Source organism: Chlamydotis macqueenii, chromosome 3, assembly GCF_036417535.1.
Source record: "Chlamydotis macqueenii isolate bChlMac1 chromosome 3, bChlMac1.mat, whole genome shotgun sequence".
Lineage (NCBI taxonomy): Eukaryota > Metazoa > Chordata > Aves > Otidiformes > Otididae > Chlamydotis > Chlamydotis macqueenii.
In genome coordinates this window covers 105829329-106112025 of record NC_141558.1, presented here as the reverse complement: position 1 = coordinate 106112025, position 282697 = coordinate 105829329, and the positions used below count along the sequence as shown (strand labels likewise).

At 38.7% G+C, this 282697-nt stretch overlaps 2 protein-coding genes across 2 annotated transcripts; both read right to left on the bottom strand.

Moving 5' to 3' along the window:
- Positions 1-122978: 122978 nt before the first annotated feature.
- ADGB (androglobin) lies at positions 122979-248164 on the bottom strand. The gene is made up of 37 exons (XM_086744625.1): positions 248056-248164; positions 241334-241386; positions 239342-239724; positions 221397-221547; positions 218778-218870; positions 216510-216581; positions 215059-215247; positions 208505-208644; positions 207141-207227; positions 205286-205524; positions 203666-203794; positions 197756-197850; positions 195102-195276; positions 194229-194319; positions 193436-193580; positions 184626-184671; positions 177694-177862; positions 175738-175801; positions 173956-174058; positions 172820-172961; positions 170655-170769; positions 169149-169316; positions 166957-167095; positions 163627-163761; positions 160518-160611; positions 157759-157893; positions 157409-157562; positions 148607-148794; positions 146937-147121; positions 140155-140354; positions 138858-138969; positions 131870-132039; positions 131093-131248; positions 128596-128710; positions 126433-126535; positions 124867-125050; positions 122979-123236 (listed from the first exon to the last, which is right to left on the bottom strand). The coding sequence occupies exons 1-37, from the start codon at positions 248162-248164 to the stop codon at positions 123042-123044; spliced, it is 5223 nt and encodes a 1740-aa protein (XP_086600751.1). The 3' UTR covers positions 122979-123041.
- Positions 248165-248539: 375 nt separating this feature from the next.
- Positions 248540-270008, bottom strand: RAB32 (RAB32, member RAS oncogene family). Its single transcript, XM_010119757.2, has 3 exons — positions 269599-270008; positions 252514-252791; positions 248540-250123 (listed from the first exon to the last, which is right to left on the bottom strand). The coding sequence occupies exons 1-3, from the start codon at positions 269825-269827 to the stop codon at positions 249974-249976; spliced, it is 657 nt and encodes a 218-aa protein (XP_010118059.1). The 5' UTR covers positions 269828-270008; the 3' UTR covers positions 248540-249973.
- Positions 270009-282697: the final 12689 nt, after the last annotated feature.

Below are 282697 nucleotides of genomic sequence, written 5' to 3'. Positions count from 1 at the left end.
AAAAGAAAATCCTCAGGTCTAGTGATACAGCACTGTATCTTGTTCAAGGCTGTCAGTCAGCACTCTCAATTTCATGCTATTTATTCCAATGTGAAGGCATTTAAATATGTAGGAAGACTTCCGTTCATTTTATTGGTCTTGGCATGCTTGTCTAAGTCTCAGCTAAAGCAACATTCTTCTGTTCATCTTGTATGAAATTAGACTTCATCTTATTGTACCGAAACTCCTGGGAACTAATTACAAGTCTATTTTTATGGTAAAACAAGCATATTAAATGTTTACAAATTGGGTGTGTGTTTACTTTCCTTAGCTCACATACTGTGCTCTGGAGTATTGTTCCCATATGTAAACAACACTGCAAATATAAATTGCCTAAGTGTCTTCCCTGTTGTCAGAAACAGATGTTCAGTGTGGTGGTTACTTCATCTTTTTTTCAAAAACAGATACTAAGCCCGCTGAACTAGTATGTTCTCCTTCAAGTGAGTAGCAAAGTGGAATACCGTAGTAATTATTTTCTTCATTGATTTTTTTTTTTATTTTAAAGTAAGTGTCCATTCATAAAATTAATATGCTAATGTTGATTAAGCAAAATATAAAGTCATGGGCCTAAATTTAAGAACCCAAGGGTATGTGACCCTCATGTGCTTAATGCTGAGCAGGTGTTCTAGTATTTTCATAAACAAGGGTTTAACACATCAGCTTTTCCCCCACCTCCTTATGAAAGGATAAGGATACATTTGATTATTTGTACTCACAGTCTATGTTTTAAACTTTGAGGTATGCTTTTGTCATTCTTTGAGAGGCGGATTTTATTTTAATTTGTTAAAATAAAAGGAGGTGCACATTTTATTTGGTAATACCAGATAACTGCATTTAAAAGAAACACCAGACGCTATGAGACTCAGTAAAACTATGAATTTCCAGAAGTGGGGGAAGGAAGTCTCTGCTACATTGCAGATAAGGGGAACAGAGTAGTTGTGTGGATATTCATGTCTGTGTGTTCAAAAAGGGTAAATACCAGACATCAGATGCACAAATGCTAAAAGGCACAACTTCCCTGGTATATTTCTGCCTCTCTGGCAACACTCTTAAGTCAGTAACTACTTTCACCTCCTCCAGCGTTTGAGGCTATAAAGATCATAGACAGTATGCAAGAACCATGTGCAACAACCATCAGTAGAATGTTAAGATTTAAGCACTCTAACACTGTATTATTAATCTAAAAAAAACAACCTTGGCATTTTTTCAGACAAATTCTGTGGTAAGAATGACTGTCTGTCCTTTTTGGGTACACTTATTTTAGCAGAAGTCTCAGTAGTGACAGGAATAGTTTTTATCTAGGTGAGAATTTCAGAGCTGAGACCACTGAAAATGAAACATCTCACAAACTGATGATTGAATTGATGTTAATGGGCGTGTATCTGGTGATGGAATAGGCAAACATATCTTGTAGGTACTATGACTCCTATACATTGTTCTGAGCAAACTAGAAAACATTAAGTACTTTGGAACAAGCAGCATTATCATTAGAACATTAGAAGGATTAACCAACACAGTTGAGCAAGGCCTTCCTCTTGATATAGAGGGTGTGGTATACGTATTTAAACAGGCACTCCTTAAAAACAATCCCAATTGTTCCTGTGGGGAACAAACACACTTGACTCACCATATTTGTCAGACCTTAAAAAACTATGTCAATAGTAGCATGGATGTTGCATATGACTTTCTCAGGAGAAGAATTAATACTAGATATCAATGTTAATTCCCTTAGGTATTGTTGCCTACAGAAATATTTCCATAGACTCACAAAGATCAGATCAAGTCCGGTAAGAAAAATACATAAACAAAGCACCTATATTTTGAAAAAGTTGTCATTAGAGGATATGATCCAACTAGTGACCAGTGGCTGAATCCAGTCCTCCCTACAGAAGGTTTCTGTCTACTCTTGTCTCTACCAGAGAGCCAGTGGCTAGCATGCAATGAGATGTGCACTAAGGACATAGGGGTCTTAGGTCATCAAAGAACCAAGATGTAAAATTTGAAGACCAAGACATCCAAAAGGCAAAAGCTCCTTTAAATACAGAGGTGGGACTAGGTAGTTGAAAATCAAAGAAAATTTGAAACAATGGAAAATCACCCATGTATCACATATCGCATGTATCACAACAGATAATTTTAATAATGAAAAGAATGGAAATCTTCTAATACCTTTAGAGGTTTTTATATTTTTCAACATGCATTTTTTAACATTTGACATTTTTTAAAAAGAGCTTTTCTGATAGTATATAAAATACAATTAGAAGGCCAAACTTTGTATTTACGCTGTTGTGATGAGGGCCTGTTTCATCTAGATATCTGTGGATTCAGAAGTGGGACAAGGTCCTTGTTTTATGCACTACTACAGGTGCTTTATGGGGAGTGAAAAAAAAATTTAGAAGCTGCTTTTGCTTCTTTTTTCTTACAGATATCAAGCTTATGCATTTTTAGTCTGGTGCTGAGAAACTGAGGAAGAACCAGTTTTGGGTTGGCAAAGGGATAAATCTTAAGATTACATTTCTTATGCAGATATTAACGTGGAAAAATTGTCAAGTAAAATGATAAATGCTAAACAGATCTCATTGTTCTTTCACTCAGGTCTTCCTTAAAGAATATTTCCTCCAGGCCTCTGCAAGCAATATTTGGTTTGCTATGTTGATTAATTTTTTAAAGTAAAATCTGCAGAGGTTTACTTTGATTAAGGTGTGGAATTATTTGAAACAAAAATATTGTTCATTTTTAAACAGAAACTCTGCCTTAATTAGTCTCTTTCATAATTACCTCAGATTTTCATAAACCATGCCTGAGACTGTCCCTAACATGTTTTTTTCTTCCTAATGTCTGGGAGCATTGCCTCAGAGTACCTTGCTGTGGCACTGACGTGCTGTTTCCCTCAGAAGTTCTTGAGACAAAGCTCAAGTGTCAGAGTGCAGACTGCACATTTTCTCTTGTAAGGCCTAAATCTAATTGGATTGCATGCAAATTCCATCCATGGAACTGATTAGAATTTGATTTTTTTAAACAAAACCAGAAATTTAAACAGTCCGAGCAGAGGAAAGAAGATTAGTTCATCACCACTGATGCGGATTCCACTCTTGTTGAGATTGTGGAAGAAGTTACCTTCAGTGGAGAGATGCCTGAACAAGTTCCAGACAAGAACATTTCTCCGGAAACACCCAGCTGTTACGATATACCAGTCTCAGACTGGTTTATCCATGCAGTTCCACACCTAAGCAAACAAGCCTGCCAAGCTAAGGTGTACATCAACGTACTGGAGCAACCTCACGGAGGCCTGCCAGGATGATAAGGGGGCTGGAGCACATGGTGTACAACGGAGAGGCTGAGACAACTGGACTTGTTCAGCCTTAAGAAGAGAAAGCTGAGGGGAGACCTTTCTGCTGTCCAAAACCAGAAGTTGACTCTTCTTGGAGGTGGAAGGACAAGAAGCAATGCACCCAAGCAGAACAAGGGAAAATCTGACTCAATTAAAGGAAAAAAAATAAACTATGAACTGTGAATTTCTGCAAGGAAAGAATTGCTGACAGTATGGTCATAGCATATGTATTAAGGTACATTCAAATAAAATATAAGAGGCATTTAAATAATTTCAGAAATGGATTAAAGGTCTGGGAAAGGCAGAATGTGATACCTTTGCATAGGATTTTAGCTCGGCTAGCATTTTGGAGAGGTTTCTGGTGGCAAATCACTCTCATTCTCTAGGCCATATTCATTTAGAGCCAACCAAGCCCTGGAACTACTGAAACTCTCCTTTAAACATTAATTTCTGTTACCTAGTTACTTATGCTTTTATGGGGGAGGAGCACATTCCCTGTTTTGAAAACCCCAAAATATCTGAAAATCCATTTGCAGAAGACTTCTTATTTCTCCTTAACAACCTCTGTACGCAGTTTCTCTTTGAATAACCGTTTCAACTCTAGTTTGCCTACTTTATATGCTCCAAGTTCAGTGATTCAAATGTAGCAGTAGCATTAAAATATTCAGTTACAGGGTTAGACATGTGTTTTTCCCAAACTAGGTCTAGCATTCGCTGAAATATGATGGTTTTCCGAGAATGAAATACTGCTACCTTGTGATCAAGCATATTCAAGAGTATCACAGCAATATATTTCACTGGAAGGAAAAGTGAATGATGAAAAGATCCTTTTCCCCATCTTCTCGCACAGGAAAATATTGTGACTGTTTCCAGTAATGGGAAAAGTACATCGATGCTTTCTATTTTCCCGTTATTATGCTATCTTAATTTCTATTCCTTTTCCTCAATCTAATGCTTGTTGTGCTACCCCCCTATATTTCTGCTACCATGCTCTCTCATTCACTTACAGACAAATGTTCTTTGAATCAATTAATAGGATTTAAAAACTGTTGTGAATTCAGGCTCAGCTCCATTTTGAGTCCCATTTGCACCACTCCAGTCACAAAAGGAAAAATGAAAACTCTTATCAGGAGTTCAAACCTTCCCTACCACTAAGGGTTACTCACGCGACATGAAGCTGCTATAGGTGCATTCCAGATCACGCTTTCACAGCTCTCCCCTCTTTTCAGACACATCTGAATCAGTAGGGACTGGACCAGAATACCCGCACTCTAACAAACGGCAGCCGATGTCAAAATTGGGTACACCTCACAGTAGTGCAGAACCTACTCTCCAAACTGTTAGTGACAGAGCAAGCAAGGAAAAGAATTCCTTTGAAAGAGAGTCCTAACTAGGACTTCTCCTTTGCTCCTTCAGCCTTTATCAACCAAAGATCCCATTCCAATCCAGAAAAAGGATGAAACCAGATTTTCAAAGCTATTCAGGCATGCAGATGAGGGGGGCTTACAAAAGTGTCTGAGTGATTATGTAAACCTGCAGTTTTCCCCGGTGCGTCTCTGTATCCAGATGATCCTAAATAGCTTTGCTAATCTGAGTCTAAGGAACCAGTTTGCCTATTAAGCAATAGCAACATTCTGATGACTGTGTGATTAAAATTTCATTACTGCTTACTTTATTTCTCATCAAGTTTACATTTTCGTTCAACATTAATGTGAGCTACCTACTCCAGGCAGAATATATGTGAGCAAGCAGTGTTATGAAGCACGTATTCTGGCTTGCATCATATATAGACATCAGGTGACAGCAATAAGAGGAGGCAGGAGTACTACAGGGTAGTGTATGAAAGACACAGGAATTAACTGCCTTAGCAAAAAATGCTAAATTTTATTTCTCATTAGGCAGCAGATATGTTCAAAAGGAACTCAGCAGAAACCAAGTAGTATCATTGAAAAATTGCCCATGTGTTTATCCAGCATGTTTCAATTCACATTCTTAACCTAATAACTCTTCTCAGTTACTACTACTAACTCTTCTCAGTTACTACTATCCTTATTTAATCTTTGGACCAACTGCTCTGCTACCTCACCTGTTATATGAATGCGGAATATTTTCTCCAAGCTCGTGGTCTAAAATATAGAATTAGAAATAGATCCTGCATGTTTTTCTATTTTAAAAAGAAGATTAAAAAAATAAAACCACTGCCTGCTGGACAGCTCTGGACTACAAATCTGAAGCATAAATAAAATTCAAACACCCCCATCTCCTCTTTATTTCAAAATCTCACACATATACATCATCTTGACCTTACTAACTTTATGAAATAATCAGTGTTGAGCTAGGCTTATAGTGTGGGGGTTCTATAGTGTGAAATTAATGAGCTGGATGGGATCCCTTATATTTGGGAGGCAGAAGGAAGTTCTGTGGGGAGGTGTGAAGTCTACTCATGTCAGTGGAAATGTGTTGTGTGGGCAATGAGGTGCCTTTAAGAGGAGTTCCGTAATCTGACATTTTCTTGCTTTCAAGAGTTTTCTCGGCGTGGATGTCACTCTTACTCAGCCTTCACTGATTCAAAGCTCTTCTCTACGGGAATATGCACAGTGAGTAGGGAAGACTTGAAGTAAGGCTGGTGAAACCAGTCATAGGTTCTGACGCCACAAGCAGCTAAATTCAGCACTAGTGTGAGCGAGCTCACAATGTACCAATCTTAACCTAGTCTGAATTTGGAGCAGAAATATTCCATTAGTCACCATTTGGACACAATGTTATCCCTGCTACCTAGCAGTATAGTACGAGTGGGACTAGAAGAGTTCAAAACCCTTTATCATCACCTGAAAGAATGCAACCTTATCTACTAAGTTTTGGGTTGGTTTTTTTTGTTGTTGTTGCTGTTTGGGTATTTTTTTTAAATTTTGGAGCCTGTTTTAGAATCATAGAATCATAGAATGGTTAGGGTTGGAAGGGACCTTCAAAGGTCATCTAGTCCAACCCCCCTGCAAGGAGCAGGGACATCCCTGACTAGATCATGTTGCTCAGAGCCTCATCCAGCCTGGCCTTGAACATTTCCAGGGATGGGGCTTCCACCACCTCTCTGGGCAACTGTTCCAGTGTTCTACAACTCGCATTGTAAAAGAGTTTTTCCTAATATCTAATCTAAATCTACCCCCCTCTATTTTAAAACCCTTACTCCTTGTCCTATTGCAAAACAGGCCCTCTGAACAGCCTCTCCCCATCTTTCTTGTAGGCCCCCTTGAGGTACTGGAAGACCGCTATCAGGTCTCCCTGGAGCCTTCTCTTCTCCAGGCTGAACATAACCCCAATTTTTTTTTTTCTTACGATCTTGAGCATCAACCTTACTTTGGTATAAAGTTCATAACACTTCAGAATAAGTGTGGGTCCTCTAAGGGTACGTGTTTGTCAGCAACACAAACAACCGTGTAGATCTGTTGAGAAACATATTTGTGCTTTCTGGATGAAAGTTCATGTAGGATTTTTAAAATTTGACTTCTTTTTTAAACTGTTGGACTTTGATGCAGACAGATGCACCTTTGATTTCAGGTGATTTATGAATGCAACAGGAAGAAAATACCAGCACAAAACTTCCTCATTAGCAGCACTACTATGGGTACATTCCCTCAGCCATCATCTCTCAACTTTCACCTTCTCTTTAACTCCAGAAGGGAATACAATAACCAATGATGTGTTCCAAAATAGAATACTACTGGGTACGTATCAAAATAATCTTGCCTTGTAAAACTTGTCACAAGATTTAAAGGAGAATTTTTGTGCTTTTAGCTTGCTGTCTGCCGGTCAGGGTTGAACAGGCAGGTACGGCAACTTTGGGAATATTTTGTGCAGATGTCTGCAGAATGGATAACCCTCCCTGACAAGGAATTCAGTAACTTTTAGCACTAGGTTACAATTATACTTTGATAAAGCCTTACATTTAATTCTACCTCTTTTTTTTTTTTCCAGTAAGCACATACCACAGATAATCTCACTTTATTATACCAGCCTGTTATTTGATTATACTGCCAATTAAAGCTTTGGTTGAGGCAGCATAATGATTTCCCCTTTTATTCAGTTACTCTCAAAGTCAGAAAAATTAACTTTTGGCTGGACTATTCCTTGCTTGGTTTCTACCCAAAAAGAATTTTTAAAATGTTTGATTAGAAATTCATCTCAGAGTGTGAGCGTGGGAAAATAGACAGACATTTCTCATTATAAAAAAGGCACTGGTGTTATTTTGAACATCTGTAGGACTGTAATGGAGAGATTTTAAAAGTTGAAATTGAGTGAAAAATTGTTTTGATTTGCTTGAGTTATAGGCTTTTGAAAACAGGATTCTGCACTTGGTCAAAGCTAATTTTTTTTTTTCCACTAACACACCATGCTGTGATGCTTTTATGGCTAAAGAGCTACAGGCTGAGGGAGCATTTCTGTGCCTTTTCAGCTGGAGCTGACAAAAAAGCCTCTGCAAAATGGGAAATGGCTTTTAACAAAAATGATTTGCCCTTCACTGAAAATGTTCATTGAAATAAAACAAATCTAAGTGCAATCATTTCCAATCTTGAAAAAAATGAGGGTTTTTGATTTTTAGGTGGTTTTTTGTTGTTTTTTTTTTACAAATATCTGAGCTACTACTAAGAGAAAAAAAAAATCACCCTCAAAATGGAATGGGTCTTCTGTACTACTTGTAATATTCCATGAGTCCAAGAAGCAGTACTGTTGCCTACAATAAATTCTTTCTGTTTACCAAAGGTGTACAGAGCTACATCTTCCAGTAGTGCTGGCTACTATTTAGGAAGATGGGCTTGGTGATACCGCAGCAGATCTGAGGCGTATCTCACAAAAACTTCTGCCTGTTAGCTGCGGTACAAAAATCACTGGAGTAGGCAATTATGAAGCATCCCAGTAAAATTATTCCAGAGTAACTACAGGTTATGCCCAAGGGCATGCTTTTAAAATGAGATATAGATTGTATCACCCTTACTTCTACTGAATTTGTTGAAGTGTTTGTCTTGCAACAGAGCACAGAGGGAAAATTTCTGTATAAAATGTAGCTTGCATAAGTAAATTAATTTATTCAAAATAAGGTAGAGTTGATTAGGAGAACAGAGCATAAGGATCAAGAATTGTTTTGATACCCGGAATTTTAGTGAGTCATCTGCAAAGTAAAGTTGTGCTAATAATATGAAAACATAATGCCATGAGTGCTGACTTCAGTTACTGCAACTTAAAGTCACTAATTTTTTTTAGCCAAGATGGTTTAGTCATCTTGTTAAGGCAAAATTGTTAAGGTATATATAGGACATGAATACAAAAAACAAAGAGAAGAACATAGTAAAAGCATATTTAGGAGAAATAGTCATTGCTGGAGGAGTTAACTTTATGTAGTATGAGGTATATTGATGTTAGGCTGCACTCTTATGTAAAATCCATTAACAAAATTTTGCACTTGGAAAGGATAATACAAAATGCCAACAGATGCTGTGCAGGGTTTGATGGGAGATGACTGTTGTTATTAGGTGTAACAGAACGTTAAAAGAACATCAGCTTTCAGCCTCTGTGAAACTATGGAGAGTTACTCCTTTTACTGTCTTTTGTGCCAAAAAAATTCTACAGGTGGGATGGACCTGATGATAGGATAATGTTAGTATATCTTCTGTGTAGTTTTCCATTCAATTTTTAATACAATTTAACATTTGTTTTGTTTTAAATGCATGAAGATTTCCATTTATTAACACTGTGTTGTTGAAAATATACTGAAGCAAAAGGAGTCTTATGATGGAACTTTCATAAATTTCTGGGTTTTTTACAGACGTAACCATTTACTGTGATAAAAGAGACCAGTAAAGTTTTACTCTTTTCTTACTCTCATAGCATTTCTTTCCATAATAATGTATTCAATTCTTGCAGCATAACTATTTCTCTTCTTTGCAGACCCAAGCATGTTATATTGTGTTATTGCTGTTTATTTCTTATTTACTTTTAAATATAAATGACTAGCTAATAATAATGGAGTTATTTTGCCTCTCTGAGTCACGGTATCTCTTACTTCAGTGAAGGAATTTGCATGTGACAGATGGTGGGATTACTTCCTTCATTTACATCAAAATAAACTTTTAATAATTTGTCTAAAAGACCTTTGCTTCCTCCACCTATATTTTTAGATACAGCTACTTCATGTTCAGCACTGTAGCTCTCACACAAGAACACCTTCCAACTCTCTCATCTACAACTGCAGGAAGAAAACTAAAGCCATTGGCTTCTATCCATAGAGCTTTAAATTGTTTAGCTGCTCAGTGCACGAGGGTTTTATGCCTTTATTTAAAACACAACACTTCCAGAAGTAGAAGAATAACTTGGAAGGGGGTCAGAAACTTTCACAATCATACCGGAGCACTTTGGTACAGAAATTTAGGTCTGTCCAAAAAAAATACACGAAAGAGAAGAAAATCAAGGTCATGAATTGTTTGTTTCTAGATGTTTCCATGAACTATATATTCCATGTGAGGATAAAACCTAATTGCTTCAGTTAAATATTAGGTCATCTCAGGACAATCTGTAAAGTATGGCAGTCTTATTTCAAGATCTTAGGCTGCTTATTCCAATTTTTAATGTTCATAATTACACCTGTCGTAGTTCAGCCTGGATCGGGACCAGACTACGCAGTCTCTCTCTCACTCCCCCACCCTCCGAGAGAACAGGGGGAGATAATATAAGAAAAACAGCTCGAGGTTTGAGATAAGGACGGGGAGAAAATCCTTAAAGTTACTGTTACAGGCAAAACAGACTTGACTTGGGGAAAACCATTTATTACTAAAATCAGCAGGATAATGAGACAGAGAACAAGATAACCCCTCCCTTTTCCCGGGCTTAACATTATCTCTACTACCTTCCCCCCCCGAGTGGGATCTCTTTTGGTTTTGTTCAATGATTGTTGCTCGGGATAGGCTGTATCAGTCATCTTGTAGTCAGGTGGTGAGAAATTGTGACGATGGCAGGACACCTAAATCCCGTTCCTTTCTCTTACTATCTTCCTATGGCTGGCTTGAGCCACCACTTACTCTTATATGACGGATCTGACATTGCTGAACAGAGGTTTTGTAATGAGGTTACAAATTGTGATTAATTGATTGTGTTTTCCAGTCAGATGTGCGAAGGATTTGTGTTTGGATGTATGTAATACACAAGACACACAAATGAATAATTATTTACTTGAGCAGAGTTCTAGATCTGTTGGCACAGACTCTTGCTGTTGGTATGCATTGTTTTCATTACTGTATTACTCATGTTTACTGTCTGCCAACTCTATTTTTTTTTAATAGAAGAGATACTATTTTTTTTTTTTTACACTTTAGCATTTTTTTTAAACAAGTTTTACAAGTTATCTATGTGGAGTGGCTCTGTTCTGAATTCTTATAGGGTTGGTTGACTGCAAGAGAAGCACACTAAAAATTTCATGAATGAAAATAAATTTTTATACTCTGAGATCACTTAGGAAAGGCCAAGTGGAATTTTCCCAAATTTTAAAAACCATTCACTTTTGAGCAGTGAAAAGTTAGAATAAGAAGCCATTTTTCTCCTCTAAAATTATAAGGACTTAATGACAGAGATTTTAATGAAGATGTCTCATGAACCATAACATCTTCTCATTGAAAAATGGCTTTATGAACCCTGAAGCCATAAAATACACAAGGAACATTAAATTGAGGAAGGGTCCCTAACCATTTCACAATCTTGCAATATTCAGCTATGACTTCAGAAGAGATGACCTTTGGTCCTTGGAAAAGGGGTTCTCAAAAGGCAGTTTGGATAATTTTCCTCTGAAAAGAGGGATAAAGATGCTGATTAAATAAAGATCTGTTCTCTAGAATCAATCTACAGACAACTTCACAAGGATCCTTTCTGCAAAGCGCATACTTGTCCTGTTCACATGTTCCAGGCAGTCACAACAGAAATTTGGCTAATTTGAAATAAATTACTTTTTCCCATAAAATCTTGATTTAGACAGGCAAGCTAAAAATGAAAAGAATGAAATTAGGACTCACAAAAAACTGAGCTTATATTTGATTAAATATGACACTAATAATCATAGATAGATTTATTAATTGTGCCTAGGACTGGTAATTATTTTTTGGTAGAATAAAAATCTCACTTCCATTTATAGATGAGAGGTACTGACACAAAAAGATTGTTTCTTGGATGGTACATCCAGCTTGGCTTACTTCTGTGATTGTTTACGATGCACTTGTGACCACAGGCAATGATTCCTCATTGATGAAAATATATATTAGCAGTCTTTTTTCTTTTTCTTGTTTTGGGAGATACAGATTGAAAGATACGAAGGAAAAGGGGAACACTGAAATAAGTAGAGAAGATAGAAAAAGATAAAACAAAAACAAGGAAAGAAGGAAAGAAGTACAGATGTCTAGGAAGATATATCTGTAGATATTGATCAATGGAGGGTGAAAGGAACCTCAGGAAGGTCCATTTAGAAAAAGAAGAGCTGGGGATAGTAAATAGAAAAAAAAAATATGAGAGAAATGAGGCTAAGGAGAACATTCATACTGTATATAAGGCTTATGTCCTTTGAAAATGATGCATTGGCAGCAGATGAATGGTGCAGATATTTGTATTTCCTGAGCAGCATTATTTCCATAACAGATTTCCCTTGCTCCTAGACAAAACAAATGACCTGCTCCATTGGTTTTATGAATGCTCTACTCAATGTGCCATGAACCATCACATTAATTTCATGTTGACTAACCTAGTCCTGCAAATGGCAACTCCTTTCTACAGGTTTTTCAGCAATCCTCTAGGCTTGAGCTGGGAACATGCTAATTAACTACTTATTCAAAATATAATAATATTAAATGCATGGCTCAGGACATTCAGATTTTTAACATACTGGGCTGGCTAGGATAAACTTGTACATTCTGAAGACCTGGAAGTTGTACCAACTTGCACAAGCCAAAGATTTGGCCTATGGAAAGGGATAAACTTGTTCCATTTAATGTGTATTGTTTTATGTTGTTTTAGAGGTGTTTTTTTTTAAAATATAATTGTGTGTTCTAAAAGAACAGCACGGATTCTCAAGAGTAGGGCTTTTGAAATTAATTTCCAAGTATTTACATAAATTCTCTGAGGGCAAATCATTTTAATTTGATGGAAAAGTCCTACCCAGCTGTGCTGCAGATTTTAAATAAATAATTTTTTTCCAGGGTTAGAAAACAAACAGCTCCCAAACAAAGTTATAGAATTAACACCATAGAACAAATACTATCTCGGAGCACTCTGATAAAGCCCCTGTTCCTATTACTTCAGAGTAAAATCTTAGAAGTCATTAAAACTCCAGATATGTTTGATCAAAAGCAGAGATACTTTCCTGCTGAGTGGGAAAATCATTGAATCTGGAGAGCTTGATAAACAAATCCCACTATAGGTAATTATGCAGATTTCATACACATCACAGTATTAAAGAGGTACAGCAAGCAGTGCTGTAGGAAAAAAAAAAAGGTTCAGGAAGAGCTAAACTATATCAAGACCTAGCCTCCAAGTAAATCACTCTGATGCCTTCATAGTTCGTTATTAACACAAGTCTTGATCCTGCAAAATCTGAAGTACATTCTTAAGTATGCATGTAGTCCTTTTAAAGTAGATGGTCCTACAGTTTAAGTCAAGAATATACATGCATAGTTTGTTGGATCACAGTTGTTAGTAATTCCTTGTGTTTATTGTAAGCTGGTGGGTCAACAGGAAAAAAAGAAACTGATTTAGTGCTAGCAAGTTTTCTTCCTTCAGAAGAAAACTCTATTCTTCTCCCATCTTCTCCTGTCATTTACATTCTTCTCCATACCCACAATGTTAGAAACCACTTACCTGAACGGCCTGCCAGTCTTTCCAAGCCTCCCGTACAGCTAATGGAGAGAGAAGCTCCTTCACAGGGCAATTTGCAGCAGAAGTTGTGTCTGGGTGGGTTGCCATCTGGAGCAGGGCTTTATGCCCTACTGCTTATAGAGGTTTAAGAAATTACCAGCTAACAAAGATTACTACACTTGAGCATCTTAAGTATGCTCTCAACACAGCCTGAAACCTCGATGAAAATTGTTAACTATTACAAAAAAAAAAAAAAAAAAAAAAAAAGGTTAGCACTCAGCAATAAGAGAATTTAACTCTTACCTCTTTCTCGAGTTACAGAATTTTATGGAGTTTTATGTTGTGCACACCTCATGTGAACATAATAGGACTTTTCCATTCAATGAGTTTATGTAGCCACATGGCTTTTATTTTTAAATCTAGTGAGTTTTGCTAGATTAAGTTTGCTTTTTTTTAATTTTTTTTTTTTTTTTTTGCATGTGTGTGCCTGCACTGCCAAATTGAATAATATGAATTTTTGGACATTTGTGTAGTACCTGCTGTGATCCACACTGCATTCTTGTAGTTTGCAGTGCCTGACACTGAGGATACATCATATTCGCAAAAGGGGACTGTTGACGCGGAAGAAACGGACACTGCTGACGACCAATATGATCAAGCAAATGCCGATTTATTGTTGATACATCCCGGTTAATATAGCCCTTCTAATTCCGTATCATGCGCAAGCTCTCTACTAATTGGTTAACTATATCATGCACGCGCTCCTAGCTAAAATATGATTCGTTAAGTCTCTATGTTCACGCGCACGGCTCTCTCCACCTGCACCCTGCTTCACGTTCAGCCCCCAGTCACATATGCCAGCTGTTTTCCTTCTTCTCAAGGTTGCTTCGTTTACTTTCTCACAGGAAGCTTCATTACTTTCTCACAGGCGGCCTCAGTGATGTCCTTGAGGCCTGCTGCTCACAAACATAACAATTCCATTCAGTCTGGATTGTTCACTAAGTGCCCCTGGTACTCCAGGTATCCAACAGGGGACAGAATGTATTTCCTGGGTATTACACTTTGACTATTTGCAGTAATTTTTTGCCTTTGGGATGATAAGGGAGGGTTTGAAGGCTGTCTTTCCTCCTGCTGAGGAGTTCAGCCAGAATGTGTTGCTGCTTTTAGCAGTTCTCTCCACACTTCTGCTTGCCCTCATACTGACACCAACTTTTACTTTCTCCCTTCTTTTATTTCATCACTATGAAGATATAGTACAAGATCCCAGGCTTCCCTGATCCTCTATGACAAAACACAGTCATGATTCCTTTCCCTTCATTTTTGGCCATAAAGAGGAAGGGTGGCCATGACCTCCCTAGGCCTCTATGACGCTAATCTAGACGGAGAACTCACTCTGACAGTGCAAAAATGCATGCTTTTTTGGCTCTCATTACCTCAGTTAACAGAAGGATTGCCACAAATATTTAGCAACTATTTAAACATAGAAGAGTATCCCCTTGCTGGCTTGTGCTGCTGCCATAGATAATTTAAAATTTGGTTCTTAATCATCAACTAGTCGGATGATTCCTTTGCTTTACTTTATGCCCTCGTACTGCCATCAGGACCCCAGTACTTCCAGCTGTTCTATTCTTAAGGCCAATGCCATGGTATCTTCTCCTTGGGCCCCCTTAGCACTTTTTCTGTCCTGAGTACAGCTGGCTTTACAGTAGAAATGCATTTCCATGGGACTCCATCAAGTAGAAATCTTGAGTAGAGAACCAAACCAGGGAGGTGTACACTTTTAGGTTAATATAATTACCCACAGATAGACACAGCCCACCTCTTTCCCTTCCTACTCTAATTTCTTCAGGTGATTTCAGGACTTAAAGCTCAAGAAAATGTACTGAGAAAAGCCAAGTGTTAGTAGAGTTATGCCACTGATACATGCTCTCCCATAAGCTCACTCTTCATTTCTTTCCCTGTATCAACTAGACCTTTCTTTTCATCGGTTCCAGGGTCCCAGACATCCCAGCCTGCTTTCTCACTCTAATAACATGTACAGGGCTAGCTGAACAAATCCCTGAATCAATAAAATCACTATTTTAGAGAAGAGCAAAGAAAAAATTGTTCTGGGAAAGCAAGCAATGTTAGAGCTGGTCAGAAACATACAGTGAATGTTTTTGAAATCCTGCTTGATTCAACTTTTGTTCAGCTGAGCTGAACCTGAACTACTTACTGAATGGAACAATTTTCAAAGTATTTCACAAAATATATCTTCTACATCAAACACATGCATCTCCGAATACTTTAGTCTGCAGATTGACGTAGAGCCTCCAGTAGATAGAAACATAGAATGTTTAGGTAACAAATGACTTGGGTTTCCAAACGCAGACTTGCCTACTGAATGCAGACACTAAATATTTAGCTATTAACCCAGTTTACCATTTATCTGCTGGCAATTTTTAAAGGATGTTTTTAGCCACCAGTAAATATGAAATTATTGGACTGATTTGCAAATATTATTAATACCAAACCAAAGTTGAATGTAATTCATCCATGAGTCAGAAAATACCATTTGACTGGATTTACTTACTATCTGTATGATAACCCTCTCCAAACTTACGTGAATGAAGTTTCTTTGTAACATGGTTTTGCTTTCTCTTGAAAGAATAAAAGACCAAAGAAACCCACTTGCTGAGTTGGCTTGTATGGCCACTCATTATTACCTCCACTTCACCATGCAAAGATTATTGGAGAGACCATTTTTTCAAAAATAAAATATGATGTATTGCTGGAAAAGTGAGATTCTGAACTTTGAAATGCTACAAAAACCATTACCATATAGACAGTTTTCAAATAGTGTGGTGAAATAACATGGATAGATGTGACCTTTCCTAAAGCTCACATTTCTTGCATGAGAACAGGACATCCATAATTTGGAACTGTTTTCATGAAGTCTGTTACCAGATCACGGTGCTACCAAGAATCATAGAAGAATGCCAGAAAGTCACTGTTTCTGCCATTCTGTAAGTTACTTATGATGAAGATAGGAAAGCTAAAGTCCAAATGGAATTAAATTTGGCCAGAGTGTCAAATGCAACAAGAAGGGCTTCTATAAGCACATAGGTGACAAAAGAAAGACTAGAGAAAATGTGGTCCTGTTACTCAATAAGATGGAGGACCTGGTTATGCAGGATGTGGAAAAGGCTGAAGTACTGAATGCCTTCTTTGCCTCAGTCTTTACTAGCAAGACTGGCCTTCAGGAATCCCAGGTTGCAGAGACTAGAGGGAAAGGCTGGTGCAAGGAACATGTACCCTTGGTGGAAAAGGATCAGGTCCAGGAATACTTCAGCAAACTGCATACATGTAAATGCACTGACCCTGATGGGATGCAGCCATGAATGCTGAGGGAGATGGCAGATATAATTGCATAATCTTGATAATCTATCATCAATCATGGCACTGGGAGAAGTTCCTGAAGACTAGAGGAAAGCAAATGTCACCCTCATCTTCAAGAAGGGACAGAAGGACGACCTAGGGAACTATACACCAGTCAGCCTCACCTCAATCCCTTGGAAGATGAAGGACCAGCTAATCCTGGAAACCATTTCTAGGCACATTAAAGGACAAGAAAATCTTCAGGAGTAGTCAGCACGGCTTTACCAAGAGGAATTCATGCTAGATCAACTTGATAAACTTCTATGATGAAGTAGGTGGCCTGGTAGACGAGGGGAGAGCAGTGGATATTGTTTACCTAGACTTCAGTAAGGCCTTTGACACTATCTCCCATAAGATTCTCATAGACAAGCTGTTGATGTAGGGGCTGGATGAGCAACAGTGAAGTGGGTAGAAAACTGGCTGAATGACCAGGCCCAAAGAGTGGTGGTCAGCAGCTCAAATTCTAATTGGAGGCCAGTAACTAGTGGTGTACCCCAGGGTTCAATATTGGTTTCAATCATGTTTAACATCTTCATTAATGATCTGGATGGTGGGACAGAGTGTACCCTCAGCAAGTTTGTTGATGACACAAAACTAGGTGGAATGGCTGATGTGCCAGAGGGTCATCCTGTCATCCTGAGGGACCTTGACAGGCTCAAGAAATGGGTCAACAGGAACCTCACAAAGTTCAACAAGAAAAAGTGCAAAGCCCTACACCTGGAAAGAAACAACCTCATGCACCAATATATGCTGGAGGCCAACCAGCTGGAAAGCAGCCTGGAAGAAAATTACCTGGGGGTTCTGGTGGACATTATGTTGAACATGAGTCAGCAATGGGCCCTTGCAGCAAAGAAATCTAATGGTATCCTCCATTAGACAAAGTATCACCAGCATGGCAAGGGGAGTGATCCTTCCCATCTACTCAGCAACTGGTGAGGCCACACTTTGAGCATTGCATCCTGTTCTGGGCTCCTCAGCACAATAGAGATGGACATACTGGAGAGAGTCCAGCACAAGGCCACAAAGATAATTAAGAGACTGGAGCATCTCACACACGAGGAAAGGCTGAGAGAGCTGGGACTGTCTAGCCTAGAAAAGATAAGACTCAGAAGGAACTTAGCAATATAAATACCTGAAGGGATGGAGCAAAAAGGAGCCAAGTGCTTTTTCTGCAGTGACAGGACAAGGGACAATGGGAACAAACTGAAATACAGAAGGTTCCCTCTGAAAATCAGGAAACACTTTTTCACTGCGAGGGTGACGGAGCACTGGCACAGGTTGTGGAGTTTCCATCCTTGGAGATATTAAAAAACTGGAGGGACACAGGGGGGTTTGGATGAGGTGACCTCCAGAGGTCCCTTCCAATTTCAACCATTCTGTGATCCTATGAAGTTAAGAGAGTAACAGATTTTATTTGAAGCAAAGTATCAGTGTATTGCTCTCAGCCTAACAGAAGCAGCACCTTCCTGCAAGTTCCTGTGTGCTTTGGGTTCCTGCCAGCTTAGAAGGGTGGAAAGCTCTTAGCAGCTTCTGAAAACAAGATTAATCCCACAGGGCACAGATCTGAGTACCGCATTTGATCTTTGGTTCTGGAAAAGCTTTCTGTATTTGTATTTGTAAAGGAGAAGGCAGAGATATTTTTATGTGAAGGTGTTTTTAAAAGAAAACATGGCTTGCCTTGGAAGGCATTCATGGATTGGGATTATCAAAATAAGAGTGGAGCTTGCCTCTCCCTTTGGTTTGTGCAGGCAAAAAATTAAATATCTAAGTAAAAAAAAAGTAAAGAAAAGATTTTTTTTCCAAGAGTGCTTGACTCTTCTGTTACGAATAAACTTTTCAAATTCAGTGTTTTCCTACAAAGAATGATAAATTTGCAATCTTAGCATTATCACAAATGTCACTTGTGAAACATTAACTTAGTCCCCACAGTTAATGTTATCCTCAGCCCAAGATGTCTTTGATCCAGTCACCTATAAACATACACTTATCCTCCATTTACTCTCCCTTCCTATGCACTTGGGTCAGGTCACACTGTTTTTCACTGCACTGCCTGGACACGAAAGCAGAGACAGCTGCTTCCAGTTCCTTATATTCCCATGGCTCCTGTGTTCCCATGACTCAGACCCGAGCCACGCATGACAGAAAAAGAGCAAGTGCAAGCATTTCCCTTCGCCTGAAAGTCCCGAACTGGATTATTCTCAGTGTGGCAGAATGGTGGGGGGTGTTTAGCTGGAATCCTCAAAAAAGTTTCCACTGCCTGTGTACGTTTTGAAAGGTTTTTAATTTCTATTTGAGCAGAGTTTTCCCAAGGGACAACTCCTTTACTCCCGAGTTGGCTCCCTTGTCAAAGAAACACAGCTGTGTCAGAATTCCTTCACTAAATGGTGGAAATCGTACTTTAAAAAGGATATTTCCCTTTAGTTTGAAGGTCAGAAATAGTTGATCTTTTTTATTTTTTTTCCCTCCCACTAAACATTCATTCAAAAGCAGACACCCACATTATAATATTATAGTTTACAGGAAAAAAAATTGGCACATCCGTAAATACTTCAAGGCACAGCCCTGTTCTGGAAAGTACTGGGCAACCTTCACTTTGAGATTACTGGTAGCCTTATTTGTCATATATATATTTCACGCCAGTAGTTTATTATGTAAACACATGCTTATCTCTAAAGGCTGGAAACATTTTTAAAAAGAAATCATAACTGCAGCACATGTATTTTAAGCTTAGTGCTTTTAATTCAGTCAAAACCCAGGCAAAATATTAATGTTAAATTACTTCCATGTTTTTATACAGTTTCTGCTAGCTATCATAGTTGCAATTTAATTTTCAATGATTTTTCATATCGACCAAAACGCTATTGCAAAACAGTACGTCAGGGCCCCCCAGCGTTCCTATCGCAAGAACAGGGCCCGTGATTCACCTGGGCTGCTTCGTGTAGGCGAAACCAGCTGTGCAGCTTATCTACCTCTCCTCTGCAGCTTAGGGCTGGAGGTGGAAAGACTGCCAGATGGATTCTCTCATATGCAATGCCAGAATTCTTTAATACTTCTATAGAACACCAAATTAAATATCCATAAATAATTGATTAAAAGAAAATAGCCATTGTATTTTGATCGTAGCGAGGATTTTGTGTGCCAGAAAGAGGGGCAAGATGTCTCTAAGAAGAGAAGAATGCATCATACTTCAGAATTGATGGATCTGACAAGATATCAGCAGAGTTTTACTACTTTGGATGGAGCATGGTGGGGGACCAGGGGGTGGTGGGGGAGTGCAGGCCCCGTATGGAAAGGCGGCTGTGTCTGAGGAGGTGGCAGTGTTGTGTAACCACGCTGACAGAGTGCGTCACAACGTGTGACATGTGGCAGCAGAACAGCCTTAAATAGCTCTCACCGTCTTTTCTCCTCCGGAGGTTTTGAGGAAAATTCGGTTTTCTGAGTAATGTTTTATCCTTCCTAAAATCACCTGATAATACGGCTCAAACTCCTTAGAGGATGTCTCTCTGAGTTGTTAGAGAGTTGTAGGGTAGAATGGGTGGGGATCTTGCTCTTTTAAGTCCAGATGTTAAAAGTAAATTCCTGGGACTATGGGATGAATACATGTTCATTAATCCTGGTGTTAAAATCAATCTATGACCCTTCATGACCTCCACTGTAACGGAAGCAAGAGTCTGAATTAATTCCTGCTTGCACTGAAGCCATTATTAGAAAAGTGCCTGACAACAACTAAAAATTTTTCAATTATCAAGGATCCATTACAAAATATAAAGTTTTGTTTTAACAGTTAATTATCTTTTCTACTAAAATTCAAACTTTGTTCTTGAAGGTTCAGGAACTTCTCTAGATTCATCACCCACTCAGAATTTTGTTATTCATTTATCTGCTAGACTTCAGAGACCTTATTACCACATTTCTGTTCTTTACTCTTCTACTTACAGACTGCAACCAAGTCACTGTTTATCTCTGTGAGCTAAATATATTGAGTTCCTTCACTCTTTCTCAGTAGTGGCTGTGCAAATGAGGAGTGGAAACATAATGTCAGTGGTGCTACTCAATATTCCCCTTTTTTCTCCCCAGAACCATAGTGGCCATACAGGTATGTTTAGCCTTCATCTCCAGTTCACCAGTGCCCCCAGTCCTTTTCAAAGTCACTGCATCCTGGGACCTCCTTTCTGTAATCATGGCTTTCATTTTTTGTTTCTAGTTGAATAACTTTGCATGTGACAGTACCAAAATACAGGCTGTTCCCCATGCCCAGGAGAGCTGTGTTCCCCTGACCTATGCTCTTCATGCCTTACTACCCCTCAGATCTTGGCATGAGCTCACAGTTTCTGTAAATTGGCTTCCCTCCTGATGTGCAGAAACAGGCAATAACCTCTCCAAAGTCTGGTGGGAAGCCCAGATCTCCTGGGGCTCAGCCAAGAGCCTCTTTTCTGCCCCAAGAGCTGTGCTCCTCCTTTGCCAGAGAGAAAAACCAATTGTCCAGTGCACTGCTTCTCCAGATCTCAGCCTGAGCCAAACTCACACCATTTATTTATCAGCATTTACTACTGATCCTCAGCAGGAAATCTTTTATCTCAAACTGTGCTTTTGCAGCTGGCCCACCAGACCTTCTGACACACAGTCCTGTGAAAGATATTTCACTGCTGGTTAGACCCGTTCAGAGTTCACGTTTCACAAGCACGGGTCTTCTTATAATGAAACTTATGAAGCCAAGACTTAGTCTTTCTCTGCCATTTCAACCTCTGGTGTCGGGACGCATAACCCAAGTTGTATGTCTCATCCATGTTCAGCACTTGGCATCTCCAGGCCAAGGACGAGGCCTTGACTGTGGCTGTCAGTAGGTTCTGGGGTGGGGGTTAGGGTGCACCAATGGTGGTTTGGGATTTAGGGTGAAGGCAGGAAGGGAGAAGCCACCCTGGAGAAGTGTGCTAGTTTGCAAGCTATGCAGGCCATGGGGTCATGTGGGATACTGCTACTGAGGCCATGGATGGCAACCAGGGAGAGAAAGGCAACTGCTGCATGGATGACAACCATCATGAAAGAAAATGGTTTAAGGGGCAGCAAATCAGGAACCAGTGTCTGTGAGCTGAGAGCAGAGACGGAGGCAGATACAGACCAGAGATGAGCTTGGGCTCCCTCCCCCTCCCTCCTCTTCTTATTTCCTTTCTTTTCTAACTCAACATAAGCAACTTTTTCTCCAGGCGCTCCTTGCAGACAGCATCAAAGCTGTGCATCCAGAAGGAAAAGGACTGCTGGAAACAGCCTGTAGCTAAGCTATCCTGGACAAATAAGTGTATTTTCTATGTATGCTCTGGCCATTCATCTACTTAGGGATGGTATTTGTCTATTTCTGACTCTTTCTTTCCTTTTCCCTAAGATGAGCTTCAACACAACACCACTGTCTTTTATAGCAAACATGAGATATGAAGGAAAAAGAAGGCAGTATCCCCCGTCTGCTTCCATCCCTTCCCACCACTGCCCCCCAGCTTCATTTGCCATGCAGCAGCAGTCTTTTGTAAAACTCTCAATACACTGCTCAGTGAATAAGCATTAATTAAAAGAATAAGAAGATGGAGATCAATGCTGATTTATAGATAGAAGACAGAGAGCTAAGCCTGAATGGATAAACAGCTCTGAAATAAAATCTAGATCTAGAAAGTGGTTGGAAGGAAAAGAACAAAATATATGTCAAGTTCTTGTAGTGGAAAAGTGAAAGCCAAGTTCTTCTTGGACCCAGGATTTGCATAAGTCTGATGAAAAGGGCAGGACTAGGCAGTTTGCAGGATACCGGTGGCAATCATGAGCAGGATGGGGGATACACCAGGAACAGCTGGTTTCTCTTCTGGGCTACTTTTTTTTACTTCAAGTTAAGAAAACTTGTTCCTCCCCAGTGTGCTGTCATGCAGCCTGCAAAATGCTCTCGGTGATTTCTGAAATGTGTTCCTTGCCAGAGCTTTGCTCCACCTTCGCCCCTATAGATTCTTCCATTCAAATATTGAAAGAATTCTTATTTCCAGGATTCCCTTCTCATCACAAAAATGTAATCTGATTCCTTCTAACTTCTCCACTCATTTCTTTCTCTTTCTAATCCCTAACAGAATATTAGTTTCAGAACGTGACGCATTTCCACTGTGGTATATGAATGTCATACAGAGGGCAGTGCTGCCTCTTCGCAGGCTTTCCTGCTTCCAAATGTTATACTGCCTCTTGTGAGATTTTTTTTTAGCAGGATTTGCTACTTTTTAAGCCAAAGAGGATCCACAGCAGGAATGAATTTAGACTGGCCTTGTGCCACCCAATCTTGAGAACTGAGACACCGAGTTTAACATTTCTGAGACAAACTGTAATGTGTTATAGGCAGTATGTAGCTTAACTTCTAAGGAGGGAGAGAAGGTGTTTGAATGGTCATGGTTTAACAGAAGCAGTATTTTAAAAAAAGAGCCAGCCCAGCTGAAACAAAACCATCCCCTCTTAGAAAGCAGTGACAAAGATTTGCTTTTTTTCCTTTCAGAAAAGGGTTTTTCAAATTACAAACTCTGCCAAATTCTGCTTCTCAGTCACAAAGCCCATGATTTGCACCATGATTTGGTGCTTGGTGCATGAACATCTGTGAAGTAATGATGGAACAGGCATAACAATAAGTTCCCATAACTCCCTTAATGTTATATAGTGCAGTTTCTCCAAGAGAAATAAGAATTTACACTGTGAGAGATTCCCCCAACCACTTAAAGTACAGGTCCCTGGAGGCCCCATTAAATTGCCATTATGACGAACCTTGGGCTGTGCTGTTCTCTCCCCCAGCTCTCGCATGTTTTGTGGCTTCTCAGCAGGCTCCCTCATTATTGTGGAGGGAAATGCAGTCAACAGACTGAAGACCAAAAGGAGTCGAAAGCAAGATGTGAAATACCAGCCCAGCCAGAATTGAACAAATGCCATTTGATTTTCTCTGCAGAGGAAGCAGTCTAGCGACAAACATACAGCTGTGCCTACTGTTTGGCACATATTGGGAGGTGTTTGATCACTTCAGTCGCCTCGTTGCCTGTCAGCTGTTAGATTTGTTTTCAGGGCAGAGCTAGGGGAGGGAGAGGGGGAGGTCAGTGTCACCCTGAGCTGTTGCAGAGAAAGAGCAAGAGATGGACAGAGATGTTTCCCTGTCTGCTGAGTGTAATTACTTTCTTCTGTACAGAGCTAGAGTCACTACCCTCCTTCTCCTTCATTATATTTCCAATTGCTATCACATTATGTTCCTGTGCGCCACTCTTTTGGTGGAGTGTAAAATAGATGTTCTGGCCTGAAATTAGACAAACGAGAGGTGCAGCCAGCCCCACAGTTTCAGACATAGCAGAACTGGCTCTGAACAAGTCTTCAAGGGCTGTGCAGTGATGGTAAGGAAGCAAGCCCTGTCCACAAGCTTTTGGTCCAAGTAACACCACTGTTACAGCTATACCATAACCCCTTATCTGCACTGACAGGAGTTTCTGATACCTAGACATGACCCCACTATAGAGCTGCTGTAACAGGACTGGTTGATCTCCAGTGGTGCCTTCCAGCCTCTGCCCTTCTGTGAGTCTGTATCCCAAAAGAGAAGACAGACTTGGTGGGATTTACTGTTCTCAACACCCTTGAGCAGATATCCGGCTTTCATAAGAGACGCCAGCAACATTCTTACAGGAACAAGTAAACAAAAACTAGCTGCAGAAATCCACAGCTCAGGAGTTTTAACAAGCCTTCCCATTTAGTAATACAAGCATTTAATTTTTCTGCTTGGCAGCTTTGTACAAACAGGTGGAGAGGAAAGCTCTGGGCTGGCTTAACTCATGTTTTTTGACACAGCCAAATGTCAATATTCAGAAGCGTGTCATGCAAATCAAAGCCTCAGATCTGAATGGCTCCAGTCTTGAGGAAGTGTACACAGAGATCCAGATTTTACAGATGGCTTCTATCTTTATGATGATCTGGCAAAGGCCTCAGGGCTGAACTTCACCACAGTCTAGAGCTGCACGCTGCAGACTGAATTCCTCTAAAAATTTATGGATGAGGAAAAAAAACAATTGTTGCTCTCATATACAAAAAATAGCCTTTCCTTGCACTGGAAGCTGATGTTGTCTTAGTAGCCAACTTTTCTTACAACAAAGTACATACTAAAATGGCTGGCAGAGCACAAGAAAGCCACTCAGGTGTTCCCGGGACAACATACAATGAACAAAAGGGAAGATGCTATTCCAACTTCTAGCTAGTAAAAGTTAATTGCACGCTACTGATGGATTTTGATTTGGATAAAGTCATGAGCAGTCCAAGTGAAAAACAATCACAGCAATAACAAAATAATTCTCCCTGAACAGTCTCGTGAGCAACACTGAAAGCGAAAGGAAGAACGTGAGCTACATCAGAGGCAACTCAGAAGCTGAAACAAAAACCTAATAGCCAGAATCTACTGCAGTTTCCCATGAAACATTCCCATTCATCTCCATGAACCTTTTAAACAGCAGTCAAATGTGAATAAACCTTTGTGGAGTTCCTGGTGCCTTAAGGCCAAGCACATTAACAGCAGGCTTTGCATACGCAAAAAAAAAAAAAAAAAAAAAAAAAAAAAAAGAGAAGTTTCTCTGTGTTATTGAGCTTTGCTTCTGCACTAGACTCATTCAAACACAAGGTTAGTTTCATTCCAGTTCATAGGTTTTGAAATGGATAGAGGTAAAGTAACACAAGCACACGCTAGGACATATATACCCAGAAAGAAATGTAAGGATGCAGTTACACGCCTAGGTTAATAATAGCTTTTTATAAATTCTCGCAGGCTAGGTGGTGTACTGACTTTACAGTCAGTAAATATACTCATCTCCACTCCTGAGACTAAATACGTATTCTCCTATAAGGAGAAGAATACTGAGCTACTGGAAATAACCAACTAGGGAGAAAGGCTGGATCTCTAGTTAGAGCACACAATCAGGTCCAGTGCCCTTGGTTGTGTAAGACCCTGTGGTACCCTAGACAAACTGTTTTAACAAAATCTTTGGGAGTATAAAGGTGCCTGTATCCTACTGATTTAATTTTTTTTCAGATGGGATTAGTTGGAATTAAGTATCTCATTATGCAGATCTTAGCGTTCCAATACATCATTTTCTCCACTAATAAATAAAGAGTAGCAGCATTACATGTTCTCACAGCACAGCTACAGAGTAATTGCATTAAAGTTTATAAGATTCAGAGGTGAAGGTAACGAACACTGCACAGTATCACACACTGAAAATATAATGGTATATATTGCAACCACTTCCTACCCATACCCTGAGGGGACTTTTCGCAGAGGCAGCATGGAAATTATGTCAAATCAATCAATTGTAAAAAAAATCTATCCAGGCAAATTAATATATTTCCTCCTGGTGTCCAAGTAGATGGGCACAGGAATTGTTATTCTTTAATTTCGCGTGTTGAAAATCACAGCACTAAACAGAAGGTATCCTGGCAAAATCTGAGCCCTGATGCCCATTGTCATTATTCTTTGTGTTCTGGGGGCAAAAGAGAAACAATTCTCTCTTGTTTTTCCAGCTGTGAAAGTCTGTGGCTACAGTCACACCAAGAATTCTCTTTCCTTTCTCCTAGCCAGAAGTGGGTCATCACTAGCTTACAGTTTGCCAATCTTTTTATTTGCAAGTTATTTCAGCAGCTTAGAAAATCTCTGAATAAGGACATCCTGTGGCCAACCTGGCTCTGGCCATTCCTGCTCGGCAATGCCTGTCTAATTATTGCATTGCCCTGCCTCCAGGCCATCCTGCCTCTATCATGAGGAAGCCAGAAAGTGAACACTCCCTTGGCCTCTTGGTAGAGTTTCCAGTGTTTCATCATTTAGGATCCTGTGTTATTGATCTATTCATGCATACAGATTTTAAACAAATCAGGCCTAAGATATATTTGTAAGCCGAATGAAACATTTTAGAAGAGTAGACATTAGCTTTTAGTCACTCTGGCTACACTGTGTACAATCTATGTCATGGGGAAAAAGAAATCTAATGGTTATAAATTGTGAGATGTGACAAGCCCTTGTATGTGTCAACAACTAAACCAATTATTTCTGTAATGAGCAAATACAGAAAGCTAAAGAAACAGGGAGATTGTCCTTCTAAACAGTTCCTAATAGCAATTTCATTTTAGCCAGCACATCTGACCTCCCTTTTTTCCCATCTACTGCATTCATTCATTTGATCATTTCTCATAGATTGAGTTTATGAAAAGAAAAGTCTCAGTATAGTTAGTAGGGGCAGAGTGCATTTAAATGTGAGGGCAATGGTATAGAAAGCCTAAGAAACCTTTGTTCCTAGCTTGGATGCTTTTGTGTATCTTCCCTCACTCCCTGTTGCTAAATCATATTTACAAATAAGACTGATTCTTGCTACGAGAAGCAGATAAATTTTCTTTGTAACTAACCTACTTCCTCACCCTAGAACGAAAATGGATCAGTATGAATATGTTAATGCCCTTACCTGAGGCAGGCATTTCAAGAAAAGATAACTGAGTGGGATACACAGTTTGAGTTCAGAGCTTCCTGTTTCAAAGCCTGCACAGATTTCTATTTTTGTAAAGCAAAGAAAAAACTAAAGAGCTTTAGATACAAAACATTTGGTACTATCATGCAGCTGCTGTATGCCAGAAATGCTGACAAACCTGTTTGTAACTCTGCAAGAACCACATGACAGAATATGATTCACATTCATGTTGACCTTTGTCTTGTTTGTGATTGAAAACAACTAAAATTACCAGAGTCAACAGAGTGCAAACTATGTAGAGTAATTGGGTTTGGTTATCTATGCCTTTAACTGTATTTCATCATTCTGGCTTTCATGTACACAGAAGCTACTGAACCATTCATGCATGCTCGTGTGGAGATGTAGTTTCAGTATGTTTGACAGCTCAGGAAAGTCATAAAGCAATGCTGTCAAACAATCATACAGAAGATGCAAGAGGCATTAACTAAACTGTCAATAAGCTACAACATTAATGGAAATTATCAAATCAAATTTGTCAAGCTAAACCCAGTGTAAACATGCATTTATCTTAATGGAACAGCATTTGGATATTTGACAATTAAGTTCTCTTCCAAGACAGCAGGCTAGAAGTATAAATTGTATTAATGTTTTTCTTATTAACACAGTGCCTTTAAGTATTTATTCAGGAATTATTTGTCTAAGACATCTTATTTTTAAGGAACACCTTGATCACAGAACAATTTCTTCCTTGTTCACGTGATTTCCTTCAATCAGGTGTCCAGCACAAATACACAGGGAGGGCCCCTTGTGCTGGTGGAAGGTGATGACAGCCCCTAAGTGGGATTTAAATGGTGACATTTCTGCCAACAGGTAATGAGAATGTCTAGGTGTACATCAACGTGCATGAATTAGAGCAAGTTACTGGCATTCAAGTGGCCCCAGTGCGTCCTTGCCTTCCGTACTGGCAAGGTACTCAGAGGATCCGGGTACCTATCCCTACTCGGGATTCACAAACTACCCTAGTATGACATATTAATAGGAATATTCATAGAATGGTTAGAGTTGGAAGGGACCTTCAAAGGTCATCTAGTCCAACCCCCCTGCAAGGAGCAGGTACATCCCTGACTAGATCAGGTTGCTCAGAGCCTCATCCAGCCTGGTCTTGAAATGTTTCCAGGGATGGGGCTTCCACCACCTCTCTGGGCAACCTGGTCCAGTGTTCTACAACCCTCACTGTAGAAAATTTTTTCCTAACATCCAATCTAAATCTACCCCCCTCTATTTTAAAACCATTACCCCTCGTCCTGTCACAACAGCCCCTACTAAACAGCCTCTCCCCATCTTTCTTGTAGGCCCCCTTGAGGTACTGGAAGGCCGCTATAAGGTCTCCCTGGAGCCTTCTCTTCTCCAGGCTGAACAGCCCCAACTCTCTCAGCCTGTCCTCATAGGAGAGGTGCTCCAGCCCTTCAAGTAGCAGCTTATCTTGTTTCTATCAATGACAGTTTCAGGATTCAGATAGTTTCTGTTCAGGTACTGTTTCTTTAAATGAGAGCTCAAAGGCCTTTTCTTAATCGTGGATATTACGTAATATGAAAAACGCAAGAAACAGCATGTCTGAAGTCTTGTATTTCCTTGAGCAGGGACACTGAATTTTCCTGAGATGAACTCAGTGCCAAAGTTTGCTGCTGTGAGTACACAGACAGGCAGCCTAGAGTCTTTAGATATTGCACCTCTGAATGCCATCCTACAGTGTCAGGAATCTCAAAAGCCAAATGTGCTGCTATTGCAATTATCTAGAAAAGAAATAACCCTGTCTACATTAATTTATTTCACTATGAAGGGATTTTATTACCGCCTCTTCACAGCAGGTTATGAGATTGTATGGCATAATCAAAGATAAGACCTCTAGCTCAGGAAGTCCCTAAGCTTTTCTTATCTTAATGGCGTAACCCTTCCAACATCATCATACATGGTTAGGTTACACATGTGTTAGTCAAACAGAGTTAAAAAATTCATGTTAGGGAAACCTAAAATAAAATCAGTGTGAGGAATATTATTGACGTGAAAAAGTTCAAGAGCCCTCAGCACTCCTGAAAGTTTTGTTAAGGAAAGTAGCCTTCTACTTTTCTTTCGTTTGCAGTTATTTCCTTCTGCTTTGTTTTTATTGTTCTACACAAACACATTTCTTCATGCTTGAGCAGTTTTAAAAAGGGAGTAAATTTGCACTTAACGTTTTCTATCTCTCTAGTTTCTCTTAACTGATATTACAGTGATTAAGAGATATAACATGCCTGTATTCTTCTAGTAATAGCGTATTTAAATTGAGATTTTCAGGTTTGATTTAGAATATTTTTTCATAGCAAAACTATCTTTTATTTTTCATTTTGTTATGTCCTTTTCTTTCAAGAATGTTTCCACATGTGCTGACATTTTCAATTTGTCATCCCTCAGACCTCGTAGTCGCTCTATTTGCTTCCCAGTGCCACAGAGTTCATTCATATAGCCATTTCTTTTTGTTGCTATACACTCTCAGGCTTTTCCATCATGGTTCTCCCTGTAGCATTCCATTTACTTATAGAAAAAAAGTAAAATCTTCATTTTTACATTAGTTTCTAAGCCATCATTGCCTTGGGTACTTTCCTCCTTTTCTGCAGGAACTAACAATGACTATTCATGTAATGAGTATCATTTTATCTTTAACTACTGAGCTCATCCAGGTTAATATCACTGTCTTTTTGCCATTACTCCTACTACTTTGTTGGTAATTAATGTCCATCTTATTTCCTTATGTCCATTCCAAAGTCAGTGACTATTTCTGTTCTTTGCTTTTTCCTAATGAGAAGAGATGGGGGGAAAATGATAACATATATAACAAAGAGTATGTCTCTGTTGTTTGTTTTTTTTTCTTTTAGTTATCCCTCCCTCTAAAATCTCCAAAGCTAGATTTATAGCCATACATACAATAATTTACAGGAATGATTGTTTTTCTTTTGAGAAAATGAGTACTTCTGGGCCTTCATGCTTCAGCATATAAACCAGTGATGAACTGATAGCATTAAACATTCTATCATATTCTTTACATAATTTTGCCCTACTAGTTTTTCTAATCTTCCCCTGAAGCAGCCATCAGTTTTTACAGAACAAGACAAACTAAAGTCTGATGTGGAGGAGGGTTTCCTTGGGCATATAAAAAAGAAATGTACAATGGGAAATCCCAGCCGCTTCCTTAAGGCTTTAGCATGAAAATGCCCTAGAACACATTACTTTCTAATTCAAGCTTCTCAAATCCTGTTGAGCCATCTATTTCATGGGTAGAGACCTACTTGCAGGGAATACAAGTTACTCTTCAGAATATTATAGCATTTAGGTGCCTAATTCATGGACAAAGACCCAATGTCCTTGGCAGTACTGAAATAGGGACCACAAGAAATCCTCTGCCTCTAAGAGAGCTTAGGCTAAGTGAAAAGACTAATAAAAGGGTAAAAACATAGTATTTATTGATCAAAATATGCTCTGAGCATGGTGTTGTCAAAAGTTTATAGGCACCGAGGAGAAGAAGGTGGATTTAGATTAGATATAAGGAAAAAAAAAATTACAATGAGGGTTGTAGAACACTGGAATAGGTTGGTGGATGCCCCATCCCTCAAAACATTGAAGGCCAGGTTGGATGGGGCTCTGAGCAACCTGATCTGGTTGGAGATGTCCCTGCCCCTTGCAGGGGGGCTGGACTAGATGGCCTTTAAAGGTCCCTTCCAGCCCAAAACATTCTATGATCAGAGCAAAGGAAAATTATAAGGAAGAAAAGTAATTATGTAGGTCTGTGGTTAGTCATGGACCTTTCTTTTAGAGTATGAAGGGTGCTGAAGAGAAACATTATATTTGAAGATTATATTTGAAGGGTAACAAGAGAAGCAGAGGCTTGCATTATATCTGGACAGAGATCAGGATTTTTATAAGAAATGAGAATAAGTGCATATGATCGGGATGGGTATCAGCAGTCTTACAGAAAGAAATCAAGAAATCTGGTCAGTGAAACCGAATGGAAGCCCAGGAATGGGGTGCCCTGGGAAATCTTGATGGTCAATGTGGCATGTTAGGAAAAAGAACTTTGCAGTAGGTGGAGTGGAGAGAAGTAAGGTTGAGACCACATTTCACACAGAAAGAGAAAAGGATGTTGCAGTAACTGACATGTGAGATGACGGTTCAGCTTTAAAGACAACAAGAAGGGCATTTTCTTAGACATGCCATGTAGGAATAATTTCTAAATATTTTACACAAAGAAGAATGAAAATTTTGAGTCAGTCAAGTCGAAGATGAGTTACTCTTCACAGGCCTAGAAAACAGGAACAAGGTTTTAGCCATACTGAAAAATGTAAGTAGGAAGTGGCAATTTTATATCATGATCTGTTAGATTAACATGGACTTTTGTTGCCTCTTGTGGCTTATTTTATTTTCTATAATGTAAATTATGTCAGCACAGTGCAAGCTAAAGATGAATAACGGATAATCTGTTTTCTAAAGAACATACCTTCTAGGAGGAAGTATTCCAGAGATTACTAGCTATGCACAGATTTAATTGTTTTGGCTTCTTATAGCTGATGCTAGACAGATCTTCACATCACCGCTGTGACATTAATTATAATTAACATCATACATTTTCTTATTGTTAAAGTTTTATATTAAATAGCTGCCTTCCTATGAATAGATGCTAATTTGTACCTCTGCCCAAATTGAGAATATATCATCCTAACATGTATCTTAGCTGCATACCACTAATTTTATCAGAACATATACGAGAACACTTAATTTTAAAATATATTTATATTGTTAATAGTATCCGAACCAAAGTATGTCAACAAATACTTGTTAGGGATCCCAACTATCTAGAGTACATCTGTGCTATCATATAAACTACAGTTCCCTCAAGGTCTTCAGAGTTATTAGGTCATATTTGTTCTTGAGTCCAGATTTATAACAAAGGCTACCTCAAATTTTTCAGTTTGTGCAAATGCAAGAGTCAATGAATGACAGATTCTGGCAACAGTACAAATACAGAAAAAAGATCAGGAAAGGTTCTGATAAAAAAAAGGAGATCTCTTGGAAATTGTCCCATTTTTATACTTGTGAAATTAGACAACTGTAATGATATAATAGATTTTCTGATTCTCCCTACTCATTTATTTATATAAGACAAACAAAGGGGCATTCAGTAGCTCACACAATCAGATTTAAAAAATAGGCTTTTGTTTTATAAATCTTTGAAGGTACATCTGTTCAAAGGACAAATAACAGATCAAAATACTTCATATACAGTATTATGCATAATATGATATTATACAAGAAATATGAAGTATTTCCTCTTAGGCATTAATAGAAGCCATAAAAAAAAAAAAAAAAACAGTAAAGGATGGGTGGGGGGAAGAATCCTTGGGCAACATTTACTGGCATGACATGATTTTTGTTTATAGAAAGGTGTGAAACACCATTAAAAAGTAGCAATTTTCAGGAGCAATGATTTACTAAGAATATCAGCATCTGAATCTAGTTTTTCACTTCAGAAAACAGGTTTTGTTTTTTAAAATGTTTTGTAAATGGAATAACAAAAAAGATTGTCACAGTCAAAGAAAAAATCATTTTCATGTTTTATTAACTAAAACTTAGCTAGGTATACTGAGTTCTAGAAGTCCACAGAGAGAAATTTAGAGGAAGAAGATAATTTTCAGCTTCAATTATGCATTATTCTAAACTTATCAAGGGCTCTGAAAGATGATACTTAGAAAACAAAGGCCCAAAACTGCAAACTCTTCTTTTGTTTCTAAGTTTCCAAAATTGCAAGATGTTGCAAGGGGCTAGACGAATACTAAAGGTAAGAGTTAGAAAATGTTCAGCTGTAGTTTAAGACTGGAAGGATGAAATGCACTCCAGAAACTGCAAGCTCTCATCTCCACTGTTAACTCTAAAATTATGATTGGTGTTAGAGAATTTGATGAGAGTAAAGTTAAATATATGCACAAAGACTGGCAGCACAGGAGTGAAAGAGATTACAGCATTCCTTAGAACAACACTGCATGAATGTAAGAAAATTTGAATTTGCCATTTGCAGTGGTGTTTCTCATCAGCTTTATTTTTTGCCATGCTGTCGTAGTTCAGCCCCGATCAGGACCAGACTACACAGTCTCTCTCTCACTCCCCCCACCCTCTGAGAGAATAGGGGGAGATGATATAAGAAAAACGGCTTGAGGTTTGAGATAAGGACAGGGAGAAATCCTTAAATTTACTGTCACGGGCAAAACAGACTCGACTTGGAGAAAACTATTCATTTATTACTAAAACTAACAGGAGAATGAGACAGGGAACAAGATAACTTCTCCCACCCCTCCTTCTTCCCAAGCTTAACATTATCTCTACTACCTTCCCCCCCGGAGCATCACAGGGGGGAAGAGGGAATGGGGGTTGTGGTCAGTTCATCACGTGTTGTTTTACGCCGCTGCTTCATCGTCAGGGGAAGAACTCCTCGCATTTCTCCTCTGCTCCATCGTGGGGTCCCTCCCACGGGCCACAGTCCTTCGTGAAACTGCTCTGGCGTGGGTCATCTCTTCCACGGGGTGCAGTCCCTCTAGAACAGCTCTCCCAGCGGGCCCTCCGTGGGCCACAGCCACCTTCAGGCCTCCACCTGCTCCGGCGTGGGGTCCTCCATAGGGTGCAGGTGGATCTCTGCCCCTCCATGGACCTCCATGGGCTGCAGGGGGACAACCTGCTCCACCATGGTCATCACCACAGGCTGCAGGAGAATCTTGGCTAGGAGCTATATTACTCCTCCCCCTCCTTCTTCACTGACCTTGGCGTCTGCAGCTGTTCCTCACAACAGGCTGGCAGACGCCTCTCAGGATCTTTTTTACATCTTATTCACTTCAACTTCTCATCTCCTCTCCACTTCTTGCAGCTGGGCCGGGCCAAGTTGTCGGCTGCCCAGCGGGAGGCCAGAGGGTGAGGCCTGCAAGGCCCACAAGGCTGGCACCTTCCCCTCTCTGCCCCCGCTCAGCTGCTTCACATCTTCTCTTTTTTTTTTTTTTTTTTTTTTTCCCCTGTTTTCCCCTTCTTAAATACGTTATCACAGAGGCATTATCACAGGACATTCTGCTACCAATTGGCTCAGCCTTGGCCAGCAGCAGGTCAGCCCTAGGCCCGGCCAAGTCCACTAAACAAAGGGGAGCGACTTCTAGCAGTTTCCTACAGAAGCTACCACCTTAGGCCCCCCCTCACTAAACAAAACCACAACAGATGCTTTCAGAACATACCAGGGAAATCCAGGCTTAAAAAACTCTGCTATAGTCACTTTGGTTTACAGTGCTGGTATGGTTGTTAAGACATATGTTTAGACACATATTTTGACAAATTTACAATTGACTTCTTGAAGGATTATTTTTCAGCTCTTGCTTAAAATAACAAATTTATTTAGCCTGAGTCTCTGATCCTGATATCACATCCAGCTGCTTACCAAAAGGCTATGTGCTTTTATTGCTGCCTCTATCTTACATCTGTTCATTGTGGAATAGTAAGCAGTTTAATCTTTCCTTTCAAAAAGCATAACACACTCAAAGCTTTTACTATAAAGTGCTAATAAAATAAAGAGAACATACTAATAAAATACAATGAATAATGGTAATGCAATAAACTACAAAGTACTCTTTTACTTGCTTACATTAAGATTCAAGAACCTCAGCTAATGTTTCAATATGCACATAGGCACAAAATAATTTTCTGAAATACTGAGCCATGTGACAAAGAATTAATAGTGTCTTCCAAGTAGGAGTTATCAGGATGAAATATTTTTGTTCTGACATGGCTTATTTTTTATACTGTCTTCATAAAAAAAATTACCGCCATTTTCATTTCTCAGAGTAAGAATGTATACAAATCCATATTTACTATATCAGTTCAACAATTTTGTTCTGAAATCTTTAAGAAGCAAAAACGCTAACCACTTTTGTCTCTCCCATGCTGTTTCTCTAGCGGCACTCATTCTTCTCAGAAAATACAGTCATCAAATCCTACCTGAAGTGTCCATAAAAGCGTGAGAAATTCTGCAAAAAGACCCTTACAGACACTATTTCTGCAGCATTGTATTTCTCAGAAATAAAAGTCCTCAGCCTCAACATGTGTGGGGTATGTATAATAACATGCCCTTCCTGACCTCAGTGGGGACAGAGAGCCTTGCCCTGAGTAATGAACTGGCCAAATATAGCCCCATTAATTGGCAAAAAAAATAATGGAAAGAAGGGAGAAAAAAAAAATGTTTTTTTAAATGTGCTTGTGGATGGGAAGGGGAGTATTGTCGTGAGGAAAAGGTACTGAATCAAACCTTAATGGCTTCTGTTAACTTTTCTTCTATATGCTGGCAAATCAGCATTTCCTCAGCTCCACATCTTTGTTAGGGTAACACTTTCCCTCCAGCCATCCTTCTTGTCTATTTTAACTGGACATCCTTCAGTGCAGCGGCTCTCTTGGGCATTTGAGCAGCTTCCAGCTCAATGCAGGCTGGTGCTCCCGCAGGGACTCCAGGGACTGGTCTAATAAGCCATTTACGGATGACTTGCGATTCAAATTCAGCTTTGCCCACCCCTGCTGTGAAACAGGCAGAGAATTGGAGATGATAGTTTTAAGAAAACTGTAACTGAGAATTACAGTTGACAAAACAAAGACAATCAGCCAGGTCTCTTCTCTGCCACTGGAAGATGTCAGAGGTAACTCAGTTAAGCATAACTGAATTACACCAAAGCAGAGGAATGGAAAATCTGGACTGATGCATGCAAAAATGAATATTTGGCAGAGGAGTGGGGACCCAGTGTTTGTCTGAACTAAAGATTTCTGGCGAGGTGGCTGTAAAGTTGGTTGAGAGGGGATGCTAAGTGTGAGATGAAGGTCAAGCTGAATCAGCGTATTTGTAGGGAAAACATTAAATACCAGTGAAGTGGCAAGAGAAGGATGACGCAGATTAGCCTGTGGAGACAGAATTGGTTATGCTGTTTTATCTGACTTGAAATGGTGGTGGGGGTGATGATAGCACTGCCTTATTAGGACATAAATAAGATGGTTCCTTCACACCACCAAAAGAAGCCAAACACATCCATGATAAATAATGTACAAATGCTAGTAGTATACTGGGTTTACATGTCCACATTAGAGAGGTCATTTTTGCAGTATCACCTCTTTAGTCTATGGGCTTTTTTTTTTTTAAATAGAAAACACTTCTTGTAAAGCTAGGCATATGCTTTCCCCTTTCAAAATGGCTTTTGAATGGCAAGCTTTCACCTGGCTCTGAGTTCACCCACTGTCATAAAAAGCTTATTTTGAAAATCTATTTCCAAAGCTATCAATGCTTCATAAGGCTGTGAAAAGCAGCCAGTTCAGAAGCATTGTGTATCTTGTATCGATCTGTCCAGCCTGCCTCTGCTCAGAGGGTAGTGCATCAGCATCCCTCAGCAGTGGTACTCGCAAATCACAAAATGCAGCATCTCAGTCACTCAAATGCAGCTTCTCAGGCAGACCTATTGCTTCTTGTACAAGAGCCCAAGGAAAGGAGAAGGGGGTCTGCTGAGGGACCTCAGCCATGGCTCGTTGGTGTGGCCAGGGGCAAGCAATGCTGCTGAGAGGTGATACCTTCCCTGGCAGTTCCCGCTCAGGGCACCACATTAGGGAAGGATGGATGCTTTTCCAACTGGTTTTACAGGCTTCACTAGGCTGTGGAAGAAAGGCTGCCTTTCTGTTAATGAGAGAAGTTTTTTTGAAAGGCAACCATTTCCCATGTCAAGTTTTTTCATTTGCTTTTCTTTTTCCCTTTCCAACTAGAAACATTCCTTAAAGCAGAGCTGCTGTCTCAAGGGTATCTATAGTCTCCCATTGCACCCCAAACACACACAGTGCTTGCACTGTGTGATGCTACACATGCTAAACACCATGAGGACCTGCTTCATCAATAGCTTCCTTCTGACTCTCCATTACAGGACTGAGCCTTCACGTCTGTGCTTGATAGACGTCTTAATATAAACCAGAAATTTATTTTGTGTCAGCCATTTAAATCCAAATTATGGTGGCTGTTGAGGGTGCCAATCAGACTGACAAGCCTACAAGTGCAGGTCTCGCTCTCCACAACGTAGGTAGTAACATTATTTCTGTCATTGTATCGAGGCAGCTGCCAGAAACTAATCCAGCATGCGGATTCCTTATATAGGAATTTAAAACCTAAGGATATTGTAAGTAATGAAATATTTCTGCTGAACCAGGAGAGCGAACGGAGAGATAACGATGACTCAATACTAGTTAGCCTGAAACGAACTAACCCCGGCTTGTCTGCTGCCTGAAATTTAACAAGCATATGCTTTCTGTCAACATTAAGACAAAAGACAGTTTTGCAGGAAGGGAACTTTTGTAGGCCTCTTCTTACACGAGAGGAAAACACAAGATGACTGGTATTCCTGGCAAAACTGAGGAAGTGGTCAACAGCAGAAACAAGGGGATAGCGTAGCCAGGTAATTTGCAGCAGAGAAAGGGAGAGAAAGGTTTTGTAGTTGAAGTGACAAGTAGTGCTGAGATGATTTTTTTTTTTTTTAGATGAATAGTTCATTCTACCAGGGCATGCAACCTCTCCGCCCTCCTCAAGACAGTACTGACAAGCCAGGAAAAGGATTGTTGCAGCAGCCTTCTGGTCATAGCAGGGAAATATGAAATTTATCTGTGAGGGGAGAGGAGAGGTAGCCAATTTTTAGATGGTTATGGAGGGAATAAGGGGAAACTTTAGCTATGATGCAGCTTTAGGATCAAGGATAGAACTATTGTGAAGATCAAACTGGCAAGGAAGATGGAGCAGTTTCTGTAAAAGAAAATACAGACTTGGGGGAAGATTAGGAGCTCTGCTTTGTGCCTGTGGTGGCAGGACATCCATGCAGAGACTCAGGCCAACATTAAGACATGACGAAATAAGAAGTAATTTAAGTTAACCAAGGTAAGCAGAAGAAATTACACAAACTCACCATGTGCCCAGTTGCAAGGCTGCAAGTGAGTTGAAGTGATATTAACAAAAATACTGCTGCCTGTTCCATGCCTAATTTGTCAACTGCAGTCATTACTCTCCATGTCACCATCTCAACTGCCACAGCAAATGACTGCAGTGTTACAGACTGAGGTGTCTATGAGGAATAAGAAGCAGGAAAAGATTAAGCCGTCATTAACAACTTTGTCTCTTGGAGTGTCTATGCCACGAGAGGAAAATAATTCTACTCAGTGAATACATCTAACAAATAAAGTTGTCTTTACATGCTGTGTAATTTATATTTTCAGAAAGGTTTTGTTCATTTTTTTTTATAGATGTTAGTGAAGGTTTTATCTTCACAGCCTCTCAGTGACTTCTGTGTTCTGTCACCCCAGCAAACCTAAGCTGAAGGGCACAGAAAGTCGTGTCCTCTGCAGTAGTAAGGACTATCAGTGGAATGTAAGTCACTCTTAGCCATGAATCACAGCTCAGCTCATTTTCCTATCTTTGCATTGTTTTTACAGATAGGAATGTAAGAAAGAGCTTTTTAGGCAGAAAAAATACGCCAATGGAGAAGATTTATTCAGGAAGAATTACATAAAAAGAGTACCAATCGTTTTTGGGACCATAAACAGACTCTTCGCTGTAGATATGAATGGTGCAAACACAAAAAAAAAATAACGAAGTGCAAACCTTACATGGAGATTTCTGCCATAAAAGAATTCAAATGCCACAATAATTCCACCATCTGAGCAGGCATTGAAAAAAGTAAGATATCTTTTGGGAAAAAATTTCTAAGTCTGAAAAGTAGCTTTTGGTTTTCTGTAGGAAGTTTATTTATTTAGAAATATTTTATGTTTGTGAATTTTTTATGTGCTTCAGTTTTAGTCTAACTATCATGTTATGAAAGAGAAAATTAATCAAAATATCTTACAATTAACAAATAAATTCTTCTGAAAGATCTAGCAAGTGTTTTTTCTTCTGTATATTCGCTAATTAGTGAAAGAGACCACTTTCAAACTCAGGTATACATTTCTGCAGAGGAGCTACTGATCAAGATGTGTGCAGCTCTCTTACTGCAACTTAATGATTTCTATGTCCTTGAAACAAATGGCCTGGTAGATGTGTGCAATCTGGCAAGTGTGTCAGCAAAAGTGACCCATATGTCAGCTTTTCACTTTGCAACCCTCTGCCAATTGTGAAAGAAGCGTGAAAAAAATTTCAAAAGGCTCCAGTTCCGGTACTTTAAATACTACCACACGTGGGTGTTTCAGATCTACAAGTTCTTGAGTTATTAAAAAAGGGAAAAAAAAAAAAAAAAAAAAAAAAGGTGGAAATTTTCATAAGGACAAACGTTTGCAAGATTTTGTATAATTATTTCTTCTGAGGAGGCCAGGAGTTTCACATCAGTAACCTTACCTAACACCAAAAACTGTGATTTTCAACGGGTCCCCTTGTACTTCAGTGCTCAACTCCAGTTGAAATGGGATCTGAGTGCCCAACATCTTTGTGATGGTTGTACTGGCACTTCTCATTCTAGTCCCAAGTGAAAAGATACAGAGGAGCTAAGGGACAAAAGACAAAAAAATAGATTGTATTTCCCAAAAGTCAAGACCAGTTTACTTAGATTCTTTTACATACTTCTCCAAATGTAGAAGGTAAAAGGTAAACCTTTAAAACTTTTGTGCCCATTGACAGTAAACTATTTTATGGTTATAAGTAGGTAACATGGCCAGTGTCATACTAAAGACAATCTCTCAGAATAAAACAATGCCAGAGGTTAACAGAGATCACATAAAAGCTACTTTTCTATTGAGTACGATAGTTCTGCAGTGTTAGTTTTTTCAAGAAATTACTCTAGTATCTTTCCTTTTGAAGGCTGAAGTTCTGAAAATTGTCAAAATCTTGCTCAGACAGCTTGAATGAAATTATGCATGACCTTGTTCTGATTCCTTAAAAAACAGTAGGATCCTCTCCATTCCTGTGTTTCTTTGTTGGTCTACGTAGGCTTTTCTTTGCAGATGGCATTGTAGACACAATAGAGTCTCTTTACAGAAAGTATATTCAGGGCACCACATCCTGCCAGCAATGTTTCCTTGGCTCATCAGGTGAGATCTGGTGCCATGCCGGCTTTCACACATGCACATATCAGAGCAGCATTGCACGTGGAGCACCTCAACATAGAAATCAGACCACTGACCTGACTTAGAAGGGGTGACTGAAATGATGCATCAAAGACAGTACTCCACTCCATCTGATACACAGAATCACTTCAACAAAATAACATGTTCCTGTGATAAGACACCACTAGTGAAGGTGGCACATAAAGGAGCCACGACAACAAGTGAAGTATAACTATCATTTTGGCAGTTTTGTCAAAGATATTACTAGGACAGCGTGTGTGTTTTGTTGCCTCACTGTATACAGCATAATTTTGGGGACTGCGTATTATTTCTCACGGCATGAGAAGATGTGATGCTTACAAGGAAATGGAAGATTATTTTCTGCCAGCATGTTGACAAGCATAACTTCTCCTCCATGAACCCTGGATTTTTTCTGTGAAGCTGCATTTTTACTAAGGATAATGCTGGACACGGCGAGACTAACTGTAAAGCTGCTGCCATAATGTACTCAAAGCTGAAAAGTTACTCTGTCCCTTTTGGGTCTTTTCTACAGCAGATAGGAGAAGCTTGATTTTTTTCCAAGAGATTTTATCCTCCTTTTTTTCCCCTGGAGCTCTTTTTCCCAGAGCATTTCTTTCCTCTGGCTGTATGATAGTAATCATTCTGCACGGATACATTTGTGACCCTATGAATAGGTGAGTGCAAAATGGACAACCATAAATTCTATTTAAGGATCAGTGGCAAGGAATAAAATGAAAGTAATGCGCCAGAAGGCGCTGACATTAGAAGAGAGTCTTAATATTCCTCCCTCCCGCTCTCACTCAAGTTATAAAAGTCTTGGAAATTGTCCTTCAGGGTAAGTTTAATGTGCAGCAAATAAAGGCTTATCCACATGGCCCTCATTAGCATTTATGAGGAGTTGTTTTGGCTCTCGTTTTGGGAACCTTGGTGCTGGACCCTGCAAAGCATAGCTGTGGAGCACAGCTTATGAATTACAAGCACAAGGATGGCAGAAGCTTCTCGTTGTCTTTCACAGGAGAATACGCTTGTGGATAAGTGTGTAGGAGAAAGGTTCCCTGGAGTCACTGCCAAAAAAGCCACCATTTAGGCACTGTAGCTCTAGACAGATTGTTGGGATTTTTTTTTTTTTAGAGGGTAGAATACAAAGCACCTGCCATTCAGAAGGCAATGCAATTTCCCTAACTACTCCTATTGAAGATGCAACTGCAGCTCATGTAAATTGTATTTGAGGTAACTACAAAAATTAAACTGCCAACAGAATAACAATGAACATTTTGGAGGACATAGATCTGCTGGGTAGTACTTGGAGGTGAGGCTTGCCCTGAACTCCACCCCGTCCTGGTAGCAGTGCTACCTTCTAGGCACTTCAGATGGGCCTGAGGGACAAGAGCAGGGAGAGAAAACCGCAAGGTCAGTTCAGGGCAAACCCTGGAAAGAGGAAAAAAAAAGGAGCTGCAGAAACACCATCTTCTAACAGGAAGGCAGAGGTGTTTGGTGTCTGAGAAGTGTAAAGAAAAATTTGCCTGAATGCCATCCCAACTCCCTCTCACCACTGCCACCAAGACCTGCCTGAGCGAGCGTGCCACGAGGCCCAGACGTCCTTCGAGGAAGGTGATAACCACATGCCTCCATAACACCGCAGGGCTCTCACTCAGCATCACTGCTCTTCACACCTAACTACATTCCCTTATGCTTAAGAATTAATTTTTATGAGCTGAATCCAGGATTAGGAGTACAAGTGGACTTGAGATTTAGAAGGCTGGGTATAGAGAAACAGACTACCTACTTCATTTGCATTCTGCTGCAGCAACAGCCTCTCACTGTGCAATGGGCGAGAATAGAAGATCAAAAGTCTATTTTGAGACTGTGTCTGGAATTCACTCTGCAGATGTTGCTCTTAGCATATTGCTTTTAAATTAAATCAATTTTTTTTTTTTCATTTCACACTCATACTACCTTGCTTCTAGAGCTTGCAAATCACAATTGCAGCTGGACAAAAAATACAATGCTATATTTAGGAAAAGAAACCTTTTTTAACTTACATTTTAAAAAGTACATCCTGTACAATAGACTTCCGTCAGCCCAGATACCTCTGTCTTTCTGAATAAACCTAGCTAACACACACACACACACTTACCTGGTGAGAATTTAATAGGTGTAGAAGATACAGATACTGTGCCTTGATTTGCAAGTAGCAACCAGTACAAAACTTTCCAAACTGGTTGCCTGAACTCTATAGTTCCACGTTTTCTGGGAGTCCCCATGGACATTCAAACCTTACCTACATTTTTATGCATGAAAATAAGTGACACAGATTTTTGTTTCTGATTATTTGCTGTGCTTGCATATGTATTGCACAGTGGATGCAAATTGATTTTACATTTCATGGCATTATTGGGATTTTTGTTTTTGAGTTTGTCCCTTAAAGCCAACAAATAGCCATCTGCTTTGCAAACTCTTCATTTTCACTGTCCCATGTGCTTGTGATTCCTTGAAAATTCAGCCTTTTCCCCCCAGGTATTTAAATATTCATCTGTTTAACTTTGAATCATTCCACTTAATATATTGAATAAAGCAAAATATTACAAAGTCACCTTCTCATAAAGTGCAAATAAAAAAAAAAATACTCCAAGGGACTGGAGTCCCTGCTTCCCCCTTAGGTCTTCAGCAGTTGGGTGGGATGTGAACATCTCTGATGTCATAATTTGCCATTCTGCCTGAAAAAGGAGTATTGGCAGTTTGGTATGCGATGCTATAGGAGATGATACTTCACTGCAAGGTGGCAGAGAAAGAGGAAAACTGAAGACTCTGCAAGCAGCCATGTGGTGGGAGCAGATCCTGGGTCTGGCAGGAGGGACCTGTCCACCCTCCTCACATGGGAGCAGCAGGAACAGCAGCTCCTCTCAGGCAAAGGCAATTGTTGGCTGGCTCACTGGCCAGGCTGCCCTGAGCTAGTGGGACAGCCTTCAAAAGCCAGTGCTGGCATTTTTACCAGTTGCTGCTGGGTATATAACTGGTTGGAAAATTTCTGACAGAATGATGTTTCCATTAAAGAGACAATTCTATTAAAATTGACACATTTCACAGAAAGATGACAGCATTGATTCATTTGGACTCTTCTCATTTGAAAAATGAGCCTTCTCGTTTCAATCCTATGCTATGAGAACAGCTCATCTCAACATTTACCACGTTGATTTACTGCGTTTAAATACTAAATGAGCTGTTACAGACACATAATACAGATAGATAGGATTCTGACATTAAGGCGACCTAATAATTTGACTTTATGAAAAAGGTTTCATAGTATCAAAAGCAAACATTCTGCTAGCAGAGTCACACCGCAGTTTCTACAGTGTCTATTCATAGGAAGTGTGAAAGATGAGTTTTTACAAAACAAAGCCAGAAATCAGATTTGCCTATGCCAGGCAGGATGGGTAGTCAGGATTCTGAACACCTCTGCATGGGAACTACTGATGGAAGCTGTCGTGTTCTGTGGGGCAGATGCTTGGAGGAGACTCCTGATTTCCATGGGCTTGATCATTGCCTACAGCTAAGCCAAGGAGCCAGCATGACTATTGTTTTCTTTCTTCTCTGCTTGAATCTACTGTCAGTACACCGCTCTGCGAAAAAGCCAAGGAGATGCAGGACTGACAATAGCTGCTCATCAGCCAGCCCTCATGTCCTTCTCCCTCCACTGACTTTCAAATTGGGATGCAGCCTTTCAGTTAGTGGCTGGCCAAACACAGCTGTTCGAAATGTGATGTGGCAGCAAGGCCACAGGACCCAGCGATGTGGGTGTAATTGAACAATAATGATTGAGGTGTAGGAGATTTCCTGGGGAACTGATAACCAGCTGGGAGGAGTTAATGGCCCACATTGTGCTTTGGCTCATTAACCACCAGCAGATATTAATCCCCAGAGAACACTCCTGATGGAGGCTGGTGTTGCTGTTTGAAAGGAGGCGAGGCTATATTTTGTTTTCTTTATGCCTACCTGTTTGTTGCCACCTGTGTTAAGAGTTTGATGGTGATCTCTTCATCAGAGAGAGCCATAGGGGTCCTAAATCTTCTCCATATGCCCTAATAAAGGTTTTGAAGTCACCAGGTGGTAACTGGCTGCTCCTGCACAGCAGCACCTAGTTGTGCCAACTCCTGGCCCTTGGATCAACCGCAGATTCCCTTACTGTGGCTCAGTTCCACACTGGCATGGGAGCTTTCTCGTTTTTTTTTCATAGGCAATGCAGTACAAATATGAGAAGGGGAAATGGAAAGACAATGGCTTATGATGTCTTCTAACTTATTCAGGGAAACTTCAAGGAGTGCTGTAATTTATAAGCTCAAATTAATTATTCTTTAAAGGGAACTTTCCCACAAAGAGTTTTTGAGAAGAAAAAGATGTAAAGCAAATAAACAGCTATTTTTAGAGGACATAAAAACATAATAACAGAAGTTATTGATGGGTGCACCTTTGTCAGAGAAGTTCAATAACGTTATCAACTAGATCACAGCCCTAGTCTTTTACAGCTTCCCAACAGTAATGGAAGCTAGCCTCTTATTTTTAGTCAGTCCAATAAAAGTGATTGCATGCAGTTTTATGTCACTTTTTGTACATTTCAAAGTTATTTTATTTTCAACTCGGAAGGGAAATACTCACTGGAAACACCACACTGAAAAAATCAAAACTGCTCTTTCCAGCCTCACTCCTAAAATACCAGGGACAGCTCTGGGAATCAGCATCAATGTAAACAGCTCCTGCTGGGCTGTCCGCTGGGAACTACCTGAGAATAATTTCTTGTGGAACACCATTGACCATGATAAAATTACACTAAAGGTGAATTTGGTCCTGGCTACAAGGAGGACGGACAGAATCATTGTGGATACTGTGGTACTTGCATCTGAATGTTTGGCTTATTAGTGGGTTTGGAATTATTCTTTGTCTCTGGGCTGGGAACGTGAGGGGAAAAATCATTAATGGCAGGAGGAATTGAAAAGACAGAGGCTAAGGGCAGCTATCCAGTGAGATGCAGCCGTTATCTACATGCCCAGAGCGCTTGCCATGAACTCATTTAAGAAACTGCACTGTTTTATAGCGGGTGCTCGAGAGAAATGCTCATTTGAATTACTTTGCAGCAACATTGTTTTTTATGTTAAAGGTCAGATAAAGTTAGCTCCTGTTGTAGAAAAATTCCACTCAATAGCAGAGCTGTCTCTGAAAGACAAGAGGTTTGAGAAGGTTTTTATGTTACGTTTCCTTGTACTGGTAGCCTTGGCAAGAACAGAGAAATTAGGCAAATTTGGCCTTATCTGACAAGAGCAAGGTGGTTGTGGCAAGGCTGAGTGGGTCCTGGATGCCTGGGTTGCGTTGGACTGGAGGGGGTGTGAGCACACAGGAGAACAACGAGCCAACCTAAGCCTAACTGATTTCACAAGGAAAGCTGCAGATGCATAAGGAATGTTTTATGGGTAGAGTTTTGACCCTCAATAAGCCAAGCAGTTATTAAGACTGGGACTATGGGCCACCTTGCTGATGCAATGGGGTTTGTTCACTTTTATGTATATGACTACATTGTATATTTTCAAAATAAGGTTGTTTGCCATTTCATCTTCTAAAAGACTCTCCCATGATGTTAAAAGGTTGAATAATACCTGGAAAGCAATTAGGAAGGTCACAGCTTCAGCTCCTGAACCATAAGAATAGACACATTTTTGGAAAGGGAAGATTTAAAGCAAGACCATTGAGAAAACTTAGTCAGACTCTGGCAGTAACCCCTGACATCTGGTACAAAGTCACAAAATAAAGAGGCAGAGAGACTGAAACATATGACCCCAATGAAATAACTGTTCCTATGGCTGGCTGGAATAGTATGAGATAAATATACTTACAGTAAGAAAAAAAAAAAAAAAATAGATTGACCACTACTTTCAGGATGCTATAAAATGCAATAGAGTAGTATTCCTCTCTCTTAAACTTTATAAGCGTATTACAAGTAGAATGAGGACTGAACTTAAACAGAAAAATACTTTAAGGGACAAATAATAAGAAATTGGTTTCTTTATTCTTTTTGTTATATTGTCTCATACTACTTTTATTGTTCCTAATCTAGAGTGCAAAAGACCTCAATATGCGTGTGATGCCAAAATATACTTTAGATTTAGAATTAGTATTCTACCCTTACAGCAGAACAGCTACATTCAAAAACTATCATAAACAATATATCTAATACCATAAAGCAGTTCTGAGAGTGGGTGAAGCGAGGGCTCAAAGCTTTTTTTTTTTAATATTTATTGAGTGCTTATTGGGCTCCCACTGCCACAGAATCTTAAACTTGTGACTTTTAGAATTTATTCTCCTGATACTTAGATGTTACTAGAGAGTCGAAGGAGCAAGTCCATGAGAAGTGACAACTGGGAATCCTAGAGTCTTGATGGTGCTTCTCAAGTTTTCTCCGTAGTTCTTTGAGAAAATTAAAAAAAAAAAAATAGATCTTTCACATTTTCACTAGGTTCCCTGAAGTTCTATTTCTGCTTAACTCCAGAGCAAGTTCTCCATCTCACAAGCTCAGTAAATTTATTTAATTCTCCAAATTGGACAGGCTCCTCAATTTAAATGTTTTTTGGCCATAGTGAACCAGACCTAACAGCCATCCTAAGCACACTCTTTAGAAAACATATACAGAAGTAGGTTTCATCCTTAGTCAAAAACACTGCTGGAAGCTGTATTTGTTCAAAGCTATTGAGAAAGAAAGAGGAGAAGAATGACACTGAGTATCCCTTCCTCACCACGTGAATATATGCATACTTACTCCCTCCAGCAATAGGGAGTATCCTAATTATGAGTTAATTCACATTGGATTTGCTGTCTCTAACCTTGGGATACACAAAACCTTTCAACCACCAGGCCTCAGCTGATACAGTACTCCCACCCTGGTGCTTGAACATGGCCTTCCATTATATCATGATATTTCTGGACAGCAGGAACACATCTAAACTTTCAGAGACTCAAATCACTAACTCTAGTCCAGTCACCTAAGACCTGTTAATACTTTTCATGAATTTATTATTTGTCATCAAATACGGCTGAGATTAGTTCATACTAGCAGGACTCTCTCAGGGATAGCTATTTTAAACAAAAAAGAATGATACCTCCTGAGTCTTTCAGGCTCCCAGCTCTGGGAAGTTATGTGGCATGCCAGGTCACTAAGCTAGGTAGTCTAAGTAACATCTGGACTCCTATATCAAGTGAAGCTGTATGTGATTCAGAAAAAGGGTAAGATGTAAGATGCAAACTCGTGTCTGAAGCATTTCTTATTTACAAGTTCAACTCCCAAGCTATTGGAAAGATCCCACCAAAGTGCCAGCTTCTCCTGGGGGGAAAGAGGAGCCAAGGCTGTTACTGTTTAAGCACCAGATTCAAGGCTGTGGGTTCAAATTGTGAACTGGAGTCATGGAAACCCAGAAGGTGAGTCCTTTTGCAGGTTTAGCCCTATGTGACTTTTCAGCTGGGTAGGGAACTGAATGAAAGGCTATGTAAATGGCTACTTTAAGACAGAGCTGTGTCATTCACACTAATGAAGAATCACCTCATTTATGGTTAGCCATGTTCAAGTTAGATATCTGCTATTGTCATGTACATATCTCCTTAGCTGGTGGGAAGAGAAAAAGACTGAACAAATTATTCCTAAGAAGTGCCTACATGATTTATGGTAAGAGCCTAGATGAATGACCTGGAATAACTTTTTGATGGCTACAGCTGGCAAAGACAGATCCCATTTCTTTGTGATTAACATTATCAAGAGGACATACTACGGCAATACTGTCAAACACCTGGTTTTCATCAAGAAGAAATCTACTATTTACACGTCAGTCATACGTATGCTTATTTAGGCCAACAGCCAAATGACACAGCCACAAAGTCAGAGATATTCCCCTAGCAAGAAAACAGTCTTAGTTTAGAAGTGGTGATAGATTAGGTAGTAGCACCTGCTGTAGTTGAAATCTCACTGGTTTTTTTTTTTTTTATGAGAGGACATACAAATGCTTCTTTGATAGAAGTCAGAAACCTGCTTTAGGAAGCTAAAGAGCATGTTATAAACCTCATCTTGAAATATGTGCGATACATCCCCCATCAGCCTTCACCAGATAAAAGGGGAGAGGGGGCTTGTGTTGTGCTTTCATACATGGTTTGCATATAATGTGAGGATAACTGTCAATGACAGCATTTAGCTGGTTGAAAGAATGTGTTTTTCCAGTGTCTTCATGCAAAATTCTATTTTCCAGCAAATTCCTTAGAAACCAACTCTCTCAGAATACAGCAAATGGATTGCCAAAAACCATGAATACAAAATGACTGTCACCATTGATTAATGAAAATAATATGCATGCTGATAGGTGCATACTCACTAATCACATTTTCCATATACAAGTCCTAATCTTATATTTACATTCAAAAATACTTATTTTGCATAAAAGGGAACAACAAAAGAAGCTAAAAGTAAATACTCTGCGGGAGAACACAGACTGCATCTCCTCTGCAACAGCCTGTGTCTGAACTGAAGATGCGACAGTAGCAGTCTCCAGCTGATACCAGATTCCTAGTGACTGAATGGGGTTATACAGAGAAAAGATCCTGATATTTCCTACACATCATCACAGTCTTGAATTCTCCAGACTAGGAAAATATTGCTTTGATAAAAGTGACAGATAACAAATTGATGAAAGTTAAGCATGAGGAAGTAACTCTTTGATTTTTTTGCAACATTAAATCCTCCAACTCTCTAAAATGAACACAGTCAGAAGGAAAGGACTGATGTAATTCACATGCATGTTCAGACACTACAAATTTTACCCCAGACAAATTCCAGCCACGTGCTTCCAGTACCAGGTTCTCCACCTTTCCTCTTTTCTAGTAGTCTCAGTGACTTCTAAATGCTGGGCTGGTCCCATCTGTAGCTAGGAAAACAACAAAAGCCATGCACACACAACAGTGGTCATCCTCTCCCCTTCTCCATCCTTTAGCCCTGGGCCCAGTTGGCACCAGCCACCTCACTGTGCAGATGGTGGCCTTCCCACTCCTCCTGCGGTCCTTTCTCCTCCTCGGCACTGACTGCCAGCTTTCTGGTGAGAATCTAAATTAATTTATCTAGTGGAGTGATGTCACCCCTTTAGTACTGTCATGAAGCCCTGCTGAATGGAAAATGAAAAGAAAGGAGTCAAGGCTTGAGGAACATGATGGGATTTTTTTTTTCCTTCATTCTCCAATTTCTGCTACAAGGCTGCAGGCATAACAGCCTTAGGTAAAAGGATTAGGTTTAACGAGAAGCCAACCTGCACCTAGACCTATATTTGTGTGGCACATAGCAGATAGCGTCTTTTATCTTTTCAGTATTTGGCTGAAACTCGAAGCATATGGAAATAACAAGTACTAATAGCTGAGCAGCCAGCACTCCCATAGCTGGCTGGACCGCTCTTACATTCAAAATCTTTTGACTTCTTTTCTCACAGTGCACCTGAACCACAATCTCTGATCTGAAATTCCTCTTGACCTTTGCAAAGCTAAAGCCTGGCGCTGAACTGTGCAGCAGCAGATCAACGCAAGCAAACACGTTGGAAAGCCTTGTCCTGTCCTGAATGGCTAAAAAAGAAAAAGAAAAAGGAGCCTTCTGCTGTTTATGCAATTGTATCCAGGGAAGGCACTCAAAATACCTCTAGGCAAGCAGCCTGTTTTTCCTGGCCACAATAAAGTACCTTTATCTCTTAATTACATCTAGGTAACTGGCTCTGTGAGTTAGAAAGGAATGCAAACAGCCCTCCTGCAAAGAAGTCACAACACCTTCCCTCCAGTGTGCCATGGTTTGTGCCCCCACCACCATAACTCTGGATGCAAGATGGGAATCTTGTCCTCTCCTCTGCCTTTGCAACATGATAAAGTGAGCCATGAAATGTCTAGCTAGCAAGCAGGTTTCTCTCCACCCTTTTAATAAACCTACATGCACATAGAATCATAGAATCTTTAAGGTTGGAAAAGACCTCCAAAATCATCAAGTCCAGCCATCAATCTAACACTGCCATGCTCACTAAACCATGTCCTGAAGTGCCATGTCTACCTGTTCTTTGAACACCTCCAGGGATGGTGACTCCACCACTTCCTTGGGCAGCCTGTTCCAGTGCCTGACCAATTTAGTGGCTTTTTGCCATTTAAGGAAATTATTCTTTTTCTTTGGCCCCTGGACCAGTACAGAATGCAGTTTATACCCAGTCATAAACTTGACCTAAAACAAAGTCTAAGAGTACAAGATGCATAGAAAGGTTGGTGTATTCATCCTCTGCTAGCAAGCACAGCAAACCCAAAGATTTCATGAGGGAAATATCTGGTTTCATGTGGACAAAATGGGAGTATTGTGCGGTAAATTCAGGTGTCTTTTGGCCACACAGCTGAGGAGTGTACTCTCACTTCACATAAATATACATATACAGTCACTGATTTCCCTTTCCCGGCATCCAGGTTGTCTGAAATTAAACTACCAAGGGAAGACCAACATTTTTGCTACTGCAGAGCACCTGTCAGTCGTTTGTAGCCACTTGCTGCAAGCAGAAAACAAGGATCTGCTTTGTCATAACTCCCCTGAGGCGTGAAGCATCAGAGGCATAGGCTCTGTTTACATTGCCAGCTATTAAGCCATACAAAATACCAATTTGTGAGAAATCATACAATTAAGTCTGCTTTAAAATTTGCATTTAGAGAAGGGCTTCAAATTCCTCTAGTTTTAGTTTAAAAAAAAAAAAAAGTATTTTGCACAGTGGTTCTTTTTCAGGATGACTTTTCTGATTTTTCTTCCATTTCGAAGAGAGACATGTTATCTCAATTTCTTTGAGCTCTTCTAACTTATAAGATAAATGTTCATGAATTTACATTTCAAGTGGCAATTTTTCTTTGCAATGTTTTTGACCCAGACAAAAAGAGCAGAAATATTAAAAGTCTAAAGTTATTGCTAGAATTTTTCATAGGTGAGTTTCTCAAGGAAAGCCAATATCAAGTAAAGATTCTTTATTTCTAACAAAGCTTCATTTTGGAGCTAGACTGTCCATGGAAATTTCACTGAACAAATAGTAGGGATGCTGAAAAGCACAGGCCATAAGCAAAGGAAATAATTCAGTTTTGAAGAGGAAGGAGCTGGAAGAAGCAGGGTCATTGCAGGGAGTTGAGGATAGAAAACGTGGGAAAGATAGTGAAATAAGCCATAATCTGTCATTTTATCTTTTGAATAGACAGTAGTTAAGAAGACAACATTGATTTGGTTTGGCCTTAGAAAGAACACTGACTCTTCTTTTGCAAAGAATCAACCGTTATCAGTTCATTAAAAATCTCATCAACTCAAGTACCAGCCAGCACTCTGAGGGCTGCACATGCTTAACTTCACTGCTGTTTTTAAAACAAATAGTGAAGTCTCATTTTCTCCTACTTTTTGGTATACGAACTATCGTTTTCCAAGAACTTTACGTTAATGCATTAAGTGAGAATTAGGGACCCTACATGCGCATGCCCCATGAGACAGAGCAGGTGGGAAAGGAGTGGGAATTGGATGTAGAGGAAGAGGCCTGGTCTACACATAGCCACTGCTTCTTCAAGGAAGAGCAACCAGGAGCAGTGTTTAACCCAGGCTGGAAAGTTGGGAATGCTTTTTGGTTTGGGTTTCTTAAATTTTTTTGGAAGTCAAGAAGCATGTCCATATGGCAAAACATAAAGCATAATGTCAAAACTTGATTTGGTTACTACAACAAAGAGCCTCCTCTTCCTGTACAAGTAGTTGTGGGTTTGTTTGTTTTTTTTTTTCTTTCTCCCCTTTTTTTTTTTGTTCAAGAATTACTCATTTATTTAGCTTTAGATTACATAATCCTTTAATGCTTTGTAGCTCTTAATTAGCCTGTTATCAGTATCTTTCAAGTAGCATTTCTGATCAACCCCTGCACGCCCTTTAATCCTGTCTGTTCAGTGTCGCCCCTGTGACTTGTGTTCTATACAAGTATTTTCCAAATGAAAACCTTTCAACCATCCTTTGTGTCTTAAATCATCCCTTCTGCAGCAGAAAGAAGGTATCAGCCCGTAAGTGTGGCAATTCTAACCCTCTCAGGTATTTGTAGTCTGAAATATTGCAGAACATCAAAAGCACTTGAGCAGAAATTTTAAAAGCATGCAGAGAATGTAAGCTAGTTTAAAAAGTTTGCCATGATTGGTACATCTAACAAGCAGTACCCTAACATGACCTTTTAAAAGCATCAAACACCTAACGAAAAATACCAAGGAACAAGGATGCCCATTTTCTCATGTTTTGTCCATGGCCTCTCTTTGTAAGGGAGGGAACAGGAGAAGTTCTCACCTTAAAAGAACGCTGTAAGAGGCACTCTGCAGCTGCAGTTGTGCCATGATGTCTCTAAACTAAACAGCAAATTTCTGCAATTACCTAAATCAGAAAACACTGAATTTTAAAACTTAGCTATTTCTTTTGTAAACTGCTTCTATTTCTCTGCTTTCAGGGAGCTCTGGCTTCTCTGCAACCACCAGAGCATGGAAAGAAAAGCAGAGTATAAAGGTGAATTCATTAGTTTTGGCTCCAACAACAAGGAAGTACTAAAGCTGCAGCTTTTGGAGAATGAAAATAGACACAAGATGAAGGGTAGGCTTAAGACAGGGCTTTTCCCCAGGACCTTTTTCTAGGCTTTCCATTTGAGATGGAGTGTTTGTTATTTGGGTTACTTTGGGCTCAGTAACAACTGTTGTAAAGATCTAGACTTTCAAAAACCATTTGCATCGAGCACAGGAATTCTGAGAAAGAAAATCCCTGCAGGAGAAACAAAGAGTGGAAATATTATCTGTAACAGTGTTTGGAGCAGCCCAGAATGGTAGTGCTCTGGAGCAAGTAGTGTACATATAAAACTATATCCAAGTTTGCATCTAACTCAGCCCATGTTTCACTTGGGGAAGAGTCTTCTGCCCCGTTGCACTGAGCCCCATGGACCACACCTGCTGCAGGGTACCGGTAGATATGCAGGCTATAGGGGCTGCCCTATAGCTGTGGCTGCTACCCTGAGGCTGAGCTTTTCTTCTGGAGAAAAAAAAAAACAAAAAAAACAAACAACCAAAAACCAGCAGACCAGAGCCAGAAGTGGGCACAGCTGTAAGGCACAGGCCTTGTTCCTACATGGGCTGGCACCTTTGTTTTACACACTTATTTTGCTTGCACCTATATTTTAAACTTTAATCCTTAAAGATATTTTATTTTAACTGTTTTATTGAAGTAGCTTCCTGCTCTACTGCTTCCTTATCAGCCGTGCCATCGACAGTCCTTTTACCACACGAGCTACGTACGTGGCTCTCTGGGAGTTTGTGGCCTGGAAGCTAACCTGCTTCTGGTACTCCATAGGAAGACTCCAGTCAAATTTGTGTAAAGTGCTGTGGTCTGACTTACTGCAGACTAGCACATTCTTCCTGTTTTGAAGCCCGTAGCCTGTTTGGCCCATATTATACATGACACGCGCACCGCTGGCCTCCCCTCCAGGCAGTGAGTGCATCAGCTCAGCAGGATGCTGGCTCGGCTTACGTCCTACATCACACGTTTGATTTGCTGCTTCGGGTCTGATCCAAGTTTAAAGTTCAGGTCCTGTGGGCTTAAGTTTAAGGCATTTTGTGGTTTGTCAAATATTTCCTTTCCTAATATTAATGAACTGACTTCTTGTCAGCGTTTTATCTCTTTATTTAAAAGCTCACAATCCCTTGCTAAAACCAGTGAGAACTGTTTAAAAACATTGCTAATATTTTTTCAGAAATATGGTATAGTTTAATCTGGATCTTTGTACATAAGTGAAAATTCATGAAAGAAACCAATGATTTTGGATGCTGCCAATTCTACATTCATGACTTGTCACAGTAAAGCAGCTTGTTTTTCCCTCACGTAAACACACAGCTCTTCTCAAGAGGTCAGACATCCTGAAAACCTCTAAATACATTTTGAAAATTAAAAAAAAAAAAAATTGTTTGCATTGAGACCTCAGTCCTGCAGTTCTTTATCAGAGCTCCCTTTTGTTTTAGCCAATGTCTGACACTAAGCCCGTTTCTCCTCTCCTCCTATTTTCTGCATCTATAATCACTTCAAGCTCTCTGGCACAGGGCCAGTCTTTCCATACTCCCATGCTGTCCGTAGCACACTGAATGTTGTGGCTGTAAACAAGACACAGGAGCAGAAGCACTGCTCTTAGCTGTGCCTGTGTCCAACCCTCGCTGTACCACTCCCAGCACCCTGCTGCAAGGCTCAGCGCTGAAGACACAGCTCTGATGTTGCAGGTGAACTAAGATTCTGGCAGGAGAACTACTAGCTGGAGCAAATACAAACTCCAAGAAGGCGACTTATTAATCCTTCAGGTTGGTTTCCTGTGCCTGCTCTACAAAGAAATGGTTGTGCAGCATAGTTCCCTACGTTAACCATGAGTAAAGCTGTAAGTGACTGACAACAATGCCAGCTGGCTTTTCCACGGTACGACTCCTTTCTCTCCTGCTGTCTATGTGAACATGCTATAGCTTCACTAGACACACCAGAACTGAGTATCTGCGTTATTACTGCAATACAGCCCCCTAAAATCCCACCCCAGCTACAGAGACAAAGCTTTCACTAGAAGAGGTGTCAAGTGGAAGAAGATACACTGTGTGCTTGCTTTAGAGGATTACACAAACAGACTTTTTGACAGATTTTCTTTGTGGGATCAGCAGCTCCTTTAAACTCTATTCCTTTCATAGGTGCTTTATGAACACTGACACCCAGGCTTGTTAATTTGCCATCCTGTGCTCCCTGTGCATTGAGACATTAAGCAGGTTTCCTCTTCAGCTCTGCTCCCTGTACATGTGGAGGAGCAGCAGGCCCTGGAAGGCGGCGTGACATCACCTGCCCAGTGCCAAAAACCATCTCTCAGGCGCCGCTGCAGCTGGGGCAGCGCGCTGTCAGTCTCACTGCCTGGAGAAACACTTTTTTTCTGCAGAGTTGACTCAGCAGAGCAGTGGGCAGGGAGCCAGAGGTCCAGAAATAGTAGAAACAATTGCTGTGAGAGAATTGTAAAAGCCATTGGAAACTTCTGAAGCTGGATCCTGCCAAAAATAAGACAGAATAGACTAGTACCTAGAGAAGATGACTTAGAGAACCTGTACCTCTCCAGAGATTGATCTCTGATTCAGATCTCATTATTTCTCTCCCTTTTTCCCACAACACCTTCACGATCCCTCCTTTTGGCAGTTTTCTGGAGATGAAGCATGACCTATGAGCATGAGACAGCAGAAATCCTCTTCCGTTGCTAATATTTTGAGACAAATATTCGTAAGGCTTTCCTGGGTATTTGCCACCTGCAAGCCCTCCTGCAAGTGTCAAGTAGTGGGGTGGAAAAACCCCAAAACAGCAGGGCATTAAAGAAGCCAGAGTTCACAAAGCCACTCTTGACTGCCAGTGCCAGAGCAGCTAAGAGTGCAGCATCTCTTCCTTTCAGACAAGAAACTTAAAAAACTGTCATGCTTTTTTTTTTTTGCAGAGAGCACTTATAGACTCAAGCCAACCCAAAACTGAGTGGAATTTTCCCCACTAAGGCTAGAGGAAGAAGTAAAGTCAATAGGAAATGAGTTAATTTTATGAAAACCACAACTCATTATGGGATTGGAGAGGATTATTTCAGTTTAGGTACTATTAAGAAACATGCTCTCTCTTGTTTATGTTTGTGTTAGATGCAGAGTGGAGAGGTAGAAACTCTGAAACACAGATGGTGGTCCTGCCTCAGGAAAAAAAAGTTACCTGCTATGAAGGACCTAGTGAAACACTAGTTACCAGAATGATCTGAAGATAGCCTCTTTTCCAAGTTTTTCACAGATGTTCTTGTTATCTGGGAAGTATGTCCTTCTAAGATATCAAAGACTATTATTCTTTCAAGCATTAAAGTAGAACTGAAAGTGAGTCAGAGCTGAGATGTTACTGGACTGAGAGAAAATTCAAAAATAATACTAGAGTTTTTCTGAGAAAAGGCTTAATTTTTTTTTCTTATGGAAAACTTTTTTTTTTTTTCCCCAAGAGTGAGAAAATCTTTTTCAGGAAATCCAGTCCTTTCAGCAGATGCCATGTTTGTGATCTGCTACCTGTTATGTACCATTCTGACTGATTTATATCAACAACACCTTGGCATGCAGCACTTGAAGCAGAAGAATGGCCACTTTTCTCCAGCTCAGCTCTGTGGTGCTGCGCCAAGGTGAGGCAGGAGAAGCCCTCACCAGGGAGCAGCAGGCAGTGATGCTCCCAGCATGGCCCAATCAGCTGAATGATTAGCCCTGGATGCAGAGCAGATTACATCTAAGATGAAGGGTCCTTTGGGCCACAGTTTAATGATCTTTTAAGTAATCCTGTATCTGTCTCAGTCATGCTTTTGGTGCTGGACACTCATTCAAGGCCTTGGTCACACTTAAACACTTATGTGTACCAACGAAAATATGAATATTTTCCAAGTGTTCAAATATATATCTGTGCATCTCTGAATTGCATCTAGTTTAAATTCCCAGCTTTTTTTTTTTTTTATGTCAACATACTGGATGTCTATGGATGTACTCAGAAAGTTTGCTAGCAAACTGTCAATTACAGTCAATTCTGAATATAAAATGTTTTCACTTTTGTTTGAAATGGAAAATAACCTGAAAGCCTTTCCCTGGTAATAAACTGAGCTCTGTAACATGTATTTTTAAAATAAAAAATAAACTATGATTTGGAGTATTCACAAAGAAAGAGATCTCATCATGGTATCAAAAATAATATGTACTCCTAAGCACAGAATATAACAGTATTCTCTTTGATGAATAGGAATTGCTCCATTTTTAAGCAGGAAGCTGCTAATGAAGAGATACAGGCTGGCAAAGCAAGCTCTTAGAGTACTTGCATCCCAGTCTCAAGTTGCCAGCAGGTTTTACTCACGCATTGTATTTCAATACACACTCATGACTGATAATTAGACCAATTTTCTCTCCTTGACCAGCATTTTATCCTTATTCTTCCTTATTTTCTACCTTATTTAATTAATGTATCTTTGTTTTATTCTCACATTGCTGTTCTTAGTAGAGGCAGGAAGAATTTCATTTTTAATTTAACAAATCGAAACAACAACAATCTGATGATAAAGTGCAACACACTAAAAACAGCTGTCTGTAGCCTTCTCCTGTTCTTTCAGGCATCCTATTCTCTCTTCCAGCTTGGGAACATACCATCTAAATTTAATCACAAAAAAAACCACCCCAACTGCAAACCAGAAAACACATTTTGTTAGAAAACCACTAAAGAAAATAATATTGCCATTTAGAATAGACTTCACTTGTGTGTGAGGAATTCAGGACTCCATGCAAGTGGAGGATGCCAAAAGTAGTCTGACAACCTGCAGATTGATAATTTCAGCATTACCTCCTCTTTAGAAAATTTACTGTTCCCTTCATGTAGCATCTCCAAGTTGGCTCTGCTTTCCATTACTTATTCTGTGAAATGCTAATCTCCCTTAAGTGATCAGCAGTAAAATATGATTACAGCAGTACATAGGGGTAGGGATGGGACAGGGGAAGAGAGCTTTAGAAAACAAACCTAGACTAATTAAAAAGCTGATACAAAAAAAAAAAATCCTTGCTAATTAAACATGTCTAATTTTTACCTAGTTACTAAAACTGGTTGGAAAAGCTCAACAAAATCAAACAAGATCTGATCGTGTTGGATGGCAGAGTTTGAATGAAATTAGAAAAAAAAAGTTTTCAAATCACAAGACTTCTAAAACCTTCATTTGTAGGCAGAGCTATTAAAAATAAATGCAAAGTTTTCTGTAACAACAACACCCCCTGAGGTATTTCCCTTTTCACAGCCTGAGCTCAAGTTCATGGCACAGTACAATTATGCTAGACAAAAAAACCAAAATGTAGGATGTGACTCAATTAAGCATGTTGTAACTATTATTCCTTACTTTTGACATTTCTCCAGTTCCCACCTACAACTGCTTTTAAGGCCGTAGAAGTCCTGATTCAGTTTATGTGTCTTTAGAGACTGCACTGCCATACGTAATCTACACGTCTCATCAGCTAGTACTCCATATACAGACTGTGCCACCTTGAGAGAGCGAGCTCACCAGTAATACACTGGAGGTCTGCTTCAGTCTTTAAAAAGAGACTTTTTCACCTGACTAGCTATATCAGGAGCCCATTTCCTAACCTAGGCTGTTGTTTAGTGGACAAGATTCTGCAGTTTTTCTTGTTCCCAGGCTGTGAGGGAGCACCAACCTTGTGAGAGAGCCCCATCCTCACATACGCTTGGTTCAGTTCTGCAGTTGGACACGCTATCTAGGGAGCATAGACTTAGTTCGTGACACAGATAGTCTTCCTTACTCCATTATGCTTTAATTACATACACAGTTCAAGCATCTCAAGATGACAAGAACACCTGAAACCGCTGGCATTTTCAAGGACGTGATATTTTAAAGGATGGAGACTATTCTTCTTCTGAAAAATCTAAGTTAGACTGAACCAGAGGTACGAAAGCGCAAGGTAAGAATAAAAAGCCTTAGCCCAAACTTATTTGTATTTGAGATAAGCTTGCAAGTATTTTTACACATATCCAAGATCTTTAAAAGTCATTATGCTCATTTTTAATGCCCGCTATAAACAAAGAAAGATGCGATCATCTGGTCTTCTTTCATAAACTGGAATTACTAAAGCATTTGTGCAGCCTTAAGTCAGGTTAAAATAGGAGTCCTGCAGCCCATGCAAGTAAATTAAATTCATTTCTGGACTACTGCTAAATTGGTTATTTACAGTGTTCAACTTACTTTGATTCACTGGGAACTTCTGAATTTCTCTCTCTCTCCTCTTGCTACCAACAAAGACTTCAGAAATTTTATCGTTTCCCTGTCATTTTAGGTAGGTTGTGCCTTGGCTAAAGAAAGATGAAGGTCTTTCTTCTTTGTTTGTTTACTTGTGAAGGTTAGCTAGGACAGCATCCCATAATTTGTCACTAATAAAGAACAGGATTTGTTCTTCCTCACTAAAACTACAGTTCAGCTCACTAACTGTTTCAGTGTACAGCAGTTTTCATCAATGTTATTTGAGCTTCAAAACCTCTGCAAAGAGGACCACCACAAAGTTTCAACTCGGTTCCAGTACAAGCTCTTACCAGCTTCAAGAGCGCATTGTCTTTGTCAGCTTTTAGAAAGAAAGGTATGTGAAATATAGGTCAATTATTATCTGGCATTAACAACAAAGCTATACTTCTATTTTGCACTGAATAAAAAAGGGGTTTCTAAACTCTTTTGAAATCCTAATATTGTCAAGGGGAATACTTGATTTTATGAAACTTAATATTTATGAAAATGTTTGATAATTCAACTTCAGCATCAGGCTTTTGGAAACAGCACCACATTAGGGCCAATGTGCTTTTTGCAGACGCAAATAGTTGGAGATAAATGAGGTGTCATTTTAACACAGGGCTGTAGGCATCCTGATGACACTGAGCAACTCACAGACAGCAGAGAAAAATTGCATGCCTCTTTTTAAAGCACCATGTGCAAATGTGAATAACATTTCCTTCCCTCCCCAGTACTCATGAACTCATTTGCATAGCCAGAAAACACATCTCCTGCACCCATACACAGAACGTGTTTTATTGCCCTGGTGCACTTTCCCGCTTTGCACTTGTGGTCTGGGTTGTTGAAAATCAAGGAAGTGGATCCAGTCATAATTCCCCTGTGAATATCAAGCTAGATGGTTTATGTCTCCACAGCTGTGTAAATCTGCCTTTAAGGCAGACATAAGGGTATAAGCACCTGCTCGTACATCCTTTTTCAACTAATTTTCAAACAGGGGCTCAGTGAATAAGGCAGCGGTTCCCCACGAGTGACACTGTGCCACCATCTGCACTTGAGGGCTTGCCAACCCCACTCCATGCGTGCCCACAAACAGGACCACTTGGGACAAATCTTATCAGAAATCTCTCCTGATTTTATTCGTAGTAACTTTCAAGGTAGCTCCCTTTAGCCTATTTTGAAAGAACATTTTGCAATTAATTTTTAGGGTTAATCGCAGCACATGCTCCGTAACACTCAGATAAAATATTGCAGCTCCAAAGCTCCCTTGAATCTGCTTGACAGTCCCAGCACAACTCCACAATTCAGCTACGATTCACCAGCAGCCGCAGCCACAGCTTTTTTTTTTTTTATGTGATTGGGCTAAATGTCAATGAACCTTGACCAAGTTTTCTGCAGTACGCTTCCAGGAACAGCTATGGTTTATGACTGAAAAGAATTGGTGGCCATAGCTGAGTTCTGATGCAAGTTTTTGAGTTTTCACACTCGACCCTGAAAACAAAATACAGACTAAAATGCTCAGTGCATCTTGACAGCTGAGATACTAATGCTTCTACTAGAGTTACTGTTTCTTGTAGCACACAAGAGACCTAAAGTCAGCAAGGTGCAGTGGATTAGAATAAGCCAAGTGCCCATTTCATCACACAATGGAAAAACATTTTCCATACATCTCCACAAAGTGTTTCTACCTTACTCGATCACTATTCAACAGAAGCACTGATGATGGCTTAAAATAAGGTTGTTTTTCTCTGCCTAAGGCCTCAGAAAGAACAAACCACACAGAACATTAGCAAAAGAAATAGTAAGTAAACATAGAGAAAGTATAAATAATATAAAAATAGTAAGTTAACATACGAGATGGGAAAGTCAGTATGTTTGAGGTTTTGAATGCTGCAATATTATCACTTAAAACTAATAGTGAAATAGCTCTGTCTTACTAGGGGCAAACTTTCCCCTGGACAAGCCAGAGTGTCTGTATGCATCCTGCTCACCTCTCACACTTGTGTGTGTGCATAATTGTTGCGGCACAAATCTTGCATTTACACCTGAAGTGTTACCTTTTGTGGATTATTTTACTTTCATAGTCATAAAGAGAAGATCTGATTGGTCACAATGTGAGATTTCTTAGCTTGTTACGTCCTGATGTATTAAACATTTACAGAAGAACAGCAAAACAAATTTTCTCTAGCACATCAGAGTTCAATTTGGCTTGGAAATTTCAAGTAATTTCAAGTCTACTGAACCTTTTTTCCCTCCAAATTCAGAAAGCCAATTTTATATCACTGACCACTCCTTTGCAGATTTTTTCTTATGCACTCACCCCATGCAGGAATGCAGCCTTTTGCCACTTCGGATAAATTTTTCATTACAGTTTTCTATGGTGAAAGAGTATTCTGACTGTCCAGTCTGCTCAGTCAAGCAGAGTAAGCTCTCATAACTGCTGACAAAAAGGTCACTTTGATAGCATTTTGTTATTCAGTGTCTATTCTAAGTCCTGATTTTTAACTCAACTCTAAAATAAGTAATTTCGTGTTCTGCAGGCCTCAAAGGTTGCCAAACTGCTTTTGAAGAGATTGGAATAATTTATTTTGAAGGTGATGGTTAAGACTTTTTCCATGTACTGAAAGTACTGCATTGTTGTTGCTCCGATGTCTGCCCATGGAAGAATGTACATACTTTCTTCTTCCTCTCACATTCTAGATACAGAGCAAGATAAAAATAAAATGGAAGGGGCTACTTTTATTATGTGAAATCTAAGCTCCCCATAGGGAATGAGAGTTTATTCAGAACTGTAATCTTATAAAGCAATCTCACAGTATTTTTCACAGAAGTAAGTTCCTACCCTCCACCACGTTGGCCAACTTCCTGGTCTGGTTGCTAATGTTTTTTCCAACCTATTTCTTAATCCACTTTCTATTATAAAGTCAGTCTTCACTGCCCATCATAAACTACATTGTAGTATTGCAATTAGGCTGTTAAACAACTGCAAAATTATCTCCTCATGCAAGGTGCACAGAAGATCAACAATGCAATCTGTGCTTATTGTCTTGTATATCACTCTACATCACTGAAGCTTTTTGGTTCTGTAGTTGCAGTAGGAGCCTTCAGGTCTTTTAATTCTGCTTGCAGTAACATGAAAATAAACACACGTTTTGGTGAGAAAGGAGTTCAATCTCGCCTTCCCAGTAGGGCATCAGAGAGACTGTCCCCTCTCCATGCCCTTCTCATCCAAGACATTGAGCAAAAAAACCCCAACAATTGGTATTTTTTATTTATAATTTTAATTAGACCACAGGCAGGTTAAAAGCTCAATTTATCTCAGATTATTCAAGCTGAAGTAGGTTTTACAGCTTCTCAGGGTACTATGCCATACTCACATACGGCTTTTCACTGTGAAGCACTGCAGATTTCTGCCCAGAACTCTGCCTGCATGAGGGAGACTCCAGAGCACTAGCAAAGGCACAGTCTCTACTGGTTATATGCTGGAACAGATTCCAGTTTCTGCTTATGCAATTGTAGAAAGAGAGTGAACTGCAGACTTATTTTTAGTGGCACAGACGCACCTACTGTCTCTCAGAGACTGGCACAAAGATACAGTGGCACATTCCCAAACTGAGACAGCATCTGTCCTCAAGTGTGTTTCCTCTTTGAAACAAGAGGACTCCTTCCTTCTTTTTTCACCCTCTGTCCTTCCTATTATTAAGGCTGGGAAAGGTCAGCACATGGGCTCTTGCAGCCTGCCAATCTAAGCAACATTTGCCACAGATACTCCTCTCAAATCGGGTGAAAGCTGCAATGCCAGGTTTCAGGATAGATGCCCTCCTTCAGCTTGGAGTTGAGAAAGAGAACCTCCTCCACCTGTAAAGGCTTTTGCTGAATTCACTTTCCTCTGGGAATCTCCCCCAAATGACACAGTATTTAAATCCACCAGCTGGGAGTCCTCCCTTCTGCTGAGTCGGTACCTACAGGGTGTAGCTGCTTTCCAGAGCCCTCACAGGGCCCATCCACCCCGCCACAGAGGGACATTGAGAGCAAAGGCATTTCAGCTACAGTCCCAAAACACTAACATGTTGGTTCTGAGTTGCATTAAGAAAAAGTAAGAAAGGGACAGTGGGTTTCAGCAGTGTTATCTGACTGGAGAAAGGCAAACACAATATATTTAATACAGGCACCATAAATTAAGGGGGGGGGGGCAGCAATGGAGCCATTTGCTTGGCTTTCCTTCTACCAAAACTTAAGTAAATTTAAAAGAAAAGAATCATTATGGACATGGTGGGAAATAGCAAACGGGACAAGACACAACGTGCATTTGCCAGTATTAGATCAGACTAGACTGATTTCTTTCTTTGGTGAGATAATTAGCATTTACATAGGGAATATATGGCTGATCTAACCTGTCTGAATATCAAAATTATTTAAATTGCTACCACATAGAAAGTTATTAGAATGGATGAGATAGTGAAGACCTGTGAGAATTGTAAGCTGCAAGAAATGGGCTAAAGAGGGTGGATTGGAAGGGAGTACCAAGCTGGAAGGGAACAAGGCAGGCAGTTCCTCAGCAATTGGTCTTTTGGTCTCATCTTACATAATGTTCTTGTTAGTATTTGGAGCACGCTGGAGAAGTTTGCTGACCCTATGAAGTTGTGAGGCAATACAGAGATGTGATAGGGTTAGACAATTGTATTGGAAGAAATGGATGACCTTGCAGACTGAAGCAATAGGAACTGTACAAGTGAATGTCATTCCACATCGAAAGCTTGCTTTTGTTGTCTGTCCTGAAATGACTTCTGCTTTAAGGGATGCATATCAAGTAAATATTATGGGAGAGGAGAAAGACCCAGTTGTTTCCAGGTGTGGGATAGTAACTGTCCTCTCTGATGATTAGGAAAAACATTTCTGTAATATGCCATGGTAAGCCATTTTTGCAGGGGAGATATTTTCTTGTCAGGCCTTTTCCATACACTCAGAGAAGCAGCACATTAAAAGGCTGGCATTTAAAACACTGCGCCAGGGCACTGTGATGCATGGAGCAGCTCGTACCTTTGTAAAGCCATTCTCTGAGGTTCCTGAAAATGCAAGCAGACATAGCACCCCAGTGCCACTACTCTACTGATGACACTTGGCTTTTAGAGCTCTCTCGGTGACCATGTTAGAGACTATTTAAAAAGAAAGAAATCAGATTTTCCAACGAGGGTGGTGGAACTGGCACAGGTTGCCCAGAGAGGCGGTGGATGCCCCATCCCTGGAGACATTCAAGGCCAGGTTGGATGGGGCTCTAAGCAACCTGATCTGGTTGGATATCTCCCTGCTCCTTGCACGGGGGTTGGACTAGATGGCTTTTAAAGGTCCCTTCCAACCCAAACCGTTCTATGATTCTATAATTCTTAGGAACAAGATGCCAGTGAGAAAGAAGTGCCAACATACCATTCTGTGTCAAATCAGCTGACTGTGAGCCTGCAAGGAAATCGTATCCAAACATTTTATACATCTGGTCAGTATGCTTACCTTGGAACTAATTCTTGGGCTTCTAGTTTTTTCATTTGTCCTGCTTAAACTTAGCTTAAATAAAATCACAAAATGTCAAAGAAAGGGAAAGATTTTATAAATTATTAAAGATAAGGGATGTCATATCAGAAATTCTGGCTCTGTACTTTATAAGGTTGTCACATTAAACTTTATGAAGGGCAGTCTGAAATTGGGGAACATTTATTCTGAAATGAACTTCCAGAAAAACAAGCAAAAAAAATTCTGCTTCCAAGACAAATGGAAGGTACATCTCAAACTTGGTCTTCTGTAGCATAGTCACATGGTAATGTAGATATTAACTCAAGTAAATCTGAAATAGTCCCTTAAAATGCAAGAGAACTTTTTCCTTCACTTCAGACCACAGCAGGACCCATCCTTCCAAAATAAGAAGCTTCCTAAACACATTTGTGTCTCAAGGGAGGAGAGGAAAAAACAGACACTCAATAAGGGTGATCACATTGCTTAATACATTATTAAAAGAGTGGTCAAAGTGAAAACTATGGGATAAATATAAATATATATATATATATATATATTCGGAGCACAACCAGAGACTGTATTGCTGCCTAGCAGAACATGTAAAAATGGATAAGACTGACTAAAATATCTTTTCAAGATGAGTGAGAAAAGCTCTTGATTTCCAGACAGAAGGAAAAACCTGAATTATTAATCAAGTTGGGATATTGACTGCTGTTGAAATTGAAAGTAGGCCTGCAAACTCAGACATCTGGCCCTGAGCATAGCTACACTCCAAGTTTGGAAGAAGACAAGAAGAGAAAAGCTCTACTAAACAGACAAATACACCTTAATACACCTTTCACTGGAAATACTTCCACCACAGCAGACAATCGAAAGTTCCGCAGTTCTGTCTACCTCAGGGATACCCTATGACGAATGTCCCATGAATTACTGCAGGTTTCAAAACGCTTCACAGCAGCTAAGGGACTGAGTCTGATGAACTGATCAATCAGTGAAAAGATTAACCTAGCTTGTGCTTGTAATAAGCATTCTTAAAAACAAAAAAAAAAAACCACCACCACAAAAAAGAAAGAAAAAGATCAAGAATAACCACAGTATTGGTTACCAAACCATTTATCTCTTAGATATATTTTTTTTCCAAAACTCCTGTCCAAATTTTGTAACTTTAGCAGATCTGAGCAGATAGCAGCCTGTTCAGGCATAGCTAGAGCTGAGCTCTGCTCGTTCATCCACTGCAAGCCAGCTTTGCAAGCCATGGGACGTTACATCTCTGGGCACCAGAAGAGAACAGCTCTCCAGACAACAGACGGCTGGAGGGGCAAAGCAGCCCCTACCATTCACTGCCTGCTTTGTCATTGCGATAGCCCTGGGAAGCAAGGCTGGTATCACCCCTACTGCCAAGGGCGGGCTCAGGGCTTGTGGGTCAGGCTGTTGGTGGGGTCTGTAGCAGCAGTAAACTCTCCCCTTCCCACATCCCTTTTCTCATTCAGCCTTGGAAGGAGCAGTAGGGCTACATCTCCCAGCACCTCCTGCAGCCACCTTCCACCTTAGCTTTCCTCCTTTCTAACCTCCTGCCACCCGTCCTCTTCCTTTAGCAGCAGTGGCCTGATCCCTGTCCCATATCTTTGTGCTAGTAAAATTCAATTTTGCCTCCTCTATCAAGCTTTAAGGTGACTTCACTGCTAAGTTGTGGTACCTCCTTCCACTTCTTGGTTATTCACTTACACAGTGCATGACAACTTCCAAGCTTAGGGAAAAAATGGTATCTAGAGAACTGAAGGTTTCTGCAAACCCAACTCAAAAAAATTTGCAAGGCATTTGCACTATTGCTGAGATTATGGAAGAGATACTGGCCATTACACACGGTCATTAGAAGAAAAACAGTCAGCAAAAAACTGCAGTAGGGGAAAACCACAGAAGCTGAACATCAACAAAGCGGACAAAGAATAGTGTACGATTTCTGTCTCTAACTCTCTGCAAGGTAAACATCTTAAATAGATACATTTGCCAGATACACTTTACTAAGTTGTCATCCAAGCAGAGCAACTAACATCAGGGTTGGGTCTCAGAACCAACAGTTTCATCTTTGAAACGCTGGGCTCGCATACGGTTGTACAACTACCACTTGTACATGGTAGTGCAGAATAAATCTGAACTCTACCAGCTCACAGTCAGACCTCTGGTCAGAATTAGGTTAAAAATGAGAATGAAAGAAAAATTAAACTTGTGCATAAATTTCATGGAGCATGCTGAAAACTAGAACATGCTGAAACAGCTCCTTTTTGCCTAGAACTGAGAAAGTTGCTTTCTTTTCATATAGAGACACATAAATGATCATCAACACGCATACACCACAAAACACCACAGTTAACCTGAGTAAATGCTGACTTTAGGAAGCCAGGCTTCTCAGATGCTTCTGAAAATCCCAATTAGTATCTACCTTTCTGTCTACACAGCATCAGGACTTTAAAAAATCTGACCCCACACCTCATTTGGGACTTAAGTACTTCGAAAATTTTACTTCTCAGCAGCGCGTATCAAATTCCGTCTTTCCTTCTAATCCTATTGTGGCAAGTTTCACAGAAATCCTGGTGTCACTGCTATTTACAATCACATTTGGCTTGAACTGAGCCTTTGAGTTTCCCTGTGGCTTGGCAGTAGAGCTCAAGCAGCAGAACAAGGACTGCAAAGTTGATAGATGTGAACAGACGTTTTCAGGAAAGGGATAAGAATACTTTACAATTCAATAGCACGCTCACCCGGACTGGGGTTTTGATTATACTGAAATGCCAAGCAATGCGAAACACAAATTGTTTCTGTTCTTTCCCCTCAGAGACCTGCGCTGTATGAGTGAGATCATAGCAAAAGGCTCAGTGTGTGAATCATTTATTTGAAGGATATCATTAGCAACTTGCTGTGTTCTCCATCAACTGCCTGCTCCTATCCACCTCAGTATTTGTTAAGAACTGTGTATTGGTTTAATTTTATAATATTCCTTTATGCAGTTGTCTGTAGGAAACAAATTTGCCAGGCATATTAGCCAGATTCTTCAGCATTAATACACGTTAGTTCCAGCTTCTTTTTTAAGGGGAGTGTGACAACTATTTTTCTTCTCCTTCCACACTTTCTGGGGGGGCTAGACAATTTCTTAGTCTAACTGGATGTAATCTGTGCTCTATGATAGTTCTAACATACAAGAAAGACCTCGTACTATGCACAGCAGGTGAGAGGGCTTTTCTTGCAAGAGGACTCAGCACTGTTATTGTGGTTGTAACACAGTAATAATACAGTAGTAATCTCCAAACTCTTTTGGAGTTCAAAAATAAACCAGTTATTCTTAAAAATAGGTTTCCACTCCTACCCTACAGTTGCTGTTCTTGAGCAGATGCAGAGTCCTAACACATTTGCACTGATACACAGAGAAGTCCCTTGGTAGTACAGGACTGTATTGCATACAAAATGGGTAGCAACTCTTTAAATAGATTGCAGTTGTTCTGCCCGGCTTGTCATCATTATTTATTTTAAACAGAAACAATCACAGCTAAGATAAAAGCAGTGTACAAGGGTAGCTAGACCTTGCATATTTCTGGGTGTCTCACTACAGTGAGAACTGCAACAAAACTATTGCCACAAACCCTAAATAAATAAATAAATAAATATATATATATGCCTAGAGCAGAAAAAGATCATGAAGGGAGAATCTAAGTCCTGAATATACAGCTGCTCTGGAGTTACACCAGCCATTTAGGCTTGTGTAACTGAGGCTACCATCCAGCCCATACTTGGAGAGGTGTGGCAGGTGAGATGGCAACTGAGTTTAGCTAAGCAGGTCTGAAATTCATCCCATCAGGAGATGTCCCAGTACAACAAGCACGTGCCTAGGAGTACTGCGAAAGTTTCTCTCTCTGTTTGACTAGACAAAGTCAAATTTGTATGTAGACACTTATGTACCCATTTGAATACTCGCAATAGGTCTACATAAAGCATGCTAAGAGTTATTTGAATGTGTGACAGGTTGGTTAGCTGGCCTTGTACCAATATGGATGCATACAGTCTCAGAAAGAATGAGGTTTTGCTGCAGATGTCTATGAAAGTTTTTATATCTCAATACTCTGTAAAGTGGTAGGATTAAACAAAGGACACTTCACATTATTCCTTCATGTCTGCAAAGAGAGTCGTATAGCTTTAAACAAGTCTCTCCAGAAACAGTAAACGGATTTCAGTTTATCCAGTTGTAACAACGTTAGCTGTTAGGAACATGCTATTTTTCTGAATTACTATTGTATTGTATTGGATTGGAGAAAGGGAAACCAAATAGATGTGCCACGCAGTACAGAAAGAAGGAAATAACACTCCAGGGGCTGCAATTCAAGAGGCCTGGCTTTGTTTTCGAACTTCCGAAGAAGGAAGCGAGACACGCTTGTGTGGAAATGCACTGCTGCAGACACATTTTCCATGAGCCTGATGCCAGGAGGTGCATTCCTGCTGGGGGAAGGGGACACTCAGGATCAGCTCCACCCTACAAAAACATTTCTGCTATCAGTAGACACTATGGAGGGCAATTAGATGTCTGTTTCAGTTGCACAGTGGACTAGACAGAAGTTGAAGCTCTTCCAATTCCCTTTGCTTTTTGGAATGAAGGACCAAGCTTGAAAATTTCTGGCAAATGTAAGAAAACAGAAACACTGTATATTTAATACGGCTCTGCAAACAAGCTGTGGATCACTCATCACTGTTTCAGTTTAATGTGTCATATAGGACTACCAAAAGCTGTACATGTATTAATTTCATCTGTGAAAGGCTTTTAAAAAAAAAAAAAAAAAAAAAAAAAAAAAGTGGAGATACTGCAAAATGAAACCAGTGAGTCTGTATGTACAACTGAAGTGAAATTAGGGAAAAATGAGATTTGTTCTATAAAAGTGTTGGGGTGAATATCCCCCCCCCCAAAAAAAAAAAAAAACCAAAACCAAAACAAGACAAACCCAACCTCTTTTGACCTCCTTTCTCCCTAGATATGATTTGAGCCAGTTTAGTAGCACAGTTGTTAGCATTGACTGGGGCTGCTTATATTGCTTATTACCAGCAGAGAGTACATCTCAAAACACTCATCTATACCCTGTCCCTTACACAGAGAGCCCATCCTTTGGGAATATGTGGTGGTGGAAAATGTTGTCTCTCAATGTCAATAGCAAAACACCCATTATCTTCATCTAGAGCAGCGTTTCACCAGCTGTCTACCTCTTGGCCTTAACTAGCCAAGACAAGTTCAACTCTCAACTTCAACTAGCCTTTGGATAAATAAGTTTATCATAAAGCATTTTGTATAAAATGACAGTTACAAAGACACAATGCATAAGAGAAGGAGGAACAGAAATTCAACTCAGACAGACAGCTTGCACAGAAAAAACACTGTCATCTTCGCTGTTCTGGCGAATACAGTCTGAGGTTGTGCTGAACCTTATCTTCAAATGTGAAAGCTTTTTGGATTTGTGTGGCAGTGTTTAAAGTATTTCCAAGTCTAATAGCATTCTTCTCATTAAGTGTAAGTGCCAAAAGCCCCACGAGGCTGAAGCATGACCACTTGGAACAAATCCTGGTAGGAACCTCTGGGAACCTTAAGTGGTCTTCTGACTGCTGGGGCAAAACAAATGAATAGCAAGTTCAGCAGAAAACTGTGCACAACATGTCCATCCGCATGCACGTGTATGTACACAAATACATACACAGATATACACACAGACACCTTTAGACTACAGTTCACCTTATTCATGACATACATGTTTAAAAGTGATTCCTACATTATCATCGTATTTCTGGATGGTGGGGCTAATTGATCAGTAAACAATCTGTAAATCAAGTCAACTTGGGGACCCATGGCCCCAGTGCTAACCCCAGCAAGCTCCCAGATTGCTTCCAATTAGGAAAAATGTTGTTAGTACGGGAACACAGGATCTAAAAGGTTCAAATATGAGAACACTGCCTCTCATTAATTGATTAGAAGCGAGTAGTTGCCAGCTGAAAGAAGTCTGACTCTGTACGTACTGAGCCATCCGGGCAAAAAAAAAAAAAAATTGAGCCATAAAAGCAGCTTCGTAGAGTTCCGCATTAAAATGTTACAATCCGTCCCTAGTTTTAACTTTCTTGTATTGATAGCACATGGATACACATTTACATTTTTAATTAATTTGAAATAAATACTTGAAAAGAAGCTTTGTTTTTTAAAGTGACAACATTAAATGGTACAGAATTTAATAGGCACAACAAATAATATAAGAGGGTGCTTGCATTACCCATTGCCTAGAAGTCAAACTCAAGGATGTTCAGTTACTATTCTTACACAGTATCCTAGTTACATATGTCGTATTTGCATTGCACCAATAAAGGAAGTTAACCAAGAACCACTAGGAGTTGAATATGCCACAAAAAAAAAAGTTGCTCTCTTCCCTAAAAAGTATGGGAAGTAACATGCACATGTTCTTGTATTGCATAAATATGAATAAAGTAATATAAGTGAGCTAACAAAAACATTACTGAAAAAAAACTTGTTCATCAACTTCATTTTTTCCCCTTGAATTTCTTTAAACCCTTTCTTTTTGGTGGCGTTCCCTGTCCCCTGCAAGCTGTGTGCCAGAGGTCAGCTGTGGTGACTTGTGAAAGTTTTCGCTCACAAGAATCAAAGTTGCTGCATTAGGCAATAGAAAACCTGTTGTTTGAAAGCAATGATGTGCACTTCACCAGATCATAACTATAGCTAGTAACAGCTAGAACAGAGAGTTATTTTCAGTGGTTTTCAGGTCCTCTTGGCTGTGCCACAGAAAAGCTCTGCAGGGTCTTCCAGAACTGCAAACACTTAACGGGAAGTCTGAACCAAAGCATGAATGCAAGCACTATGATTTCCAACAAGGTGAAGTTTTCCAAGAACAGTATTCCTAGTATATAAGAGTCTGGGAGCTAACGGATGCTCTGTACAGCTTAATTACACTGCCTTGGAGCGAATGGTTTTGGGGCTGAAGCTGCACCCTGGCCTGTCTGATAGGCTATGCTGTGATGCTGCATCAGTTTGCCAGGCGGTACTGCTGCACTGCGATGGATAACAACAGCAACACATCACTGGAGCCATCAGCCCCACTCTCAGTGCAGCAACGTTATATATGAACTCTGGGGCAAGAGATCCCCTCACGGAGGCAAGTGTGGGAAACAAACTTGCGTGCCACACAGCTTCAATAGGTAACTGCAGGCAGAAAAAGCAAAGATGCTATTTTACTAACTAATCTAAAAGTCATCTGGGGAAAAAAAAAAAAAAAAAAAAAAAGTAGTATCTTGCTGATAAGGATATGTTTCCTTTACATGTAGGCTGGAAATGGTTCCCGTTGCTCTCTAAATCCAGAAGACTGGCTGTTTCTTCTTTCAGTAGAGTGATCAAGAAGGAGCCCGAAACTCTAAAAGCATATTTTCCTTGGTCCCTCATTACTCTCAGATTGCATCTCCAGTGTGCATATGAAATACAATGCACTTTTGGGTGTTGATGTAAAGTTATTTTGTGGGTGGGCGTTCTGTGAACTTAATTAGCTGTATACTGTTTCTGGACTCAGACCAGCCACGTCTTATTCACCTTTTTCAAGCAAGACCCTCTGAATTTGATAGGAATTAACTTGTGAAAAGTGACTAAATAAGCCAGATTTTATTAATATCAAATATATCAAGCAAAGCATGGAAAATTAAAGGTCTTTATTAGAATCACAGAATAGTTTGGGTTGGAAGGGACCTTTAAAGGTCATCTAGTCCAACCCCCCTGCAAGAAACAGGGACATCTCCAACCAAATCAGGTTGCTCAGAGCCCCATCCAGCCTGGCCTTGAATGTTTCCAGGGATGGGGCATCCACCACCTCTCTGGGCAACCTGGGCCAGTGTTCCACCACCCTCACTGTAAAGTTTTTTTTCCCTTATATCCCTCTGTTTTAAAACCATTATCCCTTCTCCTGTCACAACAAGTCCTGCTAAAGAGTTTCTCCCCATCTATCCTATAAGCTCCCTTTAGGTACTGGAAGTCTGCTAGAAGGTCCCACCAGAGCCTCCTCTTCTCCAGGCTGAACAGCCCCAACTCTCTCAGCCTGTCCTCACAGGAGAGGTGCTCCAGCCCTCTGATCAACTTTGTCGCCCGACTCTGGACCCGCTCCAATTGGACCACGTCCTTCTTAGTTTGGGGGCTTCAGAGCTGGATGCAGTACTCTAGGTGGGGTCTCACAAGAGTAGATTATTAGCATTACAAACCTTTTTCTGTCTTCTCAACTGTCCTGCACTTGTGACACCCACCAATTAGTTAAAATTGGAATTTTTAAATATAATTAAAAATTTTATTGTCAGTTCATAAAGTCTACTCTTTTCAGGTCTGACTTATTTTTCCCACTTAGTAATAATCTTGCAAGAGTGACTTGAGTTGCAACCAAAATACAATTTAATTTACATGTAAATTAAATTAAGTATAATTATGTTTCATAATTACCACTTGCAACTGAAAATGCCTCTTTCAGAAACTCAATAGAAATAATTTAATTATAAAGAAGAAATTGCTGAAAAGAAAGACTTGGTTAAAAAAATAAGCCTACTAGCTAGACATGCCTTGCAGATAAACAGGAAGTTAGCAAATGTGACCTCCATCTACAAGAATGGCTGGAAGAAGGGTCTGGGGAGCTACAGGCTTGTAAGTCAGACCTCAGTGCTGGGGAAGGTTATGGAGCAGATCATCTGGAGTGCCATCATACAGCACGTACAGGACAACCAGCTGATCAGGCCCAGTCAGCATGGGTTTATGAATGATGAGTCCTGCTTGGAGCAGGGATACCTGGAAGAGGGGACTGAGTGCACCTTCAGTAAGCTTGCAGATGACACCAAGTTGGGCAGGAGTGTTGATCTGCTCCAGAGTAGGAAGGCTCTACAGAGGGATCTGGACAGGTTGGATCAATGGGCCAAGGCCAGTTGTATGAGGTTCAACAAGGCCAAGTGCCAGGTTCTGCACTTGGGTCACAACAACCCCATGCAACGCTACAGGCTTGGGGAAGAGTGACTGGAAAGCTGCTCGTCAGAAAAGGACCTGGGTGTGTTGGTTGACAGCTGGCTGAATGAGTGCACAGGGTGCCCAGGTGGCCAAGAAGGCCAGTAGCATCCTGGCTTATATCAGAAATAGTGTGGCCAGCAGGACTGGGGAAGTGATTGTCCCTCTCAGCACTGGTCAGTCTGCTCCTTGAACACTGTATCCAGTTTTGGGCCTCTCACTACAAGAAAGACATTGAGGTGTGGCCAAAGAAGAGCTTCGTTGCTAGAGCACAAGTCTTATGAGGAGTGTCTGAGGTGGTTTATCCTGGAGAAAAGGAGGCTCAGGTGAGACCTTATCACTCTCTATAGCTACCTGATAGGATGTTGTAGCGAGGTGGGTTGGTGTCAGTATCTTTTCCAAGTAACAGGTGATAGGACAAGAGGAAATGGCCTCAAGTAGCACCAGGAGAGATTTAGATTGGATATTTGGAAAAATTTCTTCACCAAAACGGTTGTCAAGTATTTTAACAGGCTGCTCCGGGAGTGGTTGAGTCACTGTCCCTGGAGGTATTTCAAAGCCATGTAGATGTAGGGACATGGTTCAGTGGAGGACTTGGCAGTGTTAGGTTAATATTTGAACTTGATGATCTTCAAGGTCTTTTTTAACCTAAATGATTCTATGAAATATCATCTGCTGCACAGTTATTTAACTCACACCATTTTACACTCGTCTTTCTGCTTTTGAGATTTCTTGCCAGTTAATTCTCTTCAATATTGAGATGGCTGTATACAGGATGAGAATACAGACATTATGTCCTTGGTTTATTTTTGGGTTGGTTTGTTTGTTTGTTTTTTGCCTTTTTTTTTTTTTTAAAAAAAAAAACAAACCTCATTGGCAGTAGAGTTGGACATATCAGCCCCTACCCAACAGAACTACTTGGAAATGATCATCTGTTCCATAGCTAGGATCACTGACATGAAGAAGGATATAAAAAAAAAAATAAAAAAAAAAAAGGGCATTTTCTGCTGATGACTCCTCACTTCTGTTGCCACTTCAGGCCACAGCAAGTGATAATCCACAGAGCTGGCAGGTGCTGGAGGCCATTAGATTTTCATTGCTTCCTTCATCTTTCAGGAGGTGTTCACAGTCCTTCCTAAAGTATGTATTAGTGCCATGTCAAGCAGGAATCACTTTGGGCACCATAATCCCTGCTGGGAAGAGGTTGAAAATGTTTTCACCTCTCTGGATAGCCAGGTGTAAGTTACTAGATAGTTAGATATACTGTCTCCTCCTTTTCCAATCTCCAATCTTATTTGGTGCATTTTAACAACACTCAAAGTGATGATTTCACCAGTAAATAACTTGAGGACTATAGGAAGGGCAGATAAAAGTATAACTGTAGAAGCAAACTATCAGTTTCTAACATTGCAGTGTCCTTCAAGACCAAAACATGTTTGTATATGGGAAGCTTATATGGCAGAGACAATCAAAATCGGAGTGCAACTCCCTCAAGTGCATTTTATTTTTTTCCTCTAGAGTGCCTCCAAAATGGTATAAAATGTCTTTGACATCTTTTTCCAAAAGGCAGCCTCTAGCCCTATGTTTAACTCACCAGTCCACATTTTGAGAGAGTGTTTCAATTTACACAAGGTTTGGGATGTCTCCCACGATTTTCCCTCAGCACCACAGTCTCTGAATATCTACAGCCCCTTTGGGATCTAAGGGATAGAAGTTTTTCCTTGTACTCCTAGTAGATGCTTGTTCAAATCTTAAGTTTTTAGCTCAGAAAGGCCATTCATGTGGAGAGAAGAACCTTCTTCCAGAAGCAGCTTAGCATTTTATGATGAGAAAAATGGTGCAGCCCTACATCAGGAAAGCTCAGGCATGATGGCTTTAAAGAAGCCAGGTATATTAACACAGGTGGACATTTTACATGCAGCAACTAACAACTGTTTGCCTGTTTATAAGGCTGACACAACAAGATGCAGGTTGTAAGGAAGTCTTTTGTGGATGATACATTGAGAGCAGTGGGCAATGCTGGATTTGCACAGATCAGAAGTAAAAAGATGGCTGAGCAAACAGCATGGCTTAGGCTAGCAAGTGACAGAAGTAGAAGTCTCTCGACCTACTTGCATAGACTAATCCTTCAGCTACACCCCTGATTCTATGCACTCAACTTAAAGGCATTTATGAGCTGGACATGTAGGCAATGAAAAAAGAAAGGGTACTCCACAGGACAATCTGTCACATCCAAAACATGGGAGGAATCAAGCATTGAAAGTACTTTTCTCTGCACATCAGCTACAGATGTCCAAAACAACTTGCCTAGACTAGTTTCAGAGAATAAAGTTCACAAAATACATCCTATTTCACTGTATGTAGCACATCTTATAAATGAGTGGGCAAATTTAACTTCACTGAAAGTCATATTCAAGGATCTGAAAATACCATTGCAGTTTCTCAACAGCTGCAAGCCATTATGGCACATAACACAAAATTAAACAATCTCATTGAAAAATAAACTATTACTTGCAACAGCATTTATGCTAGTATTAGAATTAGAGTGCAGGAGAAACGGTAAATTATGATTCCACCTCCACTGAAAGAGATCAGAAAGTCCTTGTAAATTAACATCTGATCATGAAGAAGAAAATGAGAATAAGACTGACTGCAAAGTTTTCTGTGAATGCCCACAAACTCCATTATATAATATTGTGCACGTACATGGAAATGCTGGTCATATGTCAAGACTCATTTACAGGGAACAATCATATTCCCTCTTCTCAGATGACAGCAGTAGCTGGAGGGACTCAGGCATATTTGCTTTGGTTTGGCACTGCTCTCCGAGGGGTGCCCTCTGCATGACACCCTCCCTGCTATTCTGGTCACGGCACAACACAGCATTAAATGCTGGTTCAAATACTCAATGTTAGAAATTCTATTTTAATGTAAGAGAAGAGCTCGCTGGATAATATTGAACTAAAATGCCTCAACCTTATCAGAACTAAATTGTGTTTTAACCTTCCTGAGATTAAGCATTTCAACAGAATCCAAACAAAAAAAAAGTCAGTTTTGGCAAACAACCTTTTTGGACTTGTTTTGTGATGCGTTCTGACCACTTCTAGTGCGCAGACGGGGCACAGAGCTCGCTGCTAATGGGCCAGTAGGATCAAAGCATTAGATGTAAAACCTGTCATCACTAGGAAGATAACAGCATGTCTTCCTTTACTCATCTCATTACTAGGCATTTTTCTCATCTTTCACAGGAAGACAAGGCTATTCGTGCAGTACACAAGAATGCGCCCACAAGTCAGCCAGACTTGCAGCATTAGAAAAAGCAGATATACAATGAGGAGTTTTAATTACTTTTACTAATTACATTTACAACTTGGATGCAACTCTTCTGGTGTTTTAATCAGCCTTAAAGATGTAACTGCACAAGACCGTACTGGTTCAAATAGATGGCAATATTTCAGGATGCCCACGTTCAAAGAGCTGCTACCAGCATATAATATTGCCCGTGTTTCTTAGTAACTGATAAAATTGTTAATTTATAAGCAGGAAGCTTCACCAGATAGCCTTTGCTTTATACTAAGATCCCCCTAAAGATATGCTCCAAGACATGCCATATACAACCAGAGGAAGCAAAGCTCAGGTTAGACCACTATTCTCCCTAATTGCCTGTTTTAGAATCACAAAATCAAGTAACTTCAAAGCAAATTATGCAGTTAGGGATTAAAATAATTTTTTGTGTATTTTTAAATTCTCACACTTAGCTTTTCCTTTTTACTGAAGGCTTGCTTGGTGCTTAGCAACTATGAGCTCTCTGAAATGCTTATTGCAGTCACTGCCATCCAATGGGAGTGACTTACAGAAAAACATCAAAAGGTTATAGAACAAGTTCATCAGGAACTTGTTTATTATATGAAGTCATAAAAATGATCCAGAATGAGCCAGTTCATCCCATGTGGTGCTACTGATTCAGAATACAACACAATTTCCCTTTTATTCAAGTGCATGTATACTTTACAGATACATCAAACACACACATGGAGGAGTTTTTTCAGTGTTCAGTGAGTGCACAAAGGTCCTAAGTGAGTAGATAACTATTGCTGACATCTAGAACAAGTTTCAAGGTAAAAAAGCAAGAATACCTAACCCAAACACTCAGAGCCAAAAAAAAAAAAGTGAAAACTCTTCTTCCTCACAGCAGAAAAACGACTTGCAAAAAGTCAATATTCCACGTAAAATTAAAAAGAAACTTGTTAAAAGACAAAGTATAGTTAAAAGAATTACATCCATGCACCCAAAGCTGTGTAAAGCCACCATATTGAAAGCATGGGGCCAATAAATACCATCTACTGAGAAATCCTTGTGAAAGGGAGCAAAAGGAGTTCAACATTGCTACATGACACATTAATAGAGGCAGGTCTCAGAAAGTTGAAGAGGTGTGTCCAAATGAGCTGAATAAAAAAAAAAACAAACATGAACTCCTGCAGATTAAAACCTAAGTACACAGTGAGCCAGACAAAAATACTTTGAGACAATTAACAAAAGGCATCACTAATAAATCTACATTTAAGTACATAAGGAGCAGAAAATCTGTCAAAGATTACAAAGAGTCAATTTATCATAATGTAAGAGTAGAAACCCATGAAGAGAAGACACGTTATTTCTCACACTGCTGTTAATTCTGGTAGAAGTTGGGAAGATTCCCATATCAAAACAAACAAACAAAAATGGTGAGGGTCTTTTTTTTTTTCTTAAAAAACAAACCAAAACAAAACAAAAAACAAAACTCAGAGGAGCTCTCTGAAACTGAAGTAACTGTAGAATAAGTTATGGAACAAATTGACAAAATGAACTTAAACTGCCAAGACCAGATGGTATTCACCCAGGAGCTCTAGAGGAACTCAAGGATGAAATAACTGAATTACCAAGGATAGTACATGGCCTCTCATTGCATTGGTACCTGAGGAACATGACAAATGTGACACAACTTTTTAACGAACAGGTTCAAGGGAACCTCAAACCTCTTGATCTGGTGTTTGTAGTGGGCAAGTAAGTGGCAACTTCAATTAAAAAAAAAAATCCAGCATTAATAGATATCTGAATGATCAACTTCAGGAGTCAACATGGCTTTGAAGACAAGTTATGCCTTGCAAAACTTTTTTGAAGGCAGCAAGAAACTCTGTGGATAAGAATGATAAAGCTGATGATTTCTACTTAGATTCCCAAAAGGGTATCTTATTAAAGTGGTAAAAACAAGCAGCTACAGCATAAAAGAGGAAGGTGCTAGCACAGACAAATAATCAGTTGAAAGGATTGGAAACAGAGCTTGGAAGTAAATGGCCATTTCTTGCTGGCTACTGGTTCTACCTGGACTCATGCTGGTTCTCATCCTGGTGAAGCACCTGAGAGAGGCTGAACAATGCAGTGAGAAAGTTTTCTTATTTTGTAAATGTTAAGTTACTAAGGACTAGGGCCAACAGAAAAACAGCAGGATCAGATAGCTGAATGGACAATAACGGAGCAGGGGAAATTCAGTGTAGGTGGTAATAAAGGATGTACAGAAGAAAAAGCACAATCCCAGCTTCACATATAAATGATGGTCCTTACCACTGAGCTGACCATCACCACTCAGAAGTGGTATCCTGAGACTACAACAGAAACGGGAACATAACATATAACTATAAATGTAATAAGAAGCTCCATGAAAACCCTAGCTCAATGCTTAAAAATGTAAAGTTTAGGCACTATTAGGTGATAAACAGAATAAGACCATTGTTATACCACGGTTCATTTGGATCATATTATGTGCGGTCTTCTCATCTCTTCTAGGAGTCTGGAACAGATTCAGACGTGGGAAGCAACAAAGAGTAAGGATACAGAATCGGACTGCTCAGTCACAAAAACAGATGACCAAGGAGGGTGCCGGTAGAGGTCTACAAAATCATGAAGCTCATGAATAGGTTAAAAAGGGATTGCTGGCTTGCCCTTTTTGCCAGTAAAATAAATGAAGCATTAAAGAAAGCCATTTGGAGACGGGTTAAGAGCAAACAAAATGATAAAGGTTCATTATACAATATTCCCTAAGACAGTAAAAGCTGCAGCTGGGAGAATATTAGGGGTTACTCATGTTTGCACTGTTTTCACTTTTCAATATGCCTCTATTTGTGGCCACTGTAGTAGCTAGGATAGATCCTTAGTCTGACCTGTAGTCTCTTTTCTATTGTCATACTAAATTGAAGAAAGAATCACAGAATAATTCAGGTTGGTAGGGACCTTTAAAGGTCATCTAGTCCAACCCCCCTGCAAGAAGCAGGGACATCTCCAGCCAGATCAGGTTGCTCAGAGCCCCATCCAGCCTGGCCTTGAATCTTCCCAGGGATGGGTTATCTACCACCTCTCTGGGCAACCTGTTCCAGTGTTTCACCATCCTCCTGGTAAAAAATTTCTTCCTTATGTCCAGTGTGAATCTACCTCCCTCTATTTTAAAACCATCACCCCTTCTCCTGTCACAACAGGTCCTGCTAAAGAGTTTCTCCCCATCTTTCCTATAAGCCCCCCTACAGATACTGGAAGGCTGCTATAAGGTCTCCCTGGAGCCTCCTCTTCTGCAGGCTGAACAGCCCCAACTCTCTCAGCCTGTCCTCATAGGAGAGTTGCCCCAGCCCTCTGATCATCTTTGTGGCTCTGCTCTGGACTCTCTCCAACTGGTCCATGTCCTTCTTAGGTTGGGGGCTCCAGAACTGGACACAGTACTCCAGGTGGGGTGTCAGCACTTCACTTCTAGGTTAATTCAGATACATCCAAACTACGGATCCAGAACAATAGCTTATCTGGATTTTAAGATAAATATGGACACTTGTTACCACAACCAACAGCTTTTCAAGGAGGTATTATGGATCTGCATACCATCTCTACAAAAGCATTCATGTAACAGATGAAGATATTTTAAAAGGAGAGAGATTTCTTGAAATCAAAGAGATAATTGTTTCACTGTGCTTTCCTCTTGGCAATTAACTAGCAGATTTTTCAGTAGCTAAATATCAGTAGAGCTTCTGTCATTTCACTGCAGCTCCCCAGGAACATCCAGCAAAGAGTCTCAGAAAGGGGATACTGGTGCTTTCTGTCCTCATTAATTAAATAATGCTTGAGATTTTTCCTGGGAATGTGACAGTTTATACTGCTAAATTGTTAGCACGGTCCTGTCAAATAGCACCATATCAAAAACTCATAGGCACACTTCTAAACCTAGAGATGTTTCAGGGATCCCTGCCAGGTCAGTTTGCATATGGATATCCTCTGAAGTCAAGGAAGAAGACACGACACTTCCATCAAAGAAAAGAGTCAGCGGAGGGTGAGGAGTAGGATGGGAAGGAGAGGGTAAAGGACTTCTTTATTCTTTCATTGCCACAAATCTGTACTCAAGTTTCATGCTACTATTGCATTTCCCATCCCATATATTTTTCTCTTGCGCTCCTGCCTTAGCATCCTGGCAAGCCCTGTTGCTCAAACCCTTCGGTCTTTCCCCTCAGTTTGTCTAATGGCAGCAGCCCTTCACTCAGGTATTGCTCTGCTTGGAGCCCTGAAAACCTTCTCTCTTCCCCATTGCCATATCATCTGCAGCCTTCTCAGTGCAGGAAAAGCTATGGCTAGAGGAAACAAAGCCAATTTTGTTTCATTGGTGTTCCATGTACAAAGGCTAGAAGAACTGTCAATTTCAGGAACATTCTAGTATTTGCAGACATGAAATACTAGGAAGGCATGTTTCTAGTATTAACAATATTTCATTAAGTATGTTTTCAATTTCCCATTGTCTCTTGCATTTGAGGTAGCATCTATAGTAGAACTCTACAGTGACCTATAGATAGTCTGCAGCCTACACTCCTTTTCAGCTGAGTGTATTTCTTGCTTGCCTTTTTCCGTCAACTCCCAAAGTGACCAAAGGCTTACCTGAGACTATGTGCTGCATAACACACGTGCTATGTGCCCAAAGCTGATGTGGCCAGGGAAAGGCTGGGTGCACAGCTGTCACCCACTCCAGGAGACAGCTATGCAGCTGTGAATGCTGCATCACTGGTATGCAGTAAAGAGACAAGAGATAAGCAGTCTGAAGCGCATTTCCTTTTGCTGCAGATGAGCATTACATGATCTGTTGATATAAAGGAGGTGTCTACTATTCCTACCACCCTCCATAATCTTCTAGAAATCCCACTTATGAAATGAATGATCTCTCGAAAGCCAGTGAGAAGCTGTGGATAAGAGAAGCTGTGTTTGTCTACGACTTACACATTCCAGTGGCTTTGGTGACGAATTTGGTCCTACTAATCCACCTACTAATCCTGACTGTGATGGAGACTGAAGTCTTTATGCTAATTAACATTTCCACTGCTTACTTTGAAGTGAAACAATAATATACGAACTTTCATAAATGGATCAAACTGCAGCAAAATGGGTTCAGTCCAAGCTAATCAAGTAAACTTCAGGAATAACATCACACACCACTGCATTAAATAGCTGAAGTAAAGAAATACATTTTGTTTCCATATATTTACTAGGGCAAATATCATCCCAATAAAAGTTAATTATTGCTCCTTAAAAAAAAAAAAAAAAGCCAGTCTAGATTCTGTTCAAGGACCCTACAATTTTTTCTCATCTCATTAGAGGATGCTAAAAATCTTTTATTCATTTCAGCCATATTTATCTCAGTGTCTATTTAAGCCTTTGGACATTGACTCGATACTAGCCCAGCTGAACCTTCTTTCCAGTGCTCCTGTTTTCTGCTCTTGGGAAACTCCACCCAATTAATATAGCTCAGTTTATGAGCATATGAGTCCATTAAGAGTGTTGAGCTTTTTGTAGTTCTTATACTACGTAGTCTGGCATTTACTTGTACATGATGAATGATCCTTTTACATGCCACTTGAATACAAATATTCTAGTTAAGTCATGCAAAAAATCCATACTTTTTGAGGCAGCTCAGAAATAGTATCAATTACTGGTTCACTTCTAAATTTTAAGGCTACAGGCACTTGTAGAAGTTTCAATAGCCTAAGAAAAGTGATTTACCCTGTTCCCACATATACAAATATATAAAAATAATATAATTCCACATGTAGACAAAATCTTACTCCAGTCACTCCCTCCACTACCAGAAGCAATCTGCTCTGAGCAAATCTGTTTCCTCCCTTATACCCTGAAGCACAGAAGAGCACCTAGACTTGGAGAAGGCTGGAAGTCCATACCTAAAAGAGTTCATGGACTCATAGCAAGACAGCTACTCAAAGCCTCTTCCTAGCCTTGAAGGCAAGGAATCCAAGGGGATTGGCTTGCTGCCAGAGGTACTGCTGTGCATATATGCAAGTATACACCCTGGATTAAAAGTTGATTTTTTTTTTTTTCCCCCCTGCTTGAGAACTGAAGAATCCGCTTTAGCCTCATGTCTTCCCATCCCAGAGACAGCCTGACTAATCTCAGGGCAGTCTTCACACTCTATCCTGCATCTACTGTTCGTGAACAGAAAGTGTAGATGCAGTACTTAGTCTGTCAGTTTAAGAACAGAAAAAAAAAAAACCCCAAACAAACAAATCCAAAAGATTATGCTTTACTTTCTCGACAATCAAATAAATTTTCCTGCCAGTTTGGTTCTATTAAGTAGAAATGTTGAAATGGAACTGATTCAAATAGAATTGACCATGTTACATCAGACTTCAAAATCTGTTAGCTCTGCTGTAAGCATAAGAACTTATATATTTACCTTGGGAAGTTTTATTTTTTTGGCAAAACAAACAGTTAGGCAATTTAATTTCAAGGGAAGTGACATTTGTTGTTAAGTTTTTTTTTTACATAGATTCCTGCAACAAACTGAAATTTAAAGTAAACATTTTCTTCTTGGCAAAAATGGCTCTGGATAAAGATAAATAAAATCTAGATGAGAATTGAAATCTACATTGAAAACATAATACCATTGCCTCTCAAAGAGCTTAAAGATACTCAAATCAGAAGTAGTCTGTATGTAAACAGAGATTTAGATAGGAGGGCCAAGCATCTACTCTGTTCTGGGAAAGGGTTGTAAATCCTGTTAACCAGAGACTTGATGCTGCGAAAAGACACTGTCAGTGATGGAACTGAGGATCGAGAAAGGATAGAAAAATTGTTTTGAGTACAATTGAAGACTAGGTCTTTTCTAAAAATAGTCCTAAAGATAAACAACTCACCTCCACATCAGCTAGATGAGTCTTGAAATGATTGAGCATCTCTTTTCTTTTGAGGGCAAAATGTTTTGTTTTGTACTTTTTTTTTTTAAAATAAAATATGTTGAGAGATTCTGGCACAAAGTCATTCTACCATGTTAACTCTACTGTAAAGTTAATGTGAAGAGACTATAAAACCACAGAACTATGCTGAACATTAAGACAGGTCAGGGAAACCATAATTTTGGAAAAAAAAAAAAAAAGCAGCCCTTTCAGTAAATAAAATAATTTAAAAATAACTAGAGGGGGTGGGGGGGGGGAAGATTGACTTGGCATCCTCTGTGATGAATGAGGTTCAGTTAGGTCCCAAACCTTTTCTTCCACTAGGGGAGGAAGCGTCTTGGGGTAGCATGACTTAGCCCTCTGAAAAATATCATAAATATAAAGAACTTCATTGCACCATAATTTTTCCAGCAGTGCATCACTTTGCTTCTTGTACATGTCAAAGTTTCTGTCCTTGTTACCACTTCCCAGCACTTTCCAAGTGTTTTTAAAAACCAGAAAAACCTATTCCTGGCCTGTTCGCTCCCCATGGCTCACAGCGGTGCAGCACGAATGGGGCCATCACTGCTCTACCCACCTGCATCACAAGGGTTTTCACAAGGAGCCTGAGGGTTTTCAGCTCATAGTCATGGGCACAGAGGAAAATTTGAGAAACCCTTGAGAGGAATTTTAAGAATTAACCCCATTGCGGTGCCTTCTTAGCAAAGTGATAAAATGGGGTGGGATAATTATTCAGGCATTTCAAAGAAAATAACCCCCACTCCCTGTCCCAAAACTACAATCATATCCAGCTTGCTTAGCTGTATCAGACAGCCTGGGCTTTATCTGCCAAAAGCTTTCTGGGCACAGCAGCACACATGTAGGTGCCTTTTCATTAAAGCAGCAAAGGTCTATTAGCATATCCATCCCACTGAGATTTTCTTTTTGCCAGAGAACAATTACCTCCTGTATCTCTGAACTGTCATCCAGCCTTACAAAACCAGCCACCCCTATGCGTCCCACAGAGTTTTCTAAGGGAATAACTCAGCGTGGAGAGGTCAAGCCACCACTTCAGCAGAGGATCGATTCACTAGAATAATTATTTTCAGACAAAGCACGGAGTTCACATTCATGTCAGCCGAGATCACTGTCAGTACTACAACAGCTCCTCCTAGGATTTGCAGCCCCACTGTGCAGGACATGGTATAGAACAAGTAACCCAGGAACACTAAAGCATAAATAGAGTCCCTGTAAGGTCCAAGAAGGAGAGGACTGAAAAGAAACAGCGCATTTTTATTTCTTCCGTCTAGGAACTAACTCTAAGTTGTATGTATTAATGAAGTATGCAATTTTAAAATGTCAAACTATTGGGATTATACTCACTAAAACAGAAAGCAAGAAGTTATTAATGAGAGAGGTCACCTGCCTACACAAACAGGAATTCTGCCTGGTTTGGCCCAGTGCTATTAATGAAATCAAGACAGGAAAGACTGGAACAGCATATGGCTGACAGATGCAAGCATGTAATTTGATGGTGCAGTGGAAAGAATTACTCAGTACATCATTATCAATTTAGTATTTTCCAATTTCTTAGGAGAAAAAGACCTCACTTCTAGTTCAGCCATTTAGAAGTTAACCTTTCCATGAAGGCAATCTGTGTGTGTTCCTTTTCAAATGTAAGCTCTGTGTGTAAGTTACAGCACTATACAGCACGATGGTTAGGAAGGACTTTATGAAGTCACGTAGCGTGTGCCTCGGTCCATCTTCAGTCTTGTAATTTCTGACTGATTGTTGTCTGTTTGCCCAACCCATTCTTAAAGACCCTCACAGCTTCTCAAGTTTATGACAGTATCTCATTATCTTTACTTTTGGATTGTTGTTTTGTTTGATTTCTTTTTTCCTAGCATCTGATCTCTACCTCTGTTGTTGCAATTAAAGCTCACTGAGCGAAATGCTCAATGAACTCAGAGGTTTTTGATCTATTTTTCAAGGGTTGAGATCAGATTATTACTTCATGCTTTTAAAAAACAAAACAAGCTCCAAAACATCCTTTCATATGAGGAATCCAATTTGATATCTTCCTCTATTTTGAAGCTGAAACATTGATAACCACATCCAGAGAGCAGCTTATCTGGAGATAACAAATTTTTCACCCAACTCAGTTTCCTGAAGACCATGTTTCCCTAGGTAATTCACAAGAATTTCACATGAAATTATGTCAGAAGATCTCCTTCCTTTTAGGGCATCATCATACTGTCTAGTCAGAACTCTTAAGTTCACAGACAAATACTTAATGCTCTAGCTAAGTTAACTGCAGGCTATGGAAGATGGCCAATAGATGATTCAAACTATTTTTCATTATTAAAAATTGTAGGCAATGACCCTGCATGTCTTGTCTTTCTTGCTCCATCTTTGTTTTACAGGATGCAACCCTTGGAGGAAAGCCCAGAAAGATTATGGGATGGTGGTAAACAACTAAACAGGTCCACTTCACTTTTTGGCCAATGCAATTCAGTCCAATTCAGTTTCCTCTTTCACACAATTGAAGTTGGTACTTGACTTTCACTTGGCATTGCAAAGTGAGCAGCAGCTTGAATTCTGAGTCATCTGGCAATGATACTCTCTCCAAAACAGTAAGTTCAAAGTTTCATCCTTTCCACCTTTCCTGTCTATTTTTCCATCCTTTTAAACATGGGTGGTTGTGGAACAGTGAAAAGGAATTCTTCTGTTCAGAAGTTAATATACCGCAGACATTTGGTTTTCAGAAATGCATGAACTGTACCCTACTTTAACAGCTTAGATATCAATCTCAGTAACAGGTATAGGTTTTCTTGCTTGGTAAATCACATACACCCCAGAATATTAAATTACAAGAACCTGAAAGCATAGGGAAATGGGATTTGATAGCTGGAGCCAAGGTCCAGTGTTAGTTTGCTTAAATTTAAATTACCTTAATTATTTTCCAAAGACAGATCTATCACATTTAGCTGGTTTAGCTGCAAGTATTTGCTTCTCTGATAGCTAATATACACATTTAACAATTAGAAGAAGAGCAATCTATTAGATGCTAATTTCTTGGGTTTTTTTCTCTGCTCCAAAATGTAGCTCTTAATCAGATATTAAGCTGAGTTTAGATAAAGTAGTGGGCGCATCCATCCAGAAGCTTCCCTGTAAGCAGCTAAGAGGTGATTCTACAAGATCTGTACTTTCTGTAATTGAAAATACCTAAAGGCAGAGTTGCAGCTCATGTATCCTTCACATTCTGAGGGAACCAGCTGAGTCCCTACACATTTTTCTGGAGTGACATGAAATTCAAACTAAAAGCAAAGGGACACATCTTTATTCTCAGGTGAACCTGTTCTCATACAAGTAACCCACACACATATGCACACACACCAGCTCAGACGTCCGTACTTCTGAGGTAACTTGCCCATCCCATGCTTTTACTGCATCCCACACCTGCTTTTTAATCTCATTTCAAAAGCATGGCTTCTGTACCATGATCTCCTATGCAGGTGCACAATACCATATTACTGTCCAGTGATGAGAGACTTTTTTTCACTAGCAACGCATCCAGCCCTTTTCAATTAGGATATACAACCATGTGACCTGTAATGAACTTCCCCTATATGACTCATAGGCTTAATTTCCACCTACCCCCTTCTCCCTTTCTGCTCTCCATTAGCAAGCTGCCCCAGAGGGGAAAAATGTAGAGAGAGGCAGAAGTGGCGATGTTTCTGCCTCACTGAATTCTGCACATGCCCTGACTCAAAAGCATTAATGGAGAAGGAGAAAGTCTGGCAAGTGCTCTGGCAAAGCTGCCTTTGTGCCCTGGCTTAGATTGCAGAGGGATGGGTCAGGTATTGCTCTTGTTAGCTGTTACGCTCCCCGTCCTGAGGCACATTTTCTCACATTTTGGCAGCTACAGAAAGAGGATATGATGGAGCTAATTCCTGAATCTGAGGAATAGGCTTGAAGGAATTTTCTTGTTTTGCCTTCCATACAGCAAATCAGATTAACTCTAGCTTAAGCCTGACAATTTACATTAACATGTCATTTGTCTACATACCATGACAAAATGTTCCTCAAGTTAGAAAAAGGCCTTCTTTGGGGTCATTAGTTTCAAAGTCTGGAAATGAATCAGCAGTTTTGAAATTACACAGACCGACCAACCAAGCACTGCGGGACAACTCTTCCGCTTGCCTCTCCTGTAAAAATTACCCTGCGACAAGGCTCTTGTCTAAAAACAATCCTTGGGTATTTCTGCAGAAAAGAAGTGATTCAGGATCACATGCCCTTAGGCTGAGGTTTGCAAGAAATCTGATGATCCAAACAGAACGGCTGTGAATGAACCTTCCCCAGGAGGGGACTGAATCACAAAACAACAGAAATGGGAGCGAAGGCCTGTGACTTTATCCCAAATTTACAAAACAACTCTGTGAGACATCTGGAATATTATTCAGAAAGGCTCTTCCTGAGCCATCTCTCGTTAGATGAGATAGCCCTTGACTTTTCGGTTCCAAATAACAACATCTTAGAAATCCCAGAGACATTGACAGAAGGAGACAAATCCCATGTCAGGCCTGTAAAAGGGCTACCAGTGCTGAAACAGATGTGTTTGCCAGCACAGCTTCAATGAAAACGTCTCTGAAGGTCTATGAGGCTTCCTTCTGGCTTTTACACGCCTCCACACTTCACAGATGGAGCCGTGTCCTTCAGTTTTGTGGTGTCCCAGGTCCTCACCAGAAAGGACTCCCTGTCTAGAAGGCAACAGTCCTCCTGACAGTATGTGGCACTCAGATTCCAGCCAGCTATGGTGTGCTATCCAGAGACATCAGTGGAGAAACGCAAAATCAAGTTCAAAAGCACTGGCCCCGTTCAACCTCCTACTCTGGACCACTCCAGCAGGCAGGTGTTGCTCGGTGCAGAGACAACCCTTGCAGCTGAAGAACTAGATTCTCATTTGTATCCTCTCACATCCAAAAGCTGTGTCTTGAGCTCCTGCATAACCATTTTTACCTGTATTATGTCCTACCCTCTTTATATGTGTGAAGGGAGAAGGTGGCAGGATGATTTAAGGACTCCCTTTTAAACTGCAAGTTGGTTTTGGCCCTGAACCCTTCAAATTAACCCGGAGATATCTGATATACATCTGGATAAAGCTTTGCTGATAACTCTTTATTGCCCAGCAAATAACAATCCAGAAATGAGTAACTTTTCATTGAAATAATGTAACCATTCCTCTTGTCCTGCCTGCAGATATTCCCCCTGTGTGACTCCATAAGCCAGTGGCTATGATAAAAGGCCAAAAAACTAGTTGGGCTTGGGTGCTACCAAAGAAACCCTTACAAGGCTGAAAAAATCAAGTCCAAAATCCAAGCATAACAAGAAGACACTCCATTGTCTCCAAATTCATAATGCTGTAGGTTACAGCAAATGACTGCTAGACAATCAGCTCCAAAACAGATTCCCTGGAAACATTTAAGCCCAGGTTGGACGGGGCTCTGAGCAACCTGATCTAGTTGGGGATGTCCCTCCTCCTTGCAGGAGGGTTGGACTAGATGACCTTTAAAGGTCCCTTCCAACCTAACCATTCTGTGATTCTATGACATAGACTGGAAGGTTTAAACATTATTACCTTGCAATTGTCATCCAAGTGAATACAGAAGAATCATTATCTATAATAGTACTTCACTGTAAAAATGTGTGTTTTCCACCCACCCCTCCAGATTGTGGCCCCTTCCTTTATGCACAGGAAGACTGCATTTCTTTCAACAAAAAATACAGAAGCTACCAAAATTAGTTAGGAATACAAACCCAGAACTGGACATTGACTGAATAGGATTTTTTGTATCTCTTTGTTCACTGAAAGTGAGGATAGAGATGCTGAGAGTTTAAATATGCAACTGCCTTAAGGCATATGAAGGAAGCCATGCAAGTGACTTGTTTCCAAATGATTTTAGCAGGTCTTCAACCTTACAGCTCTTCTTGAACATATGCTCAGCACGTTGTACAGCAGTGCTCCTTTTATATTTTAGTAGTCTGATCTCTCTAGCATCCAGTTCCCACTCCTTAATGCCATGGACGTAGTTTTCTCTCATTAATTCAGCTAGCAGTTAAACAAAACTTTGCAGAGAAGCTAATGTAAGAAGATATTAGTTTGGATGCAGAAACACATAAATAAAAATAGAAGTCTATTATACATTTGTATTTTTCTTCCCTTTCGTGTATGGCAGCTCAGTCCATGTTACCAGTTTTCTTTATTGTCCACCCCTGCCCTAATTAACAGTGGAGCAAATATTGATTAGTGCAGGCAAACCTAGAACAGACAACAAGCAAGCGACAGATTTTTTTTTTTGCAAGCAGATTGAGAATATAGCATGTGCTCCTCCTGCAGTTTTAAGATCTGTTTAAATCCTTTTGATGTAATAAATTTTATAGCTGATGAACAATTTGGCTGCAGAATCCAAGAAAAACGAGAGCCTAAAGCATAACATTAAGCAAGTCAACCATTATAGCAGTCCTTATTTACTTTTGTCTTTTTTTTTTTTTTTTTAAAGCAAAAAACCTACAACATACCTTGCAAACCAGAGAAAACTGTGACCACCACGGTGGCAACACAATAGATTATAAACAGACTATAAATAGACCGTTATTTTTAGAGCTCTGTGTTTCTTAATTGCCCATAAACTCACCCAGTTGCGAGCACTTTGTGAAGACTCTGATGAAAGAATGCACTCTCCAAATTTCTGCAGGGCACAGAGACTCTACATTATATCTTGTGGATGGGATGCTGACATTAACTGACAAAAGCAGAAACACAGCAAGAGATATTTTTAAATGAGAGAGGAGAGGAAGAAGGAGCCCTATTAGCTCTCCCCCAGCCCTCAGCTCTGCTCCACCTGGCCCAGCTACGGCTCACAGCTGTAAGGAGCTGGGGCTGCCCGTCAGACCTCAATCCTGACTGAATGTCAAATTACCTCCAGTGGGACCTGCATCTCTATGGATTTGCATGTACCGAAATAATTGAAGTGAGGTGGGAACATCCTAGTGAAAATTTTGTGCCCACCAGGTACAGACCCTGCTGATGATTTATGTAGCCTCAGTCAAATAGTAAAATCCTTTTCACCTTAGGAACAGTCGCTCTGAGACAAAAAGTGTCTGTATCTGTGTGCCTACTCCTCATTAACAGACAGATTGAAGTGACTGATGTCACAATTTTAATAACAGAAGCCAAGAACACCAGCAAAACATTGACAAGTGGAATTTGTTCACAGAGGTTTTACAAGACCCTTAGGAGAAAAAACCAACCTTAACAAAGACAGATGCAATTATCGAGAAAATTACCGGGTGTTATGTGCTGTTGCTTTCAGTCCATGGCACCAGTGAGGTAAATACTTCAGACTGGACCAGCAGTCTTCTGAGAAGTGCTGCTTCTTCCTGGGACATGAATAACCATCACTGAGTGCACCAGGACCTTCCCTTGCTGGCCTCCTCTGGGCACACTTTCCCACCCCACTGCTGTACCTGTCACAGCCCTTCTCATTTTCCTCCAGTCTTGCTGACTCTGTAATGCTCCACAGGTGTTTCGACCTCAGCTTTTCAAGTGCTTCTACCATTTTCCTGCTGCTGAGTCTCCTCTTGTTTCCAAGGCCTTCTCCCTGTCCTCTAAAGTTCCTCAGCTTTAACTCAATTACCCTCTTCACCCTATTTTTGTGACCTGATGACCATGTACTTTTAATATATTTTTTTTTCTACTAGAACTGAAGTACTCCCTTGATTTGCATGGTTCAGGTTGCTTTTGCATACATTTGGTCTTGTGTTGCCCATCTAGCCTCTCCATCAGTGCTCGTGGACTCCGAGATGGGCTCCATGTGGCACATGTACCAATATCCTTAAAAGTATCAACTTCCCAGCAGAGGAGAAATCACTGACAAAAAGTATGGCTATTTGCTTTAAAGTATTCAATTACTTTTTTTTTTTTTTTTTTTTTTTTTTTTGCAACTATGACAGCAACAGAGGTATTCAGCGTGCAAACAACCCCTTTCTCAGGAATTTGAACAGTTCTCTAAGGCCAGATTTTATTTGATAGGTGAGGCGGCGAGCCAATGCCTAGTTTTTGGCCAAGGACATTTCACTGGAAAATGAGCAGCAATGCAGAATTTATTTGAAGACGTAGCAAGCCTTGCACAGCTGTAAAAGGAAGTTTTATCACGATGAGTAACAGTGCCATCTGCTGACTCCCACTATAACCATATTGGGAGGGTTCCATAATAGATAATTAAGCAATAAATTTTTCCAAAATCCAATATCTTTTCACAGAAAACAGCTGCTCTTAGGGGGTTTTTAAGTCATTGTATGGGGTTCTGGGGTAAAAATAATTTCCAGTATGACTTCTGAAGCCAAGAAATCCTCAGGTTTTTTTTTCCTATGGACCCGAGAGACAGCAGAGTCTTGTATTAAATATCGCCCTGACGCCTGTAGGATATTTGAATTACTTTACATGATTACACAAAGCATCAGAAAGCTTTGCATAGCTCTCCCCAATTTGCCACCTCTCTAAGTGCTTTTTTGGGCCTGATGAACTGAGCGCCTACCTTTCCAGATGGAAGCAGGGCCCTTGAGGTTTGCAGACAAACTCAAAGCAGCAGTGTCTGAGTTCAGCTATTTGCAATAGAAGCTGTCACATTTCAGAATTTTTTTTTTAAATCCTAGTTGTTGTGTACACTGAGCCTGCCAGTCTCAGGAGGCTAAAACCCAATTATTGGTCCCAAAGGATCCAACACAATGGAGACTGATGCTGCTGAGAACCATTTCAGGTGCCAGTCTCCAAAGTCCTGATCACAGCCTTCATGTTCAGGCACACTAGCTGCTTTTATTATGATTTTGATTTTTCAATCAAAATGTGCTTGATGGAGCATTCCTTTCTACATATGGAAGATTACTTCCATACTTGCATCATCCTTGTTCTTGCCAGGTTTTTGTCTACCATTCACTTTGCCACAATTAGTTTCATGCAAAAGATTTTAAAGATGAACCCCTAAGAAAAACAGAAGGTAAAAAAACACATCACAGTGTGGGCAAGCAGTATCGCTGCAAGACCTGCTGAGTCAACCCAAATCCTCATGCAAACGATGCTTTATCACATATTTCTTAGCAGTCCAGAAGAATTTGCCTTTCAGCCTGCTATTGCTAGGCTGATGTGGGTTGGCTGCAAACAGAAGATGCGATTTGCTTCTTCTTCAGATGTTCCTTTCCTGCCACCCCAGATGGCTGAGTAGTGTCTACAGCTTACACACTATAGAGACCTTTGCTGTGGGGCTGGCATCACTATATAATACTACCACCAATTCTAAAACATTATCATATCATCATACCAAGTCTGCTAGACCTAAACTGGCAGAAAATGCAAGCAAGGCAGATTTACTTGTCTAATCTTTATTCTGTGTTAATATGACAAAGCTTGGATGAACTAAGCATATGTAAATTTTAAAGGCTGAGACAAAAAATAAAGAGCAGAAACTGCATGCAACGTCTACCTCAAAGATTAAGGACAAGTTTTGGGCTTGTATAATGCTGGGCTTTCTGTGATACAGCCAAATTCTGAGATTATGAGAACCACGGCGGTGGCTAGGGGTGAGTGTGGGAAGGTAAATAGCAAGCAAATTTCTGAGAGCTGTGGCTGCCAAAGAGGGATTTCACTGAAGGCTTTGGCAGAGGTTTTTGGAGCCCTGACTGAGAGGCTGTTAGAGAGTTTATATGAAATAATTAAATAAGGGAAGACTGAAATGAATAATCCCATTGAAGAAAGCCTTTGACTACGTAGCCGTGCACACTAGCTTGCAAATACATTGGAAAAGGTTTATGCAGTAACCTCTTCTTCTGGGTCTGCTCCATTCAAGTCAACGAGCATTCTGCAACTCCTTCCAGCGGGTGTAGGGCAAAACTGACTCCGGGCCAACGTTCGTATGTGTATATTGCTGCTTCCATCTGGTAATGTGAAAGACGACTGTCTGCTTTTCCTTCCAGACTGGAAAAGGGAACTTGGGAGGTAGACTGAACTGTCATAATCAGTTTGATGGTAAATGAGGAAATAACTCTATCTCTGGCTTCACTTTCTCTCTTTTCAGCACTATTTGCCATGCACAAAATTCATATCTGTTTATCACTTTCTCTCTTCATTTGGCTTGCTCTTTCGAACAGGAGAGGAGGGAGGGTTTTGATGCTTAAAGAGGCCCAGTTGAGTAAATCCTACTTGAGCATCCACTGCCAATCCAGCCAAGGGTTAATTCCTCTGTCTTCCAGGTTGTGCTCCAGTAAGTACACTGCAGCAAGAAATATGCTTTTTTCTTTTTAGTGTGATGTTTCTGACTCCTAGTTGGCTTGTTACCCTCTGGAATCACTAAGCGAATTCGTCCCTGGAGAGCTGCTACTCATGCAATTCATATGCACTTCTGTATTTCTGCCTCAGCCCACCTTACTCTTCCATATCTCATGTCATTGTGAAGAGGGTCTTCAATTCATCACATTTTTCAAATTAATTCTGATTTCTAATCCTGTTCTCCAGGATATCTACAGTCCTTCACAGCCTGGTGCAACCTGCAAATTCAATTATGATGTTGCCCATGACAAGCATGCTGCTCAGGATGTCTTCTGTGCTGGCACTTCAAAAATTCAGGCCAGATTGCCAGCCCATGAAATCACTTAGAGGGCTGGGAAAAAAACATAACTATAATTCTGAAGTTTGTACACAGGCTTACTGGGTAAATGAGGTCTGTTCAGCAGGATGTAGTGGGTAGTATCCAGTTCTGCCCACAAAACCACATGATGGATACTGGTGATGCTTCGAACTCCATGAGAGATCCAGGAGAATGGTTCTGGAGTTCCTCCCAGGAATGCAGGAAACGCTACATACCCAAACTTGGATAAAATCCAGCCCAGACGTATTAATGAGACAGGTATACATAATTCTGCTCTGCATTATTCAGCAGTGACCCTAGCACCATGTAGGAGTGTGTGGGGGCCAGGTGTAGGGTAGCTTTTCCAGCTATATTTGTGCATGTAAGGTTCAGGGTGTGCCCCAGAGTTTGGCCAGGTACCCAGGGAGGCTTCCAAGGACTCCATCAGTGACATGGAGGCACTTGTTCCACAGGGGTGCAGTGCTCCACAACCATGCCTCCAGATCCACGGAGTACAGGTGATTGGTTTGGATTCTCTCTAATAGATTTTTCTGAGTCATTACAAAAATTAGGAGCTCCTCTTTTTGTCTCTCTTTTTACCTTCCTTCCTTTCTTGTCTCCCTCTTTTCCTCTCTCTTACCACATCTCTCTTTATTTTGACAATTTTGGATTTGATTTAGCTCCAGGTTAAGATACTTTGGTGTAGCTCCATTAACAGTCCAGAAAGATATTTCAGTGCATCTTAAAATAGACAATTGCTTTTTGGTCAGGTGCGTATTTCTTCAGGCTCCATTGACTGAATTTACCAGCTTTCCATTGACCATACTTGGAATTTAGAGACCCAGTTTACATGTAGACATCTACATTGAGGTATTTTAATCTGAAAATTAATCCCATCCCTTTTGTCATGACTCTGTGCTGTAGCTCTGTCAGGTCACTACACAAACTGACAGCTTTGAAGTTCACCAGTATCTTCTCAAGGTAAAATAAATCCATCTTACCCAGATTAGTCTGTTGATACCCAGCTGTCCAGACAATCTTGTCCAGGTGTGGTCTTTAATTATACCTTTGTTTTTCTTTTCCCACCAACATCACAGCTACCATCCAAACAATTCTATCCAGGAGATACCTATACCAACAGGAACTCACGTTCTACAGTTTGTTTTTAATTGCCTTCCCAGCTTTATTTCAGTTTTTATCAGGAGAGTCTATCTCAACATCTTCATTTCTGTGATGGAGCATATGGTACCTCTGATTCATAATTACAATTTTAAAATATATTTTAATAGGACAAAAAACAAAGTTAAATGCTTGTTAATTGAACCGCCCTCTTAATTCCTCACAAAAAACTCCTTCCTGCTAGAGGCACTTTTATACCAAGCAGCTTCAATACTATCTTAAACATGACAGAGACATTCTCAGCAATTTCTGAACCAAAGCATTTGAATCCTTTACTCTTCAAAACCTCTATTCTATGGTAACATTTAGAGTGGTTCACCTAACTGCTCGTAGTGGTAGGATGTGTCCATGTCTCCTTCCTTACCAATATTCACTTCTGTAAATCCACCCTGTTTAAAGTTGGCCTGCAGGACATCATTGCATAGCGAATTACATTAACAAGAAACTGGTGAGCAGTCACAATGGTTTTAGGTACTGGTAATAATTTTTACTCATTGAAAGAGTTCCTTCTTCTTGAATGAATTATAGCTGGGATTTTATCATGATCATTATCACTTGAAAACTAATAATCATTTTTAACCAGAAATAGAACTCCCTGTGGATCTCCTGCTAATCTGATGACAGGACTGCTACTGGCTGCTTTGCATGAGGAGTGAAATCAGTGAAGTCGTGGTACAATGAGTCCTATTACTGTAATACAAACTAGGCTCTTGTGCAGATGATAGCTATCTGCAGTAGGAATGGCAACACGCAGTGCTATCTGTACACAGTGGGAATTTTTCTGTGGAACTTGTACAGCAGAATAATGCCTTCTCTAATTTCTATGCCAATCCATTTCTCTATATAGAGGCAAAAAAAAATGCTCAGTGAACAGGTCAGTCCTAATATCTATTGCCTAACAAAATAGCTGTATGATGGATTTTGATCTTCAAAGTAGTCAAAGACTAGTAAGCATATAACACATCCTCACCTGGAAAGTCTCACCTGTACCCAGGAGTGGATCTTACAATTTCCTTCCACAGTTGTGGTCACTTCACGAGCAGCATATAGAAAAGCTAAGGCCTGGGAGCCTGAAGAGGTTCAGATGTGGGGTTCCAGTCCCACCACACATTAGTACTTCGATGCTAGATCATAGTTTTGCCCATCATGGAGATAAAGGAATTTGGAGATAGATCTGCAGTCTTTGTTCATTATTTTTATTTTGATGGTTGACTCTGCAACTTAGATTTATCAGCCCGAGAGGAACACAGATTCTGAGTTACGCCCCTGTACTATTAACGGGAGTTGTCTATTTCTTTTAACAGAGTATTGCAGCAGAGAGAATACAAAAGACAAGGCAGCAGTCAGTAAGCTGCAGAGGTGTTACTGTTCTGGTGCAAGTTTTTGTTTTATTTTTGGCTGTTCACTGAATTCATCCTTTTGCACTTTAGGTTACACAACACAGAAAGAATCAGCAGGCTGACATTCTTCTCTAATACCTGTGTGTGATTTTAATCCCCAAATTTCTATTTATAAAACTGAACAGAATTTAATCAAAAAGAAGAGACTGCATCTACAAAGACTAATAAATTGTGAAAACCTATTTCAGCTACTTTGACTAAGAAACTACTCAAGCTAGGAACTACCCAACACTTAATCCAATGCATTTACTGCATGCACAAAAACCTTTCAAGACTATAAAAACTGACTGCTTATTCTTGAGATTTAAAAAAAAAAAAAACACATAAAGTGAGTCAGAAACATTTGCCACCCTCTGTTGGCTCATTACAACCCACGAGTTTGTGATTTTTTGTTTGTTGGTTCTTGTTCCCTCATGGGATCTTCTGTAGCAGAGCTTGGCTGCACTCAAGGCAGCACTTGGTCCTTTGCAATACCTCCCCCAGGTACAGGGTACCACGTCCCCACATCCCTGGTGGCTCCATCCATTTGCCATGGTAGCAACCATTCATGGAGCTGGTACTGCCCTTTTAAAAGTCAAACCTCCCAACTGGGAACTGTGGGGTGAGGTAGGAGACCATGGTGGGAAGACACGGAGGCAATGCCCATAGCTACCAAGCTGATCCTGTTCTTTCAGTGCTCTTCCTGCACTGAAAGCCAGCAGCATTGTCCATGTGGGGACATTGTCCAAGTGCTTAGGTTCAGTGCTGCATGCAGAAGGGCTCACCCTCAGAGCGGATGTGGCCCTGCTCTGAGGCAGCTTAGGCCTCTATTTTTGTCCCTTTTCATTTGCTAGCGAAATCATGAACACAAGATTATTTCTTCAGATGTCAGCAATACCCAGTGATTATTCCCCTGCTCACTTATAACTGTTTAGTAGCTGAATCACTTCCCAGCCAGCAATTGTGAGCTCAGAGATGGAGGCATCTGTTCACACAAATGGAGGTGTGGGAACAAATTAACTCTAGGTTTGGAAAGGGGCGAGGGAGAAGGAGGAGACTCATTTTAAATACAAGTATCTCAAGCCCTAAGGCAGGCAAGACAGTCCGAGAAGGTGCCCCACACCACCCTGAGATGCAATTTGAAATGGACTTCCCAAATTCACACAGGAGCAGTTTTTTAATTTACTAATAAAAAAATCATTAACAGGAGTGAAACCACAGGTTGCACCTTATTATTGTCTGTCACCAGCCCGGTTCAGATCTTCATTTTGTAGCTTGGCCTAAATACTTCACTAGATTGTCTCACTATGCATGGCAATATGATTTTATATTTGTTCTGCTGGCTTTCACCGGTGTGAGATGATTAAGGACTCATCAGTCTGGAATTGCCGAGTTCTGCTGGCTGAGGTGCCCCTAAGCCTTTGAGCCACTAAACAGAGAGCCCTGTTGTTTTTTCTCCATTTCTTTTGCTCTCTTATATGGCTGTTTGCTGTATTTCCTAAATGCAACAGACTGCCTCTCAGCATCCAAGCTGGCTTCCCACCCCTCCTTCTCTGATGGAAGCCTATTTGAGAACGGTCCTCACAAGCTTTCCCCAAAGCTGTTATGTGGTCTGATAAAAGCTTCATGGACAAACACACAATCAGCCACTTAAAAGCATGTTTTCCAGGGGAATAATCTGCATTCCTGATGGCAATTTTTCCCGAGGTTAATTAGAATATGTCCAATTTTCATGGTATTTCCATCATCGCAGCTTCCTTGCAAGCTGCTGTAAAGCAGCACAGACCTTTACAGCTCTTACCTCTTGCAGAGACAGCTTTAGACTTGGCAAAGGATGAGCAGGGAGGGGAAAGGAAGAGGGAAGGGGAGAGAGGAACATGGTCAAGCTTGAGGCAGAAGCAACAGAAAGAGTTTGTAACCTTGCAGAATTCACCCTGGAGCCTTAGCCCTGCAGCCTTTCACACAAAATCCTTCCCCTGCAGATAAATGCACGCTCCCTCGTGCACCCTGCAGCCACTGTTGGATAACGAAAGAGATCAAACCCCCAAACAAATAAAACGCCTGAGGTCTGGCATAACGTCAAAATAAAAGATCAGGGCCTCAAAACCTGATTTTGCAACCTATTTCTTGCAACATGGCTGATCTGGACAGCTTCAGGCTCTTTTTGAAAGAATTGCCACGCATACACCTTCAGTGCGTAATCGCCCTCACCAGTGACTATGTGTCAGTATTCTCGCAATCTTTTATATCTGTGTGCATTACCGTCAGGAGCTCTGAGAGATGGTTAATGATTTCTTGCCTCCAAATCCACAGGAACAATAAACACAGACATTTTTGCAGTGGGGTTTGGGCTTAGGTTTGTACACGTGGTGCTTTGGATCTGTGTTGGGTTAGGTTTGCTGGCCCCTGAACACCAAGAGTCAGAGCAAACTGCTGTGCTCTCCAGCACACGCACGCTGTGATGCAATTAACAGTTACCACCTTTTTCCTTTGAGGTTAAGAAGCAGAAGCAGCAAATTAAACGTTGCTCCACTGCTGCTGTTGCTAAAACCACAGGAAGACTTGCACACACAGCTGACTCTGAATGAATTTTCAGAGCAGCTCTTGAAAAAGGAGAAGAGCCAAAGACTCTCTGTTTGTTTGTCCTGATAACAGAGTCCGGTCTGGGGCCACTTGGATCCCAAGGAAACAAGTAATGGTGGTGCTGAGAACTTTCATACAGAGAAACATCTCCAGGGGCCTCATTTTCAGCCCATAGAATCATAGAATCACAGAATGGTTTGGGTTGGAAGGGACCTCTAAAGGCCATCTAGTCCAACCCCCCTGCAAGGAGCTGGGACATCCCCAACCAGATCAGGTTGCTCAGAGCCACATCCAACCTGGCCTTGAATGTTTCAAAGCAAGATGGCACAGCTGCAGGATTGGACTTTGGAGTGACAACCCTGTGAAGGACAGATGTTTGGTATGCATTAGGACTGGAGATAAAAAGTTACTGTGACTTACTGTCTTCCTTCTTAATTAATTGGCTTATGAGTAGAATGAAATAATGCAAAAGAAAACTAGAGCTGTCTTCCCCTCCCAGCAGGCTGTACCTTCAGTAGCAGTACAAATGCCTCTTGCCCTGGCTGACAATTTTTGAAAGCATAGGGAAACTATAATTTTTGTGAGCTCCATGTTTCCAGCAAATTTGAAATTGGCCAGACAATGAGCACAGGCAGAATCAGTGAATCAGTGTCCAACCTGCAGGCATCCAGGCCTCATCTCCACAGAAAACTAGGCTAAAGAGCTCTTCTGCCCAGTGTAGGCATCTGGGCAAGTTCCAAAACTGAGTCAGAGCATCTGCAAGATCACACTGGAGTGTCAGCCCTATCCTCAGTACTGCAGACAGACAATTTCAGACACCCAGATGTAGAGTGACTCTGGAATTTTGTGAACTCACTGGGCTTCAAATGACATCCTACAGAGGAGGACTTTGCAAACAGGCAGCTCTGAATGCCTATCAACTCCAGTGTGTCTGCTCAAAGGTCAGGCACCAGGGCAAAGTCAAGGGAGAAACAGAAAACACTACTTTTTTATTTTCTTCACAGTCAAAAATGTAGATAGGGATCTTGTAGAGGATTGGTATTATTATAAGAAAAAATTATTATTTTCCTGGCACCTAGATACTTAGGTGTTTATTAATCTTCCACTCTTGATAAAGTTAATTAACAGATCTCAGGATAAATGATTTAGTTATTTACCAGAGAGCTGGCTATTTATGTGATAATCACCCTCACTATTCATATCCAGTTGATTAATCTCTAGAATAAGCTGAGCCCCTGTGTGAATTGATAACAGTAGTTCCTCATGCTGGGTGAGATACTTGTCAGCCCAAAATGTCAGCCACTCTCCAATATGCCAGCAATCACCAGCTGAAAAAAAAAAAAAAAGGGTTTAGAGAATGAGAAAGTAAATTGGTAGACTTCACAAATTTTTTTTCATCAGGAAAAGAAAAACTATTGTCTCCCCTTGTTATCTTTGGAAGGGTTAGCAGTAAATGATGGTGAGTGAATTTGCCCTGATAAGCCAAGCTGGAACAGTATAGCACTACCACAGTCAAAAGAGCATGAAAATCTTTATCGGTTCTCAGGAAGCCTGTTGTTTGTGAGATTGCTTAGGGAAGAAAAAAATAAAAAGGTATCAGAAAAGTGAACGGGAGAGTTTGGGAGTCAATGCCAAGACGGAATATAAGAACTTCCTGGAGCTTGCCTGCTCTGCAAAAATGCTGCGGTTTCCTCCATCCAGACACAGCACAACTGCTTCAGCTGCACCTAAACCACCACCAACAAAAGGAGCACAGAAGAAAGCTGTTCTGAAATGTTCTGATATTTTGAGTCTGCAGCTGGAATTGCAGGAGATGATCACTGGGCATTTTCAGCTGTTTCTGGAGGAGCCGTTTAAAGAGCATTCCTCATCCAGCATCTCAGCTGTGCAGAGCTGGGCTGCAAAGTTCAATGCTGAACTATCCCATGATGAAGAAAAGTCTCAGATGATAATAAGCTGGCAATTAAATTTGTATTAATGAAATTCATATTGGATCGCATGTACTTTACATACTGGTCTTCAGAGAACAATAGAGATGAAGGGATTGAAGTCAAATTTGTCAATGTACGTTATTTCTGCATTTAACAACATTGTATATTTCAATACACTGAGCAAAAATATAAGCACATACCAGGAAGACTCCTCAGTTAAGGATTATAGTGGTTTCCCACTCTCCTCCCTTAGTCCTTTCAGGGAAACAAAGACCCTCTGGGCACTATACAACTAAACAGAGCGGTCACCACACCAGCAAACTTTGCAAGAACAAGTATTTCCATCAGTAGGGAAAAGGGAAAGCCTAGGTTCCCACAGATCAGCATCATATAACTCCTGATTGCTCTAGCTTTCTTACTTTATCTTCCTAGTATTCCCATCATGGACCATAAATATTTCCAAGGCCCTATATATTTTCCCAGTCCTTTCATGCTTGAAGATAGTTGTTTGCATCTGCCCATATGACATTCCTCTCTGCTAACTCAGCGTCAGGTGTCGCTAGCTCTCAAAACTGCTCAAGCAGCTAAGAGGAAACAGTACTCCCCTATTCTCACAAAGTCCAGACTACGAGCTGGATAGTAGCTACTGCGAGACCACCTTATCATTGAATCACCACAGAGCACAAAGCATCTCTTAACTGAGTTTGAGATCATCCTTCACTGTTACAAACAAAGTAAGTTATGCCAATTAGTCAAGTGTATTTTATCAAAGGAAAGGGTTAAGCAGTTGAACAAAGAATTGGAAATAAAGAATATTTTAAATATAGATATTTATCCTTCCTTGGTTTGGAGACTCCAATTTCTCCCCTCTTCTCCCTTGTTTCTCTTAAAATATCATTCCATTGCATTCCTTAGAAACAATTTGTTACAGGAAATATAAATTGTGAAACATCTCATTTGACTCATTGCGTTTAATTCACTTGGAGTTCTGCACAGAAAATAGACAAGATGAGTTCGAATTACAGGCAGACTTTTGTTCTCTGGAATCTATCTTCTCCTTGTCAATAACTTTAGGGGCCCTGCGCTTACACACACTGCAATATCCTCAGTCCTATCTGCAGTGCTTCCAGTGCCCCAGCTCCACTTCTATCCCTGCTGCAGATTTCTGCCTCCTCCTCCAGCATCCCTGCAACCCCTCCGTGCCCTTCCTGTGTCCCCCCTCCATCCTGCTGCCACGCCTAACCTCATCCCATCCCATCGCCTCCCCTGTGTTTGGCAAAAAGCAGAAAATAATTGGACAAAAAGCAGCAAATAGCTGAAGCAACTGGGAGCAGTGTATGTAATGACTGGCCAGCAAACAGCTGCCTCAAGGCTGCAAGGCAACGGCCAAAGCCTGCCTCTCCCTTAATGCGGGCAAACAGCAGGGTCTCTCTGCGTCTGATTTTGACAAAAACTGTAGAAATTTAGTACCTCTGAGATATTATCCCTCAATTCCTGTGACAAATCTGACCGAGGTGATGCAGCTGATGGAAAACAAGGGGAAGGAAGGAGAAGATTGGAGAAAAAGAGACAGGCAGAGCTGTCACATCATCTTTGTTTTGTTAGGGAAACAGACTACCACTCCCAGCCAACTTCAAAAACTGCTTCCTCAGATGCTGGGCTGTGTTCAGTTTGTCTTCTCCTTCCCAACAGTCTTACTGAAAGTGAATAACCAGAGGAGGGGCAGTTTAACCAGACACACTGAAGGATGGGAAGAGCAGCCTCTCTGAACCAGAAAGTACATATGCTCCTCCCTTCACCCAACATCCATCCTTGCAGTGTTTGAATGCGATGCAACAACGACTGTACCTTAAAACATCATTCATACATACAAATGATCACAGCCTGATTCCATTCACCACACAAGTGTTCTATAATTTGAAAACAAGCTCTTTGGTGACATGACAAATACAAGATGTCAGATTCTGGTTGCACAGATATTCATTGTTCTGTTGTCATTAATTCTCCTTATCTATGCCAGTGGAAAAGATGCCCTTGCATTAACAGCACATGAACCAGACAACTGAGAGAATTACTTCTAGCAAGGCACCCGCTCCCTGTATCCCCAGAGACTGCCTGTTCTCCTGAGAAAAAAGTGCTCACAGAAATGTCCTTCAAATGTGCATGGAGGAGCTCTAGCTGCAGTGCTATCGGAGGCAGAGTAGAGAGAGAGCTTGGAAACACGAACTCTGCCAGCATTTAACCACATTGCTTTGGTATTTTTTCATTACGGGGAGGGATAAGCAAAGATGAAGGGAGACGGTGAAGTTCCTTTCAGCCATGAGGGAAAAGAAGGCCCTCATTCCCCTGCCCAGTTCCTGCTCTGAAGGCAAGGGGCACTGCCGCACGCGTAGAAGCAGCTCTGCGTGGCTTTCCCTTCCTGTTACGGCTGGTTTCCTGTGCTTGTCCTCCAGCCTTCTTTCTGTCACCCCTGGTCTGGTTCTCGCTGAGATGAATCACACACTCTTTGCATACTGCACATCCCCAGGCAAAATAGCTCATGGAAATGCAACCTCCGTTTAGTCACAGTTTGAATTAGATCCACTCAGGCACACACTATAGGGGGGTTCTGTTGATTTGTTTGTTGCATATATACTGGCTGTTAATTTTTATTGCTTGTAAACTTTCTCTCTGTAAAATCTGTGTGAAAGCTGGACTGCCATGTTAAAGGAAAGTTACCAGATGGGGAAAATATGGTTGATTAAAGTGACTGTTTCCATGTTTGCTCAGTGTTGTGACACATCTTCACATTGGGTAAGGTGATTGGCAGAGAAACAACAGCAGTGAGCACTGATGAGTGCATGCGTCATGTATAAATGCCTGGAGCTGAGTAGGGCTTGGATTTTGCAAATTTCACAGAGCTCCTGAGTCCGATTTATTGTAGGTTTTGCTGCAAAAATGAGGAAGTTAAAAAAATATATGTAAAAAAATAACTGTCACACCTCCTGCTTTAGACTACTGAATGCAAAATGAGGGAAAAATAGGGAGACTGTCTCAGGTAGGGAATTAAGGTTATTTTAATACTACAAGCACTGTACAGTAGGTACAATCCTATTTATCCCTGTGTATTAGCTTCCCTCTTCCATTCCAGGAAGGAGGGATTGTTTTCCTGTTAACTCTGGAGGTTTAGGCTGAGTTTCCAGATCTATCACAGATGTTGAGTTATGACCTGAAACTCATGCCATCGCCTGTTCCTTCAGCACCGTGTCTGTAAAATGCAGATTACACTTCTCCCACCTTATTCTTGCACCTTGTATGTTTGAAATGAAATTTATTCTATATGTGTGTGTGTGTATGTGTAGATGTACACCAAGATATAGACAGAAATATATAGACTGGTTCCAGACATCTCAGGGTGGCGTCCAGTTAGCATTATAAAGTGAGAATAAATGGCTGTTAGTAAGGAGTGAGCACGGTGGACAATTTGTTAACTCAACCAGCGGCCTACAAATGGACACCAGTTAGACCTGTAAGCACTGGTTCCCATGATGTCCTGCAGGTAGCAAACAGAGATGCAATGGACAGATTTCAAGAAAATTTGCACCTTGGGATATTTAAACATATTTAAAAGGGCTTGTTTCATTAGATAGGGACAGCAGTGTTAGGAATTCCTCACTGCTGGGGTGAAAAGCTCAAACGCATCCCTGCCTAAACTGGGTGCAAAAGCCACTGTGCTGGTTATCCAGATGCTGTTGGACATCTTGGTCCTGTGACACTGAAGGACACCAGCAGCTGGTCCCATCCTCACTGCATTGCTTATGGCAGGCGTTGCTTTGGTCCCTGTGGATGCTGTACCAGCCGCTGCTTGCCTGTGCAAAAGCCTGCTTTTCAGACTGTCAGCCTGTACCCAGTCATCTTCTCCCTTCATCAATAGCCTCTCATCATTTAACTCTGCTCTCAATCTCTTTATTCACAGCAGCTAATGCAGAGCTGGGATTTTTTCAGCTCAAAATACACCTTGATACCAAGGCAGAAGCCTCTGAGTTCCACTTTGTATTTGCTGCCAGCCTGAGGCAAGGTTTCTTTTTGTGTGGTCCCTTCACCAGGCATCGCTTGCTTTCTCCATTCAGCTTTCTTCTGCTAAAGGCCCAGCTTTCATGGAAGGCCCTAACTTGTCCTAGGATTGAGGGTTTTTTTTCTGAGCTAATGTCAGGACAGAGGTGTCAGAGAGGTTTCCCCTTCCTGGCTGGCACATCGCTGCCTGGGGCAGAGCAGGGATGCAGCGCTTGGGCAGCAGGGCTGATGAGGCAGAGCAGGAAATTAAGGAAGTGTTTAGACAAGAGTTTCTTCCAAACCAAAGAGACCCTAGGTTGTATGGAGGAGGGGTTAGGTCACCATGAAGCCTCATTTGACTCTCTGAGTCTTGGGATCAGCCTGCCATGAAATCCACTCCTGCAGCACCAAAGCCTGCTCCATCTGTGAGCTGCTGGTTACAGCTTCTCTAGGAGCACCCGTGCATTCCTGAATTCACTGAAGGGAATTAGTTTGGCTGTTAATAATTTAGGTGGTTAATTTATAAGGGGAATTAACCTGTGGGGTCTGACTGAAAACAAAGGTCCTTACTCCCAGGTCTCTGCATTTACATCCAGTTACTGCAACAGCAGCTAGCAAAGCTCTATGGGGAAAAAAAATATCTGCTAAAATGAAAGAAGAAAAGTGTTTGTAGCTCTTGCAGGGAGCACCTGCAGAGCAGGAAGCTGCTCTCCAATCACTTCAAAAGCTGTGCTGGACATGCACGCACTGTGCAAAAAAAGGTCCTCAGTTGGGTAGAATTGGGGAACAAGGTAAATCTAGGTGGTGATGAGATGTGTTTCAGAAGATTTCCCAAAGATGGTAATGAAGTGAAGCTTGGCTGAAAGATTGTTGGAGGGGCCAGACTGACTTTTGAATTTCCCAAACAAAAATCAAAGTCAAATAAGGACAAGCAACCCAGAGATTATAATAACATTAAGCTGACATGATTATTTGTAGACCTCACTGCATAAGATGAGAAACTTTTGCTGTTCAGGGAAGATGGTTATCCTGCTGGCTGGGTGAAGGTCCCCTGCTCCCAGACCCCAGAGGCAGCAGAAACCCTAAACAGCTGGAGGCCAAATGCAGGCACTGAGGCTGGTGCCAGTCCAAGGGACATTTCTGATGAACATAACTTTCTTTCCACTTCTGTCATCAATATTTTTGTTCCCAAAACTCTGCTTGATACCCAAAGAGATACATTCCCTGGTGAAAGGCTTTGCAGTGCATAATAATTTATAGAGAACCAATCAATAAAGTGCCAACCCTGGTGATGAATTTAATTTTAAATATTCTTATAAATGGAAGAATAATCTGACTTGCTCTGGCTTGGTAATTTATGAGCCAGCCAACAGACGATAGCTTATGATCTTCCCTTAAAGGGCATGAAGTGCTTTTTGACAAAATTATCCGTCCTTCAGACATTTTTAAACTTGTGTAAACTATGCTTTTCCTCTCAGACTTATTAGCAAAGGAAGCCTGCCTACTCTGGGCATGTTCTGAAAGGAAAGACATGGTATGGGATAATTTCTGTGCAGGAATATGAAATGCAATTTAACTTGGTGACATGATGTCAGGCAAAATAATTCACTTCAAGGGAGGCTTTGCCATCACAGCAGCTGAATATTCAAATATAGCCACTGGCCAAGAATTCAATCACCAAGGCGTTCCCTTTTTGGGTTTACCTTTTGGGGCATATCATATGCAGAGGACAGACACCTTTCCCATGACAATTCTCTTTCAGTCATTCTGAAAATCTTAACTAAAGCTTTTGTTTTCAGCATCACTCTAACTGTGCTTCTTCTATTGGTGGCCAGTTAGCAAGAAGAAAAAGAAAAAAAAAAAGGGGGGGGTGAGGAAGCAATTTTTTGATTGTTAAATACTCATTTACTGCTGAACTTTGCAGAAAATTTGGAGATATGTATGTCCAAAATGAAATGCATATCCAAAAAAGCAAAACATGAGCATAAATTATTACAGCAGTCGGTTCTAGATGTGCAGACATGATACAAACTCATACAAACAACAAAAAAAAAAATGCTCCTTCTGCACTCTCATACTTGTTCCTTCCCTGGTATCCATGAAAGGCAGGTTTCTAAGCTGACACTTCTGGTCCATAGCTCTGTGGTCAGCCCAGTGCTGGCACTCTCGACACACACCGTTCCTACGGGGCTCACTTCATGGCATTTGGGAGAGCCCAGCCGCTATGTGGTGCACACCACTGGACAATCCAGGCACTGCCACTCTGGATGCCATGTGCCTGGAGGTCAGTGCAGCATTTGGAGATGGACAATCAGCCTAATTTTGCTCCCACATACAAATAGCATAACTGATGGGGATGAGTTATTTCACCCTTTTCCCCAAGTTCAGAGCAAAATCTGTTCTGCTGCCAGGTCCATTCAGGCTACACAGATAAAGATTCTGCAAAACACCCTTGACCTTGCCACACTATTTTCCCAATCTGTACTGAATTTCAGTGAAAAGACAGATTCTGCTGGGGGATGACTGGGAGAAGGAGAATAATGCTGCTCTGGTGCTAGCAGTGGGTAAGACGCTGAAGCAGATTTAAAATTTCAAATTAAATTTGACTGTTACAGCACCACAGGAATTGATTAAATGTATGCTTTCTTTTGATACATTACTCTGTTTGCTCGCTCTGCTGATGAAGGAGGTATCATGGACTGGACTGCAGTCAGCTGCCACACAGCGAATGCTCTTCGCATCGCCCAGGACCTCCCCTGCTTTCAGTCAGACCACCTGTGTCATGGCCTCTCCTCATTAGCACTGTCCTCATGGGGAAAGAGTGCTTCAAATCTCAGCTGAAAGGTGTGTGACTGACCACCTGTGACTAGCAAAGCTTCCTGCTTTCGCTCAGAAGAGAGAGAGCCTGCACAGCACCCATGCAGATCCGACAGCATCTGCAAGCCCTCTCCTGCCTCTTGCCACATCTCATGTATGAAAAACAGGACAACCCAGCCTCTCAGCCCACCCATTTAGCTTTTCTGCAGCACAGCTGAATGCCAGCTGCCTTTTGGCACCTCGCTTACTGCAGCCTTGCGCCCAACCCTGCTGAAATCCCAGGGAGAGATCTGCTGCTGGTCCCATGGCTTCCCACAGCTGGGACTGAAACAGCCTCATCCCCCTAAAAATACACTCCCTTCTAGCCTGAGAATACCCTTTCTGAGGTTTTTTTTTTTTTTTTCTGGTCTCATTTATTTCCCATCACTGTGCCTGTGATTACTCTCCCTCAAACCCTCTCTCTCCCTCTTACCAGCATGCCTTGCCTAATTCCTCCCGAGACGTTATCAGCTGGGATGATGAGCAGCTGAGCTCCCTGTATTACCGCTGACGCAGGCGGGCTGACAAATGAAAGAGCGAGTGCGAGCCGCGCCGGGTCAGCTTTTACAGGGAATGGGAGAGGGAGGCCAACGGGCTGGCAAACAGCAAGAGCCAGCAGCTCCTGATTGCCCTTCCCTTTGTGGCTGAGGGCAAGGAGCGACGCAGGGGAAAGACCCATATGCTTCACTGCCCTCGGCTTGCCAAGAGCCCCCGACTACCTGGCTGATCTGAGCCCTGCCCAGCGCAGGCTCTTACGCAGGCAGCTGGCAGCTTTGCAAAGGGATTCAGTGGTTTTTATTAGGTTGGTCAGGTTTGGTTTTTTTCTTAATTTTCGCTTGTATGCACCCCTAGGATAAAGAAATGTGCACAGTGTGACTGCCTAAGGACTGCTCTAGCAGAAAATGCTGTGCGGCATGGGCTTCAATTGGATCCTCAAATTTTGGCAACCTGGGCCTTGTGACCACAGGGGCTTTTGGGTCAGGAGCAAATCAGCAAGCAGCCAGGGGCACCATTTGAGGCTGCTGGTTCAAAAGCCTCACCACAAACTGGTGTGTCCTATACTGCGGATAGAATATAGGATGCACCGACGAATACAGCAAATCTAGGATTAGCGGTGTTCATCTCTGCGCAGCACACAGAGAGAGTGGCATAGTTCAGGAGGAGGACAGTGATGATCGGTGAGCTCAGGCTCACAGGTTCATCCATCTTTCTCAGTGTCCTACCGGCTGCCGGCAGCAGCGTTAGCACTACCACAGCTCACAGGGTGAGCAATTGGGCAGGAGGCAGCAGGGCAGTCCCTGACAGATGCAGAGCCACGCGGGAGTGTCTAGTTAACAGGAAAGGATCCGGCATCAAAGAAAGGAAACAGCACAGAGCCAGTAGACAGGCTGGGGACAATTGTTAAGAAAGGGTGGGAAAGGAAGACTTCTGCCCTTGGAAGGGAATTAGAGCATCCTTTGCCAATATAGCATCCTTTGCTTACAGCTTCAAGGGCAGAACTAGAAATGTGGCTTTTCTTAAACAAAGGAGTGCTTCTCTGGCACTGTACTGGTGGCAAGACACACACAGAATGACATGGCCCCAGGGATCGGAGGGACCAGCCACACTTGTTCCTTTGCCAGTTCCAAAGGGTCATCGGGCACTTGTCATTTTGGAGTGTGACTCCTCCTCAGAGAAGCAGACGAATTAAAAGGGGGAGGAGAGGCCTGAGTCTGTTCTCCATTGGCATGGCCCTCTGACCTTGTTCCAGCAGGAGGGAAGGCTGGTAACATGCTGTGGTCTCCCTGTTCACACTGCCCGTCGTAGGAGCAAGGCCACGTAGGTCTCCTTTCTCTGTCCACCAGCCCCTACTCAACTCTTCTGATCTGAGCACTTGGTATTTTCCTTAAAACTGAAAGTCTGCTTTTCCTCAGAAGACCAGCACAACACCTTGAGGTGGTATTGTTGCATTGCAATTACTATGATGAACTGTCAGAAAGTCAAATCAGGAAAATTATACATATTTCCCCACTACACTTTGTTGCTATGTCAGCTGGTGAGACGGTGCTTCTTCTTTTGTATTTGACTGATTAAAAGAGAATGACTATGTTTCTGTCCTGATTCACTAATGAATCTGGATTTGTGTGTGAAAAGAGGCAAAAGAATTTAGGAGAAAACCTACTCTAAAATGAAAAGATCTTGAATGACCATTCCTGCGATGGACACACTACACCATCTAACAAGTAAACAAAGCTTTAACCAGCTCTTTATCCTGTGAAAGTCTCACTTAACTCCTGGGGAGCAAGGCTGATGCTGGTGGTCATTATCCCCAGGTAGACAGACCCTTTCTGTAGCTCATCACAGGGACAGAAAAACATCAGGCAGAGTGCCATTGGTGTTTGCTGCTTGCTTAACTGTGCTTGGCTCATATTATTTTTCCATTAGCCTGCGTAAAAGAAATCCTGCAAGGACAAAAGCTAAAATAAGCGTTACTACATACATTCTGCACTAGGGTGTTAAAGCGCAGCAGAAACAAAATGTGTCACCCAGTGCTCTGTATGGAAACCAGTGGGCAGATGGTGGCCCTTGGGGTGTGATCGAGTGGGTTTTCACCACTAGATGACACTCGTGTCTCTTGAAAAGGATCCCACTGCCCCCGCCGCTGGATGCAGGTAGCAGAAATGTTAAAATCTGAAATTAACTTGGTGTCTTCTCTCCAGGTGGGAGCTCCCTGAGCACCCCTCAGACAGACACAGTCACTGCCTGGTTAACGCAAGCGGCTGCACATTAGGAAGCCTCACCTTTTTTATTTTGCAACAGTAAAGTGAGGAAAAAAAGGATGAGTTGACTTTTCAAATTTTGGTTTCCCTCCCAACAGAAGGAAGTTAATGTGTGCACAGCAAGAGGGTTTCTCCTACTGAGTTGTGCAGCATGGTTATGGATTAATGAGAGAAGGCATTGACTGGCTTGTCAAAAGTATGGCATGCCCAGGGCCCAGGTCCTGCAAGACCCCAGGCTCACTATGAAACCATGGCCATGCTGTGCTTCCCACCTAACACCACTTTCAAAAGGCCACAATGCTTGTGTGGTATTACTGCTAATACCCAAATTACTTTCCACAAAACTAGGACGACTCCTTGCCACCCAGTGCTCTCAGGAGACAGAAACTGTTCCTGTATGCAAGTGCTCAAATCCCGTAGGGTAACATGCTGTACCCACCACTGCAATGGAAAACTTTTTGAGTGATACTCTCCATTCTGATTCAGTGCTTAACTATAAGCATTTGATAATGATTTTGGAAAAAGAAGTCAGTAAAAAAAAGCCTGAGATTAAAACACTGGTACGGCTTTAGGTTAACATAGCCATCATGTAGTTCATGAGCACTATAAAGGACACAGGAAAGTGTAGAACACCGTGTTTAAGGACAGTTGTAAATAACATTTCTGAAAACTCACCACGAAGAAATGTCCATATACTTCTGATTGTGGATATATGTGCTCATTGATGCCCAAATGCTGAAGAGGTGAAGACCACGGTTCTCCTGGAAATAAGAAAATACAACAACATTCAAACACAGTCTGAGATGGCAGCCCTAACCCCGTCCTCTGATCGACAGGCTGGTAGGGCCATGCAGAATCCCACAGGACTGTACTTCCACAGATCTGCTTGCAAGATGAGAGATTTATGGTTTTTACAGTTTAGCAAGTAATTATAGAGATAATGGGGGCAATTTTTCAGCAAGCTAACCTTTACAGAAACTTCCTAATATGAAGATCTTCCTCTCACATTGTGCACCTTAACATGAATAATGATAGTCTCATGAATTTTGCTATTTCAGGTTTTCCCTGGCTTATGGTCTGTGTTTCCTTTTTTTCTACAAAAATGGAAAGCTGCTTCCCAAACACGTTTCCTTGCTTGCAGTGCTGGCCAGGAAATTAACAACTTCACCCACAATCAATACGCAGAGTTTTCCTGAGTATATAATGCAGTAGGTAAGGAGATGAAGATAGATTTTTCTCGTGTAAGCTTTCCACAATAAACCTGAGTATTTACTTCTCTTGCAGGAAATCTACCTACAGCCTTTTAATCATGATGATGAAATCAATTAAAGATATTTTACTTGTCTGTCCAAAAACTAAAGAGGAGAAGATTTACAGGCAAACAGGGTACTCTTGATAGTGAATTATTGGACGGAGACTCAAGAGACTTGATCTAGCCCCTAAATCTGCCAGCCTGAAAAGTCTAGTTACCGCTTTTACAGTGCTGGACAGGTCTGAAAATACTCCAGACCACTGGTCCCTTAAACATTACTTTGTTCCTGTGGCAGAACAAAGCAAAAGCTGTATGTATGATTAGAGCTATTACCATACAAAGGGGAAACCAGTCCATATTAGGGAGCCAATTTACAGGAACAGCTTGTTTACTTTCAGACAAACAGTGCTGCCTGTGAGAGCCCCGTCTCAAGCACAGCTCCTGCTGACTTCAGTGGGAATCTGGTATGAGTCAAAAGTGGAGGCTCAGTAGTGCTCCAGAGAGAAGCATAACCATAATTATAGCAAGGATTATAATTGGAGACTTTTAAAGTCAATCAGACTGCTTCTGTTAGTATCAATAGCTGTCTGGTGGCTAAATTGCCTAGACTAATTCTTTTTTAACACCTCAGCCATAAGACTCATCATTAGACAAATGCCATATCCTAATATATACTGCAGCTTAAACACAATGAGAGCTTCAATCTGTTTTTTAATCTCTGTGACATTCTGCCTTGTTGCCCACATACTGGGGAAAAAGAAAAGTTTATTGTAGGCAGAAGACTGCACGGGCTGTTCCCCATCAGAAGGTTCTCGCAGTTGTCTTCTCCCTGAGAAGTGATGGGCTCCTGCAGACCTTTGGTGCATGCTGACATTTGAAAAATAAGTAATGAACAAAACTTAAAACAAATGTAAGTGGTTTGCTGCAGCTCTCAGTGCTGCAACTCAAAAATTTGCTGAAAGGAAATAGCATACTAATATGTATCAGATGCTTAAATGGAAGGCAAAGGTCAATCAGCTGTTCAAAAACCTAAGCAGCCCCTGGTATGATTCAACTTCTTGTACAGAGTTAGCTGCTCGGTCCGTGCAAGAGTACTTGAAGGGCAAAAAGCAGACCCCTGTTTATCCCAATCCCCCCTTTTCCTCTTGTACAACATGTGGAGCGCAGATTTGGTGTCCCAGCTGCAGACCATGTCCAAAGTCAAGCATATGCACACCCCGTGGAGATGGAACTTGTACTGTGTCTTCATTCAGGGCGTGGGCCTTCAGGTCATGCTCCTCATTGGCGCAGGCACGATCAGGGCCACTGAATAAGTACCCTGAAGCTGTCTGGAATATTTTTATGCTTGTTCATTCCCTGGAACTGTTTCAAAAAGCAAGACTTGTACTCAGAGATGGTAGCTCGTGTTCTCAGAACCAGACTCCACCAGCAGTTAATTCAAGCTGGCCTGATTTTCAGTGCCCCAGTTTGAAGCAAGTTCCTCAGCTCCTCACAAAATCAAGTCATTTTTAGTTAGAGACCTACCTTTTGGTAACTGATTGGGAACATTATGACCTGCCTTTAAACTGTAATGTGTTACAAAATTAAAGGGACAATTTATGGGACAGCAGATACTTCCCTTTGCAAGTCACTGACTCCCCAGTGCATTATATCCTTATAACGAGGCAATAAAACAAGTCACAGCTGCAGCACAACGAATGTCAGGAGGCACAATGGACAGCAGGTATTTTTAAGGATTTACTCTATCAGCCTCCTGAACAAGCACTTGTACTTTCTGGAAGTTCACTGTACTCCACTGTACAAGGTAAGTGACTATCAGTGTTTCGGCTGCACCTCTTGTACTGCAGCGAGATCAATACTGTGCACCGCTGTCAGAGAAAGGTCAGGTGCGCAGTTATCTGGCCTGAGGACAAGCACTGAAAAACACAAGCAGAAAAATCTTCTAGGACTCAGAGGCTTGAGACAACCAAAGCTAAACACAGCCAGCGCCCGCATTCACGGGTGTGGGGCGGGGGGGGGGGGGTGTGTGTGCAGCAGTGAGGACTCACCCACAGGTTAGCTGTGTTTGAGATTTATCAGGGAGCAGTTATGCGTACGGTCTTCGAAAGGGCAGAGGGCTTGAAAGCCGCACACAATCCCTCCAGTTCACACAGACTCCTTCTCCCTCAAAAGCAGAATGGGGCAAGACAGGGCACAGCTCTGACGGGCCTGGCTGAAAGCACGAAGCTTTTGTTATCTTGCAGACCAGTGCCTTTCAGTTATTATTTTTCACTTTTTTAATGATAGCGCTACTCAAAACTGAGTACGTATTTTGCTGTGGGGTAAATAAAAGACTAAAAAGATAGCTCTCCTTCCCCGCAGTCTCTCAGAAATGAGCCCAGGCCAGCCAGAAACTCAGCATTTCCCCTCGGAAGCTGCGAACTGCTCCGAGACGGGGTTTGGCAGAGCCAGGACACGGCTCACAGCAGGCACCCCGCTGACCTCCCCCTGCCCCCCGTGTGTCCCGTCCGTCCCCCGCCCCAATTCTCAGCGCGGCAGCGGGACAAGCGCGGACGCGGGGGCGGAGGAAGAGCCGGGAACGGGAAGAGCTCCCCCCGGTGAGCGGATCCGGCAAGGGCTGCTCGGTTTCGGCGGGGCGGGGGCGGGAGCTGAGCCCTTTCAGGCCCGGCCTGGCCCCTCTGCCGCTCAGGCCGGCATTGGGCCTGGGCTGGGCCGCCGCCTGGCCTGAGCGGGGACGGGCCGCCCGCCCTGGGGTGCGGGTGGGGAGTAACGCGCTCGGGAGAAGGGAGGAGCGCCGCCGGGACAAGATTTTGGGGGGCCTCAGGCTCGCACCGGGGTCTCGGCTAGCGATGGAGAGATGCTGCTTTGTACAATCGCTGTGGAAAAAAAAAAGAAAAAAGAAAAAAAAAAAAAAGATCACCGGTTTGGCAAAGAAGCAATGAGAGCACACTCGGGGGTTTGCCAGGTTTGTATTTCTGAGACGTGGAAACACCTGATAGGGGTAGAAGGTGTTAGACTCCTCAGAATGACTGTAAAACTGTCATGTTTTGTTTCAGTAAATAAAACATTTTCGATTTTTACATGAGAAAACAGCAGCGTCAGGACTACACCAAAAATTACAAGCCGTTTAGTAAGTTGAGCACTCTCTTAATTACCTTACTCAGAGTATCTATTACCTGATGGCGTTGACACAATTCTCATCTCTGTTTTAGAAATTCCTCCAGGCAACAATCATCATTATGAATTTTTAGAAGTGGCTGAATGACTCAGCCTCCAGATTTAGTTGGCCAGAGTTATGCATTGCCTCTATATTATCTGTACTACCTTTAACAAAAAAAAAATGACTGTGGCACAACCTTTCTGTAGGTTTCTATTTAAAGCCATTTCCACTTTATCCGTATTATGTCCCCATCTAGCCACACTGCTGCCAGGGTGACAGGACGAAAACAACAATGAATCCAGTGGAACTTGTGAAAAAAAGATGGGAAAAGGAGACTTTGGGCCCTCTAGTATCTGAAAGCAAAGTACTTAACTGGACTGTCAAGGGTGGTATCTGACAATGTCCTGCCCTCTGCATCCCGCTGGTGAAGTCCTGGCCTCTAGCAAAACTCCAGCTGAATTTCACTGAGCGCCTGATTTGCAATTGTTCTGCACTGCGTGCCAGCACTGTTGTACCAGTGCTGCCTGTGTGTTAAATTATATAGGTGGTATACTCGGCACACGTGTGCTATCTAGATACGTGGGAGAAAATACTAGACCTCCAGCTCTTGCTAAGGTCAGTGAGAAGGCTGGGAATAGAATGACATCTCATCTTGTCTTGCTTTTCTGTGCATCCAATTTGTAGATGGTATGACAAGGAAGTACAGTCTTCTCAGCCAAGTATCCAGATATTATTTTCTTTTTTTTTTTTTTTTTTTTTATGTGTGTGAGTCTTTAAGAGAAAGCAGATATGGATATAGACAGACAAACATCCTAAACAACACTTGAAACTGTATGCAAAAATGGTGTTTCAGAGCATCAGTTATCAAAACAGTTTTCATCTGCAACATCACAGCTGTAATGTGTTAAGCCAGTACATATATGGGAGGAAAAAAGAAAACATTCAAAAAAGCTAAGATGCCAATGAAGTCTGAGTAGTTTAAGTGAAAGTCACATAAGCAAGCCTGAGGAATGTGCTTTCAGGAAACCCACCTTTTGCACTGGAACAATAGAAAAGCAATCCCTTTCTTTTCCTAATGTTTTTGATGATGACAGAGAAGTGCTGTGATACTCATTCTGTCAAGAGTAAGGACAAGGTGAGAGGAAGGAACTTCACATCCCCTCATGCCACATTTCTGTGGTGTAAGAGTACAAACATTGTACTTTTGGCACATGTGCCTAATTTCTGGTCTCTTATTTTTCTCCAGTTCCCAGAAGTCATATTTTTACAGAATTTGTAAAACCCTGTGACATATAAGTTTTCATCCCCTTGTCTATCCAGATGACTGGGAGTGGAGCAGCTTTAGTCTTTCTTGCATTTCTTGATCTATGTTTCTAGCCTCTGCTAACAACTGGCTCCAGAGCCAACGCAAGGTTTCTCTGTATAAAAAAAAAAAATTAAAAAAAAATTTAAAAATCGTGTCCTTAAAGCTGACGGGTCGGAGTTGCATTGTGATCTCTGGCATGAGCAAAGTAGAGAAGAGAACGGATAGATTTTTCACTGCCCCTGTGTGCTCCTTTAGGCACTTTCTGCTTTCTGCATGTCTGAAATAGTTCTGGTCGCTCCTAGCCATGCCATAGCTGAGTGCTTTGACTGCCTCTGTACTCTGCCTGTAGCTGATGTCTTCTGGTTTTTGCCACCTGTAGAATGTCCAGCCACAGGATGGAAATTCGATCTCAGACACTTTAGTCCACAAAACAGTGGTCTCTTATTAGCAAGACACTTAATTTCTGTGAGTTACTAGCGAGTTAAACCTTACCAACATCCCTGAACATGCAGCTGCTGTACCCCTCTTTCTCGCATGTTTCACCTTCGCAATGATTTGTCTTATACACAGAGTCAGGCTCTCTCTTGCTGTGCTCTGTACCTGCTCTTGTGACCATTGCATGGTGGTTCCAACTCAAGGGTGGCTGGGAAAGACGTCTGTGATGTCCTGCTGAGTGAGGCACACACCCATGGAGTCCACTTCAGCTTTCTCAGGCTGAAGCCTGCCATCTGCAAGACAAGCGCCTCTCATGTGGCCCTGAAAGAGTGAGCATTTTGGTGCTTGCCCTTAGGGATAAGTCCAGGTGTTGGGCAGAGAAGCCCAGGTTTCAGAGAGGAGTGTGCATCCAGACATGACCCAAGGTGACATGTCCTGGCAACACTTGTGTCTGTATGTTATCTCATTCTCGGATGAGCCTGCCAGTCCCGGAACCACTGTCCCTAACCGCATTTTTATTGCCACGGAAAACAAAGGTCTAGCCTCCTACCTGGCCACCTCCCCATCTCTTTTCTCTTATTTTGGCTAGTGACATCTTCAACACACCTTTCTTTTGTGCTATTGTCTCACTTCATACGGGTGCAGACTGTTTCCTCTCCTTCCCTGACTTTCTACTTCTTTCCTGTCCTCCTTTGAGATGACGGACAGCAGCATCTTGTTTTTCTGCAAACAGCAAGAATATTTAAATAATTGAAACATTACCTCGACTGGGAAGCTATTAGGGCTGATTTGAGAAATGAATGAGAAGAAAAAAGGGCTCTGAAAGTGAGATTTCTTTCATTCTGCAAAGTGCAGTGTGATTATGCAAAGCTGTTCTCTTCCGTTTTCTGCCAGACAAAATATGCAGACACTTTTCTTGCCTTTTGGAGGGGAAATGCTGTGCATGTGCATAAATGCTCTGTCTCTTCCCTGAGTTCAATGAGACCTCACAGAGCTGGTAAATTGCACATTGCCGGGGTGAGCAGACTGGCAGTGCAGAAGCGAGCCTGATTTCACAGCACATTGCTTGTCTCAGCAGCGAGGCATCCTGGAACGGGCTTGGTCTGGTTTTTGGTCTGTAACTCATTGTGTAAATGCCAGCCAAATTAAAGCAAAGCAGATGGGACAAGTCATTTGAAGATTAATGAAGCTACTTGCATTAAAAAGTAACTTTAGATACATATTTTAATGAAGAAGATCCTTTGTGGTTCATAATAGCTGGTCAAAAGGAAAGGATCAAGCAGTGAAAACCACTAAAGCTTAGCAGAACACACCTACAAAGAATTATTAGAAGTAATTACCTCTTTACAGAGTTAATCCCCATTAAACGGAATTATCGAAGCAAAGACTTAATTTCTTTCTCAGGTACCTACATCGCTTTGTGATTACTACCACTTTTCCTAAAAAGCGAGCGACGAGGAATTCTTTAGGGATTACTCACAATGCAGTCTAACATGCTGAACAGTTTTCAGTGTCCTCTGGCATTTGGAGTTTCCATCAAAACTTTTCAAAACTTCTGCTGAACAGCAATGTTTTCCTTTGTATTACTGGCTATACTTCATATGAAAGAGAAACGAATCTCAGGAATCAGTATAGTAAACAAATTCTTTTTATCTTACCACTACAAGAATGCAGCTCAACCTTAAAGATGCTCTGCAAGATGCCCCCCTGCTCTGAAGAATCTCTAAATCTGTATTCAAAATTCCAGCCAGTCACAAATAATTGTAAAATATTTCCAGTATTGCCCTGAGCTCTGAGTTTACCAGCGCTCTCAAACTGCGTAGCTGGCTCACAGGAGGAAAGCCAGGCTTGTCTCTCACGTGCCACTGTGCTGCTTCCTGAAACTCCTCATGCAAGTCCTCTGCTATGATTAGATACTAAGAGACTAGCAGCATTTTAAATGCAGAGATTGGAATTTGCTTTGTATTTGATTACTGAGTTGGAGGTACTAAAGGTGTGAGGGAATTGGACAAACATAAAAAGAAAATCTTACTAGAATCTTGGAGACTGGCTCTGTAAGAAGCATGCAATCCTATGCCAGAGACAGATCAGGATTTCTGAACTGTTGGAATACTCTCTTCTCCTTATCTGTGTACAGAGGTGGCTATTGCCATACTCTTCTTCAGGAGCAAGACGTGGCATTTCAGGGGAGATACACGCAACTCTCAAAGTCACAAGACAACTAAACTGCAACATGCAGAGATCGACATAATTATCTGTGCTATTCTTCATATACAGAATCATTCCATGAACAAAAATTAGAGGCTGTGTAAGTGACAAACTGTGAAACTTTCTCAGGGATGTTTTTCTGTAAGAAATATTAGAAGGCAGCTGTTTAACCCCTGCTCCCACTCCCCCAAATCCAACCCCACTCTTCTGTGACTTGAAGCCACTACATACCTGGTAAAGTATGCTTTGATGCAACCATTCCTCTACTGCACCGCCAAAATGACTGTCATCTTAAAAGACTGAGCAATCATGTCCTGATTCAGAAAAGCTTTCCCTATCTATTCTGTTCTGTAAAGGGCTTAAGCCCATGCTTTGTCCTTTGCTGAAGTTCTTTACTGAATAATAAAGCACATAATTTAAAGCTCGTCCTATGCCCATACTGAACCTGACCCTGAATGGCCAAGCAGGAATGATGATTATCCAAATTCCAGAGTTTTTATTACAGGAAGACTTAAGAAAATGTGAATGCTTAATGCAATATGGCATATTTCTGAAATGTACAATCTGTAAAACAAATTTTGAGCATTTTCTTGCACTGAATACAGGGAGTAAATTCATCTGATACAAAGGCTGGTTAAATTTCATAAAATTACGGTGTTTAAAAGCTGTCTTACTCCTAAAGGGCAAAAGAATAAAAGTGCTTTATCCACGTGAACACACAATTTGACTATTGGGAAACTTGGTCTACAAACTGGAGGCAACAATCCTATCAGTTAAAACATAATATGTAGTTTTACTTGCTTGTTTTTCTTACAGTAAAGTGTTTAACATGATGGCTCCTTAAATTGCTTGCAAATAGCTGCTTTGGAATACACTTACATTTTGTTTTAGATTTTGTACGTCTTTCCCCACTAACTTAGCCTGTAATATAGTGCACCATGTAAAAAGCTGTTCTGTTAATGGAAAACTGATGCATATGAAACTTCATCAGTCATCTGTTTCTGGGTCCAATGTATGTAAATTCTTTGTCCTAATACAAACAAAGCCTATTCTCTCCCAAGCTCCATTACGAGGTAAGTGGATATTTTGTTCTTCTGGAATATGCACAGGGATTTAATAAAACTGCTACTGCGCTTCTCTTAGAACATTACATACTCCAAAGTACAGGCAATTAAACAGTGTGCCAGTAATTCACTCCCTCATCATATCTGCATTATTGAAATGATAAATGAGCCAACAGAGACATTCACAAACCACACAGCTGATTTTGGCGGTGCCACATTACTCTTTAAAATGAGGAAATTATGAAACTTAAGAATTGCGTATTACATCAGAACTAGATTTGATAATGTAGCTCTGAGTACACTGTGTTTAAGTCAGTTTATAGCTGATTATATGCAGGGATGAGTTGTGATCATGCAGTTTATTAGCTGAATTTTTGACATTTAGATGTCGATTATGCTGGCTTTTGGAATTGGATGGATTTTTACACCAGAATGTCATTATAGCACTAGCAGTGACATCCAGAACAGAACTTCAGCTTGATCTTCCTCTACAGAAGCTCATTAGAGATTCACATAAGAAGACAACCAACACGTGCTATTGCCATGGAAACAAGATGGAATATTATGAAGCAGTATAGCCCATATTCCAAAATAGAGAGGACAAAGTCACAGCAATTATAGCACAGGACTGACAGGCTTTTTATTTGCAGCCTGTATGGGTCAAAGCAAAACTTAGCTCCTGCTCTTTGAAATAAGAATCACCATTGCAGTTTTAGGACTCTGCTTTCAATTCTTCCTTTTCAAATACAAAAACTCAAGCCAGTTCCTTTAGTTTATGTTGTATGGGAGGAAGGAGGCCGAATGGAGGCAGAGGCACCACAGCAGGTGTGTAGGTGTGATGATGTACAAAGAACAGACATCACAGAACTGATAAAGGAGTGAGTCAAGTTCAAGCCAGGCAGCGGCGTACTGATAAAACAGAGGTGAGCAAAACCAGCAGGAGCTGAACATCTGGTACGTCATTAAGATGCAGAAGAAAGGCTAGTTTCAAATGCAATGGCCTGCCAGTACCGGCAGCCAGAATGCAAAGGATAAAATTGTTTGTGCTTTGCATTAAATAGGTGAGCCTCATGATTTCTCATGTTGCCTACATAATGAAATGCTTTTGGACATCTTGGACATATTGTACATATACATACATATTGTACATATATATACACACATTGTACCAAGCTTCTTCTTGTGACTACATAGACAGAAAATTCTTTAAGCCATTTAAAACAGCTCTGTCTGGCCTAGAGAGAGTTTTCACCATTCTAAGAGTTTTGACCATTGTCTCCGAGCAGAGAGTGCTACCTAGTGAGTATGAATGCACTTTTTTTTTTTTTCATTTGGTGACAATACCAAAAAATATAGGAATTCTATGCTAATGGAAGCAAGAGCTTAGAGGAAATACTTTACCTTTCATCTGGAAAACCTGTGATTGCCACTTCATTCACACAGTAGTTCTACCTTTAAGAAACATTTTTAAATTCCAGCTGAAGGTTTAAGAACCAAGGGTCTATTGTAGTCCCTTTAAGCAAAGCCACTGTGGGCAAAACATAGCTTAGGAAAGATAAACAAAGAGAGTAATAGGGTTTTAAGGAATATTCAACAAGCCTTGGAAGGTTATGCCATGGGTTTGCCACTACAGAGAGTTGCTGTGAGATTCAAAAACACTTAAGAGAATGACGAAAGGGAAAAATGCTACAGTACACAGCAAGCTTGTGGGTGCCTACTGAACCAGGCTTTGGGAAGCCTTCCAATGCCTGCATATTAAATGTGTGGTATGCCACTATTTAATTATTATAAACTCCAAAAATTGTCATCCGCTTAAGGAGCTCATGTTTCTGCCAAGTTAAATGACTTTCAAACTGATAGGTTACATTCACTGGTTCAACTCTGATTCATTCATGACTGGTTCTGTTTTGAATGGAAAAAAAGAGGACAAAAGACACTGATTTTGGGAGAAGAATCTGAATGGAATATGAACTTTTATTGAAAAATATTATTCAGTAAAACCTACAAACTTTCATAGTAGTGAGTACCTTTATGAGAAGAAAAATACCAAACACTTTGTTAAAAGGATTACTAGATCAATTGTTTTTACTAGCACCAGGCAAAGAGATAAAATACGATGTTGACAAACAGACTGGAAAATAACAAACATTCTTTCTCATCTTTGCATAGAAACTTTCTTTCCCAAAATGTTAAATAGAATTCAGTAGTGCTAGCAACTACTTTTTTTTCCCTAAACTTTTTTTCTGCTTTTCTTTGCGTGCTTTTGGGCTTTTCTTCTCTTGCTTTGCTTGCTGGGCTAGTGCTTCCTGAGCTGCCAGCTCCTCTTGTTTTCTGCGCTCAGCCTCTAGCAGCTTACTTCTGTATGCTTCCCGAATGCTGTGAACTCTGCCTCGGGATTCATCTAAGGAAGCCTAGCAAAAACAAACAGCAATACCTCCCCAAACACCTGACTCTTGATTTAATCACAAGCAATTGCATCCTTCCTGTTATGTTTCACTTTGTGACTCTAAGTACAGGGAGAGCATCTCTCCTTTTCTTTTTACATGTATTTTTATTGATTTGTCACACTCACAGAGCTATATGTCAATCTTTTCACCATGAAAAAAGGAGAAAGTTCATGAAAGACCTTTCTAAATTGCTGGCATAATAACTCAATTGTGTGAAAGGAGGATAGGGCAACAGATTAATTACCCATCTGGGTCTAGTCCCTCTTCAGCTTTTGCCTTGCTTTGTTGTCTTAAACAAGTCCCTTGAAACCTATTTTTCAGAGATGCCAAAATGACTTAGGAGCTCTAGTCTTTTAAGAGACTGAAGAGGGCTAAATCACATTGCCTTTCAATGAGACTTAGGGCAAGTGGGACTTGGACACTTCTGAAAAATTTTTCCGTGACATTTCCATCCTGCAAAATGGGGATACCTGGATACCTGTATATAGTTCTCTGTGGTCTACAGATTAAAAAGCTGTAAAAGTGCTAATCAGCACAGTATGCATATTCATAAGTAACTCTCATTTTCAGTTCATACTGTGAAACATCTTTAGGGGGCACACTGCCTCAAAAAAGCTGAGGAACTACTCTTAGTAAAAATTTGCCCTTCTACTATACAATATGTTAGGCATCCAAAATCATAGCAACATCTGAAAACTTGGACATGCATTCTTATTAGGATCAATCAGTGACTGGTAGAGAACTATGGCACCTTGCAGACTTGTAGTTAAGTAATATAAATCAGGCTGTCTGGGAACCTGTTAAGGAGATGTTTTCAAGTGATTTCAGTAAATAGATTGGTTTGATATAAACTTACTTTTATTGTCTTTTATCCAGTTTTAAGAGCTCTGAATAGTCACCAGCTGATTGCTTGTGGTTATTATATCACCACTGTGTAACAAAACATTTTGTTCCTGTTGACACTAAAGGTTTAAGCCAATTTGTACCAATTTCATGTGCAATGCATTGGCTGGGTTAATCCTAACAATAGATCCTATACAAATGCTACCAAATTTATTATTTATAGATATGTTTTTTTAAGGATTCCTAATTCAAATTTTTTGTTTGCTAGCATCATGCATATTCCAGGAAAACTATACTCTCTAACTTTGTTGTAAGACACATTAGGAGCAACTGGCCCTCCTATGTAAATTATCTTGTTCTTTATTACTTTCCAAAAAGCCCTATACAATTCTATGACAAAAAAATAGCCCCAAAAATATGCATCTGGTCATGTATGTAAACCACTCAATTTATTCTCACTTATAACTATCCTTTTATGGTGATATTCCTGAAACATTTTTTTTTTTTTTTGCAAAGAGCTGTACCAAGAAAGTACTAAGAATATCATATTAAGGATGTTGTGTAGTACTATTTTTTTCCCCTAAAACCTTTAGTTTTAACCTTTGCCCAAATGAAATGTCAAGCTTGTTCACTGTTTTTAATTATTAGTACTGAATACAAGACAAAAGTCTTGAGAATGATTGACCAAGATATTTATACTAGCGGTGGATATCACAATACTAGATACTGGAAAGTAATCTTGAAAACCTACCTGCAGATTCTCATACATTTCAAGTATATTTTCCTTCAATAAAGCTCTATCATTTTTTGCTTTTTCTCTTTGTTCCAAAGTCAGCTCTCGAACTTCCCTAAAATGGTTGATTTTTTCTGCTTTACTTATCTCTTGCTGTTGAATGATAGACTCATTTCTTAGTGCAGACTCAGGTACTGTTTTTCTAAAGGAAATACAAAGAATTTGTCTTGGATACAGTTTTGGATAGTGTATATTTTACTTAACACCTATATGCATATATTTGGCTTATATACTGCAATGTCACCATCGTATGGTTAGATATGCTAATATGTAGCAGAGAAAGTACATTCCTGAGGCAAAGTGGTCTTATACTTGAGTGTCTATTTTAAAAATATTTGTAAAATCATGCTTGTCTTTGACTATATGAAAAACTCCTGCATGTAACACTTATTTTAATTTGCAAGAAATGGCATATTTCCAGAAGTTTTTAATATCATAATTTAGCATTGAGACAAATGTAATTTTTTTTTTTTGCCATTGGCATAACTTCAGCTAAGTGGATAATATGTTTTTATAATTTGACTTAAATGACTAGTGTAAAAGTCAAAGAGTTTAAGACAAATGAAATACAAGACTTAAGCCTGTGGAAGATATTTTGCCATATTTTCTACTGGTTTAATGTTATTCATGTCAATATAACACTGGTTTCGCTTTCAATTTAAATTAAATTTGGGGATTTTTTCAGCATGTTCCATGTTTTTTTGAGAATCAATGAGCTGCATAAATGCCATATTGAATACAAATGGACTTCAGCATGAACTGAGTTCTAGTGGCAGCACAGCAAACATGCAGGTCAATGTATATTAGCTAGATAGGTTCATATCAACACATGTAATAAAGAATATAGCTCTTTTGGATAAAGAATATAATTAATATAATTATTTCAACTATTAACTATTATTATTAACTGTACTGCATTTGTTAAATATATTATTTGAATCTAGCATCGCATCCTGACAAGCTTTGTAAGCGCTGTTTATGAGGTGACCATTGAAATAAACACCTTTGCTGGAACATACATTTTCTTCAAATTTTTATGCCACATTCTCATTACATGCAGTGCAGTGATTCAGCTCCTTTGACTTGTATTATGTTAAAGAAAGGACATAAATTATAAATGGATGTAGGAAAGCACAGATTTTAAAACACATCCATGCCAGGAAAACCAAAGCTGAAAACTGTATTTTGATGCTATCTACACTTCTGCGTTTACTACTGAGTGATCTGGTGTGCACAACAACAGAAAGGACAGAGAAAACTTGGCCCCAGCATTTTCACAGCAACTTTAACAAGCGTGTGACAGAACTGTAGCTTACTTCAATGACGTGTGAAGGACAAAGTCTAAATGAGTTAGTTATTTTACTGCATCCAATTACAGATAGGATACAAGTGGATAAAATGAATTTATTTACTATTTACTAATTGGTATTTACTAGTATTTACTAATTTCTGTGCGTGAAAATCCTTAGCCAGTCTTTTATTTTGGTGTTTCACTAGCAGTTAACTGTTCTTGCTGCAGTTTACCTCATGTACGGACTAAGGTCTATAGGCTCCCATCTTTTTTGCTTTGTTTGTAAGCTTGAGTCGATAGCTGCTTGTGATGCTCTCTTTCCTGTGGTAAGAGTATCTACAACAGAAACAGATCAAACTGGTTATTCAGTTATGCTAGGAGGCTACATCTACATTCTTATGTAGATTTTTCTTCCTTTAGCTCAGCAAAATATGTTATTAAATGAGAATATGGGTTGGAGAAGATATAACATTTCTGCCTTTTTATTTCCAACATTCATGATAGAATCAAAGATGTGGCAAAAAACCAACATATGCTAGAGTTAAATTAATATATGTATTTTAGATAAATCCACAGTACTCAAGAAAGTTTGTAAAGCCTAAGCAAGAACATTCAATTTGAAGTGCCTCAAGAATATAAGAACAACTTCTAATCAGCAAGGAATTACATTCTTTTGTTGAAAAAAATCAGTAAAAATCTGATTGTTCAGTCCTGGCTGTAATTTAAAAAAAAAAAAAAATTATATTCCCTTTTGGACAGAGATTTAGTTTGGGAAATATCAATCTAAAGAAAGAAGGTCCCATGACAACTTAAAATTGTCATTCTGAAGTCTTAGAATTTGTTTAACCACATGAATAATAACCATGTTATGCTTTAATGTAGCATTCTCACAATACAATGATATATCTGATATTAAGTGTGCCACTGTGCTGAGCTGCATTGTGATTATTCCAGTGCTTCCTTCTTTCAGTTCATCTGGACGTACTGAAAATGCCTGTGAAATCTGCTGAGATTTAATGATCACGGCAGTAGGTTGTTTCCGTAAAAATTCTATAGTAGTAATCAATTGACACATTTAAAAAATATTACTGGAATTTTCTCACCAAAAAGAGCAAAGAAGTTTCTGAGCGTTAAAAAAAAATGACTGTCTATATATTTGCTGTCTATCCATAGACAAATATACAAGCCTTCTCTGTTGGTGTAGAAGGGTGACATGGACTTTGGAAGTGTCTTAGACACTGCCCATCAGAAAAATATTCTCCAGAAGATAAAAATTCTCATTAAGATGCTGAACATTGCAGAAATATTCAAGCACATTATTGCCTATTGCTGCACTCTATGGAACCAAACCATAACAACTTAAAGTCATTGGGGTGTCGCCTCTTTATTTTGTGAGACTTTGTATTAGACTCCAAATGCTTAGTTTAGAACAAAGGTAGACAACCATTAATTTTGAGGCCCTTATCTAACAACTTAGGGGAAATAATATTTTTTCAAGTTCCTTTTGAATGCAAGAAGTCACTAATGATGTGTTTGTCTAAGGTGTAAGATAAGAACTACTTCTGCTTTAAGTTCTGAAACATCCCCAGGAGGATTACTTACCTGACTGGCAAAATACTAATCTTAACAAGTCATGTACTGGGCACAGGTTCTAGTTCCATGCACATGAGCCATATTGTCACAATCAGACTGGGTATTAGACTTTCCTTTTTGTGATGGCCTGTTCTCAGCATTATTCTCAGAAGAAAAGAAACCACAAACAGCCTCGCAGCTTCCCACCCAGTTGAAATTTTCATCAGAGTCCAGTAATTGCCAGGGAATATAAATGAAGAATCCAGAGAAGTTGTAACCACTAAGTAAAATGAGACAACACTTATGGAAGCTGCCAGGAAGCTGATGCTACTCAATATGCACTTTTTGACACCTCATTTCCAGAGCACTGTCCATGGACATTAACATAAAGAAAACACACATTAGAAATATTAGTGTCTTACTGACATGCTATTTCAGCTGCTAAATAATTTTTTAATATTTCTACACTAATGACCTCTGGTATCCACCTTGGAATTTAGGGAGTAGATTTTTTCCACTGAACTTCCAAATATTTCTGGTTAATTTAGCGTTAGAATTCTAGTACAGAAGGACTGCCTAAAGTTTGTTTAAGGGTAACTTGGCAGCCTCCAGGAGCCGTGAGGCTCTATATGTGTCTGAGAATAGAGCAACGCAACAATTAAAACAAAGAGGGGATGGAGAAGATAGAGACTAAGCATGCCATTGTGCATTTGGACACCTTTATTGGGGTTGTTCTTTGTGTTTACTACCAGTATTTCATGCAGGTGTCTTTTCTAAAGAGCTGAACAAGATGAACCAAAGACATGCTTGACAGAAAGTTACACCCTTACCTCTTTCTCCTGAACTAGGTGTTAAACTGTCAGTCTCAGTCCCAGCTATGGGCTCTTCTGAATCTCTCGCAGCATACTTATTAATAAACCGCATGCGTTCCTGAAAAGCCTAGAGATCAAAGTTTTAATCCAGATAAGAAAACTTCTACTGCATACTTTAAATTTCAAAGAATTTTCAAAAGTAGGAATCTATAAGTGGTCAATAAGACAGGAAATCTTCCAAACCAGTGCATGTGAGATATGATGCTATTTCATCTTACTGGTGAGTACATTTCACTGGTTTGGTCTATGAAAACAATACCTCTAATAACAGGAATACCATTAGTGAGTCACTGAGGAGAAAAAAAGATAAACATAAGAGAGCCACATTTCATGTCAGAGTCATATTCAAGGCAACTCTCTAATATATTGTTTTTCTGAAATAATAACCTGCCAACATTAAATATTCAATCTTTCTAGTAATATTTTGGAACTTTATTTGTTTAGTAACACATTTGTTAATGTATTGTTTAGAGGAGAATTAAATTAGCATTAGTACTTAAAGTTAATCTCTAATTTCTATGAAGTGTGTCTTGAGTACATGAATAAGAACCCCTAAGTAAACGTTTGTGAGATGGTAGTTCAGTAAAATGAAATGTGGGCAGTGCACTTTGAGTGGTTTCACTCCACTCAATGGATGCTGGCTGTATTTAGTACATATCCCAAATAAGCAAATGATGCTGTCAATAACAAACCTAACACCAGAGAGCAGTACGCAACTCTGCACGGGGCTGGCAATCAGAAAAGATGCTAGGGTTCCCACTGAATCAGTCCTGAGACATTGAATACTTACATGCAGTGAAATACTGAAAAATCACTGATCCCTGGCCAGCTTAAAATAATCTTTGGATTTAAAAAAATAAAAAAAAAAATCCTGAAAATCAAGGTTCCCTCATAGCTGAATATATTTGGCTACTGCACCTCCTTAGGGAAATACCACTTCCTCCTAGGAGCTCCTATAGCCTGATGGTTTAGACTTCCTCCTGAGAAATGGGAGCTACGGGTGCAAATCCTTTCAGACCCAATTACCTTTGATGTCAAAAAAAGGGCATCACTACTTCTGCCTGTCTTTTCAGTAGGTGGCTGGCTCACTGGGCTTTCTCTTAAGGGCTCAGATTGCCAGAATGGACGGAGAAGCCAAAGGTCAGCCTGGAGTCAGGCACCTAATTCCCAGATTCAGAGGGTATGTGGCCCCTGGAACAGGCAGACATTGGTGCAGAGTGATCAGGAAGAAAGAAGAAGGGAAGCTACTATCTACTGGGTAGCAGACTCCCAATTTAAGCCTTCTTTTTTTTTTTTTTTAGTGTTTTACATGCAGTTGCTGCAATTTCCTTAACGATAGGTATTTTAGAAAAATGTCGCAGACCTAAGGGGCTTTTCAAATGGAACCCTTTAGCTGTAATTCAGTTGATTTTCTGATCAAAAAAGGCAACGGTGATAGAACCAGCATTCTGAAGAGACTCTTTACACATCAAAGGGGACTCATTTCCAGCTAATCTTTCAGAGGCTGTACTCGCATTTTCAGTCTCAGCAGAGCCAATCAAAACTGCAGGGTAATGCATCTCTCCTTAGATCAGAATTTAATAAAGCAGTTTATGAAAAAACGTTGAGCTTGAATACACTGAAAAGGACTGAGAAAATCTGAAAGTGTAACTGGGAAGACCCATGTCTGGGGTACATTTCCGACAGGTAATATAAAAAAGGCAAGATGCTTCTGAGCGGGGATTTCTGGCCGAGTATTCCTCACTGGTGGTGATAGGGGATGACTGTCAGGTAAGTTTAAAGACGGCATTTTGTTCTCTTATTTTCCTTTTTTGGTAATGGTGTTTCCAGTTCTGAATCAGCAGTGTAACTCTTGGCTTTGCTAGAAAGAACTTGTATTACTTTTTCTATCTTAAGCATACTCCATGTCAAGAGAGCCCTGACATCTGAATTAGTATTGCTTCTCCAAAACAGTGAATTAATACAGAGCAGCATGTACATGTTTATGGGTCACCTGCAGCCCAGAATGAATTTGGGAATCCTGGCTGGAGGGGACAATTTGTGTGATGATATAGCCAGGTGCCAGTTCTTCAAGATAAATATTTTGGCATTTTTATAACAGTGTGTTGCTCACTAGCATCTGTTCATGCTAAACATTAAACTTGTCATGAGTAGCAGCTTTGCAATTGCATAGAGGTAGTGGGCTTTCTAAGGGGAAACTTTTCTCTGTTTTGTAAAGTAGAATCTAAAGTCTTAGTGATCCTCAGAAGTCTGAAGTAGATGATCTGGATTTCTGCCCAGGAGTCATGCATATAATCCCTTTTGATTCTTTAATCTGTGTAAAATTTCCTGTCTTCCACAGAGTGGAAGAGGCCAACCATATGAAGTCAGGTCTCTGCTGTGGCAACTGCTGTACTATCACAGCAGAACTGTGAAGAAACTTCCTGCAAAGATTGCACTCTGATGTTACCTTGACAGCTCTTCCCGGCTCTGCAGACTCCCATGCTTGCTTCATGGCTCTGATCTCATGTACTCGCTGAGTGTCTTTCTTTACCTCCAGAATGTCTGCCTCTCGCTGTTCACTAACTAGACGTAAAGTCCAGTACGGTTTGTTTAAAGCAGCTTGCTGAAAATGAAGTATCATAATGTATTGGTATCCATCTACTGCCACTATTTAGGATGAAGTTTTGCTTCTGTATCCTGGTAATTTTCCCGTCTGATACACATTATACATTGATAGACTTTGACATGCATTACTACACAAGCAGTGGCTACCAAAGGAAAGGAAAATTACTTTGCAATGTCTAGAAGCTCTTTGAGGTATTTTGTTTACATGCTTTCACCCACTCCCGTTCAGCATGCTCCACACTCCCAGTTCTTCTGAACAGCCTGTCTGAACAAGAGTATTTTGCAGCAGTTTTTCATGCAATTGTCTTCTCTCCCTGCCCAGCTTTTTTCCTTTCCTTCCCTTCCTTCTTTTACTTTGCACTACTTAAACGAGTAGTTGCTTTATGCATAAACAAAGAAATGAGCACATCACATGTCTAAATGCAGGATGCATGTCTTTTATATGCGTAATTCAGTCTCTCTCAGGTGTCAAGATAAAAAGGTGGCAAAACAGGACATAGAGAAATGCAAGGAATACACTAGAAGTGCTAGTAATACTGATCTGCAGACCTGAAAATATCTTTTCACTCAGTACAATGATGGTACATTCAGCAAACCCAGTTTTTAGCTTTGTTCTCACCTGAGATTCAGGTCGAGATGCAAGAGATACAACTGATCCTCTTCGTCTATTGAACTTCTCTTTTTCTGTCTTCTCAGATGCTTTATCTTTTGGTTTTCTAGTTGATTTAGGAATATTTGCAGACTTTTGTCCTTGAACATAATTGACCTCCTCATGCTTTTCCCCATATACTATTCAGATGTAGTTACAATGCATGATGAATTAGATTATACCATTGTCATCCATAAATATTCCAGGGTGGAATAACAGCACAAAACAGCCATACAAAAAGACAAAGAAAAGTAATTTAATTGGTTGAAACTTTCAAGTACTACACTAACATTTATTGTTGGACCGAGAAAGAATTTGGGGACAAAGCAACTTGATGATCTTGGAGGTCTTTTCCAACCTTAAAGATTTTATGATTCTAACTTTTAAAAACAGACTTACAAGGTGGACATATTTTAACAGCCTTATCTGTTCTAAAGAGCGCTTTACCCAGGGCTTAAGTGTGAATTTGCCATGGTCCCTGCACGTCAGTCACTGCATCGTTGCCTTCTGTATGGGTCAGTCCAAAGACTGCAATGTACAGAATCAGTCTGACCCTCACCTCTCTTATATGCTCTAATACAATCTCTGTCAGCGTTATGCACCAGGCAGGTGAAAAGCTCAAAGTAGGTAGAATCAATGTTCTCACTGTCTCATATCTTTGTAAGCCTGCAAGTGCGAAGAGCAGAAGGGAGGATATGCCCCACCAAAAATGCAAGGAAGTTAAGGCAAAGAAACACACTTGAGATTTGATGCATTTTTAAGAACTTCAAAATTGTCATTCTCGGAACTATCTGAGAACCTCTTGGATTAATTATTTTACCAGTACATACGTATGCAGTATGTATGCTATATGTTTGAATTAAAGATACTAAGAATTGACATTTGTAACACTTATTCTGCACTGTCTTAGCTGGTCGGAGCTGTTAACAAGACTTTTTGCATGTCGTATTCTGTTAAAATAAATAAATAAAGGCAGTAATATCATATAGCTTTAATAGCATAAGGAACATGGCAATTGAAACAATGTGGAATAGACTCACAACACTATGAGAAAGATTAAAGATCTGAGTCTGAAATCTCAGTTTCCCTCCAACCTTCATACTGCTTGAAACATTAAAACAAATGCTGAAAACCTAGATTTAGTCGATACAATAAAGCAGGGGATTTGGATTTCTCTTAGAAATGAGTGGCTGTTTTACTACCTGACAATAATAACAAGGTAACTTTCACTTAATGCTATGCTTTTCTAATTTCTTTCCACTGGGGACACATCACTGTGCTGCATAATTTGATCCAAAGTGCACTGAAGATATTTCACTGGCTTTAAGGAGCTTTGGATTAGATCTGCAATGTCATGGCTAAGGTTATCTGGATATATAAAACTGTAAATATTAAATATATAAAAATGTATTTATAGTACACATATAATTATGCATACAAATATATATTATATGATATATATGTGTATTACATCACACATTATACATATGTTTATGTATAAATTGTATTATTCTTATCTCCCCAAGCTTCTTAAATAATGTACAATGGCACCAAAGTTCTAAGCTTAAATTGATTCAGTGCTACCAAAGCATACATTTAAGAATGAAAGCAAAAATTAAAGCAGTCTCCACAAATATTGAAGATAGTAAAACAACTCCAGAGGAAATGCAAATATATAATAAATAGTGATGACACTATTTGAAGTTATAATATCATTACATAAATGGCTTTCCATTTAATTTCACATTATCATAACATATTAGCACTAAAAATCAGGCTGGTGTACATGTATTATTCAGGGAATTATTAATTTTTAAAGATAAATTATTTACTGTTTATACAAACACTCAGGAGACATTAAGTGTTATTAGCTACACGATAACAGACAAAGATTTTTTTATGTCATGGTACACCACAAGCCATGTCTGGCTTCTATAAATATTTTACAACTCTGAATTTTAACCTTTTGATGCTCTGGACTTATTGCATACACTGAGAAGTTAGTACCTAACAAACAAGCATATGAAATGACAGGGCTAAAAAGGAGGTATCCTGCTTTTACTCCAGAGATGAAGGCTTAGGGCAGGATTCAGTTGAGCTCTCTTCACTAACAGTAAGCTGCACTTTCCAGGTTCCCCCAGCCCTCCTCCCTCCTTCAGCAGAGCAGGCAGTCTCCCCAGTTTTGGGATCATACTCCAGATGTTGCTGGAGGGGGCAGTGGCTGCAGTTTGGCACTATAGCATGCAGCCCACTGATGGGGGAGATGTGAGTAGTTCCTTGGGGCTTGTCCAAGGTCAAAGCCAGGCAAATGCTTTGTATGGGATGTGATAAGAAGACAGGCAGGGAGATGATACAGAAAGTAAAAGGCCATTCCAGCTCACAGCTTATGCATCAATCATCACAAACTCTCAGTGGCAGTTATTATATGTGTACGGCACCAAGAAAAGCTTGAGCATCACACTAATTGACAGTGATGACAAACAGCTGATAGTAGCTCTTAAAATTAGCTTCTCTACCACTTTTAAATTATTTACTTATATAAAAAGAGATTCATTTAGTCTAATGCCAGAAGGGAACATAGTGATCATCCAGTCTGATGTCCTGTCTATGACAAGCTGTCGTAGTTTATACGGTTTTATGTAAATAATTACATCAGATAATTCCTATCTGAAACTCGTAACTTCAGATTGAGATACAACAACTCTCTTTTTAGGCAAGATAGACAACTACTCCTGATTTATGAAATTCAAGGGAATGTATCTTATTCATAGTTTAAACACAGAGGAGTCTTTTAAAGTTTTCTTTGAGAAGATATCATGCTCCCACTATCTGAAATAGGCTCTGAGCATTTAGTGGGATTACCTAGTAGTTAGCCAAATTGATTGTTACTTGCCCCATGAGAGACTTTCAGATTTGGTGGGAATGACCAAGAAGTTCTGATGTTGCTTTTTCTGTCTGTGACTGGACTCTCAGGAGGATTCTCAACAGACAACAATGTCAAAAATCTTTCCAAAGTTGGGCTCATCCAGACACAGAAGTTGCAGTAAAAATACACCAGGACAGAAGCGAACCACCAATATGGCTGCAGTAATGGGGTTAGAGCATGGCTTAGAGGTCTACAGGTCTTTAAACTCTAGCACCGTCATCTGTCCTCAGTGGCCTATTTTATCACTGAAAACCAGGCAAGTGATTAATCACTACAGACAGGCAAAGAGGGAAAGAGATAAAGAGAGGGAGAACTGAACATCTTGTTCATCATCTCATGAAATCCTGCCCTTGGCATGAGCCAGCAAGTTCTCCTGTGGGAACAGAAAACCTGTGGGAGAAACTTTCCCAGCTCTGGAGGAGAAAAAAAGGAATATTACAAAGGATACTACTTGTCCTGCCTTTTCAAATCTACCTCTACTGCCTGTGCTGGGTGCCCTATCTCCCCCTGCTCTATCCCTCCCAGGTGGATAGAGGGTCTTCTCTCATCAACGCCCAATACTCTTGAGTTAACTTGAGGCAATATATAAAATACATGCTGCAGTCAGCATTCAGTGCACGCTGATGATTCAGCTCTGGGTTGTGACAGTTGCACAATAAAACTTCTGATCTTACCACAAGAAAAGTAAACCAGATAACCCGAAAAGGCAACACCTGAAAATCATAGAGACAAAATGAATCTTAAAATAAGTTTGTGCACACAGTCAAGCAACTTAAAATGATATTAGCAGTTGCAAGACTGCCTGCTAAGATCCAGACCTTACTTCTTTTTACTAATTTTCCATTGAAGCCTTGTCCCGTTAAGAGTTCCCAATGGAAGGGGAAAAAAAAAAAAAAAGAGAGAGAAAAGAATGAAGACTATAAATAATAAACTATCTGGCACTTTCTAATTTCTGTGTACTTTTGTTTTCCTGGTTAATGCCTTTTTAATGTTTTGTTTGTGCAATGTACTCTTTAATAAAACATTTAATGAGATTGCATATATAATAAATATGACTAAATGTTAGTCATGAAATAGCGTCTGCTAACACAGTTCTTTTTACTAATATTGCCAAACTGCAGTATTAAGGATTTTGAAGAAAGAAAATAACAAACATCAACAAATACAAAATACAAAGTTATCATAGCATCTGTATGTCAGAGAAATTACTTTCTTCAAAAATGTTCTTAATAAATATTTATAATATGAGTGAATATTGATATTGTAATATCACAGGTCTTCATTTAAAGGGAGACTAGTTTAAAAGGCTTTAGTAAATGCTAATACAAAGCTGAAATATGCTTGTACCATGAGAAATTTGCTTTAATACAAAACTAACTCCAGATGGCACTGTTGTCTTACGTGAAAAAGTGATACCTGAAATGGTGAAAATTTGTAAATTTTCTAAGTTTGTAAAATTTGTAAGTTTTCCACCTTTCTTAAAAAGTCACATAGTGAGAGGCTGCCTTTTTGGTAACACATCAACATTGCTATTATATGAATTGCATGTTTGGCAATTGGTGCTGGCAGCTTTAAATGGTAATGCTCAGTTTTCAAGTTGCTTGAAGACTAGTTCACAATCAGAAAAGGATTCAAAGATTAAATATTGTTTTTTCCACAATACATACTTATAGTAAGCACTCCAGATAAATATTGCTGTTAATAGAGATACATAAAATAAATGCTAAGTAGTAAATACAGTAAGTGTAGGTGTTTAAACTTGATGATATATGTTGTTTTGAAACTCTGTTGGTGGCCTGGGCAATCTGTTGGTATCCTTGTATAAAGAGAAACACCCAGTTCATGAGTTGTGAAAAGGATTTGGGTTACTTTGAAAGGCACCAATTACGAGAGGACACAGAAATCACAACATTTAAAAAGAATTCTAGAAGGAAAGTGCTTGTTATCACTGTGGCTTGACTGCAAATAAGCCAAAGCATCAGCTAACATGGAAAGGGGAAGCTATGAACTGGAATGCTGCTGCCTTGAACAAAACATGGGAATACTCACAGCATTGACAAACTTCAGTAACAACGACTGAGAACTAGTGAAGAAACTTGGAGATTAAGTGACCTCTCTTGACCTGCAGTTTTACAGACCATGGTGACAGCTATATGAAAGGATAAAACACCAGTCATGCTACTGGTTTAACTGCTACACAGTTTAACTGCTACTGGTGTGTAAGTGCAAGCTTTTACTATGTAGCCAACTCAGAAAGATCAGGCAATGTAATAGGGTGTCTGTTGTTAGAAGTAGTCTAACTTTTTGTTCAAGGGAAAATGAGAAGAATACATGGAGTCATACAGGAAGAAAAAATGATTTTGTGAAGAACGCAACGAACTAAAAGCAGGTGAAATCACCACAAAAAAAAAAAAAAAGCTATATGCCAGTCTGTAAGGCTACATGACTTACCTCCTCAAATATTACTAAAAATAACTAGGAACTATAGTAAATCAACAAAATATATCTTTGTAAAGTTCTGTAATGCTAGCTGAAAAAAACATAGCAAAAATCTCAAATGTTGTACTCATCTTAAAAGCAAGAAATGAAATAATATATGTCAGCAATTACTGCTGATGAATCTGACTTCAGTCCAGGGTAATAGAAATTAAAAAAAAAATACGATCAGGCATTTAAAAATTAATATGTAACCAGTGTAAGAAGTGAGAAATACCACTAATAAATAAAGATCAAATCTTCCTAAGAAAATTTAAGGGTATTAGCAAGTGTATATATATGAGGAAGGATAATGCAAATAATTTCTCCTTACCTTATATTTTAAAAATTGAGTTATAAAACTTTAAGATTAATGATATGGGAAATCTACTGAATGATGGAAAACAGTATTTTAGGTTCTGTAGGAATCTAGGGGTGAGAGCACAGGGGAGTCAGCTGCGTGCATGCGTATGTGTGTGATGGTCTGCGCCAGCAGCTGGAGTACTGCTGCAGCCTCAGGAGCTCATATGGGATCCAGGGACAGCTACTGGGCAGACTAAGTACAGCTGCTGGAAGGATCCACATTATATATATTTACACAGACACGTACAGAGTGCTCTGACTGTCTGTCTGTGATATGTGTGGCTGGCTATGTATGTATGTGTGTACGTAGTGCGTGTATGTGTTCTGTGCGCATGTGCCTGCTGGGACTGCATCTTCAGCCTCACTAACAGTTGGACCTGGGGACATGACACAGCACCAGCATCGCCTCTCTCAGGCTGTTGGAGCCAGCATCATAAATTTTCCTCTAACATAATTAAAATCTAAATAGTTCTGTGTCAGCCCTAGTTGTAAAAGGATAAGCAAATATGATATATTTATCTAACTTCTAGGATACTGACTAGTATTCTAAGCACTTTTCATATGTGGGGTTTTTGTTTTGGTTTATTTTTCTATCTCTTAACAAGAAATACGAAGAGAATCTGGAAAAATACTTCTGTAATTTCTCTGTCCCCTTCCTGGCTTGAATACACAGCCTGCCCTTGGGCCATTTCCTAGTCTTGCCTCCTGCCTAAATTCTTCTCCTAGCAGTACATATCCCAAACCACGCCTTTTTAGTCCCTCTTGTCAGTGCATTTTCTTAAATTATCAGCTGGCATGTTTCTCTGGTTTCAGTAGAAATGCCTATGTTTGGATATACTTTGTCAGGGCACTGTGCCTTTATATTACATTTCATCGATCTCTCTGACTGTAGAAGCAGTCATACTTCTACAACTGTTCTAGATCCCTACCTAAAGTTGAGTCTTAACAAGCTCAGGTGAGTTTTGCAGAGTATTCTTTGATTTTTTATATAATTTGTGAACAGAAGGTATAGAAGCATGCAATCAAACTTCATTTCTATGAACCACAGAACAAAGAGCTTTGTTGCATAATTATTTCACTCAAGCAATGAATAAAAGAAAAAGTAGTCATGTGGTCTTGGCTTGTAGCAATATAACATTTTTTAAAATCAGTAACGTAATGCATTTGACTAAATACATACTTAGACTGACCTACCTTTGATTTCATTTTTCTCCTTTTCTTTCAGTTCCTGAACAAACAGAGACTCACTCTCAGTAAGCGGCCAACTATTATACAGCACCAACACTTGTATGATATACTTGTGAGACTGTGAAAGAAAATGCAATATTTTAACATGCTGAAGACATAACAACGATAGTAAATATTCAAAAGTCCTGTAGGTTAGTAAACCACAAACTATTGAACTCACCAAATAAAATAATTAATTTACAAGCTTGCACATTACAGTATTCACAAGAAGCTTAAAATATTAGTGCTAATTCCACAAATTTTCTTTTAATTCCTGTGAAAATAAACAATTACTCATGTTTATCAAGTGAAACTAAACTGGGTTATACAATAAGGAACTACATTCCTTTAAGAGTTCCATGTAACTTTCCTATGTATGCCACATGCTAAAACAAAGACTTTTATCTTTGATTTTAAGATCTACTACAGGCTTTGAGCCCTAATACTAGCACTCAATAATGTCTTAATTTGAGGTAGAGGTGACAGGGTCCATGGGTTATTTTAAATACGGTCTACACTGAACAGGAAATGATTCTCTTTCCAAATTTTAAAGCCAGTTCTGAGTCAAAGGAACAAGCCTGGAATTTATTTCTCAATAATATTTTTTTTTTCTCCCCTTGGAATACTTTGTTGCAATTGAACTCAATTATCAGGAAAAATTACAGTAGAGAAACACTTGGAGATAGAGAAACAAGAACTGCTTTAGAAAATAAATATTATTTTTCTAAGATAGATGAATAATACTAGGTGAAGTCAAGAAAAATCCATGTTTTTGACATTCCTCCCTGCAAAGCTTGGCTTAAGTAGCAGCTATTGTGTGTGTGTTACTAAAGCTTTCAGCTGCCTGGAAATAGGTGTTTTTCTATTAAAACTATTAATGATGGCCTTCTCTTATATCATATTTCAAAGAAAACTCACATTGAAGCATCAGTTTAACTTCATTACTGGTAGTTTTTGGCCCTTAGCTGAAAGTTATACTATACTTGAATTGGATTTGGCAAATGAAGAACATTTAAAGCTTGAATATATCACCTTGATTTGAAAACAAGAATGACCCATTGTTATTTGGTTATTCATATATGTACATTATCCTTCTCCATAGCCTCATTCAGAAGCTATCAACAATCTTAATTTTGGATTCCTTTTTCTTGCCTCAGGATATCAGATCTCCACATATACCAAAAGAATTATCAATACCCCTTCATTGTTTGTTTGGTTGGTTTTTTTTTTCCAAATCTCAAGGTAAAGATTTTGAATCTCTTACTTGTTGTGGATTTCCATCATTATTTTGAGTGTTTTTCAAGAGGAAAGATTCATCTTCTAGTATAGGAGGACATTCTCGTACAAGTCCTGCCTTTAAAGAAGTTTTGGTGTCCTTTGAAGATGAAATATGACCTTTTTTTTTGGATCCTCCAGTTTCTGTTTCCTTCTTTGTACTACTTTGAATAATCTGGGTTTTGCTTGCTGCAAGATGATAAAAAACATCAGTGTTAATTTCTAGAAATTCTATGGTTTATTAGTATGAGATAAACAGATGCCCCCAGAAACTATGAGAAAGAAGAATTACCATAGTCAATTTTCTTATGCTGTGTTGTGCTTACAAGTTTCCAGTAGAAATTATGCTTATTCCAAATACTATCCTGATTTCATTCTGTGTGCAAATCACAAATCTCTTCAAAGTAAATAATGAGAAATTTGAAAGATTGTATATATAACTGTTGTTACTGTTTATGAAGCTTGCATCCCCCCCCCCCCCGCCAAACCCCAGACTTTTTTCCCACACTGACCACCACAGCACCACACTATATATTACACAATACAAATAGCCTTGTGCCCTGTAAGATGAGGTCCCTGTGTAGCTCACCTAATTTAATAAATCGTGTACAACTGTGGAAGGAGGGGAGAGGTGCATTGGCCACAGTTCTGGCAACTCCTACACAAAGTCTCTTATGTAAGCCTGACACAAAGATCATAGCTGACTGAAGTTTAGAAAAAGTCAGTCTGGAAAGGAGCTACAGAACTGTTTGCGGTCCATCATTTATGAAGTTGTGTCATTGTCTCCTAAGGAAGGTATTAATGTGGAAAAACTGAAACCAAAAATGTGCTGCAACAGAAGTATTAATCCAGAAAACATAAACTTCTGTCCATTTCTAGTGCTGCTGAAATCGATGATATTGTCTTGCCTGAAGGTCTACAGAGAAAGGAAAGAGAATTCTAAAAGGGAACATCTCATAGAAAATTGAATGAGGGCAAAAATAACACCTCTGGGGAAGCAACTTCACCCGTGTTACAGTAACAATAGCTGGACCAACAACTGAGAAAGAGATATCTTTTTGAGTTCACTGAGGACAGAAGTCTTTCCTCTTCCCAAGGTTTCTTGTAGAAGCAAAGAATGGTACTGTATCATCGCAACACTTCAAAAGAAAAATGCACTGACTTTCACCTGTGTTGACAAAATATCCAGGGAAGTTCACAGGAGCTGACAGGACTGTTAGACCAGATTCAGCAAATTTTACAGGTGTTGTGTCAGGGTATAAATGCCAAATAAAACGTTAAATGTGGCACTAGAAACTCAAAGGGAGCCAGGGAATACTGTTTCTGATGGAAGTCAAATGCCACGGAACACCTGCTATCGCATCTTTCCTCTGCATAAGGCAGTGCTTCCTTTTTCCTAAGAAAATCAGCAGAAATCAGGAAATAAAAACAAGACCTTGCAGAGATGCTTTCTTCAAGATATTTCAAACTCCTTATCACAAGCTATGAGTTGCTCTTCTGCATGACATCCAGAATCTTTAGCACCTGAGCTATCCCTCTTGCTATCCTTATGGTAAGGTCTGTGAGAGAAACTCAGAAGACAACACTTGGTTCCTTCTAACCCATTTTTGAGAGAGATACAACTCTGTCGGTGTTGTTTTGTAAAAGATATGCCTAAGCAAGCATGTATCTCTGGAATAGTTTCTCACTCAAGTAGAGCCTGCTGAGCTTTCCAGGTATTGGTTAGCTTCCCATTCTGTGAAGATGAGAGAAGATATAACTCATAGTGGTTAGATTATCAAGTCTTTCATCAGAGGGAACCATAATCATGAGGCTTTCACTCAATAGAAGTGCATTTGGATGATGAAGAAACATTATCCAGAGACCAGTCTTGCATGTTCTCTTACATCTGTATGAAAACCTGATGCAAAGAAACAACTTGGATTCCAATGGAAGAATAACTCTACATACAGATATTTTCCAATTGGGTAACTTGCCTTTAGGGTACCACTTGCAATATTTGTATGAAACTTTCTAGTCAGGAAGGAGCTTCAATGCCTGCCTGAGCACTGTTATCAAGGGGCAGTGCAAATAATTTACAAAAATATAGCTTTAAAGCAGGGAGGCCAACTAAATGTACTCCTTGCAGTTAACAGAGAGGTGGGTTCCTCTCCAGGAGGTCTGATTTCTGAGCTTTAGGAACTGTGCACTTCCCTCTGAAGTAGGGATAGAAGCCTACCTCTACCTATCAAGGTAGTGGGTTTCAAGGGAGGTTGTATTCTCTAGGCTATAATTAGCCTCACTATCCTCCTCTTATTTCTCTCCTAAACTTGAAGAATTCTATAATGGTTTGCCCAGAGGATGATCCTGCCATGAAGGTAACTCAGCTCAGAATAGTGGAATCCTCCATAAGCCTTATTTTGCCCTTGCTGGAAAGGTGACTTGGAAAAGTTCCCAAAAATGAACACACAACCAAATACTAGTTCTAGCAATGGTCACCAGATGGTGCTGTGACACCAAATTGCTTTTCTTCCTGCATACATGAATATTCAATCTTGGTTTTCCAAAGCAAAGCTCTGCATAGAAGGAGCTCGTACCCACCTTGTCCAGATTCAAACAAATATCTGAATGAGATTTTGATGCTTTAAAACTGGATTGTATCAGACTCCTACTATGGAAAATAAAAGGATTATGAGCGCTCGCTTGTCCATCTGTCCTACAGGACTGCTGTGCTTTTATCAACAAAAACTGTGCTTGCAACATGCCAATATGTAACTCCTTTATCGGCAAGCGATTGTTCAAGGTCCAAGTCATCTGCTACATCTCAGAAGAGGCAAATATATTCAAAATCAATTGACTGAATGTTGGTTTTGAGCTATATAAGACATTTATAAAACAGCTGTGACTGGAGATGAATTAACAGATTGTGGGTGGGAAAGGGGGATAACATCTTATTGGTGATGCTTGCACAATAATTTCATTTAAGAATACTTCTGTCAACACAGCAAACAATTCGATGAGAGGCAAAACATGCATGATATTGAATAGGACTCAAATGTGAGGGTTGTGTCTTGCTTAACCAACAAGGTTGGAGCTGACAGTCTAGCAGTGGTTTCTGATTAGTAATTTTCTTATCACAGCACATAAGAATAAGAGATAAAAGCCTAATGTGTGATTTCTGAGCATCTTCTCGTGTATGTCTCCTGCTAGACTAGCAAAGACAAAATATTCCCCTTAGTTATTCTGCCCCATCCTCTCCCTTCCAGCATCTTTTAGAACACGTTTCTCTGCTCTTTCACCTGATTGTGCCTTTTAACTTATTTCAGTCTTCAAATTATGATCTTTGCCAACAAGCCAGTTTCCTGAAATAAAGTTTCTTCTTCACTTTACTGAGGGTAACTTGGCAAATTATTTCAAGTATTTGTGATGCTTACTCTAATCTGAGCTGTCTTATAGCTCTCCTGCTTCTATTTCCATCAGTCTACTATTAAGTTTACTAATCCACTCCCACATTCCAAAACCAGTAACCAAAAATAGCTACTGATTATCTTGGCAATTCAGTCACAGAATCATGACAGCTTCTCCATGACTTCTTTTAAAACCACAACATTTTCAACTGATGAATTACACTTTAAGAGCATGGTCTCCATAGTATATAATTTTACATTTCTGGTAATAACAAGGTGCACTTGAGATGGAAATCAAAATGTTTCATAAACATGATTAAATTAGTTCTTTTTCCCACTCAGCACTGGAAATTCAGAGAAAACATCTTTCCAAAGAATCATGTTAGAAAACTACACAGTTCAAAATAGTAGAGGTGAGCACTGAAATATGAAGCTATTTTGGGCTTTAGCAAAGCAATAAACTGGTATTTGAATAATTTGTCTTTGCCTTAGCTTCTGACTATGCTCAAACAGGCATAAATTGATTGATTTACAGAATATTTATTATATTAAAGTCTTCATAAAAGGACTGAACACTTTGATATCTTACAACATTCATGTATAGTGGTATCCATGGAGAGCACAGTAGCTGACTTGTTTCCTTATAAAAAGCTGCTTTATTTAAGCAAACTTGTAATGCTTAGGCAGAATACACGTTTTCAAAATGAAAGCCATAGATATAATGAAAAATTCAAAATAGTACACGATCTTACAAACAAATAAATTGCTTGATTAAGAAGTGAAGTGTACAGGTAACAGCGAAACAAATGGAGATTATGAAAGAAGTTAAGACAGCATGGCAGCAGCATCCAAAATCTATTACGTAGAAGTAGTGTAGCAGAAACAGGTAGAAGGTTCTTCATTTTTGTTAAAAATGACCTACAGGGACAACTGTTGAAAATATGCCTAAGAATTATGTCCTTCATTAAGTTCTATTTATTGCTTCTAAACAGTAAAATTGAACAGAACTTCAAAATAAATGTCAATCAGCTGGCAGGGTGTACTTTCAGATGACAAAATTTTCATTACAGTTTTTTTTTAGCTTCTATAGTAGCCCAGCCCTAATGTTACCAAACAATAAATAAGCCAGTAAGAGACAGCTGATGTTGTCTGACTGTAACTCTTGAATACAGCATTTGGCAGAGCTCTAACTTCTGAAAGCCTGGAAGTGAAGCTGTAAATGAATACCCATTCAGTTGGACAGCACATCCAAGGAAACTGGATTATTTGTCTCATTAAGGTCTCATTAAGGGGGAAAAAAAAAAAAATCCCATAAGCCTTAACTACTAACTGATATCACAGAATCACAGGAGGCTGAGTGGTCCTGGCAGAGCCTGGAAGACACCTCTGGAGGTCATTTAGTTCAACCCCATTGCTAAAAGCAGGGTCAGCTAGGGCAGGTTGCTCATGGCCATGTCCAGCTGGGTTTTGGTTATCTCCACGGATGAAAACTGCAAAACCTCTCTGGGCAACCTGTTCCAGTGTTTGACATACTGAGAGTAAAAATGAAACAAAACAAAAAACAAAACCAAACAACCCTCCCCCCTCCAAATCACCTTTTAAAATGCTTAAATTGTATTTTCTAGATTTCAGTTTGTTCCCATTGCCTCTTGTCTTGTGGCACTAGGTGCCACTAAAAGAGTTTGGTTTCATTTTCTTTACCTCCCTGTCCCTTTATTTATATGCTGCCAGGCTGGATCACACAGTAGATTCAGAGTGGTAGTTTGCTGGTCTACAGAGAGCTAGTTTTTACTGGTGCCAGCTGAATTTTTGTTAGGTACAATCAGTAGTTTCAAAGTACTTTGAGAAAATACATGAATTTTAGCATACTTATTAAAGATGACCTTTGAACACACACTGGTTCTCACCTTTAACAAGACCTGAGCTGACAAGATTGCAATGTAATGAATGGCAATAAATGTTTTAAAAAATAAAAGAAAAAAAAAGAGAAAAAATTTGGAGCAAATAATCTTCTCAGATTCAGTCACTCATACAAAAAATGAGTGAGATGTTTGCTGTAACTTTCAAATAAATTTATCTCAAAAGAAATTTTGTTTGAATTAAAGTATTCCCATAAAGGATAACTTTTTCGCAGTATTTCAGTTTCTATCCTAAAGAACTGACAACAGCATAATGGGCTTTTATGTAAGTCTGGGGCAAGTAGCTGTTCCTTCAGTGTCTTCTATTTCCATGAATATCATTGTGAAGCTGTAGCAGAGGTAGAATCAAAAATTGAGAGTTTTTCTTAAGGATAAATACTATATAGTTTATTTAAGAGTCTTCTGCCTTATACTCTGGGCTCATATGATTGATGAGGAGTCAATAAAAAGTGCACTTGCTAAAAGGAGTGATGCTCAGGATGGTGCATTTAAACCACGAGGCTCAGCATAATCTGTGAATTATCTACCATGTCCCATGCTCTAGGTATCAGTTTCCTAACAGTGAAATTTTTTTTAACATTAAAATCAAACAAATAAAGGCAAGATCTTGTAAATAAAACATATTTCAATTCTCAATGACAAGTATATGCATAAAATTTTCAGGACTGAGATGCTACTTCAATTATCTGCACAACTCCACTCAGTTACTGTGGTGAGTTGACCTTGGCTAGACATCAGGTGCGCACGAAGCCACTCTATCACTCCCCTCCTCAGCAGGACCACAAGGGAGAAAATAAGATGGCAAAAAACTTGTGGCTTAAGATAAAGGCAGTTTAATAAAGCAAAAGCAAAGGCTGTGTGCATAAGCAAAGGAAAACAAAAGATTTATTCTCCACTTCCCATCAGCAGGCAATGTCCAGCCACTTTCTGGGAAGCAGGGCTTCAGTATGCTCACATGGTATGGAATATGCCTTTCGTCAGTTTGGGTCAGCTGTCCTGGCTGTGTCCCTTCCCAAGACCTTGCCCACTTCCAGCCTATTGGTGAGGGGGGAATGCTGAGGAGACAGCCTTGATGCTGTGTGGGCACTGCTCAGCAGTAGCCAAAACACTGGTGTGTTATCAACACCTTTCTAGCTACCTATACAAAGCACAGCACTCTGAGGGCTGCTGTGGGGAAAATTAACTCCATCTCAGCCAGACCCAATACAGTTACAAAACAAGCTAAAAGGCAGAGGAATAAAATAAGGCTGGAGACCTTATTTCACTCAATCCTTTTGGTACCTTTCCCCATTGCTGAGGACTAAGGACTCCTGTTCATTGCTCATCATTTCACTTAATCATAAAGCAATTATGGAAAACATGGAAAAAGCAGGGGAAAAAAAAAGTATTTTCAGTGATTACCTAAAGTTACTGTATATCCCTCAATGAAAAAAAAACCCCTATCAAATACAGAATACAATACTCACAGTGAGAACTCAGAAGCGTTTCATTACTCAGGAAATTAAAAGCAGGGATGACTGCATGGCCCTTTCCAGTGACACTCACAATTTCTTCCTCGTTATCTAGGACTTGTAGTTTGATGATCACGTCTGATTTAGAGGTTTGTACCTGCACTGTAGCAATATGTGACGCTGCAACTTTTACTGAATACCTAAAGAGCAAGAAAAAAAATTATAGCAATATAACCCAACTATACTCCATCATTTGTTTTCTGCAAGTACCTAAACATTGTGCTGACCTGGAAGCAAACACTTAAAATTGAGTTTGTAGTCAATTGTTTTCCTTCAATCTGAGGGGCTAAGCTTCCTGTAGTGAAGTTTAGCGCAGTCAACTCATGATCAAAGTAAGTGCTGCTGTAAAAAAAAAAAAGAGTGGTCTTGCCATTTCTTCTTTTCACTGCCTTAGCAAATGTCCAGATACACACTTGCACTCCTACTGTACTAGTATTTATTAAAAAACATGGTTAGCCAGATGAGGGAACTGTTTCAATTAAAAAGTAATTGAGCAAAAGGGAAAAAAAAGAAATATTTGCTTTCAAAAGGGTAGAGCTAACTCATTTGATAGCAGCTGCTACTCCAGTCAACTTAAAAGACTGTAGAATTAAAAGATTGTAGAATTAGAGTTTTAGGATTAAATTTCAGTAATATTTTGTTGTGATACATAACTGTATACATTACTTGCTTTTTGTCCATAAAGTCAAATTGTTAGATTAATCTCAGCAAGCAAAAAAGCACCACCACCATCCTGAATTCAGCACACGTGGAGTAAAAAATATACAAGTATTTTAAAATTAAAAAATTTAAAAACTTTTGACATCAGAAGGTAAAAAAAAAAAACAACAAAAAAAACCTCATAAAGGAAGAGAGTTTGATATTGATACAAATTATCAGGAATCAAGGCAAAATGTTGCAAAATTAACCTTCAAAATATACACATGTAATGAAGTGTAAGCACGGAATCTGTTTTAGTGCAGCATGTAGTCCTTTAGTGTAAAAACTTAAGCATAGTATATAGTCAGGGTCAATTTTGAACTCAAAGTAAGCAAGAAAAAACTTATTTTAATACACTTTAATAAATATTAGAAGTATTAATAAAAATTAAATCATTGCATTTTAACTAAATTTATTGTCCTAAAAGAATCTGCATGCTAAAATAAAATGTATATAAATTTTTCTGTCTATTTTGGTTTCCACCCTTGCAAGATGGAAATTGGTCTGATACATCAGAAGATAAATTGTATTTCTGGATTTTATTTAAACCTTTATCTGAATAGCTGAAAAATATATCAAAATTTTTATCTTCTCCGCACCTCCAAAAGTATTATGGCATTTCAGTAATTCACTTATGGATAAGATTTCAAGATTGAGCCTACAGAAATGGAAAATACTGCTATTAGGATTTTGAAGTTACAGTCTGTATACTTCATACCTGTTCTTCGTTAAGCAGTGCCAACATTTCAGAAAATAACACTTTCATAAATGAAATGTTAAATTTGGTATTGAAAATCGACAGTCCATAAAATTCAGATATTAGCTTTAATATTTTCCCCTTCTAAGAAAGAGGAAAGAATATACTTTTCTGTCAGAGATGGTCCACATAAAAAGCAAAATTTAATCATTCTTCTCTCAATACTTACCTGAACATTACATGCTTGTCATTGGGTATGTAATAGTCTTTAATTTCTTTAGTAGAAAAGACATTATTTACAGCCTCACGAGAGAGGAATGGGAGTGGACTATGAGAACCGATGAGGCGGAGCCTCCATTTTCCAGCTTCCACAGGGAGGTCACCAGTACGTGCTTCCGCCATAAATGTGTATCCTTTCTGAAAGAAGAAAACAAGTCATTTTTACTTGGAAATAACACTACTCAACATGCACTTTATGACTTCATACAAGACACTTTTTGTCCACGTTACACTTACTAATATAGTAAGATGTTCTTCATAAGGAAGAATCTTGCAGTTCTATTATAGTCTAACTTCTGAAGCATCTCTTATTACAGGAATTTGTATTTGACAAACAGTTACATAGCAAGTCAAATCCAATCTCATCTAACTTCAAAGGTGGCCTTACTTTTAGGAGCAGGTACAATCAAACTCCTGAGGTCACTTTCTAACCAAATTATTGCATTACTGTAAGTTTTTTAATAAAGTCTAATTTAAAAAAAACATTAATGAGTTCCTAGTCTTTTACTTAAGCATGTTCAGTACTCTATTCTGAAAAGTCTTCTTATAAGTATAGTTCATAAAAATATATTTATTCAATGTATTTTATTGCTTTGTATATATCATACTACTATGGAAATAGCTTCCTGTTAAAACACTTCTATATATCTCTGGGCTCTGTAATATTACCATTCTTCATTCTTTTTCTTGTGAAACCAGTAGTATCAAAGTCTTTTAATTTGGTACAAAATTTTTTTTTTTTTGTCTTTATTCCTTACCGAAACTATATGTGGTGGTGGTGATAGTAGTACCAGCAGATATATTGAAGAAAGAGCGTAAGCCAAGAACCTTCACTCCAAGCTCTGAGGCAGCCATATTAAACCTATACTCTACTATTGCTGGGAAACATCTGGCCTGTATGCCAGATGTAAGAAAGATATGTATTGGAAAGTGTTAATGTATTTGAAAATTGTGCAACAATTTTGAGATTATAGATACTTTTGACTGCAAAGGTGACCATAGCTAAAGATAAGGAAACTAATACTCTGGCAATTCATGTATTAGCAAAAGCTAGCGGTCTTCACACATATGAAAGCAAAATTAGATAAAGATAAAATGTAAACATGAAAATAACTATTTACTGATTAACCAGAGACTTAAAAATGTCCCGTCATGCTGTAGGCAGTGTGAATGTATGGATGAATGCAGTTTGCTGCATGGAAATTCAGAGATCAGATTAATTCTGTCTTCAAATCTGAATTAATATTGTCCCTACTTTTAATAATGTCATTGCAAGTATAGCATTAAATGTCAGGATATGAATCTTATTTTTATGGAGATTTTGATTTAAGAAAAAATATTTCTAGCGTTAGAAAAATCAAAATAAAAAATGCAACACAATTAATAAGTCTGATGCAGATTTTTCTGCTCTTTATGAACCCTGAGAAAAGGAATACAGGTTTATACATGTTATAATTTAAAGGGTTTCAAAGTTTGATTTTATTTTGTATTTGAAAAAAAAGAAGGCAATATGAATGTGATTACTTGAAAGGCAGAGACAGGAAAAAGCAATATTTTGAGTGCAATGGCCAATTGCAATGTAACAGGGGAACTCAGGATTAAGTCCCTTCTTCAAATTATCCAAAGTAGCCTTACCAACTTGCTATTTCAAACATTAAAATATTATGCTCCACTCAAGAAATAGTCCAGATGAAAATTCTCTGAAATATTTTCTTTCTTGGCAGTCTTCTGCTAAATTTCAGTTAAAAGAAATCAGTATTTACCAGTAAAAAACCTTTGTTGAAAAATTCTTATAAATAGGGTTGTGATTTCCGATAATGCAGGGTTGTGACTTCAGGACTACTGAATATTTAGAATGAAAGTAAAAGAAATTATTCATGATTTTAATTTGTGCAATTGTAACTGTAAGGTACTTTACACCCTACACACTACAAGGTAATAGCAACCACTCAAAGCTATGATTCAGGAGAACTCACTCACTTAAATATCTGTTTAGGTATATAGTTGAAGTCCCCTCTGTTCTTAACAAGTACATTTGGAAATTGAGAGGGATTTAGCCAGATATTCAAGTGCTTTCTGACAGCGTGGTGCACATGAGAAAAATACTTTCTATTATATACCTGTTTATAAAGATAAAGGTTCTACAATCTTAATGTTCACTATAAATATGCAGCGAATTTAGAGTTAAGATTAAAAAACTGTTTGAGTGGGCACTTTCTGAATACTATAAGCAATCAGAAAGTGCAACAACTGAATTTTGCGGCTGGTAAGAGCACAGAGTAATCATCAGTCACTACTGAGAAATGAGCAAATAGATCTAGACAACCCCATCAGATTTACATATCTTCCTTAAAAACTTTTGAGAGGTTTCATTACCTACTTAGATATCATTACAACTCACTATCTCTAGAATCAGAAAGAGCTGTTTTCTAATATACCACCTAAACAAACTTTTTGTTAACGTTAAGATAATTTCCTTATTCCTTCTATGATCAGTCAAGACAAATAACTAGTCAGTGTCCTTGCTCAAATAGACTTCTATTTTCTAGACTAAATTTGTTGTTAGTAATGATTTCTTAACCTCTTATCTTCATTGGTCAGCTGAAGCTTAAGGAATGCTTATCTCCATCATTTTCTACAATCTGTTCAAAAGACTTGTGAATAATAAAGAGAGTAGAATTAAAAGAAAAAAAAAAAAAACAAAACCAACTGTATTCAGCAGTAGAAAAGCTCAGTAGAAGAAAATTTAACGCCAAAACCATCCAAATAATGCAAAGCAAGTAGCTATCTTCTATCTAGATTATAGTGTCTGTAGAAGGATGACAGACATTACTGCTAGTGTGCAGATTTTATCCTTATTGTCAATCACTCTGAAATGAACTTTAATGTGTTCCAGGAGTGTCTCTGAAGCGCAATAACAATATCCGTTGATGGGACTTCTTTTTAGGTGTGGTGTAAATTGCTGATTCATAGCTTTAAAGCAGAACAACAAACTGGTAGGTTAATTTTTTTTTTTTTTTTTTTAAAAAAAAAAAGGACTCTTGTTCTGTAATAATATTGACATTTAGGAATTCAGGCATACCATATAATTTCTTGCTTGATGTATTACATCACTGACTATTTTTTACAAAACACTGTTAAAAAGAAAGGTAACAGATTACAATTATACCACTGTATTCTGTGTTTCATAATAATTGCATAATGTCTTGTCAAAACATGAACAGAGCTTTGAATAGCTTTTGCAGGTCCACTGAAACATTAAAAAACCATTTACAAAGAAAACAAGCTAAATTGTATGGCATAAGGTTATATTCTTACTGAGAAACTTAGTAGCAGAGATTAAGAAATGTAATAAGTAGAAAAATATAGCATACCTGCACAATACTCTGAAAGCAAAATAACTCTTTATTGGTATTAACCACATTTAATATTATAAAATGTAAGTCATGTTTAGAGACTAATAACAAAAATATCTGCTTTAAGTGGGGTGTTCTTCAATCGAGAAGGACAAGAATAAAATAAAAAGGGTCACTTTCATTAGTTAATGACAGGATCACTGAGGATGACATGCTGTACCCATGAAAAAAATTATTATGGAATATACCAGGTGGGGTGGCACATAGCAAAACAAGCATTTCCAATTTTAAAACCACTGTACTGCAAAAGTGCTGGCAAGATCTTATTTGCAATACTGTGTACAATTCTGGACATCTTTATTCAAGAAAGATATGTTAAATGGGAGTAGATCTGAGAAAGAATTAGTAAAATCAGGGACATGGAAAACCTGCCTTACAAGAGAGAACTAGACAGTTGCATCCTGCTATGGCAGGACAAATGCTGAGATGAGATCTGAAATAAATCTGAAGTTGTGATTGTTCTTTCCATAGCCCAACACTTTCCTAAAAAGCAGTAAGCAGTGTTCACCACTGAGATTTCTTTTTGCATACAGCCACTCGCCACTGTCAGTTTCCAAAATGAATTTTCCTGTCCAGTGGAATACACACTCGATCTCTGAGGATCCCAAATTAGTTTTAAGAGCTTGAAGAGCTTGTCTGCAACCCTTCTTTTTTAAGCATATTCCTCCAGCAGTAGCAGTCCTTATCCACCACAAGCAGCTAATATTCTCTATAAACACTAGATAATGCAAGTTCTTTCTAGTGAAAAAACGAAGTATGATGAAATTGGAAATAACAAAAGAAAGAAAAGAAAACTTCTGCTAGTGTTAAACTGTAACTGACATCAATTCCTTGTTATTGGCAGATGAGACTGAACAGGCTAAAACGTAAACCTGTCTTCACTAAAAGGTCAACTGTGAACATGTCGCTCTCTACATCAGCAACCGGCTGGAGTGTGTGGAGCTCCGCCTGGGGATGGAGGAGGAGCTGACAGAGAGCTTATGGGTCAATATTAGAGGATGGGGACGGACAGGGGACGTCACAGTAGGGGTCTGTTACAGGCCGCCTGGCCAGGAGGATAGAGCAGACGAAGTGCTCTATAGGCAGATAGGAGCAGCCTCACGGTCACAGGCCCTGGTCCTCATGGGGGACTTCAACCACCCTGACATCTGTTGGAGAGACAACACGGCAGGGCACAGGCAGTCCAGGAGGCTCCTGGAATGCGTGGATGACAACTTCCTCCTGCAGGTGATAGAGGAACCAACAAGGAGGGGTGCCATGCTGGACCTTGTGCTCACCAACAGGGAGGGACTGGTCGGGGATGTGAAACTAAAGGACAGCCTTGGCTGCAGCGACCATGACATGGTGGAGTTCAAGATCCACGGGGCAGCAAGGAAAATACACAGCAAGCTCTCTGCCCTAGACTTCAGGAAGGCGGACTTCGGCCTCTTCAGGGACCTGATGGGCCAAGTGCCATGGGAGGTGGCCCTGGAGGGAAGAGGGGCCCAGGAGGGAAGAGGGGCCCAGGAAAGTTGGTCCATATTCAAGGAGCACCTCCTCCAAGCTCAGCAGAAGTACATCCCAATGAAAAACAAGTCGGGCAAAAAGGCCAGGAGGCCGGCGTGGAAGAGTAAGGAGCTCCTGGACCAACTGAAAGTGAAAAAGGAAGCCTATAGAGGGTGGAAGTGGGGACAGGTAGCCTGGGAGGACTACAAAGAGGCTGCGCGAGTGGCCAGGGATAAGGTAAGGAAGGCCAAAGCCCTGGCAGAACTGAATCTGGCCAGGGATATAAAATGTAACAGGAAGAGCTTTTATAGGTACGTAGGGGACAAAAGAAAGTCCAGGGAAAATGTAGGCCCCCTCCAGAAGGGAACTGGTGTCCTGGTTACCCAGGACATGGAGAAGGCTGAGGTTCTCAATGACTTTTTTGCCTCAGTCTTCACCGACAAGAGTTCCTGTCCCACCACCCAAGCTGTAGAAGGTGCAAGCAGGGACTGCGAGAATTACGAACTGCCCATTATACTCAAAGAGCAGGTTTGGGATCATCTAAGGAACCTGAAGGTGCACAAGTCCTTGGGTCCTGATGAGATCCATCCGTGGGTCCTGAGGGAACTGGCGGATGAAGTTGCCACGCCACTGGCTATCGTATTTGAGAAGTCGTGGCGGTCTGGTGAGGTCCCCGATGACTGGAAGAGAGGGAACATAACCCCCATTTTTAAAAAGGGGAATAAGGAAGACCCAGGTAACTAGAGGCCGGTCAGCCTCACCTCTGTGCCTGGCAAGGTCATGGAGCAGATTCTCCTGGAAACCATGCTAAGGCACATGGAGAGCAAGGAGGTGGTTGGTGACAGCCAACATGGCTTCACCGAGGGCAGATCATGCCTGACCAATTTGGTGGCCTTCTATGACGGGGTGACGGCATCGGTGGACAAGGGACGAGCAACTGACATCATCTACCTGGACTTGTGCAAAGCTTTTGACACTGTCCCGCACAACATCCTTCTCTCTAAACTGGAGAGACATGGGTTTGATGGACGGACCACTCGGTGGATAAGGAGTTGGCTGGATGGCCGCACTCAGAGAGTGGTGGTCAACGGCTCAATGTCCATGTGGAGACCAGTCACGAGTGGCGTCCCTCAGGGGTCTGTGCTGGGCCCGGCCCTGTTCAACATCTTTGTCGGCGACATGGACAGTGGGATAAAGTGCATCCTCAGCAAGTTCACCGATGACACCAAGTTGTGTGGTGCCATCAACACGCTGGAAGGGAGGGATGCCATGCAGAGGGACCTTGACAGGCTGGAGAGGTGGGCCCGTGCCAACCTCATGAAGTTCAACCAGGCCAAGTGCAAGGTCCTGCACCTGGGTCATGGCAATCCCAGGCACAAATACAGGCTGGGCAGGGAATGGATTGAGAGCAGCCCTGAGGAGAAAGACCTGGGAGTGTTGGTAGACGAGAAGCTTAACATGAGCAGGCAATGCACCCTTGCAGCCCAGAAGGCCAACCGCATCCTGGGCTGCATCAAGAGAAGCGTGGCCAGCAGGTCGAGGGAGGTGATTCTGCCCCTCTACTCTGCCCTGGTGAGACCCCACCTGGAGTACTGTGTCCAGTTCTGGAGCCCCCAGCACAAGAAGGACATGGACCAGTTGGAGAAGGTCCAGAGGAGGGCCACGAAGATGATAAAAGGGCTGGAGCACCTCTCTTATGAGGACAGGCTGAGAGAGTTGGGGCTGTTCAGCCTGCAGAAGAGGAGGCTCCGGGGAGACCTTATAGCGATCTTCCAGTACCTCAAGGGGGCCTACAAGAAAGATGGGGAAAGGCTGTTTAGTAGGGCCTGTTGCGATAGGACGAGAGGTAATGGTTTTAAAATAGAGGGGGGTAGATTTAGATTGGAAATTAGGAAAAAATTTTTTACAATGCGAGTTATAGAACACTGGAACAGGTTGCCCAGAAAGGTGGTGGAGGCCCCATCTCTGGAAACGTTCAAGGCCAGGCTGGATGAGGCTCTGAACAACCTGATCTAGTCAGGGATGTCCCTGCTCCTTGCAGGGGGGTTGGACTAGATGACCTTTGAAGGTCCCTTCCAACCCTAACCATTCTATGATTCTATGATTCTATGATAAAAGTTAATATTAGGGAAATATTAAAGAGATAAGAGGCAGGCTAGAATAGGAAACGTAGCAGTAAATGATTACATAAATAAATTAAGGGTTTTGGATTAGTTAGATCTGACGAACTTCTGAAGTGTCTGAAGATTAAATAACAAGTTAAAACAATCACAAAATTTTGAAATTATTTTGATAACTGGAGCACAGGTAAGGTAATGGAAGACTATGGAACTGCAATGTTGTATTTTTTTTTTTAGATGGACAAAGAGGTCTAGAAAATTATTAGTCAGCATAACTCCAATGGCTGAAAACATAATGAAATAACTAATAAAATGAACTCACTGCAACCCCCTCAATATAACAAAAAGACTGCAAAACCAAATCCTATCATAGAATCATAGAATGGTTAGGGTTGGAAGGGACCTTCAAAGGTCATTTAGTCCAGCCCGAATATCAAACCAATCTAGCTTCTTTCTATAGGAAAGCACTCTGTGGGAATGAACTTGACACTGTCGCTTTCATCATTCTTCTCAAACTAAGGAAATGCTGTCATAATGAAGAAACTAGGGTGGCTGTTGGACAATCACATCCAGAAAGCACGTAGTCATGGCTCCTTTTGGAAGAGCAGGATGCAATCAGTGAGATTTCAAAGATCTAACCTGAACCTGATTCCGTTCAGTATTTTTATTAGTCATGTGGATGGTGGAATGGAGAACATACATATTTAATTACCCGATACCACAAACTAAGAAGGATTGTAACTTTAGAGGAAGAGAAAATAAGAATTCAAGATTATTTTGAACTAGGGAAATTGCCTGAAAAAACAGCATTTAAAACAGTAGTGAAATACATTATATTTAGTCAAGAATAATAAATTACAGGATTCAGTTCTTCAGAAAAGCATGTAGGGTTACAGAAGCACGTGAGTTAATAATGCTGTTGCAAAATAGGGCAAACATCACAGTTAAGATACGTAAGCAGAAGAAAAGCCCACAAGACATGTAAACTAAATGTTCCTTACTCGTATTTGTACGGTCACAAGTTAATCCTTGATGCAAAGTTTGCTGTGCTCAGTGTTGAGCATGATAAACAAGAGAAAAAAAACAACAGAAATTGGAAAGAGTCCAGAGGAGAGTAATCAAGAATGTAGAACATGTAACTTGCAAGGAAAGACTGAGCAAACTATCTTCTTTAGCCTAAAGGTAAAAAGGCAGAGGAGGGAAAGCTGTGATAATTATTTAACAATATAGTTATTTTTTCAGTAGCAATTTACACTAATGCTTCTGAGGTAACATACAGACTTTGAGAAGGAGGATATCTAAAGCTGTATTTGGCATCAATGCTGAAATTATCATTACCACCTGAAGATGCATGTTAATTTAATTATTGTAAGCATGACTTATAAAGGGCAATTCAAACCTCATTCTTAGTTTAGCCCCTGACTCTTGAAGGTTGTTCTGTCAGATGGCCAGCATCAGCAGCAAGCATGTTGCCTCTGAGTAGCACAGTACAGGGAAGTTGGATAATGCTCCTCCTTTTAGCAATAGTAAAAAATACCAAAGAAAAACGAAGGCTATTCCTTCACTGTAAAAAGTTTAGCACAGAAGCAAATCAGTGATAGTCTCTGTTCAAACTTGCTAATAAATAAGGGCACACTTCTAAGTAGAACATTATGACAGGCAATTATTACTATTTGAGCAATTGCTACTATTTTTAAAATTATACTTTTCACAATGACTCTTTGTATTTACCTTATTTTTGAGATAAACATGAGGTGCCACTTTGAAAATGGCATGTGGCATTTCCTCCAGTGTGTCATTATCAACAACATGAAGTCTACACGAAGGGATGGTGGTATACACCTTTGACACTATAAGCATGTCTTCTGGAAGCAGAAATATTTCTCTAAAAAATAATTCAAATTATATTAAAATTATTTTCACAAATAAAATTATTTGAGTAACACAAACTGAAAGTATACATTAGACTTCAAGGGAAGTAGATTCATGTAAAATTATGTTTTTAAAGCAGGTTACTGAAAAACCACAGTGTTTCAGTACTACTTCCCCATCAGAGTTACACAGAGCTGTATGAAACTCACCTAAAAACCACAAACCACGTATTTGGTGGCTGATCAGCATATGTTACAGCATAGTCAGCGAAGGACATCTTACACCATTCATCTTTATAACATGGAAATTTTTCAATTGACTTACAGTTTCTTTTAAACATTTCTCTGTGAAGCAGAAAACAAAACAAACATTTCAATCTAATCAAGAGGGCACACATATCTTGACTTTAACTTACGCTAATCATGAAGATTCATGCTAACTTATGACTTCAACTTATGCTAATCATTAGCATTCATGCATTGTGCATGAATGTAAAACCATGGTATAAAATGTGATACTAATGTTTCTCTAGTAGCTGTTAACTCTCACAAATAATAAATCAGGTAGGGATCAGCTCTTTTAGAGCTAATGGCCCATAATGGCAAATACTTATATACAAATATTTCTCCTTCAAATAGCCAAAAATGTTACGGCTTCTACAAAACTTTACTTAAAAAAAATATTAGTTAACATAACTTCCATTTCTTTATATTAAGCTGCCATCTTAAAGCTGTGGCATCATTAGGAGATTAAAAAAAAAACCCTAGAACAAGAAAGGCAAAACCAAATAAATTTAAAATGGGATGAAAGATATTCCTTTCACACAGGAAGGAACCTAAAACTGTAAATTCAGATGTTATCTCTAAATCAAATAAGCTTGTAGTTCTGTGAAGTTCTGTGAAACTAGAGCTAACCTCACTGGCACCTAACTGACACCATGAATTTTTATCTTATGCATTATCAAAAAGTAATGTTCCTCTGGACAAAGCAATGTGAAGACCAGCATAAAAATTCACTGTTACGTGAACAGCTGAGCAGAGTGAAGGACAGAAGAAAGAAAACAGGTCTCACTCAATCTTTTGCTTTCCTCCAGTGATTTTCTCTGGAGATTATGAGTGAAAATATGCCTACATAGAGGTGAAGGAAAGGATATCCCTCTCCCTGCCACTCCCTCTGTCTTGCACTGTTCTTTAACTACCTGCTTTCTGCAGTAAGCAAGCAATATGTCTTTTTTTTGCTGTCTTTTAATTGCTCTAATTCATAGTTTGGTTTATATGGTTTATGTAAAGGGGGTAGTCTAAGGAAACCTCAGAATATCTATTTTTGGTGATTCTTGTCTTTTTTTTTCTGTGTCAAATGTGAAAATGTTCAAGTTGTTCAACTGCAAGTTTTATCCACAAAATTCGGACAATGCTACTCTGATGTTCTGTTATTCCTATACAGTATTCAGAATTACAGAAACAATCTCCACATTCGTGTTTTTAGCAATGTTAATACTTGCCCTTGAAATTTAATTAAGGTGAGCACAAAGTGGATGCAAATATTGCCAAAAGTAATCTGAAGCACAACAGTCTGAAATCTTAGTCCATGAAGCTTTGCAAAGGTTCCTTCCACCACTGATAAACAGCACACACAGACAGAAAAAGCCCTCAGAAACCTGAAATTTTTAATTCATTGAGAATTATAGTAGGGACAAGCATAGAAGAGCTTACATGGGACGTGTAATGAGAAACAGGTGGCAACTCCAGGATAAACAGAGAGGTTTCAGGGAGGGCATTTTCAACTGGTGTTTGTGTTGTAAAATGGTACTGCTTCTGGCCTTCAGTAAGTCTGGGGTTAGAGAACTTTCAAAATTCCTACATGTTACTTTATTGGCCAAGGTGCTAGCTTATCATATTAAATGCAAGTTTGCCAGCTGTTAAAAAAAAATTAAACAAAATCACATTAGCATGATTTTAACACTCAAATGCATCCCCTGGGACAATGCCTAAGAATCAGTTCCGTCAGTTTTAGAAGTCTCAAGGTAGACTAAAAACTGCATCTGATCTTTGCTGATTTAGAGAAGTTGCAAACCTAAAACTGAGGTCTAACATTTGGAACAAGGCTGTGGTTGCAAAGTCCTGATCCCATAAACATACATTTTACAGAATTAGAAACACTAAAAAGTGAAATAAAATTATACTCTATACGAGTGTTTCTCAATCCTCACTCCTTATAAACAGCAATTTTATACCCACAGACAGTAATTATTGCCAGTTTTTATGTCTCAGCCCTGGCAGAATGGATCTATTGCCAAATCAGTTGTGTGAACACTTGCAGAGAGATTTTTGAAGGACTTAATGAGAATTTGTGATCCCCAAAGAGTGTCATGCTTGCAAATAACTTAAGGAACACTGTTGACATTAGAGTAGCTATCTTTGCAAAAGTTGTAAATAAATACCAGGGAAAACATTTACCTAGAAATACATCTACTTTCCCTCAAGCAAGTGCTACAAACAAATCCTCTGATGATGTAAACTGTGGTACAATTAAATTGTGTAGCTATCTTCTTTCTAATGTCAACCAGGATTCCTTAACAGATAGCATGAATCAAAATGCTTCTTTAAATCAACTGGTTAGCTGTTTCACTAAGGAATTAGTATCAGATTTATACTCATGAAACAGCCTACAGGATATTAAAAAACTGAATACAGGAGAAAGGTAATATTGAATTGAATACAGGAGAAAGGGCTCAAGCTGTAGGAAAAAACCTGTAACACATACACCTAAAAATTAGATTTGCTATAGTTTTACTCATGTAGGGTACAGAGAATAAAGCATAGCACTAAAAGAATCTCATTCCTTCTAACAGAGTTTTGTAATTTTAAAACTAGTCATGCTCTTACCACATTTCTTTTGTGAACCAGCAATTTATGGCAATTCTATGGTACTGGCTGCAATAAAATAGTTTAATTTATTACATAATTACCTTAATAGCATTACAGCACACTGTTCAAAATCTAACTCAATTGCAGTCCACAAATTTTGCAAGGTTCCTTTGACATCAGCATTTTCTTTGGTACCTGGAAATAATAAAATAAGTTAGAAAATATAATATCTAACTTTTGTATTGTTCTAAATATACACCTGCCAAATACTTATGAAATATGCCACTCACATAAATAAATTGTCTTATGAATCACTAGTTTTTATTTGGAATTTTACCTAAGTCTCACTGAGCTGAAAACTAATTTCTCCTTTGACAGAGGAAATTCCCTTCATGATCACCTTTGTACTTTTCAGCACTCCTGCAACTGCAAAAAATGATGTGATCAGTATTTTCTCTGACTTACAGTTTTTTCACTGTAACATGTTGTAGAGATATGAGGTGATCTCTGTCCTAGGAGAAAACACTGTTTAGCTCCCAGCAGCTTTTATTTGCAGACACTATGAAGGGGTAGGTATAAGCCTAGGCAATCTGTGTAGCTGTAAAGAAATACCTGGGCAGCTCCAGCAGGTATTTAATCTCATCCATGACTGATACCTCTTAGATGACAGGATGTGTTGTCAACTCAAGGTGTCTACTTTCATCCACAGAGTACAGATGAAGACTAGACAACTATTTTAGATCTGTTGTCTAACTTGTCAAGATTAATGTTAGGTGAACTCCTTCTTTATTGCATAAGCAATTAGTGACAGAAATGGAGAGGGAAAACAGAAAAAAAAAGAAAAACAGAAAAAAAAACCCCAAAAATCCACCCCAAAAAAAAACAATGGAGGGGGAGTAATAACACTTTACTGTTGTGACAAATAAGAGAGAAAAAAATTATAGATCATGACATAGAGGAGAAGAAGAATAGTATGACTGAAAAAAAAAAAAAAAAAAAGAAAAACCCACAGTAAAGCACAGCAATGAAAATAACAGAATGAAAAGTAACAGAGCATTGATAAATCAGATATTAAGACACTATAGACAATGAAAGAAAAGAGTTAGGTTAGAATTATATAATATTTTGGGTTGGAAGACACCTTTAAAGGTCATCTAATCCAACCCCCTCGCACATAGTGCTCAAATGACAAAAATCTAAAATCTAAACTTCAAAAGAACAGCTTCTGGGCTCTAGGCTTTGTAGGAATTAATAATACTAGTGAAAGTTTACAGAAATTCCTAATTTACATAGCACTTCATAAACAAAAATAGAAGGGCACTAGACTACTTAGTAGGAAAACTTAAGCAAATGGGGCTACAGGGGACAGTGTGGGAGAGAGGCAAGGACCAGATTTAGTGATGAGATGAAGTTCCAAAAAGTATCTTGAAGACATCATCAGGTGCAGGTAAATATATAGGCAAAAGAACCCCAGCAATGACTGTAATTTAAGAAGGATCTTCCAGAAGAATTGGGATGACTTACTAAAGAGGGAATGTATATCTAACAATGGAGCAGTTTTCTTTGTCATGATCCTCGGACATTCATATACTGTGAGTCTAGAAAGAATCATTGTGACCTAACTCTCTGTGTAACAGTCTTATTAACAAATTAATTGCTATTTCTTCATATATAAATGACTAATCTTTTTTTTTTAAATTGATGAGGATCTGTTTGATTTTAAAGTTTCCAGCAGTACAACACAAATCTTGGTTTATTCCAATAAATACCTTATCTTTTTGAAAATAAATGCCACTTTTTCTAGTTTGAATGTGTCTGGATTCAACAGACAATCTTTGAATCTCAGATTAAAGATCTTCTTGTTAACACTTTGGATCTCAGACTAAAGACCTTGCTGCTGTCAATTTCCATTTCTAATATAAGTCCATACAGATCATAGTGAACTAATTTTTAATCTTTCCTTTCTTAGAATCATAGAATCATAGAATGGTTAGGGTTGGAAGGGACCTTCAAAGGTCATCTAGTCCAACCGCCCCGCAAGAAGCAGGGACATCCCCGACTAGATCAGGTTGCTCAGAGCCTCATCCAGCCTGGCCTTGAACGTTTCCAGGGATGGGGCTTCCACCACCTCTCTGGGCAACCTGTTCCAGTGTTCTACAACTCGCATTGTAAAAAATTTTTTCCTAATTTCCAATCTAAATCTACCCCCCTCTATTTTAAAACCATTACTCCTTGTCCTATCACAACAAGCCCTACTAAACAGCCTCTCCCCATCTTTCTCGTAGGCCCCCTTGAGGTACTGGAAGACGGCTATCAGGTCTCTCCGGAGCCTTCTCTTCTGCAGGCTGAACAGCCCCAACTCTCTCAGCCTGTCCTCATAAGAGAGGTGCTCCAGCCCTCTTATCATCTTTGTGGCCCTTAAATTACAAAGGAACAGCCTGCAAGTACAAAATCCTTCTTTAATCCTGATCACTTACAACTCCACCCAAAATTTCTCAGTTGTTACCTATCTTTCTTGTTGGACTGTGGACACTGCACTTTGACACAATATTCCAACTGATTTAATAGAATTGCTGAATAAGAAATGTAACACAAGTCTTCAATTGCTATGTAAGATTCCTCTATTTATATACATAAGATGATCTAGTCGGGGATGTCCCTGCTCCTTGCGGGGCGGTTGGACTAGATGACCTTTGAAGGTCCCTTCCAACCCTAACCATTCTATGATTCTATGATTCTATAAGAATGAAGGATACTATCAGCAGAGTATCTTTTAAGCACAGTATCAGCCTTTGTTGTTGTGTTCTGCCGATTATCCATTATGATCCTTAGGTTCTTGTATGCACTTCTCTTACCTGCCAGAAAAAAAAAAAAAACAAAAAAAACCCAAAAAACCCAACAAAACCACAACATTTAGCCCAGCTCTGAGATAAATCTACATTAATGTAAATTCTGGTTTAATATCTACAAAAAGTTAGGCGGGGGGGGGTGTGTTTGTGTCTTTCCTTTACTTTTTAGTACCATATGTGCTAATTGAATGGTTAGGTTGAGCGCTATGAGTTTTATAAGAGATCAGCGATTCAACTATAACGTTCTGTTACATTTCAGTTAATTTTAACTAGATACTAATTAGAAAAAAATCTTTACAGTAAATATTTGAATAAGATGAAGTATGAAATGTTTTTTAAAAGGCATTTTTAAAGGACACACCTGGTTTTCTGCTGTTCAGTACTTTCCTCACATAGGTTCCTCTCCAGATGGCTTGAAGTTTAAGAGCTGCTGCTTCTTCTTCAGATTTGGGAGTTCGGTTCTGCCAGCTAGTAAGGGAACTCTTCTCACAATTCTCTGAAAGAAGGGGAGGAGAATGAGCAACATCAATAAAGCTGGAAGTCCTGTAGCTGTTTGCAATGAAGTTAAAACAACAACAACAACAAAAAAAAACCAAACTCACAAAATGGCTAGAGCACTATATTCCAGAAGCAGAGTGGTTTCTGCATAAAACTTCCATTTATGACAAAAATATCACTCTTAAAAAATTTGCTCTTACAATGATAAAATTAGACAAAATATACTATGTAATTACACAAAGTCAGAATGCAACTACTATGCCAATTCCAAATACCAAATCACTGAATTCTTACTGCTCTTTACAGACAGCTATTGTAGGGCATTTTTAAAAATCAAGTCTCCTAATGTAATTTCAAAATATCCTTCCAAACATGATCCAATAGGATTCGATACATTAAAGCTTGACTCTGAATACAGCTTAAAAGAGCTTCACAAGATATTAAGTGCTTCTGTTTCTCAATCTGATCTTTTCATTCAGTAATAACTTAAACACCAATGTTGTTCAAAATGTATTCAATCTTCACTAAGGAGCCATGGAATAAGGATAAGATTTTTGATAAAACAGGAGTTCATTTATATGACTGTGACTTTCTGTTACCAAGGAGTTTTGGAGCGGAACAGAAATTACTAGGTTCTGGCAGGTTAGTAATGAGCTCTTTGAAGATATCTTTGCCTAGAATTAGCATCCTGGGAACCATCAGCATCAGGTTTAGGGGGAGGGTGTGGAGAGCAGCACTCCAAGGAGAGGCCAATTTGGAACTGCACAGATATAGAACAAGGGCAGTGAGATAGCGTGAAAAGAAGAAAATAGTGTTCTAAAAGGAAGTACCAACAAACAAAACGGAAGAGAAAAGTACTGTTTAACATCTTCATCAATGATATAGACAGTGGGATCAAGTGCACACTCAACAAGTTCACAGATGACACCAAGCTGAGTGGTGCGGTCGACGTGCACGAGGGACGGGATACCATCCAGAGGGACCTGGACAAGCTCGAGAAGTGCCCTCGCTAAATATTGAGATGAATTCAGCACACAGTGCAAAATGAACATGTTAATATAAAATGGAGGTGCCATTTCAAAAAAAGCTCAGATTTGGCCTGATCTACTCTCAGACACAGACAACAAAAAGATTTTATTCATCTGTTATGGTAGTTTACACTGATGACTGTTAGGTTGCAAAGGGTTATAACTGAAGCCTTGACAAGATCTGAGCAACTAAACTGACACTGCAGCAGCGCTAATGTGGTACAGGCAAATCAGGTGATTCTAGTCCTTCTAGGCCTTCCTATAATGCATTTCTCACCTGTTTTTTCCTGCTATTTACCTATCTTTTCCCAACATTTCACTTGATTTAGGCTTTTCTTGAGTGCACCTGTCTCTGTTTCTTTAGATTTCTGGGATGCAACCTGAACAAAAGCATGCATTTATTCCAATACAACCTTTATTAAGTAGGGCAAAATGTATATCCAAGGTCAATAAAGCAAAAGGGAAACAATTCATTTTCCAGTTTGACAGGAATCTTTTGTAAATTAAGTCTGGAAAAGTAACTGAATTAAAGAGATATATTGGACACTGGCGGAAAACAAACTGAAACAGAACTTTCCTCCTCTGTATATTTATTCCGCTTTTTTTTGATTCTCCCTCAAAATCCTGAAAAATATTCTGCCACAGTGGACCTCATAATTCAGTAATATATATGATGTCTCTGCTACAGCCTGTCAACTGTGCTAATTATTCAAATCTAATTAAAAAAATGTCTTATCTTCTGTTACTGTCAAGTATTTAAGTTTTTTTTTGGGAATACAGAAATCAGTTGCAGTCATCTGAAAAATGTGACAGGTGTTGTTGACTTCACATGGTGTTACAAATATGCTGAACCTTATACTCTTGCCATAGGATATAATTCTGTGAAAAATACAGTGAGTTATTCAGTCATTCTGGCTGATCCTTCATCCCTGATGTCTCACAGAAGAATAACCTTCAGAAGAGAGGAGATTTGGAGGAAAGATCCCATTAAAGAGTGAGACAAGTGTATGTGCTTTCTTAAAGAATAAGAGTATTAAACATTTTGTCAGTAAAGATATTGGTGTAAATTTTAATGCAGTTTGTTTATACCTATTTTTCCAAATAAACTCAATAATGAAAGAAAGTTAACATCATTTTGATGGACCAAGGTGAAAGACTTTATACTGCAAGTTCATAATAGCAGAAGGAAAAGCTAAGTCACCCTGAAAGAATGGCCTTCAAATGGTGTGACGTATCTTCCTGCCAATTTTTCAGATAAATTCTTCCTCTGTCTTAATATGAAACCACACACATAAAACTTATATTAATAAATTAAATATTAATAGATCTAAAAGTTACATAGACTACAAAATAAGTCTCTTAAAATAGAAAAAAAAGCCATATACTTGGTTGCCAGGCAAACTTAATTCTAACTGCTTATGCCTCCAGTCTGCATACAAAATGAGGAAAAGAACCTGCAGGAAGGAAGAGAATTATCCCTGTTTCTAATAAATCTATTTTACTTCCAATGGCTCCTCCCACAGTACCTTCAGGTATCCGGCATACTCTAATCACAGGCTGAAGAAGAGGTGGATGCTATAGTTAGTTCCCTACTACATGTGTGTGACTAGCCAGCTAACACGATAATTTGCTAAATAATAGACTTAAAAAGCAAGAAAGCAAGCAAGCAAAAAACTAAATACGTCCTCATCCCCACCAAATAAACAAAAAAACAGCACATCACCAAGAAACAGTTGAACTTCCAATGAAGGTACTAACCTGAGTCTTCCTTCCCTCTCATTTCATGAACAATGTATGCATTTGAGGTCTTTTCAGCTGTTAATTTGAACAAGAGCTATGATCTTAACTACATCAGGTAAAAAAAGCATCTGTAGATGCTTGTTAATGCTTGTCAATACCGACAATTGCAAGTCAAGGAAGACAGCGATTTTATAAATTTTATAAATTAACAAAACATGAACAGACTTTCTGGAACAAAGAAAAGCATCATTGCTATTCTGAGATGAGTCTTGGACGTGCTGTCAACAGTAGAAGGCTTTGGCATCTCATAAGAAATGAACCATGCTTTCTTAGGCAAGAAAACACAAGATTAGTGAAAAATTGGCTTCCTTCAAAATAAGAATAGGCAGATATATTTGAAGTAATTAGCAATACCAGTACAGTACCTGAAGACACAGTGTCATCCTCAGAAACCTCAGTGTCTTTAAAATCCAAAGTGAGGGACCTGAAGGCAAATTTATAGCTGTAAGGAGCCTTCTTTCCTAATACATATTTCATCAAATACCAAAATGCACTATTGAAAACCTGAAATCAAAAAGAGGAAAAGCATTCAAAAAATCATTCATTTTTAAAAACTGATTCATATTGCTTCTCATTATTATTTCGAAAACTGTTTAGCTCTTTTCTTTTTTTCATGTAAAAATGAAGTCTTTAACTTCCTCTAACAAATACAGTATCTGAAAATCAGTCCTGACTGTAAGACTACAATGCTTCAAGCCAACAATCAAGAGAAAACCTGTCTCATGCCTGGCTTATTAAATATAGGATTGATTCGACAGTATAAGTTTTTATCAACTGAAAATATTCTACTAGTTGATGTGAAGTGAGCTGATGGTCTCATACCAGAGGACAGAACACCACATTAGAATCTCCATCATGACAACTGCCTTTCTTATTAGAGGTTTTAGAACACAAACCAACAACTGAATGGGAATGCTTAATGAATTAGGAGGTGGCACCACAAGGAAAAGTAGAGATATATTGAGGGGTAAGAGGAGAAGATTTGGTGTCCTACTTACACGACTAAACGGATGGCTCTGGTTTTATTCTTGATATATTGATGCTCTTCAAAGAGCAGAAATCTAGTCTCTTTCTCCTTCTTCCAAAAGATGGAAATTTTAGAATGTGTTTTTTTTTCAAAGTGTGTTTTATAATTTAAATTGAAGAACCTAGTAATAACTTATTGAAAAACAGATCATTTTTCTCTTTCATTGTCCTTATTTTCAGATTTTTCTGCTTTCTGGAAACCTTTTGTCTTAAGTTATGTATTGTAATATTAATAAAAAAAATTTTGAATTATTTAAGACTGGTAAAAAAAAACAATCTTCTTTAATACATGCTTATGTTCAGAATAATTTTTCATTGTCTTTATTAAAGATAGATAATTTCCATATTTTCATTCTATTGACTCAGTGCCTCCCATTTATCTTATTCTGTTTTTTTATTCCTTTATAACCATACACGGGTCTTCTTGAAAAGCATAGAATAAGAGACATGTATGTTCATACCTACTGAATTTTTCTAAAATTCCCTAAGTTTTACACATATTTCATAAGAGCATATATTTTTAAAATTTGTATTTTCAATTTCAGAGAGATCAAAATGATTTTTTTTTCTGTTGCACTAGGCATGAAAATTACCTCTTTCATGTGTGGTACACTGGAATCGTTCTCTCTTAATTCTGTTGGTTTGCTGAATTTGAGCCTAGTGTCAAGCCCATGTATAAAAGCACTGGCTGAGGTGTTCTATTTTAATATCAGTGATTATAAAAATATTAATCCCTTTCTTCTGTTCAGTGTTCTAAAATACACAGTCTAAACTGTATGAGCTTTCTAGTACTTTGATGAAAGTAAGTGAATATGGAATACATAAAGTATATTATAACTGTAGAAAAATAAAGTTATAGCAGTATTATCAACATTTGCATATACATAAAAATAGCATCTCTTACATAACTTTTTGCAATCTTTTTATAATATTGAAAAGCTACAGTACAGAAATCTACAGAAAAGTGTAACTTTTTCATCATGCATATAAAGACCATTTAATTTATCACACACACAGAGCAGAAAAGTTGAAGAAGAATGTTGCAATTTCAAAAAACAAAGAAAAACAACTCAGAAATATGTGAGTGAAAAAATATTATTACTGTCTTCAGTAATATAAGCTGTAATAATGTTTTCCTGTGCCATGAACATTAAGCACAGAAAGGAACATTATCGCTTTTCTGCATTTCAGGTAGCATCTTTTAAATCCAAAATTAAGTCATAAAATAAAAAAAAAAGATTGTGTTTTCTGCCTCAAAGTGTGCTAAACTAAACTCACAAACTTAGAGACTCAAATTTAGAATTTGCTACTCTGTGCATATTAAAATCTGTTAATATTAAGAGAAGATAATTATAGGACACAGTTGCAAGTTATGTCATTTGGGCTTACACTTAATAACATATAACACATTTGGAGCACTCAGGAGGTCCTTTTTAAATGCACAGTAATTTATTTCAAGAAGATAATGATGATGCTAAGGGGTTATCCACCTTCTGTAGCCTTTAGATACGTGTTTATTAAAATTGTTCACCTTGAAGTGCTCTTCAGCCAATCCAGTACTGTGGAGGCCAGGAGGACAGTGAGTTTGTTCCAATTCCGTCAAGGCTTTAGAAAGTTCAGGCTGACTGCTGAAATTATTTATCACATTTCCAACAGCTTTCAGGATAGCAGTAGCCTGTTCTATAAACCGGTAGCTTTCCTGGAAAGAGAGAAGAAAAACAATCATTGTTAGAAAGATTGCTTTAAAATTTTCTTTTGTTTCCTTTCTAGACTCTGACAGTATACAAGTATTTTTTCAGTGCTGAAGTACAAAGCTTTTCTGAAGTCAAGCAATTATTATTTATTTTATAAACTGTAAAATCAATTAGGTATTGAAATAAAAATGTTACAGCACTATAACAGGCACTATAACATGTATCTGTTAACGACTTTATTTTTTCCTGTATGATTAGTCCTAGAACATTTAATCAAAAATAAGCTGCATATAGAGACTTTCTACTACAGCGATAACAAGAGTCTTGTTAGCTGAAATGCACAGCATCTCTTCTGTTCTAAAAGGACAGATGAGTATTTGTATCCCGCTGAAAACCACATCCAAATACACACTGCCTAAAGCATCATTAATCTTCATCAGGATTTCTGTGCAAGAATGTGGACACTTTCCTGCAAATATCACTCTGCAAAGAAATTGCTATCTTAAAAAAAAAAAAAAAAGGGCAGAGAACACCCCGGGATATAATTCTGCTTTATTTTCTTGATGAGGAATAGCTTTTCATCCACAATCTGAAGACAATGGTATAGTACAGCCACAAGACATTTTTAAAGGCCCAACTTCTTATATTTAAACTTTTTTACTACAATAAATGTAATAAATTTGTGTTAGCTGCTTTCATGTCCTATTATTAGGACCCTGAATCTACACTGCTATATAAATTTGTTGTTACACTCACATTTCAAAATATTTTTGCAGAACTGTGCTCTAGAAGCTATACTCTCTCCTGCCAGTGCCCATGAAAAATATCCGTGCCTACTGCTTGCCAAGGAAATCTTGAAAATATGGATAGCTGTGATAATTATCTGGACTGTAGGCAATGAAGAACAAAAGCTGTAGTAATTACTCGCCTGATTCTGTTATCTCAGCTATGAAAATTTATTTGAATCAATTGATCATTTTAGGTATAAAAGCTTCTCCAGGACCCAGTGAGCAATATGTGTCTCATGGGACAAAACAAACTTTACTGATGTGACAGTTTATTTTAGGTGGTGATTTCTGAATATTAATTAATATATGTACATGTATTTTATCATTTTTTATCACAACTATTTGTATAAGACATTTATTGCAATATCCATCTCAGTGCCTGCTGTGCTGTAAAACACATTTCTTTTATGCACTCATCCATTTAATATTGAAATTAATATTATACCATTAAGTACAATAACTCTAAATGAAGATCCAACAGTACTTCACTTTAAAACTAAATAATAGTCAGAAACACCTTTATCACAACGTTTGACTAGTTCTGGTTATGCATACCTTTTCAAGATGTGGCATCACAGTATCCTCTTCTCCAAAGACACACGGCAGCACGCTACACAGATGAATATGGTGTCCTATGGAAGAACTTACTGTGAAGAGCAATACATGTCGCCTGCATTAAAGAAGAAAGAAAAATAATTCAAAAAGCACTTTTTTTTTCCATCACAGCAATTCTTAAGTTTTTCTTTTCATAATTTTCTTAAAAGGAAATCCTTTCCTAGATGTCCTAGCTCTTCAAGTCCTGCATTTCTATGTCTTTGTTTCTTAAGAACCTCGAAAAACAGGCAGTAGGTGAAATTAGATAAATAATTTTTTTTATGGGTGTATTTTCATTTTCTTTAGCAAAATAGGTAGTTTTACTATTTCAAATGGACATAAACCCCAAGTTTTTTAGTCAGGATTGTAGTTAGGTACACTTAAAAAACATGTTTGCTCTAGAAAGCTTAGAGAGGAAGTCAAGTGCGGGTCATACATTAAACAGATCATGATTTTCATGTTTGCATTGACAAAATCAGAGAAATTTAATGCATAATTGCATCAGGATAGATAAACACAACAGAGTGATCATTTTATGGCACAACTGTGGGCCAAGCCACTCAACTATAACCTCACAAGGTGGCAAAATCCAGAAATTCAGTAGGTCTTATTGGGATACACTCAGCTCATTCTTGTTTGCCTGATTGTATCCTATAACAGATTCCAATCATAAAAGGAAACATTCCTAACTGTAGGTATACAAATACAGGGGATTCATGCTCTTCTCTCCAGTGAATGATGTCCTGCAATCCCACTGAAATACTTGAGGAGTTTGCTGATATCAAATGGTGAAGCTTCATGGTCTTATATCATTGTCAGAATGGCATTTAGCTGGAGAAGTTCATCCACACCACAGCTTCAAAGCGTTAACTGGAGATCCAGCAGTGAGAGCAAGAAAGGACACATACTTGCCCTTTTAAAACTGCATTTTTTGAGTGAAATTTGAAATGCCCCCGGCCCCCAAAAGACAGAGGAAAGAAAGTACTTTCCTGGCTTAGCAAGTCATTTCTCATTTGGAATGAAATAGGGGAGCGGTCAAAAAGCCCATTTGTCTCTCAAACCTGCTATAAATTAAACTTCCTGAAAGACTGCTGGCTCTGCCTGAAGTAGAGAGAATCAAAGGCAATAAGCTTATTAATTTGAGCTGCCTGTATCTCTGGTAGCTTTGAAATTTGCAGGTGCAAAAAGATCCACCTTTTTGGCTTCCCTACAGGACAGAGATAGTGCAACTTATGGAAACTATACTAAGAATGTGGTGCCAGAGCCAGCCTATACACACAATAACAACTTTTTCATTTTTACTCTGAATCAAAACCATTAGAGGTCACTATTAAAGATCTTTGATTTAATATCAATGTTCTAGTATTGTGGTATTTTCTTTCTATGCCTATTTATTTGAAAACTTACTGGATTATTTTAAAATATATTTTGTCTCATATCTCTTTGAGATTAAACTAGTGATTCTCTATTTTTGGAGAAGTAGAAGGCCTCAATGAATCAGTAAGCAGCTTTATGCTTATGGCAAAATATGAAGATGTCACCATCTTTGTTTCACTGGAAGCATTTTCAGAAACTAACAAATATCAAAGGTTCTTGCCTTTCATCTATTTATTTATTTTAACAATGAAGCAGTGCTCTACATTGAGTATCTAGAGTTACATGCAAAGAGAAATAAATCATATTAAGCACTATTTAAATGTAAAGATATGCAAGGCTTCATGGATAACCGCAGAATTTCTCCTGTCATGTTTCATAAATCCTGTTTCAAGAAAAGCCATTAAAACTCCTATGGTGTCATCATTCTCTTACAGTTCCACTAAAAATTCTAATTCTTCAATTTTTGTTGATACTCCAGGAAACATCTCAAAATCATTCTAGTTAGAAACACTTTTAAGTAGGAATTTGTGTTCTAGTTTATTTTTTAGAAAAACAGTGCATTTTTTCTTGCTAATAGTACTCAAGTAAGAGTAAAGACATCAGAATATTTATAAAGGTCTTGTTAATTATTTTAAATCCATCGCACTTTTGCAGTCTCATAAACCAGTTTGATATTCCAAAAACTTACATTTTAATCATCTCAAGCCTTAAGATTAAAGTTTTAGGACAGACATGAACCTCGTACATACCCAACAGGAAGATTTAACATAGTAGCTTTGGTTGCGGATGTACGAATCTTTAACACAAGTTCTCCAGGAGTTATGGATTTCCAAGAGAAACGTTCAACTATCAGCACACCCTTTGAAATACTAGAACATTCTCGTTTAGTATCTAGAATAAGAAAGAAAAAAAAACTCCATAATTGTGGAATAAGAGTAAAATTAAGAGAAATACACTCATGCACAGTCTGTAACTACTTCAAAGTCATTGAAGTCTTCATTTAGGCTTTGATAATTCAAAGAAAAGAGTCAGTCATTTCAAATGGATAGTTGGCACAGAATATGGCTTATCCTTACTATTTACTAAAAAATAACTGTTAAAAGAATGTGTTAGGAGGATATGTAAATCAGATATCTTCCAAGTCACTTAAGGTTGCTTTAAAACTCCATAAAAATCCATTCTGGCCACCTGCAAAGGAAGTAAACAGATATACAAAGCTTATATTTATATAATAGTTTAATTATTTTAATGGGGTGATCAGTTTGGGTTTTTTTGAGCTTTCATTTGGTTCCATCCGCTGTACTCTAGATGCACTAAAATTATGTCCATACCTCATGTTTAAATGTCTGATCAACTTAAGCTGATTGTCATAACACGCATTAGCTTTTCTGAATGCCATTCTATGACTTGCATAAAATACAAGTGATTTTTATCTAAACCGTCCAAGCTGTAGGATCTTGAAATAAGCCAGCTGTAAATATACTTAAGAGCTTACAATGCATGATTTTAAAAATCACTTCAAAAATAAACTTTGGTTATATTGCTGATTTTATTGCATTTTGATCAGCTAAGGCACAAAGTAGCTTGCAAGAATGGAATCTGTGGGGAAAAAAACCCCAATACCAGAAATATATTGATGAAAAGCTTGCTGCAAATCATAATAAATGGTAAAGGGAGGGATCCTTTCAAGAAATACTCATCATCAGCACGAAATAACAGGAAAATATTACTTCAATAGTAGTGTATTTCCTAGAATAAATTTGAATACTTAATGGTAAACTCTCAAACTGTGCCAAAACACAGCACAGCCAAACACAACAGCACAGACACATTCAAGTATGGGGAAAACTCAACACTAACATCCACTTTTCTGTGTTGGCCTTACCTCCAGTTTCATCCCAGCGTACTAATGCAGAAAAGCTAACCAGGATTTCAGTGGGCGTCACACTGTCCACAAGTAAATAATAGAAGACTTGGTCATCAGTAAGCTGCAAAGAAAAAGAGACTTTTGTTCCTCTTTTGTTTTCATTGAATGCTGTCCATCTGGGCTTATACAAAGATTTTGGATACTGTGACCCTTGATATGGTATGGAAGTAAATAATTAACTGTCACTACTTCTTCCGAATTTCAGACATGTTGCTTAATCCCAGAGCCTCATGCTGCATGTATAAACTATAATGTTCAGTTAAGAGATAAAAGGAAACAGATAAGTTTCTTGAATGAAAATATATCTACTTTTATATTATATTCTTCATATGTAGCTCAATTTAATAGTTCTACTCACCAAACAACATTCAATGGAAAAATTTGTTTTGTGCTGCAACTTTCAAATTGTAATTAATTACAATAAGCTTGGAAGAAATAAGCACTCTTAATTGTAACACATGACTGATTCTGTCTCATTATGTTTTTTTTCTACAAAAATACATGGAGGCAGCATTTTTCACTCTCAGTTTTAACACATAATTCCTATGCCAATATTAGAAACCATAGAATTATTCTACTGTTCCTAGAAGTTCTTCAAAACCTGAAGGTGAATAAGTTGCTTTGCTTCAGAACTGTTTCAATACATGTCTTCCTACATTCTCCAGAGTAATATCAGTACATTTATTATACTCAATCCTGGAATACCACTGCTATTATCTTCAAAGAATAACATAAAAGTGGTTTTTTTGGAAATCTGATACAGAATTTGCCTAATAGTGTAAACACCTAATCTGTATCAATGTAAAAAAAAACCAAAAAAAAACCCCAAAAAACCAGAATGGTTTTACAGTACAGAGTTAGTTTTTCAGCACAATAGCACACAGGCTTATATAGTCTTGATGCACATTAAGGCTTATGAAAGTATGTCGTGCAGTGATTGGGAAAATTTATTGTGATGTGAATACAAATACAGAAGTGTGAAATTGCAGCTATACTACAATTATAAAGTATAATCCATGTAGTTAACCTTCTCAATACAGGATTTTACATAAAGGTCATGCCTGGAGTTTACATTTCAGTACTCTACAATTACACTTCAGTTACAGTATAAAACTAGAGCTGGAACAGGACATTCAAGCATGCTGAATAACCTTCTGATAATATGAACTAATGAAAGTTTAAAGAAATATTGTCATTTCAGTGTAACTAAGGGGTATTTCTAATGCCGGCAACAGAATCTCATAAATTGCTAAAGGACTTGGCATGTAAAGAGAAAATGGAGGGCTATACTATACACACTCCTGATCTGGGTTTTAGGTCACAAGTGAAGATGAAGAATTGAAGGGCAGGTTCTGCAGCTGAATCATTATTAAATTCAATTTAGTCTCTAAACTGATATAAGATCGATTTAAAAGAAGAGAAAGAGTATGGAGATCTGATTCACTGTAATATCTACTCTCACTACCAACATGCATGTTTTGCATACTCAACTTATTATTGTGCAATAGCATTCCATAGCATTTTTTTTTTTCTTGTCTTAAACACAGTGGAATACTTCTGGATATTTGCTAGCAAACATTATCTTTGTATTGATCATAGTAACCTTAAGTCATTATTATTTTTTCAGTAATAGCAGTTTCATGTGACCTACCAATATAATTTAGGATATACATATTATCTAATTATAAAAGACTGACAAAAATTTTAAAAAGCACATAGAAACTCAATACAGTCATATACCTTAAAATCCATCTTCTGATAGTTATAAGCATATGTATGTGGCTTATGGAAAACATACAGGTTCCTAGGGAGAAAATAAAATAAAAATACATGTAGGAAAAGAATCTTAGTATAAATTATATATTTCAGGTAAATGTCTATTTGATAATATAAGGGGTTGGACTAGATGACCTTTGAAGGTCCCTTCCAACCCTAACCATTCTATGATTCTAAATGAGACTCCCAGCTATTTCTCAAAAATGGTTAAACATTTTTAGTTTCATAAAATGTAAATACAATTCATCTCCAGAGAAAGCAGCTGACATTAATTTCTGTCTTTGTTGCACTTCTACAGTTTTCCTGGAGGTCAGGCCACTGATTTGTCCAATTTGAATCTATAAATGGTAATAAACTAATATTACTCTAAAATTTCCATGCCTGCCTGAAAATTACTGTAATAAAGTATCAGTGTAAGGAAGAACTATTTTGTATAGCTTATTAATGTGCTTTTTCAATTCTGTGGTGTTTGCACACCTTCAGAAAGCTACTTAGATCCTGAAAACATTTTTTTCTGACCTTGATTTAACCAGGGGCAACATAAACTATTTCAGCTTTAATTGAGGATGGAATCAGACATGAAGTCCAATGTTTTAGGCAAAATGTCTTGATTTCTCAGAAACTTCACAGGGATCTTGATCTATTGCTGACATATCAAGTCCTACAATTACTAAAATTTTCCACATTTCTTGAAGTTGATATGAACTCTGAACCTTCATCTTATTTTCACTGTATCTAAGATATAGGCATGTCAGATAAGGAAATGCTTTCAATGAAACTGATGGGTAAAAGGAAAATCTTAAGTGTTTAATTTCTTCTGAGTGCTAAACTCTTCAAAGATCAATCAAGATGTTTTGTTAACAGCTACTTTATCAGTTCACTGCAAAAATAAGTAAACTCTCACCTGCTTAGGGAGAGGAATAAGAAATCAGCAAATGCTTTATACGTTAATTAATATTACAGCAGTCTACAAAAGGTCAATTGCACTTTAACACTCGACTAACAAGTTAAAAAGTTCATACTTTACATTCTCTGTCTGTGATACTGTGAGCAAGACTCTGAAAGGAAAGGAAATTAATTTGCTTGTGATGCCTTTTTCCGAAGGCACTATCTTCCTGGACCTGGGACTCCTTAAAATTAGTCAAAGCTTAACAAGGTCTAAACCTATGATCTTTATTCCTAAAGTTCCTGTAATGCTGTTCATATGAAAATTATATACTCGACCTCAGAGAGGGAGCAGAGTTTAATATCTGCTCAAGAAAATATTCATTTATGAAAATAAAAACTACACACACACACACACACAAAATATTGGTTACAAATTCAAATAAAAGAAATCTGGGTGAATTTTCTCTGATAAAATTATTCCCCTTAGCAATGTCAGATTCTCTCAAGGATCTATATTGTACCAGGCTTAAATCTGAAAGGCAGAAGCTAAAGATATTACACTACAATTACACTACCTTGTTTATGTTTGCAGAGGTATAAATGCCTTGGAATTCTATTGAAAAAGGAGCTAAAGAAAGCATCTAGCTGACCAAGCTGAGCTATGCTGATGGCAACAGAAGATTTCAAGAACTTTTTTTTTTGCCTTGGAATTGTGTTGTTCAGATGCAGACACTGGATGCCCAGTGGCTGATGGGTCAGGTATGGGAGCACTCTAATGGCTGCACGCTCCATGACCTGCCGTCTTCCACCCACATTTCAGTCTGACATATGCGTGGTGCTGCACCTGCAGACTCACTGCCACCAGTGACAGCAAGTTTGGTCTGAATAGTAGCCTTGGGACTACCCTGAAAGGCAGGATAATTACACAAAGATCTGTTGAAAAGATACAGTTTTTATATAATCACATTTTGCATTTTACCATTGTTATACTGTATATTTTATGGGATAAAAGCCAAAACCTCTGTTCCTTACTGGAAACAAACACAGAAGTCTTCAAAGCTAATCCAGGTTTCCCTGGAAACAGAAGTCCTTTCTGACTCAATTTCTTCCTTTGATTTATCCCCTGTCTGTCTGTTCATATCAGTATCAGCTTTTTCTGTCATTTCTTTTGCATCAAAACTGATACTCTCGTGCAATTCTTCTGCAGAGATGAGAAGACACACAGATTCAATACAGTGACAACATGCACATTAAAGTATCATCATTCTTATATTGAAAAATTATCCTAAAATTACTAGGATATTTTCCATACATCTCAGATCTTAAAAATAAAAACTAAAACACTAACCTAAAAAGATCAAGGGTGACAGAAACAACTCTGTATAGGTATTTATATGCAACTGCTTAAGTATTCTGGCTGAATATACTATCACATTTTGAACTGTGCCCTAGAACCTTTAACATGAGCATGTTAGGTGAACATATACATATGAATTCTGAAAACTGAAGTCACCTCTATGAAAGAAAAATACAACCCCTTGTCCAAAGCTAATGGAATGGTATGATAAATTTTTTTTATAACTCACAGAAGATAAAAAATACACAGAACTGTGGAGGACACCAAGACCTGTCCTTGCCTCTGGTACTTACGTAGTACCCCCCGTGATGGTACTCATACAAGTCAGTCTAACTACTTGTAAACAGAAATAGATTTGAACTGCATCACACGAATTTTATTGTAGGAAAATCAGAGCTTCTGTCAGATTCATACTAAAATATCAACATAGAAATGTCATGTAGACACATTCGGCAATCATTTAACAACTTTTCAAGTTGTTCTGTAATGTCACCTTCTCTGACTTTACTCTGTGAGATTCATATTAATAGTTATTGAAGATGTTTAATCAGGTCCAAAAAGCAGTTTTAAGAATAGCTTATGACAGCTGAAAACAGTAGAATAGAACAGCTTAAACATGAACAGCTATTAATTCAGAATGTTTGCTAAGAAAAAAGGTGAGGTAATATCCAAACAGGTAAGGTATAACAAATGAGAAAGCTAATTAGAAAAATACATTATTTAAATATGTCTTGTAATACTTCATGATCAGCGAGACACTGTGCTGGATAACTAATGAGTTTATAAGATGTAGGTGGCTGTAAATTAATTTGCAACTATTTTTCAAAAATTGAAAGAAATGTAATATAAGGAAATGCAAAGACCTTTTTCTCTTCCTTACACTATGGAAAAACTACCTGAAAATTTTAAAATCTGGACTTTTTCTTAGATTTAAGTTAACATAGGTTTCAGGCCTCCAGTGAAATAACCACAGTGTTTGTCTTACAAATGTGCATATGACAGAGCGTATGATGAAGGGGCCAGCAAAGCAGAACCATGCCCCATGTCATCTTCCTGAGGCTGAATGTTGTACTTTATTCATTCTGAACATGAGTACTAGAGTACTATTAACAGACCTTCTTCAGGATCAATAGGGTCAGTAGGTCTTTGCAGCGTTCACACAGAAGATAAGTTTAAGTGGTTGATGCCCCGTCCCTGGAAACGTTCAAGGCCAGGCTGGATGAGGATCTGAGCAACCTGATCTAGTCGGGCATGTCCCTGCTTCTTGCAGGGGAGTTGGACTTTGAAGGTCCCTTCCAACCCTAACCATTCTATGATTCTAAGTTCCACCCTATTTAAAAGTCAATATATAAACCTTTGTGTTGATTATGTACACAGACTGGGGTCAGGGAAGATAGCTCTTCCAATGCAGCTAAAGGAAAGCAGAATCGTCAACAAAATGGCTGAAGTTTGCTTACTTCTCTTTGAAGAAGTATTGAGAATCTTGTGAGAATTTAATCAAAAAGCATATTTTATCCATTTTGCTGTATGCATTTCAAAGACAGTGCTGTTCAGAGCTTCCTGGCATCATACAGAAATACAATTATAGGAAAAAATAAATCAAACTGTCAACTATTGTTTACCTTGTATGTGAGAAGTGCCATTTCAAGCAATGAGAAACTGCAAACACTGAGTGAATACAATTAAGATATCATTTATGGAATAAAATGATAAATAGATTTGAAACAAATCTTAAGAGATGCTCAGTATAAAATAGCATTTTTAAACTGACACATGGAAGATAATTGCAGCAAGTAATTATCCATAATTATAATATAATTTATTCCTAGAACAAATGCAAATACTAATCACATACACACGGATATAATATGAGCTTATTATAAAGTTAAACACTGCAGACAGCTTCAGAAAATGGAACAGCATATTCAAATTTGAGAATTTTATGCTACTTACACCTCAACTAACAGAGATTAATGTTACAATCAAGCCTGAGGAAAAAAAAAGTAACTTGATGAATAAGGGAAGACAGTCAAGTACAGAAGTAATAACAAAATATACATTGTAACAAAAGATAAAAGACAAATAAAAACAGATCAATAACTAAGAGCAGCATACAAACTAAAATAATCTCAAAACAGAAAAAAAGAGTAGCAAATGAACATGGATTAGCAGAGTTTACCACAAAAATTGCTATTTTTATGGTAAGAAAGTACTATACTGCATGAAACTCCTAAAATTATTAGAAAAAGTAATGTTCTTAAGAGAGTGAGAAGACACATTTTAAGACAGTTTAGCACCAAGTGCTGTCATTGCGTTTGGTAAGTGCCCATCACTTTTCAAGCACTAGATGTTTACAGAGATGCTTAAATGGAAATCAAACTGACTACAATTGTGGGTGCTAACATTTATTCAGTATCTGTACACTTTGTATCTGGCTTTTTATAGACATGAGTTAGCTCTTTACAAGGACACAATAACAAGCAAATTAAAACATTTGCTAGTGAGGTAAATTAAAAAGTACAAGAAAATACTACCTTGCAAAGAAAATGTTCAAAATGGTTCAAAATTGAAACAAGTCCCCTGTCTCAGTTTTCAGTAAGAAGGAATAGACAGGTTGGCTTATTGGAATAGAGGTACAAACCCAGAAATTTCCCATTTACAGCAGAAATTGCAAGAACTTAACACACCAAATATGAAGGTTGCAGCTAATTTCCATAACAGAGCATAGAGATAACGGCACAGGAAATCTCCAAGCCACAAAACAGTACTTAAGATATCTTTAAATGTAGGTTTTGTACCATGAGTTTGAAAATTGGCAAATGTTTTAAAGAAAATATGAAAAGTGATCTATCCAACTACAGATTACTTAGTCCAATGCCAATAAATCAAATTTCAAATGCAGGCAGATGGGTAGATGAATTGAAAGGTAAAATAGTTCTACCCAGGTAGAACATGTCAGACTATTTTAGGGTTTGGAGTTTTTTTGGGAGGGAGAAGGAGGGGATTATTTGATGAAAAATCACACAAAGAAACAGAAGTATCATACATGATCTGCCTTAAACCAAATTGCAATTTCATTATGCAAAAAATGCTACATAATTCTGCAAAGCTGAATGCAACAAACCTATCAACTTCAGGTCCACTTCAACAGAATGTAAAATTCTAGCTAGTTTTATGGAAAATATAAAGATTGTTCATGTGATCGAAGACATTTTCTACCTTACTCTGTACTGCTTCCACATATCCTGTATGCACTATACAGTAATGTCATACTTAATTCCAGTATGCTTATTTGAAATTTCACTTTCTGGTTTGTTTTTTTTTTTTTTTAAATTTTCAGTCTGTATTTTAGTTTCATTATATCTCTGGACAACTACTGTAACAGCAAGATTTCTGTGATATAACAGATAATCATGAGAACAGTGTGATACTACAAACAGATTCAATCAGATCCAGTATCTGCACCAAAAGCAATGGGAAATCATAGAAAAACACTTCATCTAAAGGATATAACTGCTTTATTGCAAAAATACAGACAGAATAAGCATAAATGTATGAATTTTCATTTTACAGCAAAAATTACAATTAAGTGTAATTATATGTTTTTAGGACAATTTTTTTTTTGTTGTGGTAGATTTGCAAAGCTATGATTTCCTACTTTGACGTCACTCTAGAGAAACAGTGATGCAAATACTATTGCATCACTAGAGATGCAATACTTCCCCAAAAAAATTTCATTGCGTTTGGTGAACCTCAATTGCGCAAAATTTCAATGGAGTTTAGCAGCCTAAGTAGTTTAATGAGAATATTTTAAACAAGTTTTTTTTTACTTAAACAAACATAAAAGGTCAGAGATTCCTAAACATAAAGGTTGAAATATTGAAAAGTAATTATGTATCCAGGAAAGGATTTGCTTATATGTACAAGCTGACTTGTAAAATATCACTGCTCTCAATAGGAAAGTGTTTCAAATTCACTTCAAGTGAACAGAAAGAACTTTCCTGACATTTGGCTATTCATGTCTAATGACTTGTAACCAAACTCTGCAGAAATAAAGTTAGTGAATTGTCATTCACATACTTAGCAAAATTTGGGCAATTTTTAGCTATGTCAAAAAGTGTATTAAAACCCCCACACTCATAAATAAAACATTTTTTAAAAGATTTCTCTGTTTCTCTCTGTTTCTGTTCATGATTCATGCTCTCAGATGTTCTGTAGAGTTGAAAGACTCATAATGACTTTTTTGGAAGTAACAGTAATATGAAGTAACCCTCGTAACCTACAGTGCATGACACAATGCAAAGCATTAAACCCAGATAAGTGTCCTTTCCCAATGATTTTTTAAATACTTTCAAATTTTTTTTTTGAAGATGGGTTTAGTTAATAATTACTTAAGACATTAAAAGGAATTATATTATTTAAAGAAAAATAAGCATACCTGTACCACCTAACAGAAGCGTACAGCTCCAGTCTTTGAATCCTGTAGTGATTAGTAGTATTTTATACATAAAGTTGGAATAATTGGATTTTGCACAGAGAAATTACAACCTATGGGTTGAGATGTCCTAGAGATTGTGAAGAGAACCTGAGTAAAAAGGATTTATAACACTAGTAATGTGAATTGTTAGCATTATAGGTCAGAGGATGGAAACATGTCCACTTCGTCCTTTTCCATGGTTGTGCTTTTCTTCAAGGGATATTTCTTCAGCAGACTTTTGAGCAAGCAGAAAGGATGGCAGTCTGGCTATCGAGATACACTAACTTCAGAATCAATTAATACTGATAGTTACAAAAATACTCTAAGATGCCAACATATTCATGGTAAGAGAATGGGGAGAGACTGTTCAGTAGGGCCTGTTGCAACAGGACTAGGGGTAATGGTTTTAAAATAGAGGGAGGTAGATTTAGATTGGATGTTAGGAAAAAGATTTTTTATAACGAGGGTTGTAGAACACTGGCACAGGTTGCCCAGAGAGGTGGTGGAAGCCCCATCCCTGGAAACATTCAAGGCCAGGTTGGATGAGGCTCTGAGCAATCTGATTTAGTCGGGGATGTCCCTGCTCCTTGCAGGGGGGTTGGACTAGATGACCTTTGAAGGTCCCTTCCAACCCTAACCATTCTATGATTCTATGATTCTAAGCTTAAAGAATCATCTACTGCTAACTTTTATATTTCTATTAGGTTTTGGCATTGGCTGTGAGAAAATTACTGAAGGACATATTTGCAGCTGATTAACTTATAGCATTTTGATACAGTGAGATGCTTCTGGTTTGGTTATTTTTTTACTGGGATGATATTGATAAAAATAACAATTCATGAGGAAAGACATTCAAGCACTATAGTACTTGAAATCATCAGTTCTTAAAAGTATAACCCCAAAATGATATCCTTTGCCTATACTGAAAATATGCTTAACAAATTTGTTTACAAACTATTTGCTAGTATAGGTTTTGGAGAAGTATGGTCTACAATTGCTTCAAGATATTTTAAAATTGTAACTGTATTCTCACCCTTCATTATACTTTTAGTATGACCCAAGTTTTTGGGTTCTGGTTGTTCCTCCTCTGCCCCCTGCTCTCTGTAACCTTATCTTGTATCACCCTATTTGGGGGTTATTAGAGACGGCTGATCAGTTGCACATTTTTCCAGAATAAAGATAAGTTAAAAACTGAAAATACCTAAACATTTTAGGTAAAATTACTGGGTTTCATCACTGTAGAAGTTAGGAAGTTGCGCACATGCTATAAGTGAGAGGATATTTATTTATTTATTTCTCAATTATTGGAAGAGGGGATCATAGATTTTTTTACAGAGAATAAAAAAAAAGTTTTTTCCCCCCATGAGAATCAACCTTCAAAAATGCTTAAAAAGCATGGATGCATTGCACAGGCTTCTACGTGGACTGAAGAGTTGAAAATCAAAACCAAGACTACTATCGCATATACGATTCACAGTGTAAATAAAGCATGAATCCTATTCATGTTTCACATGTTTTTCTGCTCTAAGATTTACTTTCAGAAATCTGGTAAAAGGAAAAGCATTTCCTAGCAGTCAGTTTTAGGAGAGGTTCATTGTCCACCAAGTAAATCTGGTCACTTCTTTTAAAAAGAACACTCCTACTAAATTCTCCTGAGTAAACTCTTAAAACATTCACTTAAAGAAACAAGTACTCATTTTGAAAAAAAATATTCAGTCTGAGTACTCTTAAAATACTAATTTCAAACAGATTTAAAAAGTAACATTTATTAAAATTGAAGTTGTCCTTTTTTTTTTTTTTTGCCTTTTCTTTCAGGGGAAAAAGGAAGTATAATTCAGTTATTAGAAAAAGAGTTATGTGTACAAAATACGGTATATGTTGCTAGAGAGTAACTTATGAGAAGTGTTATGTTTTCAAAATATTCATGTAAATTAGAGATTTTTTAACACCAATCTGAAGATTTTACTCTATGTAATTATACATGCTATTACTAGTTCTTAGAAATCTTTTCCAATAAAACCAACACTTATAAATATGTAAGACTGTTGATATGTGTACATGAGGATTAATATTGAGGCCAAACAATATGGGAATGGCAGAAATCTAAATATAGACTTCAAACACACTTACCTTTACTGTCTCTCTCTGCATTTTGCTGCCAAAAGAGGGTGGTCTCCTATATGGTGAAAAAAAACCCATACAAATTAACAGTGGTGATTACAATTTTGCATTATTTTCTTAAAGAAAACACTTGGGTTTGGGACAGTCCTTCCTCAGATAGAGAAATGAATTTTAATCTATTTTTCATAGATTCATGGAATCATAGAGTAGTTTGGGTCAGAAGGCACCTCTAAAGGTTATCCAGTCCAACCCCCCTCCAAGGAGCAGCAACACCTCCAACCAGATCAGGTTGCTCAGAGCCCCGTCCAACCTGGCTTTGAATGGTTCCAGGGATGTGGCATCTACCAGCAAGCTATAGCTGCTAAACTAATATGAACGCAATATCCACTTACATTTAAAGTTGAAATCAAAGGTGCTAATGCTGAAACTGATAGCATTGAGCTGGCCAACATCTGAACACATAGAGGGATCCTCTGTTCTGCATTTCGAAGAGGAGTTGTGGGAGCTACACTGACTTGGAGCTGCTTTTATGCTTTCTCAATACAATCTAGAATCATTTTTTAAGGGGCAGATTGACATAATTTAGAAAGTCTGAGTAAGTTACACTGGATGGCTGGTAACAACAGTACCCAAAGCTTGCACAAGGTCATTGTGCTGTAACTCAAGGTTTGCCTCAACCCTCCACTTACAGACTACCCTGAATACACAAGATGAAGGGACCTATGAACTCTTCCTTATGGAAGAGCCTTATGGCTTCTACTTTAATTCCTAGATGCAGTGAAAGTCTTCCTGCAGCATTTTGCAGCACCTCCACAGGCACAGAATAGGCTCAGGAATCTCACCTCTGTCAAAATTATAGGTGCTTGATCTTCTCTGAACTAACAAAAGGTTGAGAGAATAAACTACAGATTTAAAAGTCTCTGTCCCGAAACACGAAGTACCAAATAATTTAATACTTATAATTTAACTGCAGTATTTTTTTATTGAGATAATTTGAAAGTTCCATTTTTGCACCGCACAAATCCTAAATTCTATTCCAAATCTGTCGTGGGTGTTTTAAAGAGTGCTTAGGTGTCAAAGTTGGGGACAGATCTAATATAAACAGCAATTAGGAGAAAAATACATACATTTTTGAAATTGTTAACAATTGGTCGAACAATTTGGTGGTTGAAATATATTACATCTTACATATCCCTTTTCAGATTAACTTCTTGCTTTTCTAGAGCAAATGTGCTGAAAGGAACACAACAGGATTTTGCAATTGCCCATGTACTTCAGCTCCTGTTTTCAGACTTCTGTACGTAAAACTGTGCAAAACAAAAGGCAAGCTGGGATCACTTGTCACTTGACATTGACAGTCATACCTCAACATTTGAGTCTGAAAAACCTCTAGTAATACAGGGACTGTCTCTCCCCTTTAAACAGCAGTTTTAGAAGTACATGTACATAGAGCTGTCATATTTCTGTGTGGGAGTCTACAACTCACAAGATTCCAATATTGACAAATTTCTTGTAGGAGTCACAGGATTTACCAAACAGGTACATATTAACTGTACAATTTCTCGAGTTTCTTCTCAGAAATCTTATGCATGTCTGAAGCATGAAAAGTATCAGATCTACTCTACAAGCCTTGGAGACTGCAATGTTTGCACCACAAGTCTGGCACTTTCTGCCAGACTTACTGTTCATGAGCAGTATGCACGACCCATGACTCTGGTACAGATATGTGGCAGCTTACTATAGAGCTACTTTTTTGTTATTAACAGCTGGCAGCAGGAAAGCTTGGAGAGATATAGAAAATCCTCAAAAACTGCTTCAATAGAATTTCCAGTAAAGGAGGAAAATGTACTCTGGAAGATCCGGATGCTTAGTACGGTTACTTAAGCCACTTTGAGCTGTGAAAGCAATCTAACCACAGCTGTGTAGAGTCTTCTGCCAGCTCATTTACTCATTTTTTGGAGCACAAACATAATACAGTCAGAAGCTGTCTGCTTCTCTAATGGTTTGGGATGTGTCCATCTACCTAAACATCACTGATACTGAGACAATAGGGAGTGTGAAGGAAGTTCTCATTCTGTTATGCTATCGCCTCAGCTACAGTGACTAAGACATTGGCACAGAAAGAAACTAAAGGAATTTTTCTTTCTTAATGAACACACATTCTCTGAAAGGTCAACTCTGCTGCCACAGTATTTGATAAAGAAAAAAAGACTGGGATCCAGCTGTGAAACATGCAAGGATGCACACAGTTAGATTCAGGGAGAATTTAGTTGTTTATTGCTCTTCATGCAATCAATGAGAAATCTGAATGCAAAATGTGAGTAAAATAGCTGGATAACTAAAAAATCTGATTTATCATCCTGTTTTATAATCATTAACATATAATTGTAAAAGTAATGGTAATTCATAAATTTATAGCTATCTTGTTATTTTCAAGGATTCATTTGTACTGTTCAGTCTCCTAACATTAGCTAAGTTGATATTATTTGGTAGATTTGAATAAAATATGTTTTCACATCTATCTGATATTTTTATAAAACCAGTATCCATTTCTATTGTAGAAATGATGCATGGTGACAACTTGCACACTGTTTTTTTTTTCTGTGAAAAACATCAATCTTCTTCCAAAAAATCAATCATCTTCCAGGCACAAGTCATCTTCATCAATCTTTTTCCACCCACAAATACAGTCTGGGCAGGGAATGGATTGAGAGCAGCCCTGAGGAGAAGGACTTGGGAGTGCTGGTGGACAAGAAGCTCAACATGAGCCAACAATGCACCCTTGCAGCCCAGAAAGCCAACTGCATCCTGGGCTGCATCAAGAGGAGCGTGGCCAGCAGGCTGAGGGAGGTGATTCTGCCCCTCTACTCTGCTGTAGTGAGGCCTCACCTGGAGTACTGCATCCAGCTCTGGAGCACACAACATAAGAAGGACAGGGACCTGTTGGAGGAAGGCCAGAGAGGGGCAACAAAGATGATCAGAAGACTGAAGCATCTCTCCTGTGAGGACAGGCTGAGAGAGTTGGGGCTGTTCAGCCGGCAGAAGAGAAGGCTCCAGGGAGACCTTAAAGCAGCCTTCCAGTACCTCAAGGGGGCCTACAGGAAAGACGGGGAGAAACTCCTCAGGAGGGCCTGTTGAGAAAGGACCAAGGGTAATAGTTTTAAAACAGAAAGAGGTAGATTCAGACTGGACATAAGGAAAAAATGTTAACCATGAGGACAGTAGAACACTGGAACAGGTTGCCTAGAGAGGTGGTGGATGCCCCATCCCTGGAAACATTCATGGCCAGGTTGCATGGGGCTCTGAGCAACCTAATCTGGTTGGAGATGTCCCTGGTCCTTGCAAGTGGGTTGGACTAGATGACCTTTGAAGGTCCCTTCCAACCCAAACTATTCTATGATTCCATGAATCTATGAAAAATAAACTCTCTGGATACAATTGCAGATGAAGGAATAAAACTTCAAACAGATCATTTTTAAGATTAAAAATCCATTTCAAATCTACCTCAAAAATGATAAAGATGACCAAAATATTTCTTAAGAGCCAACTGTATAATATTTCTAGGTTTGATGTTGACCTGAGAGTTATATCAAAGAATTTTGCATCTATAGTCACTTGGATGCATTCTTTTTTTTGCCTACTCCTGAGTCACTGTTTTCACTAACTAGAATATCAGTTCTAGTTTTAGCTGTGATGTGGGATAAGGTAATAGAGGTGGCTTTTGTAAAAAGGCAGTGGTACAAAAGAAAAAACAACTGCAAATTTTTGCACAGACTGAGGTATAGGAATGACTTAAAAATACTGGATTACGAACTTGGCTTCTCTTTTATTCAGTCTCTAATGTTGGAGCTGTCCCAATCTGTATAAGCAAGTAGATACTTGTGGGCCCATCAGAAATACCACAAATGTCTAAATTGAGACCACAAGACCCTCTTCTAATTCATGTGCCTCATGTCTCCTGTACTTTTTTATCTGAAAAAATAAGCAGAGAATTTTCATTTTGTGCAGATTGAAGTTATTTTCAAAACTATAAAATCTGTAAAGAAAATAGGATTTTTTATTTTCTACCTAGCCCTCCTGTTGACTCAATGCCAATTTACTGGGTTTATAAAATATGTCATAAGAATGAGGAGAAGAAAAAGTTTGTTTTAACACAGCAGTCTGAAATGTTTAAGAGGAACATGAAAAAAAGCACAAAACAGTGCATGCAAACCAAATAGACTCATTTCAGTTGTAAAGCAGAAGGCAAGATTGAGCTTGAATATATAAAAGGATGGCACTGAAGTAAAAAACATAAGGTAAACATGAACATTAAAGAACAAGTGTCTTGTGTTTATGTCACTGGAAGAGAGTAGCAGTTTTAACCCTTCTGTTCTAGAAAGTAGCATTGTCAGGGAGCTTGACACTGAGGAAGCCACAAAAAGAAATCAGTGTTCTGCTTAAAATTTCTAAATATAGCAATCAGGTCAGCCTATTAAAATATCCAGTAGCCATTGCAAATTCTGATGGTAAAACATATTTAGATTAGATTTTCTTGCTTTGTTACTGTTCAACATTTCCTCAAACAGAAGGCAAAGAGTAGTCTTCTTAATGGAACTGGAAATAACTTGTATTAAAGAATTCATCATAATGAAGAATATTCAAGTAGTCTTTTGAATTGCAGACCTACAAGGAAACACTATTCAAGGATAATATTTTTCTCAAAAGAGTTTGCCAAAATTACCATTCCAGAAAACTGCAAGACACTTCAGTTTTGCTTTTTGCTTTTTTTTCCTGAGCACCAAAATGGATAAGAAATAAAAATGAAAGGAAAAATCAAATTCTGAAAGCCTTCTAGTTCAGGAAGACATTATTTCACAAATAATTTTTTCCAATCAAACAAAACAAGCCAAAAACCTACTTTCACATGCACTTCAATCCATCTTACACATATAAATTACTTACCTTCCTATTGAAGAAGAATAAAAGTGAGACTTCATTAAAGATCTGGGCCCTATTTTATTGAGTTTTTAAACAAAAAAAAAAAGTCACAAAGAGGTATTTTCTAAATAACAGTGTGATTCAAGATCAATTTAGCTACCCAAAATAGATATTTTAATTTTTTTTTCCCCTAATGCTAATATACAAAGCTTTCAGAACTGTAAAATCAGACGGAATGAGAAATTCAGGGGAAAAAATGTTTTAAAAAAGAAACCATTTCTTTTCTTTGGCATGAGCACTTCGGGGACATGAGGGATAATGCCACGTCTTTCAACCTGATATTCTTCAAAGAAGGTACATCCAGCTCCTAAAATTTTATCTTTCATTTATCACTAGTCTCTGTTTCTGTGACAACAGACCTTAGGAACTGTGAATCAGATATTCAGTGATGTAACTTCATACAGTTTACACTGGAGTAAATTGAAATACGCCAATTTAAACTTGCTGAGCATCTGGCACAGCAGCTGACTGAATTTCAGTCAGCTTAAATCATAAAACTGCTGCGTCCCAAAGATTTACCAAATCTATATCAAAGGTTTTAAAGCAGACGTCTCCTGAATAGCAATCACAGTTTAAAATGGAGACAAACTTATTCACACTCAGTATACTACAAGCAAAATTCTACACATTAGCAATAACTTAGTGAGTTGGGGATATCAAAGTTTCTCTTTCAGTGTTTGCTTTTTAAAATCACTAATTGATTTTTTTTAAAAAAAATAAAATCATAGATGTGAATTGTTATTTCAAGTTTTAAAACTATAGAAAGAAAGCTCTCCCATAACGAATCTCCCAGAGGTATCCACATAATTTTGTTGATTAAAAGATTTAGTATGTGAAATAAAGAAGATTGTTCTGCAAGTTAAAAACATTATTTTCTTTTGCAATCTGTATAAATGCAGTCTTACTTACATACTGCAGCTATTAATAGACAGTATTTTTCAGCCGAGATTTAAATTGAGGCAAAAGTAAGGTTCAAGTATAAGTTAATTAGCTGCTCATAACTTCTTACATTTCATGTCTGAATCAGATTGGCCTCAGACTAAGTCACACCCATGTCCTCTTCCAACCATTCCAGTTTTATGAATGTCTCTCATATTTTCTCACTTGCCCTTGCCTCTCTTTGACTGCATGTCCTACCGTGACAGAATCAGCTTTCTACAGTCATGTGGCTCTTATGCTTTTGGACTAGGGGAGAAAATCAAAGTGACCTTCTAAACTACTTTTATGCTTCTAATACATAAACATGTATTAATTTGTAATTAACTTAATCTATATTTGTATAGCTACAGGGTCTGAAGTCATGTAACCAATAATTATTACATATGCAAGATGCTATTTACAGAGATCCTTTTTACTCTGCTGCTTTTGTAATGATTTCCATAAGTTGCAATTATTAAAGACTTTTAAAAGGTCATGAAGTCCTAGTTAAACTATTGTTTATAAGATATACAAAATACAGAATAGATAAATATATATTCTATTGCAAAAAATTCTCATTCACTACAGAACTACCATATTTTAAACTAATAAATACCCAATCACTATATCCACACATGTACATTTTCTATATACACAACAGAGAACAGTTTAAAACAACTGAGTTTCAGATCTGAAACACAAAAATGACACTACAGTGTTCTCTGAAGAGGAAAAAAATGGGTCCTCCAAAAATGAAGATATCTAATACTATCTTTAACAATATGTCTTTGGTCATCAAACACATTTTGTAACCCTACAGGCAGTCACTATACATCAACCAAATACCACAAATGTTATCCTCAAGTATACTTATCAGTTTGTCCCAGAAAAGGACAGTAGAAATTTTAAAATAATTGAGTAATCTTTACTACAGGATTGTGCAGATAAGGACTTTGTTGCTGTTTTTCCTTTATGCAGCACTATGGATTAATACATTTTATAGGTCCTTCTACATTATTTTCTATATTACACTCATATTGAATGTAACGCATAGGGAAGAACAACTCATTTTCTACTTAGGATAGAAAATAAATGTAGAGGGAAGAACTGTAGTAAACATTTAAAAGTTGAGACTACATGTTCCCCAAAGTATAATTGGTTTATGGAGTCAGATCCAGGTTTTGAATGTAAACATTTAAAGCATTTGTATATTGCCTAGATGGCTTTTTCCATCAGTTTTCTTAGTCAAAAAAGAGAAATGCTATCAGATGCTCTTATGAGCAGCATTTGCTGCAGTAAGTATGAAATTGAAGAGATATTGTCACTGCCAAGTTGTGTTCTTCTGAAGGTGTGGAGCAAATAAAATAAACTTCAGTAGAGCTCCATTTATTTGTTTGAATTTTTAAGTTTCTGCTTCTCTATGTTGTGAATTATTTCCCTATACAAAATATGTTGCATGAAATAGTGTAGTGCCCAGAAAGTCTTCAAAAGTATACTTTTTCTGTTCTACATGCAAGATTTAAATATTACAAGGAGCATTTTGTTAAAGGTTTATCTAAAAGTAGACTTTGGTAGCACATATACATGTCATTAAGAAAACAAAACAAAAAAAAAGAAACAAGAAAAAAAACCCCACAGTAGTAACAACTGCCCAAAGTCATCCTAGTAGTGTTTTACTGAACTTGGGTAAGATCCATCTTATCTATCTTGGGAAAGTACAGTGGAGACTTCTACCGAGTAACTAGCATTTCCTTGGCTAGCTTGGGCAACCTGTGGTTAGTGTGCTGTATCTAGTGATCCTGTTTCAAGGAACATCACTCTCACAGTGTCACTTAGGAAGCCTGAGGGTCTAATTCACAGCTGAGGATTCCCTTAGAAAACAAAGCTTCTGAACTTAAGAGTGGGCAAACTCAACATTGAAGCCTTAACTCTTCTTCTAGATCTAGACTGAAGCCTTTCAATGAAGAACTGAATAAGGATGTCATTTTAAGGTATGTGTTTATAAAGTTTACATTTTTCAAGTAGTCAGGTACATTCTTCACTGTAGCTAAAATACACTAACTGTAACATTAATCCATGACGTAACATTTTTTATAAGGGTCTCTGACTATCTTCTTAAGATACTCCCATCAAATCAATTTTTAAGATCAAAACCAAAGGATTTTGTAGTGTTAGCAATAGGACTTTGTTGTAGTTTAGCCCTGCTCAGGACCAAGCTACGCAGTCTCTCACTCACTCCCTTCCCCCTCCAGTGGGACAGGGAGATGAATTGGTAAAGAAAAGAAGGCAAAACTTATGGGTTGAGATTAAAAATATTTACGAGAACAACAGAAGAAAAAAAAAACAGAGATGGAAAACAAACAAATAAAAATACCCCAATAACAGCAAATACTGAAGCACATAATCCACAGTGCAGTAGCTCACAGCAGATCCTGATGCCCAGCTTCCTCCTGAGTAGCAGGAGCCTCCCCTCAGCCACCTCCTCACTGACACACTGAGCATGGTGTCACATGGAGTATAACAGCCCTTTGGTCAATTTGGGTAAACTGTTCCAGCTGTTGGCTAGTTGGTAACCTATCCCAACTGTGCTCCCCAGTCACAGGTGCCACCAGCTCCTCTCCCAGCTCTGGGGAAAATTAGCTCTATCCTGGCCAGAACCAGGGTAGACTTTTAAAATCTGAGGAATACATCATAAAAAAAAATAAGGTTAAACCAAAAAGGATTAGGAAATATTTCCCACTCACTACACATCAATATAAGTGGAAAGGGTAAGTAAGTTACTTAAATAGTGGGGGGAAAAAAGCTTACTGAAAAGTCTTTAAAAACCTGTATTTAAGTATTAAATATTTTCTATTTTGTCTTTCACTATCTTTTGGAATATAAAACTAGATTAAGTTTAAAAAAATTAGGGAAATTATTACCTGAGAAAGATCTTCTGCATTTGACTCTCTCCCAGTTTGATTCACATCCACATTACTGTCACTTACATTTTCATCATTTTCAGTAACAGAAGGGAGATGGGATATGGAACTAAATCCTTTTTTGATGGTAGACTGTGGAAAGTGGCTAAAGAATAAAATAAAACTCAAATGCTTAAATCCATATATTTACTTTCAAATTAAAATCTTCCTAAGTACCGTTCTTAACAGAATTTTGTGAAAATAACTTGCACCTCCTTTATTTTGACAGTTTCATAGGGCAACATAAAATCTCTATAAGCATATATTCCTTATTATTACTAGCTTGGCACTACACACATATCTATGCTTGAAAGACCTGATCTGTTGCCCTCTTAACCCTCAAAAAAGCAAAACCCAAGTCAGCTGAGGAAAACTAGATGATACTACCAGACATGAAAATATTTCTATGAGCTCTATTCAAGAACAACAAAAAAAAAAGTTCACTACTTAAATGGAGAGGAAGTGTTTTATGTAAGAATATTTCTTGTCTTTTCCCTCAAAATGAATCTCCATAGCTACCAGGCAGCTAAAACACACAATAACCAAGGAAACCTGTGCAAGGCCTATTCTGTCTGTAGTATAAGAAAGCTCTGTTGCTGACTTCAGTGGAGGCAGAAGTAAAAACTGATAGAAATATAAATAACTCTTTGCTTGTTAAGTGAACTAGAAGAACAAGATCAAAACAATGTTGCGCTTTTACAGTGAAATGGACTAACAATAGGATGTTAGTTCTGAAACTGCATTGAATACTTACATGTCTGTGGGTATTGTGATAAGATTCAATTTGTAATTAAAAAATAGGCTAGCAATCTCAACATGTTCTTCAGGTTTCTTTATCACAGGCTCTGGAAAAAAGCAACTTGTTTTATATATATTAAAAATAAATTAAGAATCATAAAAGTATGGTTTTGACAAATAATTTCCATAGAGGATTCCTCATCCCTAAATAATTATATTCTCCTGGTATCATTGCATATACTCGAATGGAAGAGAAAAAAAGAGAGGTGGCTTTAGGCACCATATAATGGGAAAAAGTGCTTAACACTGATCCTCAGCCTGCAAGGTGTTAAAAGTGTGTTTAACTTATATGTAAGTTTATCCAAGGTAGATCAGAAGAACTATGACAGCTAATTTCCTTCGTTTCTTATCCCAGTGTGTTTTGCTAGCATCCCTGTAACACTTTCATATATAAGCTCTCTTACATTATGCACTTAACTCCATTATGCAGTATACACAAACCCTAGAACAAGTTTACTTCTAAAACTATGACTTCTTGCAGCAGGATTAGTCACATACTTTAAATGTTTAAAAGGTATTCAGAAGTTTTCATGGCTCTCCATCTGAGAGCTTCTGTGCTGCTTTGATAACACTCCCTCTTCATTTTCTCCAGCAGCATAGAGTGTTTTTTATTATAGATTAAGACACTTCTCAGAGCACGTAAGAAAAAAAGAGAGCTAAGGGGAAGTAATAGAAAATTAGGAAAAAAAAAAAAAAAAGAGACAGAAAAAGTAATCCCTAGGGAAGTTCCATTGAAATTAAGCCAACAGATGGTAAGTATGGTCTTGAAAAATTTTATAATAATTAAAATGTAATTATACATTTATTTTTGAAGTTTGAGTAGACAAACCTTGAGGTTCAGATGTCACAATAGTTTGCTTTTTCTGACGGAAAAGCTTCCAACGAGGAACTGGTGGTGGTTCTGGGGGTGCTACTAGAGGACAGGATCTAGTTCTAGTGACCAGGAGAGGATGGCTATATATGTGAGAAAGTCCGTACTGCCTCAGCTTCTCTGAAGAATCAGCCTATGAAACATGGAAAGATAAACTCACGGGTCAGATCTCCTTTCTCATCATATCTCTTTCTAAAAAAAAAGAACAGTATGCACACAAAAGCGTGTAACGGCTTGGATAACAAATGAAGTAAAAACAGTTCACCAGACAAGGCTATACAAAAACTTTCTAATTAGGATTTGATATTCAGCAGAAAAAGTATAATTGAATACTTAGAAGTGTTTACATACATTTTGCTTTTCATAAGAAATTCATCAATTCCTTCAACATATTTATATAACCATATTCTTCTAGGTGCTGCAGAAAACATGCAAGTGAAGTGAATGAAGATGGAAAAAAACAATAGTGACAATGTTTTGTTTTAAACAAATATATTCAAAAATACTTTTTCCCAGTGAAAAAGTCCTTACTTCATGCTGAATTTATAAAGTGGCAGAATTCTAAAAGCAACTGGTCTTTTAGATAATTTGTGAAATCTCAATAATGTAATATCACTTTGAACTAATACATCATTAAAGTTAAGCTTTTTATCTCCTGACTAATTAAAGGCACTACAGTTGACCCATATAGCAAAGCCCTTAGCAATAGATTTAAGAGTAATTTTAAATGTGGACATTGAGTGGTGCTCTTCCCATTAAAATAATAATGGTCCAGAACTGAACATTTGTCACTACTGAAAGTTCTGTTACAAGATTTGTATATATATTTTTTTTTTTATTTTAACAATACACCTTTCTTTACTTGCTAAATAAGTCATCCGTAACTTATTTCTTTAACATGCTCATCAGCAAGTCTCTGATTGCTCCTGCTCGTTGTCAAAGGTTCTGTAATTACAAACTCTGCAAAGAAGAATGTAGTGGTGGCTGTCAGAGTTACTTGAAGGGAGAGGATCAAATTAAATACATTAAGGTACACAAGTAATACATCAGCCTCATTCACCTCTGAATTTATAAATCAGTATTACAGGAGTGGTGACTGGGTAGACACACATTCAAACAACTTCAAAGTGCAAGTTAAAACATCTGAGATTAGAAAGGATTTTGAAGACAACCAGTTAGGTGCCATAAAGGAGAACTTGTCAACTGCTGAGTAGGAGATACACTTGAATAACTCAACTATTGATTATTTTTTTTTATTTTATTTGAGCAAATTTAAGACAATTAAATTCAAACCACATCAATCCAAGGACATACACACTAGAAAGCACAGTTGCAAAAATTCTAGAGGGAAATTCTGACACAAATACCAAGTCAAGATTTCCTCCAAATTTAGGGAGCAACTCTTATCCCAAACAAGGGATCCACTCTTCCAAACTTTAATTTCTATCAGTGTAGTATGTCTCAGCCCTCAAAGAAAGCATGAAAATGGGCTTTTTTAACTAAGGCCCACAAGAAATCCCCTACACTTCCATATTTAATTTCTGTCAACTTCCATATTTCTATCAGTCTTTACTAAAATACTATTTTAGACATATAGATTAATCTGTCTCATCCTATTTGGTCTGCCTCTTTTTCAGTAATGCCTGTACCCTAACAGACTGAAGCCAAGTTTGACATTCAAGACCTTAGGTGGCAAGAAAAACATAACCCTATGTCACCATTTCCAGTTAGCTTTTTGATGACTAGTTTTACTTGGTATTAGCAAAGACATAGTATTGTCTGAAATGTTAAATTAAAACAAATTATAATAAAAACACAGAGAGCAAGTTAGTCTTTAAAATAGCACAAAATACACTGCAAAATTTTGGAACAGAAAATAGTGCAACAATAAAAAGCAGTAAAGCGTAACACCTGCAAAATATTTCTGGAAGTTTCTTCATTATATGAAGCCTATCAGTTTTTTTTGAGAAGGCAGCTTAAATTTTAATGTTCTAATTATGATACATATTACTTAAATGTACAAAAAATAAATCTAATTAATAATCAGCTCAAGAAAGCCTGCTCTGGCATTATAAATAGCTTTCTGTAGACTGCGAATGACTAACTGGAAATTTAAGCATTGTTTTTACCCTTGTTGCATGAAGTGCTACACTCTCTCTAGCTGCTGTCACCAGTTATAACACTCATCATAGAAATGGATATAAATATGCTATTTCTTACAGAACAACGTATTGGAAAATGTATATCAGAGAAGTTATTAATTGTGGTCTGAAAAAAATGTGATATTCATGTTTTTCAAGTAGCCCTTAAAATAATTAATCTTTCTATTCAGAAGTATCTCATCATGATGCATTTTCTAGTCCACATCTAGCCTCTCCCAGGAGACTTCAGCTGCTGGGATCCAGAGAATAGTGGAGTAAAGCTCCAAAAATGAGCAGGGCTGTGGCAGGAAAATGCACGATCAAAATACAGTTTTAACTGATAGTCATCAACTGGTGACTGTTTCACTATACTAATTTTATTATTTTTGTTACAACATAGTTGCTACAAAATTAAACACCCGGATAATAAAATATGTAATGCTTTCTTGTCCTGAAAGCGTAGAATCTTACCATCTGTCCTAATGAAAAAATATCCTCTTCAAACAAATGTAGTGGTATACAGCCAGCATACACAGCCATTTCTGGCTGGGTTGGCACATAAGACTCTACAGAGAAAAAAATTAACATGCTTTAAAACAGGGTAAACAGTAAATAAATGTTGTTGTACCTCACTCTAAAATATTCTGCTTTTTCTGTCTTATTTTTATTATTATTTTATTTGTCTGACTCTTATTTCATTCAAGCAGGAGCTCATTGTAAAATACTCAAAAGAGAAGCTATGGATGGAATAAACACATTGTTTTAATCCTTGCCTATTTAGACCATCAATAACTTACACATATTTTGCTTCTTCTACACAAATGAATAACAGAAACTACAACAAAGATATGCTACAGCTCTTGTCATTGTTCTTTTCTTCAAATTTTAAGAATACGAGATACTAGCATGAAGAACACAACACATATCAACTGGGTAAATGAAGTAAATCCCTACTGATTGGTCAGTACTAGCTAAATGCTTCTCACTAGTGAAAGCAAAATTTGATCTTGCCAGTAAAAGGACCAAAAGCCAGAGCTGTGGTCACTCCTGCCAAGGGATATAAAGAATGAGATAAGTATCTTGAGAAACAGAGTGCTCCTAAACGTAGGTTAGTGCTCTTACTTCTATCAAGGAGATGAAAAACTGGAGGTAATGATGGATGGTTCAGAAAGTGTGAGGTGGTGACCCCATAGCTCTTGTCTTACACACCTTATGGAAGCTTGTTTTCCTGTAACTCTGCCATAGGCAAGGCATAAAAGCAGGGACATGTTCACTTTGTTATCTCTAGATATCTGTTGCACTAGGCAACCACGCAATCAGCTCATACCTATATTTGTGAAAGAAGCCATTGTTGATTCCTGAATGAGGAAGAGAAATCAAGGCTGTCTGGCTGACAGCCAGTTCACTCATGCTGAAGGGCAATCAAGAGTTTAAAAAATATAGTATTAGAAATACAGGTCTGTGGTTTGACCTAAAAGTCAGCTCAAAAAGAAGGACATGTATTTATCTGTTTCACTAGTCATCTAAGAAAGCGTGTGAAGACAGGATTTCAATACACAGGTTCTGACACCTGTTTTTCATCAGAATGTTTTGTCTCCATTGCCTTCAGCTCCACCTCAAATACAGAATATTTTCTTTCTATGTTTACTAAGTATTCAACTGGAAGTAACTCTAAGAATAGGTATTTTCTGTGAAATGGAATAAAACAATGCTGTATGCATACAGAGAAAAAAAGGAAAAGAAAAAGAAAAAAGAAAATAAAGGAAAAGGAAGGATAGGCAAGTGGCATCAGACTTAAAATCCATTTATTTAGAAGGTATGCAATGTTTTTTTCTTAAAGCAGTAAGGTATCTCTGCATCTTATTTAGTCTTCCACAAATTCAATTACTCAACTAAATATAAGCTGAGGGTAAGCCAGAGTTACTTTACAGTGGATTCTTAATATTTCTCACTGCATGCTTCTGATCCTCTGCTAACCTCAGCTCTTGTGTTAGCTATGGGCTTCAACTTATTCAAAAGCAAGGCTGTAATCTAGGTTTGATCTCAGTCCCTACTGACATATCTGATCCGTTACAAACACAGCAGTAGTAGCTACAATGTACTACTACACATTACAGAACAGCACATGCCACAAGGCACACCGATCTCACTGCATGTGAGAAGTATTTCTCAAATAAAAGTATTTAATCAAATACCAGGTGGAATGTAAAGCTGTCATACTCAGTCCAGATGAGTTTTGAAATAAAATGTCTGCAGAGCAGCCAAGAAACAGCAACAAGCAAATTATTAGAGCATGTAAATGATTAACCAGGCAAACCATATTCACTTTAATAATCCTATTACCATAGTGGAAAGACTTTGTATATTATGTGAGTACCTTTTAAAAATCATGTTATTTGATCATTTTTCACTGTACAAAAAACGAGGAGGATGTTTGCAAATTATTTGCTACCAAGTGTACTGTTGATTAGCGTGAATTCAGCATCTAGTGAAAATAGTTAAAACTGATAGCCTTGATAAAATTGTATTAATAGATGAAAAATGTTATAACATACGGTACAACAAAAGAGACTCAGCAAGGCCCATTATTTATAACCATCAGTATGGATTTAAGAATTCTGTGGTGCTTCGTAAAAGATATCTGAATCCTTGTAGCGGCTTATATTTCACATTTGTAGCAAATTCAATCACAGAGAGTGAGTACTACACAATCTGAATAAATGTTTCAGTTCCTGAGAAAAGGGAAAGTATCATTTGAATAGATCCATGTAGTGTATATATATATATATATATATATATATACACACACACACACCCCCACACACCCACTTTAAATAAGGCCAAAATGAAAATCGTTGTTTTTACTAGTTCTTAATTTTTATTTAAAAAAAAAAAAATCATAGGTTTGGAAGAGGAACAAAGAATTTTCTCACTATATCTTAAGGTTTCTCTTCAATATTTATTTATCAAACAAGAGCTGATGCTGAGTTTTAGCATTCCAAAACACTTCAGTTGGCTTTCAACATCGTCCCTACCAAGTGTGCAGCTTATATTTTAACCTCTTTTGTTGTGTTAGGCATAGATTAGCTTTGACTATTGAAGGGTATTTTTTTTTAGCCTTCAGAAAAATTACTTATGTGCTTTTCAGAATTGACAGAAATATTGCAGAATGCTAACATGCACTTGAAAAATCAGAACAAAATATTAGGATCTGGTCCCTACTTATAAATGAAAATTCTTTTGAATAGGCAAAAGGAAAATGAAAAGAACTTTATAGTTATGTGTTACGTATCTCACTGACTCTGACAGTTAACATTACAGATCTACTTGTACAAATTTTTAAACACCATAATAATCTCCCAACATTTCTATGACATAGAAAGTGACATAGAAAACACTATTACGTCTAATTACAAAACTGGTATCAAGGCACAATGAGACTTAAAAATAAATGGCTGCTTTGTAGAACAAACTCCCAACTTCCTGGCTAGCGTCCTCTCCAGTGGAATAGTATTCCCTTTCCAGTGGTTCAGAAATTATTACGAAAATCATTAGTCTAGAAATAGAAATGGGAAGTGGAGTGGTTAGTCTGCTCCACTTGAGTGGAAAAGGGTAGATTTTGTGCTAAAATGGACCTGTAGGAAAATATGAATTGTCTACAAAAAGCTTCCTGAAAACTGTCTGGCTGATAAGCCACTGGACCAAAGAGCTGGTTGCTCTCAGGAAGAGCCCTGGCTGACCAGGTGAAGGGCTTGTTATTCTGCTGGATCCATGCAATACGATAAATAGAGAAACAGGTTAAATGCCTCAAGGATCCTGCAACTCACATTTTATTTGGGGGGTGCAGCAGGCATTGGTCTGAGTGCACAAATGATTCAGAACTGTATTTATACATTTGTATTGGGACTTGCTAGGATGGGGCCAACTTTCTTTAGAGCAGCTCATATGGTGCTGTTCTAGATATGTGACCAAAACAGTGTTGATAACACACCAATCTGTCAGCTATTGCTGAGCAGAGCTCACAGAGCATCAAATCCTTCTGTTTCTCACTCTGCTGCCCCAGCAAGTAGGCTGAGGGTGGGCAAGAGGGTCAGTCTTTCTAAATCTCTTCCCCATCCTACTAGTGGGGGGTGAGCGAGTGACTGGGTGGGGATTAGCTGCCAGACAGCATCAACCCACCACAACATTATAACGCACACAAAATCAAAAGCCTGTAAGAGGTTTCTGAATACTTAGAAGTAACTGGTATGTCAATGAAACTAAATAAGGTAATGAATATACAACACAATGAATACAAAAGGTTTTGCCATTTTAGAAGTAAAATATAAATGATATCAAAAGTAGTTAAATACCTCTTTAGAAATAATTCACATTTATCAGAGAAAAAAGAACAATTCCCTTAAAATCCTTGGACTCAATACGTAGAGTGAAAACTTGCAGCAGGGAAATATACACTTTCATGATGCTGGAAATGAAATACTTTTCAAGCCACTTATATTAAAAAAAAAAAAAAAAAGAAAGAAAAAAAAAAGAAAAAAAAGAAAAAAAAGCTGCTGCATTAAGTAAAGTCACTGTTACAAAATTCCCAAGAACAATTCAGAAACTTTTTACAACTACTGCCTCTGGAGCCTGACTTTGAATCCAGCCCTAGTTTCAGATGTTACTTTATGCCCAAAAATGGTTCTACTGTCCCAGGCCACTCTCTGCAGATCATCTGTCTCAATCTGCAGGCTCTCTCTCTTGTGGCTACAATCTCACAATAAAAAAGCATTTTAATTTAATATTATTTCAAATTGCAGTTCTCTTTTTTTTTCCCTTGCAGTCTAATAATCTGAAATTTGCTCTATATCTTACAGCCTCTGACTTCACAACCTCCATATTTACTTCAATTCAAATTTTAATGAAGTTTATTAGTGAGATATCTACCTCTTACTCTTTTTCAGAACTATTTTCTGGTTCAGACTTAGGATAACAGAGTTCTCTGACCATCATATTTGAGCCCTGAACTAATAATCTTTCTAAATAACCTCATTACAGGCCACTGTATTTCAGAAAACGGCATAAACTGTGCTTTAAATGGCAGAACAAAGATCAAAACATCATACGGAAACACCATCTGATGATTTTTAGTGCTCTTCCACTCATTTCGCACAATTTCTAGAATTCATCAGTTGGATCCTTCTGCTTTGCTTTTTCTTTCTTTTCCCCATGACACGCTTGAGTACTATTCACTTTACTTATATTTGTGTGAAATAACTCATTTACTATTCCACAACTGCTACCACTAAAGCAAACTACATTCCTGCAATACATTTTAAAATTTACTGCTGTTTTAACTCCTTTAGTAGTATATAAGGTAGGAATTCAAATATATTTGCTCATGACAAACAGCAATATTGGCTTGATATAAATTAAAACCATTTAAACCACCGATTTTAATCAGGATTTAAATAAAGAGGAAGGATTTATGTAGTGAGTTTCATTCTTCTTATACATTTTAACTTTGTAGTTAATCCCCAAAGAATGATGCTCTACCTATTCTTACCTATTGATTTACAACTACATAATATTCCAGTTAATAAAGGTTTCCTTCTGCTAGCTGTATGGAAATGCTACATGTATGCAAATATAACAACAAAAGCAAATCAACTTAATATACATTAAGATTTTCTATATTTTATACCAGTAAGCATGACATTTCTTATTGAGTGATTAGTTGACTGCTAATATTTATTTGTGGTTTGTTTAAAGTGTATTTTGTTCTTTTTAAAAAAATAAACTTAACTGCACAAAGCAAGAATTTACTTAATTTTTATGTTATCATTAATGTATCAATTAAAAAAATTAATTCATCAAAATATATTTCCAAGCTAAACGAAACAAATTTATTAAACAATTAAATCACAGAGTGAATTCTAATTAATATTTCTGGCCACCCTGCCCCTCTGCCCTCCAACAAAGAAGCATTCCTGCCTTTCCAATCTCCCAATTTACTAAATAATGTAGATACTGAAAAAATAAGTTATTAGAAAGGAACCTGCCTTCTTTTTTTTTTTTTTTTTTAATACAAAAAGATAGTTTATCATTAGAACAAATATTGGTCCTATGTGACTGGCCAGCAATTTCCAAATGTTCTGCATGGATTTACTTCACTTTTTGACATAAAACACAAATTACTGCAGTACTATTCTTAATATAATTGACAGAATTTCGATAGGTTAGAATGACTTCAGTCTGTAATGCAGCCTGTAAAGAACTGCAATTGAAAACAAATTATATCTAACCTCCCCCCAATTAATTTCAAAAACAAATAAAAGCAAAGCCCTTTGCTTTTAGTATATCTCCTGTTCATATTTTTAGCTTCTAAAGAATAGGACTTACTTTCAGTTAAAGCCTCAGAAGAAAACTGGGCTTCTGCCAAAATTTGTGAAGACTGAGGTACTAACTTGTTTTTTTCTTTTTGTCCTTCTCTGCTTTTCTTCTTTCCAGTTTCTCTCTGCTCTGCTTTTTCTATTAAGAGTAATGATTAAATACTTTTTATTTTTCAGTTACAATCTTTCAGTCATAAAGTGTCATACTGTGTAAATGCTTTAATGACATTTCAGATAAATTTAAGAAAAATCAACCACAAACTATTCCAAGTCAGAAGATTTGAGATACAACAAAGAACAAATGTCATTAATCTTTTTTTTAAAGTAAAAAAAAGAAGAAATAATTATTAAGCTGTAAATGCAGATTTACTGAGAAGAGGCCAGTAAGGCTTTGGTCTCACCTTCCAGTTCTACACAATTCTCATGTCCTACTATAATGTTTGGAATTACTGACTTCCTGGCACTGTGTCAAATATTTCAAATATGTAAAAAAAAAAAAAAAAAAAGAAAAAAATATCTAACATAGATGAGGTTCTCAATGGACATGGAAGAATAAAAAGTCTCCTACAGTCTGAATCTTCTTTCAAGCCTTAAAATTTGAACTACAGGAAAATAAATTTCTAATAAAAAAAAAATCCCAAACATTAATAGAGGATCTGAAATGAGCTTGTAGCCTCAGAGTTGGCGATTACAGAGTTGTAATGCTTCCCTGATTCTTAGCTGTTTCAATTAGCAATAGAATTTCTAAGTCTTAGGCGGGATTGAATTTACAAAGTTTTTTTCAGAATACATTAGAGCACTCTGTTGGATGAATGACAGTGCTGTTCCAAGTGGCTGCATCCCTGTGCACATGCAATACCCCCTCAGCCAAATCTCTTCTGACATTAGGATTTAGTATTTGAGAATCAAAGTGGGGAAGGGAGGGAGTTTTTTTCAAATCTAAGGAGAAATAGAAATTTTTGTGTATTATTTTTTTCCTTCCAAAGACATTAGAAGTGTTGTGAAGTTGCATTCATGCCTTCAAGTTAAAAACAGCAACTAAGAAAACTCAGTCTCAAATATAAACATTGAAGAATAATGTACTGGAACAAATAAGCTTCTAAAGCTAAGTTTTTTCATTTAAGTAGCATTAGCAGTTCTTGAAGAAAGTTAATACCTATACCTAGTACCATAAACAGAAAAATTGCTATAAATAAAAATGTAGGTAGATATCAGAACGTATTTGTCAGAACCCTCTGTAGGTAATAACACTTTGTAACATCCATTATGATATGTATAATTTATTGATGGTCAGAGTAGTGTTGCCTTTGGGGAAACAGTAACCTCTGTAATTGTTATCCCTTGGCAAGGAACCAGTCTTTAGAGAAATGGCTGTGAAACAGAGCTAACAAATCTCTGCCACAAAATGAAGCTGTTTTCATAAAATAAGAGACTAGTACTGCTTCTAATGAGATCCATAGTTAAAACAAAACTTTTTTTTTAATTTATACTATTGCAACATGTTCAGTGAAACAGCAACAAACCCAGAGTTGCATGTGGTTTAATAAAGACATACAAATTCAAACCCAGAGGTTATGTTAACTTCATTTATGCTTGGCCTACAAAGATAAGATTACCAAAAATTACAGACCTGTGCCAATTTTATCAGCTTTCTCAGGGTAATCTGACTGCTGAGTCACAGATAAAACTTCATTTTTTAACTCTGAGTCTTCGATCTCTTTAGGTTTTGTATCTGACTGATGAATAGCAAGTTCTGGAGTTTTCTCATCTGACTGATGAATAGCAAGTTCTGGAGTTTTCTCATCTGGCAGCTTGAATTCTGGCACAATCTCTTTCAAAAAGCCCCAGACTTTGTCCAGGTATTCAGGCCTTCAAACAAACCACACCACATGTACATGTCAATGATAATTATATTCGCAATAAGAAAAGAAAGTGTGATTTTCATTTAGACAACACTATACTACAACTCACAGCCCAACTCTTAGAAGAGTTACTAGGTTATTTCAGTAATTTGTGTATCGGACAGTTTGTTAAGAGACAGATTATGGACAGATCTATAAAGAAAGAGGTGGTGGTTAGAGAAGCACATAAATAAAGCATCCTTTCTAAAGTTTTTCAGTAGATAAAAGTTGTGACAATTAAATTTGCGGACCATTGTGCAACTACACCATATAACAACTTGATTCTGTCTCTGTACGTTAAAAACCTACTCAAAGGTACTTCCAAGCTAGGTTTTCCTAACTGTTTCAGCACAGGTAGTTTCATGCCTCTTCCACTGATTCTGCCAGCTACAACAGCTTTTTGATATGACATGACAGTTGCAGCTATACTGGTTCTCCACAGAAATTTAGTAATTCCAGACATAATCTAAAACTGAATCAATCATTCAGGGCTAAGAATAAGGCATGCAACCTTTTTTTTTAAAAAAAAAATTAAATAGTTGATTGTACAAGGAACTAAAGCCGTCTTATACTTCTATTACAAAGACTCTGTGGTATTCACATTTTCTTATTCCAGAATATAATATATTTGTAGTAAGTGCCAGAGTCATGAATACTGTATTTTACTGTTGCAATTGTAAAACTATCTACATAAAGAAACAAAAATTAAGTTACTTAGATTTCTAAGTCCATGGGCTATATACTACTGTAAGACGCAAACATACCAAAACTAAATTGCAAGCATAGCTTGGGATACAAAAATTGCTGAAATAAGGTCTAAAATAGCCTTTGACTGAACCTATTTAATACTGAAATACTGTTATAAATGAACAATTATACCTAAATAAATTACGTATAAACCAAAACTATTTATGTATTCGTTAGAACGCAAACATCAAAAGGCAAAAAGATGTAATTTAAAAAAAGATCTAAAAATCTAGTGCCTGTATCCCGGTCATTTATTCACAACATAAAAGAATATCAAGCTGGAAAATTAGAATGTATGCTCTTTAAAACCACAAAACGGACTTAAAATACACAGGAAACAAGAAAAATGTTATTATAGGCTGGATATACTTTTTTTTTGTTTGGAAATAAAAGTGCATCAACTGTTCCAATTTAAAAGGTGAAAACACCATACTACTTGAAAATTCATGATGTATACTTTCTATAGTACATTAAGACATAAAGTTATTATTATTACTAGGAGATATTTTATGTCTATATATTAGATGAAACATAGATTTCTTTAACCTTGTTTTCACCATAGTGTTTAATATTAGTTAAAAAATAAATTAATTTTATAAAGAGTAGGTATCAGCTTAACATGATAAATAGCTTTACAAGCAACTGTATAACCTACAAAGAAAAATACAATAAAGTTACATTCCTTGATGGCACATTTCTGAAGTGCCAGAAGTAAAAAAGTACACTTCCCAAAATTCATGCTGAAAGACTTTTAGGGCTCAGCTTTATTCTTCATAATGCCTTATAGAAATAAATGTTAAACAACTAATAGATAAATTGTTTAATAGAAGAACTTACTGGAGAGGAATAACTTCCGGTATCCATCCAGTCAGTGTATGTAGAACAGTAAAGTCCTCCAGTTCTCTTTTTCCAGTTTCCTGTATACTGTAAGAGAAAAGCAGACATTATACAGAACTAGAATATATTCAACTCACAGTAAACTCTGTCGTCTACATTGCTTTCTGTAGGAGCAAGACCATACACAGAACGGCATGCTGAAAAACAAGTTAATTGCAATTTTAGGAGTTTTCCAATCCGCTGCTGACTACTAGCATACAAAGTCAAATTTGCTTTTAAGCCTTTGCATCAGGCCTATTATTTTAGTGTTCCCTCCAGTACAACAGCATAATTTCAACATTGTTAACAAGCATACTATGTATACTTGCCCACGGTAAAGCCTCGTTTTGCAGGGTCCAATACGTGGGTTTGAAATCCCTCACACTAGAAGGGGGATATGAATCTAGAACTTCCATTTCCTGAGCAGCTGCTCTAACTCCCAGGTTACTGTGCAAAAGTTGGCTGTATTTCCAGTGTACCACACTCCACTCTCAAATTTATATTCTCCTCCTGTCTGGAGATCCTGAGAAGACCAAGGCTAAAGATGCCAGCACTTGGTCATGACTAACCCTTGTGCTCTGGAGAAATGTGGTATTTCACACACGTTCCCAAAAAAAGAGTTTCCCAATGGGCAGCTCTAGGCAACTCCCTGGTCTGTGTGGAAGTACTTTAAATCACTCTCCCAACCAACATAACCTAATATGACCAGAACAGAGAAGCGCGATCGTGTGTTTTGAATTATTTTCTGAAGCTTAGTCACTTGAACAGTTTGTATTCATTGCTGATCTCATAGGAATCTGTGGCCATAATTGTCAATCATATGCGCCATGGGGCACTTTCTATTTTCCAGGTCAGTTTTAGGGAAGTGGATCACCATACAGCCCACAGTAGCAGAACCATAGAAAAAGCATCAAAAATAGCTTACAGTACTCTATTTTCAATACTGGTTAAGTCAATACTGGTTAAGGCTAACAATTAAAACTTCATTAAAACCTCTTGGACATTTCAATTTGTGAGAAAACTGCATGTGAAGCTTTTAGGAATAATGGCACGCAGATAAAGCAAACAGGAAGAGCATTGCAGTTTCTTTGCAAAGTTTTTTGTGCATAAATGTACAAGCACATATCTAAAAAGGAAATTGCACCTTCTGTAGCTACAGCAGACCCTGCTTTTCTGATTTACTGTGTCATCTTTCAGGAAAGTCTATATTTGTCACTACAAATTTTTTTTGCAAAGTATATTTTCCATGTATACTAAAACAAATTTTTGCAAATTCCACGTGACCTCACAAAAAAAAAACCCAAAAGTGAGCTGATGGAACATACCTAGTATTTGCCAGCTTAATGATGGCTTTGGACAGCAACATTGGCCAAAGCTCAATTTGACAGGTTGTAGCTGGTAGTAACAAGTTATCCTCTTCATTGAAAGGCATAGTGTCATCCACAATGATCTTTCTCCAGCAACCCTATGATAGAGAGAGAGGGAGGAAAGAAGAAAGAAAATACTGAGTTTGTGGGCTGGAAACAGAAAAATGTATGTAATATAACTTTTAACGCTTTCCCAAGAACTCAATTCTACTGTAATTTGATTTATATTACAGATGGCTTTAAAAGATGTTCTCATATAATATCTAAGAAGTATAGAAACAGTATTTATAGAATTTTATTACTGCTCTGACTTATTTATTTCCAGAGATTAATCTAATTGCAGCTATTTCCAAACATATTTCCTCTCATATGTGTAGTCCATCACGTGCATGCATTCATTGCTATTTCTTCAGCTGCTTGATTAAAAAAAAGGTTTAACTGAGATACCAGTTTTACAAATGTCCCTAAGGTCTTAGTTTGGAAAATACTTGTGATATAAGCAGTCCCCCTTGCTTCCCAAGAACTACTTGGGGATGTTGTCTGCAGTGATTAGCGTCCTGGAAAGCATTAAGACTGTATCTTATAAAATACTACAGGAAGCAACACAAAATAACTGAATGTAACAGACATAGAATAATAAAATGGTTTGGGTTGGAAGGGACCTTTAAAGGCCATCTAGTCCAACCCCCCTGCAAGGAGCAGGGACATCTCCAACCAGATCAGGTTGCTCAGAGCCCCGTCCAACCTGGCCTTGAATGTTTCCAGGGGTGGGGCATCCACCACCTCTCCGGTCAACCTGTTCCAGTGTTCTACAACCCTCAGTGTAAAACATTTTTTCCTAATATCCAATCTAAATCTACCTCCCTCTATTTTAAAACCATTACCCCCCGTCCTGTCACAATAGGCCCTACTGAAGAGTCTCTCCCTGTCTTTCCTCATTTCCAGGATAAGAGACAAGTAAGACAAGATACTGCTGTCACCAATGCTAGATATTTCATTATCAAATTGAGCTAGTATCCCACAAAATAATCTTGGTCTGCCATTCTCCAAAAAATGTCTTTCCTAGCGATTACGACATAACGAGAGGTAAAGGAATTAGTGGGGCAATAGCAAGTGCTTCTCACCTACAAAATGACGAAGAATGACCAAAACACTAAAATGTTCACCATACTTTATCAGAGAGGGCAAAATTACTCCTCCCTGCTGGTAACTAAACTGTGGCTTCAAACCGGAATGCCCATTGATTAACTCTACATGAGTTCTATAGATTTCAGGAGAGAATAAATATAGGCCATATGGCAAAGATACCTAAAAAGCATAAAGGAGGCGTGAATTTTTTTTTTAGGATAGAAAATATTTGCTGACAATTAAAATTATTTTTTTTAACATTTCTCTAGTTTGAAAAGGACCTAGTAAGTGAAATGGTCACATATTCATCTCCTCTTTCAGTAGTTGTTGAAGTTTAACAGAGTAGCGGTAAAAGCTGAAAAGTAAGGAGTGAGGAGCTACTTGGTTTTCTATAGCTCAGGGCATTTTTTAATTTAAAGAAGTAATTCTGTGCATGTAACTCTTAAAAGACAGTAGTATTTTTTTTTGCACATGTAGCACCACTAAAAATTATTTTCTCCTCCTCACCAATTGCTTGCCTTTTATACTTAATAAGTAATAGAATCCATATCGCAATTATTTTGCATGAGTGATAACCTTTTTACAGCATTTCACTACTAACTCTAAAACCAATTTGCTGGTTTAAGGAGATAAGACACCAAGAGAAACAAAGAAAAATATGTGGGGCAGAACATCTATGGATAGAAAAAGAAATACATAGGTGAGAAAAGGGAAAATAAAGAAATAAATTCAATAAACCTCAGGAATGCAAAGTGAAAGCAGGATGTGGGGTAGAACTTAAAAAGTATTGTGCCAATTATGTGAAAAATGAATATCCACAGGTCTGATCTGGTGGATAACATTCCCCCCTCAGGACTCAATACAGCATTTTACTTAAACCAGTTCACTATTCTTCCACTGTTCTTCCTCTCCTTTCTCATTTAATTTTCCACTTTCTCCTGTGAAATCTGTTTCTCCTCTATCTGTGCTGACACTTGTCTTTTCTCATTTGCACATTTTCTTTAATCTTCCACCATTTGACCCTCTTTTTTTTTTCTACCTTGTTTTTCTTTCTGTGAAATACAGCTGTACAACCAGAGGAAAGGAAGTGAAAAACTCAAAACAAAAGTGACAAAGAATCTAAAACACCCTGATAACTCTCATAGATGCTTTAAAATGCAGTCTTCTATCACATAAATACACCACCTCTGTAGTATTAAATTCACACACAGAATAATGTCCTCTGCTGAGGAACCTGGGCAACATCATTTCTGCCTTCTCAAACTCATGCAACTCTTATTCCCTATATGAACATAAATTATTCCATATGTGGAGGCAGTAGTAAGGGATGAGGAAAGTGCAGCACGTAAATCCACTAAGTGCTCCCCATTACAGGAAAGTTAAGAGATTCTTCCAGTTTTAACTGCTTTCCTATTTATTCCTCAGTGCTGGCTAGCTGACATGTATCAATAACAAACTGCATGAAATTTCCTTTTAAAATATCAAATTAGATCTATACTGTACTAGAATTCTATTTTTTTCTCAATACAAATACATGCTGTAGGATTATTTAAGAATAAAATTAATATGCTCAGTTTTATTCCCTCTCAAGAGATACGTATCGAGCTGCAGTGTGCTTAAGTGCAGCCATTCAAAAGCTTTCCCCAGCTTTGTTTGTATTTATGTTCATTCTGAAAGATGGACAAATTTATAAACAATTTAACAGGGTGCTGGAGAAGTAAAATAAATTGCTCCTTACTTTTATTCACAGGAAGCTTTTATACCATAACCACTAAAGTAAAGGTTTCCAGTGTAGAAACAGAATATGAGTGATTTTCCAAGGGTCATGGAAGTGTTGGAGTAATTATTTTGTATTTACAACTGTAGAGATTTCTGAAAGAACTTTGCACTGAGGTCTTTCTAAGTAACGTGCTGCACGCAACTGTGAGGCTCTCTCTGCAGCTCCAAAAAAAAAAAAAAACAAAAAACTTGGCCAAGCTTGCCCATCTAAGGTACTGACCTGCTGCTGTCCCTCTCCAAGGCCATCAATTGCTGCAGATATAATGCAAGTTCCTTTACTCTGAAGTTCTAAAAACGTTGTGAGATGGGAAGTTTGTGCTCTTCTTTTGTAGAGCAACACTAATTATCTCAAATAATTGAAAACTTGAGACTCACCATGAGGACCATTAGGAAAACAAAATCTCTTCACTATTTACCAAATTATACATATATTCTCTTCCTCTACTCTGGCATATTTTTCTGTCTCCTGTTGTTATGCATTTAAGAGTGCTGTCCTTGAGTATTCTGACCTGGAGTCTTACATTCTTTCTTCTAAATCCTTCCATTAACCACATCAGCACCTTTCACAAACACAGACATCACAAAATCTTATTCTTCCCAAATGTAAGAGTTTCATACTTATACTTTTTGTTGCTCTTTCAACTGTCTCCTATTAGCTGAGAACATCTTCTAAAGAGACCTCTATTTTTTATTTTATTTTTTTTACCATGGGTTAAAAACAAAACAACCCCTCCAGGTCGTTTTTTTTCCTGATTCTCCTCTTGCATTTTCTTTAGCCTTTGGTGGTTCCTTTTTGCTGTATAAGCATGTATATATATTAAGAACATATTCTCCCAGAAAGCAAAATAAACATTTTTTTTTCTTTTTTTTTTTTATTACTTAATCACATTTTAAGGATACAAATTAACATTGAATGTACCATTTTGATAATTTTTTTTTCAATATTTAATTGCCTTTTCTTCTAATTGATTATGCCGTATTTTGGATTGAAGTTATCTAAAGTCATATTGTAGCTATTGGACCTTTTTACATTTCACTGAGAAGTGCTCCGCTAGGATCATCTTCTTTTCCATTTGTAACTAACTATATGCAATGCCTTTGGAACCTCTATTAAGCTGGAAGAGACAAAGTTAAACATATGGCAGTCTAAAGTCTAAATGATACTGAAACTTTGGAAAAGAATTCAGGTGTCACCCTTTGGGTTTTGGTCCCATAACGTACATTGTTGCAAAGAGGTCAAAGCTGTAGTCATGGAACTTTCCTTAAAGAAACTAGGAGTTTTAGCCCTTAAGAGCTGAGAAGGGAAGAATATTCAGTTCTTTCACTCTTTGATAAGTGCTCTGACCATCACATTTTATGCAAAAGGAGAAGTGGCAGCCACCTGATAAAAGATATGAGCTCTCTAACTTCTCACGCACTCTCACAGAATAATCTAGTGCTTGGTGTCTACATAGACAGATGTACCCAATATAAAGCCCTAAGTCAGCTGCTTAACCTCCAGGAAAACTGTCAGAAACTGAATGTTTGTTTGACTGATTCTGATAGCTCCTCACTCAATATGTGAGACAACTTAATCACCCTTGGAAAAAAACAAACAAACAAACAAAACAAATTACACCACACCTATCCCTATTGACAGTAATAGATCACTCTACCACGTAAATGTATCTACTTAAATTCTACTGCTGGAGGCAGTTGGTGTGGTGATGCCTAAAGCAGATATCTCAAGCAAGCACTCTGAATTATGTCCATAGCTTACCTAGATCTACTGATAGGAAAATGTTTAATTTAAGCAGCTGAAGCAGCAGCTCTAAATCTACTTTGTTAGAGGTAGTTATGTTTGTTTAATTCACAGTGTGCCAAGGAACAGATATATCACTTTCAGCCTTCCAATGCACAGAAGAAATATTCATTGAATAACTGCTTGTTGGTGTTTTTTTTTCTTAACGTTGTTTATGTTTTTATTATCAGTAACTTGCAATAGTCTGTTTTTAAATATTGTATATCAATACTATTAGCAACTTAAATTTCATTAGTATCTTTGGCTTGCTTAATCAGCTGTCTGCATTGTCTTAGCTGTTCACTTGTATTCAGGAGCACTGATTTTTGCTTTTTTTTTTTTTTAAAGAAAAAAGCTTTTACACATTCTTATGTTTTGTTTCCCTTTTTTAAGTATAAATTTTTCTGTTTCCATTAATTCTATTTTTTTAGAAGTCCAATGGGATGCCTTTGAATTTTTATTAACACTTCCAACTTTATGTTTCCAATTGGCTGTGTCAAAATTATTTTCAAGTGTGGGCAATTAATAGGGTAAATTATACATCTTAGTGTTTTGCGACATATTCTGTTTGCAAAAGACAAATGCAAACAGAATAACTCAAACAACATAAACAACTTCTAACTTTTATGTCATTCTTAATCCTAATATACAAGAGATGTGGGTCACTTGTTTGACTCTACTAAAAATTTGCATCAAACCTCCATATTCTATCATTCACTGCACAGGAACAGAAATGTTTTGCCTATTATCTCAAAACAATTAATACATGCACAAAAAAAAAATCAGCAAATGAAATTAAGACTGAAACAAAAATGGGGTAAAAGTTACTGAGAGAGAATTTAAATCATACAGTTTATAGTGCAGTGCAAACCTCAAAATCAGTCTTCATATTTTTCTCTCTAGCAAAAAATTTTATTAAACATATCTTTTTATTTAGTATAAGTCAACCAATACTGAGGATTCAAATGGTAAAAAGCAATTTCCATTTAGGTAACACACACATATGATGCTTAGTATCATCATAACATTTTGAGACACAGAGTAAAAAAAAAAAAACCCAAATATCAACAAGAAGTATTTTCATAAAATAAAAAGATACAAGAAAGAAACAAAAGAAAGAAAATTTTTGTAAATGTGTCAAATAAAAAACAGTTTACATTGGACTATAAGAGATCATGCGATTTAGAAGTCAAACCCTGTCAAAATAGGTTATCAAGTATCACATGCAACTCAAACTACAAATGGTGAAAATCAATCACTTCTTGAAACAACTTTATTTTAACCACTCACAATATGATACAGAATGAACCAATTATTTTCTGTCAAATGTATTGAAATTGTGCTTTGGGCTAAGGAATGACATTCAAAACTGCTGTCTGACACTAAAAAAAATGTCACGAGTATCAGAAAAGAAAAGTGATTTCCACAGATAGTTTGAACATATGCAACATTAGCAACTGCCATGATTGGATCATCTTTCTACAAAGTAGTAAACAAATGAACTCAGATGTAGTATCTTGCAGCAGTGCTCACGGAAAAACAAACAAACAAACAAACAAACTCCTAACAATCAGCAAAATTCTACACAACATACAAAAAAAAAGAATATTGCCTTTTCAAGTAATAACTGTTTTATCAAGTTCTAAGTTGTATGAAAATCATATGAATTGTAAAAGGCACTTTCATTAAATGCATCAACAATTTGTCAATGCCTCCACTCCTACAAATCCACATTTTCTCAAGAAAAATAAACACTTACCCTAACCATTAAAATTTGCCATGCTATTTGCATAATATTTACATATTGTTGGAGGGAAGTACTCACCATCCAATAAAGTTTCACTACATACTTTCCATAGCTATTGTACAGTGGCATGTGTCCCTTGGTAGCTTTACATAAGGCATAAATATGTTCCCATGGTTTCCAAAAAGGTGTGGATGTTCTATCATTTAAGTCTTTTTCATTACATACCCTCCAGACTGCATGGATTTCACTTATAATCCATCTCATCAGCTGACAACAGAGAAAAAAAGAAAAAAGAAATTTTTCAACTTACATCTTTTAGAAAAACGCAATCAGGTTATCCTATTATGATTAAAGAATCAAAAAAGATCCTGTTTAAATGAAGAAGCAATGTAAAAGCATAGTTATGGTTTCATGCAAAAAAATAATTTCGTTAGTACAAATTTTCTTAAAATCATCATAATATCTATCAACAGTAACACAAAACTTCATGAAACTAAGTAAAGGCACAGTATAAATTAAGCTATTCACCAGTTACCAAAGAAAAATGAGGACAGATTTTAAAATAAATTATGTTACAGGACTCGTGAACTGTTACTTGTTTAATGGCCATTACTAGATATAGCTGCTAAAAATCAGTATTGGCTTTAATACTTGTTATTTGTACTCAGTAAAAAAAATCATAAGTCATTAGATGTATTTAATAATTTTAAAAAATTAAAATAGAAGCTTTAACTAATCATGCTTTAGTGCATGTGTTTTTCTCACATGCAGATTTTGATGTATGCTACAGTTTCACAAGTATTACCAGACTCTTATAGTGATTTATGTAAAAAAGAATGAGAATAAGCTTTTACTACAAGAAACTTGCCCTTAAATTAATTAGTGGTTCTGTGGACAGCAAAATTTACATCATTCGTTTTCTGGTGGCTTCTTCTCATACATTTTCTTTAGTGATGAATTTCAAATTTACATTGAAGCACTGAATGAAGTAGAAATTATGAAATAACACTATACTCAGTAAGGCACTCAGATGCCTTGGTTCTAGCTGCTTTATATTTTCCCCTGATATGTAGAAATTCAGTAAACATTTATTCAACTCTGGAGAGAAGGAAAGGACTGGCTGGGTGACAGAGATTTGTGCATGCATGGAGGCACATTAAGAAAATTACTTCAGGAAAGCTTGTATGAAATATATAAATTCTTTCTGATATAGCTTTTATTTGCTCTTATCTTTAGGGAACAGTATCCTGTAATAATCTTTGTAGTTCATAGACTGCATATTTTCTAAAAAAAAAAGTTGGAAAAAATCTCTGACCATCATTGATTTAATTTTTCAAATTCAAAAAAAAGATAAACACAAATTATACAAATCTAAATGATTTATTGACATTTTATTCCCAGTATTCTTTATCCACTTAAATTTGTCACAACTTATTTCTTCATGGTAGAAATTAGGAGTGAAATCCAAAAAGTTAAAAAGAATTAAATAAAATATTTTTTTAAAGGGACATTAGAGCATTGCTACATACCTCACTACAAAATATATGCTCATTTGCTGAAAAAAGGTCAAATGAGGTTTCATTTTTGACAACCACAGGAACCTAGGAGAAAGTAAATTAATTAAGTCCATAGCTAAATTATCTGGAAAAAAAATAAATGAACAATAATGTTTAACAGTAGTGACAAACAAACATTAGACATTTGGCAAACATTCGTTAGACGTTTGCAAGCTAAAGGCTATCAGTTTGCAAATCTTGTAGCTGCTTTGGCATGCCTTAATAAAAATGTCTTAAAATGTAGACGTTCAGAATTTATAAAAAAAAAAAAAAAAAATCATTGTTTTTACCAGGAGATTTGAAGAGTACCAAATGTAATAATTACATAAATAAACTGAGATTCTCTCAATTTATTCATATTTGCAGTTCTGCATTTAAATCATGATCATAACACTGTCTCATACTTCGAGATTTCCTTTTTCCAACACCAAGATTCAAAAGGATTTGTTTTCCTCATTGTCTGTTAGATAGTGGTATCGTCAGTATGAACACTGACTTTATCAAACCTTTGACTGTATAACATAGTTTTGATAACTATTACTTGTTTATATATTCTGTTTTCTTTTTGTAAGTTTAGAAATAACATACTAGATGGTAGTTTATTGAACTAAATATATCTGTGCATCTCATCACTTATTGGTGATCATTGACTCTTTGCTTACCACACTAAGCTTTCTTTTATAGTTACTAATAGATTAGGTAGCAACATAAATAATATTAATAGCCTTTCATCACTTGACATTTATATTAATCTTTAACAACTTCTAAAATTTCTAATAATCACAGCTTCTTGATTCAAAATACACTGGACCAAAACAAGCATCAAAGTTTTAATCAGGTCTTAAAGAAAAAAAATGCTTTCTTCACAGTGTTCTAAAGATAGTTTTTAAAAGCTATTTTTAATACAGATACACGTTTCCATGGCTTTCTGGGCTGCCAGCTCTCTTGCCCTCATCTTTCAGATATCTCTACTCAGTTTATGCATTTTGGCAGCATTTCTCATCCAATCTTTCGGTCTTGTCAATTACTCTCCTGACCTCCCCCTCTCCTTCCTCTATTAAAAATTAAACTTGGACCTGTTTAGTGTATAATTAATAAAAAATGGAACTGACAAACTGACAAAAGGAAAACTGACAAGCCTGAAAAAGTTGGACGAGTGGTCAAAGGGTTTTAAAACTTCAGCATTTCATCTGAAGAAAAAACACTTTAAAACTTAGATTAGCAACAGCACTGGAGAAAACTAACCTTTGAAATGGTAGTCTGTTTATTTTCTTTGCAATTAATTTTAAAAATAAACTGAATAAGAGATTTGCATGATTTTAAAATGTTATGGTTATCTTCCAGACAAGCACTGTCAAAGATGTGGACACGTTCTGTATGCAGACTGGAGAAATACAATAGTTGAAGTAGGAAAAAGTATTATATTTCTGGTAAAGCTAATTAATGGTTTCAGGTTTTTTACCTTTTAACTTCAGATAACTGCTCAAGGGAAACCTTTGTTGCAAACAAACAGAATTTTTTTTTTGCCATGACACTGATTTTTAAGTAAGAAAACAAGAACACAAAGAAAAACAGGAAGGCATTTCTCTGTCCAAGTGTCTTCTAAATGAATGTGGAGTCAAAAAGAAGAGCAGACTTGGGAGGAGACACCATCGTGATGTTTTGTGCCAGCAGGTGCTGGTCCATGGTGATCCCACTAAGAAAGGCACTCAGAATCCACAAAGTATCATTTAAAGTACTATTATTGGAGCTAACTATAAAGAAAGACATTAGGATAGATAACCTTATGTCCTTTTAGACACTGGACACCCCAAGTTGTGCAGCTTCAAACAGGCTTCTGATCCACATGCAGCATTCTGTGCAGAACCCATCTGTAGAAAGGGTCATCTCATTTTGCTATTATTGAGCTATGACAGAATTTGGGCTAGTACAGGATTTTCTTACAAGAAAACAACTCTTTTCATCATTTCTACTGTAAAACAGAAAGGACGCTCACATAAGAACTTGCTGCTGAGCATAGATAAAGGCAAAGGCTGAGTTTATCCTGCAGCCTCAAGGCCAAGCTGCGTGCGCAGCACAGGTTAACGCTGTATGCATTACGACTCTTCAGTACACAATGGTGTCCTGGACAGGACGACTATGGATGGTCAAGTGAGTTTTATCTGTTGAACTAAATTTCCTTTATTTGTGACACAGCTAGGCAAGTAGCATTTTTTCATTATGACCTTGCTTGTTTCCTACCTTATCTGTTAAAAACTCGTGTGGGCGTTTCCATGAATGCACTTTTAAGGACGCTGGCAACTCTATTTTCCCTTCAGGATCCTCAAAGACATTCTACATAAAATATGCATGAACAGAAGTGGAACATTTTTTTATTAATTACAGTATTATATCTTCCACAAGATTTAAAATAATATATTGTTCACATTATAATTCATCTAAGAAGAAAAATAGCATAAAAACGAACTAATAGTATCTATAACTGAACTAAAAGAGTGCAAAGCCCAAAATGAAGATTCAGCACAAAAACTACTTATATTGTTCTGAGAAGCCTGTCTGGAGAAGTCTGTGTGGTCTGCACTGTCTAAATAGGTCTATATTAAGTGTTTTCTTTCTCTTCCATTTTTCATAAAAGCCTCCCAAAAAAAACTCTTTAAGCTTTTAAGTCAAGCACTCTTCTACCAAGTTGTTTCTAAGTACTTTTTCTAACTCACTGATTTCTAAAGCTTTTCAAACTGAAGACTGAAAGTAAATAACTAAAGCGATATTTAGACAGAAAGAGGGTTTCACACATTTAAAACTGCTATAGAAACCAAAGAGAGCTATAATTATACAGCATCATGAATCAGACCATTAAAGACAGAGGCTCACATAATTTTCAAACCTTCATTTCCAAAGTGATACTTATCCTCTGTTTTAACAGAAGGCATCAGGATACCTGCTTACTTAATAGCTCAAGGTAGGATGAGGAAATGCCTCAGATACTGCTCGTGCTGAGTGAGAAACTAATCGGTTACATGGTTAATGCCTTTTATTTGTGCCTGGAATTTTAAAAGCTTTTAGGCATATTATATATTTCTGTGTTTCACATCCACGATGTACTCTTACCTTCTACAGACCAAATGCGAGAAAAAGTTTATGGGAAGGAAAAACTACAATGCTTACTGATGAAAGAAAGGCAAAAGAAAATACATTACAAAAAGCATAAAAACCAAACACAAAACAAAGACTTCAAAACAGTATTTTCTCTGCATTTTTTTTCTTATTTCTTTCATTGTGTAAGTTCCTTCAACATATCAATCTGCAACAAACTATTTCAAGTATCTGAAGGAAGAAAGAAGTTGGGAGGGAAAAAAAAAAAAAAAGAGAACCTTCTAGGAATACTTATTTTTCTGAAAGCTTAAAGGAATCCTTGCAGCCCGGACCATACAGAATTGAATTAACAGAGTTTATATTCTGCTTTCAGAGACATCCAATCCTGACTACACAGTGTAACAAAGTTTAGCACTTAAACACCAGTTAAACCAGAAAAAGTAACTGAAGTACACTACACAATGTTGAATTCTGGCTATCTGCTTGGATCAAAAGAGGCCACATTAGAAAAATTTTTTACATCTGTAAATTCATCTGCTGTGACCAACATATTTAACAACTCCTTTAAACATGTAAAAAGAGAAAAGTTTTGTATAGTTTGTGGCAGAAGAATTGGATGGTCCAGTAAACACCTCAGGAATACTTGTTATGATTTAAAAAAAAAAAAAAAAAAATTTCAGTTACAATTATGTTTAAATATTCTCTATTATAATAATGTCTGGCAGACTTAACAGATTAGTGCTAGATAGATATTTAGAGTACAGCCCAAGGACACCAAGTGTGGTAATGGAACAGAAGACAGACACAAAGGAAAATTGTCTAAGTTAATGGCAGCAGTCAGTATAGACACTGTAACTTCTCTCAAAAAAGTACTTTTGCCCCGTAGAGGTACAATGTATTTAAGCTTGGGAAAAGATTAAAAAGAATTCTACAAACACATATGCTAAGATACACATAGCACACAAGAATACATACAGAAAAAACCTATGAACAATGCAGAATTTGCATATAAAATATGCACACCAAAGACTCAAATTAAGCAGAGTATTAAATGGATTTTAAATATCATTTAAAAATGCAAAGTTTAAGAACCTCTTTAAGAAATAGTTTTACTACTACTCTGCATAAAAAGCACATACATTCTGTAATGATAACCAGTTTGAAGGAGTAAAAATCCAGATGAGACTTAAAAGTAATTAAAAATTGTGAAAGACTGAGGAATTTTTCTGTATCTGGCAGGTGCTTACTTTCTGCAAAATGATATCCCCTCAAACCATTCTCTGCACACTAGAACTGCAGACAGTGTTTCACATGTCCAGAAATTGAGGTGTACAAAAGAAAAGACTTCAACACCCATTTTTCCAGTAATAAAGATGGATGTATTCAACATTTTGAGTCCACAGAAACTGCAGTGCCCAGAGAAAGGATTGTTCTGCCATACTACAACAGGTCAGCTGTTCCCGCAGCTCCAGCTTTAATTCATGTTACAAAAAAGATTTTGGGGTTGCATCTTTTATACCAGTAATGTGCACACATTAAAGTGCGCACACACACACATTAACAGTTTAAGAAGCAACAAACAAACAATGCACAATACTTTTAGTTTATTATTTTATTTTAGTAGGGAACTATTTAAACTTATTGAAAAGATAGGATTGAAAACTAATATATTCATTAGAAATAAATTATTTTTGTGACAAATACTCTAGTAAATACAGGTACAAAAAAAATGAAGTGGAAATAATATGTATGTGTCACACAACTTACTGAAATGGCACTTTTTCCATTTTTTTCTCTCTCTTTTCCAACTTTTCCAGCATCCCATTTTTCTGCATTGATATCTGCTTCATTCCATTCTGGCCAAATAGGAAATTTCCACTTCCCATTGGAAGCACCTACACGGGAAGACATAGCTGCCCTGGGAAACAAAGAGAGGCATGAACAAAAAATGAACAGTATATTAAGCAAGGGTAGTAGGAACATTTTTATTTCATAAAATATTTTTTTTAAGATGTACTCTAATAAAAATTTTAGTGTTAGTAACGACAATAACTTTTTGTCACTAAGATAGCAAGCCTATAGAAGTGCTACATGGAAGGAAGAAGTGCTACATTATTAGGAAGAAAACAACAAATTATTTAAATGTATTTATATGAGGAATACTAATAAAGTAAATGGGACAGACATAGTAAGGAAAAGGACTCCCACTTCTAGGCACCTGGGAGCTGCCAGGCCAGACAGTTCTGTCTCTGGTTAGCTTCATTCTCAGGGCTTCGTGTGCTACCAGCACTCTCACTACCCTCTTCTTGGGATTCAGAACTCTGGTAAAAAGTTTGCGGAGACTGCAGGGATTTTCACAAGACGAACACACAATGTGTTCATAGCTACCAACTAGCACTAGTAGTACCTGTGCACATCGTTTTTCCAGTGCATATGAAGGGCTGAAAAATTCAATTAGCTAGAATGAGAATACAGCGGCTCCTGACCCCTTAATTATCAAAACTGGAAGCAAAGTATGTGGAGGTCACATCTTTATTATATTCTCCCAAACACACTGGCAATAAACCATAGCCATTGTTCACCCAAAAGAACAAAAAGAAGCAGCTGCAGGGACCTGAGAAACAACCTGGCACCGAAAACCAAGCAAAAGGGGTTAAATCAATCTTATTGCAGAAAAAAAACCATACAGACTTCAACTATTTGGAAAACAAGACTACAGTCAGAATTTCCGCTTTGATACTCAGCAATGTTGTACAGCAGAAATACAGTATTAGAAAGAGAAATTTTTACTACTGGAGACTTAATGATATACTTACAGGATCCTTCTATTTCATTATATACATCAGCTATAAAATGCTAAAGATATTGTAATTTTCTCTTTCCTTAAAACTTTTTTTTTTTTTTTTATTTATATATAAGCAACAGTAGAATTCCTACAAATACGTCAAGGAAATCAGGAATATAAGTGTGTTTTGGGCTACAGTTGAAGAGCTATTTTTACAAACTAGTGCCAAGACATATTTATTTTAAAAATAAAAGCTTAATTTCTTTAGACACTGACATCTTCAGAGGATTTGAAAGGGAAAGTTTCCAATTTTTTTTATTTGAGAACAAGTTTTTATAACTCCTGGCAATATATTGCATAGCGTATCATGTGGATATTTATACTGATATACAAATATTCAGTGATATCATATAAAACCATACTCACATTTTAAGTTTCTGAATTATAGCTTTCTTTTGAGATTTTGATGACTCCACAGAAAAAAAAAAATGAACCCTGATTATGATTTATGGCATCACTCAGATTGCACAAAGCATTTGACGTTTCAGATAAAATGATCACAGTGTCATAATTCACATATACACTTTTTTTAGTGATTGCACACAATATTCATTCATTGTTCCTATATAGGTGCAACATGAATTATGACTACATTCTAAAGACAAACACAGACTACATAATTAGTTGGTCTGGCTAGGGGAAAATGATCCATAGCACGCAACACCTAAAAATACTATTAAGCCCTGTCTCCCAGAAGGTGGAAGCAGGGGCAAGCCACTCAGAGGAACAAAAACATTGCTTAAGCATTGAGCAACGGAATTATAAAAGCAAAAGCTCAGCTGGAGTCAAAACAATCAAAGGACATTAAAAGCAATGAAAAAAGCTTCTATAAGTATACTGAGAGCAAAAGGAAGAGTAAGCAAGGAAAGTGCATGCCCACTGCTTCATGGAGCAGGGAACATAGAAAGGACACAGGAAAAGTAAAGACATTCAGGGGTTTTTTTTTGTGTGCGTGTCTCAGATTTTGTTGGCAATTTTGGCTTTCAGGCCTCCCAGTCCATGAGTCTCCTAACAGGGTCTGTGGGAGTGAAGCATTATCTACAGTAGTGGAAGGCAGCTTGGAGGCACTTAAGCCAACTGAACACAGACAGGCCCACGGGACTAGTTGGGAATGGGAGCAACGGTACTGAGGGAGCTGACTGGAGTCACTCCAAGGCTCTTTTCAGCCATATTCAAAAGACCATGGCAATCGGACAAAGTTTTCGATGATGGGAAAAAGTCAAACATCACACTCATCTTACAAAACCGTAAGAAGGAGGATCAGGGGAACTACAGTGCTTGGAGATACTTTAAACTCAAATGGACAATGACCTCAGCAATCTGATATAAGTTGGCCCTGCTTTGAGCAGAGAGTTGGACTAGATGGCTTCCAGAGGCACCTTTTAAATCAACAGCTTGTGTGATTCCATGATGTTTTGTTCTTAGCAATAATAAGGACAAAGACATGAGCAAAAATAAAGATTTCTCACTGTCTAGACAATAACTACATTCATTCATGCTACCTGTAACTCTTATTGGACAACAGCTGTGAAAATTCAATGCCATCTGTGCCTGCTGCTGTGCAAATAAACAAACAAACAAACTTCTACCACTCTAACTGGAAGGAAAACGTATTCTCTGGAGTGATACCTTTCTTCGCTTTTCCATCTTTGTCATCCCAGTTATCTGTAAATGGCCTCCAGCCTCTCTCTGTTATGTTTGATCTTTCATTAATAGTATCATTTTTTCTCCAGCATTTTCTTGAGGACTCAAATGATGCTTCATTCTATATTCAATAATACTTAAGCAACTGAAAAACGTGAAGTGTTTCTCAGGTTTTTTTTGATTACTAGGAATGTCTATATCAGTTCCAGTTGTTTCTAAGCATCTGCTGTATCTGCAATATTTGCATGCATGAAGAACAATGAAAACCAGAATGCTAGCTGTACCAACAGCTTCAACACTTGTGATATTTTCAAACTTCGTCCCTTTCAACAGTGATTTAAATATGCCTGGCAGCTTCTTACATATAATTATCAGAAAAAAAAAATTACTTTTTCTACTTATTTCTTATTTCAGATGAAATATGAATGACTTATGTAGCAATTTAAATATTCAAGGACTACTAACCTTTTTTTGCATCTTTTTTTCTCCCTCTAAGACTACATTTGCTCTTTTAAATATTTATACAGAAGCATGGAAGTTTCATTCAATAATGGTAATAATAATAATGGTAATAATAATGACAAAGATGTTCTGAAGCCATTCTCAAAGACAATTAAATAATAATTGCAGTAATTGCTGTAAGATTTCTGACTGCTTTGGGAAAATAGTAGAATAATTAAAAAGCATATTTAAAAAAATAAGATATGGGAAGACTTGTCTAGCTTACTATCACACTAAGACAGAAAATTACTGTCCAATACGCTTTGATATAATAGGATACACTCAACACTAACAATGTGGAAGACATGGAAACAGTGCTATCTATGACTGACGTGTCTAAACTAAGTTGGGGAAGCCAACTGAGAAGCTCCCGCTTCTCAAAAATGATGATTCTGTAAGATTTTGGAAAAACTCACAAAGAACTGCAATTTACTTGAACTCCAAATATAAACGAATTTGTGAAAAAAGACAGCTGAGTTTATTAAAATACTGTATTTGAGTAAGGCTATTAAGAAGTTCCTTTATTACAAGAATTGAATAATATAATTCATTGAGAATTCTTTGAAACAAACTAACAGACACAAGGACAATGCAAAGCATTACTGGTATTTTATGTTCAAGCTTCATTGTCCAACAGTATTTTAAAAACCAATTTACTGGCAGACTTCTTTTTAATCCTATGCTAAACCCTAAAGGAGAAAAAGAAAGAATAAATTGCCAAATGAGGGAAACACTATGAAGTTGACACTAATTCACCTTTGACTCCTCTCATCAGTTTCTCCAAGAATACTAGTATAATTGATATAGCACCAAGAGGGGAAACGGAATGGCAGGACAAACACAACAGGAAAAAAAAATGCAGATAGATCATGACCTAAGTTTTTCGGAGACTTCATATTTAATAGAGAGCTTGGAGACAGGCCCACAGGGTACTGGGAGTGTGCTCTCTCAAGTTAAACACAGTCATTTAGTCTGTGGACATTTACACTTTAGCTGCTCATCCACTCTGTAAACAAGATCTTGTCAACGTGGTCAGTGCAGTCTAGGGAGCAAATATTTTCTTCTTAAAGTAGACAGCTTACAGGGAGATTTATCTATGACCATTCCTCACAGAGGGAACCAAGCAACACTGAAGGGAGTCTTCACTCAAGAGTACTACAGAAGTATTGGTATTTAGTTTCACAACAGCGTAGCTGCCTCATCTTCCTTTCCCAGTACTCATGTCATTCTAGACCATCAGACAATAATAATTTTGTGACACATGAAAATAACTGATGTGCTATGCAAGCTATTTAGAATTCAGGAAGACACCATTCTTTCTATTTCATCCTTTCCTCCAGATAAAGATTTAATACTGTTTCCTAACCCTGCCTTGTAAAAGTTAGATGCACCTTTAATCTTATAATTTGGATGCTGTTACTTTCCTTAACAATCAAACAAAATCAAATCCAACAAAAGGGAGGAAAAATAATTAGTTTTCCACTTTTGCTTAGATAAGCAGATCTGAGGATGGAAATGAGACATCTTCTTAGAGTAATTTTGATTGGGCGTATTTGAAACAGACAAAATTGTTTAGTAGTTGTATAATAATGCCAGCACTGCTTCCACATTGACTGGGGCATTATGCAGAAATCTGGTTGGAACCTTGACAGGTAGAAGTACTTCAGCTTTTTCTGTCTCCATGTTTGTACTTTGGAAGTTAGGAAAAAACACCCCCAGGGATTCCACCACATCGATGACTTTTTCAGAGTTTCTGGTGAGTTATTTGTGTATGGATATATACAATCTTTTTTATTCTTTCTGCAATCCTTGTCATTCATTACAATGCAGTTTGCAAAGATGATATTTGCCTCTAAATCCTTTTTCTATTTTCATTAAGGTTTCATTTGTTTATTTCTATTAAACCTACTTAAGTTTCAAAGTTTAAGATCTGCTTTAGATTATCATCCTAAAAAATCAAGACAGAGGTTTTAATGGACTTAGGACACAGTATTGGAATCTCTGCCCAAGACTTGAAAGGCAAAATTAAAAGCTAAGTTGTGACTGATTTAATGAATTGCTACTCAGCAGCTGAGCTGCAGTTACTGTCTATGCATCTGTTCTTAGCTAACTTCAACTGCTGAGTAAAATATGTGTTTGCTTAAAGCACATTTTGGAGAATTAAAAGACTGAGCATCAGTATCCATAACAGCAACTGTTTAAACAAACTAGTCATTTTATTTGCAGTATGATACATTTAGGTGCTACGTTACAATTAGGTATTTATACGCTAGCCTTTCTGTAGGCCCAATGATTGCGAGTTTGGTCTTCATTTGATTCACTCTATTAAGAATTTGTTTACCTCCACAGCAGGGCATTTGTTGCTAAGTAACTGCCAACAGGCCATCACTTCATCCCATCTTAGTGCTCCCTGTAGGTGTTTTAAATGGTCATCAACATTACCCACAGCATGTTCTAAAGATTAAAAAATAAACTGTGAATTTGATCATAACAATACCCCAACACAAGACAAAATTTATTTGATGCTCATAATTTTCACCTGGAGAGTGTTGCCAGTCTTTTCTCTTTCATAAATACTATCTATTCTTTCCACAAAATGTCTGCAACCAGACATTACATTACACAGTAAAGCTTACTTTCATTCAAACCCAAGACACTATCAACACATATCTGAACTCACACTGACTACAGTTCTTGGTATGGCCAATAATTAATGGAAATGATTCAGTAACAGGACATGATATTTAGATAACTAATATCTGGCAGATCAGTGAATGAGGCTCAGAGTTGAAACTTTATCCTTCTTTCTTCCTTCAACTCCTCTGGACGCTCTGAACTCCTCTATATGTACAGAAGTAAGAGCAATCTGAAGGAAGAGATGGGAGAGTGAAATCTCGCATCTCATATTCCCCATTGGATACCAGTGTCAGGTCACAGGGAGATGAGAATTTTGGGCTCTTTTCACTTACCAGGAAGCAGTAAAGAAAAATGTGTTCCTTCCCTTGGATTGTTTGAGCAGTCAGAAGAAACAATTTCTGACCCCATTAAAGGCTTTTAAATTATGAAAAAAGAGGGCAGAGAACAAACAGATGGCTCAACTTCTCCTCCAAAGTGCCCTGTGGGGAAGCTACTTAACTTCAGAACTCCAAGACAAAAGGCCCAGCTGAAGACCTCATTTATGGCAGAAAGTTCTTTTAAACTCTAATCACTGAAATTATTTTTAAAAGTAGCATCTGAATATCTTAGAAACCATGGCAACACTCAAGTTCATAATAATCTGGAAAGGATATGAGAATGTTTGACCAAGTATCAGTAACTGTGGCAAAATGATTTGCTCTTAGTGCCATTCCTCAGAAGAGGAATTACAGAATTAGTCATGATCAGACGATCTAAAAAGCAGCTAAGGCAACACAGTCTTCTCTTTATTATTAGCATAGTCAGCAGCAATTACAAAATAAAACCAAAATATGTATGCATTGTTTACAGTAACTTACCGTTATTCTTATCTCAGATGCTGGAGGCAAAACTTAAAGGACTCTGCAGAAGAAAAATACACTGGTCTAAATGCTCAGAGCTCTCATGTTTGGGGAGAGACTCAAGCCATGGATACAGTTCAGGTACAATGAGCAGAACAAATAATTGTAAAGCATTTAAGTTGCAATGATAGTTGCTGGCAAAGCCTATGACAACAGGTTTTGTTGTCGTTTCACTTTTGCAGACTGGGGTAGGATTTCTTCCTTGAAAAGCAGTGTTCTCTGAGACCTGCAAGATCAAACTGTAGAAAATGAAGTGATTACAGGGTTTGCTTTCCATAATATGGAAGGCAGGAAAAAAAAAAACTACATCCCTTGCCCAAATTGTACACAGTGGTGTTCCCTGGACATTATTTCAAAGAAAAATTGATAGAAAGTAGTGGCCTAGAAGTATTGTGGTTTTAAAAACTTTTTTAGTTTGTTCTTATTTTCAGTCTGATTCCATTTGTTGCCCTACAAGTATTTTCTGAATTTTGGTCTTTATCATTTTAAAATTCCAGCCAAATTTTAGTATCTTTCTTTAGAAGTTTAGATCAGTTCTCATCAACATAATTCAGACTTTGGCTATTTTCATCCATTTATACCAATTATACCTTTTTGCTATATAAAAATTTGAACTGACAAAAGAGTCAGAAATTGAATATAAACAGTAGAATAGAGTACTAGACTGCTGCCATGTGTTAGAGAAAAAAAATGAAGATGCATTAAAAAACTGATGACAAAGAGTGATAATGCAACTGAATATTTCATATAGATCACAACAGATTTGTTTTATCTTATGGGACTAATTCTTAGCAAAGCTAAACAAAAATACTTTATTTCATGTATTTTTTTGACAAATTCATGGGAAATCCAGCTTTGATGTTCATAGTAAGTGCATGCACAGTGTTAGAATTTGACTCTCTTAACCTTCTATTTTTGCATTCTAGGAAGAAAAATAGTTTTTATTGCACAAACTACTATTAGTAAATGCCTCAAAGACAGAGGCAATATCAGGTGAAGTTACAGACTTCAGAAACAATAGAATGGACACCACTGCTTTCAAACGCAGCACAAGTCAAGACCCTGTAGTCTGTGAGAGCAATGCTAGAAAAGCTCAGCTTGCCATTTTCAGTGGCAAGAGCTAGCTGTAGTAAAAATTCTCTGCTCCTGATTCTATGGAGCCAGAGATCTTCTGTTAAGAAGCTTTTAATATGGAATGGAAAAAAAAAATATTTCACATATTTGAAAAACAATCTTGGTAATGGAAGGCATCAGATGGCCTGGAAGTCATTCATTTTCCAGCCTTTCATGTTCTACCACAGTGGAGGTCATTTAGACCTTTAAAAAACATCCTTAAAAATGTTTTTGTTTTTTAGGGGTGGTTTTTTTGGGGTTGTTTTTTTTTTTTCCTTGGTTTTTTTTTTAAATTTACATTTCCAAGAGTGGAACACTGAAGATTAATCCCAAGAGATGTCTGCCAGAGCAGAAACTTTGTAATACTTAGCTCTTAAATGAGCAGTTTTAATCTATAGAAACAAAAATAGCTTACAGAGGAGGGCTTTCTATCCAGTTTTTTTTTTTCCAGGTGGAAATATGATATACCAATACCTAGCTAGAGTCATAGCAAAGGCCTGGAAAGAGGAGTGCCTTTGCTGGTGATTTTCAGGTGCCCATCTCAGCCAAGAGAAGTAATATCTGACTGATTCTTCCAAGGTGGTTGACTCTGGGTTGTGCTCCAGGTAGGATTCTTGTAATCTGGCTCAAATCCTTTATGGTTATCTGGTTTCAAAAGGTGGGGGTGACAGGCCAAGTGAACAGAATATAGAGTACCATAGGCACCAAGGGGTCCCAGCTGCATCTTGGAGTCTTTCAACAAGTCACAGATTTGAGTGCCAATAACACCTACCTCCCATTTGCAGACCAAATTTCTGTTTGATCAATGCACTGTCCTTCCAACCAGCAGCAAATGACTACGGGTTACATAGTTCTCAGCTAATGATAACACTTCAAGATCAGGAGCTGTCATCATGACAAATCAATTAAGACCTCTATTAAAGTACAATCAAGGAAAGCAAATAAAACACTAGCACACATTAGAAGCGGGATATCCAGTACAAGAAGTTAGGACAATGCCACTCCGTAAAATCAATTTTATATCCTTTGCAAGAAATACTATGTTTGGTTCAGTTGCCCTAGCAATGTAAAAATAACTTTGGAAATTCAGTGACAAGCAACAGCTTAGAGCACAGAGGAATAACAAAGCAGAAACGTACAAAATACTGAGTAGCACAGATAACAGTGTTTTATCTTTTCTCATGACACAAGAAAACTAAATTTAAAACTGATAAAAGGAAACACCTGACCACTTAGCACACAACTAGCCAGCAGAACTCTTATACATCAGATGGAGCTCAGGTGAGAATAATAATCTATAGCTTCTGGAACAGCCTATCTCAAGCAGCACATACCTCTATCAAACTCAGGGGAAAAGGAAAAAAAAGAAAAAAAAAAAAAAAGGAACATGCCACTTAGGGGAATCTTAGGTCCACTCCACCAAGCTCTGTCTGAGAAACCACTAACAGTACCATCACAGAGCATCTGCGTGTTCTGGTTGTCCTCCAAGGCAGGAAGCTGAAGATCTCTTTCCAAATCCTTCTTTAGCATATCTGATTCAAAGAGGGAATCTGAAGTCATGCTTCCCGACATAACTGTACAGCACCTTACAAATTATGGAACCAGTAACTTTTCTGAGTTTGTTTCTCCCAATGTTTCCTGGTAAAAAGATTGAGCTGACCTTAGATTCAGCTGGGAAGATTGTGGCACCTCTTTCCACACTAGAGTTTGGGACTCGAGTATCGTTTAAGAACATGGCTTGTTCTTTGCTCCTCTCTTTAGCATTTCTTCCTTTCGGCTTCTGTAAAATCCTTTTGTGCCCTCTGTATGACACCTGAGAACTAAGAACTAAAAATCTTTGCATGGCAGAGCACCTCAGTACTTCTGTGGATTTAGGTCAACTCATTTACAAAGCACTTAGCATGCATTGATAAGAAAACCAGGAAATCCCATTTCTGCAGCAGTGGTTACGGAGAGCTCACAGAAGAAGCTAAAGACCATTCTGCTTAAGTAGATGAATAATCCACGGCAAATACAGTCTCTAACATTGTATTTTAAGAATGCTCTCCAGTTTCAAAGTACAATTACAATTATTTTTCTTTTGACAATGCTTTTCTGCTGTATATCTCTGCTGAAAGCTGCTTTTCTCAATTACACTGTTCTTGTAATAGAAGTCTAGACTTTTATTGCAGAGTCTCCAACCAACGGCTCATGCAGAGTGTTTGCCTGCAACCCTCTGACTTTGCTTTGAGCTCCACGGGAAGAAAAACCTAACACAAAGTTCAGTAGGGAGCACAGCATTTAATGTGTCCGAAATCTCAACTCCGTTTCAAGAGTCTGGCAGAACTTAGTCAAAGCCACAAGGCCATACTCCTCTCTGACTGAAGCTCACACAAGGTCAAAAACATGCATAAGCATCTACATTTGGATCTAACTAGCTTTTACAGTAATATAGCAACCCCTGCTTTCAGTAACACATAAGTTGCAAGACAAAGACACCACCGAGCTACCCTCTTGGACTACAAACATGAGAATAGGAGTACTGAGTCAGAGCAAGGGTAAACTATAGCCCAACATCTCGGGAACTACAGCTCAAATAATAGTCACAACTGAAAGCCTTAGGAAGAGCATAAAGGCACATACAGTATATTTTTCTAATACTTTGATAGTTTCCAATCATTTTTACCTCAAGTACTTCCTGAGCTAGATGTGGTTGCTATATATTTATATAATCTTCAATGGATTTCTTTTCTGCAGACTTGTTCCACGACCCCATGTAAACTTTTAGTGCTTGTTAAAACTTACACTAACCAACATGAATGCTCCAGCACAACACTAAAAACAGCTTCAAGTTCAATCACCATGCCATTATCCATAACATATTAGCTCTTGCCATTCCCAAACTTCAGTCAATCTAGCAAGCTCCACTGAAACCAACAAAAAGAAAAAATCTGTGCTGTCTATATTTTCTAAACCACTGCTGTAGACTGAACCTTAAGAACACTTACCTGAGGAACACGTGTTAGCAGTGGATAAAACCTCAATCACAACCCTTGGCTGAATTCCTTATCCTAGGCATGTGGGAACCCAAGTATAACTTAGCAATGTCACTATTTTTTCCTGTTCTTACTGTCCCAGCCTTTAATCTTAATAACAAACATTCGGTAATCCTAGGCTTTGGTGCAGCAACCCACTGTACAACAGCAATGCAGCAACCTGCTACTCATTGCAATCAATCAGGCACGTGGCTAAATTTAAGTAATTTCTTCCAGCCAGTCTGGGCTTCAGCCTGTCTCTGCGGTTCTTTAAGGATCCATCAGCAGTAAACATTGCTCTTAGTTACTGCTCTTTCTAAAAATAACTACAACACCACTCTGACCTTCTTGTATGCATCTGACTTCTGCCTCTGCCTATGCCACAATTATCCCTTAATCACTTGTGTCTCTTGGCACTGACCATAAACTCCACACTTTTGTCCCAAATAATCCAAACTCTAGTTCAGATAGATGCTGATGACTCAAGTTTAATTCAGAAAATTTGGCTTGATGGCATAGAGCTTCATCAAATTAATTTTAAAAGTATTTTAATTCGTTATCCATTCTTCCTAACCAGAATCTCTTTCAGTGTCAAAAAAGACATCAATTCCTATTTACTATAGCTGTTAAAACATGAGAAAAAAACAGATTCTCAGTAGCCTCTAACAGTGCAATTAAGAAAAGCTATAAGGACAGCAGTTCTTTTGAGCTCTTCAGCCTGCCGTCTCTAGCGACTGCCTAGCTCCTGAAGGGAATTGCTACCTAATTAGAAAGCAGTAATGAAGAGACCCAATGGAGCATCCTCCAGAGACCCACACGAAGTCTGGCTTAGCGAGTCCAAAGGAATTTTCCTGCCTTCTCCACATGCTCGTGAGGTCCCACTCCGGCATTGCAATATATCCACTAATAATCCCTGTTGATTTTCCACACTGTAGATGTACTGTGCTGATGGTTGTAAGCATTTACAGGAGAAAAAGCAGCCTGATCTCACTAGAAATCAAGCAAAGTCGTTTTAAGGTGATCAAAATCTATTGCCCAGATGCTTGTACACATTACTCTCAGACGGCTTCTGCATTAACGTTATTCGCAAGAGCTGAAATTCTTCTTTGTAGTAGGCATTGACAGGTCTCACGATTATTTTTATGAATTGTTTCTAAAAAACTACTAGCGTTTTTTTCTTTTTTATCCTACTGATATTTCTACTCAATATTTCAATCATTAGAGACATATAAAAACAAGTAGCATTTACTACCAGGAAGATAACATTAGACAAAAGAGAAAATATTTTTGACATTTTCATCCCTGCAACCGCAAGTTGTGGTCAAAAATAAAACAGAGATCCTCAGTGAAAACCTAACTTGCAAGTATCAGAGAGTACTAAACTTACAAAGCAACATTTTCTCAGGCATCCTGCAAGCATTCATTCCTCTTTCAAATACAGGTTACATCATTACTTAAGTTCTCATAGACTTACACAAAGTTTGTGCACTACCAGTTGTCTCTGCCTCACTGAGACATTGTCTTCAATGAACACAGCTCCAATCTTACTGTGTGTGCATAAGATTTCCTTCTGATTTCCATGACCCACTGAAAAAATTATTGGTAAACTGCCTTTGAAATTATTGGTAAACTGCCTTTGATAAAACATTTATGATCTTTACTAACATTTGCCTACTGTTAGGAGAAAATCATTACCCGAGGAAACTTAGAGCAATCTCTCCAACACACGGATTACCAACCAAAATGAGGACTAAGCCACAGGGTTACAAAGTACAGTTGTTTTATCAGCGTGTTCAGCAATTTTTCTCAACCATTCTAAATACTAAGAGCACAAGTATTAATCATTTTTCCCAGAGAAGACTGCTGCAGCATCAGCTCAGTACTCTTCTGATTTTTCTTGACAACAATGATACAGACTCAGCCTTACATCAGAAAACTGAACATTCTCTGCATTTGGGGATAGACTTGTACTTTCTAGGAAATTAATGACATTTGCATCTTTTTCTCATGGAGCTGCAAACATAGAATATCTTTACTGTAATACCAATATTCCTCACTATACAGCATCTTTCAATTTCCAAATGAAGAAAAAACATGTAAATCTGTCTGCTGCCAGTTGCATTCCCATCATTCCAACATCACAAATCTCTATAACAAAGGGGAAAGCACTGTAGAAGCAATGTTGAAAACTGAAAAGTGAAACATAGCCTCCACTTCGCATAAATCACCTTCTGCAGTTCTAAGTTTGACCATAAGCCTGATCCAAATAAAAAGCTCCCTGTAGACTTCAGCAGACCGTCATTCAAAACTTGAAACTGTCTAGTTGCTTGTCCTCTTCATGGAAATTCCATAGCTTATACCAGTGGTCTCCAAAGCAAGGTGTGCACACAAGGAAGAAAACATTAGAACTTCAGTAGTGCACGTATAAAATGTATAAATAAATAAATAAATATACATATACTGGTGATATGTGCTCAAAAATTTTTTACTGATATGGCTACACAACCAAACACATTTGGAGGCCATTAGCTTATAGCATGACTTTCACAGTTTAGCCCTGCTCAGGACCAAGCTGCACAAACTCTCTCTCTCACTCCTCCCACCCTCCAGTGGGACAGGGAGGAGAATTGGTAAAGAAAAGAGGGCAAAACTCATGAGTTGAGTTAAAAAACATTTAAGAGAACAACAGAAGAAAAGAAAACAGATACAGAAAACCAACAAACAAAACTCAGTAACAGAAAAATACTGAAGCAAATAATTCACAGTACAACAACTCACAACAGATCCTGATGCCCAGCTTCCTCACTGCCATCCCCACTTTATACACTGAGCTTGGTGTCCCATGGGGTGGAACAGCCCTTGGGCCAATTTGGGTAACCTGTCCCAGCTGTTGGCTAATTAGTAACCTATCCCAGCTGTGTTCCCCAGCCACAGGGGCCACCAGCTCCAGCTCCTCTCCCACCTCAGGTGAAAATTAACTCTGTCCTGGCCAAAACCAGGACAAGGACTAAAGAAAAGAAATATGTTTCAATGTTTCAGTTCTTTCAGAGGGACTAAGAATGCTAAAATATCATTTTGATATTGGATTTGGGGCATGAATTCCAATCCATCTAGGAAACAAGGGAAAGCAAGAAGAAAGGCTATTCAAGGCAGCAAAAGTGTTCTCAAGGGTAAATTTTTAGCCCCACTGTGTTTAGTTCCCAACTAACAACAATTTTCACTGATTTCAGCAAAACCAGATTTTCACCCAGACCTTTGACCAGAGAGTACTAAGATGTGTGTCAGTTTTCAGTAGGATGAAGATCTTACCGAGACTAAACACTGTAGTAGAGTAGAGCCTTTAATCAACTCAGAAAGTACTTCCAACTTACAGAGCAAAACAATATGTCTGAAAGTGTAGCAAGTGCTGAATTCAAATTTTTAAATATTTTGCAGCACCATTCTCTACTGTTTCATGTGGAAATGGGGCTACATTTTCCTATAAAATTTTTGTTTCAAGACAAAAATTTACTTATGCAAAAGCTTAGAATAAACTGCTACTAGCTTTCCTTTATTTAGAATCATAGAGCAGTTTGGGTTGGAAGGGCCCTTTAATGACCATCCAGTCCAACTCCCCTGCAAGAAGCAGGGACATCTTCAACCAGATCAGGTTGCTCAGAGCCCTGTTCAACCTGGCCTTGAATGTTTCCATGGTTGCCAACCTCTCTGGGCAACCTGTGTCCAGTACTTCACCACCCTCATTGTAAAAAATTTGTTCCTTGTATCTAGTTTAAATCTACCTCCTCCTGGTTTAAAACCATTACCCCTTGTCCTATCACAACAGGCCCTGCTGAAGAGTTTCTCCTCATCTTTCCTGTAGGCCCCCTTTAGGTACCAGAAAGCTGCTATAAGGTCTCCCTGGAGCCTTCTCTTGTCCAGGCAGAACAGCCCCAACTCTCTCAGCCTGTCCTGATAGGAGAGGTGCTCCAGCCCTCTGATCATCTTCATGGCCTCCTCTGGACTTGCTCCAACAAGTCCATGTCCTTCTTATGTTGAGGGCTCCAGAGCTGGATGTAGTACTCCAGGTGGGGTCTCACCAGAGTAGAGTAGAGGGGCAGAATCACCTCTCTCAACCTCCTTGCCACACTTCTTTTGATGCAGCCCAGGATGCATTACCTACAGCTCAAGAGATGCTAAAGTAAAGTCTTTCCTGAGAGCTTAAACAAGAAGGTTTATCAGGTCAGTTGCTGAACATGCATTGGTCTAAACCAACATTTTTTCATCCATCCATCCAAAAGGCCTTAGTAATATTTCAGAATGATAAAAAGTGAACAGGGATATGTTAGTCAGGAAATTAGTGTCGAAGTTGCTGTAACTATGGATTTTCTGTGTCACAGATTTCCTGGTTTTCCCTTTTACATTACCAGCATTTCTGGTAATATTTATATTAATAGAAACACTAGTTGATACAAACACAAACAGAGGTAGTTGTATACTAAAAGCTGTTCCATCAAATAAGATATTTTTTTAAAGAAAAGGTCACTCCATCTCTTCATATGTGTGAATATTGTTCAAGACAGTGAGATGTCATATGGAAATGTGTACAGCATGTACGCTGAAACATTTAGATGCTTACTGCTGAGACTGACTCCTGCTTCTAACAGGGGCACTCTGTATCGCAGTGGCAGAGCAGATAAACCCCAAAGATGTGCTACAGCTTAAACAGAAGCTACAGGCTTAATTTAAAAAATGAATACAAGCTATATATTCTGTGTTATGAAGGTTCTGCTTTACAACCAGGCTATTGCAACAGTTTCTTCCATAGTCTGATATCATAAATCACTAAGCCACCATTAAGACATCTTCAAGCTACTACAGTTTATGTAAAATAGCCTTAGCGAAGGGAGTAAGTATTCTTGTGCTCTGATTCCTAGCTAACGCTGAATTAATATTGGCATATGCCAGACATCAGTTCTGTTGCAATTTAGTTGATAATTGCAGAGTGAGAGATAAATCATGTCTCCTGTCATTTAGGTGCAACATGAGATTTCAAATATAATGCCAGCCTATCTCCTAGATTGCATTTCAATAAAACTTAGTATCATTCAAATAGTTTGTAACTAAATATTCTCATCTCAGCTTGACACTGGGAAAACAATTTTCTAATCTGATTTATGCATCATGGTCTCATTTAATAAAGCCTAAAGCAAAAATGTACTAAAGAAAAGGACAACTACTGTTCTAGATAATCTAATACAAATAACTAATTTCATAAGAATGATTTTTTTACAAGTTTTTATGTATGATATATGACAGAATTAACAATTTTACTATATAAATTAGACTCTCAAAAAAGATGTATCTTAATTTAACAGAACAGAAAACTCTTACACTGTAAGAACACCTATGATAGGACAAAACCTGAAATACTGGACAAAATGTGAGCCCATTCAGTTTCACATACACTGGAAAGTAGGATAATACTTCTTTTTGTCTAACAATGCTAAAAAAATAAGTGTCCCTGACAGCTTAGATATCGTAAAAAAAACTTTTATAAACTGCTTGAAGCAGTAAATATGAGGGGCTGTGTGGCTGCAGCCAAAACAAAACAACATTTACTAAGCAAAGGGATGCAGTGAGGAGAAGGGAGGAATTAGAAATACTGGTTGCCTGCAATAACAGAAAAGTAATCAAAATAGGAATCAAGGTGTGAAAGATAAAACAGGAATATGAAAACCTGAAACAAGAAACTACTTTGTAGCAAAGGCTGGGTAACTGGATATGAAATAAGAACAAAGGGGCATTTGAAGATTGATTTCAAGAGAGAAAGAAGTGATACCACTGAAACCTTTATTCATGTCAGGAAAAAGAAGAAAAGGGCACGAGCATGTACATCAGGTACCTTTTTGATCTGAATCCTGCCAGCTTCATGAGGGCAGGCTTACGTACTTCAGGATGAGAAAGCTACTCAAAGCACAGAAATAGAACTTGCCAAGTCAAAATAGCAACAGTGAAAGAAAGCTAGTGTTTTCTATTTATTTATTCATCTTTGCAGGAAGAAACATACATTTCTACTGAAATACACCAATTCACACTAAATGCCTAGCAAATAGTGAATCATTTAAAATTATCTCAAGAGATGCTACTTACATAGAAATATTTAAGAAATGAATAGGAAGAATGATTTTATTTAATACTTAATTTCCTCAGATTCATTATCACAGAAAGCAAACATTCAAGGCATCGAGAATAATTTTTCACTTCCGTAAATGAAATTGAGTGCTGTAACCATTTTGCCCTGAAAACTTCAGCTAGCTTAGCTCCTCTACCCAGTGAAAGTGGGGTGTGTATTCCCAAAACTATTGTCCCGATTCACAGCTTTGGGGCTTTTTTAAACCCAACCATGTCAGTGAACACTTCCATCTGCTCCAGACCATAAGCTGAAAGCTTCGTATCGTGAGTTGTGGCCGACACGCTGCCCCTCGCGTACAGGAACCGCCACGTCACTTTACAAAGCCACCCACTGCGAACCACGACCTTCTCGTTCCTATTGCTCTTCTCAACGTCCCAGGCAGCCTGTCTGCTAGACCAGGGACTGGCACAAGATACACTCAGCATCGTTTTGGCTGGATGACACTACCAGACAGGTGCACATGAAACACTGTAGGAGGAAGAAAGTATGACTTCAGGCTGAGCTGCGCCTCCAGTTTAAACAAAGAGACGAACTAAAAACCACCAACAACCAAACCCCATCTTGTCTATCGAAACCACTTTTAACTAAGCATCCCCTTGAGCGAGGAAACGGTCTCAGTGTAAGTTACGGGCAGGCCCAGTACGACGAGGCCGCCACCGGGCAGGGCAGCCCTGACAGCAGCAGGCGGCTCCGCCCCGCCCCGCCCCGCCCCGCCCCGCCGGCCCCAACGGCCCCAACGGCCGCCCGGGCCCGAGGAAGGGCAGGCGGGCGGGAAGCCCCCGGAGGAAGTTTCCAGACGGCCCGCGGGGGCGGCCGAGCCCCGTCTCCCGCTGTGTCTGCCGGGCCGCCCGCCTCGCCTCCCCCTCCTTCCCTCCCGGGGCTCTTACTCTTTGGCGGAGGCGCCCGGCAGCCCGGAGATGTTTCGGCCGCCGAGCTCTTTCTTCTTGCTCCCCTTGGAGGCCATGGCCGCGGGTCCCGCCGCGTCCGCCGCGTTGCCAGGCGACGCAGCCGGCCGGAGGTAGCGGCCCCAGCGCCGCCCCGCGGCCCGGGAGCCCCCGGGGCTGACCCGGCCCTGGCACTGTCCCCCTGCCCCGCGGCGGGAGAGGCTGCAGGAGCGGCCCCTTGAGCTGCCACCCGCCGCTTCCCTGCGTGGGCGGGCGGGCAGGTGCCGCAGGGTGAGGGGTGAAGCCCCGGGCCCGTCCCGCCCCCGCACTGTTTCCGAGCCGGGGCGGTGGCGGAACACGGACGCGGTCCTCACCGCCGTCTTCACCTTAAAGGAATTAAAAAATCTGATATGAAATACGCTTGCGGAAAAAGGCTTAGCTGTAAAGGTGATGAAATATTGCTTTCTGAGCTTATACACGAGCTTCAAGGACCACGGAATCGTTTGGGTTGGAAAAGAGCTTTAAGATCATCGAGTCCAACCATTAACCTAGCACTGCCAACCCCACCACTACACCATGTCCCTAAGCACCACATCTACCCGTCTTTTAAACACCTCCAGGGATGGTAACTCCACCACCTACCCAGCCAGCCTGTTCCAATGCTTGACAACCCTTTTGGTGAATAAATTTTTCCTAATACCCAATCTAAACCTCCCCTGACACAACCTGAGGCCATTTCCTCTTGTCCTATCACCTGTTACTTAGGAAAAGAGACCAACACCCACCTCACTACAACCTCCTTTCAGGTCACTGTAGAAAGCAATAAGATCTCCCCTCAGCCTCCTCTTCTCCAGACTAAATAACCCCAGTTCCCTCAGCCACTCCTAAGACTTGTGCTCCAGACCCTTCATCAGCTTTGTTGCCCTTCTCTGGACACTCTCCAGCAACTCAACATCCTTCTTGTACTGAGGGGCCCAAAACCGAACACAGTGTTCAAGGTGTGGCCTGACCAGTGCTGAGTACAGGAGCACGACCGCTTCCCTACTGCTGGCCACACTGCTCCTGATACAAGCCAGGATGCTGTTGGCCTTGTTGTCCACTTGGCCACACTGCTGGCTCACATTCAGCCGGCTGTCAACCAGAACGCCCAGGTGCCTTATCACCAGGCAGCTTTCCAGCCACCCTTTCCCAAGCCTGTAGTGTTGCATGGGGTTGTTGTGACCCAAGTGCAGGACCCAGCATTTGGCCTTGTTGAACCTCATACAACTGGCCTCAGCTCATCGAACCATCCTGTCCAGATCCCTCTGCAGAGCTTTCCTATCCTTGAGCAGATTGACACTCCTGCCCAACTTGGTGTCACCTGCAAACTTACAGAGGGTGCACTTGATCTCCTCGTCCACATCACTGATCAAGATATTAAGCAGAACTGGCCCCAGTACTAAGCCCTGGGGAACATCATTTGTGACCGGCTGCCAACTGGACTTAACTCTGTTCTCCACAACTCTTTGGGCCCGGGCATCCAGCCAGCTTTTTACCCAGCAAAGAGTATGCCTGTCCAAGACAATCTTTCTAAATAGAATAATTTGAAAAATGCTAAAGACATTTTTAAAGTGCATTTTAGTTAAAATATTCTAATCACGTATCAAAGTTTCTGTTGAACAAGTGAAGAGCAAGAGTAAAAGTACCAATTTGAAATAGTAGCTCTTTTTTCCCCTTTTTACACCAGTATGTATAAACAACTTGAGAAGGAAGCGAAAAAAAATTAGTTCTCAAGTGATTTTAGAGACAGAATGTGTAACTATTTGTTTTCTTTTTTTTTTCAATTTCAAAATGATACAACTAATTAATTCCTGATATGAACCCTATGATTACCAAAGTGAATGGAGTTCCACCAAGGTCAGGTAAACCTACCGTTAATCATCTACTTTTGGATTCAGAAGGTAGTTGACTTCAACTAAACTAAGAGGACTTTTTCAGATACATTCCAGAGATTACATCATTGCCAACAACTCCTATTTCTAACTCATAACTGTTGGCTGTTTCCCAATCTGCAGTGCAAAATGAAAAAAAAACATACTTCTTCACTCATTCTTATTCAAGCTAAGTCTTTCTGAAATATAAAAATCCATGAAAATATATTTCTCAAATTGCAGAGGGCATGAATAGATCAAAAGATACAAGGAAAAATATGCAGATGTTGCTACATCTAGGACTTATTTTAGACAAATGTCAGATCTTGATTTATATAAAGATGACAGAAGACCACTTTTAAATTTCGAAGTGGAAAATTCTTTCACTTCTTTGCATTTCCTTCAGCATTATGTCCAACAGCATCCATTTTAAATAAGGTACCTCGGGACACTTCTCACTTGAGAATCAAAGAAACATTTCAGGTTTATTTATTTAGTTTCAAACCGAGCAGCTGGTCTCTCTTCAGACAATTACCTTGTCAAATATTGATCAGGGCATGCAGATGAATAATAGCAGATACAGAGGTGAGTTTAAACATCTGGCTACCACTTCAGTACCAGTGCAGGGCTGTTAACCTCCACACCTTGCTGGATGCTGATGCACGCTTGCAGACTGAAGCTCGAACTTACAGGACTGAGTTAGTGACCGAGAACACAGATAAGACCACCTCAGATAATCTGTGATTTCAGTCTGTTCCTCCAAATCCCCTTTTCTTTCCTGTACTCACTGGGCAGAGAAACTACAATGGAAAAGTATTTATGAAACACAGGTGTAAGAGGCACCTGTGAAAGTTTTCCTGGTAGGAAAATTTCCTTCCTGATCCCACCATAGATGAACGGTGAGGTCTGCAGTCTTACAGCAAATATAATTCTTGTAATATAATTATGTGAAAGACAACAGTAAAGTAACTGAAATTTGAGTGCATCTGTCTGTAAACACTTTTGGGTGGTGAAGGAGGAAGTATAGAAATCGAAAAAGAATATACATAAGCTAGAGCCCTTCATTCTTTGCTTTGTTAAATGACAGCTGTTACACATGAAGTTCAAAATGCACCTTTCACCACAAAATTTTACGATGTATTTGTTTGCAAAGAGTAATGGCATTAAAAGCACCTATCCCTGTGCTTCGTGAAGAAGCATCCATCAAGTTACAGCTTTTTATTTGTCCAATAACTTAATTTAGAATTCCATAACCTAATAGCAATGACAAGGGCAGCTTGTCAGGAAAGGGAAGTTCATCTGAATTTTTAAAAAGCTTGTTTTCTAACTGGCAAAGAATCTACAAGGTCAAATTAGTTGTTTCATTGGCCTAGTGTCTCAAGCCATGAAGTATATCTGACAGACACTCCCTGAAGGGAAAAGTTGTTAGGGTAGAGGCTGCCTTACAGTTGGAAAACATGAAATAAATATACAAGACAATAAAACAAGAAGAACAGTGCAGTTGTATGTTAGGAACACACTGGGATGTAGCTAAACAGATAGTAAGATAACTGGTACTGGTTAGCGATGGATGGGTGGCATACTGGTCACCATTCTTTTAAGACATCATTCAAAACACCAGCTTCCCTCCACCCCCCCCCCCACCCCAAACCATCACATCATCCACTGCTATAGCAGGCACAAGTTGCTTACAGGAAAACAGTCTTTTAGTCCTAAATATTTTGCACTTTTTTTTTGTAGCAACAAATACTAGTTGGAGAGAACAGAAAAACAGTAACTACAAACAGGAACACTATCAAAGCTCCTCTCTGGGGTCTTGGAGCTCAGACTTAACTCTCTGATTTTACACAAGGATTCCAGAACAAGACAGGAAAAAGTTTTCACCTTAAGAGAAGGCCTGAGAGTGTGGTAGGGGGTGAATCTTAATGTGCAAAAATACCTGATAAGGAGACTAAAGACACTCAGATCCTTCCCACAGCTGCCTGGTGACAGAATTAGAGGCAATGTGAACATTTAAATACATCAAATTTCACTTTTTTTTTTTTTTTTTTATTACAGCAAGGGTGGTCAAACACTGGAACAGGTTTTCTAACAAGACTGTAGAGTCTCCATCAAACTGGACATGGCCATGGGCAACCTGCTCAAGCTGACTCTGCTCTGAGCTGGGGTGTTGGACTAGACAATCTCCCAAGGCCCCTTTCCAGCCCTACCCATCCTGTGATTCTGGGAAGTTCTCAATGAAAAAAAGGGTTCAAGTTAGACACAAAAGCTTGTGCAAGAACAGATGTTGTATTTTCAAGCATGAGGTTGCTACAAAGTTAGATAGGAGATGGAAAGGATGTAGAATGGATTTTTATTTTCTTTTGTTTGGGCTTTGGAGATTTTTTTTTTTTTGCATTTCTTTTATCAAAGGATAAAAAAATTTAGGTTCTGAAATTAATTCATTCGGCAGAGTGTGCTTGGAGATGGGCAACACCTAAGAAAAAGGAAACTCTGTAGTGTGTGATAGAGCTTGACAGGAGCAGCCTGCACACAGAGTCAGGAAAAGTCGGCTGCTGAGGTGATTTATAGGACTGGGAGCTGAACTTCAGCAAAACCATCCTTGGACAGATGGACAGAAACCCTTGTATTCGTTAACCCTTAGGTCAGCCTGAGGTTAGGCAGTAAAGTGAGGACATGGATCATATGAATATCTTGGGTAAACTGAAGGAGTAAAACAAGGTAGGGGAAGAAAATGGCAAGCAGCTGCATAACAGAAAATAGTCTTCTAAGCACAGGATCTTCTGCCCACTGCCTCTTCAGAAATATCTTACAGTACCATGTCTCATCTGATCTTGCCAGGGACATGTCTTTTCTAGTACTGTAGTCTCCCCTGAATTTGACACAGAACTAGAAGGTGTTCTGATGAACCCCAGCTGTGTTACTATTTCCACTCAGCTTTCTGTTGACCTCTTTCTTTGCAAGAACACCTTTTGATCACATTGCCACGATGCAGGCTCGCTTTGGAGAAAGAGAGCCCCAAAATATTTAGTAAAATATTCAGCAGTACCACTGAGTCCCATGGGCATGTATTTAGCTTTAAGTCACAGTGTTTTCGTGAACTGGGTCCCACCGCAACTTTGATCCTCTAACTCCTTAAATGTTGCAGGAGCAGAGTGTAGGCATCCAGAGCAGGCAGCAGAAGAAAATTAAAGTAGCTCAGAGAACCGAGCAGGGCCATTGCCTTTCTTTTGTAAATTCAAGTTTGATGATTCATAACAGGAATATCTTTCCATGTCAAAAAGAAAAACTTCTTGGGTTTGATACTGTATGAAAACCCCTATCTGAAGTCTGGAGTTGAAGGCAACTGTGATACTCTAGCTATTGGAATTGTTAAGAAATAGAGATACTGACAGAGGAAGTAGCATGACTTCTTTAAAAAAATTCTAAATTTTTGGCTAAAAGATATGATTAATTTTGATTGTAGGCTGAGGGATGGACAGATATTTCTGTTTTTAAAAGTGAGAATACACAGTCTTAATACAGTGTAAACTACTGAGCTGTAGAGACTATTAAATATCATTTTACTTCAGTAGTTTGTTATTTACAATTATGTAACTTTTTTTTTTCAGGAGATTAAAAAATTTAGGCCTTTTTCTAAGTCAAGGCATACTGCAGACCATAGCAAATACTTTTTAAAAGTGATTAACTTCAGTGCAGTTTAAAGTGTTGTTGCAGTTGCATATACAGGCTAAAAGCAAGAAGTTATACTTTTTAAAACACAAAATGTAAGATTGCTAGATAAATATTTATGAATGCAATTTACATTCTTCAAGAAAGTCAGGAAAAAGACAAATAGGTACACCTGTAAGATATCTTCAAACTTGTTTTTTCCGATCTACCAAGTAAAATCAAATCATCTTCTCTAAATAAAAAACAAACCTTCAATGCAGTTTACATTCTCTAACTTCTGAAACACATAAAACCAACAGAAGTCATTATGACACTTGTGCCATCATACATATGACACAAGTGCCATAATAACCACTTGAGCTATGTAAGTCTCATCTAATTGTGCTTAAAACAATAAGCCAATGAAAACAAATGGCATCCTGATGGACAATCTTAATGAAAGCCCTTTCTCCTTAAACTACTGAATACTAGAAGGCAGTGATTTTGTGTACCTTGAGGCAAAGCACAGTTGAAAACAGCAATTCTTTAAGTTTCAAGCAGAGTAGTTTGCCTGTACGTATATTCCTAGATGCATTAACACTTCAACCAGTCAGATGCTGTCCAGGAAAAAGAGATTGAAAGTAATCTTTGTGCACAATGCAACTATTCCGTACGGAATACCACTGACCAAGTACAAAATCATGTCTGAGGTATAGTAATTTAAAGTTAAGATCAAACGTCTGATGGGACAGACATTTTACTACATCAATACTAGGATAGTACTGTTAATTAAAATTCATTCATTATAACTAAGGAAGCTTTGACATAATATGAAAAATAGAAATAGATAATGCAGCCCAAGTACTATACTACTTCAATACCACAGTCTACAGGACATCTTTGAAATACAAAAGTTAAAAACCAAATCCATCTGAATATAAGGGGTTGAAAAATCTATTATTCTGGATGGATGCTAGTACTGCTTTGACACATACCAGTAAAAGAGCAGAGGAATTTAGAAATGGAGTTAATAAAATGCCCATGCTATTGTTAACCTTTAGGGAGCCATGAGCTTTCAAATAGGACTGATAAGTATTAGCATAACTTAAGCTTTCAGAAAGGTCATGATAATAAACAGGTTCAAAATTCCTGAGTTCCAAAAAAAAAAATAAATAAATAAAATAAAAAAATTTAAAAAATGATGAGGCAAAACAGAAGCCTGTATGTTTTATCAAAAGACTGAATGCTTTGTTTCATGTCCTAGAACCTGTAAAAGATTGACAAAATCCCTTAATATTAAAATGCCACATGACATTGGCAGCTACCCTTTACTCCCAGTTACAAGTGAAGGGCAAAAAGGCCAGGAATTCTGCATATTTTAATTTCATTTAGAGTTCAAGCCAAATGATGGTTTACCCAGTGATAAAAAGATGGAAGATCAGCATACTTATCTCTTACTATCTTTGCAAAAGGATGAAGGAACCAATATTGAGATGTTGACCCTCTACTTGTACACCTTTCAAGCTAAAGCTATCCGAAACATCATCTCTACCTAAAACCGGAAGTTTTTCTTAAGGTACTTGGGGCAGGAAGCATTTTGTATGTACACAGACTGAAATAATAAAATAACCATCTCAATTTATTCGTTAAGTACGTAAGCCACATAGGATATCTAAGCTAAAAATTTTCATCAAATAAACACTATTTTAGGTTGTGATAAAATAGTCCATAATCATGTATTTAAAAATACACCAAGTACTTTTTTTTTCCTGTATAGACGCAAACTGAAACTGAGAAATAAGCTTACAAACAGAGTTTTATGATGGTCATGTACAATATAGGCACAATTTCTTTCCAATAATCTTCACTACATAGTCAGATCTGAATCTAGTATGTTCCTTATTTTCAATATTATTCTGCTGCAGGACAAAGAACTCTGAAATGACCTTTTTGCATACTGCCAAGTGAATGATGTATTTCAATTTGGAATCATTTATCTCACTGGCATTTCGTTAATATATATTTTTTTACTCCTGAAAACATACTGCTACCCTCATTCCTTAACTTCTTTAGCAATTGATTATGCGAAGGACAAAGGCATATACACACTTGGAGTACTGTGTTTCTGTACCAAGCCAGGTGTTCTGTAAAGAGAGAAAGAGGTAGCCAGTTCTCTGTTTTGGAACCAAGGTCACTAGCAAGGTGTTAAGACTAGAAATGTAAGGGAGCAACAGTTTAAAAGCAAAATGTTTCACCATTCAGTACCAGAGTTTTACTGCACATATTTCTTTTATAACTATGTCCTCCTATCACCATATATCAAGTGGTTGCTGAGGCACTCAGTCTATAAGAATGACTCAAACTGTTCCCCAGTGATTAATCACTACAGATGAATAAGTATTTGCTCAATTTAAGGAGCCTGAATGCTATTGCAACTCAGTAGGTATGACACAAAGTTTAAACAAACAAGACTCTGGAGCCTGGAATAGCTCATATTTTTCCACTACTGCAGTTAAGATAGACATAGAAGATCCCACACTGAAAGATCACTAATTGCTCTAACTCCTTTCTAGTCTTCTCAGCAATTTTAAAGCCTCATTAAGCTTTTTAAATGAACAGAGGTTGGATTTGCATTAGCTGCACAGACAAACTGCACAACTACAGTCCAGGAAGACTCTATGCCATATCCAGCATTTACAAAATCAGTTGATGGAAACATGCCAGGAAAGATATTTTACTAAAGCACTGATTCAGATTTTTACTCAAATTTTTAAGCTCAGAACTTTCCTTTAAATATAGGGACTAGGAAGTCAGGTACTTGCTCATTTAAGATTGACAGGAGATAATGAAATAAAATAGCATGGGGCCTCTGTTCAACTGACTGAGATGAGTCACCACTTCACTATACATCCTGTACATGTAAAACAAATGATGTTTGACACTTCTGGCTCACTTACTAGCCTGAAGTTAAATCAGGCCTGTCTAAACTTCCACATATCTTTCCAAATCAAGGTTCTTAGGTTAATTAGGACAGGGCTTCATGACTAGTTTAATTGACCTAAACACTTCTCCACAAACTAGTCTCATTCTCCTCTACTAGGGAGATGCTCCCATTCACTTCCTCAGGTTAAAGTGACTGTCTGTCTTAGTTCTCACCTTCTGGCTGGATCAGATTTCCTGACCCATGCCACCAGTCTCCAACATAGTTATGCTCCCTCCAAGGAACAGGAATGAAAACGCAGTTTGTAGCAGGAAGACTAGCCATCTATTGAAGCTCAATTTTTCCCCAAAAAGGTCAAAGAAAACCTCGATCATGCAGGAAGAAGTCAAATTGTTTTTTATATTACTAGACTTAGAAAATAGTCTGCTCTGTAACACAACCTGCATAGTCACTTTAAAACTTTAGCTTTTTATTTTTGTAGATGATAATTCCTGAACCTGAATTATCTTATGAGCCTAAGCTAGTTAAACCTAGTTTTAGCTTATGTCAAGTTTTATTGTGGTAATTTAAAATAAGCCTTTAACGAGGCAGCTACTAGAAGATAAAGTTTTTATCAAATGTCAATGAAAGCATTTGTACATAGTGGGACGCATGATGTAAAGATTCCGTGTTCTCAAAAGCATACACCAACAACACACATAAGATGCCCAAATATATTTATTTGTATCTTAAAAAGTACGTTACTCTTTAGAAAAAAAAAGACAGCCTAGGAAATCTCAATACAGATTAAAGTATATCCAATCTGGCACATACTTCATGCTGATGTTTAACTAAACATCAGCACCATCAGACCAAGTACAATAAGACCTCTAGTCAGTAGCAATGAGGTACCAGAACAGAAGAAATCCTTAAAATAAAGGGGAGCTTCAAAGCCTTTCAGTCAAGCAGAACCAGAGTTCCACAATGTATTCAAGAACCATGAAATCTCTCTAATCTTTTTGATCTTCATTTGCTGCCAAAAATACATACAAGTTACAACAAGGAAACAAGCATTTCAGAATATAGATTTACAAACTGGTAAGCCAGTTCACCAGCTCTGAGTAGTCAGAAGAGTGCAGCACTGTTCTAAAATTGAAAAAGGTAGAGCTTGGGGGGGGCATTGATAGGCTAGCAAGAACCAGTTAAGCTATTTCCTTCAAGACCTCTCTCCTTCCTCATGGTATTCAGAACCATCTCAAGACAGAAGGAAAGAGAAGCAAGTTCATTATCACAGGACAGTAAGATATTTGCTTTTTGCACTCTTAGTAAAGTTTTCAGTGTTAGTGCATAAAAGAGTTACTGGACATTTATTTCTGGATGTGCCTATGGGTGAGGTTACCATAACTATGTGCCAGCGGTACACCTGTATTCATTAATGTGTTTCATATGTAAAGTATTAGCTGAAAATATTCTGCCTTAAATGGCTGGAGATGCACTTTTGTTAATATCTCTGTAACCATGCCTTTCCCCTGTTAAGTACAGTCATTTACCCATCTTGTTCTTACTCAGTGGTAAAAGCCATTACTTCACTCAGTCCTAGTGAATACACTAGGAAAGATATCTCCTATCTCTTATTGGCCCCTTCAAGATTTCTGGGATGTCTCTATCTAGGACAACTAGCAATGAGACAGATCCTCATGGTGGGGGATAATAAATAGGGACAAGTGTGCAGGTGAGAAGGCTGAAGTGGAACATTACTGGTGACAAAGGAAAAGTTTACTTTAAGGTGCAAGTGTCTATTCAGCTAAAGCCATGATGAGGGAGTCCTATTTGGAATGTAGCATATGTCCTAGAAACAAACTAGACATTGAATGTTGTCTTTGTTCCTTTTTAGGAGTGTAAACACTACCTTATGTTCTCAAGTAAGAAGACACTAACCAGACTTAGATGCAGCCACTCAAGCAAGTGGAGTGGTAACTCACAAAATACTCAGTTCCATGCTAAACAAGCACATGTAAACACCCACAAGAATCATCTATTCAGATAATACCAGACACCCCATATAGATTGTCACAACGCAGCACCACAGCAGCAGCTTGAGTTAAGGAACAGTCTTGCTGCTCATCCCATCACATTTACTGAACACTGGGAGCATTAGCAGCACTGTGATTTACTCTCTGCTTTCAATGCATCTAGGTCCAGTTTTGGTCTCCCCAAATCATTCTCTTCATTAGGAAAGGTTTTGTAGTTGGCAAGGATGTTTTCCACCAAGAATCGAGCAGCTTCATCTATGTTGATGTTGTCCTAAAAGTGTTGAAAACAAAATAGTCAGTGATTTTTTTTTTAAGTTAGCCACACATTCATACAAATACAAAAACTCTTCACAGTCTCATCAGCATGAGACAAACAGCTTAGATCCATCAAGTCATTGCTCATACACTTACTTTTTAAAAAAGTTACCAGAAAGGTTTTGAGACAAAGTTGTTCACCTGTATTACAAATAGGATACTTCAACTCTAATCTAATAGGCAGTCACCTGCATTTGGAAGACTCAAATACCAAAGTGTATTTCTACATCAGGAAAGATAGTAGGCAACTACACTGTTCATAGTAGTGTTCTACCTTTTGGGGCCATTGTCTGCTTCTGCTGCAGTTTGGATGCACTTATTTATGTAAAAGAACCTTTTACATAAATAAACATAGACAACAGCCTCAAAACCCCAGCTAAATCAGGGTGCCTCATCTAGTCACTCTACATATTTCTGTGCATGGTTTGAAAGGTACCTTCACACACACTCTATAGAAGGTGTGCAGGCAGGATACCTAGAGATGTATTTCATCAGGGTATCACAGTTACTTGGCCAGTGCCAAGGGGCCTTTGGCCACAGCTTTGACCTGGCTGAGCCACCTGTTAGCTCACCACAGGACTGCCATGTTCGGAATTGCTCATCTTCGGTTTCAAAGGGAATACTATCCTGCTACACTATTCTGTCTCCGTAACTGTAGATCTAAACTCTAGACGAGCAAGGTTAGATCATGAGAGAGTTTGACCCATCACTACTGCAACTTTATAAGCTTGTAGTTGTCAGCCATAAATGGCTTTTGGCAGTTTGTAGATCAGCACTTTTCCCTGCTCAGAGGAATTCTCCTCATTTTAGTGTAAGTACATTCATAAGATATTTCTATGAGTATTTATACTCTCTGCAGTTCTTTTGCCTTTAATATTCTCCCTAATCCACAAGGCATGAGACCTATATTACTGATGACTAGGCTGAAGACTCAAGTATCAGTTCCAGCAGAAAGGCAGAAGATTATCAGGATACTTAAGTGGGCAAAACTGATTTGCTATGCTTAGAAAACAAGAAAGCTGTCCTGAATTTTTGCTAAGCTATTTTAACTACACCTCTTCAGAGTACTAAACAAGTCAATTCATATGTGAACTAGGACCATCATCTGGACTTTTGTGCACCAAGAATCTTGTTTTACATTGTCATGTCTCAAATGCCACCTAAAATGCAAGCTGTCACTACACTTCCACGTTAGGTTTTGTTCCAATGTTACTTGCATTTGTTTTTAACCCATGTTGAAGTTTATACATAGCAGTGTTACGAGCAGGTGAAGCTTCAGGGAAGACAAAGAACACCAAGATTCTGCTTTGGGTTAAGTAAAAAGAGCCTTAAAACATGAGGTTTTAGTAACAAATGAGTAGGTTTGGGAATTATTTGTTCAAGTGCAAACAAACGATTAGCTAATTTAACTAATTCCTGTTACCATGTACCCTTCTTCCTTATTTTGAAGTAACAAGCCTCTTCCTGATCACTTTATTTTATATTCCTCTTACAGACATTTTTCCTTTAAAAAGACTTGTCGAAACATCATTTTGTGCCAATTCAACAGCAGTAGTTAAAGGAAGTAGGCAAGCCAAGGGAAAAGAGGGACCTCAATACTTAGCTTACCATGTAAAGGAGTTATCAGCCAGACCAGTAATTTGGTCTGTCAGTCACATTGTCTTCATCTAGAGGAACCTTTCATTTTAAGGATCAATTGAGTTTCAAGGAACTGTTGTATTTCACTTCCAACTAAGCTACCACAAGCTTAACTGTGCTTATTAGTCTGCAGACTAGAAGTGTACAATATATGAAGTTACTCAAAGTTATCTGTTTTAATAATGCAGCTGTTTATCTTGGCTCAAGTTATACAGAACAATTTTTTTTTTTTCCTCCAGTTCAGTCTTGACATTGCCTGATAAAACAGAAGTGCCTTAGTGACATTATCTGGGTAGGTAGTAACAAGTGAACAAATAGCTTGTTCACTTTGAGTCTTACCACTCCTTATGTGCAACAGCGGAGACAGAAGGTGCAATTTAAAAACCTGCACCTAAAGATTACTTGTATGTTTTGGATAGTTTCATCAGCATTTAGGAATATTAACATCTAAAGAATTACTCTGATCCTCATGCATGCAAGATGAAAATAGCTTCTCAGTTTTAAGGTTGTCCAAATTTAAACTAAACCAAATATGCTGTAAGTCTTCCTCAGAAGTGAGCTAGCCTGCACACCACTTCCAGCTTCTGATGAACACTGGAGACTTGACTGTCACTTCCTATACTCTATAATTTTATTCCCCACATGACTATATTAATCCATTCTTATACTAATACTTAGAAGAGTCAATGCATGTTTCATTATACTCACCTTGGCAGATGTTTCGAACCATCCAACAAAGCCACCTTCTCTGCAGAACTGGTCCATTTGAGAGAGATTCTGGCTGCCGTCTTTCTTCTGGTCACACTTGTTTGCAAGAAGAACAGCAGGGATGGGGCTGCCATTGGGAAGTAGTACTTTACTGTCCAAATCATGCTTCCATTTTGAAACAGCCTCAAAAGTGGAGCCTCTTGTGACATCGAAGACCACAAAAGCACCAACCGCCTCTTTGTAGTATACTCTGGTCATATTTCCGAAGCGCTCCTGACCTGGAAGAGAGGACAGTGACAGAGTATATGTATATTTAAGCATGAACTGTAGTCAATATAAGTGGACTTCTGTACCAGGTTGGTGCACACAAATTTGGCATTCAGATCTAGTCACCTAGTTCATACAACATTGTCTCTTCTATCCTACGTAAGCTGATTGTAACAGCCATTATGTGTATTATACATAAGAAGTCAGATGCTAAAAGCAGTTTTCAATCCCAACTACCACTTTGAAATTTTTTTTAACTTATTTGTTGAGCAGTGTTCTTTGAGAAATAATACCTAAAAAGATTACCACCCCAGCTATACACAAATCATTCTTTCATCAAAAAAGCTTCTACAAGATTTAGATATAAATCTATTTACTTCAGCTAGAGACTTAAGCAAACTCAGAGGCTTTTTCTGAAGGGAGAGAAAGAAGGGTTTCTACAAGCTCCAAGGCCTTCAAAGCATCTTCTGAAGAAGTCACCTGTATTATATTTTTTCCCCCTTCAGTACAAGCTCAAAAGGACAGAGTTTAACAGTTCTAGCTAAACCTGTTATCTTTGACTTCATCTTTTAAGCCTAAGACCTTCTTTGGAATAATTTCCAACTATACAGAAATCCCAGGATTTGAAACAAGATTATCAAAATAGTTGAAGCACAATTATTCACAACAAAAATCCTGAAGAAAACCAACGGTCAGCAGGTATAGCAAACTAAAAAAGCCTTTTCTTCAGTACAATATTGTAGTCAGTATACTTGACATGTAGAATTAGAGTGCCAGTTCAGTTATTCTTCTCTTTGGAAGGTCAGACTATCATGCTGTGTTTGTACTTGAGTGCACATAGTGTCAAGTGCTAGCATGTTGCTTGGGAATTTCGGGATACTAAAATAGCTTTCTGCTTTGTTCAGAAGTCTTCATTGAGAAAAGTAGTCTCTGCACTTTAATTTAGTTTTATAGTGTATCATCACTTTAGCTTTTAGCATTTAGTGCATATGCTGTTTAACAATAGATAAAGTAAGAATTTTAATTGGAAACAGTGTCCTCTGTTTATAAACATTCAAGTCCTCCTTTGATTAGTAAGGACAGTTACAAGAGGAACTGAGTATTACCATCCTCTCAGAAAGAGCCAGAAATTCATTAGGTGAAGGAACTTGACACAGGATCCTGTTCAACAGCTTTTCTAGCTCAATTGCCTCTTTTTAATGTCAGGACTTCAGCATGCCGATTAGCTCATTCTCTATAGACATTTTCAGAAAAGGTTGACTAAGCAGTTGTTAGAATTGCCTGAAAGCAGCAGCAGCTACAGTGAAGTTCCAGAGACTTATAAAACTGACTTTAATTCTGGCTGTTTGACTTTCAAGTATGATGCTGAATAAAACAGCTTCACTAGCCAGCATATTCTAAGGAGTGGAAATTACACATGAATTTCTTCACTACCAGCTCATTATGCCCTGTGTGAGAAGGAGCATGCAAGAGGAATGTTCTTCCCTCCATATTCAAAGCTTAAGTTCTGAAGCAGCATTTACGCCATGGACTCTAAGGCCAGCAACCCAGGGGCCAAGTCTGCACCTTGGTCACTGTCAATGGAAGAGGCATATTGCTGATACAAGTCTCCTAAACAGTGTATATGAAAGTCCTGTGTACAAGTAACTCACATTGTCTCCCTTGGCCTTTCCAGGCTGGATTCTTATGCCTAAAATGGGGTTTTGGTATAGCTTTACTGCCAATTGTTTTACCATGTGCCCACTGTTTTCATGAACCAAATACCATTAGGAAAGTTTGGCCAGAAAGCTTTTACTACTTGTGCAGATCAATTGTGCAACATCTAAAGAAGCTTTACCTTTAGATTGTGCAGATTTTGTTTTTTAAATGGAGCTGCACAGGGTTAACTTAGTTATATTAAGCCAGTCACTGCATATGGCACCACAGAAGCTATGAGAAGCTCCTTCTCAGCTTTGTTTAGCTGTCACACCATCGATTCCTGTTACACAGGACTGCCTCCAACTGTGCTACAGCACTGAGTCTTGTGTCCAATTCAGGTGGTATATCCCCTCACACCATAGGACAGGCCTGCAAAACAGTAATCTCACTGTCTACAGTGCTCTGGACCAACCTCAGTCTTCTACAGAAAGATTTCTTCATTTTGGCCCTGAAATGGTCTAGAAATGGACACTACTTGCTGTTGTTTACATGAGACTGCACATGAACCTGAAGCAGTGAGGGGAAAAGTCCCATTAGTTCTCCCTATTCAGTTGTTGGAGCTCTGTAGGCATTTCAGTCCTTTTTAATTAAGTCTAAGTTTTTCCAAAAACTTGATGGATGTTTACATAAGAAAATTAAGTTGTATTAAGTAGTTGCCAGGGGGTTGCTAGACTTACCAGCAAGGAGTAGAGACAGCATAATCACGACATATGAAAACTAAATTACTTGGGAATTGTGGAAAAGCTTATCAGGCAGTTACTATTTCTCAAATAGGTGTGCACACTGTAGGTAAACATGGCTGTGACCAGTTACCACAGTGAAGGACACTACCATTGACTGAATCCCTTTCTACTTTCTGCTTTCCCATCCAAAAAAGCTTTAAAGATAAAGAAGTTAGCAAGAAGGCCACCCTAGCCTCCTATAGCCATAGGCCTTGCTGAAGCCTGCACAACACAGTGCATTTAAGGTGTACAGAAGAGATTGAACTAGTGCAGCATCACATATAGCTTACAAAGAAAACAAAAGTTAAAGTATATCATAATCAAACTTGAAGAGTTCTAAACAACACCAAACATTTTTTCTTAATGAAGTAACAGGGGGCCTAGCCATGGCCAGGAAGCCTGATCATAGTCAATCTTCCCCACCCACCTGGCCCAATGCCTTTATATACAATGAGCTAGAGAGCTGCATTGACTGGTAATTAACCAAGATTGCCTGGCAGCTGGTTCCTTAACACTGGTGACTTCTCATGCCCCAGTATCCCCCAGCCTACATGAAGGTTTAACATCATGCAGCCTTTTGCCAGATAGAGAATCTTAGATTAGTTTGGGTTGGAAGGGACCAGATCAGGTTGCTCAGAGCCCCGTCCAACCTGGCCTTGAATGTTTCCAGGGATGGGGCTTCCACCACCTCTCTGGGCAACCTGTGCCAGTGTTCCACCACCCTCACTGTAAAAAATTTCTTCTTTATAGATGCGCTATACCAGAAAGGCAACAACAGTCTTGTAGCAGAGCAGCAAACTAGTTGAACCTCTTCATACGGCCCTGATCAGGAAAGAGGCAACTGCAAGTGGGGTTGTGCTAACTGGCAGATTCAGGAGCTCTGGAGTAACATGGAAGTCAAAGTTAGCTTTGCACAGCAGCTTCTCATTGTGTGAGAAGACAGCAATTCTGGTAGGAATGTAAGCCTGCACTGAACTGTACTTTACTGTACAAAGTCTATAGCAGTCACTTAAAGCATGGGCTTCAGCTTTCCAAAACAATCATTTAAGTATTATTTCTAGCTGGCTTTACTGATAGAAGTAGAAATTTTTGCTCTTATAGTATGAGTTTTAGATTTGGAAAAACATTAATACATATTCTTTTGTAACTTAAATTTGGGTGAAAGTAGACAATTGATGTGCCTATCAGCATAAAAGCTTCTATCTTTACTTGTTAGATTTAAGCTTTACATTAGGAGGATTTGATACCCCTTACCCCCCAAAACACACACAAGCTCAACATCACTGTAGTATTAGAGATTAATGCCTTTTAACAGGTCAAATACTCTCCAGCATGAGAGCTGCCCTTTTCTGAAGTAGCCCACATTCCAAAAGTTTATTTACAGAGATGCTTTCACCTCTAGAATTCACATCTGCTAACACTAAACATGACTTGCATACTAGCTTATGACTGCTCTTCCATCCTGTCTTGAGGCCTAACGAGGATGGATATATTTTTTTATTCCCTAGAAAGACATAAGAAATAACACCTGGCCTGCCTAACACATAAGAGTTTTGTTGCAGTCCACTGAGTGGACTTTCTTTACAATGCCATTATTACTGACAATGCACATGCTGAGCTTCTTGTAGGGGATGCAGAGCATTCTAGACAGCCTTTTGAAAATTTAACAGGACTTTCAGGAAAAGCTTTTGCAAGTGCTTTTCTGCTTGCAAAAAAACCTCAAACAGAAAAAGTAAACTGTAGAACATACTACCCCTCCAAAGTCCAGAGTGTGAACATTGTCCTCTACTTTATTAAAACTAAATTACTCCATTTTTGCCATGCTCAGTTCAGACAGGGATTTGTCACTCTCCTATGTCCAGTAAAATTTTTGCTGTAGTCATCTCACCATGTGTGAGAACAGCGTTCAGTCTAGAAAGTAGATCATACCTCAGAGGGGAAAAAGGCTAAAAGTGATCAGATGAAAGCAGACTTCAAATCTCCAGTGTGTATAACCATGGAAGGAAGAGGACACGAAGATTAACAACTTGCTTACTACAGCAGTATGGAAAGGGCATCATAGGATTAATCATTCTGGTAGGTCTAGTGCCTCAAAGTAAACCTGATAGTACCACAAAGGTATACTTTGTGTTTTAAGGGTTCAGGTGCAGATGAAGAGCTAAGCTACAGGGCCATCATTGGGATCAGAGGTTTTGTTCAGGGGTATCGAAGTGGCTGCACGCAACGCAAAGTTCTGTATTCTCTAACCACAAAGTTTTCACATCTGAATGACTCAGCACATATTGTCACCATATTTTCCAGTAATTGCAACAATGTTATGCAAGTATTTCACTTAATGTCATGCATCAGGAACTAATAGAGTTCCCTACAGCAGCATCACAGGAATTCAGTTTCGTTTAAAACTTTATCAGAGCTTGGCAGCTATTCTTGCTTCCCAGTTTACATTGTAACTGGGGGGGTAAACTGTAAGCTAAAAACTACATTAAAAAAAACTGTAGCTAGGTCTGACATTAGAAGCTTTATCTTTGTCCTTTACTTCCTTGCAAGAGATAAGTTATCATTTTAAGATTCAGACAGTGTCAACTTTGCCTTGAAATACATTTTAAAGAGTTTCTACAGCAATCTCTCCCAGTGTAAGGAATAAAGAAGAAAGTCTTGTTTATCACAGCAGTGTGACTTCCATTGTGTCAGAAGGCTCAGGGGAGACCTTATAGCAGGATAGAAATCTTAATATGTAGTTTATATGAACTAGAAAAGCCTACTCAAGGAGAGTAGAATGGCCTATCTAGAAGAAGCTTCCCCAGCTATACTTTTTTGCTAGGAAGGCAAATTTTGATTTACTTCTGTCAATACCAACAGTATAGCACAAGTTCCCCTACCTTGGAAAAATCTAAGCTTATTCTTACCTGAAACCACAAAACTCAGAAACAAGAGTTGTGTTACTTGAATTTAAACCCTTAACATCTCATCAGGAGTACTGATGGGCAACTGGACAAAGTTCTTCAAAGTTCTTCTCTTTCAGAAGAGATTAACATTTCTGGCATCCTCAAAAAACTGGATCATTAATGAGGAAGAGAAAGATGACCAAGGGTTATAAAAGCCTGACAACTGAAGAATGACAGAACAAGTAGTTTACTTCATTGAAGTAATGTCAGTTCAAGTCATCTTTGACAGGTTAATCAGCTTAATTGGTGGCCAGAGCTCAAAATTTGATTTTAACAAGTTTGGCAGTTCCACATCAAATAATCTTAAACTATAGATGGATGGTCCAGACTGCAGTCACCCCAAAGTCAATGCACAGCTAGCTGAAGAGTTTTATTCCAAAGTTTTTTGTTGCTAGGTGGAAGACCATTGCAATGCAATTTTTCAGCTTTTTCCTGGACCAAATAATACAGAGCTGTCAAGGGTCTGATAAACAGCAAGAAGTCCTCAGTTTATTAATAAAGCCAAGCTCTTGCCAACACCATCCTTCAGAATACTGAAACTCAGAGTTCAGTTAGTTTAAAAGGTAGTTTAAGTTCAACAGAAAGAAGGAAGATACCACACAGGAAAAGTTGAATCTATAAAACCAAGCCAAAAAAACCCTATCCAGCAATACTACAGTAGTGAAGAAAGTGATCAAGAGACCTAGTAAATCAAATTAAAGGGAGCTCAAAATGCATAGAAGCAGCATCCTGCTAGTGTACCTGTTGGCAGAAAAGCAGAGTAACTGAAACTGTATAATGCAGTGAACTCAGGCATCACAGGATGCCTATTAAGCTGTAGTGAATGGTTGTAATAAATCAGTTTTAGTCTGGAAATACTTGAACATTCTCCTTTCATGCAAGACCAACAATTTATCATGACCACTAATAGTCAATTAGTCACACGAGAATTCAAGAAGGGTCATTAGTAACAGCCAGACTAAGTCTAATTTGACTGCTAACACCATGGCTTTTAGATCCTTGCTATCAACTACTCTGACCTTATTGGCCACACAGTGTGGAAGCACAGTGCCACTATTTAGGCACAAGTGCCAAACTCTGCAAGTTAGTTGTTTCACACAATTTCCAGGACCGTGAGACATTTGTACTTTTATTCAATCTAGACCAAAAAAAAATCACAATTCAACAGTAAATGAAATGCCTTTTTTCCTATTTTCCTTCTTCCAGAAGAAGCCCTAACCTAATGAGCACTCTTCTCCCTGCTCCTGTTGTGCTGCTTTGCAAAAGATTTTTCTCCAGCTCCCTGAATTTCTAGGGTCAGGCTTTCACATACTAACATCAAGGAACATCTGAGCGACAGCTCCTTATTTCCAACTTCAACTCTCAGTAAAGTTCATGACATTCAGTGTGGTAGATTTAAGCTAAAGCATCATCCAAAATGGCTGGGCATGCAGCCTAATCCTCTCACTGAGTTAGAACCATTGCTGCTTTCAAAACTCACCTAAGTCCTTTAGGAGCCACAGGCAAGAACAGACTACACTTTGTATGCCTGTTGGTCCTACAACTGGATGTTTGGCACAATACAGCAAACACCCAGAACTGCCCTGAGGATGCATCTCCCAGTTCTCCAGACATCCAATATACGTGTTCACCCTATCAGGGTCAGGCATGAGCTGACTGAGGCTCCTTTTTAGCCAAATCTCTCAATATGTTACTGGCAAGCTACCACTGCTGATGGCATTTCCCCCTCTCCCCAAACCAGCACAGCCTGTCCCAGAACTGTCTTACCCAATTAGATTGAATCTGTTATTCAGCAAGAAGTAGGTTAACCAAACCACTATCAATATTACAGGACATGCTCAAGTGTGTCTACCTGCTTTTTCACATGGGTAGCAGCTGTAGATGGAGAGTAGACAGACTCAGATTGCCAGTACTACCTGGCTCTCCACTCCTGCCCATTTAAGCTATGAATGCATAGCTGCTATGTGTTTAAGCCACAGAGGCATTTAACTACACTAGCAGCTCTAGTAGATATTAGAAACCTGTAAGAATTAAAACCAGCATGTCTAGCTTGACTTTTACTTTCCACCATCATGGTAGTAATACTTGGTATTTGTGGTTCCAGGTGACAGACACCAAGAGGTTAAAAAGCAAGAACTACAAGAATATTGTATTTTCCTGTATTAGACAGTACTAGAAACTGTTCCACTGACCGCAGCTCTTACAGTTTCTAATAGACAAAAGCAGCTTCAGACTATTTTAAGTGAATTGCAAGTGTCCTTTCTTACTAAGGGTGGTGTGGGAAAGTTAAGTGACCACTGGATGGACCTCTTCCCAATAGCAACTGTCCCAAGCCCTTCAGGGGAAAAGGTAACCGGCCAGTTAATCCCTGTTCAACTGACTCCCACTTTACTGTAAAAGAAAACCTTTGGTCCTCTGGTTATGTCTACACTAAGCAGTTGCAGGGTGGAGTTGAAGCAGTTGTGCTGACAGAGACAGCATCAGAGCCTGTCAGACCCGACATCCACAGTACACTTCATGTACACAGTATGTATGAGAGACTCTGGAGTCACTGAAGAGTCACTGAGGAACATCACTTCAGGTGCAGCAGTATTTTGATTGTGTAGATCATAAAGTGTTTTTACAAGTTCTTAGAAGTCATTGTTTTATTCCGAAACAGTAAAAAGTAGTTTACTCTACAGTTTCGTTGTACAACACAGCCAGTTTGTAACCTACTAACCTCGTTAGCTACCTGAATTTTCAAAACCAGTGACTAGTCTTTCCATTCACTGTTTGCTATCATCCTACTGTATCCCAAAGCAGGACAGCCTGTTCACTACCAGGCTGTAGAGAGCCAGCAAGAGCACTGAGGTGCTCAGAAGTTGGACATCCAGTTTCTTTCAGGAACGCTGACTACATCTATCATCCCAATAGACAAAAAGCACACTATTGTCTTTCACAAAGCTAGAAAGCCTTCCTCAAACAATTGCACAGCTCTCACAGGGAATTTTACAGTAAGACTGATAAACTTCTCATTGCTACCTGTAACCCTGGGCTAATCTAATGATTTAAGGTTTTTCAAACTGACAGCTTACTGTCTTGTCTTTAAGAAGTTTAGAGGCAATAGCCTGCACTTATGGTTCAATTGGTTTTGTCCAGCATCAAATGTATTGTATGGAAAAGTATGACAGTCATATTTATATAAGAAAGTTACCTGTTTCGCTTGCATCTTTGCTAAACAGAAAATTAACAAGAGAGGAAGTCCCTGACTAAGCACTAGTTTTCCATCCCCAGAAAAGTAGAGTTCAGCCAAGCTAAATGATTTCTAAATAGCTGTCAAATGCAGCACATATGGAAAACTCTCCTTGAATTAGTATTCAGAAAAAGTTGGCACAGTCCAATTTTAGTGCCATCAACAGCATGAATTGGTGCTTCCTGCCTTGCTTTAAACTAGACTTACCCAAACAAGTCATCTGTGAGAGTTAAGCTATTTTGTGCCCCCACACCCTAATCCATCTCCTTGATGTGCTGTCATGCAGCCAGAGCTGTGCTCTGTGCTGAACAGTGATGCTGCACGGCACTACAGCATTTCACAGCACACAGGAAAACAATTCTAAAGTCACTTTGTCTCAAGAACAAATTTATCACAAGACTGAAAAAATTTTAATCTCTTAAAATGGTCAATGTGTAACGGCACATTGTGTGATTGGAATTTTGTATCAAATAGCTGCCACTTTGCTCTACCCAGCGCTCCAGCCTGGGAGCATTTAAAGATCAAGTTCCCACAAGCTGTTTGCAACGACACTCAGAGGCTGCTTTTTAATTTATTACTTGAAAAGCTGCTAGAATCCATACAATAAGGAATATTGGTGTTCATTTTCTGCTGATCTAGAAGGCACTGCTACAAAAATTTTTCTATGCTTTCTGTAGACAGAGTTAAGATACTTATTTCCAAACAAGCTCTACAAACACCTGAAAACCCATCATTTTTCAAAGCTCAATCTTACCACTCCATCTACCTTTGTTCTGTGTCTCCATAGGCAGAGGAGAACCTTGAACATCTAACATTCTACCACAGGTAGCTCAAGACGCATGCTGTGCTTTGTGGTCACTGCTTGCTGCAGGTCATGCTAGCTTTAACACTTGCAAGAATTTCACAAGAGTTATTCCTTTGCTTTCATACAAAAATATAAACAGAAATTCCCTTTCTGCCAATCACTTTCTTCTGACACAGCATATCACACTGCCGAACTTCTGAAGCGAGTATTTGTAGGGAACAGTCTGCAGGAGACTGCAAAGGCAAGGCAGTGGTTACCACCAGAGTTCAAGGAAGGTATTTCCAACAGCTGTGAGACTGAACCCCAGTGGCCTTGCTCACTACTGAAGGGAAGAAACTTATTTTATACAGCACATTGGAGCCTTTTTTTTGAACCAGGCAACTAAGATTATTTTCTTTCCTGCATTTCATAAGACAGGTAATCAATTTCGAACAACCTCTTTACAACGCTTGCCAAGTTGTATTTGTACATGCACTTCAGTGACACCCCCTCCTGATGTATGCATAAGGAAAACCAAACTGGTAAGAGGCAAAGTAGAGATCTGAATGTGAAGACACTAAGACTCTGAAGCTGTAACACTCATGCAAGGAGAGTTGATAAAGGTTGATTTACATTCATGTCAACTCCATGCATTAAGATAAAAGTGTATATTTAACATTGTCTGCACCAGTTTGTCTCTGAAAGATAATGCACTTGACTTATCAAGTCAGCTCATTTTCTGACTACCTGAGTCAGAATTACATGAAGGGCAAGAATTTAGCCAATACTTGCCTCAAAAAAAAAAGATCAGTGTAATTTAATTGATTTCCGCACAACTTTCTAGTTTGCATTATAATTTAACCCCAAAATTAGTTATGTTGTGTGATACATACTATTTTTCCTCCTGTTTGCTGTATTGCACATAAGAACTTAGGTATCTTAGGTAGTTCCCACACACACCCATCTGATGGATACCCATCCATCCTTTGCTCTGTATGATATGAACCATATCTATTTGAAAACAAGGCTGAAGCTCCATCTATTCTGTAGTGATTAGAAGCTCAAGCACTAAGTCATGTTTCCATTGTTGATAGAAATTAAGAGTACCTGCAAGATCAAGACAGCAGACCTTTAATCATGTACTAGTTCAGGTGGTCTTTCAAGATCACATCTTTAACCTTATTTCTTGTATGACACGTAGAAAAGCCTATGGAGAAATTACAAGCTTACTTCCAAGACACTCAGAGAACATCTGTCTCAAATCTACCATTCAAGGAAACGTAACGGAACAGTCCTGTCTTGCATAATCAGAATTACCATACTAAACTGCCTTACCACACCAGCTTCAAGACAGTAAGATTTCACATATTCTCATGTAATTCTATCAGCAAACAGGCTTTAAGAAGTTTAAGATATCACAGCAGTACAGGCATACTCATAGTATTCCGAGTTGCTATAGAATAGGGTATTAAGCACAGCTGTATAACAGGGTACTAAGCACAAGAATCTTCACCAATATCAGTAATTCAGCACCCCACTGGTGAGACAAGGAAATTGCTTCAGAAGCAAGACCAATAGCCATACATTACTTGATAGTATTTAAAAATGACTTAAATAGAATAATTCTAAAAAAGAAAGCATGCTGCAACAAGAGTTCGTATTCAGAGATGTCTGAAGTCTGGAGACACCAAGAAGAAACAAGTTTAACATGTTCAGCACTTATTTGAATATTTAGGTGTAGAGCTTCAAGTACAGCAAGTCATTCTCAACTGAAAGCTCATAACTCTAATCCAGCTGTTCCAGAAGAATCACAAGAAAGGACACCCACACAAGATTTCTCACAGAGGAGTGGTTTCTAGAAGGAAGCATACAGCACACCTTCAGTTCTGTTTCTTGCCTCTACTGCTTCAAAGACTGTTAAAAGCCTTTCAACAGGAGCCTTTCAACCCCTTCTCAAACTTTATCTGCTAGTCTTGCATGTTTTCAGCCAACATCATCCTTAAGTAATTTCTTATGAGATTTATGCTTAACTGTGTGTGAGCAGGAAACGTTCCTAAATCAGTCAATTCTTTCAAATCTTTTTCATCAGTCTGAACTTAATAACACAGGAGATTATCCATCCCTGACTGGGAGTTTTCTGACCTGCCTCAGCTGTTACCAGAATGACAGTGCTCCATCTCCAGACAAAGGCAGCTGCAACTGGAAACTCCATCACCATATAAACTAAGAGATAACCTCAGACCACTTACCAGTTTCTGGCTCTGCACTCCCAAGTTCTGCATTCATTTCTGACACAATTATTCACATGTACATTTTTCATTCTTCATTCCTAATTGCACTCATTAGATATCATTGTAACAGTGGGAAAAACACACAACTGAGGACAGGTTACGCCTAGATTCTCTAGCCCTCTTCCTATGCTTACATGTACTAGGCACACAGCTAAGCAATTTCTTCAATATCTTTGCAGGAGTTGCCATTTTAATCCCTACACTGTTCTTCAAAATATTTGTGGGTAAGGACAAGTTGTTAAAAGACTACCTTGACAACCTCCAAGCTCTCCATACTTAGGAGGGACTCCTCTGAAAACTAATTTAAGTATGTGCCTCTATGACACAGAGCTATGCATGTACAGGAAATGGAGAAAGTTTTCTGGTTGCCCACTACAGACTTTCAGGCATGCATTAACATCACTTACAGCTTGCTTTAGACCTTATTTTTTCTTAAAAGAGATAGAATCAGCCCATAATGCACGGAACAAGTTAATGACCCGGTACATATAAGCAACTTGGCAGTCTTCTGACATGTCAGTAGCACAAATGTAGACTGAGAAAAACTGAAGTGCACAGCTGCTTGAAGCTGTAAGTTTTTTCATATGGAAGTATGCCATCTCACATACCGGAACAGCCTGAGTGCCTTTGAAACTCAGCCACCAAAGTACACAACAGTACACAGCTATATTCCACAGAAGGTGCATAGCTACCAAGTGCTCCACCTTTCCAGAGGAGATTTCCATTGGGACAGGAAAGGTTAAGATCTATGAGGTGCAGTGTCGCACCTGCATATCTAAGTGAGAAGGCTTGTGTTTTGCCTTCATTCTCTTGCTTTGCAAGCACTGATTTCAGTTTAAATCCTCCTCTTCTCCCACATCCATGGTTTCCTGCATGCACTTCCCCATTTCTCGTGGCTTCTGATAGATGAGAGCAAGTTAATTCCTAAAAAACTTAAAAGCTTAACATCAACTCACATATCTAAGACTCATTTGTCTTCATAGAAGAGATGAGATATTCCAGCTCTTCCTCAACTTAGCATTTGAGCAAATACTTAATCTGACTTCTCCATCCTCTTCAAGATTGGTATATATTTCAGTTAGAGCTCAGATCTTTTCAAGGAGATAAACAAGAGTTTACTAACAAATTTGCATGCTACAAGTCTTATCATTCAATCCCTGAAAGCTTGTATAGAGCATGTTGAGAACACTGAAGTACAATCCTTCCTCTTCTGTTTGGCCCATTTTATAGCCACACTCTCCCAGCTAAAGCAGTGCTTCAGTTTTAATAGTTGCTTTTACAAAGAAATTCTAATGAAGTCCAGGAAGAAGGGTCTTATTACACCAAAGTTAATGCAGAATCTCTCAGTCAAAGCTTTAAAAACAAGTTTGTCTACCAGTTGTCATAAGTGACATTCTTCAGGAGAAGCCAAGCTCAAGAGGTCATCTGTGACTTTTACCACCCCTGCCCTCCAGAACTGCATGTTTGCACAGGCTGATGTGAGTGGCAGCGATAGCCAATGTGATCATAAAGCAGCAGCTATCACTACTCAGCTACTGGTCTTATTAGATCAGACTGAAAGTTTTTATGATAAAGTTCCTTAAGGTGTTCTTTCAATGGTATTTGACTGAGTTTCATCGATATGCTGTATTTACCTCCTACACCACACTGTGGTCAGAGCAGTATACTCACTAAAACAGCACGCTTGTCAAGTAGGAATCTCTAGTGTATCGAAACAGACTTTAAACGCACTTCCCTGTCATTAAGATGGCTTTGTTTGGTATCTCTTTACCACAATGACTCATTCCTATCTCCTATTTATTTCACCAGTTACTTACATCCTTTGATGAAAGCGGTTAACTTGGTTCTAACATTTTCAGAATTTATCCAGGAAGAGAGATTTACCATAACTCCACATGTCAAGATTAAAAAAAAAACAAGAGTAATGCCTAAGGGCAGCTACGGTTTAGAAGTTTTGCTCCTGCATCAACATGCACATAACCTGTTCAGCTTCTTTCAGAATACTTCATGCTGCACCAAGATAATTTGACAGTGACAGAGCAGTCTTACTACCAAGCTTTCCATCTCCATTATTCAAGAATCTGTGTCTACAAACTGAAATGCCTGAAAGTAAAATGCCTGAGTACTTCTGGAGTACACAAGTCTAGGCACAAGAGTATCCTTCCTCCTTCACAGCCCATCCCTCTGATCCTGCTGCAGGAATTTGCATTACTCTGCACCCTACAACAGAAAGGCTATTTTCACCAGAAAAAAAAATAGCATAGGCAGTGTAACATTGTTGTGCTCTATTCAATAGAATTATCTAATCACTAAAAAAAAAACTCTGCTAGTTCAAGAAATTGAAGTCACACAGGAACCCGCTGCATTGCAATACACAGCATTCATCATTTTGGCTACAATCACACCAGGAGCCAGCACAGTACCTGTATTATAACCTTTAGCTGATGACGGAACTACATGGTTACTTCTTACCATTGATTTAGGTACAGAACCTTAAATTGCAGCACTCAGCTCTTTATGATGAACTGTTAAGTACAAGCTTTGATCTAGTGAAAAATAGCACGCCTTACTGTGCTTAAGGGTTAGACTTTAATTCAGAAGCCTTATTAAATGCACCAAAATCAATTCAGAATACCAGCACCATATTGCTTGCAGGGAAGTCACATGTGATATTACTTACCATAAGATTTAGATCTCTTCAAGAGATCTAAAGCTGTTTGTCTGCACACACCAGCAGACAAAGTTATCTACATAAGCCAGAAGACAGTGGGGCTGATGAGTTGAAAGGGAATGACTATCACATGCTCAGATACCTTGTTGCACACTTTATTAAAGCGCTTTAGGGAATATGTGCTATGACGCATATTCCAGAAGCCATCTTCAACCTGGTTCTCCAACTATTAATTTCTATATAAACCTGTTCACATCCTCAGGTATTTAGAGATGTTCTTGAGTATAGACGTAGATGGCTGCAGAACATATTCCTAGATTGAGGAGTTTAGGAGTTTTAAGACCATGAAACAACCATTATGGATGCTAAAATATCTTGTATTTTAACAAGTTCTACAGGAGTCTGAACTGTTACTCACACACTGGCTAAGCACAGCCCAATCAAAAATCACCAAGACTAAGATTACTTCTGTTCTTGGACTTGGTTTTCAATTGGGGAAAGACCCCTTGGAAACAGAACAGCCTAAACTATTAGATTAGACATAAGAGTTTGGAGTGCAAATTGCAAAAGAGTTGTATTTTCCTTTTTCATTTTTGCTAGGGAAAGGCTAATCAGAAGTTTCATAGGAAAGTACTTACCACACTGTAAAATAGGAAAAAATATTTCCATGACAGGAAAAATTGTATTCTTCAATCTATCAGTAGCTCTTAGCTCAGTTTGAACCTAGCACTGTCCAAGATACAGTAAGTGCAGTAATCAAGAGTGAAAAATACTGTCTTCCAGATCTTGAAATTAAGACTTGGGTGTATTGACAGGACTTCCCATAATGTAAATAGGTTCTGTCCAAATTTTGTTACACATTACAGCTAAGTCTCTGCCTATCCTGTTGAAACAGATTGCTTTGGCAAAGCACACAGCCTAGTCCAGACTCAGAGACCAAGGGCTGAGGAGGAAAAGTTAAACACAAGCATGGCAGCCCCCCAAGCCCCAGGATCCTGACAGTCTTCCCTCTTTAACCTTTGCAACCCCAGGCTTGCTACAATACATCCAGAGTGTTGTAGCAGCTTGCACCAATACTGCCAGTTGATTTAAAGAAAGTTAAAACTGATCCGTAGAAGGAATGCATCAGAAGAGAAAGCATGGCAATATTTTACTTGCTCTCCAAAACAACAAAGTATTTTTGTTTGCCCTAAAGGCCAGCAGCAGAAAGATCTATGGTATGTTTCAGCACACGGCAGTAAGAAGCGGGCTTTTTAGTCTGAGGAATCATATTAGAAGCATTTTAAGATAACCTCTAGAGCAGAAAGACGAGAAGCTAGTGTACAGCTGATCTGTCACAGGGTTACAGCAGCCACATGTTACGCTTCCTCTTTTCTGAGCTTCCACCTCATAAAGTGTAAAGTTCATGGAAACTGTAACTACCAGTTGTTACCCGAGTATCTTCCAGCAATGCAACTTTAAACACAAGCATTTGACATAAAGTCTATTTTTCCACATCCAAGGAGATATTATGAAACTGATGGAGAGAGATGAAGAGAGGTGCAGGTTGACACCTGGGCTACATACAAAACTAGAAATGCAGTACCAGCTTGAGACGATTAAGGAGTTGAAGACACAGACTTCTTACAAGACCACAGCAAAACAGTTTGTTCTGTGGTGTGTAATATCACAGTGTAAGCAAAGTTAAGCATGATAGGTATACAGTGGGAGTCCTGAAGACAGAGGTGTTGAAGAACAGTTTCGAATAATACATAGGAAAGGAATGAGGTGCATTTTGGACAAGTGAACAGGGATTTTCTGCTTCCATGGGCTCAAAGTGTCTTTTTGAGATACGAACCCATCATTTGGAACCAAGCAAAACACAAGTCCCATTCTGTTAATGCCACGTTGCAGGGACACAAGTTACTTTTAAATTAAGTAGGCAACTGCAAACACACATGGTGTGAGCATACTTCCTTGGAGGACAGCTTTAGCTATTTGAGCTACCTTTAACCTGTAACGTGTGCTTACTAAACACAACCTACTTGGAAAAAGATATTTATTTCCTCTAGAAGTGTTGTGGAGCCATAACCATGAATGAGTTTATGCCGTAGTCATAACCAAGGCCACAAGCTCCCAGGCAAGCGTCGGGAGGAGCGGTACGAGCAGGAACCCCCCTGGGGAGCCTTGGCACCAGCAAATGGAGGAGACCAGCTTTTTGAGGACTGCCGTAAAACCCTGGGCCAAGCCAAGGGCCCCACAATATCAGCTAACAGGAGCGCACACAGCTGATAAAAAAAATAATCAGAAACTCCGCTCTCACAGTGAGACCCACCCTCCACTTATGCCTCAAATGCAGAGAAAAGGGGTCTCAGGTCATGGGGGGGGAAAGGAGAAAAAGAAGGTAGACTTCACAGCCAAAATACCCTTTCCTCCGCAGAGGCCAGGCTCCTGTCCCCCTCAACCCGGGACTCACACCCCGCCCCCGGCCCTCACCTGCTATATCCCAGAGCTGCAGCCGCACCAGTGTCCTGCTGTCCCAGTTGATGACTTTGAGGGCGAAATCCACCCCGATGGTGGCCCGGTAGTGTTGGGAAAAGAGCTGGTGGACGTACCGCTTGATAATACTGGTTTTACCCACTCCCAGTTCCCCGATCACCAGCACTTTAAAGAGATGTTCCCGGCACTCCGGCACCCCGGAACCCGCTCCTTCCCCGCCGGCCATCCTCGGAGGGGATGGGGATGGCGAGGACGGAGGCCGGGCCAGCCGCTCTCCCGCCTCTAAACTTTCCCAACCGGTCACTTTTCCTCCTCCTCCAACTTTCCCCGGCTGACGGGGAAGGCGAGCGAGGGGAAACACGGAGCGGGAAGGGGGGAAAGAAAAAAGACCAAAAAAAACCCCAAAGGGAAACCTTGCAAACCACCTGACTGCAGTCACAGGACGCGGAAACTCCGCGGCTTTATAAAAGCCCAAGGGGGGAGGGGCAAGGGGAGGGACTTGGCCCGCCCCGTTTCGGGACTGGGACGGGGCGGGGGTGGGTTGGCCGTGCGGTCGGTACAGCATCCCGCTCACTCCGGGCGCTCCCCGGCACCGGCCACAGCGGGAGCTGAGCTTCCAAACTGGACTGAGAACGGGCAAGATTCGGCTCAGAGGTGGTATCCTCTGCCCCCTTTTCCTGGCAGCAAAGTTCTCCCTCGGTAAAGAGGAGGAACAGCTCCTTCTCTGCAACCACTCGAGTTTTCTCCAGTCTGCCCTGCAAAGAGGTTGGCGGGGGGAAGAGGGCTTTTATAGGATGCCTCCTAATAGGCGTACTTCAGTAACCCACCTCCGCACCCACCGGCCTCGCAGTTGACTGGGCTTGGCTGCCCAGGTCCAGCTTGGGGGTCCCTGTGTGTGCTGGGGGTGTTTGCACCCTGCGCTTCCACACCCTGTGATAAGGTTGGCGCTTACCTGCGCACCGGGCGAGAATGGTGCTGGGGTCACCCCTGGGCAAACAAACAGACCGAGGCAAAGGCTGGGGCAACAGCGGTGACGCAGGGTAGGCTGTCACACATAAAAGGCTCGGGTAAAGTAAGGAAGAAATTGCGTCCTCATCTGCGGGATTCCCATCAAACACCTACAACTAAATTTGGTTCACTTCCGTTCCTAAATCTACTAAAATAATCTAGTAAAATAAGCTAGTTCCTTAATCTAGTAAAATAATTTTTATCACACTCTAATGGTTTTAAAAAGTTAGACATTGGATAATGAACAGACACGTTGCTAGAATCCAGCAGAAAATCAGTTTCCTGTCCCTAGGATCACGTGTGTGCAGATTGTAGGTGCTGAAAAAAAAAAAAAACAAAACTCAAACATCTTTGCTTACATCCTCTCCGAAAGAGACACCTTGACTCCAGGCAGCTGTCCTTGCAATGTGAGGATGAAGTCGTGCGGCTAAGTGGTACTGTCTTCATGCTGTAAAGTTTACTAATTGGGCAAATTCCTTAACAGAGGTGTTTTGTGCAGAGGAGCAGTGAGGACTGCTCTGAAAGGGAAATGTTACGTGACTGTCTGGACAGCATAAGTGTGTGCAAGCTAGGAGGCCAAGTGAAGATCTGATTAGCAATGAAGGGATGCCTCCAGCAGGAAACATAGCAGTGGTTAAAGTATCGGTAACTGATCCGGCAAACAATCATCAGTTCCTCCTGATTTTATAATAGTTTATTGCATACACTAATTCCTTTGCTGTGCTTTGAATTAGTGGCTTCAGTGAAAGGATCCAGACTTCCTCAGCTGGCTTGGAGCATGCTTACTTCCACGGTACACCAAGGTGATGCATACAGCGTAGCTGAGAGCTGGTAAAGAGAATAGCTGTTTGGCAAAACAAGGCAAAAAAAAAGCTAAGGTTCTTGGAGAAAAATTTTATTTAGATATTTTGGTTTAAATTTGTTAATTTAAGCTATCATGCTATATTAACTTCAAGACAGTTGTTCTAATTGGTATTTACTTTCCAGCAGCAGTAATAACATCAGAATATAAACTAGGGGAGGACTGCTAGTCAAAAATTAGATTTTTTTTTTTTAATTTTGGATGGAGAGTGGCACAGGGTAGCACAGGTTCTCTGGCAAGAGATGAAGTAAACAAGAAACATTGTCACTAGTTGAGACATTGAAGATGGATGTGAGACCACCTTATTTCAGGCACATGTACTTTAACCACTATGGGTTAGGTAACCTCTCTAACTGTGTCTAGACTGACATCTGCCTGTGTGCACAGCTATGGTCCATCCAGATTGGCAATTTGGCTGGCATGCACTGAAGATCTCCCCCCCATATAGGTGCCAAAGATTCTCTCCTTCTTGCAGAAAACAAGGTGGGGTGAAAATGAATTGTCATGTGCTCACATGTGGCTGGGGTCTAATATTGGTGCAGAAGCCTAGCTCCTCAGGCTTAGACGTAGTTTTTCTGTTTTCATTCCCTGCCTGTCAGATGGTGATTACTGTACTTTCCCACCTTACAGGAGAGCTCTGTTAATTGATTACAAGGCACATTCTGCCATTATACGGCAGGGGGTGGAACGCTTGCCTGTTCTAATTGCAGGTTTCTAATAACATTAGATAAATTGCTTTTCCTTGCATAGATGGGGTGGAAATTTTAGGCATTTCCTATCATTTTTTTTTAGGCCTGCCTACTACCCTGTTTGTCTTACATGCCATAGGAATTAATCACTCCGATTACTTTCTTCATTTCTCCTCCTCCTCATTTTGTAAAAGGGAACATAGATCATACCAGACAACTAAGTGAGCAACTGTACTATTGTTAGTAAACTGAATACAAGTACTTCAGGATACTTGAACTGAAGCCCGTAGTTTAATTTTTTTCTCACATACAGATTTGGAGCAATTAGAACCAACATCAAAACCAAATAAGTCTATAAAAGTCACGATCTGTTCACAGAAGAGTCACTAACAGAAACAAGGGCAAAATGTGACCGATAATTTTCCATGATTAATAGTTTGATCAGTACTAATTACATTACAGCACACCAAACATACAGTAGTAGATCTTGCCTGAGCTAATAATTTCCCTTAATTTCATTTTTTATTCATTTCATTCAAGCTGGCTCATGTCTGCATGGAACAGCTTGGCAAAATTCAGTCATTTGCAGTCCTGTTATTACTGTTCTGCCTCTCCGTGATGCGGTATAATCAACCGTGTACAGAACGAAGTATAATCACCACCCGCCTAGCGCAGGGTAGGTAATCTTCACACTGTGAGCTAAATTTTGGTGTCACTTGGTCTTTTGTACATAATTTTACTTTTTAACTGCCCTCCCTTTACCAGTTGAATGTCCGCAAAAATCCTCTGTTGAACAAGGGTTGTTGGCATCGTGGTACGGTAACTCGATTAAAATGTTATGTTTAAGCTTCCGTTGCCTACATGGGGAGACCAGGAAAGGGTTCTTATTCTGCCGTGCTTAATTAGCTTAACTGGTTCGTTGCCTTTAAATAAGATGCCTGCTTCATACTTCAAATAGCAATTGTAAAAGTTGTAAAAGCTATTTGGCTTTTCGTTTCCCTGCACTGGAGAAATCAGGAATGAGGAACAGAAAATGTAAATCTTACAAAACAGGCTTTTGGTATCCTCTCAACTTGAAGGCTGAAGGCTGATCTGGATAAAAACTAGCTATTTCTTTTTACAGTTGCTTTTTGCTGCTATTAGCCTGCCGATCCACTGGGGTCCTTTGCTAAATTATCCGTTTATCCACATGTCAGAGCGCTGGCTTCCAACAGCAGCTGGGTTCGAGGAACTGGCTACTCACTGGAAATGCTTCAGAACTTTTAATAAGTTAATGATCGTTACACAATGAATACCAAAGGACTGGTGAAATAACTTCGCTTGTAAGATGACACTGTAGCTTCCTTTTTTTTTTTTATCCTTAATGTCTTTATCTAGCTCTCTTCCTTCAAGACTGCTTCTTCTAATCTTTCCTATGTTAGTCTCTCCTCCACTTTCTCAACAATAACATTTTGCCTTATCTCCCTTCTATTTTCCTCATACCAACTGTAATTCTTTAGTATCTTCCCTTTTTGTCTTTTTTTTTCCTATTTTTATTTCCTTTTCCCTTGAATGTTTTTCTTCACTTCACCTCAGTTTAAGCCTTTTGGGTTTGTTTGTTTTTTTTTTCATAATTTCTTCCTTTCATACTCATCTTCCCATTCTTCTGACCTTTCTGTTCTCTGCAGCAAATGAGGAATTCTTCATGTTTCTTCTTGTCAGCCTGTGGTGAGGAAGCGACAGCAGCAGGCTCAGCCAGTTGGTCAGGCCAGGAGAGCTGCAGAAGGCACATTACTGCCTCCAGCTGAGGGGTGCGTTTTGTTTACTCTCCCCTGTAGTTGCATTACAAGTGAAACTCGTAGCTGAAGGGGTGGTATGAGTAGCTGGAAAAGTAGAACAAGTATGCAACATGGAAGAGTTCTCTGCATTCGGATGAGGAATCACAGCTGCTTGGACACTATGACTAGCAGTTTTGCATGCTGTGTTGTCTCCCTGTGCTTCTCTGATCAAGTAGGGGATGCACAGAACACTTCCTCCACTCCACGTAGGATTTCCCAACAGCTGAGGGGAAAAAACCAATCTGTGTTGTAAAAGAGTACTGTTATATAGACAGATAGTACTGCCTGGAGCAGCGTAGGTGACTGAATGTTTTCTTTCAACAGTGGTTTTCTAGGGAAATGTCCCAAAGTACTGCTTTTAGTCGTAGTAACATACAAACAGTACAGATCTAGGTGAGCACATGAGGCTAGAGGTCTGTTGTAAAAATACTGCTATGGTCAAGTAAAACAGTGGACAGCAAAGCACGTACACAAGAAGACTGAATTAATGTTATGTGAAACTTATATATGAGTTTATGGTCTACAAATGTATGGTTAGTTTTTGCCCATTGAAAATATTCTCCATCAGTTGTATGAGAGCATCCGTATGTTATATGTTAGTATCAGCCTGTCTTGGGCTTCACTTCCTACAAGGCAGTGATACAGTGTTGTCTCCTGACCACAAATTTAACTGTATTATGTGGACTTGAACTTGTAATATACACACAGCCTATATATAGGACAATTCTACTAATACTTGAAAGACGTGGTTGCGAAAATACAGATACTGAGCCAGTGTCAGTTGTAAAATGTGTCTTGGATGTCTGAAGGCAAAACTATTATTAGACAATTCTAAACATGTATTGGAAAATCCAGAAAAATAAATAGTAAGGTTTTATTAAAACCCATAAATTAAGGGGCCACACAATGAAGTATCAGATTAATGCTTTTGTCTGGAAGAGGAAGAGAAACCAGCCATGAGGAAGTCATGCCAAACAGCGACGTTTGCCAGTCTTTGTCAAACATCTGGAGAAAGCCCTGATGATGACAGATGAAGGCCTGTCTCATGAGGTCTCACACAGACGACAGGATTTTCTCCCTCAGACTAACTCATGTGTAATCTATGCAAATAAATGGTGCAGAGCTTGGACCGTCATCTTTATACAATGATCAAGCCTACTTGTTCCCCATTTATAGGCTTCCTGTTAATCAAACTCTGGGCTATGTTGATCATTAATTCTGTTCTTTTGAAAAGTCTTTTTTTTTGCCTTTGCAGTGATCAGGAGGTGAATGGATACAATACTGCTGGGGCTAGAAGAGGGACTGAGAGATGCTCGTCCTCTGGCTGTGACTACAACACATGACGTGGGGGCAGGTGGTAGTGAAAGCGCTGAAGAACTGCTGAACTCTTCCTTGCCTTCCTTTGGTAAATCTACATCTAGATACACAACAGACCGAGAGAAAGAGCTTTTGAATTATCTCCACTGCAAATACTTTTTTTTTCCTCTTTGCATATGAGAATGGTAAATCCTTTGCCTTCATTATCAGCACTCTGAAGAAGACAATAGTTCAATACTTAAGTATTGAACCAGTGCAATGATCCCCAGGAGTGCTGCTGGCAGGCAAATTTGTGGAAAATAGGAGTACTTATGGAGCATCATTGCAGGTCTGAAGACTGAGGGCCAGGAGGCAGAACAGCGATTGACTGGGATTCAGGGGAGCAAGACAGAATAATTTGTGAAATACTGAGGGAAGTATTATTGTAATCTCTCTTTTCCCTTACTAGCTGCTCACTGCAGTTTGTGTGGTGACCATATTTCCCCAAATTCCCCCAACACCTGTTCCTACATTCACTAGTCATCTCCTATTGTCCTCAGTACGGCTAAGCCATGTGCTAGGAAGGGAGCAGAAGTTATTCCATGCAAGGCCATTGCTTTCTGTCCACAGTGCCTGCACCTGATCTCTTCCATGAAGCCAGGGTCATTTTGATCCCTCATCAGTACAGAAGAATAAGCAATGGCCTACCTGATGGTGATTAACTAATGGCACCTACAGCCAAATATCAAAGCTGAGAGCAGCTGAAGGTGGGGGTGAGATGAGAGGATTTATGCTAGCAGCAACTGGTAGCATCTCCGTTTGGGCAAGGGAAGACACTGCAGTAGGCACCAGCCAAACGTGAGCTGCCCTAGGCAAACATTTTTCATGTGTTTTAAACCAGTTCTGAAACTGAAGCACTAGAAACTCCCAATTATGTTTATGTTGATGAGTCAATGTAATGTTTTGTGTTATTCTTATCTAAAATCTTTGTCGTTTTTAGCTTATCTTGGTTGACAAGTGTACTTTGCCTGTACCACAATGAACAATATCTGCAGCTACAGAAGTGTGACTAAAGATGTGACTTGGAAATATAAATACCCAGTTACCTAGATACTTAGAGTGACGAGACTGAAAACTGGACAGCACTGTACATAAATCCACGCTGATCCACATACTTAATTTTCATTAGTTAAAATTTGTTAGATTTGTAACAGCTGTTTAAAGCAGCAGCATTTGTTGTATCTTACACACGGAATAAACTAGAAAAATTGAAACAAAAAGCATTTAGTGACCTTCTTTAAACCATATTATAATAAGTCTTCATTCTGGTTACACATCTAAGCAAGTGCAGAACTACAGACACCATGAATCATCACATCCACTCCACTTTCTAGAGGTTATTCCTGTGCATGAGTTTTGTCACATGCAGCCAGCGTCTTAGTTTTTGTGGTGGGATACAGAATGAAAACAATTACACCAGATGTGAAATTAAAGCTAATATGCATGTAAATTTAAATATACATTGTACTTATTCACTCATCACAGGTTTAGTTGAAAATGTAGGTGCTTTCCACTGCATTCTTTGCTGCACAGTTTCACAGCTATGACAGGAGAGAGGAAGATGCCCTTTCCTTGCTCTATTCCCATCAAAAAGGCAAGCTTCTCCGAGGAAGACTGTGAATGAAATGAACCATATTTCCTGTACTTTGTGTTGGCCTCAGTGCTGTTCTGTGGCTTAAACAGACCATGAGCACATGTAGTGGAGCAGCTGATATTATGACCAAAGTAAATAATAGTTTGAGTCTAATTTATGTGGAGATTATGACGGAATTTCGGTTGCAACTGTGTCCTTCTTACAGCTGATTTTAACTGCCAGTTGCTAAAATTAAGGTTTGAACTGAGGTGTCTAGGAGGCCGTGACCAATTTTGGCAGTTTTTAATAGAGAAGTAAATTTTGATGTGTGCCAGCCCTGTGCTACCAGCAGCAGTTTTCAAGATCCTGCTGCCAAGCATGGGAGTTGAAACCTTTCTAGGCAAAAGGCAGGCTTTTTTTTTCTTGACTTGGGACAGTCATATTTTTACTCTAATTTATAACTGAGAAATGTTTGAACAGGTCTTGCTGGTGAGTTCTAGAGATTTTCAGCCTGAGGCAGACACCTGGCATGGGTAAGGTTTCCTTAAGTTTCAAGTAGGCTAAAGAACAATAATGGAGATTCCCAGCCTTCATTACTGGGAAAGCTTCCGCTGCAATGCTATATACATATCTCATCTTATCCCCACTATTCCTCAGTTTTATAAGTATTTGGGTAATGGTTTTATAGGTGTGGCACCACTCTCAACCATCAAAAAAAAAAAAAAAAAAAGAAAACAGTGTCCTATTGGTTTCCATAATGGCGTATTCTCTCCAGCTAAATGCTCTATCTTGTATTCTTTCTTCTTTAAAAATCTTCATGCTCGATGTATCTACATAAGCAAAATGTATTTTGTTGATCATATTAGCATTTTTTAAAAATCAGCATTCTTTAAGGGAAAGTGTGGAACTAACATATTTGGAATACAAATATAGTGTGTGACTACTGTGACTGTGTGAGAATGACGCTAGGTTTAATTCCCCAGTCACTTTACCCCTATTTGCAGACAGAACAGTCTTCAGGTTCATCATTCCCTGAGAAAAGCACTTATTTTTTTTTCTGGTGCATGTGCAGAAGGATTAGCATGTCCTTGAAGCCATTTTCTTTCTTGAAAGAAAACCTCCATCATGGTGCTCCAGTTCTTGACCTGCCCCTGGCTGCATGTGCTGTGTTTGCTAGATCCTTCCTGAGGAGCAGCACCACTCAGTACATGTGGAGCTGGCAGCCGGGGAACGGGAGCTGAGCACTTTTGCCAGCTGGCTGATCAGCTGAGGGATGAAGACAATAGCTTATCTATCCTTGCTCTGGTCAGCTCCCAAGACATTCTTGTCCTTCAGACTGGCATGACTCTTGGGTCAGTGCCAGTTTTCATCATGGTACTGCTGATCTATATACATTTTGCTCCTTCTCCCTATAGATACTCATCACTTTTCCACAATTTTACTTTTATTTGTGGTTATCATCTAAAAGAGTGCTGCCTATTTTCTGCATTGTTAGCACCAGACAGTTAAACATAAGCTACTGTCAGTTCGAGCTGCCTAAGGTGCAGCATTATTCCCTCAACTTCTATTTATTCTGCGGAGACCTCATTGCCTACACATCTCTAAACTGTCTGAACATAAAAGAAAACAAAGAGCTCACTCTAGGCAGAAGTTCTGGTGACTGAATATCTGTGTTTAATGCTTACAATACACTCTTCTAAAAGGTAGCTGCAGGACATTTTTCAAAAAATAATTGTGCACTTATCTATACCTCATCTTTCAAAAGCCCAGGTTCATTGGTTTTTGCTTGTTTGGTTTTTTAATTCATTAAGCTCCATAGCTGGTGAGAGAGGTGAACTAATTAAACAAATTAATGAGCCCTAACCTATATCAGATCAGGATCTTTAGAATTTTTTTTGGTAAGCTGAATAACAATCAAGCTGAACATCAGGATGTAAATGTTGCTAATTCCAGGACCAGCAATGAGCAAGGAAAAGGGCGTCTGGCTTACTGCCTGCTATCAAGTTATACTAGACATTTTTAATGACTGATTATTATTTGCTAGTTTTCAAACTACTGCCAAAAGAATACATAAAGCTGCCACTGGGTTACATATTTAGGTCTTAGGATTGTTCTTCCAACTGGACAAATCGGAATGCAATTATAATATTTATCTCACTTTCCATCTGACCACAGTAACACAAGTTACATAGCAAAACTCTTTATTTCCAAATAGGTTTTTTTTTTGTGAGCACAGTCTGTTTATGTCAGAGATAATATTCTCAGGCTTTACACTTTACATAATTCACAAACAATTAATTCAGCACAGACATTTCACACTCCAGTCATGATGGTTCCCTAGCAGCCTATGAACAAGCTTTGGTTTGCTATAGGATTTCCAGCAGGCATTTGTCTCTCAGCTTACTAGAAGTGACTAATCATTCTTGATTAGGGACAGCAATTGCCTTCTAGTCTAGGACTATGGAAAATGGCAAGTGTTTTCCGAGAGTTCTTTGGATGAGGGGAGAAGCTTTAATCCTAGAACGCATCTGCTCAGCATAATTGATTTTCCTAGGGCAGCTTAGAGATGCCAGTGAAATTTGAAAAGATGGCAAGCATGGTGAATTCCTAAAATTGGGCCAAGCAATGCGGCAAGGAAATCTGGAAGAAATGGCATATATTCAAGTACTGACAATTTTCAAGAAATTAAAAAGCAAACAGGCAGACAAAAGGGAGAAAGAGAGAGAAGACAATTTGTACATTTGTGCCTAAGCTAAGAACCTTCAGTTTCAGAAAGTCATCATATATCATGAAGAGAGCCCCAAACACACAAATCAAACTAGGCACAACCACAAAAGAGACACAGACAATTGTAGCAGGTTCACAATGGAAGCAGGAAGGCAACAAGAATTTTCTGTCACTCAGTGAACTTCATCACAGATTCCTCAAAAAAAACTTAGGACAATGTTTGCCTGGTTCTCAGTCCTAAGTCATCTGTCATTTCTAGGAAGACGCTGTAGTGTGAAATGTCAAACCAACAACCCAGAATCTCAGTTTCTGTTTTATTTCCAGCTGCTACTAACATGCTGCATAATGCTAGAAAAGTAATTAGCTCTTGCTGGTCGAGGTTCCCCATATACAAAATACAAATAATTATATTAATGTTGGAAAACTTGAGATGAAAACCTATCCATTTAAAATACGTTTGTGATTACTAGTCTGATGCATGGCTGATAACCTAAAGTGCTTGAGATCATACTGAATTTTGATAAAAGACAAGGAAAATGTTGTAGCCTAAAAGTATTTCTACTGATTTTCTATCACTACCTATTTATCTTTCTTCAATTCATCTTTGTATTCTTTTCTCCTATTTTTCTCCTGGTAAGATATCCTACTAAAGAAATTTAACTTCTCTAAATATCTTTTTAAGATACTGTGTTAAGTTTACAAATCAGGCACTATTACTTAGTATGTCATTTAATTTATAGGAAAAAAAAGCTTCAGAAACACTGCAGTCTGTGGTTTGTTCCGTTGTTTGTTTATTCTAATGCTCTAACTACTGATATCAATCTCAACAATTTTAAAGATGTCTAATCACTTTTTTTTCAAAGAGACTGAGTTAAATGTTAACTCAGTCTCAAATATCCACACAGCAAATTCAGTGGGATAACGTATTGCAGACCACAAAGCACAAACCCACTCCTTCCCATGCTGTTGCGGCTCTGTGTCTGTCATTTGTCTCTGTGATGGAGACACTAAGTTCTTCACAGATAGCTTCCAGATGATGGACATTTTCTTCCCAATAACAGGACGGCTGGCTGAAGTGTTCAAGTATCAGCTCTTCTGAGCTACTTTTGCAATTTCTTGCTGTAATAGATGCAAAACACAAAAGAATCCAGTTCTTGGCAGAAGGAAACTCACTTAAATAATAGAGAGAGTTACAGATTGCATACACAGAAGTTCCATTTAGAACTGAAGGTGTTTATTTAAAATGTCCCAAAGTTACAGTCCACAACACTTCTTTTTGCTGGACCTGGAAAACGCTTGCTTTCTTACATGTTCGTGTATGCATGCTGCAGATCAGAGAGTTTTTTTCCAAAATTGGTTCTCAAATGTGTATGAAGTTTTAAACATAAGCAGTCTTTTCAAATAGCAGCTTGTCACATGAGATGTCATAGACATCAGCCAAGGTTTTTTTTCTTTTTCTTCTTTTTTTTCCTAAATGGAAACAGTTCTTCTGGTAGTCTCTTATAAACTACTTCAAAGAAGTCTTCTCAAGTCCTTTTACTTTTCACTTGACATAGTATTCTGCTTCTTCCCTCCAGAAACTACCCAAGATGTTTGAAACTTCAGAAGTTTGACTTAAGATAAATTTAGATTTTTTAAAAAATAATAATATATTTCAAGAGTCCTGATTTTAGTTTCAATGATTCTTTAGTTTATATTTGTCGACTACAGTGAAGTTCTATTTATAAAGGGAGTGGAGCAAATTTGGTTGGTTTTGAAGACTACAAGACTAACAAAAACCAGTCTCAATCCAACACAGTACTTAGGATATGTTTAGCTTCAAACAGAGGAGTTGATGTAGGAAAGCTGAGGTGATACTTGAGACTCATGCCTCAAAGCTAATGTGTTTAAGTGCTTTATTAAATGACTGCTGAGAGAGCAAAGTCTACAGGTTACCTACACAGGCTGGCCACATGCAGTAGTGGGAAATTCTCCCTTTCCACTCCTTTGCTGGATTGAAGAATCCGTCATTCAGTGATCTCTTAACCTCTTTGTTTAATATGTCACCAACTGCTGTCCATTCTATATAACACAAATTCTAACCATGTAGTTCACTTTGGTGGGTATTTTTCAGTGGACTTTTTTTGCACAGTACAGTTGACTGAAACTACATTTTTAATTAATTAAGAAATAATGTTCCATTTGAAAAGCCCAGCATTCAAAGTTATGAAATGCCAGAAATGAGGCTGCCCATCCAACCTTAATTTGGCACCATATATGTGCCAGTCCTTAATAACACAACCGTATTCTTTCCTTGTTCCCAGCTTCATTCCATGTAGTGGGGTATATTTAAAGAATCCAACATCTGTTTGCTATTTTTATCCTCGTTACTTAACTAGAGGTTACACCATGGAATGAATGCAGAATTATTCCTTTCCTCATGATCCTTTCTAGAGCATCCTTCACAACAACACCCAAATGAATAATAAACTTTAATGATTATATCTCTGCTATGAGATGAAATACATCTTGCAGCCTCCATTTACCGTCAGTGGAAGTAGAACAAAAGCCCTCTCTGGAGGCCGTGTGGAGAAGCGATGGCAGAACTGGAGATGGAATTCAGGGCTCAATGCAGGGCTTATTCTCCTGGGTGAAGCCACTTTCCTCTGGGAACTGCCAAGCAGCCTTGGCTCTCATTGACTTTGTAGATGTCAGCATTCATAATGCTTGTTCACACTCACTAAAAAACCTCAGCCAGAAAGTAAAAGACCAAACAGGTAAAATAGATTCTGTCCCTGAAGCAACAAAAACAAATACCTACATTAAACAAGATTTTTAATGAACTGATGAAACTTGTGCATCTTTTAATTGTTGAAACAGATGCATTTTTAAATTGTTCTAATTCTTCCCCCTTCTCACCTCAAAAAACTCAGTATGCACTACTCATAGCTACGCTTGTGCCAACTGTCAGGCCAGAACTGGTGTGACCACTGATGGACTGGCATGCTGCTGCCCAACTGAATGTAGGATGGACAAACTTCATCTGCTTTCCTGTGGTGAGATTTGGGCATGTATCATAAATCCA

Excerpts from the sequence above, each read along its gene's own strand:
- ADGB (XM_086744625.1), bottom strand. The coding sequence starts at position 248,164 with ATGGCTAGTCTTCCTGCTACAAACTGCGTTTTCATTCCTGTTCCTTGG. Across the intron at positions 197,851-203,665 it reads TTCTGAGGCTTTAACTGAAA|AGTCTTATGTGCCAACCCAG; the intron begins GTAAGTCCTATT and ends TTTTCTCTGTAG. Across the intron at positions 170,770-172,819 it reads ATGTTAAATCTTCCTGTTGG|GCGACATGTATTGCTCTTCA; the intron begins GTATGTACGAGG and ends TCTTTAATGCAG.
- RAB32 (XM_010119757.2), bottom strand. The coding sequence starts at position 269,827 with ATGGCCGGCGGGGAAGGAGCGGGTTCCGGGGTGCCGGAGTGCCGGGAA. Across the intron at positions 252,792-269,598 it reads GCAGCTCTGGGATATAGCAG|GTCAGGAGCGCTTCGGAAAT; the intron begins GTGAGGGCCGGG and ends CCTCTCTTCCAG. Across the intron at positions 250,124-252,513 it reads GGTTCGAAACATCTGCCAAG|GACAACATCAACATAGATGA; the intron begins GTGAGTATAATG and ends CAACACTTTTAG.